The sequence below is a fragment of the Squalius cephalus genome, assembly GCF_949319135.1.
Source record: "Squalius cephalus genome assembly, chromosome: 14".
Classification (NCBI taxonomy): Eukaryota; Metazoa; Chordata; class Actinopteri; order Cypriniformes; family Leuciscidae; genus Squalius; species Squalius cephalus.
Genome location: NC_137135.1, coordinates 17047089 through 17335446, shown reverse-complemented (window position 1 = coordinate 17335446; position 288358 = coordinate 17047089). Strand labels below are relative to the sequence as shown.

The window sequence follows — 288358 nt, the reverse complement described above, 5'->3', positions numbered from 1 at the left end:
GGATGAGACGGGCTGCATCGCCTTCCTGCGGGGGGCTCGACGCTGCGGCCTGGATGTTGCCTACTGCTCTGCTTCTGTATTGCTAAGAACTGCTGGACTAAGTTCCCAAGAAACCAATCGTCTAACCGCAAGCATTTAGGGCAGGGTGGAGGGAAAACATGGCAGTCAACTCTGGGTCCGACTCAACCTGCGCCACTTTCCCAGAAGGGGGCAGCACTGCTGAGTCTTCACCCTCGGAGGACTCAAGCTCTCCCTCTGATGCAGCGATCAACATGTGATCCTCCGCGGGGGCTCCAAATGAGACGCTGGGTCCCCCATGCAAAGGACCCACAGGCTCCACAGCATGCGATGTGTGTCGGGAGTGGGAAGCCTGTGGGCACTGGCCCTGCAGGAGAGTTCCCACTATATTCCTCAAATCACCCTGCATATTAACCAAAGTGGTTCTATGCGGTGCAGAGAGACCAGAAGGGGGAATAATGGAGGAGACTCCATCTTTTTCAAGGTATTGGAGTCTATATTATTATATATATTATATATATTAACAACGCGATGGTCATGTTCCCGCAGTGAGAACATGAACAATCAATGAACGATATCTCGGCATATTGACGGCCAAGATACGCGAGGCAGTGATCATGGCTGTCAGACGGGGCTAGGAAGCGACCACATCCAGAAACACATGGGTGGAATGCCATCTTGAAAAAGACGCAACGTCACCCATGCTTTGCTCTTATAAGGAAACTGCTCTTTTGTGTTGAAGTGCCCAGGGGTGAAATCGCTGCACTCATCTGTGCAATTGTGAGGAGAAAACACAGCTGAATGCACCTTTTCTCTTAACCTCTTTCCACTCTACTTGCCCGTGGGCGGGGCCTAGAGCTATGTCATTATATTTAAACTTAATTTTTTAAGGTTTCTCGAGATACTATCACCCCATATATGGTATCATTTTAAATATTAAAATCTCATCTTTACACAGAACATAATGACATTTGTGTATGGAACACAAAGAATTAATATAAAGCTTAAAAATACAATCATCACAAAATCGCTCCTCCCCCAAATAGCAATGCAGAAATATAAATATAAATTTGTATTTCACAAAACAGAAAAGTCATATATCAAAAGAAAGCTCTCATTCTCAGGAATGTGACTGTGTAGTTTTTTATTTATTGTTTTAACATCATAGTTCAAATTATCTTCAAAAGAACCGCACAGTGAAATATGATTTCTGTGAAAAAACAAAGACAAACGTCTCATTTCTACTTCAATTACAGGTGCTCTAAGCTAAAATTAGCCACAAACTCTATATCATCTTTTACCTTAGGATGTTTTCTTTCGAATGATCCCATGTGTACTTTTCAGTGAGCTCTTCTTGGTAAATAATCCACTGTTATGTCGCAGATGTCCAGAACACAAAACGCGCTCGAACAGAGAAATATATAACCATGCAAACAACCAGTTTGTGTGTAATAAAAACGATTTACTTTGTGTTACAGCCGAGACAATATCCGAGAGATGGGCCTGAGACCCCCACACCCACCCTCATATTTCTATTTATGTTTTCAATTTGTACAAGTGGTCAGTTTTAATAGACCATGTCAAGTCTACAAGACTGTTTTGTTAGTTATTAGTGTTTCCTGAAAGGAACATAAAATGTGTGTGCTTTATTCCACAAAACACAAACAATTTTAACGTTACTTGGTCTCATTCCTTGTGTTTCTCAGATACAAAGATTAAACCTGAATGAAAACGAAGAAAATCAATCAAAAATCAAGTAAAGTACTTAAGCATATATTAAAAGTAGGATTTTTGGGGTAATGTCCTTTGTAAAAAAAAATTTTTTTGCATTTGAGTATTTGAAAACTCCAAAGTACACATATAGGCGCTTAAAATGACACTTTGCCTCCCTTCGGTTACATTTGAATAACTCTTGCCCAGAATGTACACTGTATGTGTGTAGGGTGAATATTTAAACTTGGGTGTGTTAAATTCAGGCGAAATTCCAAAATATGCCGAAAGACAGAGCGCTGTAAAACAACTGCTCGTCTCCGAAGGAAAAATCTGAATGAGTGAGTTGCCGACCAGCTTATATAACCGTATGTATGGGGGAGTGGCTTGACATGCAAATCTCACTTGCCAATCTTCACTGGCCAATTTTCTTACCTCATGAAGGTGATTGGGCTCCCAAGTAAGACCCCATAAAGTCAGTCATCGATGTAACGTTGAACATGACAGACCGGAAGGGAACATGTATTACATATGTATGTTTCAAAATGCATGTTTGCACATAAATATTAAGCAACACAACTCTTTTCAACATTGAGAATAATATGAAATGTTTCTTGAGCGACAAATCATACTCGAATGATTTATGAAGGATCATGTGACACTGAAGACTAAAGCAATGCTGCTGAAAATTCACCTTTGACATCACAGAAATAAATTACATTTTAAAATATATTACAATAGAATTCAATTATTTACCATTTTAATAATAGTTCACAATATTACTGTTTTTACTGTACAGTATCAAATAAATACAGCCTTGTTGAGCATAAATGTATTCTTTCAAAAACATTTTTAAAATCTTAGCAACTCCAAACAATTATACAGTAACAACTATAGAGGAACAAATTACTCCACTGCATTTTTACTCATATTTGATATAATTATTTTTTTTCATAAATATTTCAATGAGGGAAAAAAATACATTTATTTTTCATCGAATTTATGATGTAATTCAATAACCAGTGTCTGTTTTACAATGCATGTGATGTGTCTTCTTTAGACTACATATCGTCCATAGATACGAGACAGAGTGAAGCCTGACACCATGGGACTAGTGTGAAACATGTCAAAGAAATACTGTAAAAGGTGAAAAGACGAAGAAATGTTCAGTATGGGTAATGTGAATGTCCATGGGATGTGGTGTCCATGTTGTGCTGGGAAGGACAAATGCATCAGTCAGAGAGTGGAGTGGGTTCAGAGACATGAGGCCAGGTGGTCATTGCTTACATAGAGAGACATACCTAAATTGTAGTAAACAACAATTTTGCCCCAATATGCATATGCTTTTCATCACAAATTACCAGCTGTATTTTTTGTACCTCTTCCTCTTTGCTATGCTTGGCAATAGGCAGGTCAAAGATGACTGGAGAGAGTAGGCGAAGCCACCATTTCTTCTACTGAGCTTTATAGAGCTTAATATGCATCACAAATTCATGACTTCCTATCCTGCAAAACAATGGCTTATGGGTGAACATAGGGCACACAGGAGTGTTCAAGAGCCAGGACTGAGCTTTATCTAGGAAGATGGCCTCCTCACTGGACACTGAACTCACCTTGTCAATCATCTGTCAGTGGCATTACAGTTAATCGACTTTTATATGTTTTCAGGTCTCATGTACTGTGGGGGCAGGTGGCTCAGTGGGAACAGGTGTATTCCGTGCCCTGGAAGATTCAGGTTTAAATTTCGCTTTAGGCCCTTCCTGTGACCGCTGCTAGTTTGCCCTTCGGCAAAGCACTTAAAGCTCATCTGGTCTAGAGGTGCTATGCTTTGACTGCACCTGTGCTCAGATATTTGTCCGATAATTTACAACACTGCCCAAAGAATTACACAGAAAATAAATAAATTATTATATAAGCGGTCAGTAAGATTTTTTTAATGCTTCTGATATGCTTACCAAGGCCACATTTATTTTTATATTTGAAAAATATTATATACTGTTGTAATTTTATACTGTTGTCAGGTTTATTGGCAAAATGTACAGACTTTCAGCTGTTTACAATGAACAAATCAAGCAAAAGTAATTGAAATAGCTCAACACAACAAATGTTTCAAGTTGTTTCTCCAAAATCAACTGAAAATGCAACTTTTAATTACTTCTGCAGTCTCAAAATTATTCAACCCCCTGAATAGAATCCCTCACAACAGCACAAATCTGCAAAACAGGTGTTGTCCCAAGCACACCTGATGCAACTAATCAAGGGCTTCATTAAATGCACCAGGTGTGCTTGAGCTAGAACACACAAAATATCTGCCATGGTAATGGATATGGCAATGTTAATGTATTTGGTCTTGGCGGAATAGATCTGCTACGCTGCTGCTGCTGCTGTTGCTGTTGATTATTAAGTACAGAGACTTGCTACTGCCAATACATTCACAGACATGCTGCTGCTGCACATATAACATACATGAAATAACCCCTTAGCAGATCGATACAGGTGGAGCTGGGGAAGGTGGAGGGTGTCTGAAGCGTGCTGCAGACTGCTAACAGCAAACAATGCCAATTATCTGAAATGCTGAGCAGCAAGGTCATTAGTTGCTATGTAGATCAGCGGTGCTATGTAGATAGCGATGTGATTGCTAACAAATTGAGTTAAGGGTCTATCAGCCTGTGCCATCTAGAGTTTCATGACAGAACTTTGTATGTACAGTATGGTCGATGGTGAAATACCTATATACTTTGCAATCTTAAATTGAGAAATGTGATTTTGTACTTTTTTTGACAATTCTCTTATGAAATTTGGCACACAAGGGTGAGCCATGACCCATCTATCTTTGCTTGCAAAGACAGGGTCTTTGGTGGATGCTCCTTTTATACCCAAACATGATAACCTCACCTATTACCAGTTCACCTGCTAATTGTGGACTGTTTCAAAACAGTTTAACTTTGATATTCTGTAATCTTTTCACTTTTATTTTGCCTCTGTCCCAACTTTTTTGGAGTGTGTTGTGGCCATCAAAGTCAAGATTTGTTTATATTTACAAAATACAATTAATTTGATTTTTTTTTTTCATTGTAATTTTGTCAGTTAAATAAAGGTTAACAAATCACAGATTCTTGTTTTTATTGCGCTTTACACAATGTCCCAACTTTTATGAAATTGGCGTTGCATTATCAATGTTGGAAACAGTTTTGTTTCTTTAAGGATTAAGGACTTTGATGAATAAAAAGTTCAAAAATTTTAAATATAATTTTTTTTAACAAAAGCTGCATTTAAATGGACCCTAATAATATGATTGTATTCGGACTAGTAGGATAATCGGAATAAAAAAAGTCACATGTAACCACGTTAGAGGTCTGCAAGCCCGTAGGGACCCGACGGGGCCCGACACGCTAAGCACATTCGGGCCGGGCTCGGGCCATTTTTTTTTCTTTTTTTTTCGGGCTCGGGTCGGACTCTGGCTATTTTCTCTCCTTTCATTGTGTCCATAATGTACGTGCAGAGCACACGTCACATAATGTGTATGAAATATTGTTATATTTATTATATTATAAATATTATACATCGCCTAAGCAACACAAACGCAATACGCATATACGCACGCGTCACTCACGTGCATTAACAGGTGACAGTTGACCATGCAGAGGATCAGGAAGAAGTTGGATTTTCTTTTTTTCATTAATATTATTTAACATTAGCCAGTTGGCGAAGAGTTCTTCATTTTTGAACATTGTTTTGAACATTGTTCTTCAGTTACTTAAAAGCAAAGAAAGGTAGGCCGTTTATTTACTTATTTTTGCGTTTGGATCCCGTAGCGCTATATTCTCTACTGCATGCTTATGCTTCTCTCTAATGGACAGTCTGTTCAATATTTGTGGGCATGATTGTTGATGTTTCAATTCGGTCTGATTCGGCCTTCGGCATGAAGCGTCTGAAGTCAACTATGCAACTATTCCAATCTTGATTGGTGCAACGTCACCCGTGACGTCGCTTGTGACGGTGATCCGGAAGCTACAAAAGGGTCACAGGAACCAGAAAATGTTAGCTTCTAATTGGTCAAAGCAAGTCGTTCTCAGGGGCGCGAAAAGTGTGGCCGAGGGATGCAGCGTCTCGTTCCCCACTCAGGGAACGAGGGTTACATACGTAACCCGAGACGTTCCCTTTCGTAAAGGGAACTCCCGCTGCATCGATACTCGATACTTTGGGGAACGAATACCCACGCCGCCACACTGAGAGAAAAAACGCCCTGGTATAAAGCATCTGGTACACTCACGGACGATAGAATGAGTAGAGGGCAGATCCAAACTAGCTTGTCATAAGATTTGGTGCAAGAAGGGGAGGTCTGGAGCCGGAGGCTCAACTGACCTCATGGATGGGAGCCCCAGACAGTAGAAAATATTAGATGAGAGGTGAAGGCAAAAGCGCACCTTGTACTTCAGATATGAGTGGTTTTAGATAACCAACTGTACTCTTAATAAAGGGAATAGCTCCTAACCCTTGATGCATAACTAGATGGACTGACTTCTCACAGACTGAGGCCTAATGTAGGAACCTCAAAGGCTACGACCTTGACCATCCGACACATGCGATGGAGGATGGAATACCCGAAGAATCTTACCAATGCCTACAGGTACCTCAGTACCGGGCAAAAATAACGTTGAGTGGCTCCCACGCTAGCAAGTAAGAGGGGGCAGCACCACCACTCTTCCAGTGAGTAAGACGAGCAGGAAGCAGACTCAATAGATTCTCCTATATATACCTATATATCTCAAATATATATTCGTATACCTCACCCACAGGACATGATGGGTGCCAGGGATAACCCATCAGCCTGATGCCAATAGGCTGGATGAAAAGGATTCATCCTCCAATCTACAGGAACATGGAGTTTCAGTGGGAACGTCCTTTCGAGCACACCCGCCACAGAGGCCCTAAGCATGAACAGGAGATCCCGTTAGAGAGCGGGATGGAACACCAGTACTGAAGCCAGTGGGCAGTAATAAACTGGGTTCAATGCCCTCCCTAACTTAATTGTTTAGTTCCTAGTAGAGTGGGGTTCTAGTATGGATGTCCTGACCACCTCGGTGGAAAGGGCAACCTAATTATGGGTGGGACCCCCTCAGGGGCCAGACCCATAGTCTCCATAACTCTGGTCGGGGATGAAATAATGTACCATCAGCCTGAGACAGAAGACCTCTCCTAATAGGAATTTTCCATGGAGGACTCTCCAAGAGACTAATAAGGTCCGAAAACCAAATTCGGGCCGGCCAGTACGGAGCTACAAGGAGTAGTCTCACTCCGTACCTCCTGACCCTTTCTAGAACCCCAGGGAGCAGAGCGATTGGGGGAGAAGCGTACAGATGTGACCTCAGCCACATCTGTACCATGATATCCAAGCCCAAAGGAGCTGGATGTGAGAGAGAGTCCTAGAGCGGGCAATGAGAGTTCTCATGAGAAGCGAACAGGTCAACCTCCGCCCGGCCAAACTCTCTCCATATAAGCTCAACCACTTCAGGGTGGAGCCGCCATTCCCCGGGCCTCAGCCCCTGCCTCGACAGGATGTCTGCTCCCATATTTTCAACCCCAGGAATATAAATAGATCTGACAGAGAGAAATTTGTCCTGGGACCAAAGAAGAATTTGATGCGCCAGTCTACAAAGAGGGCGAGATCTCAAACCTCCTTGGCGGTTGATATAAGAGACCACCGACCTATTGTCTGTCCTAACAAGAACATGATGGCCTCTGAGGTCTACAAGGAAGTGCCTCAGAGCAAAAAATACGGCCAACATCTCCAAGCGATAAATATGCAATGTGAGATGATGGTCTTTCCAAGTACCTCAGGTGTAACGGCCCTCCATAACCGCACCCCAGCCCGTGAGGGACGCATCCGTGGTCAGAGTTTTTCTCTCACATGGTGCTCCCAAAACCGGGCACTGAGACAGGAACCATGGTTTCTTCCATACGACAAGAGAACGAAGGCAACTGCGCGTAACTCTGATCGTACGAAAAGGGTTTTCCTAGAGGAGAAAATCCCTTGTTCCTGAGCCACCACTGCAAGGCCCTCATATGGAGCAGACCAAAGGGTACTACCGTGGAAGCTGCAACCATAAGACCCAAAGCTCTTTGAAAGTGTTTGACAGTGATAGCCTGGCCTAACCTAATACTTTTCATTGTGTTTAAGATAGTATTTATACGAGCAGGAGACAATTGTGCCCGCATCGTGACTGAGTCCCACTCTACTCCCAGGAACGTAATCCACTGAAGAGGAGTTAAGGAACTTTTCTTCACATTGAGTCTCAACCCCACGCACCTCAATGACGCAAAACAACATCTCGATGTTGAATTGCTAGTTCCTTTTGACTGAGCCAAAATGAGCCAGTCATCTATAAGATATGGACCCCCTGAAGTCTCAATGGAGCAAGGGCCGTGTCCATACATTTAGTGAAGGTGCGAGGGGATAAGGCTAGGCCGACTGGAAGAGTCCAGAACTGATGCGCTTTTCCCCCCAAAAGCGGATCTCGGAAACTTCCTGTGATGGGATTAGAAGGGAAAGAGGAGTTAAGGAGCTTGTGGATCTATCAAGACAGACCAGTCCTCGGAGCTGGTCTGACTGACAGTCGGTAACTTGAATCTGAACCCCCTCGGAGGTTGATCCAGTAAACTGAGATCCAAAATAAGGCCTAACTCCCCCCCCTCATAGGAACTATGAAGTGCCAGCTGTAGAACCCGGGCTCCCGTAACCAAGGAAGAGCCCACTTTGAGGTTTCCTGTGTTAAGAGGGACTAGACTTCCTGTTCCAAAAACCGACCCTGCTCGGGACTGGCCGACATGTGAACCACCCTTAGTAGATAATATTTGTATATTAGCTCCACTGTAAGCAGGACCCCCTAAGCTACATTTTGAAGACCCCTCGGGGTGTCTAAATATGCCATTATGGGGACCAGTCCCTCGAGACTGGCCTCGGGTATAAATTTCCAAATGGTTTCGGTGACCTGAAGCAGCTAACTGGCAGGAACTAACCGAAATATGCTCTCTACAGACCTCCTGAGAGGCGGCGAACTCGACAGTGCCGCAACGTCTTCGGGCAGATACTGCGATTTGTGTTCGCTGGAAGCTGATGTGTCCCGAAGCGCCATCGGCGGCGGGAAGCGAACATCAATTTCCTAAGGGCTGCCTAAGGGGGCGAGACTCCTGTACTCGCTCTCCTGGGGGAACGCCCATAAGGGTCTGCGTGTTACGACAAGACCTCTTAGTTGAAGCCGTCTTAGCCCGGGAGACAGTCCTCAGACCTGTCTTCGGTATGGAGAGCTTCGTGCGAGAATGTTTCTTCTGGCCCCAAGCCTTATACGGGGGGGCACGAGAGGAAACCTTCTCAAAAAATGAAGAGCTGGCGGCTGTCCCATGAGGCTGCCCCCTGGCAGCAACCCCATGAGACCTGGACTGACAACTGGGGATAGCTGATTGTCGCTCTGCCTCCTGAAGCCTCTCGACAACGGTTCTTGCCGCGTCGTCAAAGAGGCCAGAAGGTGAAAGGGGAGCATCGAGAAGGAAAGCCCTGTCTTTCTCCCTGATCCACAAGCGATTAAGCCATAAATGTCTCTCTGAGACGACTAGTGCTGCCATAGAACGGCCAATAGCACGGGCCGTCTCTTTAATAATACGGAGAGATAAGTCAGCTACTCTACGAAATTCAGTAATATCCATTGAGTGAGACCTCCCAGTTATCATCCACCTGCTTGAGGAGGTCAGCCAGGTATGCCTGTAATAACCCCATCATGTGTGGGCATGCACCGGCTCGACCCACCGCCATATATGCTTTCCCTGACAAATTCGATGTACGAGATTTGGAGGGAAGTGTCTGAGCTATCAGGGGTGATGCAATGTCGGGGAGAAAATATTTCGCAAAATATTCCTCAACCCGAGCCATCACCTCATAACCATTTTCATTAGATTCCCTAATGGATGAGTAAATATATACATGCGGGGAAAATAATGAATTTTTCCACGATCTCGATACCTCAGTATGGAGATCAGTGAAAAAGGGAAGGCTCTGACACGAAGATTGTGACTGGGTCTGCAGGAAGCGCTCATTCATTTTATTTTTCTTAGTCGCTTCCTGCTTATTATATGGCCATTTAACATTTAATTTAACCACTGCCCTGATTACAACCTCCAGCAACTCCTCACTAACGGGAATATGGGGTGGCGAATCCCCATATCCACGTGATTCAGTGTTAATAGATAATATCTAACTCCTCGGAGCCAGATAAATCAAACGCTGTGTCTTTAACACGGTCGGAAGAAGCCGCAGCGCGGGCTTCCGAACCGTGCGCGAGACCAGTGGAGCTGGTTAATAAACACTGAGAAAGGGTCGCAACCGTCTCAGTATCATATGCCAGCCCCACGTGCGAATCCCATGCATACAAGCGGCGCGCTGCCTCAACAGACGCGGGACCTAATGCACTGGAAACGCGAGCCTGATCTAATTGATCGAACAAGCTCTAACGGGAGCGGAGCTTTTTCATTGAAGAAGTTTGCACAGTTTGCACAGACAGCGCCCTCGAGCACCGCCTGTGCATGCTCCACTCCCAGACAAACTACACAAAGCGAGTGTGTGTCACCCTCGCTTAAATAACGTGGGCAAGGGGACGCACACTGCCTGAATAGCTTCTCTTTATTCGCCATAAATAATACTCTTTTCACGGGACAAACAACACCAAGTAGAACAGACAAGATGACATAGAGCGCTTGCTGAAGACCAGAAGCTAACATTTTCTGGTTCCTGTGACCCTTTTGTAGCTTCCGGATCACCGTCACATGCGACGTCACGGGTGACGTTGCACCAATCAAGATTGGAATAGTTGCATAGTTGACTTCAGACGCTTCATGCCGAAGGCATTCCCCAAAGTATCGAGTATCGATGCAGCGGGAGTTCCCTTTACGAAAGGGAACTGCATAGTTCCCCTTTAATACTGTAACAATGTGCAAGGCTGTGAGACTCACTCATTAGCAATCACGCCACCGGCCTCACTCCGTTCCCACGGCTCTTGGCCTCGCCCTGCTTGTCACAAATGCATCTTTAATAAAATGATAAGTATAATTTTTTTAACATGATTTTGAAAGGTAGTGTATAAATAAACAAACATACTAAAATAATAATAATAAAAAAAACTAAATAATAATAATAATAGTAAGTAAGCAATAAAGCCAAATAATTATTGTATTTCTAAACTTTTTCAACTTTCTTTTGAGACTTTGGTTTAACAAAATAGATTGCACAAACAATAATTAAGAAATACAAATATAACATAAGAACAGTGTTTCTGAAAGTCTTTCAGTCACACATAACTTCAGGCTAAAGGCACTTGGACAAGGATCATCATAGCATAAAATGTGTTGCCATAGAAACATGCCATGCAAACAAAGCACTCAAGAAACGAGTGGGTGCCCTAGAGAACTAGTTGTCATTGTTGCACAGCCCTCTATATTTTTTACATTGTTCATCTTTGTTTTCTTTCTTCATTGCCATTCCACTAGCACTACAGAAAAACATGGTATATGAACTTAATTTGGCCTACTGGAAAAATAAATAAATAAATAATGATGATAAAGAAAAAGTTATATGAAACAAACAAAACAAAGCTGTTTCATCTAAAGTTTATTGTAATAGGATGAGAGCTGTTCTTGGAGAGCATGTAGTACAGCATTAGGACAGGATATTTGGATTGAATAGCACTCAGTTGCATTCAAGAAGACAGCAGAATGGTACAGATTTCTCATGTATTTAATTTCCTGTTCCAGTTAGATACTAATAGAGTTATGGGCCATTTTCAGGAGCATGTCTTCCTGTTGACTTTTTCCTTGGGTGTGCCACTCTTATGTTGTTATATTCCGTTCGACTATTAAAGTAAGTTATTTTGAGGATTGAGAACTCAACATATGCATAAGGGAGGAGGGAGGGGGAGGGGGGGGGGGGGGGGGGCAACGATGGTAGAGAAAATAAATCAACAGCTTTAATTTGATCTGGTTTCAAACTGATGTTTAAAAGCTACATTTTATTGGTAGCCGAGACGGAGAATCTGTCTCCTCGTTGCCAGAACATCATCTTTCTAGTGGGTGGCCAAGAGGAAGGGCACAAGCACAGAGCTGTACTGGCAGTGCTTGATGAGGTGTACTGATGCTTATTGTGCCTATCATTGCTGCCATAAATCCAGCATTACATGTCTCCTTCACTGAGACTGGGCTGGTGTTCACCAGATGTCCCCAAGTTTCAGGTATGGCTCATATTTATAGAACATGAAAGATGGTGAAATGAATCAATAAATAACACCATGAATGCCCATAAACACAAATCCTCCAATATGATTTTTGAGTTACTGTTTTGAACGTATATAGGCAAACGGTATAAAAGAACATCGAAACAAAAGAAATCAATGCACTGCAAGTAAATCACATTATCTTATATAAATATTACATGCTTTTTCCATGTGCACTTTACACTCTTAAAAATAAGGTTACCAAAAGGAGGACTGATTCCATAGAAGAACCTTATGGGTTCCTCAAAGAAACTTTAAGTGAAAAGTTCTTAAAATATATATTTTTTTCTTATAGCGTGAAGAACATTTGAATGATCTAAATAACTTTTTCTCGTTTTACAATAAATAACCTTTTGTGCAATGGAAAGCTTCCATAGATGTTAAAAGTGCAGTAAGTGATTTCTGAGAAACAGAATATCTGTTGATATTTGAAATCAATCCAAACAAAACAAACCCCTCCTATCATTGCTCCGCTCCCAAAATGCACAAACACACAATGCAAGATTGAATGTCTCTTTATCATAGCTATAGCAAAGCAAAATAATGCTTTGCGAAAAATAAAGTGAAGATGACGAATGTATGTGTAAGCAAGAGTTTGTGGTTAGTTGCCAGCAGCGCAGCAGCTCCAGACAAACAATGACACTCAACAAGTGTGTTGTGGTGCTCGGTGTGATCCAGTTTCAATAACATTTCTCAGAAATCACTTACCGCACCTTTAAAGGTTCTTCGTGCAACTATAGATGCCAATAAAGAACATTTATTGCGTGTACTATAGAATCACAACTGATAGTTCATATTTAGCTTAACATCCACTGAAGAGCTTGCAAGAAGGAGAATAAATGGCTATACTGGAGCCCATATAAGAGTGTTAGAGTTACCTCTCTTGTTACATTCACATACAGATATAGGATAAGTGGACCTGTGGCAGCAGATGAATGCATCCCTCATGGGCATGAAAACAAGGAACTGCCATTTAGGCATAATAGCTTATTCTCTGAACACATATTATCACAACTTAAACGTTTAATAGGTCCCCCTGTGATGTTTGGTATTATGGTTAAGTGTGGTTGTGGTAAACACACTGGAAAAATCTAAGGAACCTATAATTAAAGTTGATCAATAATCATGGGAACATTGTTGTGAGCATATGCAAATCCTCCTCCATTCAAGTGATCGCTTAGATTAAGCCAGTTTTTATTACATTCCATAATTTTTACTGTAATGAAAATGAACCACATTTCTTATTGTGTCAGATTAGCATTTTTATGCTTTTAAGATGATAAAAATGAATTTTCATTTTGTATTTATTGTTTTCATTTCACAGTAATACTTGAGGAAAACATGCTTTAAAAGGAAAAAAAAAATGTTTCCAATTGAAATTAATTGGCAGACATTCAACTTTAACTGCATTTTGTTCAGACATATTGGTTAAGGTTAAGCAGGTTGAACTTTCACAGCACAACCTTGAGAAACATCATAGCTAAGCACTGCATTCTTATGTATATAAATGTAATATTTTTTTTTTTTTTTTTTATATTTTATATAAATTATAATAAATCGTATGATTAACACATAAATCATTTCCAACAAATGAGTCTGCTATTAAGTAATATATGTTTTTAAAAGCTAAAGCTAAAGCTAAACACCAGCGTCAATGACAACAAGACTAAAGGCAAGATCTTAACACATGAAGATAGAAATTAGATTATCCTGTTTCCCCAAGGACTTTTGTTCATATAAAATCTTGGCATTGAAACCACAGTGGCTTTTACACAAATTTAATAAAAGCATTCATGATGAAATTACCTAATGTCTATTGACATTTTATCCAGGCATTATTAAAAAGGCCCAGGATCTGGTTATCATTCACTTTCAGGTTTAGAAATCGTATCCAATATGCTTTATTGTTTGGCTATCTTTGCAGATTGATCAGAGTAGACTTTGCCATTTCTATTTTTGGTTGTGGACAGTTTTAGTTTTCTGTAAAAAACTAGTCCAATGCATGCACAACTTAGTGGTATGGTTAGGCTCAGGGTTTTTACCTGGAACATTTTTGCAAAACGCAAAATACGTACCAATACGAATATCACTGCAGTTTCCAACAGAAATGAACACTAGAGGCAGTAAAATAGCAAGCACTTATAAACTTGTTCACACACAATTATGATTACAGGGGCAGATTATGGATTAATTAAGACTTGTTTTCATGCGGCTCCTTGCACAATTATGTTATGACCTAAAAACACTTTTTACCATAGTGCATGATTTGTAAACTAATATATTTTGGAGTTTGCATCATTAAGCAGCTCCGGTTTTACTGGCGTACCAAGCTTGCGTATGTCACATTTGCTTTTGTTAACACTAGCGGGTAGGTTTAGAGTGAACGCTAATTTTAAAATGGAGCATTGAGCTTTTAGCGCCACTCACCGGACAATTCAATTCAGAACTGCGGTGATTCGTACAAAGTAAACGCCAACTTAATAAACGTTGCCATGTTCAAATTCATCTGTTTTGGAAAAAAACTAAACACACTTTTAGCGCCACACACTGGACATTTGCGAAACATGTAAGACGCAACGTATTTTGCGTTTTGCTAAAATGTTTTAAAAAAAATTTCTAATGAGCCTTGGCTGAAATATCCTGACTTGATACCTGCATGAGCCATGAGCCACCATCGTGCCCTTGAGCAAAGCACCTCATATAAGTTGTTCCAAGAGAACTGCCCTTGTAAAAGTCCAGTACCTGGTCATGTGGCATAAAAAGGTACTGACACTGAGTTAAAAGGGATAGCCTTCTATTTTATTTAAAAGCCCCATGAAAATGCTTGAAGAGGGCATTGACAGATTTCTTTTTAATACTAAAAGTGTGACATATTGGAGGGCTTATATATATATATATATATATATATATATATAAATATATATATATATATATATATATATATATATATATATATATATATATATATATATATACACATATATACTGTATATATATATATATATTTATACTGTATGTATGTGTATTTACATATTTATTATATGTATGTATTTATTTATTTATTTTTCATGAAAGCCAAATAAGGTTGCCAACTTCAGAAAAGAAAAATGCGGGACAATCCTGGTTCTTTACAGGAAAATAAGGGACACTCAAAATATTTGTACTGTAGCCTATCACACAATATGTCATTTCAGGTTCGTATGTGTTTAAAAGGTTCTCAGACATAAACACATTTGTTTTGCTTAACCTATTTATGTACAATTTAATTCTAAAACAAATTTTAAGGTCACACAAAAAAAAGTCACATTACACAAAAACCATTGTTCAAAATAATAGCATTTATCTGAAATAGAAAGCTTTTGTAACATTATACACTAAATTTTAAAGAAATTAAAGAAAGTAATAGCATACTTTTATTAAAGTAAGCAAAAGTGACAGTAAAGACATTTATAATGTTACAAAAGTTTTTTATTTCGGATAAATCTACTTTGAACCTTCTATTCATCAAAGAATCCTGACTTTTTTTTTTTTTTTTTAAACATTAATAATAATCAGAAATGTTTCTTGGGCAGCAAATCACATCAGCATATTATTTCATGTTTTCTTGCGTGGCTGGATGTTGAACTCATGAACAATAATCACGTTGTTTGAATTTGTTAAAACTGATTTGCCGAAATCAAAACCCGGTCGGACAGCGAAAGGGATTAGCCGTTAGCGCGTGTCCGGATCGAACCGGGAGCGACCAGACAGCAGAGGATTCTGTTCGCAAATCAAACAATGATTTGTCCCAAAAGAATAATTAATTCTCAATTTAGAGTTTGTTATTCGTATGGTCTATGAGTGTGGACTGTGATTGGATGATGACCGGTGTCGTGATCATTCTCAAGTGTCGTGTTGCTGTTGTATCAGTCAGTGCATGGTTATCAGTGTAGCAGTCAATAAACGTGACAAGGGAGGTCCCGTACGGGACAAATAAATTAGGCCCAATATACGGGATGTCCTGGCTAATTCGGGACAGTTGGCAACCCTAAAGCCAAAGACTATGCATTTTAAGATATGCTAAAATTAAACTTAAATGTCAATGTTTTAGGTAGGCACTAGCATTACTTCAAAGCTAACAGACATGGGCTAAAAACACAAAAATCATTTTAGTTCATGGGGTTTATGGAAGACAACATCTAGCATCTGTTTTTTATAATCTTGTTGAAAATGTTCCTAATACTGACTATGGACTGCCTATGATTTGTTTTGTCCCTTTTTAAGATTGTGGCTATGTGACACTAATGAGCAAAGTGCAATAAAAGATTCAAGAAAGCTCATTTGATCATCTCTGCAGTAAGAAGAGAAAATACACAGTAAATAATGAGCCAATCAAACTTTTAGACGATAGATCAGTGGAGTCAAATGCACAAACCTTGCATGTCATCTGTTGTTAACTGTTTCTTCACCTTAGAACAACCTCCTCCGCACACCCTCTACCTCCAGACCAAAATGCACGTGCACACGCACACACGCACACACACACACACACACACACACACACACACACACACACGCACACACACACACACACGCACACACACACACGCACACCTTGAGCCAGAAGCCCCACTTCTCTAAGAATCAAACAATTAAGTTGCTTTCCTGAATCCACCAGCTGGATGCGCTTTAATCTCAGATTCTCTGCGAACTAGAGAGACAGTGGTGCAAATTATTTGCTTGTTTTACATCACATCACATCACATGTCAACTATAATGATGGAGGCCCACGCAAGATTTCAGCGGACAAAAAAACAGCATGCGTATGTCTCAGTAAACCCACGAGAGCAGCAGCCTGTGAAGCAAAACAGCTTTCACTTTTATGCCTTTTTTTTTTTTTGGAAAGTTTCAAGTAAAATTCTCCATTAGGATGGCAGCATGTAGCATAGTTCTGTAAGCATTGAGTCGTTTGAAGAAAGTACTTTTCTGTTTATTGTTAGAAATGCATTACTTTTAGATGGAATGCTGATGTATAAAGATAGATGAAAGTGAAACCACACTTTTTTTTATCTTTTAGGTCTTGCTGTTTCAAATGAAATTGTATATATTCAGTATTACATTGTAAACATTTGCAACTTTAATGATCGAAGAAATAACAATATAAACTGAAGAAGAAGAAAAAATACACTACACATTAAGTGCCTGCTGATAGCCTATTCTGGACCAGGAATTAATTAGAATATGTATGTTTTATTTAAGCCTCACATAATTCGATCTGATTTTATACACTAAATATGAGCATACAATGACTTCTGGGAAATTAACCAAGTATCTTTTTTTTTTTTTTTTTTTTAACCAACAAACAGAATTCCAATTACTTAGATGCATGCTGTGAGAATTCAGACCTCCAGAAAGGGGTCACATGTATGAAGCCCTCTCAAAAATTCACCAAGAGCTTTGCATGAATATTGAACACCAATCTTCATATGAATATAAATACTATCAGACATGAGAGGGGGGCATTATAAAACTCCTCGAGGCTTGTTTAAACATCCATTGTTTGTAAAACATTTTTTCATGCTACACTTTAATACTACTTCATAACTGTTTGTCCAAACAAAGGTAGACGAGGGAGTGTTAGGGAAACCTGTCATTATTTGCGCAATTTCATTTGGGGAAAAATGTCACCCTTCACCTTTAAGAATCAATCATAATGCAGGGTAATAAACATATATTCACGTTCAAGGGCCCTGGAGAGGTACATGGTCTCAAAACTGATGTGAGCAATTGAACTGTTGACATACTAAAATCTAAAATGAAAATCTGGATTTTTAAAATAAATCTTTACAATCCTTTAATGTATCCACATCAATCTCTGTTTCCTGCCCCACTGACCAATTGTTTTACGCCAGACTAAATAAGTGGGACAAAACTAGATGATCTATCTAGGGAGTATGTCGTTATAATGATTGTAAAGAAGGCTTCTAAGGAGGTTATACGCTGTAGTTTAGCACAGCTTGACTATGTCAGTATTACTTCCCCAATGCAGACATTTTCAGAATGTATGTGATAGCAGGAAACAGAAAAAAAGGCCATGCCTTTGTGTCAGTCAAGGAAAAAATAAAGGAAATTTCATTCTGTTTTAAGTAATGCTGAATGACAAAAGGATGAAGAGGGTTTAGCAGCAGTCTGACGAGATGGGGAGATTACCAGTGGGAGAAGATTCTTGAAGATGGCAGTCTTTCACAGCCCACTTGACTTAAGCTGTCATGATACCATCTGATATTCCTCACTGCCCAAAGTTTTTTTTTTTTTTTTTTTTTCATAGGATAAATGTCACATATGCAGGGAGAATACATATACAATTCATGTAGTATTTATATACCATCAGAGTGAAGATTCATCCATGGTTTTGAACCTGCAAATAATGCACCATAAAGAAGTCAGGAGCATTTGCTAATCGGGTAAACCACTAAAAATGTGTTGGCTTACACTCTAGGCCAAATCCCAGAAGGGAAATGGTGGGATAAAGGAATGTGCTGGAAACCTCGGTGGTGGTCAAGTGCCATAACAAATTTCCACTGAACAAAGCATGAAATCATAAGATGATCCAAAGGGGCTGTACTCTGACAATTATGACCCCCTTTTGAGCACATTTATGAAAGAACCGAGAAAAAGGCTTTCATGGTAGAAATTGACAGAAAGCACATATTTTGTGTTAAAATGTCAACTTTTTTTGCAGCACTTGCCATAAACATGTGGCTTTGTATGGCTTGTTCAATATGTAAAATATATTCATTGAAATCCTAAAGCTGACAATGTTACACTTTTCCTTTATTAACTGAGGCTACAGGAATCCCGCTCCGCTGATTTATTTAATGAAACACTCAAGTGGCTCTAGGGTACCAAGGCACCAAATGAATAAGGCGTGCACCAGTGCTTCTAAATTCAGATATATCACTACAATTAAAAAGGCCAAACTGCCTGTTCTGTATTCAGATTCAGACTACAAAATGCTCTTCCACAGAAGCTTGTGGTATTGAAAAGATTATTATGCATCAAAGACATTTGCAAAAGCTCTGCCCACAGCAGCTCATTGCTTCTCATTCGTGGCACTTCACTTCTGCACTAGTTAGATGTCACTGGGGGACTGTTATCAGGATTGACTCTTCATTCCGAATCGGAAAGTGTCAGGGATCGGTGATTTTAAAACTGGTCATGGGGCAATTTTAACCACCACAAAGGCTGCATGTGGCAGGCTGGAAATGATAGTGACAATTGGAACACTAGTACAAGCATCTCCCATTGCATACATGGCATCCTTTAACTTTTTTGGTGATATAAAACCACATTTTGCTTTTAAAATCTCAAGTACTCTTCAAGATAACAGGTAAAAGCCATCAAAGGTTGCAAAAGCAGTGAGTGTGACAAGGTGGGGTGTATACAATGGATTTCTTTAAGAGTCATTAGCTTGGTGATTCACATTCAAGACTATGCTTCACCGGGTACAGGCTTGGTCTTCAAATTCTTAACAAGATACAGAAAGACTGAACATTGATTTGTCTGCTCCTCCATTGGAATAACAGAGCAAATGAGTGTTGCAGAAGCTACTGTGGAACTAACAGTCTCTAAGCTACAGTAATTTAAAGCAGTTCAAATATAGTCAAGCTACTTTAGACCTACACTGAAGCTAGTTAATTGGTAATATCTGAATATGTGATTTGTTAAAAAATTTGCACAAAATTAAACTAAATTTACTGAATTGAAAACATGATGATAAAACAAACAGAAAATTAATAAAGACTCCTCTCTCTTCAATTTCATTATTCCCCTTGAAAAATATTAAGTGATATATATATATATATATATATATATATATATTACTATTTCTATCACATGAAAATAATAGTACACAAAGTCTGTATATTTTAATATCTGTACATTATTTAATAAAAAAAAAAAAAAAAACAACTGAGCTAATGTCACACTTTTTAAAAATGTTACTAACATTGTGACTTTTACGTAGTTATTCACTATACTCACTAAGTGGAATGTCAAGGCATCTACAGTTTAAGAGTTTCCACTCCTCATATCATTCCAAAAAAACTTGTGTGCTATATTCCCAGACTTCTGAAGACATATGGAAGAAAATTGTTAATTACTAATAATTTTCTTTGATTAAAAATGACACATTTCTAATCAGCCATTTTTTTAAACTGTTTGTTGGCACAACAAATAGTTTTTTGTTTTAGGAAAATAACAGCAAATGTTTGGACTGAGGTGAGTGAATAATGACAGGTAAATTATTCCTTAAATATCCTCATATTCAAAGCTGTGTGAATCTTTGTGTTAATTAGCAGAAACTCTTCAACTTCTACTATTTGACAAGGAGCTTTTTTGAACTGTCTCTAACAGACAGATGACTTGGAATTCATTGGTCACTCAGTAATTGCAAACCAGCCAGCACAGCAGCTCCAAACTCTTCAATTCCTTCAATCGTGCTTCACAGACGAAATAGGCTTTTGAAGTTACTATGCATTATATTTGTTGTTTCCAACATAAGACTGTGCACACACAGTATCATAACCACAGACATTATCACATGCAAGCGGTTTGCAAGATTCATAGCAGTCACCCAAGACTTTTTGTCAACTTTTTTTTCCTTTTAACATTGTGCCCTTGAATATCAACACTGCTGAAATTATTCTATTTATAAACTGTTCAGTCCATTTTCAGACCGTATGTATGCATAAAGAGTCTTCCTGACAGTGGACTGATGTCCTAGTTCCTGAGTTTGTAGTAAATTATTTTAACCAAAGCAGGGTTTCTGTGGAGATTTTGAAATCAAATGTTTATTTTTTAAGATTAAGACCTGCTCAAATAAAAGTAATACCGTATGCCCATACTGAACAAACCTGGGAGGGAGATAAAATATGCACTCTTAAAACCATCTACAACATAAAACACATTTTCTGTAACTAATAGCAATGAATTGTATCTAACATTACAATCTGAAATATATTTTTAGATTGAAATACATAATTTCACATTGAATCTCAAATTTAATATAGAAACAAGTACAACATAAATATGGTATATTTAAATATTTGTTTAAAATATTTAAAAACAAATTATCTTTTTTTCCTAAAGATGATTTTTTCCCCTTTTCCTGGCTTTGAAAGCCAGTATCACCGGTACCAATACTGATGTCTCTGTTAAATATATATTTTTAATCAATTTCCAGGGATAAAATGAGTAATTATAGCCATTCATCATTAAAAGTGTAATTGAAAGCCATCATTTTTAACATATAATACAAAAAAAAAAAAAAAAAAAAAATTTAAAACTTTTAATTTGAGCAAACTTAAAGATGCTGTATGTCACTTTTTCACTCTACTAAAGCATAAAAATACCATAATATGTTTGCATATATTGAGGAAACATGCTAAGTTCACATACTCGTTCCTCTGAAAAACACTTCTACAGCCAATTATTTTACTTTGAAATGTGCGTTTCCAGGCTGGAATGTTTGTTATTGTTTTGGTCTGTTATACTGCAGTTGCCAATTTGCCAATTTTCATTGTCCATTGTGCTCGTTCCTGTTGCATGTGCTCAAATTGGCAACCTGTGTGAGTGTCGTCCAGTCTGAGGAGCAGGTGGCAGGAGAAACAGCAATCGCCAATTTTTAATTCGACTGCAGTACCTATTTTCGACCACTGTCATTCTTACATACTGCACCTTTAAAACAATCTTCACATAAACCCATTATATATTCGGGCCTCAAGTTCAGATTTGTACTTGCCCTACCAAAATGTAGTTGATGTTTTTTTTTTTTTTACCCATGTAGCTTTGTATTTAAATAAATAAGGTTGTTAAGATTTTTAGGTAGGTCTGACTATGGTATTCAGGTAACAAAAACTACAGAAATTGAATAAAGTAATAAAATGTAAAACAACACTGCATTGTCTTCACTGTATAAATTAAACTAATCCTAATTAAAGCTACACAAGTTATTCAGTCAAGAGCAGTGAGTGCTTCTCTTTTTTTTTTCTTTTGTTCTTTGATTAAAATGAATAACACAAACAGCAGCAGGTATATTAGGCTGCTGCCCCTTTAAGACCTGATGCACATTATGCACATCTGACACATCAGATTGTCCCTTAACTCTTTATTAACTCGTTATGTTCATTTAGGCCTTTTTAATTCATTGAAGACTGTGCCTACCAGGATACTTGCCAAAAACCAACATTTTGAAATAATGTGCGTTTTTGTCCATTAAAGCATGATAAGAAAACGCAAAAGAGAACTCAACTGGTATGCTGTCTGAGACGCGGCTCTCCTTGAAGTTGGCACCCCATAAAATGTAATAATTCCCAAAACTATGCTATTAGTTTGTGCTATGTATGTTTGTGCTGATTTGTGCCACAAAGACGAATGTTTATGCTGGTTTGGTGTTTGAGATATTGAGCATTATAGGGCTGCAACAAACGATTATTTTGATAATCGATTAATCTAACGATTATTAGAACGATTAATCGACTAATCGTCGATTATTTCGCTGACTAATCAGTAAGTTTGGAACGATTATTCAGCCTTTTCAATTAGTTAAAACACTGAGTTATACATATTCTAACTATAATATAAAAAAAGAAAATCACTTCAGCTTTTGAAATGGTTGGTTTAATGAACTTTGAGCCAACTGAACAGGTCATTCTCTTTAAGTTTTCAGATTTCTGTCCAACTCAAATCACACACAAATGCTCTCTAAGCATTGGTTAAATATTCTGTTCTCTTTCAATAGAAAAAAATTAACAAAAAAAATTATCAGCTGCATTACAGACAAACTTAAACTGCAAACAATTATTATAAGAATACAATTTAAAAAAAATTGACAGCTGAGCTGACAGAGACATTCTCATCCACCTTTTAATTTACAGTATAAAAAAATAACTGACATGATATTCTTCATAACATCTCTTTTTGTAAGTCTTCATGAATATGGAACAAAATACAGGCAAGTGATAAGACTGTAATAACTAATAGTGTTACAATAATAAAAACAGCCCTGACTCCTAAGCTCGATCAAGCTTTATTCTATGCAAAAATAAATCATCACGTTACTGTAATTATATTATTATTGTTAATATTATTGCTATTATTAGTAGTATTGCATTCTCTAAAAAGAGATTTACTGCTAGTTATTTAGCTCCAGCTGGAGAACATTCACCTCTCACCGGCTCGTCTCGTGCCGGGTTTTTCCTCTTTAAGTGCTTTAACATGCATGTTGTGCTCCCGTGAAAAGCAAGTTCCGCCTTGCATGTATTGCACACGACAGTATTCTTGGTTTGAAGTTTTGTGAAACTTTCACACACCTTGCTAGTTCGGATTCGTTTGCACTCCGTCATAATTCGCGCTGTTTTCTTCTACCGCAATAGCATTTGTAACGGCTGCATTACACTCTAGCGCTACAGCGCCGTAGCGGTCAAATCGCGATATTGCAGGCCCTTACATTAGGTCACGTGGGATCAGACGACTACTCGACAACAAAGATATTTGTCGACAATTTTTTATTGTCGACGTTGTCGACAATGTCGACTAATCGTTTCAGCCCTAGAGCATTATTTGTTTGGTTGTGTGACGTCACTCTCCACCCCATGTCATTCAAATCGCTCCAACCAGTGCCATTAATTTGTGTTCGGTATGTGCCTTTAAAAGAAACACTTTAACTATTTTCCTCCTGCAGAAATAACAAATATTATTTGGGATCTCTGACGTCACTCACTTCTCCATTTTGTCTAAATCTCACAAAACCGGTATAATTCGTCTGTGCTCGATTTGTGCTGTTAAAATGAACACTGTATCTGTTTCTCCTTAGAAATAACAAATATAATTCTGTGATGTCACTCTTCACTCAATGCCAATGCCACATAAATTGTGCACGTAAACATATTTATTGATAAATCAAATCATGCTGCTTTTTCTGAGAAGTGTGATATTACTTTTACAAATAATTAAAAATGGCTGAAAAAATCCCACATACTTGACAAAAACTGTTGCCGAATTTGGAGTGGGTTCTTTGATTTAGGCAGTTAAACAACCACCAAGACTCCCCCGAGCAACCACATAATAAGTTTTGCAAGAGCAATCATCAAGTTCATTGAAATAGTAGAATGACACACACAATGTCATACTGATCTCTTCCAGTGGATGTTTATACTGTAGATTTAGTTCTTTCAAATGTGTGCAGTTTTCAGCAGGTTACCTGTGATGCAAAGGTGAAACTGAAATTTGTTTGGTCTTCACATAATACAATTTGAATCAAACAAACCATCCCTTACAAGCACAAAGCGTCACGCTAGGAAAACTTGAGAGAACAACTTATTGCGCATTAGACTTCAGATCTTGCAATGAGATAAAATGAGAGGGGATACCAGGAAAGCAAAATGGCCTCTGGGCAGAATGTCTGTCTTACACAAGCAGAGCCTCTGGGTCGCTGTAGGCAACATTCACGGCAAATGACAGGCCCTGGATGTTTCTCTGAGCATCTTGTGGAACTGCATAGAGCAAACATTGGGCCAGTCACCAACACATGTCAAAGTACTTGAGCCCATCCCCATCAAGCGGTAGATGCAAGACGGAAGCTACACAGACGAGCGATTCGATTCCTCTGATTGTTATCAGTACACTGCTCTATTTTCACCAAATTCTCTTAAGAACACATTTCACCTTGGACTCAGTCTATCTGAACCTCTGTGTCTGTGTCATTCAAGTATAGAAGATTATATGCACTGAAAACAGAAGAGATCAAGATGTGAGTCAGATGCCTCAGAGGGACTGTAATGTTTTAAGATTCGCAATGGAAAGAAATATATCACGCAAGAATATGGCAGATATATTTGGCTGTTCATGTAGAGTGTTAGTCACTGATACATAAAGGGACAGAGGACAACATTTAATGAGCCATTGAATATATAACATTAACATTTTCAGTGGCCCCTAAACACAATGCTGTCCAGACGCTAACCTTCTTAGCACTTTTACCACTAAAATACATATTTGCTAAATGCACACAAAAACACATTGCAGACTGGTGCATGATTATAAATTGAAATATGATATTCAGAGCTTCCTCAATGATGGTTTGTTTTCATAATGATAATCAAATTATATATAATATTGTTTGGCCATCTGTATTCAACGATGCATAGCAATGGTTCCATACACCTATCACAGCATAGTCATTTTAGACATGTTTAACACATGGGATATCTAATTTTATTCTAAATTTATTCGAGGTTAGAGATGAAGAATGAACCCACACCTCCAAACCCCTTACACACACTTATACATACATAAATATATGTTATACATTTTCTGATGTGAATTTCCTTTTTAAATGTTTCTGCAATGCATATAATATACTGTTTAATGCAGAATCGATTCCATTGTGACAACTTACTCCATATAGAGAGACAACATGTCCACTATTGGGTTATTATGTGATCATTGAGCTGTAAATTTTCCTGTCCAATAACAGTGGAATTTAGGCATGTCATGGTCATGAATTTTGCGCTGACGATTAATTGTCATACAAATAATTGTGATTAATGATTTAATTGTTTTGTTTATGTCACTAAGCCTATGATGTTATTATTTTATTTTTACTTTAATGCAGTGATTATTTATGATATGATATGATATGATATGATATGATATGCTATGATATGATATTGCAGTCTGGTTAAATCCACAAACCTTCATTATTGCGGTTATCACAAATTGTTTCAACTAGTTAGAATAACCACGATCAGACAATTAATTAATCACAACAGGCCTAGTGGAAATGTTCAATAGCATGCTTGTACTCAAGACCCTATACAGTTTGTCTATGAAGAAATGGACGATCAAAAATAAACCATCCCTTTTGAAATATTCACAGAAATAAAAATGTGTGACAACTAGCCCTGGTCTGCCCTTTATACATACAGTAAATTGTTGTGTATATCACTGAATTTTAGAGACTATTGGTAACCCTTCCTTTTACAGTCCCCTAATTACTAGGTATTTACTGGGTAAATATATGGTAAGTTATAGTTGGTTATTGGTAATTACCACAGGTAACAAGTATGTAAATGCAGAGAAACTACAAACTAATTACTAAGTATTTACCTGGTAAGCATATGGTAAATTATAGTATTTTAGTGTGTAATTACTTAAGGTGTTTAGTATGCAATTACAGAGAAACTACCAGGGAAAAAAACACCACTGTTAAATATCAACTCAACAAAGTACTGTGTACTTGTTACCTGTTTAGGTTGGTAATAACTCAGATTTAATTGTGTACTTCCTCAGAATGTAGGCAGCCAATTTTTAGAAACACCTCCAGTATTACCCATCAATTCAAGTTAGGTGTGTAGTTATCCTAGGGTTATGTTGGTAACAGTCCATGTTTATTTATTACTATCTTGAAATTAAGACGGTAGTTTCCAATAAATTACCTTGTCTTACATAGTTGTTGTTCATTGCTACACCCATTTATAGAGGGTTTATCAAATAATTGACCTTACACTTACCTGGTAACTACCCCGCAGGAACAGTTTTCCCTAATGTCATGGCACATCTTAAATACTGGGTATGTTCTTGCAGATGTTTTTACAATTTACTCAGTAAGTAAAGTGCAACTGTACTGTAAAATGAAGCCTTGCTTATTTCCATGGAATTACTGGGATCTTACCCTATAACCTGATCATTCCCTTTTCCATAGTCACATTTTTTTACCTCGTATGTCCTGCAACGTTACCAAGGAAAACATGACAATTTACTCTGTAAGTAAAGTGTAACTGTACTGTAAAATGAAGCCTTGTTTATTTCCATGGAATTACTGGGATCTTACCATATAACCTGATCATTCCCTTTTCCATAGTCACATTTTTTTTTTACCTCGTATGTCCTGCAACGTTACCAAGGAAAACATGACAATTTACTCAGTAAGTAAAGTGCAACTGTACTGTAAAAAGAAGCCTTGTTTATTTCCATGGTATTACCGGAATTGTACCATATAACCTGATCATTCCCTTTTCCATATAAATTAGGCTAGTCACAATTTTTTACCTTGTATGTCCTGCAACCTTACCAAGGAAAACATGACAATTTACTCAGTAAGTAAAGTGCAACTGTACTGTAAAAGGAAGCCTGTTTATTTCCATGGAATTACTGGGATCTTACCCTATAATCTGTAATAGCTACGTAACTGTAGCTATTACAGATTATTGGGTAAAATCCCAGTAATTCCATGGAAATAAAAAGGCTTCCTTTTATAGTAGTTGCACTTTACTTACTGAGAATGTTCAATGTGATCTCATGAGAATACGTGTGTATTTTTACGTAAAGTGTAATTCTACCGTACATTTACTTACGTTTTATACACACAGAAACGTATAATACTGATGTATTTACAGCACTAAAATGTAAAATGTTTACGAATTAACAGCACAAAAACGATAAGCCTACATGCAGTTAAACAAGAATACACTTTAAAACCTTAAAAATACCTTATTTAATCGTTTAACCATTTTAATATTTAGTTTATTTACAGTGAGACACAAAATGCGTTTTCTCCAATAGAACAATAATACACCAACATAAATTCACAAAATACATAAATTTTATTATACTTGATATAATCCAAATCTTTAGAATCCATACGTTTGCAAGAAAGAGATCCAAATTCAGCCCTTTATCCAGTGCGATCTTCATCTCCATTTCACTGGCTATCACAGCAGCGCAGTCCGTAACTGTCAAATCCCGCGCTCGTGATGAATTCAAATTCAAAAATTGCGCCCTCAAGAAGCGTTACGACATGTTTTACGGCAGTGATATCAAACGCTCATTGGCTCTCACCTGTTCATCCATGTTCGTCACAGATTGCAACAAGCCGTATTTCAGTCAGTAAACTTTTGAAATGGAGAAGAGCGCGCGCCTTCACACAGAGGGAAGCTGGATTAACATTTTCATGGATTAATAACTTAAATTCTGCTCTGTACCTCATTCAAAACTATTATATACTGAGAGAGAGGACTGTGACTGCAACACATCGTCATGTGAACGACTTTTGGTACCGGTTTTGACATTTTCGCAATAAATAAATTATTGTGATTACACGTATGTTTGTTTTTCTTCATAATTGTAGCCTATGTAGTTTTCTATCTTTGAAAATTACGTATTAATACTACGTATTAATGAGACCAGGCTGGAATGTTTTAGTTAAGTTGCAGAACACACATGGTAAAAGTTTGTGATTTCAAAAATGTTTAAGCAGCAAAGGATGTGGTAAGAGTCTGGTAATACAATAGAAATAAACAAGGCTTCCTTTTACAGTACAGTTGCACTTTACTTACTGAGTAAATTGTCATGTTTTCCTTGGTAACGTTGCAGGACATACGAGGTAAAAAAATGTGACTATGGAAAAGGGAATGATCACTTTATGGTACAATTCCGGTAATTCCATGGAAATAAACAAGGCTTCATTTTACAGTACAGTTACACTTTACTTACTGAGTAAATTGTCATGTTTTCCTTGGTAACGTTGCAGGACATACGAGGTAAAAAAAAATTGACTATGGAAAAGGGAATGATCACATAGGGTAAGATCCCAGTAATTCCATGGAAATAAACAAGGCTTCATTTTACAGTACAGTTGCACTTTACTTACCAAGTAAATTGTCATGTTTTCCTTGGTAACGTTGCAGGACATACGAGGTAAAAAATTGTGACTATATGGAAAAGGGAATGATCAGGTTATATGGTACAATTCCGGTAATACCATGGAAATAAGCAAGGCTTCATTTTACAGTACAGTTGCACTTTACTTACTGAGTAAATTGTAAAAACATCTGCAAGAACATACCCAGTATTTAAGATGAGCCATGACATTAGGGAAAACTGTTCCTGCGGGGTAGTTACCAGGTAAGTGTAAGGTCAATTATTTGATAAACCCTCTATAAATGGGTGTAGCAATGAACAACAACTATGTAAGACAAGGTAATTTATTGGAAACTACCGTCTTAATTTCAAGATAGTAATAAATAAACATGGACTGTTACCAACATAACCCTAGGATAACTACACACCTAACTTGAATTGATGGGTAATACTGGAGGTGTTTCTAAAAATTGGCTGCCTACATTCTGAGGAAGTACACAATTAAATCTGAGTTATTACCAACCTAAACAGGTAACAAGTACACAGTACTTTGTTGAGTTGATATTTAACAGTGGTGTTTTTTTTCCCTGGTAGTTTCTCTGTAATTACATACTTATCACCTTAAGTAATTACACACTAAAATACTATAATTTACCATATGCTTACCAGGTAAATACTTAGTAATTAGTTTGTAGTTTCTCTGCATTTACATACTTGTTACCTGTGGTAATTACCAATAACCAACTATAACTTACCATATATTTACCAGGTAAATACCTAGTAATTAGGGGACTGTAAAAGGAAGGGTTACCAGACTATTTCCTCAATGATTACTTACATCAGTACACTCAGTACTACAACAGCCTTTTGGCAGTCACTGATGTTTACCAGTGTGGAAAGCAAAGTCCATATATTACCCCTGGCATGATAATGAATCAGTTCTATAATAAACACTGATGTGAATTACTCTCAACTAATAAATAAAACAACTAAGACAACCTCACACTGGACATTACACTGCACACTACTCAGGGTATATATTGGTAGATATTCTTTGCTGCTCTCTCTCTCTCAGCAGTAATGGGAAAACCCTGCGGGATTTCTCTGCAGGCCAGAACCCTAAAAAACAGAGGGAGCACATCTGGGGCCCAGCAGGTGTGGGATGTCCCATGAGAGGTTGTTGCCAGGTAGTAAACTTCTGGACTAGCTTCCCCCAGTGCTCACAGACATCTAGATAAATGTGATAATCAGCAGCAAGCCCAAAAAAGACCTGTTTGCCAGAGGGGCGTAATTGTGTACTCACCAAAAAAATTTATATAATTTTTATACATGTAGTCTACCCTCCTCCTATTTCGGGGTAGAAATCATTTTTTACACTGTCATGCCCTAAGGATGGTCTGTGTTTACAGTATAGAGGTTTAATGCACTTTGCATTCCTACTCTGCTGTTCAGCAGTTATTGTCACCAATTGAATGTAAAGAGATAAAAAGACTGAGTACTGCAAAAAATAACAAATGGCAAGATAGCATGTATTTCTATTCTTTTGTCCTCACGGAGTGGATGCAAAAACACACCATGCAGTCTAATTCACAAATACATTTATCTTATTAGAGCAAAATGATTCACCTGTTAGATCTTTTGATGTTTAATCTCACAAACTCAAGTTACCTGTTTGAATTACTCAGACTTAGGATCCATCACTCCGTTAATTGAATATGTCAGAGCGGAGTTCTGTTTTCTGTCAGGACCAGCGATGTCATTTCATGATTGATTCATACTCTGTGACAGTTCAGAATGAATGAATCTGTTTTTGTAAGGTAAAATTGGTTTGCGATTCATTTACATTTCATTTACAAGCACAGAACGTGGTTCCCTTTAAAGGATTCTCGGATCATGTGTTTCTCCTCGACGGCTCTCCTTGGGAGATGCTTCTGTCCCAGGCAGGTTGTGCAATTCTTCACCCCTATCCAGAGTTGTGGAAACTGTGGGCTTGGCCTCTGAGGGGGCCCAGCTCATAGATTCTGGTCTCTCAATCGAGGTTGTTGAGACCATACTTCAGAGATGTTCACAAGTCTTTCATCTGGAGTTCGAGTCAAGTCTGAAGTCTTTAAGCTGGAGTCCGAGTCAAGTCTGAAGTCTTTATCACTGGAGTCGGAGTCAAGTTTGGAGTATTTTGTCACCAGTCCGAGTCGAGTCTCGATTCATTTCATGCCTTACAAAAAAAACCTCAAACTCAAAAATCCTATTATCTGTATTATATAGACAAAATATATGATATTTCTATTATCTGTTTTGTTTGTAATAAAGGTCCTAAGATTTAAGGGATAATGTAAATCCAGCTTGTTACTTTATAATCCATTACAATGTATAAAACAAGACAAGTAGACCAGTTATTTTCAATACAATCGCTAACTGGACGCAAGATGGTGCCAGTCGCGGTTTGTTATACAGTAGTTTTTTATACAGCGTTGTTGTTATTGACGACAGTCATTATCTGAAAATATTAAACCTCGGAATGCTGATTGCAAAATGTTAAGATATGTGCTTTAAGTAATAAATTAATTAACATCCTTCTATCTCATATGGCGCGGTTTCTCCCATCATGTTTCATGGGACTTTCATTATGACATTTCGGAGTTTATGCGCAATATACGAACATACATAATCAAATTCTATGACAAGGGTCCGAAGTCCAATCTACTGTGACACGTAGGGAAATATATGTGACGCAGATATAAAACCATTCAAATAAAACACAAATTCTTTTTTTTTTATTATATCAGTAGTTAAGGCTTAATGACTTGAGTCCTTTGGTCGAGTCCAAGTCAAGTCTGAAGTCATTTCAGGTCGAGTCCGAGTCAAGTGTGAAGTCTATTAAAATGTGACTCGAGTGCGACTCGAGTGCGAGTCTCTAACTCGAGTGTCCATCTCTGCCATACTTCACCCCAGAGCTCCCTCCACAAGGAAACTGTATGCCCCGAAGTGGAGAGTGTTCACTTCATGGTGCAGTGGTCGTCAGCTGGACTCAGTTTACTGCCGTGTTGGTACAGTGCTGGAGTTCCTGCAAGAACGATTTGCTGCAGGGTTATCCCCATCCACCTGAAAGGTTTATGTGGCGGCCATAGCTGCTTACCACATTCCTTTGGGTGGTATGTCTTTGGGGAGAGACCCATTGGTAACCTGTTTCCTCTGTAGTACCTTGAGGCTGAAGCATGCAGTTCGTACTAGGGTGCCGGCCTGGGATTAGGCATTGTTTTACAAGGCCTGTCCCTGGCTCCCTTTGAGCCTATTGAGGAGGTTCCAGTCAAGTTCTTGACTCTTAAAGCTTTGTTTCTCCTTGCAATTACGTCTCTTAAAATAATAGGAGATTTGCACCTGGTATGATGAAGGCATTTCTTCACCCTGGACCGGGTTACATTCCTAAGGTCCCAACCAATGTGGCTAGATCTATTGTGCTGCGGGCCTTTTCGGGATCCAGACCAGGAAAGAAATAATCTGCTGTGTCCAATTCGGACATTAGATGCTTACGTCCATAGAGCTGCCCTGTGGTGTAAATCTGAACAGCTGTTCATATGTTTTGGGTCACCCAGGAAGGGGTCCCCAGCAGCAAAGCATAGGATGAGCAAGTAGATAGTTGAGGCTATCTCTCTTGCATATGATTCGGCTGGACAACCGTTGTCCATGTCAGTCCGAGCCCACTCTACTAGGAGTATAACTGCCTCTAAGGCTATTCTATCAGGAGTTTCACTTCAAGATGTTTGTGATGTGGCGGGCTGGTCTTCAAGTTTTACAACCTAGACTTGGACTCTATACCAGGGTCCCAGGTGCTCTTGCCTTAGTGCTGCTCTTTAAAATTTCACAAAAGACAGACACTTGTCATTATGGCTGCGTGGGTATAAATTAGGTATGGGCATTTTTCAAAAATATTGCATGTGAATATTCGGGCTCATAAAAATCGTATATTCAAATATTTGTTTATTTAAATGACGTATAAGGAAAAAGATGTTACTTTTTAGGTTTAAGTTTTTTTAAGTTTTTGTCACCATTTCTGAACAAGCTTACGCTTAGGCAATACACACAACAAGCTTAAAGTTTTCTTTTAGTTTAACATTAAACAGTAGGCCTATGTGTAAACAGAAAATAAAGAACAAAAGCATTTAAGCTCAAGCAGCGAGAACGAAAAAAAAAAAAAAGCCTAATAAAGCAGACTGCGCCAGATATCGTACAGAACGTACACATACACTCTAGTCAGCATATGATTATCGTGTTTATATTGTTTCACATTTATGTTGAGAAAAACAATAATATCCACATGCAGGGGCGCCGCCAGCAATTTATGCTTGAGTGAGAAAACGCGCTGCACTGACAGACGTTTCAGAGACACATAAAGATAACGGTGTTCTAAGTTTCTAACAGCACTTCGCATTTTCTGTTCTGAAATCTGTCTCCCTCAACGAAACTTCAAGGAAGTATATGTCTCAAAATCATTTTGCTATTCGATAAGTTATCATCTCGGTTCATGCGGGGTCCAGCTGCGCACATGCAGTCGTGAATGCAGTGACGGACAGCTGCCTTTCCTCATTCGACTGCTGTTTGGATTTCATGTGATTTCCCATTGTGGTGAGGATATTATAACTCAGATTAATTAATTCATTTGATTAAAAGTAATTCCATTTAGTAAGATCATTTTCAAGTAATTCCAAACATCGCAAGGCAGATGACAACATTATGTAATCAAATACAAGCAACTTGTTAACATGCTCCACAGCGCCACCCAGTGCATTTAATTATAACTGCGAGTTAGTGCTTGGGATTTACAGCCAGAAAAGCAACGTAGTAGAATTTGAATAGTATTTTATTTTTCGAATAATAATTACAGATCGAATATTCGAAGATTAAAATATTCGTGCAAACCCCTAGTATAAATGTTCCCACAGCGTCAATTCCCGATGTAGCGCAAGTTGAAAAGGGAACGTCTCGGTTACGACTGTAATCTTGGTTACCTGAAAAAGAAACGACGCTGCGTCGCCCTGCTATACTTCCTGCATGCCTGTAAGCAACTTACTTCATCTTATCAGAAGCTAGCGTTGCTCGGTTTGTGCATGTTTTATAGTTTCCTGGTTGTGACGTCACCTGCCTCTGAAGTCCCTTCACACCATTGAACTGATTTCACACGTGTTTCAGGAAACAATAACGCAGAGTGTTCCCACAGCATCAATTCTCCATGCAGTGTTTCATTCCCTTTTCAGGGAACCAAGGCTACAGTCGTAACCGAGAAGTTTGTTGCTAAATAAGTTACTAAATTTTTTACCTACAATTCACTGAAATTAAACCAGCAAATTAATCTTACCGGTTGTGAGCGTAGACTGTAAGCTACTGCAGGTAAAGACATCAAAACACAGTAGCCTATATGAAATAAGGCCTACCTTAAAGTACCATAAGGTTAGCTGTTTTTTTATTGTTGTTTTTAGCATATGCCTTGTAGTTGTAGATATCACCATGGTTATTGTAATCATTTAGTTTTAAGTCAGTATTTATAAAGAATAGACAGACAGAATGCATGCTTTTTGTGTGAGCTATCCCTTTAAGATAAGTGTAGATACATTTGCATGAGACTTTCAAGCAATGGCGTTTTTTAAACAAATATGTCACACCATGAGAAGAATTATCCAAATTTAAGTAAATGTTGCAGGTCATTTACATGTTACATGGGAGTCAATCAATCACGAAAGGAACACTCCAATGTAGTGCTACTGAATTACAAAACACAAATAACAATGCAGCCATTTTTAGATTTTGAGTTTGTGTTGATTAAACCAACAATCAAGCTTGCATTTGCAGGACTCTTGACAGCCACTGTACAAGCTTTGTTTACATGTTTGTCAAACACTAAAAGGACGAGGCAAGGGGAGCCAAGAAAAGTGCCACAATCTCATCAGCATTCTAGAGAGCTTGCTGGTCATATTATCATTGATAAGGAAGCCTTAAGTAATTGGGAAAGATAGCTTTTACTTCAGCCATCATTAGTTTTAATTGTAATAATTTCCTCCCCAAAATATCATTGACTTTCATATTGTCTATGAGGTATCTGCAGCAAGATCTGAATAATATTAAGGTGTCCAACAAGGGACACATGGGGAAGAATGACTTGGGATCAGGAAAATTAGATTTATTATGGGCTTGAAAAGGGAACAGCATGCAGTAAATAAATTTCAGAGGTGTATACTGCATCTTAAATACATTTTGTCTTAGGGCAATTTATATTGTTATTATTTTTTTGTTTATTTTTTTGTTAAAGAGATAGTTCAACCAAAAATGCAAGTTCTGTCATTTACAGAAGATGTTTTGAAGAATGTTGATAACAACATAGTTTTGTTTTGACTGAAATTTTATGAAAAAAAAAAGAAAAAAAAAAAGATTTTCCAAAATATCTTATTTTTGGTGAACCACCCATCTAAGGAATAATTTGCCCAGAAATTAATATTTTGTTACAATTTACTCACCTACATTTATTTAGTTAGTTAGTTTAACGCAACCTAAGGATTTGTTTCTTTTAATGTACTTGTTCGATCTTTTCAATACATGCATACAGTAAATGGTGACTGCTGTCTAGCTTAAACAGTTAGTTTACCAAAAAAATGAAAATGATTCCATTATTTACTCACCCTCAAGCCATCCAAGGTGTATATGACGTTCTTCTTTCAGCCAAACACAATCAGATTTATAATGGGAGTGTATGGTACCATTTTTTTAAGATCAAGGCTCCAGGGGGACCTTCTGAAGCGAAGCGATGCGTTTTTGTATGAAAAATATCCAGAATTATAACTTCATAAACTGTAATCACTAGCTTCCGGTAAAGGCCATCTGTGCGTTCACACGAGAGTCGAGTTCTGGCGTATGACGTAGGCATAGCGCAAGCTTAGGTGAGAGTCGACGCCTCTTGCGGTTAAAACAAATAGGGCTAGGTGAAAAAATAAATAAATAATCAAGCTCCTCCGACATTTCTCTTTAAACATTTTCGTTTTAGACTTCTAACTTGTGAATTGTGACCACTGTTTTGTTTTGCTTTATCCTCTGTGCTTCTGTGTTTGTCAGTGCGTCATGCGTATGGTCACTGGAAGAAGACTCACAAAAGGATGTCACAGGAAGCCAGTTATTACAGTTTATAAAGTTATAATCATGGATATTTTCCTTGCAAAAACACAACGCTTCACTTCAGAAGACCTTTATTAACCCCCTGGAGCCGTATGGATTACTTTAATGTTGGATGGATGGATGGATTTTTGGGCTAAAAAAAAAAGAAAAAGAAAAAGAAAAAGAAGGTACCATTCACTCCCATTACAAAGCTTGGAAGAGCCAGGATATGTTTTAATTTAATATAACTCCGATTGTGTTTGGCTGAAAGAAGAAAGTCATATACACCAAGGATGGCTTGAGGGTGAGTAAATTATAGGATCATTTTCATTTTTGGGTGAACTAACCCAGTTTAATACATCTCAACACTCAACATAGAGCATTTAAGTTTTTTCTGAAGGCATATAGGCTAATAGTTTTGTGTGATGATCAGCAAGTCATTAAAGTCAGTAAGTTGAACTCCAGAACCATATCACTCTGAATAGCAAACAAATCATTTAGACAGGTTTAGTAAACTGAATCAACCAATTTTTTTAAAAATCTGATTCAAAAGAATAATTTGTTCACAAATCTGACATTGCATCTTCTCTCATGAACACACCAAGACCAGCTTGCATGGATAATCAAGATTTTTGCTTACTTTCATAATATGTGACCCTGTACCACAAAACCAGTCACATGGGTCATTTTTTTTAAATTGAGATTTATACATAATATACATAATACATAAGCTTCCCATTGATGTAGGTTTTGTTTGGATAGAACAATATTTGGCCGAGATAGGACTATTAGAAAATCTGGAATCTGAGGGTGCAAAAAAATCTAAACATTGAGAAAATCGACTTTAAAGTTGTGCATTTCTGTTCACGATTGTGCTGTATTCACACAAATAAATGTTTTATATATTTACAGTAGGAAATTTACACAATATCTTCATGGAACATGATCTTTGGCATAAAAGATAAATAGATAATTTTGACCCATACAATGTATTGTTGGCTATTGCCACAAATATATCTGTGCAACTAGGGATGGGACGGTAGGCTATGAAAATTTAATATCACGATTATAGTGACCAAAATTATCGCGATTATCAATATTATCACGGTTTTGTTAAAACGAGATGAAAGTGTTCATAAAGAGTTGATGCTCACACTGAAGACATTTCCACAAGTTTTATATTTGAAAATCAACAAACAACAAATAAAACAAGCAGCTCTATGCACTTTTTAAAGCATTTCCTTCCTTGTAATGACGGTCGTCAATAGCAACGCATTATAACACCGCACACATCCATTGTAACGGCCACCTAGTGTTAAGTAGTGTTCATGACATGAATGTGGATGTGGACTTCTTCTATGGCGTACGTTATTGTATGCGTGCTGTTTTTATGTGAGCGCGCACGCACAGTGAGAGTGAGATTGATCAGCAAAGAGGAAGATGACTGCTCTACTGCTGACCGTTGTTTTTGTGTTTACTTCCACTTTGATTTGTCGCGTGTTTTAAAGTGTTTTCTTTTCCCTTTTAACATTCGCTCTTCGACATGTATGAAGAGTGTGCTGAGAGAAAACATCTATAAAAGTCTCGTGGAACTACCAGTTCATTTGCACTGTCATGTATTCTTCATCTGGGCAGACTTCAAACTCTCTGACAGACGTTACATGTATCACAACGGACGCGCTCTCTCGTTTCATTCAAATAACGGTAGGCTACAACTTGCCGTCTCGCGTCTCCGTTTGTAATTGTATTGAAAATTAAATCGGAGTTGATTTATTGTTTACAGAGTTTGATAATATTGTTGTGATCATCTTGTCTGAACGATTGTTTTGTACGCTGTACAAAATGGATTTATAAACAGGTAAGATTTAAAACATTAATCTCAATTCAATGTCCCCGTAATTATGTGGTAAAAATCGGTGTAATAAGTGTAGTGCTATAATGAATATAAATTATTATCCCTTAAATGTCACTCTTAATAGTCTTGTTTGAACTTGTTCGTTCGTCTTTGGCTAAGCCACTTGCTGCGAACTTTTCTTTGTGGAAGTTTCACGTTTATTTCAAGTGATTGATATAAAATAGTTCAACTTAAAACAACATTTTGTGCCCAATTATTTCCCAGACGTAGTTTTGGTATTGAGGTCAAAGTTAACTTGCCTTGCGTTCGCTACAACAGTCGGTGATGGTCACACAAGACGACTCGGCAGATCTAAAGTTTCCCCCTATTGCAGCGACTTTTTCTTGTGCATGTTCTGCTGACAGGGTGACCATCCTCGATTAAGTTTCCCTCAGGACTTTTGTTAAAGCCAAAATATGACCACACCTCAGAATTGGTTCTTTTAAAGGGACACCAGGCCCGGTGTTTGAGTGTTTTTTCTCTACGAAGCTCCCCCTAGTGTCTGGTAGTAAATGCTTTCATACACTCTGTCGTAAAAACGAACTGTTGTCACCCCACCCCCCTCGCCACGAGCAACCCAGCTGATCAGCTGTCAACCCAGCTGAGCAGAACCGGCTATTTCAAAACCAGTTATGTCTACCGAGGCAAGTAAAGCAATACTTTCTTTCCAACTGATGGCGATTTTTTTTTATTTTATTGTGTTGTCATGCATACTATTTTACCGGGAACGAACGATATGAACGAGGCGAACTACTGCTTTCGTGTTTGTTTGTTTTTGGGAGAGTGGGCATGAGCATAAAATATATATATATATCGGAGGCTAATATTTGTCTAAAGTTATATTAGCAAGGTTCATCTAGTAGAATGACGGTTACCTTTGCCTGTCTAAGAAAACATCAGAACGTTTTTTCTAGCTCGATCATGGTATGTGCAACTGCAACATGTTTATTGCCTATTATCAGACGCGTTGACTTAGTGACATAAAATAAAGTGTAAGTTACACAAATAAAACCGACAGAGGAACGGCCACACAACTACAGAAATCAAACGTGTTTGCTGACAATGCCTAACATCAAAGTTATAGTATCTAGCGTAACGTTACTAGTAAGCCCGTAACAGACAGCGATCATAATAAAAAAACTTTACAGACAATAGCAAACATCCTGAGGTCACAATTACTTGAAATTTAAATATTAAACACAGTTTATTCCAAAGATACTTACAAGTGCAACAGCAATAAGGCCAGGTCAGCATCCGTTTTGCAGGCTTCTGTTTCTCTCAGTTCTCACCATTCTGAAAAAGCCGGTCCGATATTTAACTTTACTCGAGTCAGACTTATTGCTCGGTCAGTCTCCCGTTTCCTCTTTCGTTGGTCCTCCGACAAAGATTTCCCAGCTTTCTGCTTCTTTTTACAGGCTCAGCCATAACTAAATCTATCGTTGCCCTTTGCTTAGCTAGCCGGTGCTTGAATGGGGGCGTGTAATTACGTGTGCAGTGCCGTCAAGCAATTCGTTACATAGCGAGACCTGATATCACGCGATACTTCCTGACACCGACCCGCGTCCCAAAGTTGCAAGTGAGTTTTTTCCGCTCTCGGGCACCAGGGGGGTGCGAAACCACCACCATTCAACCCGAAATAAGTAATATAACCATTCCACTGACTCCGAAGCTGTTCAGTTAAGGTTAAAAAGTTACCTAGAGCCCCTTTAAAAGGCTGAAAAATCTCCCGAGCACGGTCACTGCCTTCCGCAATTCCTTCTTGAATAAAAAAAAACATTGCGCGCTGCGCCTGCGTCAGACTGTTGCTGGCTGAACAGGATCTAAAATCGCGATAATCAAACACGGTTTTAATGATAATTAAATTTTAAACGATATTACTAACCGTCAGTACATTTTATCGTGGTTTAACGTGAAACCGGTAATCGTCCCATCCCTATGTGCAACTTATGACTGGTTTTGTGATCCAGGGTCACATGCAAATATATAGTGGCCAAGATATTATTCAAAAGTTCAGCATTTGTGTTCCATTGAATAATGAAAGTCACACAGGTTTGGAATGATATGAGGGAGAGTAAATGATGGCAGAATACATTTTTTTGTTGAACTAATCCTTTAAAATAGACCTTTAATGAATGTACAATTAAAAAACAATGGCAGGTTTATATGACTCACCATTAATCACTTCAGGGGTAGCAAATGATCATAAAAGTCACGCCAGGCTCTGCGTGAGTGCTTTAGATATGTCGCACCATATGAGCAAAATTTATCAAGGTAGCAAGAATCATAACAGTCACCTTCGACTTCACCCTGCTGAAATATGCACATGTCTGAAGGACACAATGCAAAGCCCAGGGGTAGTAAATTAATTTTAGATTGCATCTAGAAGACTAGCTGGTAATTTTGGACCAACAAAACTTGGTACTTGAAGGCACTTGAAAACTAAGAGATCTTCAACAGAATTGAGATGAAACATATATTGTAAAACCTGATTACTTGGGCTAAGTCAACTTCTTGAAAAGGGATTGTTTTGACCTTTCTCACCTCCGTTGTATACTCATAGCACAAGGTACACATACACATTGAATGAGGTTATTATCGTGAACTGCAAGTTTTTCCCAGTACATGACCAATAAAACAGACATGAGAGGCATTTTCCCACACAGAAAAGATGCTAGTATAGGGAAACCATTTTTTCTTATAGGTTTCTTAATATGCTTTGAGCAACTACAGTACATATGTCTACAGCAAGGTCATTTTTTTAAAGAAAGCGAGGAAGGCAGTGTCTCAATAAAATTATAAGAAAATAATGGAGTTACTAAAAAAAATTAAATGTGAGATCCAGTAAAGCGGCAACCTTCCGGTCTCTCTCTAGTCTCTTGAATTCAACACGGAAGTGGCTTAAACTGCAATTCATCGACTGGCCGCTAGAGACAGGCTCCAAAAAAGAGTCAATCCCATAGACCCACCATGTTAAAATGCCCAACTTTACAGCAGAAAAAAAATATATGTTTACAGCCTGGTACAAAAAGATGTTTTGTTCTATATATATAATTTTATCCTTAATGACAGCTGTGAGGGGGGTGCATTTTTTTTATTCAACCATTTAAATTATATTAAGCCTTAAAGTTCTGCATAATTAAAGGAACACTTTTTTCCAACTCCCCTAGAGTTAAACAGTTGAGTTTTACCGTTTTCAAATCCATTCAGCCGATCTCTGGGTCTGGCGGTAGCACTTTTAGCATAGGTTAGCATAGATCATTGAATCTGATTAGACCGTTAACATCTCTCTCTCAAAAAAAAAAAAATGACCAAAGAGTTTCGATATTTTTCCTATTTAAAACTTGACTCTTCTGTAGTTACATCGTGTAGTAAGACCGACGGAAAATGAAAAGTTGCGATTTCCTAGGCCAATATGGCTAGGAACTATACTCTCATTCCTGCGTAATAATCAAGGAACTTTGCTGCCGTACCATGGGTGCAACAGGCGCAATGATATTACGCAGCGCCTGAAAATAGTCCCCAGCTAGGTAACTTCCAACGTAACATCATTGCACCTGCAGCACCCTTGGTACGGCAGCAAAGTTCCTAACTTTAAGAAACTTATCCTAAAAATATCGAAACTCTTTGGTCATGTTTTTGAGAGAGATCCTAACAGTCTAATCAGATTCAATGATCTATGCTAAGCTATGCTAAAAGTGCTACCGCCAGACCCGGAGATCTTCTGAATGGATTCAAAAACGGTAAAACTCAACTGTTTAACTCTAGGGGAGTTGGAAAATGAGCCTATTTCCAAAAAAAGTGGAGTGTTCCTTTTAGGACATTAGCCGTTTGTCTGCTGTATGTTAGCCGTCACGTCACCCAAGCTAATTCCAGCCTCTGAACTTGGCATCTCTGCCGTGTTTGTGCTTTTTTCTGGATTATTTCATACAATTATCAAATAATAGACCGTCCATGTCTGGGCAAAATTTTTTCCGGTGAGTTAAATTCTAATATAATTTTATTTATTTAAAATAATTTAGTTGTTATTTATAATTGTATTTAAAACTTTACTACACTCCAGAATCCTTCCCACCCTGCTGCGACAATAATATAAACATACAAGAATATTATAGTATTGATTTTTTATCATAAATGCTGTTCCATGTCAAAGTAGAACTTTAATGTTGAATTGACATTAAAAAACAACAACAACAACAAAAAAAATCATCAGCACATAGGGAATGCAAACTTCTCCAAGTATGCAAATCAACTGTTCGCTATACATCGGGCTCAAGGGTTCCATGCTTAAACAGTCCAAAAAGGTCAAAACTGAAGGATGACGCTGACCTTTTTGAGAGCTGCGGGTCGGAGCAGCAATACCTACGTACAGTGCTTAACATTTGCGTGGGCAGAAGTTCAAAAATACCTCAATGAATTAGATTACGCTTGGCTTTACCACTCCCTTGTTTAGTGAGAAACACTGTGTGTTTTTTTTGCTGCATTTGAATCCTTCCCTTCAACATGTCAGCACTTTGATTCCTTGACAGATTTCCTTGCTGCATTTTTGCTTCAGTGCCATCACACTCTGTTTTCTCCGTACTTTCTGGATCTGCCTCATGTCTCATCTGACATGTGCTCAGAGACAGCCCTCTGCTCATCTGCTATTTTCCATATATTCAGGATTTGGCGATCTGCTATGCAAGCAACAGCGTAAATGTCTTTCCTAACAAGTGAATCAGTGCCAAATAACAACTTTGTACCATGTCTTACCATGCATTTTGTCGTTGGACTTTTTCTGTAAATGTTTGATGGGCAACGATTCTATTTTGGTCTATAAAAAAAAAAGTTGTGTTTTGTTTTTAAGATTTTGCTCAGCAGAAATCTGTGATATGTTTCTTGCTGCTTTCATCGCACCACATCAAATGATAATCTTAGGATTTGATAAAAACAAAAAAGATGTCTATGTTTTTCCCCCAAGCAAAACCATTCTTTCTATTACATGTCATTTGACAAGTATTTACTCCAGAATGTTGTCTCTTGAGATTAGGGAGGAGAAGTGAGAAATAGTCACACCATCAAATCTGGGGCACTATTTCACCTGCTATTTCACAGTCCCAAAAGTACAACTTTCTTTTTTGCTGTCTTGTTTTCTGTTAGCGATTACATGGATTGGGGTGAACAACAAAAAACCCTCTTAGAAGTAACTAATGCAGTAGTCCATCTACAGTTGAGAAACCTATAAAACAGCAAATCATATACAGACACCAGGTAGTGTTGTATTGTGTGATGTTTGGTGTAATAATCTGAGTCCAGAGAGTCATGGTCTGTTAAGACCAGCAGAACTGACAGAGTAAGAGCACTTTCACTAATAATGAACAATGTGTAGGTGTTCTACAATGAATTCATAATGAACTGAGGTCAGTGAGGTGACTGTGAACAATATGAAGGGATAGCAATTGGATCTCATATAAAAAAAGAGGGGAGTGTTTTAAGAAAAAGGTAAGTATAACTAAAAGGTAGAAACAAAAGTTGGTCTAACAGAAGTTGAGAAAAGGTGTCAAATGATTATTAGGACGCATACTGTGAACCACAGTAGAATGTGCTTAGATTTGAAAATGCTTTTGGGAACGTCTCATTTTATATCATTAATATGGCTGTTGATCAGTTTGCATGTGATTTTGTTGCTTTGCTGTTGTCACTTCTTATTTTTTAGAGTTATGTTACTGCCAAACATAAGAGAAGGTTTACAGAGGATGTAGCACAATCTTACAAAACTGCAGCCATACAGCAAAAAGAGCATTGCAGAATGGGTGAGAGGTCAACACAGCAACAGTTGGGGAATGCTGCAGGGACGTACATTAAATTGGATCTGTCATTTCTGAAAATTGTAGAGTTGATTCGATCCTCCTCAGGCAAGAACCGGCGATGTCCATACAGACTGATGAAGACAAATTACAGGTATTCTTCCCATGTAAAATAACATCAAAACTCTTATTTTTAAATGCCTATCATAAAAGTTAATGCTACTTGATGATGTAGTAATATGCACATTCCACACTGTTAATCAACTGATTATAGAGAAATAAAATAAACTTGATTATCTTGTTTTTTCCATAACTCATTAATTATAATCATCTGTGTCTACAGTGGTAATCCATCAGACATGGCTTTTATACAGAAAATATGTTAAAATAAAGCAATAAGCCACACAAGTGATTTGTTAGGTATGACAAAAGGGTTTTATGAAACAGTGGCAACAGCAAAATTATATAAAGTTCAATAAATAATTAACTTTATTATTAATATTATTAGAAGTAATGATCACAATAAACAAGTGTTCCTCTAAGTAATATAGTTCACTGGGATTGGTTATATACAGCCATGTAGCATTTTGTGCATTTAAGAGAGAAATCTCTCAAAAAAGAAAATTCTGTCATTACTCTCATTCTGTTCCAGACCGATGTATATCGTTATTATTTTCCTCCATGCACTCTTATATTCTTTGTGGCATTGATGGTTCCTTGAAGAACCTTTAGCGTGGAACCTTTCTATTGCACAAAAGGTTCTTTATAGTGGAAACATTTTTGAAATGTTCTTCACAAGAAAAAAAAAAAAAGTTATTTTAAGAACTCCTAAAAGTGCTGTAAGTAACTTTTTTCACTCTACTAAAGCATAAAAATACCATAAAAAGTGTGCAGATATTTAGGAAACATGCTAAGTTCACATACTCGTTTTTCTCTGAAAAACACTTCTACAGCCAGTTATTTTACTTATTAATTGACACGTTCCGTGTTATCTGACAGTTTTTTTGTTTTCTGTGTGATATCCCCCACTGCCAGTTCACCCAAAAGAATTTCGACACCCCAGCAAGAAACACATCGTATTGCAGCCAGCAAACAAACTGGGTCAGAGATTGCAGATTCCACACAACCTAAAAAGCCTCGACATCCATCTAAAAATCTCTATGAACGAGAGCAGTGTAAGTCTCCTCTGCTTTCATTGTCAATTGCGCTCGTTTCGGTTGCGTGTCCGCATGCAACCCACATGAGCATTGAGTCTGAGAAGGAGGGGGGCGGTGAAACAACAATCTCTGATATTTTGAATTATTTTGAACTAGTCATTCTTACAGACTGCTCCTTTAACTGAAAGGTTGTTTGGGGAACCAAAAATAGGTTCTTCTATGGCATCGCTGTGAAAACCTCCTTTTGGAAACTTTATTTTTAGGAGCGTGGAACACAAAATTATCAATTGAAGAATATTTAGGCAGCATAAGGACACTTAATTGTGACTGTAAAGCCCTAAAAGGACAATACAAAAGTCTTTTGCAGCCATATGTTATGTGTGAGGAACAGAGTCGTTCACTGATGATGTTCACCTCTTCTGATGATCTTTAAACGTATATTTAATATTTATTATTGTACAAGATTTGCACAACATGTGGCAATCATAAGTCTAACAACAAAGCAGTTTACCCAAACACTGTATACCTGATTGTAATGGGGGAAAAAACTAAACTACTGTATAAGTTTTCCACTATATTTTCCATATTAGCCAAGTCATACAAATTAATGAGTGTTGCTGTTGACATAAAATGGCATTGGTTCTTGTGTGTTGTAATTTAATGTGTAATTTTGAATATGCGAAATAGGGAAGAGTTCAACGCTATCTCACGACCAATTCGCACAAATTCGTACGAGTGATAAAAAAGTGGCTAATTCGTACGAATTCGTACGACCTCACTCGTACGAATTTGTACGATTTGTCTAAACCCACGTGATGGGTAGGTTTAGGGGTGGGGTCAGGGGTAGGTCATTCGTATGAATTCATACGAATTGGGCAATTCGTTAAATATGTACGATTTAGCAAAAATCGTACGAATTCGTACGAGTGAGGTCGTATGAATTCGTACGAATTAGCCACCTCGTAGAATTCGTACGAATTGCCGTGAGATCAGGCTGAAGAGTTGCAGAGGAGGGAAAGATTTTCAGTATAATGTTAAATTAAATTGAATTAAATAACATTTAGTTTCCATTTTGGTCTGTTAATTTTTGAGCTCGATAGACATTGCCAATAAACTGTAGTTGTTTGGAAAAGAGCTGTTTGAATATTCTCTAAAAATAATAACAGGGTGTTAATAATGTAGGTTTGTAACTTCATAAGATTGTGTAAATGTTTAAAATTAAATGTTTTTATTTATTTTTTTATTTTTTTGCATGAACTGTACTTGTATTATAGAATTCAACTAATGGTGTGCTGTATTAGTTGGCCGTTTTACTATGACTTCGAATGTGGTTCAGCCAAAAAAAAAAAGCAGATTTACAACTCAAATCAAGCATACAGTAAAGGTGGCTTATTCCACTTTTCTACTCATGCAGGCCTAGCTGTTTTTGGCATTCCAACTGCAGGGCATGAAACATCCAAAATTTCTGCATCGAAGCTTGACTAAGAAGCGTTCCTACAAAGTCACATGTTTATCTGTTCAAGCTGTCAGTACCACATGCTGCGCCCAGCCTAACATATGTACAGCATTTACAGACATTCTTCTTCATCTTTGTTCTTGTTTTTTTTTCCCCCCATTTGAAAGCTGCAACCAATGTACAAAACTAAACTGACAGAGAGGTGATGAAAAGAAGTGTGATGTGAAAGTGCAAAAGGGGTGTGGATTTTCAGTCTTCCTTGCATAATGTCTCTATAAAGGCACCTTTAAAAAAGGTATGATTATTCCTAATTATTATTTTTTTTAAATATTATTATTAATTTCCAAGAGTATTAATTTTCAAAATTAACAAAATTTGTCTTACCCTGATTCACTGGTAAGCCTATTATAAGTGTTTATATTTTAAACCTGGGGGGATGGCTTTGTACATATGCCACTCATTCGCACATGTTTTGTCATACCTGTAAATAGAGAAAAGTTGCTCCGGCTACTTTGATGTGTGTATTGTGTAGGAGTGGTATAGGTTAGTTGTCACAACGAGCGAGAAAGGTTGACATGGAGCCGCTAAATCTCAAACCTACGGGGAATTACCTGTTTTTAAATAATGTTGAACAGAGAAGTATCAACACTGGCTTGGCTTTTCGGAGATGGCGAGAACTGGGGCCGGTTTCACAAAGCTATTTTAGACCAGTCTATAGTGTTAGACAAGTCTAAAATTTGCTCATAGACTAGTCTAATGCAAGTTAGATTGTTTCACAAAAATAAAGACTGACTTAATTTAGACCTAAAAAAGTAGACACCTTACCCCCAGGCTAACTTAGGTCTAAGACTCTATGTTACCTTGGCAACCAGCAGTAACAATCAGTTACATTACAAACTGCCAAAAGAAAAGGGAAAATTGCTCATAATTTAAACATTTCTTCTTGTTACTACATTCCCAAGTAAAATGTCCTTGTAACTGTTAGGGCCGTTACGTAGTCAACGCGAGCAACGATCGTCGCGCTCCCTTTCATACGCAAGCGTCACGGGCGATGCGTGAAATGCAATACACCGTGACTGCTCAAACAGGGGGTAGTAGAGTCACAGCTCTGAATGCCCGTCTATTTCGCTTCAAACGCTCGCTTTATACACGCGTCCTATTCGCCTTGGACGCGCGAATGGATTCAAAATATTCAAGAGTCGAACTAGACGCGAATTTGACGCTCTATTCGCGTTTGGTGTGAACGCTGCATAATAACAGGCTGCGATGTCAAGATTGCAATGCTGGAATGTGTGTGTGTGTGTGTGTGTGTGTGTGTGTGTCAGAGAGAGAGAGAGGCACGGGCGCGATCGAACAGTGAACATAAAAACATACTCCGTCATTTATACTCCTCCAACAAACACATATTTTCCGCTGGGGTAAACTGCACTGAGCGGTTGAATGCGTTTACTCGATCCGCCATGTTTTATGTTTTGAAAAGTGTCTTATTTTACCCAGAATGCATTGCAGTGTAGTCCTACTTAAGATAGTGAGAGTCTTAAGTGCTTTGTGCAACGGTCTGATTTAGATGTCTATCTGAAGTCTGACTATCTACTATATCTAAGCCATAGTCAAAGTCTATCTTTGTGAAACCGGCCCCTGGGGGATTTGAAATAAATTTTTATTGCTCAACAGCTGAATTTTTAATTAAACAGATAAATTTCCATATGTAGCTCTCTAACAGAGTTCATTGTTAAGAGTTATTTTGTGAAGGGTCATTTCATTGGTTGTTGTAGCGCTGTGCTGGAATGCATTGTCAAAGAAGGACCATGTCTATTAATGGGTATAGCTACTGTACAGTAACATTTTCAGCTAGTCAGCTTGAGATCCTTAAGCCTAGTAGTTAATGTTTTATGAGCAGTATTCACTCACACAGTCACGCAGTCGAAGCACAAGCAAAACAATGTTCTTGCGCAAAATTCATGATGTCTTGTTTTTTAACCGCAAGAGGGCAAAGTTACTAGCCTGACTACGTCAGACTTCGTACTTCCGCTCAATTTCATTTCGCTTCTGTACTCAGTCTGAGACCGCGTCATAGCTTTCCGTTTTCCTCCGGCCTGAAAACAGCCGGCCAATCAACGAACAGAGGGCGGGCTGAGAGCCGTGACGTAGACACTGATTGTACCGTGGATGCGTAGATTTACTTCACATAATCTGCAAAAGTCGTTTCACAGCCATGTTCACTCCGGTATTTCGCTTGATGGTTTTGTTTTCGCATCATACATGTGTTTACAGTGGAAGTTAGATGCGGCTGAGCATGCGCATAACACACGCCATAACCAAACATTATGTGATTGGCTTACGGGTAACCAATGATTTTAAGCTTCAGACTAGCGCCCCCAGGCGGTAAAGAAAACATTTTTCTATTACGGAACTCCAGACTCTCTCTATGAAGCAAAGCAAAGTAGCAGAGTCTGGTATTACCAGGCTACAAAGTTACAAAGTACAAACCTACATTTATTTTTTTTTATTTATTTTTTTTATAATAATACAATTTGAGAGAGTTATACGTCTGTAGATTGCGAGAAACTAAAACTCTTTTTACACTTGATGTGAACTTATAAAATAACATACTGTAATGAATTATGATCTGAGGACTAAAGTCTGCATGTGCATACGCAGCCCTCCTATTAGCACATTCATATCCTTATTTTGTATCCATACTGTATATCCATATGTCTTCCTATTCTGCATAATACTAACATTGCAATATATAATTTGCAAGTCTTCATTTGCAACTAATTTGCTTGGTATTTTTTATTTCAAATATCATGGCAAGCTGCATCATTTTCTTATAAACACTCTTAGTCACAGTATATTTGACTGGAAATTATTTTTGAAATGCAATGAACAGAAATGTCTCTTTATGCATGGTGACCACTGTAATGGACAGACGTGTTTTAATGTGTATTCTCAAATACACTAATAATAATACCTGAATAAAATCTTTCTTAAATCTTATTAAACACTCTCTGTCTGATTGGTCAATCATGGCATTTAATGGTCAGCACTGCATAACTGATTGCTCGTGCGGGAAACCAGTTTTATACATAGTTGCATTTGATAACATCACTTCAAAAGAGCATCAAAAATGTATTAATCTGTGAAGAAAATGACGAGCTAATTATCCTGCTTATTAGCAGGGTAATTCTTATCCGCAGACAGAGAATGAAGCAAAAACAAGAGGAACAGAAAATGGAAATTCATGTTTTTGTTATTATTAGGCGAAACCCTTAATTAGAACAAATCCACAGAATGAGGTTAGTACTAAGCCAGAATAAAATAGAACAGTAACTCATGTGCTATTCTAGAATAAGAATACATAGCATTTGGTATGTATCACTTTATGTTAATCAGACGTATAAGGCAGACCAGGGCTAGTTGTCACAGATAGAAAAAGGTGTGGTTTTATTACAATATAGCTGAAAAAAACAAAAATAGGTTAAATATGTTTAATGGCAGCAGGTAACAACTTACCCCATATAGTGTGACATTATGCCCTGCTATTGTGTTTAGTGTGCTGCATATTTTTTTCCTGGGCATGAATGGTGGACAAGTTCAAAACAAATTTTGTAGTCAGTGTATGTTCTTCTGATTACATGAAATTGATTTTCAAAAACAAACCCTGAGAAGCATTCAGTAGAGTGAAAGTGTGATAACTAGCTTCAATTTCTCCTAATTTTTTCTTATTTTGTGTGGAGTCTATTGCTATGGCAACATATGGATAATGTTTGATTCATTTAAAAGACACAGTTGATGAGAACATGTTGATGACGTGCTATGCAGGTCTCACTTACACTATGTAGAGCATCTTATCATTTCTATCTTTTCCTATAAAACACGAATGTGTCGGCATTGCGTATGATTTATTGGCATTTTGTTGTGCTGGTTTGAATAGGCTTACTCTATTAGAATCACAGAGGGCCACATCTTTTCCTCAGTAGCGCACATGCGAAAGTAAAGCAGTCCCCAGAGCCTCTGTTTACCAACCAAGTCGGATTTACTCCTTTCATACCCAGACATACGGAGGCTCACCTTCTCCCCCGGGGCTTTCATTTTGTCTCACATCCTAACTCCACTCTTGCCACAATCCGCTCAAAACTTACCAGACTGAGGGGCTTTTATGCAAATCTCTGCACCAAAAATATAGTTACAAGCCCATTCCTCATTCTCAGAAATACACACTTCAAAAAGAAGCCATTTAATTCTCTGATGACAAAATTGAGATCAGTTCCATTATTGCCAGTGCCAGCTAGAGGGGACAACTTAAGGAGCTCGTCTGTAAACATAGCCGTACAAAACCGCTCTCAAGAAAAGCTTCATCAGACAGGGAATCATTTGCATTCTTTTAAACAAATGTTTTGATGGTGAAACAAACAGTCCCGCTCTGCCATGTTTAATCTCCATCATTTCCACAAAGCGCTGACACTAAGTACAAAAACAACTTAAGGTCATTTCTCCATGACTATGACAGACAATTATTCAGTTGCATTTTGCATGAGGAGCTATGGGGGCGGACACGGATGATGGGTGAATGGATACTGAGATTACCGCATCGTTTCAGCGAACTGACCAAAACAAAGCAGGATTCCTCTGTGTCTAATGGTGTCCAGCGGAAAAGCTTTTGAATCAGATCACATTGAGGATAAATGAAGCTTCTTGAAATGGAATGGGGAGAATGTGGCATGGATTGTAAAACGGGGACCACAGGGAATGGTAAAAGGGCTTGAATGGCAGCCAGATTCATCAAGTAATTTATGCCATTCCTGAAATATGTCAAACTGCCATTAGGACTGTTCTTCTGATTACTAAAAAGGGAGACAGAATTAAATATATTAATTGGAGATGAGGGTTGTGATTGCATTTAAAATCAAAAAATAATAATAATTATAATAATGACTTGTATCTGTCCTAATCAAGCGGCAACCTTCCGGTCTCTCTCTAGTCTCTTGAATTCAACACGGAAGTGGCTTAAACTGCAATTCATCAACTGGCCGCTAGAGACAGGCTCCAAAAGAGAGTCAATCGCATAGACCCACCATGTTAAAATGGCCAACTTTACAGCAGAAAAAAAATGTTTACAGCCTGGTACAAAAAGTGGTTTTGGTCTATATAGCTCATTTTGAGGTGTGGAGTGTGAGGGGGGTGAATTTTTTTATAAAAAATTCTGTTTAAATCATATTAAGCCTTAACGTTCTGCATAATTAAGGGCGTGTCCATTTGAGTGACAGATGGATTGCCACTGCTTTCACTACTAGCCGTATGTCTCCTAGCTGTCACGTCACCTCAAGCTAATCCTGCCTCTTTGTCCATTTTCGGTTTATCACAACACAATAAAATGACAGGCGGTGACGCACTGCCAAGATGGCTCCACCCACTTTGGGCTTCAAAAATGCTCTTCAGAAACCTACGGGTGACGTCATCGACACTATGTCCATTTTTTGTTTACACTCTGTGGTCCTAATCAACCAGGTCAAACAACTAAGTATATTCAGACTGTGTGTGCTATATATAGATGGTTTGCACCTACAGTACGTCACGATTTGGTCAGTTACCCAGATGCGCGGCCATATTGGAGGTACTCGGATGTAAACAACGGCATGGATTGCACTGTTTATGTGCAACTGAACACATTGTTACACTAATTTATGATGTCTAAACCACGGAAAAAACACATGGAAGCTGTGAAATCATATAGAGAAGGACTTAGTAAGCAGGAAAGAGCACGAAATTGACAAACTTAAGTTAGGGCTGGGCGATATATGTCATGACATTGTTATGCGCATCTCGTCAGTAAAGCCGGTTCCTTGATTAGTAGTAAATCGCCATCACCTGCTTTCAGATGGAGCGGCATTTACAACACAGAGCCGTAGTTAACTGACAAGCTGAGCCATATTGCATTAATTATCGCAGGCAATACGTCCGCAGTGTTTTAAGGTTTTTTTTTTTTTTTTTTTTTTAAGTGACCTTCACAGTAGGAAAACACAGTTCTTTTTTAAAAGAAATGTTCACTGAAAGGTTCTTTGGGGATCCAAAAATTGTTCTTCAGTGGCATCGCTGTTATTTTACATTATATTTCTTCTCATGCAAATTGAGATTTTTACAGTCAGACAACACAAAAATACTGCTTTTTTTACGTGAACATATTTTCTAAAACATTTAATGTAGAATATCGCTTTCAGTCCGAAAGTACTCATCTGCCATTCATTTATCAGTCTTTGTGTGTAGTGTAAGAATCAGTTCTTTGTTCTGAATGACTGACGGCTGCCAAGTGCAGCTTGTGTCACCGGGATGCTGAGCCACAGCCTATCACTTCCAACTGTTCTTCCTATGGTCACACGACATGAAATCAATACGGTGCGTTCTGCAGCTGATAGCGACACAGTGAAAAAGAAACATTCCTTCAAACAGACTGGCTGCACTATATTTAAGTCTACTGAAGCACACAGCATGACTGATTGACAGATCAAATCAGAAATGATGCTTAAGATCAGGCCAGGTGATTATTTCAGTATCTTTATAGCATTATTGTCTAAAGCCAAATATTAGGCTAGTTGGCAGAACAATACAATCTTATTAGTAATCGTACATGTGGCTATTGCACATATTTTCATCTTTTTGAGACTGATACATTATTAACATACTGACAGCATCTAAAATGTAATAATTTGACATGCAAACAACTAAAGAGATGAACAAATGTTTATGAATCATTTTATAATACTGAATTTATGAAATGAATATTGTATTTAAAGGGGTGGTTCAGGATTTTGGACATCGGACCTCATTTCCAAGTTAGCCTGGGTGTTATTTATCAGTGGAGACAGTTTAAAAAAAATTTCACCCAGTCCTTAAAATTGCATAGTTCGCCGGTGCTAGGCTAGCGCAAGTCAACGGTAACTGCTAGCCTGCCATTAAAACAGTTTTACCCACTCCAGTACATAAATTATAACACCAGACTATCGATGTAAATGTCTGTTGAGAGAATAATGTTAGAAATCAAACTACCCTTTCATCGCATTGCAATAGTTACTTACTTTGTTCCCTGTATTTATTAGCACAGTCTACAGCAGCGGCGGAGTGATATTAAGTTACCTAGGCAACCGAGACTACTACTAGCTAGCTAGATGTCCCGACTGTAATCCGCTTCTGTTCTGTGTTTACTTTTCGGCGCAGTACTAACCGGAGCAAAGAAAAATTCCGCCGCTGCTGAGAAACTAGTTCCTGTAAATGTAATGCGATCATTGAGATGCAAGAGTAGTTTGATTTCTAACATTATTCTCTCAACAGACATTTACATCGATAGTCTGGCGTTATAATTTATTTGCTTTTGGTGTACTGTGGAGTGGGTAAAACTGTTTTAATGGCAGGCTAGCAGTTACCGTTGACTCGCGCTACCCTAGCACCGGCGAACTATGCAACTGGGAGGACTGGGTGAAAATTTTTGAAAACTGTCTCCACTGATGAATAACACCCAGGCTAACTTGGAAATGAGGTCTGATGTCCAAAATCCTGAACCACCCCTTTAATCAATGTGATTAATTATCCTAAATTTTTAATACCATCACATTTATCTAACTTGACAATCATAACATTCTTTTAAAAAAAAACTAATAATAATAAAAAACTGTAACTAATGATTGTAACTAATATAGTAACTAATGATTGTCACTGTACATTCATCTGCCCATTACTATATTGTTGAGATATAAGTGTTTTGGCTTGGGGGCTCAGAAAAATCAATGTAATAGTAAAATGTAACTACACAAAATGTATTCATAATATAAAGATGTATAATTGTTTCTAAAGCTTAACATATGTAAGTACTTTTACATTTTAAATGCTGTCAAGATATCCATATTGTACATTTCAACATTTATCCAAGCATACGTGTAAATGCTGTATACGAAAAAAAAAAAAAATTGTTCTTTGTTGAAAGCTATTTAAAAGTAGGCTAATTGTGTAACAAAAATGTTTGTTGCATTGAGATGGGAATGATAACATTGCTTTCTCCATGCATTTCCTTTGTCTGAGACCGTTTCCATCACTCCCATAGTGAGATTTTCTCTAATAGGCCTACTATATTTTTGAAAGATCGTGGACATGGAATGATCACTGGGTAAATGGTAGGCAATTTTGGACAGAGTAGCAATAGCTAGCTTTAAAAGCATAAGATCACACCCTCCCACGCCTCCTTCAAAACGCATGAACACAGACAACAGGGTTTGCAAAGCATCACGAGACGAAAGACGGGGTTAAATGTCTCAAAACACATAATATAATAATAATAATCAACGTAAACAACTTACAGAGTTCTAGTTGTACCACTTGACTGCTGCTGATTAATTTCGGCGTTGATAGTGTTGCCAGAGAAACACATACATCCTAGTCTGAGGACGTGAACAGCTCCGGGTATAACGTCACGGTTTCCATTTCGTTATTTACAGTTATGACATGGCGTGAACTCAGCATAAACTCCTTGTTTTAGTTCATGAGTAACTTTACGCCCTAAAAGGCGGCTGCTGTGTCTACAACTCTCCATCGCCTTCAGAACGCCGATGACGGGTGATGTCTGCGCCAGCAGGTGCGCAACGTATGAAGGTGCTTTCCATACGACTGTAAAGGCTGCGTTCCATTCGACCGTTAGTGGACTGCGAAATGGACTTCACGGTATTCCGCCATCTTAAGTGAGATTCTAATCCGATGGGAGCGAACATATTCAGTTCCAAGGGCACTGCGAACGGCATAGGGAATAAGGGAGCATCGAACTGTCATTGCGCATCACGCCACCAGTCTGATCTAACGATGGAGTTAACGTAGTTGGAAGAGTTTTTAAACGGCTCTACGGTAGAGTTTACTATAGAGTAGGTAGGCCTATTCATAAATATTTTGTTCTTATTAATATTATACAAACTAGAATGTTTATTATGATGTTACATTTGCACAAATGTTACATTTGCATATTCTATTGAATGAAGAGTTATGCAAACAAAGTAGCTAACATTACAAGTGTTGAGAAGCAGCTGAGGCTGTCATTTTTTTATTTTACTTTATTAACCTCAGGAATGTTTTAGATGAGACCGCTACAATTTTTAAGGCCATTAATTAAGAACACATTTACCAATAGTTAACCAAATCAAAATTTTATTTCATAATGAATTAAAGTAACATTAACATTGCAGCTTCAAATATGTTAGGCTAAAAGTCAATTAATAGCTTCAATAGTAAATTCAATATACAAGTAGTATATGTAACAAACATGTATTAATTATAGGCTATGTATTATATAATGTTTGATTTGTGTTTGTATATTATATTATTTTGGTATGATAAATGTTAAAGTAAATTACGATATTTATGTTCCATTTTAATCTGCCTTTCTTTGATGATGGTGTAGGGGGTGCCAAATGAGCGATTGTTGTCAGCGAGGGAGTAGGGAACAGTGAACACTGCGTAGGGACCATGTCATTCGAAACACACTACAAATGTTGACAGGCAGGTAGGACATTGTATCATTGCATTCTGACCTTTTTTTTTGGTCCTGTGACTTCCACATAAGACATGTTTTAATATTTTGACTTCTATTGTTGATTGGTAAGAGAGTTTCAACCAGTGAAACAAAAAGTGTTTATGAAACAAATGGCCTACCCTACCTTTAAGGCAGTGTATTGAAGATATATTGATCGTTTGGGTAATGGCAATGCTAGAAGAATTGAAATGTTAATGGATTCAGTGTTTAATGTGAGGAACATCTGTTTGAAGCTCTGATTTATTTAGTAGTACACCGATAGCTCATGTGAAAGATTTTAAATGTCATCTTAAGCATCCCTCTGAGCATTACTTGAGACTGTTTCTTAAAAGCCGAAAGAAACGGAAAAGAGGCTAAAGTGATTTCAAGAATGAGACAAGCAGTCCCAGAAGACCCCATTTAAGTAGGGCTCCTTTGGTAGAGCACATATGCGATACCTACAGTTGTGACCATTGTTCAAAATCTTGCTTCACCGAGCTCACTGTCTGTGACTAAGAGCCTTTGGAAAGCACTGGCTTATTTCATGCGTTCGTGAGGGAGTATGTGTCACATATCAGATTTAAAATCAGATGGATGTTATTATTTAAGGAGGAAACGCCGACACATAGGATAGTAACCTAGAGAGATCTCAGAACTGCTAAACAGATGCTTCTTTATTTTTAAGGTATAATAAAAGCTTATCAACCACATCTTATATAAAGTGTGGGAGTAGAACTAGCTTGTGAAAAATCTGATAACACAGCCTTAAGCCATTTCAGAGGTCATAACACGCAAGGCACTGCTTTCTCTTTAGTGCTGTAATTCTCTGTGTGCGCGTACATCTTATGAACCTGTCACTCACCCCTTTGGCCTTAATGACAGGGAAAAGAGAAGACTCGAGCTTTTGGTAATATCTCAAAAGGTCATTCTACAGCTGATAATGCATTCATCAGCACTAAAGAAAATTAACTATATAATTTCACATCCGTAGTTTTAATGTGGAGATGAATTTGTGCCACAGACCATGGGAGAGCAATATGCCATTAGTTTTGGTTGGCCGCGTGAGAGTGCTTTCAATGGGTCTACCTGTGTCTAATAATTAAAAGTTTAGTCTTTCTCAAAGGGTTTAGGGTTTTTTAAACCAATGTGTACTCTATGGCATGTGACTTTAGTGTTGCAAAGCCATGATTCGCAGGTAGTTGGGCATGAAAAGCTGTGCTGTTTACAAGAGGAATGTTTAAGTAAAAGGTTTTTATCCCCTCTTAGCAGTTATAGAAAGGAGTTTAATACTATAGCAGAAAAAAAAAAATCATCTTAATTATGGACAATGTAATTATGGACAATGTTAGGGTCAATTGTATAAGTCATCATTAGGCTTTCCCAAACCTTGTGGAAATCATGGCTGCTAGAATCATGAAAAATGCCACTAGCAGTGCACTAATCTCTCTCTCTCTCTCACACTTTGAAGTATTCTGCTAAACTAATCCACAGATTAAAAAAAAAAAAAAAAAAAAAAAGTCACCTAAGCAGTTTAGATTGATTTGAAGAATATGTTGCAATCAGGTGGTTCAGTAGTGATTTAGTCAATGTTTTTTTTCCCTCCTTTAAATGTGTTGTAGGAATCCACCTCATTAAAGGAGAACTCCGGTCAATTTTAACATTGAGCTCTTTTTTTTGTCAATTTGGAGTGCTGTCAATACAGAGAACAACGACAAAAATCGGTGTTGCCTACACCGTGTTATCCTCTTTTTAAAATTTGCACCCTGTTGACTTCAATGGGGCAATATTTAAACCTGCTTTTAGCCTCTTAACATCCTTGATGTGTCATTACAAGTGCACAGGTCATGTGAGTGATTCCTTCAGAGTGAACACGAGTGAATCTGACTGCAGTAGATGTGAAAGAAATGGATAAAAATGATGTTATTTAAGCCAGAGCAAATACCTGTATTTACATCCTGTTTTCGGTCAAAGTCCACAGTTATCGATTGTCGAGTTCACGCGCATAAGTTTAGTTACCTATGATCACGCGCTCGACAATCGACTACTTTGGACTTCAACCGAAAACAGGATGTAAATACAGGTATTTGCGCTGGCTTAAATAACGTCATTTTTATCCATTTCTTTCACATCTACTGCAGTCAGATTCACTTGTAATGACACATCAAGGATGTTAAGAGGCTAAAAGCAGGTTTAAATATTGCCCCATTGAAGTCAACAGGGTGCAAATTTTAAAAAGAGGATAACACGGTGTAGGCAACACCGATTTTTGTCGTTGTTCTCTGTATTGACAGCACTCCAAATTGACAAAAAAATTAGCTCAATGTTAAAATTGACCGGAGTTCTCCTTTAAATCGGTTTCTTTACTTTTTTTTTTCTTTTATATAGAACATGTAATGTAAAATATTTTATATACACTACAGTACAAAAAATTTTTTCTTCTTTTTAAAATACATTACTTTTATTCATATGCTGTTCTTTATTCTGATTTCCCACAAGCAGCAAAATTATGTTTTCAACTTTTTATTATAATAAGAAATGTTTCTTGAGCAGCAAATCAGCATAGAAGAGTGATTTCTGATGGATCATGTGACACTGAAGACTGAGTAATGATGCTGAAAATGCAGCTTTCATCATAGGAACAGATTACATTTAAAAAAAAAAAAAAAAAAAAAAAATATATATATATATATATATATATATATATATATATATATATATATATATATATATATATATATATATATATATATATACATACACACACACATTTTTTTATTATAATAATATTTCACTATATTTCTGCTTTTACTGTATTTTTTTATTAAAATTGATGCAGCCTTAAGTGACCTTCAAAGACTTCTTTCAAAAACATTACAAAAATCTTACCAAACCCATACTTTTTAACAGTAGTGTATTTATACATGAAACTTAAGAATGTTAATCTCAGAACAGCCCTTTGTCTCTCTAAAGTTTCACTAGACTACATACATATATAATATTTATTGGATTTGATTGACTGAATGAGATCTGGTATGTGAATAACATAATGGTTTGACTACAGAATTTTTGAAACATTCAGGTGAAATGATATACTTTACTGAGAAAAAAAAAATATTGTACAAATACTCACTTGGAAATGTGATTCAGAACAGTCAACGATAGTGTCTGTGTGCAGTGACCATGTTGTGTCGTTTTGGTATGCGAGGCTGTTGTAAAATATGTAATTGGTTAAATTTTTTTTTTTTTGGAATTTAGCTACAGTAGGTCTCAGAGAGTTCACAATTAATAGCTACTTTTAAGATCATTATAAAGTATATGGAAATAATGTCTGTCACTTTATATAAGGATCAACATTTTGCAACCAGTTGGTACCTGCAAAATAACACTGCAAAGGTGTTAATGAATTCAGAAGGGGGTAATGACTAAGATGGAGGTAAGAATTGCTGGTAGAGGTCAGTCCACATGTGTTCTAGATCAATCAGCTCAACATTATGAACCTTCTCATGTCATATTTATATATGCAGACCCTTATTCACATTTGAAGAGAGAAAGGCATATTATCTATAATAAGATCATTTGATTTGGCTTGAATTGTACTTGTATTTATTCATTTATTTTTATGATTCCATTGTTACTATTAGCTAAAGATCAATGTAAGATGCAATCAATGTAACTTAGAAGTTATCATTTTTGACCATGTGTAAACTTTTTATGCTGATGTTAAGGTTATAAAAAATAGGGAAATTAGTAAGGGGGCAATTAATACACTTGTGTTTCAAAAATATGTTTTAATTTGACTGTCAGAAATTTTTGGCCTTTTGTTGATTTACAGGGGTCCCTTTGTGTTACCACTGAAACTGAATGTTACTGAAAGGACTATACACAACACCTGCCTCTGAATGTGTGTATTGTATTACCTGACATATCTGCTTTTCTCTCTTTCCTAGTTAGGGCCTTATTTACAAATTCCCAGAAGCCACAAAAAAAAAAAAAAAACATTCACAAACTCCCACCATACCATATAAAAGTGCTATATTCTTCCTCTTCAGTGCAAATTTGCATATCTTGCAGGTATTGGCTGTCAGTTTCTGGATTCCTAATGTGCAAAGTACGTTAAAATTTAAAGCAGGAATATGGAAAATAGATTTGAGACTAGTACTTAGGCTACATGGTAATTCAACTGGTGCAGGAATGATAAATCAATAGTCTAGCAGAAACATCTTTGACAATGCTCTCATCTATAATGTATAACTCATGCATGTGTAATGAATCAACAAATAATTTGTATTATATTACAGGTCTTGTTGCTCCTTTGTACCATGCAGCAGTTACAATGCATTAAGATGTCTTAGGGAGCGTGAATGATTGGATTGTTGCATGAATATATGTAGGCTATTGCGTCGTTAGAATATATCACACATCAAAACGGCAATGGCACCGTCTAAAGAGCTACAAAATCAAATAAAGTTGTAGAAAACTCAAGGGATATTAGCCAGTACTAAAAGGGTTGACCCCATAAAGAGTTGTAGCCTAATTATGATTTCATTAAAGTGTTTATTCAATGGAGGAATAGGGAGGAGATGAAATTGAATTGTTGGATAAGATGATGGCAGTGTTGTATTGAAGCTCGGAGTTGAGCTGGGGTTTCATCCTATTTCTAGGTTAATTACATGGAGCCTTCACTTCAATTGTCAGAGGAGGAGCATCGCTTAACCTAAATTACACCAAAACCCTGAAGAGAAATTGTCTCATCCATGTAAACCCAAGTCCTCTCCCTCTCGCTCATCTATCTCTTCCCCCTGCCTAAGATGCACCACCATCTCGATCCCAGCATGCGTCGCAATCATTACACTTACTCTAGCCACAAAACGTACACCTCAGAGGCTAGACTGGGAGACGGCGAGCCTCCTACACAAATCGCCCCGTTTCCTGCATCAGACGATGGCGGTTTACACGGCATGCCTTCAATTTTCCTCCTCAAACAATGGTTGTGTACACAGCTCATTCAAGGTTTGAAAACCGCAACTAAACGTGATTTGAACATCAAGCGTCGAACCATCTGGGCCACATTACAAGCGCCAAATGATGACCATTGCTTCACTAATGCGTGTTGTGTTTCACTTATATCTATAGTGCGGAGAAATATCTCGACACGATGATGTTTTCATGCAACCGCCGTCATCTTGTCTGTGCCTAAAAGAAAAGGCTCCATTAAAATTTCACAGACAGGGCTGCCGGGCCTCCTCTCGGTTGATGGAGGATCTCAAGTCGCCACATGCCATTCATTTCACCTGCTTTTGTTGCTATCAAGGCCGGTCTAATCCCTGACCTTACAAAGGCTAGTCATTAAGATTGAGATCTTCAACACATAAAAATGTATTTAAAATCAATTCGGCAACCTTCCTATGCAAAGACTGGTCCCTTAACTAGACTTTGAGAGCCATACGCAAGCTAATTGGCATCACTTGGGCACATTCTGAATTAAGCTTGTTTATATCAAATCGCTCGTTAATTGTAAACTGCTTATTAATATTCATGCTTTTATTGGTGTTTTATGCAGAGGAATCATTACGTTCAAGCATTTTGTTCTGTCTCCTGTAATTTAGTCAAGGAGCACTTGATAAGTTTCTTTCCTCCATTTACTTGTGATTATCGGTGGGAGTTAAATGTAGTGGTCTGATCCCTTTATATTCATGAGTTCCCTCTGAGAATGAAAAAGAACATTTTGCTTACAATTGGTCCATTGGTCTGAAAGAAAAGAAAGACAGATGGCATAAAAAAGGCATAATACATCAATGGGCTTTTAAAAGTAAAAAGACCCCATCGAAACTATGCACATGTCTCAAAAAAGAGAGGCTTTTTTGTTTAAACGCATGTTTTTTTCAACATGCAGCCTCCGCAACCAAATGCCTTGGTTTTTCAAACATGATTCATCAAGACAAAAAGTATTTTAATGTAACCCCTCCTCTCTTCAATTCTTCTTTCTTGCTGTCACCCTCTCTTTCCTCTCTCTAGCACACACTCTCGTTCTCTCCATCCTTCTTTTTTTCCTGTGTGTGAGTGTGAACGGTTCATGAGCGTGCATTGCAGCCGAGATCTATGGGGGGGAACAATGTGATAAATTAGTTATGCATGCACACAACAAATTGATCCTGCTCTGTTCTGTCACAGAAAGCAGATGTTGCATGCAGTGATGTATGTGGATGAGCAGCATGACTACAGTGCATTAATATTATTTCTTATTCAAATGTAATGCAAAGGACAAACAGTGTCTCATTCATGGCAAGATGTGCAAACAATAATAAGCTGTATTTTTCCATTGCTTGATGGATGAACTAATACATCACATATTCAGGGAGAAAAAATTGGGGTTTTTTTGCCTTCTATAAAGACACATTTCATGTCATTTTCTCACTGAACGTTTTATCCTCTTCATTAGAATAAATTTGTTTACGATGTGACACACTAAATTATTGTCTGTTTTGCATTTCCCGTCTGATTTTTTGTATTACTCAATACATTGTTGTGAGACATTTTGATAAACATCAGCAAAAAAGAGACAGCCAGAGACATTTTCTACATTTTAACTTCCATTTACTGCAACCGGATCCATTTTTTTCCCCCCACTGGTATTATAGGAAAAACAAGTTAGCAGCCTGCCATGAACATATTCGTCAATGTGCAACGTGTATGTAAACAGAATAAAAAATAAAATAATCTGAAACAATCAGGAAGCAAGAGCTGGTATGATTATGTTGCAGTGATGACTTATAGTCATAAACAAAATGAATAGCCTGTTGTCAGAATCTACAAAACCCTTCAAATAGCTTTTAAAAGGACGAATAAATATCCAAGGTATTTTTATTTCTCATTAAAAGTTCCACCTAGCAACATCTGGACAGTTGGCATTACTGTAGTTGTCCTTGGTATAATAATTGGTCCGTATTTACTGTACATCAATTGAAGCCCCTTATTAGTCTTTGTGGCTCTTTGCACATATATCCTCCAACATTCAACATTCAGCTCAGGACCATGGAAAACATCCAGCATTACACAAGCGTAGCTGTCACGGATTGGTGGAAGCGGGCTTCGGGACAGATGTATCCTTGCTGTCAGATATCTCCTTGGCCCCCTCACCTCGTAATATTCCCCAAGGACATGGCATAGATCCACTCCATGATTGCAATCAACCTTGACTTCCACACAAACAAACAACTATCCTTCACCCCAGCCATCGCCAAGCTGGCTCATGCCAGGCAATTCATGAGTACCAGCATTCACTGAATCGCTTCGTCTCATCTAACTGAGAAACCCCATGGCCTGTGCAATTGACTCTTCCATGAGCCATACAACAGCTCTGCAAGACTGACAATAATAGACAGCTTTGTGAGGCCATGTGTGCATCAAACTCTGAAATCTTTTATTTCAGACTCTCTCCTTATTGAATGCATACCCCTAACGCTCACCCCTGACAAGTCATTGACATTTGGAGAGACAGACAGGATTACCTTCCTCCTCTTTTGTAGACAGAAAGGGTTTTATACCTACCTGACAAAAAGATAGTATCCAGTTCAGATGGCCTAAATCTTTACACATTTCATTAGATTCCAAAGGCCTTCATAATTCATGGCACTGACTGTATTATTGCCCACTTTTGTTTACGTTTCGCCATTTTCCACCACAGTGCTGGCGATCATCATGCCTGAGGGTTGCTTTCGTTTGAATGCCGGCTTGCTCTGCCGGGTTGAGCCGAGGTCTTGAATTGTTGTATTTGAAGGCGAAGGTCAAGATATGAAGCTCCTTTCAACCTCAGACACCTCTGTGTCTTTGTTCATTATGTTCAATAGATGATGGCAGCTAGCCGGTGTAGGATGAAAGTGTCCGCCTATGTGCAGGGACGTCTTCATGTATAGGACATATACATAGATTTCAATTATAGCTGATGATAATTCAATCATCCTGTTAGAGATAGACAACAGTGGTGCGCCAAATATATATGCAAGGTTAGTAATGATCGCTAATAACGAATACAAGGTTATAGTTTCCTAAACATCTTTTAAATACAAGCCTGTTTAGTCGACCCATGTCCATCAGTATGCTAACAGAGAAGTAACTTTGATTGTCTAAATAATACGTATCCTCTGCATAGCCTGACAGGATTTTTAAGAGGCCAATGAATGCCTGGAGGAAGGGGGAACAGTAACAAGTCATTCTTTAAAGGCAGGTTGGATAATACAGAGGCATGGTCATGTTTTATAGGGAAGAAAGATCAATCCTCTCTGAAAGAACTTGAATGTTAATATACTGAGGCACACCTTGCAATTTACCTCCCTGGTCTTCAGCACCGTTCCCTGCCAAGCTGTGCTAGACTGATAAGGTATATTAGTGTGTTCTTTCCTCCAATGATTTCTCTTTGTGCCGTTAGTAATGAGTCATGGATCCGGTAGGGGGGCCAGTCACATGCAGACTAAGGGATGAATAGAGGAAAACCCCATTTGATCATATCAGCAAAACAAAAAAATGTGGAAACAGCTTTGTGCAACTCTTTAGCTTGTTCGTTCACAGGATCTCATATTATATACACAAGTACCTTTTTATCACATTAAAGAAACTGCATAATCATTAAAACATTAGTTTAGATTTTACTACATGAGGTGTAATTAACACTCTGTGTAGTCATCTTGATTACAAGTGTTGGTTCGATCTGATTTGCCCATGGGAAGTCGCAGCTTGATGTGTTTTATACCAGGAGAAACCACCATTGTAAAACTTTGCTGTTAATGTTCTAGCTAAATTATGAGGCTGGAAAATATGATAGAGTTGTTGTCTCATCTATTAATGTGTTGTATTCTGACTGTAGACCTGTACGTTTGTATATTAAAGTATATGAATATCGTAACCATCTCATTTATTTGATTTTTAGTAATCTGTTATTATTGGCAACATTTGTTGGAAAGGCCACTTTTGATGAACTTTCTTTTGAAGTCATTATCATTATTAACATATTTAGGAGATCAAAATGAATTGGTATATTAACATTTAAACTTTTAATGATATAGTTATGAACTCTATAAGTTAGGGATAGTTAGTCACTGAAATGCCTCTCATTATGCCTATAACACATCAGTATGTCAGCTTCCTTCCAGTTTTTCCTTAAATTAGAAGATATTTTTACCATAAAAATATAGTGTAATGATGCTGTGCCAAAAATGTGAAAACCTAAGCAGCGAGAAAAATTTTACTGCAGGCTTTTGTACATTGGAAATTAATATAATGTTGCATTCTGAACCCGGCATGAGTTAACCAGTGAGTGTTTTAATTACTGAGCACAAAGCGAACACTTCACACCGTTAAATATTGTCACTCTGTCCTTTATGTGGCCCTAAAAATTCAGACACAGGTATCCAGTGTCACACATCATTAGATTATCATGGTTGAGATGGTGGAGAAGAGCTATCTGAAAATGCTTGGTATACAGTTCTATTGAAAGACAATCTGTAGCAGACGGAGCAAGGACAACAGCAACGACTCTATGAAATCATTATCACTGGTGCTTTCTTTACATGTTACCAATGCATTTAAGATTTTATTCACATATGCTTCCTCACAAATGTTACACTCACCGTCCCATTACAGCAGGAAATAAAACAATGTCCAAGATTAGATGTGCAGCATGACATTTAAACTGCTCTGTGCATTTGGTGGATTCTCTAGCCCTATCAGAAATGCATAAATGGTTTCTCTAAAAGTTCATTTTGAGGGTGGCAAAATAGCCATCTGAATAATTCATGTGGTATTTTGTGCCTTTCATTTTGCTTTAAGGCTTTCAGATTTGCATTTCTTTAACATGCCTAGGAGAAGTCCTTCAGTGACATGTAGTAGGAATCTTAAAAATATGAAGGGATCAACCCTTTTAGGTATAGCTCTCGGATAGCTACATTACTTGATGAGGGAGAGAAGCTCCTGGACACTCCAAATTCCTCCAAAGATGTAGATTTCCTGGAGTAGATTGTGTAAATTAGCATGACCATGCTGTCTAATGGGGAGACATTTTCCTGCGGTGTTATGAAGGAAGCCATTGTAAATGTAGCCCTAAAATAATGCCTGGTATAATGGGATGTTAAACACTATGATAAAATACACATTAGCCTTGGAGTTCAAGAACTGTAAACATGTAATTGTACACAAGAATTGAATATGATATTTAATAAATGACAGCTTTCCAACCTTAAGTGCAGGTCACACTCAATTGAAAGTGTGACCATTTAAAAGCTTGCTGAGGTGAAGCATCAGGACATGATTGATGTTACGAAGGTTATGGCTTTTGGTAAGAAAAGCTAGCTTGAGGGGACCAGTCAAAGACTGATTTGTTACATTGCAGCAGTGTAAAAATTAATGGGAAGATCAATGTGTACATGTTGTGTGAGTGACCTTTATTGAATGTGGGGCTGTGCAAGATTTTCAGCCGTCCATGGCAATAGAAAGTGCTGGAATTGTGCTGACGAACAAGTTTTCAGATAGGTTAAGTGACCGATGTTCTTTCTTTAAATTCTATATGTCTGATTTTAATGCATTAGTGCAGACCGGGCATGTTGTAGTACATTATGTTGAAACAACTTTTGAGCCACATCTCAGATTTTTTACAAATATTTACATTTACATTTACATTTATTCATTTAGCTGACGCTTTTATCCAAAGCGACTTACAATTGCTATATATGTCAGAGGTCGCACGCCTCTGGAGCAACTAGGGGTTAAGTGTCTTGCTCAGGGACACATTGGTGTCTCACAGTGGATTCGAACCCGGGTCTCTCACACCAAAGGCATGTGTCTTATCCATTGCGCCACACCACCCGCCTATATTTGGTATGCTACACTTTATTTTGATGGTCCACTTTAGACATTCTAATAACTTTGCAACAACATTTCAACTACCAGTCATTAGAGTATTAGGATAGTAGGTTGTCTGCTTAATATCTGCTAACACTTTATTGTGATGCTCCCCCAAAAGACATTCTGATTATAAGTAACATTGCAACTACATGCAAATGTATTAACCCGAACCTTAACACCTAACCCTAACCTAACAGCCTACTATTACTCTGTTGAGAGTTAGTTGAAATGTAGTTGCAAAGTTACTTGTAGTTAGTGCAATGTCTTATGTGGACCATCGAAATAAAGTGTAACCAAATATTTTCATGTTTGTCCACAGCAAATTCAAGGAGCTTTGAAATCTAGAATTTATCCCTAAATGATCTATCTATCTATCTATCTATCTATCTATCTATCTATCTATCTATCTATCTATCTATCTATCTATCTATCTATCTATCTATCTATCTATCTAAGTATAATGAAGTAGTTTAACGTTGGACTTCACACACAAACTCGTGTTTATAAGCAAAGCGAACAGTGCCCCCTTTTCCTCTCAGGCGAGTAGCGGCGTTGGTGTGAGGTATTAGTCCGCGGTGCGTGCGTGCGAGCGAGCGAGCGAGCGGGGCTCTGACTCCAGCAGCAGTGCGGCTTTAAGATGATGAAGGCTGTGAAATTTATCGCAGGCTCCTCCTCCCGCGATGATGTCAGTCGGAGGTGGAGAGGTGGGCAGTACTAAGGAACTGAGTTCATACAATACAACAGAGATTGCTAGAGCTCTGCGTACAACTACGGCAAAACGCCTCAGTGTGTGGAAGTGATGCTGCACATATAGGCACACTGTTCACCTGCTCCGTTGCACTGACAGTCCATGAGTTTTTCTCAAAATTGATATTAGCTCTCTATCACTCTGCCAAACCACGGGATGCAGTTAAATTACGCGTCCGAGGACGTTTTAAACGATTTACAAGTTATTTAGTCGTTAATTTAACGCACAAAAATATGAAAAAACAACTTAATTAAACAGTTTAAGTACATGCGAGGAGCATTCCAGGTTTTCCCGTGATGACTGTATGAATGCACTGAAATAAGAAGTCCTGCACATTGACAAACCCATTTGGAGCACCACTATCTCTCCGCGCGCGTGGGATTCAAGCAGTAGCCAGGCGCGAGACATCTGAGGAATTACATCGTCTCTTCTAAAAGTCATTCACAGATGTTTTTCGCTGTTCGTGCGTGGACCGTGGACTTTTTCATGGACATGGATCGTTTTTTCTAGTTGGATACCGACTGGTCACTACGTGAAGCTGTTTGATTCTGGGATTTTCTTCAGTCTGCACGGCACTTCATCTCCTCCAGCAGTGATGCCGCTACGTGACGGGAATTGAGAGTTTCCATATTCACTGAGAAATCCGAGGTAAGACACGTCTTCTTTATGCTCATTTAAGGGTTATTTATTTATCTTATGCATTTTTCGTCAAGCAAAAAATTGTAGGATTTTACCGCGCTACCTACTTATTTAAGACGGCAAGTCGTATCTACTTAGTCTACTTTAACGTCTTTAAAACATCGCGAATTAGATTCAATAAGGCTACATGCACTTCCACTGTTCGAAAAAAAAAGAAAGAAAGTCGCAGGCCCTTTGCGCACAAAAGTCGATGTGTTTAAGTTTGCCTGAGGAAAATAAATTCATTAGGTTATAATATTTAACAAATATATGGTTTATAATAACACGAACTGCAGAATTTCTTAAGCTACCCTATCGCTTCACTTTCCGTTTGGAGATGCGCTAGTCTAGTTTGTCAGTTCGGATCATGACTTGGCTTTATTACACAAAAGTATCGTGCAACGTGTCCGATTCAACGCAAAGGTAAAGTCGGGTTAAAGCATTTCAGTCAGAACGTCTACTGCCAACACGTGAATCATAACAGCATAGCAACTGCAAGACACCATCTAACAACTTCTGAAGCATTCCATGTAACCGTTGGCTTTGGGATGATTTTTGCTTTGTAATTATTTAGAAGCTATGAGCAAAATAATAATATCTTATTCCATAGCTTGCTATTAAGGAAATGGCCACATCGCATAGGTTAGGCTACTCAATAATGCACGGCTGTATGCAGCTCGCGAGACAGAAGAGCATCAGCAGATGAAGTCGGAAGCTGATCCAGGATGCGTCATTTTCTAAAGCGGTGTGCTGGACGAGGCAGAACAGAAATACTGATTAAAATACAGATCCTGTCCCTTAAAAAAGAAAAGAAAAGAAAAACTATGGTAACCATTTATAGTTCCCATAAGAATTCCATACGCTCTTAGAAATAAAGGTTATTTAATTGCTTATATTTTCAGCCATAACCGGTTTTGGCTGTGAAGTTTTTTTATTTGATTTTTTATGAATATTTGGTTCTTATTAGATTAAAAAGTTATTATCAGTATTAGCGTTGTGGTTCTTTAAATCAGTGTATAGAAAGTTTTCTTGACAACAAGAAAACAATAGCCAATAGCCTAATATTAATAATAAAACGTTTATCCTATTTAACCTATGCAACCTTTATTATTAAAGTGTAGATAGGCTACTACATTTATGGTTACTTCTTTAAAAGTGTTGTTAACTTGATAATGTCCATGTGTATTACAAAAAAAAAAAAAAAAACAGAAATGCAAATAGCAAAGATTCTTAAAGCCTTACACTGTTTGTTGGTGATCCCATTTCCATTTCTTAGTCTTGCCTTAGTAATAACTGTTGTTACTATGGTATTTAGCTGCTAAATTACAATAGTTACCATGGTAATTTTTAAGTGTCCAAATGTAGCCTACACTAGATCGCGATGTACTGTAGATGTAGTCCATTCTGCTTGCTTTGCTCACATTCTAAGTTTTGCATCAAGCGACACGTATGAGTGTCAAATTTGATGAATTTCTAATTTAGATTTACATAGGGACGAGAGTTCAACATTGTTTCATGCTCTAAGGCAAAATGATGCAACTGGTTTTCATTTTTACAGTGTATCTCTGGTGGTTGAGCAACACTTCAGATATGGAGAATTTCAACAGGCCTTTCTCTTTATAACTTATTGTTTGTAGTCATTCTTATAAGTTCTCACAGCCCCTCATGAAGTGTGGAAAGTACTGAACCCCTAGAGTGGATGCTGAAAGAATGTTGTGAAATTTTTAACAGTATGCAAGAAACCAAAAATCCCGGTTTTAGATAGCACCAACATAATTGCCACAAGTAACACTTATTCACTTTTTATGCATTACGTCTAGCCTATATTTTCAATTTATTTATCAATTATTTGTGGTTCTAAATATATTGAATGTTGTGTTGTCACAATATATGCAGTAAACTATATGCAAACAAAATATGTATCTTTATAGATCAAAGTTCTGGCACATACAAAGGTGTGAGTTAAGATTCTTTTTTGTATATGAAACAGAAGACAAGATTTTTTTCAGTCTTGATCGAGCACTAAAAGTATGATGATGATGTCTGCTGTAACATGAAAGCGATATGCAGGGCATGTCTCAAAACAGTTTTGACTGTAATGTAGTTGCCTGTAATCCAATAATGCAACATAAATGGTTAAGGTTTCAGTAATTGATTATAGCCACATGGTGAAGTCAAATGTTTTAATGCACATGTCTGTATTGTTTTATAAGCTACCAATATCAATGTTAATAGTAACAACAACTTGAGTGAATATCTTACCTAGTATAGACGCAGTAAAATGATATCAATTTTACAGTTATCCTCTGCAAACTTAAACAAGTAGAAATACTAAATTGGCAGAAAAAAAAAAAAAAAAAAGATGCATGCAACAACGATTATCCCTGTCAATGCCGAATACTGAAACTGCACTGCGGTGCTGGTCAAGGTGGTTTCACTTGATACAATGTCCTAACATATTATACAAAGTGGTCTTGCATTATCTGAACATTAGAATAAGAGTTTGCCTCCCAACTATATGTAATTATTAATATGAATGGTTATTTATTGTATATTAGTTGTCTTATTTTGACCACACTGTGACCACTCCAGTGCCCTCTATTGGCAGTTTTATTTATTTATTTATCTTGTCCTGCATTGCAATAAGAGAAAAATAATGCTGCACCTTCAATAAATAATATAATAAAGTAGCGTATTTTATATTTTTATTTGTTTATTTATTAATTACATTTTAATAATGTAATGTGTTTTAGAACAAGGTGAGCTGATATAATTTGTTGAAGTGAAAATGCATGGGTACGTGTTTTGAAAAATTCAATTGACATAAAAGTTCTCTAAATATACGACATAAGACGAACCATAAAAGTTGTAGTGGAAAAATAACAAAAGAGTGATTCCATCATCTTCAGGTCCATAATAAATGATCCTTCATTTGTTAAAAAAAAAAACCCTTGTGATTCCCTGCTGTCATTTATAACTTATTGAATTAATACATGTAATAATTTATTTATTCGAAGAGAAAATTCAAGGGGTAAGAGTGAAGATGAATGGTGCATCATAGGCCAAAAACCATCCTTTAAGATTTAGTTTCATTGGCATGTTATGCACTTTGCAATGTTTGTCCATATAAAATCATAGGAGAATGATATATCAACAACTGACATACTGTTCCACTGAAAGTGCCCACAATAAATTGCCTGATGTTGGTCTAAAGAATTAAATCAAGTTTTACTAAGATTATTTATGATTCAAATTAGCAAAATCTCGATGATGATTCATGGCTCACTATTTTACGTAAACAAAATCACTCTCGGTTCCTTCTCGGCTAAAGCTATAGCCATAAGTTATTTTGTCATCTGAATTGATGAATGGCAGACATGACTGTTTGGATGCATAATCTTTGCTGACGGATATAAATCGACTCCATCGCGTTGGCTACATCTGTTTATCCGTTGCGACTGGCAGCCTGTTTGGTATGTTAATACCTCCCTATTGATCATTCAATTGATCATTGGTCCTTCGGATCAGTGTAGTCGCCATCGAAGCTACTCAAAGCCAGTTTGTGTATTTCAGTAGGATCCTAACTTTATACGACGCATCAGTCTAGTCTATTCGTATTCAGGTACATACGAGTGATTAATTAACAGATACAAAAATACGATAATGATGTTGCATAACAACAACACAACAATAATAAAAGTAATAAACATATTTAATAATTATACCAGAAGCTTTTCATTACCACCTATTTGATATAAAAGAGATGTCTTCATGATACATAAAGGCTGAATAAATAATTAAAAACATGTTTCCTGTTGATGAAAAGGCTGACATCCTGACTACACAAGAAAGACAGCAGGTAGGCCGGGCGAACAGCTGGCAGGGGGTTATGGGTCTCAAGCTGCTGATGGCAAAAGGTAGAGGGCAAACTCAAACTATATCGAAATGTCAAAGAATCACACTTACACAGGGTTTCTTTAAACCGATATAGAGAGTGATGCTTCTGATAAGAATAAGTTAAGTGACACGCTTCAGGCAGTTGTCCCAGTTTAACTTCCATAAGCGGCTTTAATCATTATTCGAAATGTCATTTTGCTTTAATTACCGTTCTTATTAAATTTGATCGTTTTAATCTGGTGCCTGTTTGGTAGGTGAACTGTATTGATTTTTACACCTCTGCAGCATTCGATTCCTGCTTATTCATATAGACAGAAGTTCAGCGTGAACTCGTGGTTGACATGTCAAATTATTTTCTTCCTTGACAGCTCAGCTCAAAATCAAAATACAGGCAGGCCTGTCCATCACATTGTCACGTAAAGCGCTCCAAAGTCTGTGTGCCGCTCACTCCAGGCTCCGGAGGGAAGAACGGCTTTTGCAAACTCCCTGGAATGCATGGTCCGCTGCTCAGAATAGATCACTGGAACCCTGTGCAAGCAGGGAGAAAGTCTCACCGATACCCATGAGTGCAATTTTCCCAGCTAATTCTCTCTATTCACTCTAAAGCTGGAAGTTTCCAAAGATTGGGAAAGTTGAAACTCAAAGCTTTGCAAATCCATCCAGAGCATAGTTTTGAAAGGATCATTCCCAGGAGTAAATCTGAAAATGGCTCTGCGAGTTTTCACAACAACATAAACTGTCCTAAATATGGGGAGGAGTGACATGTGGGCTCCCGTGTGGAATTGTCTAATCCCAGAACCACGTCCCAGGGTAGCAAAACTCCATACAAAATGCCAGACATCACTTACTGAGAGCTAGAGCTTACACTGCCTACACTATTTGGTGCTATTTTGGGTTATATAGGTTCATCAGTGTTCACTCTCCCCGGGACGGTGCGATTCGTTATTGTTGACAGTAAACTGATTACCTAAAGATGCAATGGAACGCGCAGTGCAAGAGACCCGTCGCCCTTCTTGGGTGTTTTAAAGGCCCGTCCACGTTATACTTAATGTCAGTTGTGGTTATTTAGATGTAGATCGTCTTTTCATCTTTAATGCACTCCTTTGCCAGTAAGTCCTCCTCATTATGCATTGTTGGATACTGCCTTGGACTCTTTCGGGCTTATCAGAGTACAGTAGGTGAATAGTAATTGCTATGCTCTCGCCGACTCAAAAATGGTGCAATCTTCAAAAGCAAATCAAATAATTTTTCACTACCTTCTTCAAATAAAAACATAACAGTCTGATAATATGTGCAGATAGTAAGCTGGCCATTGATCACTGTCATGTAAATACTGTGAGTAGTGCACGTCTGCCCAACAAACCTTTAATGAGTCCCTACAGTCCAGCCGGAGTGTTCACTGTGAAAAACAGAACATCTCGCTGACAGCCGAGACTTGAGCGGCTAAAAAAAACGGGGCCTTCAACTCTCTGTGTGTTTAAAAAAATCTGCCTTTGTGATGAATTTTTGATGTGTGAAGCACATCTTCAAGGTACACGATCATGTTTCTCTGCTACGTTCAGCTTTGTTTTTAAACAAACAGCCTTTTGGCACATACAAATTACACATTAATGACTTGACAAATGGGGAGGCATTGTTAACAGTATTTCATATCCCATTTCAAAAACATTATGGTGTGATGTTGTTGTTTTTTTCAAGTAACATTGTAAGTAACATGCTCTATCTGAACATATATCTGAATATTAATTAATTCATTTACTAAATCATACTACTTAATTTACTACATTGGATATTCCTGCTTTGAAAAAAAAATGGTGTAACTTATTAATTATCTATATAGTTGTTCATTATTACGATCACTTTAATTTAAAAGAAAGTCAAACTCAGTGTGGAGTTTCTGATGTTGTTAAGGTTAAGGGCACTATATTCAAACAGAAATAGCACTGCATGGACAAGTCTGTACACTAACAGAACCCAGAGTCTGGAAGTGTTAGGCATCTCCACCACTAGTTCTCTGTGACCTAGTTGAGTTGTTGGCACATTGTGAAAGCCTCAGCCCTCTGGCTACTTTTATTTATATAATGCCCTGACAGGATTTGTGTGGCCATCGAGCAAGTTGGCAACAAACACTGAAATGCTGATTCATAAATCATGTCTTGGTGCTTTTGAATTATGGCTTTGTGCTATTCTTCTGATGGTTATTGACAGTCATTTTGGGCCTATGTCTTTCAAAATTCCTACTTACCCAACAGTTGCATCTTGACTACTCAAAATATCAACATACTGTAATCTGATATCATGCATTGTAGTTCTGTTGAGTGTTGCCAATGGCGTAGAAAAGTCCATTATCTGCAGTCTGAAATCTTGAGAACCTCTCTATAGCATTTGACCATTTTAAACAATGAATCATATTGTTAAAACAGCTTATTTTTCCTTTTGTCTAAACAACAAATGAAAAAACTCACCCACGTTTACTCACCCTCATGCCGTTCCAAACCTGTATGGCTTTCTTTCTTTAGAATACATGTTACTTTATACTTTTTCTTTTCTGTGCAGTTATCTTTCTTACCGCATTGGCATTGTTTTTTCTCATTTTACAGAAAAACCTCAGTAGTTTGCATTTTCTATGAAAACAAGGATCTTTTGTGTCTTTAGTCTTGTTTTCAGATGTTTATATATTTTTGCTTAAAAGCTTCACTGCAAATATTTTTGTCTTGCTTTCAAGCTTTAAAAAAGATGCAAAGTATCCATAAAAGTATCATAAAAGTGATCTGCTCACTGCTACGTTTGAATCACTGATTCAGTAAGATGACTTACAGTGAGAACTTGGAAACCAAATTAGTTCGTGAACAAATTATTCACATCAGTTTTGTAAACTATCAGCTGATTTGTTTAAAAACGTTCAAACTCAAGAGTAACTTGTTCACATTGCTACTCTCATAAACATGCCTGAAGGTTTAAAACCTCCCCCATTATTGTAAATGGATGGAAAAGAGCAACCAGCACATTTTTCAAAAATTCTCTTTTTGTGTGTGTTCACTTCTGTGTCATACAAGTTTGGAAGGACACGAGAGTGAGAGGAATGAACAGGATTTTTTATTAATGTGGCTGAACTCTCTCTTTAATCTTTTAAAGAAGCCAAAGGATCAAAAAGCTATTTGTAGCAAAACTGTTTCACAGTTGTGAATATGACCATCTTTCTCTTTCCCACCTTTCTTCCTCTAGCAGACCTTGCAGATCTTTGAAGAGAGTGCAGCACCTACTCTGAGTATGGACTTGGCAAGTGAGGCCCATGTTCTGGTGGTTTTACTCACCTGCCTATTCTTGGTGTGCCGGGCTCAAGAGAAGGACTACACAGTAAAAGAGGAGCAGTCGGAGAATGTGCGCATCGGAAACCTGCGCAAAGACCTAAACTTGAACCTAGATCCAGACATTAAACTGTCTTCAGCACTTCAGTTTAAACCTGTCTACAAGACAGGTGATGTGCCTTTGGTCAGGGTAGAAGCCAGCACAGGAGAGATTTTCACCACAGCCAACCGCATCGACCGTGAGAAACTCTGCTCCGGAGTCTTCAATGAGAAGCGCTGCTTTTACGAGATCGAAGTTGCCGTGCTACCAGACGAGATTTTCCGACTGGTCAAGATACGCTTCCTTATCGAAGACATCAATGACAACGCCCCGCTCTTCCAATCGACGGTTATCAACATCTCCATTCCAGAAAACACAGCCATCAACAGTCGCTACCCTGTACCTTCTGCATTTGACCCTGATATAGGAATCAATGGGATTCAACACTACGAGCTTGTCAAGGTGAGTTCAACATTCAGCTGTGATTTATTATGTGACGCTGCCATTTAATGGGCCCTTAATGTTCAGAATAAAAATAGCACAGTAAGCAATAAAAAAAAATAAAAAAAAGTTTTTTGGCTCAAGGTTTTAAAAGTAATTTCCTCTGTTTTGTTTAAGGTAAGTTGGTAATTGCACTAAGATAGATATGAACAATGGGGTGAACAGTACTAGTACTTCTAATTGATGTCCTCTGAGAAACTAGCATAATATTCTCAGAGGCTTAATATAGGTGCTCAAACTGGAAAGTAGGATAATGATATGCATGCTATTAAATGATATACAGTAGCAGATATGTTGCATGTGTATTTAATTCTAATACTTAGCCTTTTATACAGTGTCAGAGGGGCAAATCAGCTGAGAAGTGGTAAAAAGTCACTAAGCACACTCGTCTGGGATGTCGGTCAAAAAGCAGAAGATTGCGACACAACATAGTTCAATGAATGAACGGGTATTCCCTAGAAAGATCGCCCTGTATTTTAATTAAAATTCAAATACTGTGTGAAATTCAAATATAGTGTGAAACAAAGAGCCCAAGACTGTCATTAAAGTGTGAAAGAGTAATTTGTACCTTTTCTTTTGAGAATTAGCCGAATCCTTGCTTTTCATGTCTGATTAAGTTACCAATTTGCATTTTTAAAGAGTCTCTCTCTCTCTCTCTCTCTCTCTCTCTCTCTCTCTCTCTCTCTCTCTCTCTCTCTCTCTCTCTCTCTCTCTCTCTCTCTCTCTCTCTCTCTCTCTCTGCCAATCCTGCCGTGGCTCTTTCGATTGCATGTGCTTGGAAAATGACCAGTGCGTTGCCTCATAAAATTACAATAAATATGTAAAGGCGCTGTTTCCTTTTAGATGATTTCATTTGTTCTTCATCTGCAAGTGTAGTGTTTCTTTTTATGAATCATGCATGCGAGTTTGGTGAGGGTAGATCTAAGTAAACAGAAATGGAAAGGGAGGATATGTTTCATCCTCTGAGGTTGTTGAAAGCATCCCACGAGCAGCATCTGGCCGTGAATCCACCTCTTGGACTGCGTTTGCATGGTCCTATGAGAGTACGAATCTCTGAAGCTCCCACACAGTAATGGTTTAGACCGGCTCACCGTCAGCATGGAGCTGCACGATTAGCATTGTGGGCCACAGCTGCTGTGCACATAGCTTTGAAAGAGCTCTGATAGCAATCCCTCTTCTGCTCTTTACTCATTCCAGTCATGTCCCCTAAGGAGGAAGCCCTCGCTTATGACACAGAGGGCCGTTATTGCCTACCCTGGTTTTAATTGCGGTGCCATATTAATTGTTCCATCAGCATTAGTGTTGCCATGTCACCTGGAACGATGCACAGAAGCACCTCTGGACACTATCAAGGTCAGCCTACAGAAAGTAATACCATGCATGGCTGGAGGAGTGCTTTCCATTATAAGAGATTTTTATCACTTAAAGAGAACCTCTTTACAAGTCCTATCTGGAACCATGTGGATCAGATCAGGCTCATGGGATGAGGATATTGACTTTTCTGTTGTGGGTTCCACCCAACTCATTGTTATTTTTACCCTGCCATTTAAGCACTCTAACCTCACATTAAGAAAGCAGTTTCTCTCTTTTGAAGCCATTTGTGTGTTTTTAATCACCTGGGACATACTAACGGATTGTCATTTTAGATCTGCGGCACAGTCGAAACTTAAGAAAAGAAAGTATCCATTGGCTTGCTTATTTGGGGAGTCAAGGTCAGCATTAACGTTATCATTTCATTTCAATAATTTATGTGTATTTTGGTTTTCATCTGTGCCTGATTCTGATTTGAAATGGAAGAGAAACTAGCTCAGCTTAAATAATTTATTGAAAGTGTGATTTTTATTTCATTTAAGTTCTCACTTCTCCAGTTATTTCAGTTGAAGACAATGTGTAGAGTCAGTTGAATGATGCATTAATGATCAAGGGCTGACAAGTAACATGCTATAAAGAGTTTCTATGAATGTTGCACCACAAAGGCTTCATATTGATTCTTGAGAAAGACATCATCCTCTTTGAACAAAGTAATTGTTGTGCCTGAAGTTGAGCTGAAGAGTTCTGACTCTTTCCACAAAAGGTTAGTTACCCAGGAATCGCTTGCAGTATAAAATAAATAAGAATCGTCTTCTTCTTCTTCTTTTTCTTTAGCGTTTATCCCGCATAGTAGCAGGGTCCGCTTTTCTGGATCGCTGGCGCCATTTGATGCGATCGTCGGCTTGATCGGGGTGCAAACCGGTAAGCTTGAGATTGTTGTGCAGCATGTCGAGCCACAGCTGTTTCGGTCGTCCCTTCGGTCGCTTTCTGCTGACTTCCAGATGGAAGCCCATTTTGGCAAGCGTTGTATGGTCAGCGCGCAGGATATGGCCGTACCACCGAAGCCGGGCTTCACGTAGCTTGTCAGATATTAAGGTAACACCATACCCTTGCCGAATGTCATCATTACAGACATGGTCGAAGCGCGTGATGCCGGAGATCCATCGCAGCATTTTTGTTTCCATGACACAGAAACGGCATTCTACATCTTTCGTCACGGGCCAACACTCAGCACCATAAAGAGCAACAGGACGAATGACAGTCGGTAGACCTTCGACTTAGGACGGTCACTGGTCTTCCAATCGCACATGAAGCTGGTCTGCGTGCGCCACTTCAGCCAGGCAGTGTTGACTCGCGCAGTGGCTTCATGGTTCAGACTTCCATCATCTGCAATCGTTTAGCCAAGATACTTAAATGTCTCGGTTCTTGGTAGGTCAGTGCCGTCGATCTTCTATATAAAATAAATAAGAATAATTATAACAATTAGCTTATGAGAGAATATGCTCATTAAACCAAATGTTTTGTAATTTTACTCCCTTGAGAATCAGTCTTTATTAGTCTAAAAGTAAAAGTGAATTAACTTTAAGGGTGAGTGGATAAGGTAAACTGATTTCTGGGAGAGTTCTGGACAATAGTGGACGCTGGGGAAATTGTAGCAGATTCTAATCACATTACTGGCTGTCAGTTGGTTCCAGGTTTCATTTGTATCTAATTTTTGGCTGATTCTTCAGCCAAAGTGTGACCTGGCTAGGAGACAATGCTTGTGTTTTGGTCTCAGTCTCAAATCTGATTAAATTTGATTATAGTTGGTACTGGTAGTAAATTAAGACAGCTTAATGTGCATATTATTTATGGATTCATATGTTGTATGATATTCATATTTATTACTTTTATTCTGTGTTATAACACAATGCAATGGTACAAGGGTCTGAAATATTCAATTTATCAGTTGTTGGTACTGAGTTCATTCTGAGTTGTTGCTGTAGAAGGTCATCTCATTGATTCATACAACAGATTATTCAGCCAGTCTGCAAAGCTGAGAGAAACTCTGGGGCTGAACTATGCAAAATTAAGCCCACTGATATATTCTACTGTTAGGATACCGCTCTCTTTTCTGTTATTTATAACTGACATTCGCTTTAGCATATATTTCTTGATTGCAATTGGGTTCAGTTTAAGCAAGGTTTTTTTTTTTTTTGTCATTGTCTAACACCCAGTATCATCCCCAGTCAGTCTTTTACTCGAACGAAAGATATTTATCCCATGTGTCCATCATAATGCTCTACAGTTTAGTTGGTATGAATATGTAGATTTTTATGCACTACCTGGATTGATTTCAGACATTTTTCACTTCCCATGGGCCTGTGATTCATGTTCTTTTGACTCTACCTGAGTCCGTCTAAAGATAATCAGAATCCCCCAGCCTCATTTTCTATGGGCCTGACATAAAAAAATATGATTGATCCCCTCATTGCTAAACATTTTAAAACCAGACTCATTAGCTAAACTGTGTTTTATCTCCCTGAAAAAAACCCAAAAAAGGTATATATAATTAGTTAAAAAAATGCATGTATTTGTAACTGACAAAATGCAACCCAATTTATCGTAACCAAAAGCACACCAAACAGATCCGCTTCTCACAGATTGTTGTGTTGATTCTCATATAAACATTACCACGGCAGTCAGCTTTGTTGATTTGTGTTGACTGTATATGGAAGAAGTGCTGTTCTGCAAATTGCTCCTTTTATAACCTTTCTTTTTTTGATGCTAATTATGTCTTGGATGAGTCTTGATATGTGTGTTGGTAGTACTGACAGTAGACCACAGATGGTCACAAAAGTGTGCCAGGAACCACCAAAGGGGGATGTTACATGATTTTAGCATGTACAAAGCTTACTTTGTCAACCAAATAAAGAAACTGTAGTTTGATATTGTAGTTATTAGTTAACATGTACTGTAGCTGCATGCATTGTGCCAATAAAAAGTGGTTTGTTAGTGCCAGACTATTAAATGACTCAAGATTACCCATAGCATGAATGCATATAAATATCGTAATCACATTTGAAATATGTGCCTAGACAGAGTAATCTTTTCCCAGCTTTATGTGTGTCAGGAAGCTTATCTCTTAAGGAAGTTGCTTCTTCTTGTTCTAGCATGAAAATGTTTTTGACTGAAAGAGCTTCAAAGAGCCTCTTTGTTTCACAAATGTGCTTGACTCTCATTCAGGCACTGTTCCCCTGTCTCCTTCGCTCGCCAACCACGGAAATATAGAATATATGTGATGTTTTGCCGTACCATGTAGCCTGATCTGTAATCATAAATATTAGGGCTAGTTTTGGTAGGAAGGCAATTATTTTATACAGTCGAAGCTGGTCTCTCACGGGGATTACATATGCATTTGTTTTCATTTTCCTCAGGCTTTGCTGTTGCCTAGATTTAGCTCCTTGCCGGGAGATTTTTTTTTTTTTTTTTTAAATGTTCAGGTTTTTCCTTTTCTTTAATCTGTGGTGGTCTTGCAGTATGTTTAAAATGGAAGCTTATCTCTTTTACTCCTTTGCTTTGCTCACATATGAACTTGAAACTGCACAAGTTGTCTTCCATATACTAAATCAGAGTCTTGCTACTTGGGTAAAACAATAAGTTGTGTGCAGCAAAACAGAATACACCAGAGGATTGGGCTAGAACTCACTGTATCATTATTATACTGTTATGAGATGCACTGTGGCTTTGTTACTTGTATTGGTTGGTAGAAAATGTTGTTTTTGAATGTTAAATCTGCTATTTTATGTCAGACAGGCAAATGGTTTTAAAATACAAAAAAGTAAACTAAGTGTGTTTATTAAGGAATCCGTAAAGGTCAGGGAGCAAAAAAAAAAAAAAAAACACAAGGGTCAATAAAAGGCTTGCTGTAATATTTCATACAGGAATATGTGCATCGATTCATGCTCACCCAAGTAAATATGGAATGACACAAGGTAATTTCCTGTCCAGCAAAATATGTTTGATTGTTTACCACATCTTAGACCTATTTACTTTGGTGGGAGAAACAGTGTTCAGTGCATCGTTTATGGCACATATTTTAGTTTTCAGGTGCTCGATGGAACTGTTTACTATGTGGGGATCCAGTGTTTGCTTTATAGGATAATATCCCCCGGATGGGCTTTTCAAGTAAATATTTTGAAGGCCTTGTGCAGTTGCTCATAGGATTAAAGAACTTTAACCCCAAGGTTTAATGCTGAAGCTAAAGCCAACATCTGTTAAAAGCCAGAATAAATGACTGGCTCAAACACATTAGCATTTGAATGTTTCTGACTTGTGTAAGTTCTGACATGCATTTAAAGTAAGAAAAACTAGTTATATGCACAACAACAACAACAGCAATAACATATGAAGCAGATGGAAAAATGCAGCGTGAGATTTTTAGTTCAAACATAAACATCAAGTGGAGGTGTTCTCTAACTGACGCTTAACTAAACACTTTAAAAATGTACGTTTTTTTATTTTTTTATATATACTGCAAACTGTTTACAAGACTTTTTTCGACTGTATTTTCCAGAGTGTGAGCGAATTTGGCCTGGACATCATTGAGACGCCTGAAGGAGACAAATGGCCTCAACTCATAGTCCAGCAGAGTCTCGACCGGGAGACGAAGGACACCTTTGTGATGAAAATTAAAGTTGAGGATGGTGGCACACCTCCAAAGTCCAGCACAGCCATTCTGCAGGTGACTGTCTCAGATGTGAATGACAATCGGCCGGTGTTCAAGGACAGCGAGGTGGAGGTAAACGTTCCTGAGAATGCCCCAATGGGAACATCTGTCACTCACCTTCATGCCACAGATGCTGATCTGGGGTCCAATGCTCAGATTCACTTCTCCTTCAGCAACCAAATCTCCCCTGCCACCAAACGACATTTTGCTATTGACAGCACAACTGGACTGATTACCGTCAAGCAGCCATTGGACAGGGAAGTCAACCCAGTGCACAAGCTTATAGTGCTGGCCAGTGACGGAAGCTCTACCCCTTCAAGGGCTACAGTGATAGTCAATGTAACAGACATTAATGACAATGTCCCCTCTATAGACACCCGTTATATAATTAATCTAGTTAATGGCACGGTGCTATTGTCTGAAAATGCCCCCCTTAACACAAAAATAGCTCTAATTACTGTGACAGACAGAGATGCAGATCTGAACGGTAAAGTAACTTGTTACACTGATCATGATGTACCTTTCAGACTGAAGCCGGTCTTCAATGACCAGTTTTTGCTTGAAACTGCCGCTCCTTTAGATTTTGAGACCACTCGCGAGTATGCGATTAGGATAGTCGCATCTGACTCTGGGAAACCTCCTTTGAACACTTCAGCAATGGTTCTGATTAAAATCAAGGATGAGAATGACAATGTCCCAGTTTTCCCTCAACCTGAAATCCAGCTGTCCATTCCAGAAAACAATGACCCCGGCACACAGTTGATAAAAATCAGTGCAACAGATGCAGACAGTGGTTCTAATGCCCTTATTATTTACAGTCTTGGGCCAGATGCTCCTGATGGGTTTAACATAGATCCCCGTTCTGGTATCCTTTCTGTTGTCAAAAGGCTGGATAGAGAGAAGCAGGAGAAGTATTCATTTACAGTCATTGCCAGGGATAATGGTTCTACCGCTCTTCAAAGCAACGTCACCGTAAAGCTAATAGTCCAAGACCAAAATGATAACAGTCCAGCCTTTACCCATCCCGAGTACAACTTCTATGTGCCTGAGAACCTGCCTTTGTATGGAACAGTTGGTTTGATCACTGTCACGGATGCAGATGCTGGCGACAATGCAGTCATCACCCTCTCGATCATAAATGGAAAGGACAATTTCATCATCGACCCAAAAACCGGGGTGATCAAACCAAACATAACCTTCGACAGGGAGCAACAAAGTTCCTACACATTTGTTGTCAAGGCTGTGGACGCAGGTCAAATGCAAACCACCTCATATGCCAAGGTCACCATAAACGTTGTTGATGTGAATGACAATCGACCGGTGTTTGTCATCCCCTCCTCAAACTACTCCTATGATCTAGTACCTTCAACCACCAGCCCTGGATCTGTGGTGACCAGAGTGTTTGCCATTGACAATGACACAGGCATGAACGCAGAGCTGCAGTATAGTATTATTGGAGGGTCACTGAGAGGATTGTTTGCCATTGACAAAACGACAGGCAACATTACTCTGCAGGAGAAGATTATAGCGACAGACCAAGGTCTCCATAGGCTAGTGGTAAAGGTTAAGGATTTGGGACAGCCTGAGTCCTTACATGCAATTGCCCTTGTTCATTTGTTTGTGAATGATACTGTCTCTAATGCCACGTTCATCCAGGAGCAACTACGCAAGAGTTTGGAGACTCCCTTGGAGCGGAACATTGGGGACAACGATGTGACACCCCAGACCAATGGCTACGTGATTGTCGTTATTGCCATAATTGCTGGGACTATGACTGTTATCTTGGTGATCTTTGTGACTGCTTTGGTACGCTGTCGACAGACACCGAGACACAAAGTTGTCCAGAAGAGCAAGCAGAGTGGTGAGTGGGTATCACCAAACCAGGAAGGTCGGCAGATTAAAAAGAAAAAGAAGAAGAAGAAGAGGTCTCCAAAAAGTTTGCTGTTGAATTTCGTAACCATCGAGGAATCCAAGTCCGATGACCCTACCCATGAGCACATCAATGGCACCTTAGACCTCCCTGTTGAACTTGAGGAGCAGACAATGGGAAAGTACAACTGGGCTACCACACCGACTACCTTCAAACCTGACAGTCCTGACTTAGCCAAGCACTACAAATCCGCTTCCCCTCAGCCAACATTCCAGATCAAACCAGAGACCCCTGTGGCTCCCAAGAAGCATCATGTCATCCAGGAACTCCCACTGGACAACACATTCGTCGTGGGCTGTGACTCACTATCCAAATGTTCCTCCAGCAGCTCCGATCCCTACAGCGTTTCAGAGTGCAGCTGTCAAGGGAGCTTCAAGGCACCTGGACAAATCCACACCAGACAGGTAATTCATAACTTCCTTTCTTCAACCACTTGCTGCTCTAGCTCCCATTTGTACTGTCCTTCTGTGAGAAAGATGTGGAATGGAGGGTGGCAGCCACATGTTCTGAGCTTCAACAAGGGCTCAAATATGCATGCATGTAAGGATACAATACACAAATGAAAATTTGAAACTTAAAATTGGGAGGTTCTTGGTTTTATGGTTGTGTGCTCATATTAACAAAAATGCCATTTCACTTCTTTGCTGAAGAATACTGTAGAAAAAATGCCACAAATTATCAACTGAAGGAACATTCTACATATTAGGAAGACTGTGACAGATAGCGAGATGTTGGATAGCTTTGATTATGTGATATTTTTCTTTTCTTTTCCAAATTAGACTTTAATTCTAAAGAGTAATTATTAGCAAAACAACTTTTTGTGTGTACGAAAAACAAGAGTGCTAGCTTGAGATTACAGCTATGTTTGTTCTTGATTGACATGCCAAAGCCAAGCATGCTTGACAGAAAACCAAACAAGATAGGGTTGCGTTTCACAGGCACAACTGAACAGATGCACACTGCTGAAACAATTGTTTCCCACAGAAATGCTTGATAGAACTCATTAGAGCTAAAACTTGTAACATAGTAGGGAAAGGATGATTATTTTTAAATAGAATTCCGAACTCAGTCCAAAGGAAACATTATAAGTTGTCTCTGAGGGAAATTGCCAGCATTAATGAGACGAAGGTTCATTTGAATACCAGTATTCTAGTCTATGGTTCCAGAGGAGATGTGCCAAATGCAAAATAGCTAATAAATAAAAGCAGGTGAGGGACATAAATGTAAATTGGGGTGGAGAGAGAGGTGGCTTCGCTGCGGCAACTGGTCTTTCTCGCAGAGTGGAAGACTGAGCTGTGCGATTGTAGGTCAGAGAGATCAAGGTGAAGACAGAGCTGTGGGACCGTGAGACTTAAATAGAAGCATATTCACTAATAGCTTGAAACACCATTCATTTTACCTATCAACTGCATGTTTTTAATGACCAGGCATTGAGTCTGCCGCATAGCCATTTTCTTGAGTAGGTTAGAAAGCACAGGATTGCGGTCAGGAATGTAAGTTGGCAATACTCCAGAGGCCCAGATTCAACCAAGACTGAGCATGGAAATAGTGATAGGACACTATATAAGACACTATCGACATGAACAGTAACTAGCTTGCCAAAATATTTATTTCTGTTTTTGTTTAGCATTAGTATTCAATCATAGACAATCTTGTTTTTTTTCTGTAATATCATGTCATCCACTGTGAGCTCTTGTCCTTATTGAAGAAAATCCCCCTCTGCATATTTCTTACAAATTACAGTATATCCACTCAGACACATTGTGCGCATGGTAATTTAAGGTGACACCCACACATAGCTGATGTTCCATTTTCACCATGAGGCCTTTATTTTAAAATGCAGTTAAAAGCAACACTCTGCCATGGTGCATTATAAGCCTGCTTACATAGTGAGATTATGGAATGACACATAATTCAGGTTAGGTTTGTAATTTGCCCTGCCAAAGTTGTCCTCCTGCTTCTGTACGTTTTGAAATATGCAGAAATATTTGTTGAAGGTTTTGAAACCTTGCATCAGATTCTTCTTGAAATGTTTGTGAAAAAATCCTATTCAGATGGTGCCTTGTGGTGCCTTGTACTGTCAGTACTACAGTTACTATAGCAAATTAATATATATATATATATATATGAAGAGTTTGGTTCCAAAACGCGATACATCCATTTTGATTAATTGAGAGTAAAAATGTGTTCCCTTTCGTAAAGGGAACTCCCGCTGCATCGATACTCGATACTTTGGGGAATGCCTTCGGCATGAAGCGTCTGAAGCCTACTATACAACTATTCCAATCTGGATTGGTGCAACGTCATTACGTCACCCGTGACGTCGCATGTGACGGTGATCCGGAAGCTATAAAACGGTCACAGGAACCAGGAAATGTTAGCTTCTGGTCTTCAGCAAGCGCTCTATGTACAACTGTCTGTTCTATTTGGTGTTTGTTTGTCCCGTAGAAAATATATATATATAAAGTGATGGCGAGTGATAAGCAATTCAGGCGGTGTGCGTCCCCTTGCCCACGCTTTCTGGCTGAGGGTGACACACACTCGCTTTGTGTTGTTTGTCTGGGAGCGGAGCATGCACAGGCAGCGTTCGAGGGTGCTGTCTGTGCTAACTGTGAAACAATGCCCCTAAGAACGCTCCGCTCCCGGCGTTCTATGTTTAATGAGGCCGGCCAGCCTCGCGATCCTCGTGGATCAGGTCCCGCGTCTGTCGAGGCAGCGCGGCGCCTGCATTCATGGGGATCGCAGAAGGATCTAGCTGATAATGTTGAGACAGCTTCGGCTCTTTCTCAGCATTCTGAGGCTAGTTCCTTTAGTTCCGCTCAGGGTGCGGAAGCCCGCGCTGCGGCTTCTTCCGCCCCTGCAGAGGAACCGATGCTCGAACTATCTGGTTCCGAGGAGCTAGATATTTTGGGCATCGAGGCAGGGGAATGTGAAACATCGCCACCACATTCCCCTGCCTTTGAGGAGCTGCTAGAGGTTGTGACTCGAGCAGTGGCCAAATTAAAGATCGATTGGCCCTCTGAGGTGCAGGAAGCGACGGCAAAAAGCAAACTCGATGAGCGCTTCCTGCAGACTCGGTCACAGCCTCTACGCCGGAGTCTGCCCTTTTTTCCCGATCTCCACACTGAGGTGTCGAGATCGTGGAATAAGCCCTTCTCCTCTAGAATATCTGGCCCAAATGTCCATATGTATTCGAGTATTTTGGGTGCCAGGGAGGAGGGCTATGGGATGATGCCCAGGGTTGAAGAGTCATTCGCAACACATCTCTCCCCTGACGCTGCATCATCCCTGCGGGCTCCGGCGCTTCCCACCAAGCCCTGCCGTACAACATCGGCCTTGGTTGGGAAGGCATACATGGCGGCAGGTCGGGCTGGTAGTTGCCTGCATACTATGGGGCTATTGCAGGCATACCAGGCCGACCTCCTCAAAGAGGTGGACGACAGTGGGGAGGTCGCCTACGACGACATCAGAGAGATGCGTCGTGTGGTCGACTTGTCTCTCCGTGCTACCAAGGAGACGGCCCGCGCCATCGGCCGCTCCATGGCAGCACTGGTAGCCACGGAGAGACACTTATGGCTGAATCTGTCGGGCATCGGGGACAAGGACAGGGCTTGTCTTCTCGATGCCCCAGTTTCGCCTTCTGGCCTCTTCGGCGATGGCGTCAATAACGTCGTCGAGAGGTTTCAGGAGGCGAAACGGCAGTCAGCCGCATTCAGAGAATGCATCCCCCGCCGTCGCTCCAGGTCTCGTGGGTCTGCTGCCAGGGGGCAGTCCCACGAGACCGCCGCCAGCTCCTCACACCTGCTTAGGCAGAAGGAGAGTGTTGCTTCTCGCGCTCCCCCCCAAGGGGCCTGGAGGCAGAAGCAACACCCTCAGTCGAAGCCTTCCAAGATGAAAACAGATCTGCGGACTGTTATTCAGTCTAGGAAGGCTTCGGCTAAAAGACCATGATGGGACGTCCAGGTCTCTGAGGGCATCCCCCTCCGCGTGGGCTTTTTAAAACTTCGCTCCGCGGAGCCCTCAGGAAATCGATGTTGCTTTCCGCCGCCAAGTGCGCTTCGGGACGCATCGACCTCCAGCGAACATGTCACAAGAAAGGTTCCTATAAAATCTATGGTTCTAAAATGTTCGCTACCTCTCAAGAGACCTGGAGAAAAGGTGATTCGGTTAGCTCCTGCCAAAAAATTGCTTCAGGTCACCGAAAGTAAAAGTAAACATAAAAATGATAATGATGTTGTGAGGCTTACACCTGAGGTCAGTCCTGAGAGACTGATTCCTTTAGCAGATTATTTAGACACCTGGAAGGGTCTTCAAAATATATCTGAGTGGGTCCTGAATACAGTCGAGAAAGGATACAGAATCCAGTTCCAGTATAGACCACCTAGATTTAATGGTGTTATTCATACGCTGGTATCTCCTGATCAGGCTCAGGTGATGGAAGATGAAGTGCAAACTCTTTTAGCTAAGGAGGCCATAGAATATGTGCCCTTAGAGCAGAGGGATTCCGGGTTCTACAGCCGGTACTTCATAGTTCCAAAAAAGGATGGTGGGCTGCGTCCTATTATAGATCTTAGGGTTTTGAATAAATCTTTGAGGAGATTCAAGTTCAAAATGTTAACTATACCTATGATCGTTCAACAAATCAGATCTGAGGACTGGTTTGTGACGATAGATCTAAAGGATGCATATTTTCATATTTCCATCATCTCACAACATAGGAAGTTCCTTAGATTCGCTTTTGGGGGAAAAGCTTATCAATACAGGGTCCTTCCTTTCGGCCTAGCTTTATCCCCTCGCACCTTCACTAAATGTATGGATGCATCCCTTGCTCCGTTGAGACTTCAGGGGATTCGTATCTTGAATTACATAGACGACTGGCTCATTTTAGCTCAGTCGAAAGAACTGGCGATTCAACATCGAGATGTTGTCTTACGTCATTTGAGGTGCTTGGGGTTGAGACTCAATGTGAAGAAAAGTTCCTTAACTCCTCTTCAGAGAACTACGTTCCTGGGAGTAGAGTGGGATTCCATCACGATGCGGGCACAATTGTCTCCTGCTCGTGTTAATACTATTCTTCACACTATGAAGAGTATTAGGTTAGGCCAGGCTATCACTGTCAAACACTTTCAAAGAGTTTTGGGTCTTATGGCTGCAGCTTCCACGGTAATTCCCTTTGGTCTGCTCCATATGAGAGCCTTGCAGTGGTGGCTCAGGAACAAGGGTTTTTCTCCTCTGGGAAACCCTTTTCGCACGATCAGAGTTACGAGCAGATGCCTTCGTTCTCTTGTCATGTGGAAGAAACCATGGTTCCTGTCCCAGGGCCCAGTGTTGGGAGCACCATGTCAGAGAAGGACTCTGACTACGGATGCGTCCCTCACGGGTTGGGGTGCGGTTATGGAGGGCCGTTACACCCGAGGTACTTGGAAGGACCATCATCTCTCATGGCATATCAATCGCTTGGAGATGTTGGCCATATTTTTTGCCCTGAGGCACTTCCTTGTGAACCTCAGAGGCCATCATGTTCTTGTTAGGACAGACAATATGTCGGTGGTCTCTTATATCAACCGCCAAGGAGGTTTGAGATCTCGCCCTCTTTGTAGATTGGCTCATCAAATTCTTCTTTGGTCCCAGGATAAATTTCTCTCTGTCAGATCCATTTATATTCCTGGGGTTGAAAATATGGGAGCAGACATCCTGTCGAGGCAGGGGCTGAGGCCCGGGGAATGGCGGCTCCACCCTGAAGTGGTTGAGCTTATATGGAGAGAGTTTGGCCGGGCGGAGGTTGACCTGTTCGCTTCTCACGAGAACTCTCATTGCCCGCTCTGGTACTCTCTCTCACATCCAGCTCCTTTGGGCTTGGATGCCATGGTACAGATGTGGCCGAGGTCACATCTGTATGCTTTTCCCCCGATTGCTCTGCTCCCTGGGGTTCTAGAAAGGGTCAGGAGGTACGGAGTGAGACTACTCCTTGTAGCTCCGTACTGGCCGGCCCGAATTTGGTTCTCGGACCTTATTAGTCTCTTGGAGGGTCCTCCATGGAAAGTTCCTATTAGGAGAGATCTTCTGTCTCAGGCTGATGGTACATTATTTCATCCCCGACCAGAGTTATGGAGACTATGGGTCTGGCCCCTGAGGGGGTCTCACCCATAATTAGGTTGCCCTTTCCACCGAGGTGGTCAGGACATCCATACTAGAACCCCACTCTACTAGGAACTAAACAATTAAGTTGGGGAGGGCATTGAACCCAGTTTATTACTGCCCACTGGCTTCAGTACTGGTGTTCCATCCCGCTCTCTAACGGGATCTCCTGTTCATGCTTAGGGCCTCTATGGCGGCCTCAGTGCCCTCCACAAGCCTCTAAGGATGTTCTCGAAAGGACGTTCCCACTGAAACTCCATGTTCCTGTAGATTGGAGGATGAATCCTTTTTCATCCAGCCTATTGGCATCAGGCTGATGGGCTATCCCTGGCACCCATCATGTCCTGTGGATGACATATAGGTATATATGTATGAGTATATATAGATATATAGAAGAATCTATTGAGTCTGCTTCCTGCTTGTCTTACTCCCTGGGAGAGTGGTGGTGCTGCCCCCTCTTACTTGCGAGCGTGGGAGCCACTCTACAATATTTTTGCCCCGGTACTGAGGTGCCTGGAGGCAATATCATGATTCTTCAGGTATTCCATCCTCCATCGCATGTGTCGGATGATCAAGGTCATAGCCTTGGAGGTTCCTATATAGACCTCAGGCTGGGAGGAGTCAATCCATCTAGGAGGTATCAAGGGTTAGGAGCTATTCCCCTTTATCAAGTAGACAGTTGGTTATCTGCAGAAACCATTCATATTTGATGTACAAGGTGCGCTTTGGCCTTCACCTTTTATTTAATCATTTCTACTGTCCGGGGTTTCCCTTTCCATGAGGTCAGTTGAGCCTCTGGCTCCTCACCTCCCCTTCTTACACCAAATCTTATAACAGACTAGTTTGGATCTTCCCTCTACTCATTCTATCGTCCTTGAGTATACCAGATGCTTTGTACCAGGGCGTTTTTCTCTCAGTGTGGCGGCGTGGGTATTCGTTCCCCAAAGTATCGAGTATCGATGCAGCGGGAGTTCCCTTTACGAAAGGGAACGTCTCGGGTTACGTATGTAACCCTCGTTCCCTGAGTAGGGAACGAGACGCTGCATCCCTCGGCCACACTTTTCGCGCCCCTGAGAACGACTTGCTTTGACCAATTAGAAGCTAACATTTCCTGGTTCCTGTGACCGTTTTATAGCTTCCGGATCACCGTCACATGCGACGTCACGGGTGACGTAATGACGTTGCACCAATCCAGATTGGAATAGTTGTATAGTAGGCTTCAGACGCTTCATGCCGAAGGCATTCCCCAAAGTATCGAGTATCGATGCAGCGTCTCGTTCCCTACTCAGGGAACGAGGGTTACATACGTAACCCGAGACGTTTTCTTTACCAAGAAAGTGGCAAGATGAAAACCAATGTTTTCTGTTTCAAACTTTCACATAGCATCTTTAGGTTATTATAACATAAACAAATTCAAATCCAGATTTTGATTTTCAAAAATTTATTATAAAAACAGATTATGTTTTCCCCAAAATGCAATAAATTCATGACACATTTTTTTTTTTTTTTTTTTATACAATTAATCCATTGAACCAATATAAAAGTTATTTTTCAGATTGAAACTGTTGAAAATACAAAAACAAAGTAAGTTGATCCACATAACAGCCTCGGTCAATACTAATCTTAGGCCTATATTCAGGCACTGGGCTAAAAATACATTCAATCAGCCATCGCTAGGAAATACCTCCTGAACTTTTTTGATGGCGATCAGCTGTAAAATGGCTTGGTCCTGCTCGGTTTTCGTTGACTTTGAGTAAAACAATTGAAAGTTTTTCAAAAGATCCCCTGGGGTCAACGTGTCAGCGTGACAGAAGTTGTAGCTGTAGTGTGAGAACAAGCAACAGCCAGCATTTTTCCTCCTCCCGAGTGCCTCATCTTCTTAATCTCCTCACGTAAATGATTAGATTTCGATGGCTTACGTTTCTTCCCTACCGCAGAAACAGTGGGGATTTCTTCAAGACTGCAAGGGAAGCTCGGCTTCCCCTATAATGTCAAAAAAATAATGGTCAAATATATACTGTTGTGTTAACATTTTATTGACTAAAAATGCGTGAGAAAACATTCATCTCAAAGACGAGTTCGTTCAGAATCAGTTACATATAGCAGGTCGGCTGACTCGATTTCCTTCTCATACATTCCCGAAGCGTCACAGTGCATTTCCCTGTTGAAGCCCAGCGTCCATTGACTTCAATGGGGCTGCTTTGAACAATTTTTTTCAGTGCTTCGAAACTAGACGGTCATTGGATAAATGCTGCGATTATGTCCCGCCCACGGACGCTCAGCGTCTCTGGGAGTGAATGAGGAGTGGGCTGGCTCGGGGCTTCTGCGTGATGATTGGGGGGACTGTCGAAAGGCTGCATCTCCTTTTGATTGACAGCGATTTCATACAATAAAAAGTCGCTGATGCTGAAGCTACTCGAGCTCAGTCCCATCGCGGATTTTTTCAAGTTTAGTCGAAAGACAAACTGCTGCAACCTATTTGTTAGTATTTGCTTGTTGAAATTGCTAGCCAATTTTCATAATACATTTCACACAATTACACATTCATACCTTTATTATATTATTACTTATTATATTTTTTTATATTATTATTTGTAAAAAAATTAAAATAATTATTAAAAAAATAATTAAATATATATTATTAGTAGTAGTATTATTATACTTAATTATATTATTATTTATACCTTTATTATATTATTACATTTATACAATTATACCTAACTCTGCTGGCCATTGAGAGGACACTGGTCAAGTCACTGGAAAAGACGCCTAGTTGGTACGACAGGGTCACAGAGCATTTCCTTGAAAAGGAACGTAGAATTTATGTATAAATAAATGGACAATTTTTATGATGTAGGCCGAAAATGAGCTTCCCCTCTTTGAAAGACCTGCGGCCACCACTGCACAGAAACCACCACAGGTTCATCAATGCCATCAAAATTATAATTATTATTTTTTTGTTTGTTTGCTGATCCAAAAGTACAAAGTAGATAAGGAAAATTAGGATGCCGGGTGTATTCAAATCGCCGCCGTTACTTTTTACAATGCGTGAAATGGTGCGCTGTGATTGGTTGAGCGAATTTATCACATTCTGCAGAGAAGGGAGACTGGCATTTGTCGCGGTTTGGAAAGAAAGGGAGAAAACATGACAGAATAACACTTTGCGCATTTTACGTAAAATTAAATATTGGCTTTTCAATACCGACCCTATACAATACTGATTTTTGCGGAAACTGAATAAAAAAAATAAAAAAAGGTGTTTATTGCGTTTCGGAACCAAACTCTTCATATATATATATATATATATATATATAGAGAGAGAGAGAGAGAGAGAGAGAGAGAGAGAGAGAGAGAGAGAGAGAGAGAGAGAGAATTTTAATTATTATTATTATTATTTTATTGACAGGGATGTACTGTAGTAAAAGATTGCATTCTCGAAAATCCTCCCTTTCGAACAGACATTAACCCTTTCTTTGAGCAGTTCAAAACCTACTGCAGGGCAGGTTTGGACTAGATCTTTCTATGATTTCTATTATTTCTTTTTTTTCTTTTGGAGAATTAAACTATTATTCAACTAAATATTAAACTACTAAATTATTAAACTAATATTCAATATTTAAAGACATTGGGTTAAATAACAGTGCATGCCTTAGAGATATATGTTATTCCTATACATATTAAGGTTATCCTGTATGCTTTGACAGGTATAGACTATTGAAATGGCCCATAAAAAAAAAAAAGTTATACGATCCTGAATCATCTTCAATTCTGAAGTGCTCTTTATGTAGTATCTAAGCATTCCACTTTGGGCAAACCTTATTTTTGCTTTCATAAAATAGCTATTGTTTTTAATATTTCTTCTTACTTAGTCGTTGTAAACAACACTTGGAAAGCAGCTGAGAGACATTACTGACAGACAGACACCAGATATTGAAATATCAGATCATGTCCCATACAGGTTGGCCCCATATTTGGTGCATTAGCTCTGGTGTCTCATGTTAGCTATAAAGCAGTGACACAAATGTCAGCATTACTTAACTTTAGTGGCCCCATCTCGATGTCTGAGAAACATCATGTCTGAATGTGCCATGATGAATAGGAGCAAGAACATTTGTAGCGACCATTAAAGGATGCATTTCTCCCAGGAAACACTCGTTGATGAAGGTCAATGGGATGCTTAGGGGGCTGGGAATGATGTCAGCATCAAAGAAAAGCTTGTCAAAATACAACATAGTTATGGGCCATATGGCTCATAATACCATCAGAGGTCCATTCTGCATTCTGCTCAGCACCACAAACCTCTTTCCCACCCCTTTCACTCATTTATGCCTTTCTTTTATCTTTTGCACTCCTTGTTCTCAGACAGTGATTTTAGAGGTCAGTCCACCCGGTGGTGGTGGAGCTTCTGTCTGAATACACACTTTAGTTGTGGCAGATCAAGTAAATTCCATCGTACTTGACTGATCCTGCAAGGCCATGAATATGCAAGAACGCTAGTCAAATCAAATGCTATTAGGCCTCTATATTCAGAGATGGGGTGTATTTGAGGTCAGTAGCTTCGCCATTCTAACCTCATGTTACTTGCAAACCCGTCTACATTCGGATTGGTATGAATATGCCCTCAGTCAAACACATTTTCTTTGCATCAGGCTTCATGGTACATTCAGCTTTTCAAAAACATTATAAAATATGGGAGAGGTATCCTTGAGTCCACAGTTTGTAATCTTACCCACCCTCGTTTCAATAATTCAAATTCTACTTCATTTTTGAATCTCACCGGGTATAGGGCAGATGTGCCTAGATTTCTAACAAACACATTTTTTAGAAATTCATGAAGTGATTAATCTCTCTTGAATTTCTCTCTCTCTCTCTCTCTCTCTCTCTCTCTCTCTCTCTCTCTCTCTCTCTCTCTCTCTCTCTCTCTCTATTGATTACTTCCAGTTGTGTCAAACTCCAGGCAATTTCTTCAGTGCTTAGCCCATCAGCAGGGCCGGCACAAGCTCAACTGCCGCTCTAGGCAAAAAAATGTCGGGCCGCCCCCACTTCACACTCACAATTAAACACGATCTTTGAGATGGATGTGAAAGACTGGATATTTTGTTTATTGATACAATTGCACTAAAATAAAAGGAAATACAAGCATGTTTTCTGATTATAATTTTTTCATTATGCAATGTAAAAAAACATCTGCAAATGCAAATTCCATATTATATTATTAATAAGAATATCTCCCGGAAGATTCTGTATAATTCCAGGTGGGCCGCAGTACCACTTAGACATAAAGATAGTTTTACATGGGACGCGGAAGCACAAGTCTCTAGTTCATTTTCAATGAGAGACACATGGAAAGCAGCAAATCGGTGGTAGTTCTGGTAGCTGCGAAGCAACGGTGTGCAAGCTGTGCTCATTCACCCAGAATCCTGTAACTTGCACAGCTCTTCGTAGCAGTTATAAATATTATAAATATTAATATATGGCGTATACAAATATTACGCACACAATAAGGTGAACTGCATCACTTCTCCCCCACTTTCTCTCACAAATACATGAGCTACATAACCTACCTTTCAGAAGTGAGTGTCAGACTTCAAAATCGTTAGTCATCTCAAGCAGTAAAAGTCGTCATCTTTTGTATTCATGTCCTGATAGTTTTATTCGTTTTGATGACATTTTTGGTTGTGCATCAGGGTGTTTTGCATGTAGACCAATGCCGCTCTAAAGAGTGGGGTGGGGGCGGGGCGGGAGTGGCACTACTAGGTAGAATGATGGAAAGTATATTTAGATTTAGAACTTATGGGGTGATAACTTTTCGAATATAAGTCCAATAATTATAAATGAATGTCCCAAAAATAAATGAATGAATTAAATAAAAAAATAAAACTCTTTCTTTCTTGCCAGCCTGACTGTGCTGTTGCCCTAGGCGACTTCCTAGTTTGCCTTTAGACAATCAGCAATTGCCCATCTGCAATTCTTTTGCATCTATATTCTACATGCTCGTTTAATACTGTTCTCTCTCTTTTTTATACCATTTGTTTCAGCCATAGAGAATTGTAAGTGAAATACAAGTTTGCCATTAACAGTATTGCCCTGAGGCTTTATGGGTGATTTGGTTGTTGCATAAAAAAAATAAAAAATAAAAAAAAAAACGCTTTTCAGTTGTGGTCATACAATAATTAAATGGGCTCACATAGAAATCCATACATGTGTTTCTGCATTTTTGAAGTAGGAACAGCAGTGTGAGGTAGATTTTTACCTAAATCCATTATATACATTTTATCAGCATGTGTTTCCTGGGAAATGAACAATGAGCTTGACATTGTGTTCTACCAGTTAAGCTGCACTTTAATGTCACTACTGTCAGCTTGAAAAAGTCTCTTAAGTCGATGAATTTCAGAGGCTGACTCAGAAAAGTAATAATGAAGTAATATAACCCTATCAGTTGAGTAGAAAAAAAATATATAGATATAAAAAAACACTTTTTTAAAAAAGTTTTATACCAAACCACTATCCAACTATCTTAAAAAGAAATGTTTTAGTCACATGAGCTTCCTGTTGTCATCAATGAATGAGTGTTGCTGTAGTGTGGTGGATGTAACAGCACATTTGGAGCAAAAAGCAATTTGGTTTACCTGCATGCACTGACTACCACTTTTACCCGTTGATAACACCCAGCATTCTTCAAGGTAAATCCGACAAGATAAAAATAGCACAAAACTCTTTTAGTCTGTTCCTTGAAGAATGCTTTCTCTTTCTCTCTCTTCATGTATGCATGTGAATGTATATGTCCAGAGAGAGAGAGAGAGGACTTCATTATCATCTTACACAGTACATACTGCAGCTTAGCAAGCCAGATGATTTTGTAACTACAATCTCCCTATATCTGTCTGTCTCTCTATATTACAGGAGACGGCACTGAAACCACCACTCTATGGCACACTCTGTGGCACAGGTACAGCTCGCTCCCACAGGATAAAAATCAATCTCTAGCTGCCATTTCCTAAAGAGAGGGAGGGAGGGAGAGGAAGGCAATCACTGAAGAGGTGAAAACGTGAACTGTACAGAATCTCCAGCCTCAAACGAGTCCTAGAGAGCAACATCAGACTAATTTAACCGTCCGAAACTCTGCTTGTGATTTTTAGGAGGTTTGAAATGCTTTGTTTAAACCCTTTTGTCCTCATTCACCGGTTGCACCGAATAGGGCACGAAAGACACCTCCACTCTGCTTATCCAAATGGAATATGACTATGGCAAAGACCTCTGTATAGGATGTTTATATAGATATGTATTTATGTATAGAAGCATCACAGTCCTTGTCGTCTGTGTGTCTATTTATTGATTTTGTTCACTGATTTTCTTGATTGACGAATTAGACAAAGTTCGATGAAACTTTGACGTGCCTGCTGGTTGTTTCTTTTTTCATTCTATATATCCTTTGCTCACCTGCTATTACTGTTTTATTTGTTCATTCTGTGCTCGCACAGGCGCCGTATCCGATAGATCCGTTATCACGGCCTTGATACGGAAAACTCCTCGTCACTGATTGCCAAGGCTTGTTAACGTGTGGCTAACATTGAAATGCATGGCCCTCTATAGGAGGTACCAACACACTTTAGCTGTGACACTGATTGCCTCCGAATTTGGGACGTGGAAGAGTCTAATATAGCCCTAATGCTTTACTAAGCTACAATCATATGGGAGAGTGTTCCTGCTTTCTAATCAAAGAATCCCCTTGTACGCAGTAGAAAGGGACACCGGGTCTGACCTTTATATGTTGTCTGTGTAGTTCGCTTTTACCAGAGCCAATATAACCTGTAAGATGTATTTAACTGATTTTGAACAGAAAGCCTCCGGCAATCTGTCATACGAGATGGTAGGTTTTAGTTACATCACCTGGGTGTTTGTATATTCTGAAACTGACATGTTATGTATTCATACAACCGAGATGGAAAAAAACACACAAAAAAAACGTATATTAAAAGTAGAAAAAACAATACAGAGCACGAAAATACAACGTGGACTATTCAGATTTTATGTCAACAGCAATAAATTCACAATCAAACGAGAACTCACACTACATGAGCACTTTAAAGTCGTGATAACAAGCATCCTACAGCTCTTTTGTGAAACTTAGCAGTCTGGTATTTCCGTCTTGAATGACTATTACATCACTAATAAATTGCTTTGATGGATAGCACTTTTGTTCAAGCAGTAATTTACTCCTTTTTAGCAAATGGGCTGATTTGTAGAAGTGTCTTTGGGCCCAAATGTTTGACCTCTTATTCCTGCAGAGGTATCAGATGTCTTAATGGTGTCAAGTGTAACGCTCTGGAGTAGGAAACACAGAATGACTCACACATAAAACTGTAGCACTGTGCAAGAAACAGTTAGACATGCCTGGATATTTGCGATAGACATGAAAGGATGGGAGGAAAAAAAAAGAAATGGAGTTTTTTTTTTAATGTAAGGGTCTCATCACTTTCATTATATATGAAGCACCTTACATTATCTTTGTATTCTTCTTTGATTTGCCAACATGTGAAGTCAACTGTATATAACTGTTTTATGTATGTTTGAGCTTTGGAAGTTTATTAAAGTCTTTTGCATTGTACTGCACATTTCCATGCGTCGTTTATTAACTAAACAATATTACATTTATATGCAGTGGGGTCCAAAAGTCTGAGACCACTATGATAATGTTTCTGTATTGTAGTTTTTTAATGTAATGCTCATTTTTATTATAAACAATAAAGTCAGGAGAACATGTCACAAAATGTATTATTTGACATTAGTATCTACTTCTTCATTTGTTGATTTTAAAAAAGGATTTTTAATCTGGTCTCCGGTTTTTGGACCCCACTGTATATATTCTCATTTAATATATTATTAATAATATTTTTTTTGTTTTGTTTTTTTACTGTAAAGCATAAAGTAAGAATGTTGTGGTGCATTAAATAAAGCCTATATAAAGCATAAAAGCTGAGCCACATTGGCTCTTTAAACTCACAAGTACTCCCTAGTCTGTGGAAGTACATAAATTACGCAACCACATTTATTTAGCTCAATTATGCAACTGCACTGGAATTTATGCAGAAATTTATTGAAATATACCTTTTTATAAGACTTAACAATTAAAAAATTTTAAGGCTCACTGATCACATATTTCCTCAACATCCGTTTGTGAGCAGGCCCAAGAGCCAGCCATTGTTCCCATGTATGTGGTTTCAAAGCATCTGTTCCAGAAGTTCACATGAAAGAAGGGAGAAATGAGAGGCGCAGTGGAAAACAATTTAATTGCTTATCAAAGTTACTTTAAATTGCAAGACTGGAGAGCTACATATTTCCCTTAAGGGAGATATGTCCTTGGTGATTAGAGAAAATGGTGCACATGCACTACGTTGAGCTTGTCTCCTTTTTTTCTGAGGTAGTGTGCAAATGTCAGCCTGCTATTAATATCACAATGTAAACTCTCAATGTGCTAAACTATGTGTACACTCTTATGTTTGCATGCGCACTTCCATAAGAACTGAGTGAGAAGACCATCATCAAAGCACATTTGCTATTTCGTGAAGCACATTTGCTATTTCGTGGAACACTTTTGCTCACTCCAGCTTGCACATGTGTTCCAGATAAATATATACATAAAAAAAAAAAAAAAAAAACCTTTTACGATTCTGTGTCAAATATTTAAGAGATAATGTAGAATCAGCAGGCTGCTGCTTGTACATCACAGCTTCTACCAAATAAATAAAGGAATATACATGAAATAGTGATTTACTTATCTTTCTGTAGCTCAAACTGTAGCGCATGGCATCGCTAGCAATGCCAAGGTCATGGGTTCAATTCCCAGGGAGTGCATGAATTGATTAAATATAAAGCTTGAGTGCAGTGTCAGTTACTTTGGATAAAACCATCTGCCAAATGCATAAATGTAAATATCATTTCATCAGTTGTTCGAGAAGAAAGAGATCACTGAATGATACAAAAGACTAGCACAGTCATGTAGGAAATCAGTTGGTCAATTATACTGTCAAGTGGTCATTATACAAATCTGAACGCAGAATGCCGCAATCGACCAATCAAAATGAAGTATTCCAGAGAGTCTTACTGTCTTTGGATTTAAAGAATGGGCAAAAATCTTCCAACAGATTGGTCTCCATCTGCTGGCAAATTATGTTTCTTAAAGATATGTAATTTAGCCATTGTTATTCTTCAAATTGACTGTGACAGCTGAGGAGAGTTTTGTGTGTTGGCTCTGCTTGATTTGTGGCGTTGAGCTTAAATGTATTATTTGTTTGACAGCGTTTAGAGGGAGAAGAATTTTCATTGAATCAAATAGAAATGCTCTAGCTGCTACATGCCGTGGATTATGTGGCTCCATGTGGTGTGCACAAAGCTAACGTACCTGCATGTTTGCTCATAATCTAATAAAGCAACTGTCAATAAGGAGACTGATTAACTGTAAAGTTTCAGCCTTAATAATGGAAATGCCTCAGGGATTGAGTACATTAGCCTAAAACAACCTTGAACAGGTTAAAGGTACTGTACAGTTCACCCAAAAATGAAAGTCATTTACACACAAAGTGAGACATTATTCTTACAAATTAATACTTTTATTCAGCGAGGATGCATTCAATTGATCAAAAGTAGTAGAGACATTTATATTACAATAGATTTGCTTTTCACATGAATGCTGTTCGTTTGAACATTCTATTCTTCAAAGATTTCTGAAAAAAAAATTGATCAGAGTTTCCGCAAACAATATTAAGCAGCACAACTATTTTCAGAAATGTTTCTTGAGCAGAAAATCAGCATTTTATATTGATTTCTGAAAGATTAAAGATGCTGAAAAATCCAGCTTTGCATCACAGAAATAAAATATTAAAATTAGAAAACAGTTATTTTAAATTGTAATATCAAACAAATGCAGCCTCTTGAGCATTTTTTTTTTTTTTTTTTTTTTTGTCAGTTGAAGGTAGTGGGCTGTTGTTTTGGACCCCATTGACTTTCATTATATGAACCAAAACAGATCTTCAAAATACCTCCTTTTATGTTCTGCAGAAGAAAAAGTCATACAGATTTGGAACGGCATGAGGGTGAGTAAATGATGACGCAGTTTAAATTTTAGGGTGAACTTATGTTTAATGTTGCCTTTGATTGCACTCGACTTTCACATCTGACTTCGCACAAAGTTACAAATCCTCTGAAACACATAGCTTCATTTTCTCTTTTCCTTTCCTGCGTGTGTTGGTGGGAAATAATAAATGCATACATTATTTCTAAAAAATACATTTAATTTTGATTAATTTAAAGAAACTTAATGATTCTAAACAAGCCATGCTGCCACAGCACAATGAAAGTGAAACCAGTGAGGAACTGCATTACTTGACTCTGAATGCCTATGAAAGTACCTCTCCAGCAGGTGCTGACTATGAGAGTACTGCACCATAGAAGAGCTCATGAATTAATAAATCGGCTGGACTTTAGAATGACAAAATGTATCTTGAGGAGGATAGACTAGGATCAGATTGCTGAGAAAGTGCAACAAAACATATGTCTTGAGATCGTATTTATAATTCATATCGATCATATCCTGTGTCCTCAGTATTACATCACACACAGAGGGGCAGAATGGGGCCGGGATTTGAGGGTACCGGAGAGTCGTCCGTCGTTATAAATGATCAGGTACACGAGGGAATTACTGCAGACTGAGAATATTGTGTCCAAGCCCCAGAGGGTTTGCTGATTATCTCTATGTAGTGCTATTTATGCATTTTCTGTGCAGCGGTGTAGGAAACAGGAAGATGGTCTCTGTTATTTGCACTCAAGGCAGTGCAGCGCACTCCTGCTGCCAAATCTCTGCCAAACTGAATAATTCAATCATTTTTTTGCAGTTCTACATTTGTGTGTTCAAAAATCGAAGCAGTTCTTAAAGACACCGGTTGTCGCTTGTTAAAATGTGCCCATTGGTTAAAAGTACAATGGTATAAATATTCACAAGCCACACAGGGATAACTATTTTTAGGCTGCACAGATTTACATACAATAGCTCTGCGATAGCTGATATTAATGTCATTGATGAAGGAAATGAATTATGAGTCTGTATATACTGTATGCAGACATTTCTTTCAGTACAGAATTGAGCAATGTGTTTAGTCAATTAGAGAGTCTGTTTCTCACATTCAAAAGCATCCTAATGCAGAAGAGATTGTCCTAAATGGAGCACGTCTGACGTTAAAGCAGCTCTACAGCCATATAGCTTTTTGTTGGTTTTCAGGGGAGATTAGGAATTGCTTTTAAACTTGATTGTCGTGCTTGTTTGTCTAGGATTGCCAGGTTGTATAGGCTTATTATTCCAGAGGGAAAATGTAAAAAAGCTTCAAAATAAATACACTGCTGTCTGATTAAATGCTCTCGAAATTCAATTGAAGAATGTTGTTATACACTAATCTTCAGGAAGACACTGTCTAAGAAATACATTCTTATAAAACAAGGGATCAGAATTCAATTTCCAGAGCTTGTTTTTCATTTTGTCTGCATATATCCTAGCAAGGTATATTTTGTATGCCACATTTTTGCACTGCTATGCAACATCATTCACAATTCACTATGTATGTATTTATTTATTTATTAGTGGCATGGCGGTTTTAATGATGTTAATGTACTGTATGTTAAAGGGGAATAGTTCACCCAAAAATCAATATTGTCATAATTTACGATGTTGTTCCAAACCTGTTTTTTTTTTGTTTTTTTGTTTTTTTGAGGGTTATCTTATATAAAACATGGTCTACTCACTTTCATTGTAAGGCAAATGATAAAAGTTATATTAGTGCTGCTGTGAAATATATTTGCATATATATTATACAGCTCTGTTGTTTTCTTTGTATTATTCGAGGTCTGAAAACATGGCATCTTTTTCCATTATTTTAACCAAATGTCAATTTTCTGCAAATAAATGATCTAAATGACAATATTTTTATGTGGAATTTGGAAGAAATGCTGTCAGTAGTTTGTAGAATAAATCAAACATTTTTATTTTACTCAAACAGATACATCCAGAGAAATTTTGCAGTGGTCTCTTATTTTTATTTTTACAAATTTAAATAAAACCAAGAAATAATTCAGCCAATTCTAATAAAAATGCTGCCATTATTTACTAAATCTCATGTCTTTCAAAATCCTTATGACTTTCTTTCAAGATTTTTTTTGTATATATATATTTACTTTGATTGAACGGAAAAGAGTAGCGTGGACATTTTTTCAAATTGCCTTGTTTTGTGTTTTAACGTGAGAAGAAAGTCAAACAGGCTTGGAACGTCATGAGGGTGAGTAAATGATGACAGAAGTTTCATTTATGGGTGAACTGTTCCCTCTAAGAAATATACACAATTGTGACCAACACAAAACGTGTGTTCATTTTCCAAAGAAAGCATCTTCTTCCTCCATCTTCAGGGCTTATTTCTAGGAAACAGTGCCGTGTGGAACGGACATTTGCGTGAGATCTTTTCTAAGTGGGTAAGCAGAAGATCGGCTAGTCAGGTTGGGAGGCGTTGACTTAAAGACACTGTTCAGAGCCACTGTAATCCAGGTAATCCAGCACAGATTTCTTGATTTACGCTCTCAAAAGAGATTGGAAGACGATAAGAGCCCAGCCACATCTTAGAATAGCTGATAATCTGGTTTGGACAGAGGACTAAGGGGTATTTACCCAGCCTTAACATTTGCTGAAGCAGATGGTAAGAAGGGGGGTTGGTGCCACCAAACTTCCTCAACTATCTACAGGACAAAAAATAAGGGAGAAAAAAGAACAGTGGATGATAATCAATGTTGTTTATTTGCTGCTTGACTCCTTAAGTACTGTCAGCCAGATTATAGGCTTTCCTGGGGATAATCGGAGACAGCAGACAATTGCCTTTTTTTCCATCCTGAAAGTGTGATGGCGTAAAGAAGGCGGTTTAGGGTGGATGCCGACTCTTAAATCCTGATTAGTCCTGATCCAAACCTTGCTAAAATTAACTGGGCAGGGTGCTAATCACTGAGCCTCAGACACTCTCTGCTCCGCTCTGCCGGCGATTTTATGCTACATAGCTGACATGGAGTAGACGTCTCTAGAGTGAGACCCAATTAGGGCAGGCTTTTGAACCCTGCTCCGAACAATGTTTGACCACACAATAGACAAGTGATTTGCTCCAAGCCGTTGTTACTTTGTTGACTATATAATAGCCCCTCAACAGAGCTGTCTCTCAACGAGGCTTGCGTTTGTCGCGCTGAACATACAGCTGTCGCTCCTAAGCCTGGTCTGAATAGCTTCTTATGAATGGCATTTGTGATATTTGAAAAGAAATAAAAGGAATACTGAAATACACTACCATTCAAATGTTTGGGCTCGTAATATTTTTCTATGTTTTTGAAAGAAGTCTTTTTTGCTCACCAAGGCTCCATTTATTTAATAATAAAAAAATAATAATAATAAAAAATAAAAAAACATTTAAACTAATTTCTTTCAATTTTAATATGTTTTAAAATGTAATTATAACAGGCTGCGGTCTTTAGCGCCCTTGTTAGCGCCCTCGCTTCCCATGTCGGAGACGCCGGTTTGAGTCCTGCTCGGAGCGGAACGAGTAGGACCGGAGGGGTTACAATGGTGCCGTGACCCGGATGGGAGTGAAGTTTAGGGGGGTGAGTGTAAAGGAGGCCAGCTAGTGAGAACTGTGCAGGTAAACCTCACTCCCCTGGCTTCAAGAGATACACTAGTGATAGATGCTAAGGCTGCAGCCTTTAGCATCCATGTTTGCGTGCCTGCCTCATGACAGAAATTCCTGCTCGGAGCTTACACTGTAAAAAATTAGATAATCAATAAGTCATGACAACATATGTTTTTACATTGCTTTAACTCATCAAAATAAGTTAAGCAATTGTCAACTTTTTTATGTTATACAAGATTTAACTCATTTTTTAAGTCAGTTTAATGTAATTTAAGTTGAAATGACTTAAACATCCAAGTTGATTGTAAATTTAAAGCAGCAACTTTGTTTTACAGAATTTATTCCTCTGATGGCAAAGCTAGTCCAGTCTTAAGTGTCACATGATCCTTCAGAAATCTTTCGAATATGCTGATTTGCTGCTCAAGAAACATTTTGTGTTATTATCAACATTGCAAACAGCTATAGGAAGTATGTTCAAATTAAATGCATTAATTTGAAATAGAATTTTATAAATTTCTCCAGTCACAGTTTGAACAATTTGATACATAAAATGAAAAGGTTAATTTCTTTCAAAAAAAAAAAAAAAAAAAGTACCACCCCCAAACTTTTGAATGGTAGTGTATAACCTTTGTTTTATATTAAATCTCCTTTGCTATTAATTAATGCTATAGAGAAGCAAATTCTCTCATCACCACTAGAATGAACCTTTCGTTTTTGTATCCCTACTTTTTAACCACCTCATCATCAGGGATGGACAACAAGCGCAACCGAGACATATTTATCTAATTAGTCGGCAGCAGACTCATTAGGGCTCGGAACGACAAGAGTGGATGGCGTATGGATGTCACGTAGCCAGGAGACCATCTAATGCTCTTTTAAAGGTGAACCGGTGCTAGACCGGAGGGGGAAAAAGTGTTAACAGAATGGATCAACATTGTATAACGTGGTCAAAAAATGCAAAATGGAATTTAATTCAATTAGCTTTCCTTTTTAATTGGACAAAAACGTGTGATCAGAGGCCAAATTGAATGGCCGGTGCTCTCGATTTAATATGCATCCCCTCCACGGTCTGTGCAGCAGGCGGCCAGATGCGTTCAGAGGACGGTAAACGAGAGCAGACAGACTGTTAAGTTTCCAGGAGACAAAGAAATTAGAATTATGCAAGCTTGAATTGACATTCTTCCAAACTTAACTTGCTGGCAGAGGCTATTAGCAAATATCAATATGAGGGCTGAAACCTTGCTATTTTTAAGATCGCTATTCATAGTATGGATCATTATATATTTATGACATCCAAACTTTGTCTTGCTTTCGACTTAAGTACAAAATCCTGATCTGGAATGTCAACAAAATGTCAGCTCGGTATTACATTGCAAAACAGACCCGAGAAGATTTTATTATAGGATAGTGTGTGTGTGCCATTATGCGTTCATTAGATTAAATCTGGCTGCAGGCAGTCAAATGTAAGAGAGGCAGACCTGCTGTTCAGGGGAATGTGAGCAGGAGCTGGAAGCATATACTGTTCGTACAGATTGTCGGCCCCAGAGAGCTGCCCTGTAGACCCCGCATGCCTTCGGATGCCTGCCGCTTGCCTAGTAAGCACTTTGAAAGCTACTGTATTGTTTAATACCTTGCCATACTCTTTGCTTCCCTCCATCTAACAGTAGTGGCTTTTGTCACACATGATGTGTGCTTGAAAAATTGTGTATATTTTCTAAATAAATAGGACAAAGAGGCGCTGAAAGATAAATTACTTTCCTTGGGTGCAGTCTTACGCTCCTTTATGAAACACATTTTTTTAAACACCTTTTCAATACTAAAACAAAATGAATGCCTTTTCAAACCAGGCACTTCTCTTTCGCACTGTAAATACACCTAAAGCACACCTTTCAAAGTGTTTGAGATTTTAATATTTGAACAGAACGGCTTGGATCGTATTTCAAAACTTAAAATAAATAAATAATAAAAAAATAAAAAAACACAGAAACACACACACACACAAATGAAATCATAAGACCAGACCAAAGCGTCTGCTTTTTTCAAAGCTCACTGATGTTTTGACAACACATAAAGGCATAAACTTCTCATATGGTCATTGCTGTTTCAAATGTTGTATGTTATTTTTTTTTTAAGTTGTAAATCGGCAGATAAAAGACAGCATACTCTTTTGTGAGCTATGTACTTTCATATTGCTTTCTCTCTCTCTCCTTTTTTATTTTTATTTTTGAATTTTTATAAATGCAAACAGGCTTTGACTGTTCTGCAATCTGTCTGCATGGGGCGATGCCTTTTGATTGCCATGGATGGTGGGTATGATAAATATCAATAAGCAGAAGCCAAGCACATGGACAGATAATGTTATTCCTCCCCCGAAACGTTGAGCCACTGTCCCTTAAAATGAACAGCTGAGCTCATGCAATCAAGTGAAACGTGTTAAAACTGTTTAGAACGCTCTGAAACAATCAGACTGGGAGTCATAACTGATTCATTAGCTGAGCATGTGAAGTCTTCCTTTGATAGATCAGTTAAACGGATTATTGCATGTTATTTCCGCCGACACCGTACATTTGTGATGTTTTTTGGCTGGTTAGATCTCACGAGATGAAATATATTCACCTCAGCCTTCACCAGAGCAGATCGTCATTTTGCTGCAGTCACACGTAGTTTGAAGTCTGACTAAAGCGCTGTCAAGCTTTAAGTGTAGAGTGTTTGCTGTGCTTGTTTTCTATTTGTTTGCGTGGCAAGGACCTCAGGTGTTAAGACACAACAAAGCTATCATACTGAATGATATTGAAATCAATGAGGGATATGGGAGCCATAGCTCGTAGTCTTGCTTTAGCACGTGTCACTCTGATGAGGGAGTCAATCTGTACTAATTAAACATAGGCGAGAGTGCCTGTGGACTGGCAGCTCTGTCTAACTTGATTTAGAGTCTGATAACTCTAAATCAAGTCTACAAAGAGTTTACCGAAGCTCAGCTGCAGTATTTACAGGAGCGCTGGTTGTGGTTGATCCCACAGCTAGTGTACATGTACATTTTGGGTGTTTGGGAAAGACAATAACCCTGATTGGTAATACTGTGCAAAAAACATTTATTCATCTAAGTTAATATTAATTTGAACATTTACTAATACATTATTAAAATCAAAAGTTGTATCTGTTTATATTTTCTTTCTAACATGAACTAACAATGAACAGTTGTATTTTATCAACTAGCATTAACAAATATTAATAAATACTGTAAAAATGTATTGCTCGTTGTTATTAAATATTAGTTAATGCATTAACTTAAAGAGTTACCCACTTATTAAATGTGCAATAGCAACATTTTGATAAAATATCTAAAATAAACTTTTGATATAAAGGACAAATATTTTTTAATCATTTTACAATGATTTATTATTTATTCATTTGTTTGTTTGTTTGCAGGAAGACATGATGGAAAAACTTTGTCTGAGATTAGCAAACATTTATTTATTTTTTGTATTCACTCAAATTTAGATGGGCCTAATAAAAGTAAAGTTATTTGCATTACTTGTATGACTGAAGTTAATTATTATCAAAGCTTTGTTATAAACACATAATAATAATATATTATCATTATGATTATTTGTATAAAAATCCAGTAAAATCAACAATGAATTCAGTATTGTGTGTATCCCAATGTAGGATTTGAAAACGTTTTATATTAGTTTTGTATAAACTTACTTTGGATTCTATCATTATGTTTATATCCAAACATAAATAAACGTGAGCCACACTTTCCTTGTCATTGGCTGTTTTGCTGGTGCTGTATTGTAACATTTACCTTTTTGAGCTACATGAAGGCCTAGTAGAAATAACCGTTGAAAGAACATGTAATCTATATAATGTAATACATTTATTGCATGTGCAATGTCAATAACGGGCACAGCAGACAGAGCGGCTAGCTATAATAGCCAACCCTAATGCACAATATGACTAATATAGTCTATTTTCCACGCGCTGGTTTTGATGTCGGTTCAGTACCAATGCTGTTTGATGGGTTGTAAATCTGCTTTGTGTGCCGAGGCAACAGCGAGCAGACCAGGACAAATTTCTTACGGCTAATTCACTTCATAGATTAGCACGTACTGCGAATACATGTGTTCAGCCCAGGGAGATGGACAACACTTGAGTGCATTGTGAGAACGGAGCTCATTTCATTGTGTGGATGATTGGGTTCTCCTGCTGGAGATAATGACTGTGCCCTCCTTTGACTTTGAGGCAGTGACCTGAAATAAGGTCCACAAGTGAAACCGGAGTCCGCCTGAACCTGTGTGTGATTAAGGTCACCCAGACATACCACATTTTCTTGACCCCTTGCTCACATCGACCACAGCTTGAATTCATCAGGGACTCTTTTGTAGTTCTCGTCACAATCCAAACATCAGACCTTGGCAGAGCGGCGGGGGCGAGGCGATGCCGAGGTACTCGAACCGTCTTGTAGCAGTTTCTTTTCTTTTTTGGCCTATGTATTTTCTGACAACTTGATAACACTCAGAGGGGAAGTTTTAAAGCATATGCAGCTCACTAACTTACCAAGGACAAGCATTCAGTCATGACCACAGCGCTAAAACCGGCATGTCGAGTAATTAGTAAGATGGCTACTCATGAAAAAAAAAAGACACTGGGCTGCAGCTCATGCTGAACGTTCCCAGCTGAATATGGCCTGTAATGTGAGATTTATGAGTTTCAACACAGAGTTTACTCTCAATTCATCTCCTTGCTGTGCCCTATCGGGGCGTCAAAGTCAGCCTTTTTTTATTTTAAAGTGTCCTGTCGCCGCTGACCAATATTCCGTGGTGGCTTGGTGTAGTATAACAGATGATTCCTGCAGTTTTTCACTGCCGCTGCTGGCAACGTAGGACAATTTATTGACGTTGGTGGTTACTCTGATGGAACACATATGGATGAACAGTAATACCTAGAAAAGTGGTTCGATTTTTAAGGCTTCTTCATTATGAAAATACACAGTCTAACCTACTCAAAAATATTTCCCCATGGTGTAAGATTTTATTCACTAAAGATCAGAATCCCTTTCGCTTGATAAATAATTAAGCATAATGCACCATTTTCTTAAAGTCCTCCTGTGGTGAAAATCAAGCTTGTTTATATGTCTATGTGGTGTTTTTAATATGCTTTAAGACAAACCTTGAGCAAATTCAAAATCAAGCAAAGTCAACACCATTGCTGAGGAGTATGTTCTCCTTAAAACTGCAGTGAAGCAAAGACAGTCTCAAAATCACGGTTTGAAATCGCTGGTGTTTCTGACATCACAAACTACCTTGTAACCTATCACGTCAACTAGTGGATCTCTGATCTGGTGTGAGTGAGTGGAGGCGGGGCTAATTTGCATATTCATAGTACCATGTATACTAAACGAGGCAAGGGTGTAAGAAGAGTTACATTCAAGCTAGTTTAAGGCTTTTTCAAGGAAAAAAAAACATTTAAATATGTAATTTTGGTGATCAAAGATGAGTTTTAAGGGATAAAATTATTGACTACAGGGGGACTTTAAGTTTTTTTTTTTTTTTTTTTTTTAAAGGGACTTCAAGACAACATCATTTTATAACAGAGCAATATGTGTCTTCTTCTGCATGAGCAATGTGTCAATGGAAAACCGAAATAACTTCTAAGCTAGAGAAGTGAGGGCTTCAGTTCCAGCTGGGTGTTTGGAACTACAGTAGCATCTAATGATTGATTTTCAGCTGGCAGATAATAGGAGGATATAACTTTGTTTGTCAGGTTTTATATAACGCATTGATCAAACTATGTATAATGCAAGACTGAATAGGCAGCAGTGATTATTCAATAAGGATTGTGTTGCTTATTATTCTGCAATCACAATGGAAGGTTTCAATCTAAAGAGCTCAGAGTGAAGTTAAATTTTTAAGTACAATCAACTTTTTATGTTTAAGTAATTTCAACTTAAATTACATAAAATTGGCTTAAAATTTGTTGAATTTTGTATAACTTACTAAAAAAGTTGAAAATTGCTTAACTTTTTTTTTTTTTTTTTTTTACATTGTAAGAGACTCTTAAAAATCATAATTATTTCACAATGAACTTAAAATATATTGTTTTTAGCTTATATCATTAATGGCTTTAAGTCATTATTTTTAAACTATATTGTTGTGTATGATTCAATTAACCCTTCGCAGGGAGTTTAATTGACAGGCAATCTGACCAATCATAATCCGCCATCCGCCGAATCCGCAATTTTTGTCCGACAAAACAGTCAGGAGAGTTAGTAGATTAAAGTTGGAGGATTTGAACTTGAAAAACGGTGTGTACTGACGTCTTTTCGCGGTTAAAACAACATTCCTTCTTATGTTCATTTATGTTTATCTGATGCTATAAATTAACTAGAAGGAAGGAATAGAAGGAAGAGATGATCGGTTCACGAGCAGCTTTAACTGAGGCTCAACAGCGATCTGTCACGACACATTAAAGAGCCACAAAACGGTATTTATTGTTTAAATTTCTTTAAAAAATGACCAAATTTGAAAGGTGAGACTTTGTTTCATATCAAAAGTAACCTGGTCTGTCCTGTCTGTCAATGCATTTTCAGTGTCCTCTCTGCTCCGCGATGTATTTTTCACTGCGTGAGAACATGGAGTGGCGTGAGAGCAGCGTGGCTTGTCGGACATAGCTACAGTAACTAAAGGGGGCGGGTCTTTGCGAACGGTCAATTGACATTTATTAAGTGCACACGTTTTTAATGGTCAGATTTACTAACAGCTTGCGGCAGCTCAACCCCTCTTTTAGCGTTAAAAACTACTGTCAGGATTTACTAAAGACACTTAGTGAAAAATTAGCGCTGCAAAGGCGTGGACAGGGTTATTTTTGCGGCTGACCTCATTGCATATGCATTTGTAGGCGTATCCCTTTCAGATACAAAATTTATGGTAGGAGAGTTTTTAAATGAGTCATGCAAGGTAATTTACTAAGGTTTGCGCTAGTCAATTTACTGATATTTGCTCCATTATTCACTGCCCAAAACAAACCATGTCTTAAATCAAATACTAATTTGCGCTGCTCTTGGTACAGTAGATTGCGTTGGTCAGTATGGAAATGATCCGGCTATGTCTGTGTGCTTTAATTTGCGTGTCGTCAGTAGATCACGCGCAGAACTTTCCACTCCCGGCGGCGTTTTTTATGGAATTACTCTCTCTCGCTAATTTGTCCTGTTTAGTAATGAGGCTTTTATTAATTCGTTCATTCATTTATTCATTCATTATTATTGATATGGTTTTATTATTGGTTGGTTTCTTTGGTTCCACTCTAAAATTCGTAAAAATGAAGTGTCACTTCTTACCAGTTACACCGGATGGATGATATTAATAGAGTGCATCCGTCAATGCAATTGGATATTGAAAACTAAGTGTCTTCAAAATCAGTTGTCCTTGACTGCTTAAGTCTAAAGAGAAGACATGAAAGACAGAGCAAGTCAAAACACACATTTCCTGCAAAGTGAGGAATCCTGCCTCTTATCTATTTGATTTTGCACTTGGGGAATTTTTCTTCATCTTACGCTTCAAACGTCAAGTGCCAAATTCATTTGCATGCGCTTGAGGCTTGGAGAGTTAAAACAAAGACGTGCGACTGGGCTCGGTTTAGACACACAAGCTGTTGATGGAAAGGAAGTGCGGTGGGAGGGGAACCTGGAGGGGGAGGGGTTCTGAAGGCCGCAAATCACATGAAGAGGATAATTTAATCTGACTCAGTCTTTCTGTCACTTCATATAAACTGGTTAGTTGGCTAGGCCTCCTGAAATGAATTAAAATGCATGAATAATGAAACATCTCTGGCTGAGAAATGAGCCGAGCTTCCTGCAACTTCAAAGCTGGACAAAGCAGCTTTTATAATCAACAATTTAGCGTTTTAGTCTTATATTAATGCACGTGTTTGACATAACATAATGAAAATGCAATTAGGTTTTCAGAATCAAAACTATTTCCTTAATCAACCTGCGACAAGAGCACTTGTAATGTTAACAGCCGTCGTGCGCAGCTGTTACTGACATTAAACTAGCTCTAGCTCGCAGGAGAGAAAAACAGAATTAAGCATTCAGTTTGAATCAAGATGCTTTGAACTCAAAAACTAGTTTCCATGTGGTATCTGGTCATGTGTTTTTCAGGAATCTAATGTCAATGCCAAAGTATACTTTTGTGCTTAAGAAAAAGTTCAGGCTAAAAGAAAATAATTTATCAATAAATGAAAACTACAATCCTCAATACAGCAACATACTTTTAAAGTTTTAGTGTTGCCAAGGTTAAGCTGCCTGCTGCAGACCGCTGTCTTTCTATCATTGTTTACTGCTAGAGATAGATGTGATATTCCTTTTAATGTTAAGCTCCTATATAGAAGAGATATGCACATAAAACTTTGACTTGAGCTTTTACTTTAACCCTAATCTGGCGGTGGCAGTGTACTTTAATGTATTTGAGCCACAGTGTGAAGAATGGTGGAACGATAACGCTTTGTGATCTGCCATCCAGTCGGAGATCAATGCTCCGGCAAATAAAAGCATGAGGTCGCTGAAGCCAGAGAATTTATAAGCAGCTGAAAGTATTGCAACTGAAACCTTAGATGCATAAAACCAGGGGTGAACAAGCATTCTGGCCTGGCAGTGATGTCCTACTTAAGGGAATAGTTTATTCACCCTCATGTTGTTCCAAACCCGGATGACTTTCTTTCTCCTGTAGAACACAAGAGGGCATTTTATTTTTAACAATATACAGTATAATGAAAGTGAGTGAGAACCAGGGCTGTCAAGCTCCAATGACAGTCCCAGTTCTCACTTACTTTCATTATACTGTATGTTGTTAAAAAAAATATATGCTGATTTTGGTACTCAAAAACATCATTATTCATCATTATCTTATTTAAGGGTTCAGTTTGAGCAGAAAAAAATGTATACTTACACTGTTACACACCTCGGGTCGTTAGTGACCCTATTCAATTTTTACAACAAAATAATGGGAAAACAGGCATTATTTTCTTGTCAATAAATTGATTGAGGAATACTAAGAAAGTTGATTTAAAAAATGAACATCCCGGATCACTAAAGACCTGAGGTATGCGTTTAAGGGTTAAGGTGACATAATTACATTGTACTTACTCAAATAAGTACTGAGTAATATTATTTAACTACATGTACTTTATAGAGTTACAGTTAAGGTTTGGTTTAGGGTTACTTTCTTGTAATTATGCATAATTTACTGTTATTACTATAGTAAGTACATGTAGTAACGTCACATAACTATGCCACCTTAAAATAAAGTGTTACCATGTTACCTTTTTAAAAAAAAACATCTCATACTAAGCTTTAGGAGAATTGGACCGTCGCATGGACCGCTTTTATGATAATTTCAAGGTGCTTTTAAACCCCAATTCACTTCAAAACTTTTTCTTTTAAAGTTCCCAAGAGTTTTTGAGTTCAATTTTAGGTGAACTAATCCTTCAATATTTCCCTATTGAATTCTCCATTTTAAAAAGCAATGTCATAGAATAGATTAGATGAGTAATATTGATTTCGAAGTACAGTTTAAATAGTATATTAGCTCATTTGTTAGATTGGTTAGATGTCTGTTTGGTTTTTTGTCTTTTCTCTAATCTGATCAAACCAAAAGAATGCTGATTAAAGTCACCCTCTTATACAAAAAGCCAGTCTAAAGGAAAAGGCAGTTGCTCTGAACAAAGTGGGGCTTAACCATTAGACAAAACAGAGGCGACATGCACTTTTGTTGGATGCAGGACAAGATTAATACAATCATGTTTTAATCACTGACCCGGCTGATTCTAGATACATCCCACCCCCCTTCAATGACTTGAATGAAACCAATTGATCTCCACCAAACTCTGTGAAATCGATGTGTGGTGACCATCTTAAAAGGAGAATAATGACTGGCATCAAAGTCTGTGATCACTTGTTTGGCAACTCCGAAAGATAATTACTGGATATGTTGGTCTCTTTACAGCTTGCATAATTAACACATAATTAAGTGTTGAGTTGAGTTGAGTTGATGAGTTCTCTCAAAGTATGGTTGACAATCCTAATGTGCACAACAAAGTCGAGATTTTGCTGCATTGCCTTGATGAAACACAAAGCCGAAGCCAATGCAGCTCATTGCCATTGGATAATGGGGAGAGGATGACTCACAACCATTCAAACAAACCACACACATAATAGTACAACAATTTAAGAGTGTTTCTTTTGTGTCCCGGTGGTGGCTTTTTATTAAACATTAACATTATTTGAAAGCCACTTTAAAACGAAAACTTTTCACCATGCCTTTATCAATAGTTTTTGCTGCTTAATTTGGATGTACTGTGAGTGTTTTACCCTTTTCCAAGACAGAGAAGTTCAATCCTAAACTGTTAAAAAAATCATACAAATATTATATTTAAACTATGATAATATGATAAACAGTGAAATTAACATCAATCACTCCAATATTCATTTTGTAGAAATGATTTATATTATTATTATTATGCAAAATTTGTGGCTGTCCATCAGACATTGTGACAAATAACTTTGCCCCATTTTTTTCTTAAAAAGTTACTTGAGTTACAATGAGCTAACAGTATATAACCTGAGATTAAATATGAGACATCTGAGACATGCAAAGAAGAAATAAATTCATTTGAGTAAATATTGCTTGAGTAAATAGTAATAAACATATAAATAATATCTATATAATATTTTGTATCATGTTCAATCTATCTTCAAAACTGAAATCTAATTTCAATCACAAAATGATTGGTGATTTGTACATTACGGTTCATGTATATCGGCTATATTGGACATTGATAGCGGACAAATGAAATGAGTGAAATTTGACTTCTTGAGAAAAGTGTGTTTTAAAGGAGTTTCATTTTTAAAAGTCCACTGCCCATAGTTTGAAGCACAGATATGTTATGTAAATATGGTTTATGAAGTGTTGTTTTTTTAGAGAATTTAAGTCAAGGGAAATGTTTTTCTGTCACACATATCCATCCATTCATGAATATCTGATGCATCAGTTTGTGTTTAAAGAGGCATACAATGTTCAGGAGAAAAGAACATTATTTGACGGGGGGGTAATCCTTTACTCACCCTTATGTTGCCTGCGGGAGAATAGAACAAGGGAGCAGATTCCTGCTTCTGGCTGAATTCACAACTGTTATCTGGCTTCCCTATCCTCTTGTTTAGTGATATTGCATTCTGCTCCTTGATATTCCAGTTAATCCTTCAAGTAAAAGATTTAACTCGAGATTATGCTGTTTCTATGAACGCTGGCTCTCGCTTGCTCTCGCGTGTCTGAGCAAATGCTCCCGAGGCGATGTCATAATTCGAATCCTACAGAGAGAAAGCGGAAAAGGAAGCACCGGGTTTCCCATTGGCACTTGCATATACATGATCTACGAGGCCTAAATCTGTATACAACTCTTAATGAACGTGTCAGATTTTAAATCTCCATTTAATGAATTGCTTGATGGTTTAGAAGCATTGTGATGTTATTTGATGTCATTTCAACATGTCACACTCATTGTTTATTTATTTTCACTTACTTTAGAGAACACTAAAGTGCTTGGCTCATGATAAGTGTTGGGATTGATAACCACTTACAACACTTACCAGCTTAATGTTAGATTAGACACTTCAACTCCCAGCTGCGTTTTAACTCTCTGATACACGTAGTGCCGCTGTTCACAAACGAACGCACTCATCAGCCATTCATATAGAACAATAATCCACCCAGACCATCAAACATATTACTTGACATTGTTTCCTATATAATGTTGGTGTGCAGCAGTGGAAGCCTGTCCTATCCTTCACTAAACATATATATTGTAAAAAAAAAAAGACTGTTTTCTTTTTAGATATATTTTAAAATGTAATATGTTCCTGTGATGCAAAGGTGAATTTTCAGCATCCAGTCTTCAGTGTCACATGATCTTTCAGAAATAATTCTGAATGTTTCGGAAACACTGATTATTTTTTTTATTTTTTTTCAGGATTCTTTAATAAAACAGAAATCTTTTGTTACATTATAAATGTATTTACTGTCTCTTTTGACCAATTTAATGCATCCTTGCTAAAAACAAGAATGACGAAAAAAAATCATCATAAGAGTCATTTGTTCACAAATCGGACTGTTGCATGTTTGTGTGTGCAGCTCAAGAGGGCAGCTCTCTAGAAAGATATTGTTTCCCCATTATTTTGTGATAAACTGTGCTTTTATAACATCACATTCAATACAGACTGCAAACTTACATTCTATCAAGAAAAATATGATTTATTTTGCCATGGTGCTGAAGATTAAAGCAAAGTGGTTCAGAAAATGCTGATACATAAGTATAAACCGAGACAATACAGGAGGAGACTCTAGACTTTTTTTTTTTATCCTGGAAAAAAAATCCTGTCCGAAGATTTCATCTTAACCATATCTCTACCCCTACCCCTAAACCTACCCTTAAGTTATCCCTAAAATCAGAGGGAAGCGATAGGTAAATAAAACTGTTGTAGAAGCACCTAACCCTGGTTGTAAGCCTAATTGTAAAATTGTCTCTCAAATCTGATTGGTTGATTGGAATGTTGTTGGACATGGTTTAGGTTCTGCAGAGGAGCGCGGGAAACTCAAAAAAGTTAATAGCAGAAATCGTAACACTCCATATGTCGGCAGTAGGAATTGAAGTCCCGCCTTTCTGGATAATGAGTCAGTCACCCTTTTTTGGATTTGATAATCTTGAGGGATCTTAATAAACAGTTCTGGCAGTTTTGAGAGAAAAAACATCCTCATCAAGTATATATGCACTGTATTGTATTCCTATTACCTGGAAAATAGTTGCCGAGGTGTTACCAAAATGGCCGGCTAGTAGATTGACTTGCCTTAAAGGGACTTTAGTATGACATTATCATGTTAAATTACAGTGTCAGGTTTTTCTCCTTCTGAAACAAATTGAACGCTGCATATTTTGCTCAGATATGGCCCAGGGCCACTCATTTGGCAGCTTGCAAACCAATGTGCTAAGGTCTATCTGGTCTGCTATAATAACGGCTTCTCTTTCTTGCCCTGAACATGAACTCCTGCCTTATTGTGATTCTCTTCTCATGGGCTGTTGTCAGTGCTGCTCCTCTGAAGTCTAAAGGGCTGAAAAGTGCTCTTTTAATTTGATTCGCAGGATTTATGAGTTGGTATTTTGGTCATAGTTGTAGACTTCTACTGTTAAATCTTTAATGTTTCACACATAACAACAGTTTTAAGAAACTTGCATGGCTGTAGTCTGTATATGTTGGCACTTTGGATGGTTGCCTAGTAACATCAGCTGTCTTCCTGCAAGGTCTTTGTATTGTGTTATGAATTCTTTAAAAGTAGCATGTTCCCCAGTTCAATCAATTGAAACAATCAAAAATACCTTTTTTCAATGGAGAGTTTGAGCACTGTCACAGGTTATTATTGTCTGATGTTTAGCGGTTTGAAGAGCATCTCGATATATTAGTGGCACCTAATTGCATTACCTGGAGGGAGACGGATGGCGCCGGCTAAAATGGTTGGCTGAGGCTCAAGCTGTGTTGAAGGCAAGTGCATCTTTGCAGCTTTTACATCCATTTCCAGCTAGGATCTTTTATTGGCGACTAAGTGATTTTCCAACAGGTTTTTTTCATTTTTTTTTTCACTCAACACTCATGCTTCATCTAAGCAAGTGTATTGCCAGTCAACTTCTAGAAGCATATTAGTAGGAATTTATAATTAGTTCTGTGGCTTCTTGTATTTAGGATAGTATTACATACTGGAAGCATTTGTTTACTTAATTATTTGACAATCGGTTATTGTTCTTCATATGACTTGTTGAACACTAGATGTCTGTGACTATATACACTGAGCACGAAAAGATATAAACTGATGACATCATATGATAACCAATTTTTGCATATTGTTGTAAGTACACAACATCTATGTGGCATTTTCTAATTTCTTATAGAGTCAACTTTAGCCCAGCAACAGGCTTTCTACAAAAACTCCAGATCCAACAAGGTGACCTATTGGTCACTGAAACCCTTTTACTGACCAGCCTCCTCTTCTAGATGAATTATTTATTTATTCTTTGTTTAATGTTGTTTTTCATTAACATTTCTCCATATCAACACACATTGGCTCTTGCCTGACCTACCGAGAACTGAATAAAATTGCAATATCCCACCCACACATTTATTTACGTAAATACACTAAATACATACAGTATAGAAAAATTATTATTTTTTTAAAAAAACATTAGTGTGTGTGTGTGTGTGTGTGTCCAGTCTCACATGAACATACTATGTATACTTATTGTAGTCATGCCACTAACTGGGTCTTACTGGGTACTAACTTACTTACCTTACACTACTCAGTACTTTTGTGGGTAAGTACACTGTAATTACTTTGAAAGTGCACATACTGTGTAACCTATATTATTTAATATTAGTATTATTAACTACATGTACTTTTGGGGTTATGGTTAGGTTTTGGTTTTGGATTATTTACCTTATTAAATTACTATAATAAGTGTTACCACATGTGGTATATGGCCTAATATAAAGACAATTACCAGATATAAGGATAATGTGCAAAAAGTGACAATTACACTCTAACAATTTGACATACTAGCTATTATTTTCATATTCCTTATATAACCTTGTTCTGTTTGTTCTGATCTTCTCTATGAACAGAGCAGAAAATATGCCATAGCAATCCTTTCGGTGATAACATCGTAATTGGGGGTTAAAGACAAGGGGAAGTAATTATTTTTTCACAGACAGAAGCACTAGCTCTTTTCAGGTGTTGTTCTTTGTGAGGTGAGAAAGGAATATATTTGAAGTTTAAGATAGTTTAGGGAGCTGTACCTATCGGGACTGTTAACCTCACACCAAACAGCAAGTGTGTTTCATTAAAATGCATAATGCATAAAGTGCAATCATTGCATGCCATTGATCAGCACTTGAATAAATTGAGTTGAAATTCTATTAACATAACCAGTTAAGCATAAAGTGAGATGAATATTTAACAATAGTGCAATATTGCATATATAAACCCATTTGCCTCCTCGAGTGGCTATTGACTATTTTAACGACTCGAACAGACTAAACTGCGTATATGCGTCTGAGCGATACGCGTTCTCAATTACCGCTTAATAAACATTGGGGCAATATTATCTTGGATCCCCTCCACAGACATAAGTGCTTCTTTTATATGGAATCATTAAATGAGCCACGATCAAAAGAACCACCAGCGTTTTTCATCACAACCCCATGTAAGAGTCCAGAGATCTAGTTGTTTCCAGCCCGTTTTACAGCGTATTTGCTGAGCGTACAATTTGTCACTATGAAATGTGCGGTGAGGTATACTTGGCGGCTCCTTGTTTGTGGCGCCTGTCTCCGCTCGCTCTTTGTCTGTGGGCCAGCCTGACTGCCTGCTTCTCCCCTGTGGCTACCCGGCGCTCTCCTCTCCTCACCACAAAGCATTTGCATGTACTCGCATTTAAAGCAATTAGGCCCTAACCTGTCAGCCTGACAGGTGGCCTCCATCTCACTAAATGCACCTTTAATGTTTGTGTCTGAGTTAAGTCTTTGCAGGCCCAAGTTGACAAACCGTTGAGTTTCTGTATTGTGAATAATTAGGCCAATTATTTCGAGCGGATAGTGATTAAACATATGCGTATTGCTGATTCAATCCGGCAGGGGTCTGTCACTCTCTTCCACACGGGCCACTCGCTGACCCAAATTACGACAGAAATCCCTCCCCCTGCTCCCCATCAACTTCCACCACAATGGCAGGAGAGTCAGCTAGCGTACACTGCCTTAATAAAACAGTAATGATAATGACTATTGGTACTGCGGCGCTCAGCTCCACGACATCAGGCCGAGGGAGTCGTGTTTTATAGGACGGCTAGTCACAGCCGACAGCCTGATTTATCCAGAGTTTCATTTAATACCTCTATTTAGCAGATAACACTAATTTCTTTAGTGTTATGGGGTTTCCGCTGATTGTTTTTTCCGTGCGTGAGGTGTTTTGGTGGATGCCGCATTGAGACTGGTTGAAAATGATTAGGTTAAGCAGCATTAGTTTGTCTAAAGAGTCTTAGGTCTACTGAATTATTATTGCTGTTGGTCACACATCATTTCATGAACATAATGCTCTCCTAGATTAAGCCATGTCGTATTTTACAAAAAAACACAGCATGGATAATCTTCTCAGCTCTTCGTTGTCTTTGCCTGTGTCTCTTGTAAGCGCACATCGAAAACGTTCGATTCTTTGACGTGTTACATCCCCATGCCCAGCTAGGGTCAACGAGAGCTTTGAGCAAACCATCTGTCTAGAAACGTGTCAGGAGCTGACCTGAATTCAGCCTAAGTCAATGAAGGTCTTTGTTGTCATATCGAGCTTCCTCATGGAAAAAAAAGCAGTTGTTTTCGCACCCATCTCCATTTGTTAACCCCATGCAAATGGGAACGAAAATAACGCCGGTTGATGCATGCAAAAATGCTGTCACGGTAGAAATATTGACAGTTTGTTTTGCCTGTAGCTACATTTGCATCTGACGTTAATCATCGCTCGCAGGTGAGCCTCGATGTGATGTCTATTATTATGGCCGAGTTGTGGCATCAACCGATGGTCTAAACAACAGATTGCAGGAGTTGGGGAGTTGATAAGATATTACATGCCATTTTTTAAAGGGACTCCCACGCAGCACTGCAAGGCAACTAATGCTGCCTCTCACAGCAACACAGAGAAAGCAGGAGAGGGAGCTATCAAATGTGACTGTCAGTCAGACTCTGGGGAATCACTTCCCCATTCATGACCATGAAAAGGTTGCCAGTACAATGTTTCTTAGCAAGTAAAAAAGCATCTGTTTTTACATTTTTCACTTCATGTCAACCTTTTGCCTCCTCACTGCAGGCTAAACGCAAAACAAAATGTGCTAAGCTCCTTTAGCATGGAGAGAATAGAGAGAGAAACCAACGCTTTGTGTATCTTCATCTTTGTGTTCTAGTAGGAGGGGAAAAAAGAAGAAAAGCTCCTTTTGAACCTACTTTTTCCCAACACATGTAGGGAAACATGGAGACGTTGTAGCTTTTTACTGCACAGACGCTTTGAAACAGCGAGTTCTGCCTTTGCCTGATGTGCTATGTGGGCGACACCAATGCAGACTCATTTATTAGACGGCTGTAATTAATGTGTTTGTTGATTCCACTAAAAAATTATAAGAACGCCTTTGTTGTAATTCTCACGCAGTTCAAGAGCACAATAACCGGATTGTGTTCTTTATTTGTGAAAATATGTTTTCTCCTGTGTGTTAAATCACCAAGCATATGATGTTGGACAGTGTGGGAGTGTCATTGGGAGATGGGGGCAGAACTCCCTTAGAAACCCCAAGAGTTTGTGTCATCTTAGTTAGATCAGGCCCGTTTACAATCAACTATTATCTGCAGTTTGTCATATGGCAGGTGTGGGATCTTCTCAATGCGGACGTAATGAGGACATGTGAAACAATGTTTGAGGAGGAATACATTTACATACTTTTGAATATTTCCGTAGTCTTCTAAAGTTTCTGCCAAATGTCATATTAGACTCGACATCTCGACTGGGGAACAGATAACAGATTTAAAAATACACATACATGAGATATAGCCTATATACTGTATATACGCATACCGTTCAAACATTTGGGAGAATTTAATTTTTATTTAAAAAAAAAAAAAAAAAAAATGGGGAAAGTAAAATTTTTCTCCGAGTACATTTTTAACAGCTCTGAGCACAGCATTAAGGTAATTACAACATGGCGTGAAGTCAGCTTATGCATACTTTTCCAGAAAATTCTTCATATGGATAAAGGCATCCACATATCGCTGCAGCTGAATAATATGCAGATAGAGACATTTTAACTGAAATGGAAAGAATAAACACAGTTGCGATTGAATATGGATCTGTGTTCTTCAAGCCATTTCAGGTATTTTCTTAAGGATAATTAGCCTGGTTAAAACCAGACCATTCTCAGTAGTAACTGAGTTATGGTCTGGCAAAGCTCCATAGACAAATCATTTCCAAAGGGGCGTCACCAACGGACGTCGCTCAAATGCCTCTGGGCGCAGTTGGATAGACCTAAAACCAATCAGAGCGATCGGCATCGTGTAAAGCCATATGCTGCGTCCCAATTTGCCTAAGTTACACTACGCCATAAAAGTATGTACTCTTTTTGTGAAGAAAAGGTATTTACTTTTGAATGTGTAGCAAAAAAGTAGGCAAGCTTTGGGACATACTACTTCGTCATCTGTCTGGGTTTTCCCAGGCTAAAGGATAATGTAAATTTTAATGCAATTCTAATCAACATAGCCTTTATAACTGTATATAATATAATATTATAAAACAATGCAATTTCTGCTTCATTCTGTGATAAGAAGCCACACCAGTTCACAGAAGGAACACTCAGCTGACACTTATTCACATAAATTGTCATACTTTTGACACTGCATTGATCTAAAACCGGTAAGCATTTTAGTCTCCTCTAAATAAATCACATGTCATGGTCTTAAAAATATATTTGATCAGTTTTGTTTATCAGTATCAGGTAGCATACTGTATACGTGTGACTGTTACTTAAACTATATAAATAAATCAAGTAAAAATGAATTTGACTGATAGGATAATTTTATTATTGTTATTATTTAAATCATATATATATATGTATGTATATATATATATATATATATATGTATATATATATATATATATATATATATATATATATATATATATATATATATATATATATATGTATATATATATATATATATATATATATATATATATATATATAGCATGTTAATTCATACATTTACAAATTGAATGCACCTCTTACCTATTATTATATAATATGCAGTATTTTTATTTTAGCATATTTTTTATTAAGACCTATTCAAAAACTGTATGTTGTGTAGCTTTATTAGTAACTACTTTTGTACATCATTTACCAGATGCTTTTATCCAAAGTGGTTCACAATTGAGAAATAATATAACAAAAGCAATTCATCCTAGAGGTAGAGAAACATGAGGTAAGCAAACATGATGCCTGGATATTATTTATTCATAATCACTTTCTTTTCGAACCATTAGTCAACAAATCTTCAGTAAACATGGCAGGTGTCATAATGGTGGTAAACACTCTGTACAGATTATACGGGTGGGGGGCAATGTTATGAGAGGGTGGTGGGGTTTGAGATGTCTTTAGTGGCTGAGGTCAGAATCTTAATGTTATTTATTTACAGATTATATTTTCATGTGTTTCCCTTTTGGCACATATTATGTAAAAAGAGGGAAATTCAGAAGTAATGCAGAAAAATGTTGTATGGTGTTTCGTGTTGTTACATCAGAAAACAATGTGGGAAATATACTAAGGAAGACATACTTATTTTTTCCTCTAGCTTTTGAGAGTTTCCGTAGGGGAGAGCAGGAAGTGTTGTAACATGCGGTGAGTTGTAGCACCATTAGTTTAACCGATTAGAAAAGAGCTACAGGGGTGATATCACAAACATACATGACCGCCGTCCTTCTGATGTGACAGTAAACAATTTGAAAGTCTGTATAGAAATATAAAGGTTTGAGGTAAGACAATATACAGTAACTTTACGATTTGCTATCATGTAAATGAATGTTAAATCACATATGGTCAGGTAAAAACAAAATCAGCAGCTTCAAAATGAGATCCTTTTAAAAGTGTGGGTTCAGAACGTTGTTTTTTTCTTGATAGAAATGAATACAGTGTACTTCTATTCAGCAAGGATGCATTAAATTATTCAGCAAGGATGTATACATTTATCAAAAGTGGTAGTAAATACATTAACAATGTAACAAAAGATTTAGCACAACGCATACTTAATGTTTTTGACATAACATCAATACAAATCTCTTCATTGACCTGTTAAGGTTGTATCATATATAGGAAAATGCTGTTAAATTCTAAAAAACTTTAACATGTATTAGATAAGTGTGGTTATGTTAAGACAATAAAACAAAATTTGTTAAAACACTCCTCATCTCCTTTACACTTTCATCCAGCAGTCTCTCTCTCTCTCTCTCTCTCTCTCTCTCTCTCTCTCTCTAAATCTGCATTTATTTAACCTGACCTCTCTAACTCACCACTTGTTCTCTTGCTGTACGAAGGCACTTTAATCACTAAATAACCTGGAAAGTGCTCTTTTTCTCTACTGTTTTGTGGTTACACGTCTGTTCAAGCATGTAACCTGCTGAACCTTCATATCCGTATATATCACAATTAACAGAATTTCAAATTATTGGGAAACAGTCTGTGGAGGTTTACCTGAATTTGAAAAGAGTGTGATTTGTAATTTAACTTTTGTGGGAGTTTCTTCCACTGTTATTCATTTCAAGAAAAAATATGCTGCTTCCATAAATGACAAATTTGAGAGATTTTAACAGATTGCTTCCAACAACACACTGGGTAAGCTTCATCATTTAACTGTGTGGCAAATTTATTCATGAAACACAATTCCATTTATAATATGAGACTCAATTACAAGGAGATATTTCTTGTGTAGCTTCTTGTGAAACATGCTTTTTCTATATGATCAGTATTGCAAGCATTATTACACAGCTCAGGCGATGTCAATAGTATGACCCATATTAGGGGTGATAGACATTGTACTATATACTATTATATACTATTATATAATATAAATATACACTAATTGTACCACTAATTGTTTCATGAGCTGTGGAAATGTGTGTAAAATAAGGCTGCTAAATACATATAGACCCCCAACCTTTTCTTTTTGACATCCATCAGGGGGATTTACGCTTTAATTAATAGGGTCAGACCCCCCTCCCTCCCTCCTTCGCCCCAAACTGCCCCATTAACTGCACCCAGGCATCAGGTTTGGTACAGCTAAACACATTACATGCATGAATCTGTCCTCATCATCAAATACTATGTACACTGTAAAAAATTCAACCGTGATTTTTACGGTAAAAAAAGGCAGCTGTGGTTGCCAGAACTTTACCGTCAAAAATACGGTAGCAACGTTATTGGTTTTACAGACTTAACTTAAAATTTACAGTAATAAACCGTATTTTATTATCTGATATAGTGTGAATTTACCGTCCTATTGAAGGGGTAAATTTAAAATTTACAGTAATAAACCGTATTTTATTATCTGATATAATGTGAATTTACCGTTCAATCTGTTTTGTACCATTGCAATACCACCAATCACAGCAGTGATGAGAGTCACATGATCAATCAAAGCTCATCACAAGCAGCTCTTCCACAAGAAAGTTAATACTAATATATAGAAGCTGCACAGTGTCATTCACACAAACATTAAACACCATCACGGTAACACACATGAAATTAAAATTTGCAATAAACATTAATTTAACAACATTAAATGTAACATAAAACCCTAATGTACATAACTGATTAGAAAAAAGCTAAGAAAACTACGAAGAAACATAGTTATTTCAACAAAAATACATCAAATGTGAAGTGTCACACAGGGAATTGTGGGAATGACAATTTACGGTTTTTCACTGTAAATTATACAATGAGTTGTTCTTTTTCACTTTCAAAAACTGTAAATTTAACGGTATTTAAAATTACATTAAATGTACCATTAGATCTATCACAGTTATTTGCCGTATATAGTACGGAAACTTTCTGTTAACCAATTAACAGTTTTTCACTGTAGCATTTTTACAGTCTTTTACCGTTAAAATTACGATCATCTATAGATGTCATGACACATAAAGCATTTTCTTAGTTGTCCCAAAACCCATCGATCATATAGCTAAACAAACACTCTCTGTGAATGATATTAAACATGCATTACAAAAGCTAATTAGAATTGCTTGATTTTAAGCTTATAGGCAGAAGCTCTATTCTGAGGTAGGGAAGCGTATCCCCAGTTTCAGCATGTCAGACTGTGGCGTACTGTTGCTCAGTGAGCTCTTTGTATTCCTTGTAAGTAGACAGCCGTTTGACAGTTTGTTTCAAAGAATGTTTCAAAATGTTTCAATACCTAAGGGGAGGTGTGCAAGGAAGGAGAAATCACAGAGGCAATTCAGTTATGCAAATCACATCACACTGTTTTCATTAATCCCACCTGAACATTGCAAACTGTCTGTGCAGAACCCGCAGAGAGAAAAAGAAAGAAAGAAAAAAAAAACTTTTTCAATCTATCTATCTATCTATCTATCTATCTATCTATCTATCTATCTATCTATCTATCTATCTATCTATCTATCTATCTATCTATCTATCTATCTATCTATCTATCTATCTATCTATCTATCTATCTATCTATCTATGTCTTAATGTGATAAAATTATGACAGAGGGAGTTATGTGACATTTTGATGGGCTCTGTGTTAATAAAAATACCTGACAGACTTTGATTGTTGTAGGAGGTATTTTATAGATATTATATATATTTGGACATGGAAATGGTATCACATATGAACGGTTCAAGTTTAATTGCCTTGATTCACTAGGATTATAATGTAAAGGGGTCCTATTGTGTCCTTTTAGGAAGTCTTGATATTGTTTTTGGGGTGTACTAGAATATGTTTTCATGCTTGAAAAACAATCTTTTTTTTCACGTTTTACATTATTACAGCTCCTCTCTCCCCAGTCTTTTTCAATGAAGCCCCTCATTCCAAAATACGAAATGTGCCGTGATTAGTTAGATGGCCCAGTGTGTTGTGATTGGCAGCGTGTGTTCGGGAAATTTCCCACCCCACATAACCGCAAGCTCTGCTCAGATGTACATATTAACGATGGCATCAATTTTAAACCAAATCGAGCACGATTCAGACCCTGACAATGTTAACGAACAAGAGGATCATGCTGAACGGATTTCAAGCACAGACTTTGCAAGCACAGCTTTCACAGGACGTTTCAGAGTGGTATGTTTTTTTTTTTCTTTCTTATAGATACAATGTTATCCACCATTTAATCATATTTGTCAGAAAACTATGGTAATACAAACAGTAATCAATCAGAAAATCATGGATAATTTTCCTAAGGGGCGGTAAACAGTCTTACAGCAAGAGCTTACAAAAGCTACAGTAAACACAACATCAGTTCTATAATTTTAGTTAACAGGCTAGCGGAGGCAAAGCTTTGCCCTTCGTCTAAACCATAGCAACTACATAAAATGTATAATTGGAACTGAAAACACAACTACAAATAATCAGACAAAATGGGAATGGGTACATCTTTCAGGTGAAGCTTTTGTGCGTATATAGCCTGCATTGTTCTCTCTTCTGGAAGATGTTCTCCGTAAAATGTGCAGAGCACAGACAAACGTTGAGATTATACTGATCAGGAACAGTGTTAAAAAGTTTAAAAAGTTTGTAAACCTTAGGACAAACTTTTCCAGGATGTAAAAAAACAGAGACAACACTCTTCATCTTCTCTAATGCAGCTCAACCAGGCCTCGCCAACGTTTTTTTTGCGTATTCCATGGGCGGAGATTATTTAAATGACTTCATGAGATCCGGACAAAGTCTGTTGTAGTCCAAACAAGCATTGTATTTCTTAAAAAGTGGATTCTGTTAAAGAAAATATCTCCCTATGGAGTGGACTTTGAGCTTTGCAACCTTGCAGATCTTTTTTATGCTCAAACAGCAACATTACACACTAAATCAAGTTGAAAAAGTGAAAAAGCATAATAGGACCCCTTTAAATTTATAATTTATAAATTATGAAGAGCATACTCTTCATACAGACCAACATGCTTCAATTCACAAGTTTTGGGTCAGTAAGATTTATTTATTTATTGAGGGAGTTAATATATATATACTGTACATCAAAATTGACATGCAGGTAAAAAACTTTCTATTAATCAAAAAACCTTGAAAAAAATATGTATTATGGTTTACACAAAAATATTAAGCCGGACAACTATTTTAAATTGATAATAATAATTATAAATGTTTCTTGAGTATCAAATAAGTATATTTGCATGATTTCTGAAGGATCATGTGACATGACTGGTGTAATGATACTGAACATTTAGCTTTGCCATCTTTACATTTTAAAATATATGAAAATAGAAAACAGTTTAAATTGTAATAATATTTCACAATATTACTTTTTACTGTATTTTTGATTGTAGCATAAGATAATTATTTTAAAAACTAATTTAAAAATCAAATATTTTAAATATAGAATTTATTTGCACTAACATATAATCCTCATAATCCATATATATATATATATATATATATATATATATATATATATATATATATATATATATATATATATATATATATATATATATATATATATCCTTTTGAAGTTAAAGCATCGTTTTATCTTTCTCTAATTAATTATTGCATCAAATGCATTCTCACCATTCTGAAATGCCTCTCCACTCACTGTTCTGCTGATGTCTTATTTATTTATTTATTTGTCACTCAATATTTCCCTTTGAAGAGTCAACCGCGGGATCAAGTTGTAAAAATATTCCAGCCAAATCCCATAAAATACTCTATAAACAGGAGAACTGAGGGAATATGTCATGCTAAAAGCATAATTGGCATTATACATTCTGTTTAAAATCTACATCAGGGATGTCCTCATTAAGCCTCTGGCCCGTGCCTTGCCGGAGAAATAAAAGTGATTGCGTTAATTACATCAGCGAGGATGAGGATGATGATGATGATGAGGATGAGGAGGAGGCACTTCTGGCTACAGGTGGCTCTGATTAAGTTTAATCTGGCAGCCCTCCTCTTGCTATCTCTTCTCCAGGCTCTGTGCCTCTAGGTGCAAAGGCTCGGAGGCAGCCTTCCCATAATGAGCTCCTCAGCTACACACTGGATACCCTGGAGTACAGTCCCCACAGAGCCATAATGAGCACTCCAGTGCAGCACTCTGTACTCGCAGCCAAGGGCTCCAAGCCTTCCTCCCCGTAGACAATGGCACACGGGTGGGCATGGCTTGTTCGCCATTCTCCTCTCAGTCTTTCCCCAGGGTGCTTGTATGGAAGGTGGGAGGGGTGGCCTGGAGCCTGCAGTTGGCAGCGGTTGCCTCGCAGGGAGAGGCGCTCGTCTTGGCCCGCCGACAGCCCTCCTTCACATCCAGCGCTCATGTGGGGTAGCGAGTGTGAAAAAGCGAGACAGAGAGGCAGCGAGCGGAAGGCATCTTCTGGATGGACTTGGAATCACTGCATCAGTGGTGTGGGAAAACTACTTCCCAGACAGTGTTTAATAGACTGACTGGAATCACGAGACACCCACTTTCCTAGCATTTGTGATGCGTTCGCTCTTAGTCTTTTGATTATCTTGGTTATTTAAATGGATTTGCATAACAATCAGCTAGATTTTATTAGCCGGCGAGATGCAGAAAACAATCAGTGCACCGCAGTGTTGATGCAAGACTCTTAATTACAATGTTGAATAATGTCAAGCAAATGAATCAAGCCAAGCACCTCTCACATCAGCTTTCATCAGGATGGAGAGATACAGGAAGCGTGCTCATTACGCTTGCAGAGTGTGTGGGTCGTCGATCAGGGGGCCGAGGTGATGCTGAAGTGCTCTGTAGGTTAGCTTTTCACTGTTCCACAATTACGGATATGGAGGGAAATATGATAATATTGTTTATGTGTTGCGACTGGCAATGGGCACCATTTCTTTCTTTTTTTTTTAATTGCTCTGTATTTTAATGAGCCCACCTCTCTTGATCTTGGATAGACACGGTGTTGGCTAGGACTGTCTTTTCTGAAACAGCTCCATCTGGGAATGAGGATTACATAGTTATTATCTTGGGGGAGGATTAAGGATTTGTGTCTATCACTGGGTGGTGCAGCCAAAGACAAATAAATCTCAACATGCTGTTAATACATAGTCTCTATTGTTCCTTTTGTAATAATCAAGAAAAAAAAAAAAAAATACATGGGGAATGATGGCGTTGAGGGGTTTTGGGGTTTACTGCCGCGTGTCCTGTTTTGGAGGTGGGATTTATCGGAACAATGTTTCATCATCAGAGATAATACACTGGATTCCGCTGTTCTGGAACACTCAAGCTGTTGAGAGATCAGAGAGTAAATTCATTCTCAAAAACCTAGATTGAAAATTGAGAACAGGATACAAGGTTATATTGCTCTGTCGCTGTTATGTTTTGAATATACACGGTTTTATATGGCACGACAGATGCCTTGTTTGAGTGCAACCTAAATCCTAAATCATACTTCAATACATTATTCTGTATGGCAGATTTTCTTGCACAAAACTATGACACTATGACAGGGTCAGAAATGAATGGGGGCAATAGGTAAAATGTACTTTTAACATTTACATTTACAACTTTATTTGCCTCGGGCTGTCAATAGATTAAAATTTGTGATTGCAATTAATCACACCATTTTTGTGTGAATAATCGCAATTAATAGTATACTTATCGTGAAATTAAGCATGCATATATCTTGTTTAACACATCCATTTTGTCATCATTTGCTATATCCAGCAAAGTAAACCTTCAGATTGAATGGTGATTCTCACAAAACTGTATTTTCTGCAAGCTAGGTAAATGTATTGACTCCAAATAACCAAATGGAAGAGCAGTGGGATGTTTTGATGTTCCGTTCAGTCTGTATTTCACACAGGGCTCACTCTTCAGAAACAACCACAGAATATGACAGAGCTTGTGTTTTAAACTGAAATGCATTACACATTCATGTAGCTCAAACAGTACAGCATGGCATTAGCAACAATGGGGTCATGGGTTCGATTCCCATGGACATGCATGAACTGATGAAATGTACATTTGAATTCAATGTAAGGTACCTTTAGCAATATTTGACATTTTAAATTGTTAACATGAATCAATATAAAAGTTTGCCCTCAAACATGTCAAATATCGTCTAAAAACACTTGGACCATGAACGCCCCTGGCCACAAGTAACCTTTGGTAGAGCAGCAACCTGATTTGATCCTTTGTGTTTTATGGAAAACCAAAGCTCACAAAGCCTACTCTTATCCTCATCTAAACCCATTAGTTCATCACGCTCAGCAAGTGGCGATACAAGTACCACACCTGTTACTGCAGGCTGACCGGCGCTTGTTTGTAAGTGCGATGTATGTTGAAAGCATTGACATGTGTAAGTGTTGAAAGCCCTGTTACTAACCGAGCACACGGTCTGATTTGATAGCCCTGAGTAGAGCTGTAGGATTAAGGGGAGCATGCTGTTCGAATTGGTTTAATCATCATGAAGGACGTAGCCATAAATGGAGACGACGTGACATTGTCTTTTCAAACAGCCTCTTTATTAGTGCTGGAGGATGCTGTAATCTAGAGAGCTAAAGCCTGCCAGCGGTTCCTTTTTGAACGGCTTACCTTTGTGCCGCGCACAATCGCCGCTGCACGTTTGGTCCATCCTTAGAGCCCACGCCATCACAACAGCCATTTAGTTTTGTGCAGACAAAAAGAAAATGAGAAAGAAATGAGTGGCAGGAGAGACAAAATATGTTTGCAAGACATTGTGGGTTATTCAATGTAATTCCTGTAGACATGGAGCATTTCAAATCATATATAAAAATGCCCCTATTATGCTATTTTAAAGGTTCCTAATTTTGTTTTGGAGGTCTCCTACAATAGGTTTACATACATCCATGTAAAAAAATAAACAAAAATAAACTCTCTAAACCCCTCACTTTCGAGAGCCTATTCTGGCCTAGTCCGCTGTGATTGGTGCACAGTAGTAGTGCACACTATTACCATATCTGAATTTCAGCCCGGCTTCCTCAGTGGTTGATACACAGTGATACGAACAGGAACGATGGCATCCGTTTTTCCGAATCAATTCCAGCGTGAGTCCTCATCTTTTTGGCCCTGTTTACACCTGGTATTAAGATGCATTTTGATCGATCGGATCACAAGTGAACGGATGAGACACATATCCACAACCACATGCGTTTCCACTACGAAAGCAATCCGGTCAAATGCGTTTTCGATTACCTCTGCAAGAGGTCAAAAGTGGACAAGCTCAAAACGTGTATTTAGCGTCGTCCACTTGTGATCCGATCGACCAAAACACATCTTAATACCAGGTGGAAACAGGGCCTTTGAAGTGCATCCAAAGTGGATTTGCAGCACTGAAAATAGCATCTTCTCGACATGTTGACAATACTGGATGTTAACCAAACTCTTCCAGGCCCCAGCTACAACTACAGTGTAAAGGGTGGGTCAAAGTAGATGTTATTCGCAAGCAGCCAATGAAGATCATGGGCATTATGCAAATGTGTAACATTGTTATGTAGGTATGTAACAGAGTGAGACTGGAATTGCTGACAACTCGTTTCAGCAGTTCAGAATCAATCCTTTCTTTTAAAATACTATAACTTTGTTTGTAGTGCACTTTGATCTTTTAAATTTTGGCAGACCTTTTATATTCACAAACAGATATATAACACATTGCATGAAAGGCAATATTCGAAAATGCATAACAGGGGCACTTTAATCAAAAAGCATTGAATTCCTGTCATATTGTCTGAAATATGAACATGCTCTTCAAAAATTCATGCATTTTAGGTTAAAATATCCAGTATTAGAAATAATCAGGTATGCACGGCATTGAAATATTAAGGTCTTTTATAATCGTCCCTGCATTGGTTCAAAAATAGTCTGAGGTCTTAATGATTGGGATTCGTGTTTCTCAACATAAAGATCACTATTTCACATCTACACCAACATTTGGACTGACTGCTATGTAATTGAGTTAACAGGCTGCAATTTGCATATGAGGTTACCAATTTCACTTCAAATTTTTACTTCTCTTTTGTCCCACAATTGAATCTTTCTGACATCCAGTGCCCTAATCTGGCAGCTGTGGTGTTAAATGTCATAGAATTACTGTATTTAGAGACAATACATCAGCCTGCCAACATTTTCTCATACAGTTGCATCTTTATACTGTATGATACAGCGCTTTTTAGCAGATAAAGAAAGGGAATGAGCGCACGGATTCAAAAGAAGGAGAAAAAACAAAGAATTATAGTGTCACCAAGGATCAGTTTGCTTTTAAAATCCGATGTCATTTGTCCCGACATACATACGGCCGCAGTGTTTTTCCTTCTCAATCTTATAAGCCAGCCCGAGTTGCTCCACTGACTGTGGCTTAAGCAACAGATGACTCGATCCAACAATATGCTTATAAACCACTTAGCCTCAAAAACAAAACGAAAAAAAGAAAGAAACCAAAAGCCTCTAAGTGTTGAAGTGCTCACAGTAAGCTTTTTATGAAGCAACACATAAATCCATCATGACTTGCTTTAAAGTCGAAGTTATTAAGGCTGCACGCTAAAGCTGGGTCAATCACGGCACGTTTTGAGTTTCTGTGCCACGTTTTATCCCAAAATCAAAATATTTGTAAAAGACGCAGACAAAAGAAAAGTATTGTTTGTTTCATGAATCTCCAAAGGCTATGAATTATTCAGTGTGACCAAATACCAGTTAACATTTTCAGAAATGAGACACTAAATCACTGCAGAGACTCCACAGCCATTCAGAGAAAGCTGTATCTTGTCACACACATTCTAGTGGATGAGCTCTTTACTGGAGCAAAGGAGAAGTTGGGCAAAGCTGGTTCTTCTGCTCCTCTGCCTCAGAGACGAGGATCAGCAGGCAGAATCCTTTATTTGTCCTAGAGTTGAGTCTGTGGAACACTTGGCCTCGTCCCTCGGTGCTTCCAGGATCAGAGCGGTGCGTGGCCATGGTCTCACTGCTGGCAACACACAAAGCCAGCTTGGAATGACAAATTGGTCTGAGACACCACCAGGCACATGCCAAGAAACACTCGCAGAACACACCGCACCAAATTGGCAATCTGAACTAAGTTTAGACAAGCTGAACACACAAGCACAAATCAAATATCTGCAGGGTTTGTATGTGCACATGACTCTGTACAGGATGTTTGTGCATAATTATGATGCACTTTGTTTTTATGTGCGATTTTACATGAAGCACACATTCATAATGCTTTTATTTTGGATTGGAAGCATTCTCTAAGGAGTCTGAGGGAGGTGGGTCATTTATTCTCTCTTTTGTTTTTTATTCATGATATGGAAAAGCATTTCGGATTCACAGTTTTGTTTTCAAAAATAAGATAGTATTTGTTTTCTAATTAACATATTAAAATCTACCTCAGTACCAATAAAAAAGAAAATAGAGGTTAAGGTTATTTATTAACTTGGTTGCTGTTAACATTTCTGTTATTCTGTTTCCACACTCTTAAGAAAAATGGTAGCAGAACCCATTTTTATTTTTTTTTCTCATTAAAATATAGGCTATATATTCCATTGAAACAAAATCTGCAAAAGGGGACTATCGTTTACCAGAGGTGCAGAAGGTTTTTTTTTTTTTTTTTTTAAGTTCAAGATCTGCATTTGCGGCTTATGAAGGACTTGCAAACACTAGCAGAAAAACACTAAAATTACTATGTCATTACCATGATTTGAAGGGGATATGTACCTTGGACTACAGTAGGTAGTCATCCAGAATGCCTATTACCCCCGCGCCGCGGCAAAGCCACCACGGCAAAATAAAACCAGTACCATTTCAAATTCGTTTGCGAAATGACCACCAGGTGGCGCTAAGGGACATTTTGCAAAACAGTTGCAATTACCGCATTTTTAAACATAAGTGGGGCTAATGTCAATTAACAGTAAGGAAGAAATACTACAACTATGGCAATTTCCAAAAAAGCCTACAACAAACATGAAAAATCAATCATGTGCAGTACATTTCAAATCATCACTATATCATAAGTATATAATAAGTGACTTTTAAAAAAAAAAAGTAATTAAATGAATTTTTCAAGAAAGTGCTGTGTCAAGTGTTTCAGAGATGGTTGTTGTCAATATAACTATTATTAATAATTAATACACTTTATATTTGTTAACTTGTAATGTAGTTTATGTTTCTGTTGTGATATACCTGTTTACAAATTTTATGAATGCATACTCTCATTTCATTAGTTGATTCATTAAAGGGTTAGTTCACCCAAAAATGAAAATTTTGTCATTAATTACTCACCCTCATGTCATTTCAAACCGTAAGACTTAAGGTCCTTGCACACTGAATCCGAAATTTTCGCATGCGTTTTTCCGTATCCGTCATTCTGTGGCTCTAAATTGTCAAAACACCATTCAAACCCTTGTTACGGATGCGGAAAACGCAGAAAATCAAACCCGATTCGAATTTTTTTTTTGACGGACGAAAGTTTCGGAGGCAGTGTACAAGTGTGATTGACATAACGTGAGGTCGTATTTATTTTTTAACGTGCGAAAATTTCGGACGCGAATTTCGGACTCTGTGCAAGGGCCTTTAGAGCTTTCTGTCCCTTTTCTGTCCCATTGACAGCCTACGCAACTACTACTTTCAAGCACCAGAAAGGTAGAAAAGGCATCATTCAAATAATCCATGTGACTCCAGTGGTTTAACCTCAATTTTATGAAGCGTTGTGAGTGCTTTGTTTGCGAAAAAAACATAATTTTACCATTTTATTGACAAAATATTCATTTCCAACGTGCGTCGTGGTGCTCTCATGAACGGTCGTTGGAGAATCATATTTTGTAATTCAAGTGTAAATTATGCTTTTTTTGCGCAAATATAGCACTTGCATAGCTTCATAAAATTGAGGTTAAACCGCTTGAATCAAATGGATTACTTGAATGATGCCTTTTCTACCTTTCTGTGGCTTGAAAGTGGTAGTTGCGTAGGCTGTCAATGGAGGGAAATAAAGCTCTCAGATTTCGTTAAAAAGATCTTCATTTGTGTTCCAAAGATAAACGAATGTCTTACGGGTTTGGAACAACATGAGGGTAGTTAAATGGATAGTTCACCCAAAAATGTTTATTCTGTCATAATTTACTCACCTTGTTCAAAACCTGTATTAGTTTCTTTATTCTGTTGAACACAATGAAGATATTTTAAAGAATGTTGGTCACCAGACAGTTGGCTGTAGCAACTGACTTCCAGTGTAAGACAAATGGCTACCGTCAACTGTCTGGTGACCAACATTCTTCAAAATATCTTCTTTTGTGTTCAGCAGAATAGAGAAACTCATACAGGTTTGGAACAACTTGAGGGTGAGTAAATGATGACAGAATTGTCATTTTTGTGTGAAATATCCCTTTAATTATAAACAAGGACAATGGTCCTTTTTCACATTAATTGGTGTGCATTGTATTTATTAAAATGAGAATAAGACGAATCCTGACGCCATGACATTGTAAAAGCACCTTTGATGCAGCATTTCATTTACACACAGAAACAAAACCTACCTAAAAAAGTAACACCGAACCTCACAGACACAGAGTATTTCCTTCAGGCAATGCAAATGTAGTTAAAATATGTGGATGTTGTTGTGCTGGTGTGTTCTATACTTGATATATTCCAGTGTACATATTTTCCTCCCTTCCAATACTAAAGCTAATTTACCACACAAATCCAGATATAGGCCAGAAACAACAGACATGACTCTTTTCCAACCAATATCTGAATTTATAAATTTAGACTGGATATGAATGACAGGACTTATTTCAGTATATGGCAGGTGGGTACCTCGACTGCCTGGTAGGTTTTTTTATTTTATTTTGCCATTAAAATGATATTTGGTCTCTCTTTGATGGTTTGTGCCTGAAACCACGCTTTATCATGATTTCAGGTGGACCACTCAAATTGAAAGCATCTGTCCCTTGAAGCAGCATCAAATAATTGTTTTGAGTCGTAGTGGATTTTATCCAGAATAGGACTTACTTGTTGAAAATGATCCTGGAGAACAATAAAATGCATTTATTTATTTTTTTTCTCCTCTGGATACGTCTGCAAAAAATGTATGACAGTCTGGTCCGTGGTTATTGAATTCAGGCCCCATATCAGTCACAAACCCAAATTCCCCTTATTTCTTTTGGGGGAGTGGAAGCCCCCAATATGATAAATGTACAGTACGGTCCTTTGATTGTATGGCCGAGGCAGCCGCTAAATTATACTGCTCAGTTTGAGGGCTCCAAGTTGCCTAAGGCTTTTAAATTGCTAATGATCAACTGTGAAGAAGCACTTTGATAGCAGTGCCGGGGGACTTTAAAGCAGATCTACTGTTGTGTGCGAAGCACCCGCTTCACACTGAAAACCCTGTACCATTACTCTTTCAGAAATAGGGGATGTCGAAAATGGAAACAGGAAGAAAAACCCAAGAAAAAAAAGAATAAGAGGCCCAACCCACTCCAAAGGCAGACATGCTGCATGCATAAGTATTACAGCAATAAGGAAGACACATCTGACAACTGCAGCGGGTACTAACTTAGTAGTGTGACTGTTCCATTGTAAACTTGGCCTGTTACACTCTTTATTTTGCATAACTGTCATCACGTTCTCACATTATGTGGTGCCACAGCTGCTAAGATCTATGGACAGAAGCTTTGCGAGATCAAAAACATGGAAGTCACGTGATCAAAAGCATCTGATTATCCATGAACTACAGACTTTTTTTAATCCCTTGGAGAGAAATGTGGGTGTTGTTGTTGCTTCCTCGTGTTTTTCGTTCTTATTCTTTGGTTTGCTTTTTCATATTACAACAACAACAACTAAAAAACGTGTCATAAACAGAGACAACAAAATCAAGAGCATGCGAGGGGTGTGCAACTTATTTAATGCTCAGTGCTCTTGAGTGTCAGCCAGGAAGTAACAAGTACAAAGTCTCCCAGTGTGTGAGGAGAATGTTACTGGGCCAGAGCATCCTCACTGTGTCAGCCTGCCAGAAAAGCCCTGCTCCTTATTTTGCCTTGGGTGAATAGTGCTCTTGTTTGTGAGTTTAAATGGGAGTCGTCTGAGATCGCGGTGAGTCTTCTCCACCTGGTGCGTAGCGGAGAAGACAAGTTAATGTGACGACGTCAGACCTTCTCTTTAAGATTGCTTTTAGGGTGAAAAGTACTTCGGCGCTCGCTCCTGCCAATTCTCAGCCCGAGGCTTTTTATCTCACGAGGGCTGGCTGAGAGAGCGCAACAGAATTATTTGCGGGTTATTTTAGGAGCTGTGTTGCCAGCACCATCAATATCAAACAGAAAACATTACTGCATCGGCAACGACTGATTGGGTCATTTGTTGGTGGCGTTGCATATACACTATACCTGTGAAAAGTTTGGAATTTCTAATGTTTTTGAAGACTGCATTTATTTGATTAAAATTCTGGTTTAATATATATATTCCTATGCTGCCAAAGCTGATTTTTCAGTGTCACATGACCCTTCAGAAATCATTTCCATATGCTGAATTGGTGCGTATTAATAATAAAATAAAAAATCACGATTCATGAATCTAATTATTTGATGTACTGTTTAGAAAATTCAAATGAACAGCATTCATTTGAGTATTTCGTAACATTATAAATGTCTTTGCCGTCACTTTTGATCATTAATGCATCCTTTATGAACAAAAGTATGATTATTATTATTATTATTATTATTATTATTTATATCTTAATACCTTTCTTTAGCACCAATTCGCATATTAGAATAATTTCTGATTTCTAAAGACTGGAGTAATGATGCTGAAAATTCAGCTTTGCCATCATAGGAATAAATTACACTTCAAAATGTATTAACACTTAAATATAAACACAAAAAAATAAAAACACTTCCTTTAAAGGTACACTGTGTTCGAAATTAACTACATTTATATAATAAGTCAATACATCATCAATCCTTCTTCCAAAACATGTTTTTGTCTTACACTGATTCACTATGGTAAACCTATATAAGTGTTTATATTTCAGACCTGACATACTATACATACGTCATTCGTCCATGCGTGTCTTGTCATATCCGTAAATAGAGAAAAGTTGAATCACCCGTTAGAAAAAAAGAGGAGAGTCTGCTGGCAAAAAGACAATCAGAAATTCTCGTTATAAAACGAGAATCAACATTGGCTTGGCTTTTCGGAGATGGCGAGAACATTTTGGAAAGGGACACCAGATGTGACAACAGACAACAGGTGTGTAAAGTATATTATAGAACAGATAAATTGCCATATGCAACTTGCTAACAGAGTTCATTTTAAAGCGTTTTCTATTGTGAAGGGTCATGTCATCATGCTTTTTGTAGCGCTGTGCTGGAACTTTTTTTTTAAGAAATACCATGTTGATTAGTGGGTATAGCTACAGTAACAATTTCAGCTAGTCAGCTTGTGATCCTTTCCCTTTAAACTGATTATATCTCTTAAGCCTAGTAGTTGATATTTTATGAGCAGGAAAACCATATTTATTTGCACAGTCACACATAGCCGAAGCACAACCAAGACAATATTATTCCGCAAAATGCATGCAGTTTTGTTTTTGTTAGAGGGCCACAAGTTAATATAGTGTACCTTTAAATTGTTATAATATTTCACAATATTACAGTTTTTACTGTGTTTTGATTTAAAAAAAGAAAAAGAAAAGAAATGCAGCCTTGGTGAGCATAAGAGACTTTGTTCAACAACATTAAAAGCATCTTATTTATTCCAAACTTTTGACCGGTACTGTACATCTGTCATTTTCTTTAGGTGTCATAATAAATGCACGCACGAGCACGACCAGATTAGATTAGTGTGATGAAATATTCATGCTTGTATTTAAACCCATGCAAAGCAGTAGTAAATGAACATGTTTGCTATGAACTGCTTTGTTTTGCTCAGCTTGAGAATGAAATGTGATTTTTAATGCAGCTAATCCTTTTAAAACACATAGCAGGCTCATTATGGCCTAAGGATACAGTAGTGTCTGTGTGAGAGAGCGTTTTGCGTGGCTGTGCTTCTTAAACTAGCTGTGTGTGTGTGACAAAATTTGCTTTATCTTTGTTGGCAACCGTAAATAAAAAAATATATCATTCCAAATTAAATCTCGACTATTACGTGGCCCACAGCGCTTATGAGCGAAACAGGTTTTAGCTTTTTTATATTGATAAACACAGTCATGCATACCTGGGTCATTTTATGAAAAAAAGTGCCTTTACCATACTATTTTGAAATGGTGATTTTTTTTTTAAAGTAATTGTTTTTTTAATAATTTTGTATAGAAAACGAATGAGTTTTTATGTTCTAATAAACTGCATTGTTCCATTTCAAACTATATTAAACTGTTTTTATAGAAAATGTCATGTTATAAAGTAATGGTTGGCAGTTTATAGACTAATTTAAAGGTTGTGAAACTACAAGTTGCTTTTATTTCAGCAATTAGCATGGTAACAAGACTTACATTTTAAGACCATTGAAGAATAGAGATATTTGTATTAGTTTATACTGTTTACATGAAAAAAAAAATGATGGTAACATATTTTACATACCACCATCATAATACATTATTGAAACTTTTTTTTTTTTTATAATAAATAGAAAATCACCAATGCTCCATTTATTTGATCAAAAATACAGTAAAAACACTAATATTGTGAAATATTATTACAATTCAAAATTGTTACTTTCACACACATTCAAAGCTGAATTTTCAGCACCATTACTCCAGTCTTCAGTGTCACATGATCCTTCAGAAACCATTCTAATATGATGATTTGATGCACAAGATTTTGTCTTTCTTCTTTTCTCAATGTTGAGTTGTGCTGCTCAATACTTTTTTGGAAATATGATACATTTTTGTCAGGATTCTTAGATGAATAGAACATCATCTATTTGAAATAGAATTATTGTTGTCACATAAATGTTACTGTCACTTTTGTCCTCGCTGAATAATAATAATAATAATAATAATAAAAACAAATCTTATTGACCCCAAACTTTTGAAAGGTAGTGTATTATTTGCATTTGCTCATACAGCAAGGCAGATTAAGAGTTGAAATAACAATTATTCATTGTTAAAAAATGGATCTCTATAAATGGGACACACGTAGCACCCAGTTTGTAGAACGATCCACCTGCTGTGCTTATTGTCGTCACAGCATTCAGAGGACCTTGTTTTCCATACGCAGACTGATGCAGCTGTACTGCCAAACTCAGAATCAGTTCACCTGTGCCTCTAACTCATTACAAAGTTCTAATTGAGACTTCTTCCAGCTCTCAAGACCAGTCTAAAAGAAGGGGCTTCACACTGCTCAGCAAATGAGCACACCAGGAGCAAGAAGACTTGGTGTCTTGATGCACTTGTGGGAGGCTGTCGTTTCAAAGAGCACCCTTTTAAAGCGATGGCACATTGAACATCAGTCAGCCTCAACACTGCTGGCAAGGAGATTACGGCTCTTTGCAGCCTACCGCTTGCTCTCTTTCCCCCTCCACTAGCATTTGGAGAGGAAAACGTTCAGCAGAGTGAAGTGAAGAAATCACTTCCATGGCTTGTTTTGGGGAGGAACAGCAAAGAGGTTTAATATTAGCAATTTGGCTTCTCGATAAAAACTAATTTGTCTCTGTACTGTGAAGCAGAGATGTAACACGTAATGAGAAGAGATAATAAATTTGCCTTCAATCTGGCATTTTTCATCATGTTTATTTGACTGCACTTCACAACCTTGACAAAATCACATTTTGCTTTCACAAGTTTACTGGCGCCGCATGAATTATGGAGAGAGCTGTGAAGGAAGGAAGATACCAATAAAGATTTTTTTTTGTAAGAAAGCAACCATTTGAAAACCATTCCCTCCATCCGCACTTATTTTACAGAGTTATCCGCTCTTCACTCTCCAAAATAACAGCAGAGCCCTGACGCCATCAGCTTGTTCCAGCGCAGTTATGTTGCATTTGCATAGCCTAGGCTTTCAGTGCAACATATAATTTCGCCGCACATTACAGAAAGGCCATTCAATCGAACACACTGGGTCAACTCTGCCTCATAATGGTGCCTGTGTACCTGCAAATGAATAAAGCCCCAGTGGCGTGTGTGTCTGTCGTCTATGTCAGATTTTAATGGGATCATATATTATTTAAACATGCAGGACAAGTTAATACACTCCACGTAGCATACCTGTCATATTAAATAATTAACCGTGGCTGAGCAAAACATTAAACAGGAAATAAAGCATTAATACCAATGCAGTTTTTCCAAAGAGATTCCTTTCTCTTCTCTTCAACATGTTTTCAATTCGTAACTGTTGCCTTTATTTAAACAATATCAGGCCAACAAAAGGTGTTGTTCTGGCACAAAGCCAGAGGGTAATTGATATCCAGTTCTACAGCATGGTTTGATATAGCTTTTTATACAAAAGTTCTGTTGAACGATACGCGACTTCCGTTTCAGACACAATTGACACGTTATTTATTATTTTTCTCAACCAATGAAAAAAAAGCCAAGCAATGCACAGAAAAACAGATTGGAACACATACTGCTCTAATCTGCATTTTACAATTACCATAATACAATGAGCAAGTCTGCCACAAAACAGATTCTCTGACTTTAAAAACGAATCTTGATGTTGGCCTTTTAACTGTTTGTATAACTCTGCTTGTCTGTGTTTGCACATTCCAAACTGTCAGTATGTGTCATAGTGTCATACTGTCATTGAATCATTAATTCAACTGATTTGTTCAATCAAACAACTGTTGGTCTTTACGACTGAGTCATCAATCCATTCTCTCAACCTATTCATTCAGCTACACTGATTCATTCTGGAATGAGTCATTGAATAATTCACTCAACTCGTTCAACTGTTATGATGGGGCTTGTTTAGGCGCTGGGTTAGGCTCCAGCATCCCAGCGACAAGCGGTTTGGAAATGTATGGATCGATTTGTTTAAATGCACTGATTAATTCAGGAGAGAGTCATTGAATAATTCACCCGATTCAGTTCACTGATTACTATTAAACACCACTAATGTGTGTTGCTCAGAGATGTGCCGTTTCTGCTTTGTTGTGCTTGGAACTATTTGCTGGTGGAGCAAAGAAGTAACCGGCAATGTGTCTAAAGTTACTAAAGTCTAAAGTGTCTAAATGTGTTTTACTCAGTATTAACATATTGTTTACTTTATTTATAGTAAAATGTTGTATAAAATATAATACTCACAATCAGAATAGCACTGTTGTCCGTGTTTCATGTGCTGCAATTGAGTTCAAATTGTACTGTTCTTAACAGAGCTTAATAGATGTTTTGACTGACCAAACTAGAGCAGACACGGGTCAATGCGAGTGATGCTGACAGCGCCTCTCCTGAATAAACATGTTGTGTCCTCTGAGTTGCCCTTGCAACCAGGAGAATGTGTTCTTTATTAGTCCTCCCTTACTTGAGTTCCTGTGCCAGCTCTGTTCAGATTACAATATCATGTATTGTTTAAAACTAGCTCATTAAAGGACAAACTGTCTCCAGGAGTGTATGAGCCAGGTTGAAGAGGAGAAGAATGATTCCTTAATTGGTCAATTGCGCAAAAAAAAAAGTAAAATTTTATAACCTATGTCTCTTTAGATTTTCATCTTTGCAAGAGTGGCACAAAACTCCTTTCTATTATTTCAGACGCCTAGGGCTGACCATGCAGTGTTTGTCTTTTACCCGGCAGTGTGTGTGCAGTGAGGTTACCATACAGCCGATGCTGACTTCTCTAAGTGCTGATGAAATATAGATGTTGAAGTCTGGACCGCTCAATGTTTCATCTCTCTTGGCGATACCATAAGGAAGCCATTAATAGTGTCAGAGAGCATTAGTTCTACAAAAAGAAGATAACAGGGTGTAAGAGAATGACTGGCAGCACCTGCTTGGAATCAACTAGGCATCCCTCAAGTATTAGGGAAATAAGTTTGTCCCCCGCTGTGCTGGCTCGACCGCTTCGTTTTCCTCATATGCATGCGAGGTCACTTGAAGATGGTCATTTCCCCCTACACTGCCTTTGTCAGTGTGCAGAGGCCCTGCATCATGCATAATCGCAAACAGCAGGACCATCTGTTGTTGCCTTGTTGACTTACCTACGTGCAACCTTTTTAGTGTTGGTTTTCATGTATCAGTCTGATGTAGCACCATATTTACAATATGCTAATTGGTTAACGAAATCCTGTTTGAGAACCTTTGCATATGTTATGAAGCCTGTGCTATGTGCTTGTGTTTTCGGTATTTGGAGTGCAGGAATAGGCATGCATTGAGAAGTTTTGCTGTAGCCATTTGTTGGCTGTATATTCCACCAGCACAGATTGATGACCTTAACCTTTATTCACTCAATTGGCTTTTCCATTTCTTCAGAATAAGTGTACGTAATAGGTCACTTTGTTCTGCCTTATTACGAAACATGCAATTTATAGGAACTGTGCTTGAATGCAACAGTTTTATTCTTACTAAAACAACTAACACAGAGTGATTTGTTTCTCTTCTAGAACCAGAGCCAGACCCCAGATAAAACATTCTCTGTTGTCCCAGCCACGTGCCCTCACAAGGTAAGTCACTGTCTTGCTAATGGTTCTGTTTATTAGAGGCATTGTATTTTCACTATGTGATAAAGCTGTTGCAGCATGCTGCATCTCCGTAAAGCATTGTTTCTCAACTGTTCGAATACACACACAGAAGGGAAAAACAATGTGGAAATGTGTCTTTTGTTTGACATCAAATGCTGTGTTTTGTTGTCAATTTCAATTGAGCATTCCTCTAGCTCTAACAGTAGAGCATGTGCCAATGTCATGGGTTTAAGTACCACTCTGTATAAATAAATTACAAATTGGTGATGATTTTATTTGGATATTTATTTAGAGATTTCCTTTAGAAATACAATTAACAGTGTCATTAAATTACCAGTGTCTTGAAAGATTAACATTAACTAAGATGATGGAAAAGTAAATAAATATCCAATAATTATCCAATATCTATTGGATCTATCAAATATTCACTGACACAGATCCGATATGATATCAGTGTATTGTGTGTCCCTAAAACATATTAAATTTAGATTTAGCAGATGTTGATGTTTTCAATGACAGTTTTCTTTACTTTTATGTGATTTTGCAACTGTGTTGGGTCCTCACTTGGTTTGTGTACTAAAGCAAAACCTGTTGAGAACAGTTGATATACATATATACACTTTTTTTTAATCTGGGAGATCATCTTTTTATTTATTTTGCTTGGATACGTTGACATAGAACAACATTTCTTTTTCTCCACATCGCCATGTACCAGAGCAAGGAGGCATGACAGCAGATATTTCCTTTTTATTGTGTCTTATCTCATGTTGGAAACAAGGCCCTGAATTAAACCGTAATATTGCTACAAGATGTCGAATTATCTGTGATTTCATGCTTTTAGGTACAGGATTTACCAAAACAGTGACAAGAATCAGTCGTATTCTTGGTGTAGAGGAACAAAAAAAAGTATATTTTCCTGCTTGAAAGCTGGCTGCCTCTGCTTTTGAGCAGTTCTTTCACGCGTCCTATGTGAGAAACGCAATAATGTGTTATATTGCCAAATCTCGCACTATTGTCAGTCCACTAACTTCAAATGTGCCAAAGTGCTCATTTCCTCTTCTGGTTGACTTGGCAGGTCAAGAGGAAAGACCTCGCAAAAAAAGTCAGTCAAAGGCAGACATAGGCACATCTGACAGCCTGTCAACAAGTGTTCCAATTCGACAACCCCTAATATACCAACTGCCATCAAAAGTGACTTGAAGCTGCAAGGGAAAGCTGCAAAATATTTATACAAATCTCCCCAGTGCTCATTGTGAGATGTATGAAAAGGCAATCAGCTTTGTCCTCAACCTCTCGGCACACAACAGGGCTCTTAATTGCTGACCCGTCCTTCACACGAGCCTGCGCGCTTCACCCCTGTCGAGATCACCTCTAATAACACGTTCTATACAGTGCTGATGCGCTCAAACTCACCTGCTCGACACCCAGGCTGCAGCGTTTTGTCCTTGAAATATGGAGAGCGTTGCAATTCCCATGTTGCTGTCAGCTCTCCTTGAAACAGCTGATCTGGATGGAGGTAATGAAGGGATGCCACCGATTTGTGATGCCGTTAACGTTTCCCCGCGACCAGCAGAACATAATCTCTGTCTCGTCGCTTCCCATTAGCGCCTGTGATCTGCACAAACCAATATGCAAAGAAAGCAATGGAGCAGTGGAGTAATTTGGCGTGTCACTCAGCTCCGAATGAAAGTATAATGGCTAAACGGTTAGATATGATTTCTATAATAGGAATGTCGTACTGTGTGGTGCTAAGACCATTCCTATTTTCTTTGCTAGTATTGTATGCATTCACAATGAAAGGGAGCTAATGAACAGAGAGCTTTTAAAAGCTCCGTGATTAAATGGAAAGGAGAGCGGAAGAGAAGGATGGCGGGAGAACGAGAGAGCGAAGCCGAGGGGGGTGGAGAGAACACTAAGTATACATAATTGCTGCTTGACACATTGGCCAAATTCTGCTGTGCCAGTATTGGAGTGAAGATGATTAACGGCTGTCCGTGTGGGTGGGCAACTTGGTCACCCAGGGCTTCTAGTTTCCATAGCAATTGTACTCCAAAGGCCATACATTACATTGTGAGAGTCCCTGAGGCCTGAGCATTGTTAAATTCCCCAATAATATCTTACATTATGCGTTTGTCCTCTCAGCAGTAATTCATTCCAGCCACTGCGATTCACAATAGGTCAGTAGTGAAAGTGGAGAGAGTCCCAATTTCAAACCTCATATCAGAACGTGAAGGAAGGCTCACCTCAACGCTTAACGTTGATGAAGTGGCCCCGGCTTGAGGAAAGTGATCATTTGTCTGACATTACAGCTGGCACGTCTGCTCTGACGATTCAATGGACAACCAGGCTGATATTCTGCAGGTATTTAAACACCATTCATCAAAGCTTTGATTTAACCCTAGCAGGCGTCGCAGAGCCTCCCCGTTGAGCCGCCAAAGCAGATGGCAGATGGAGTTCAGAATTTGACCCTTCCTTCCCTGTGCGTAATGCATGCAGAACCCTGGCACGAGCTGCCTGATCTGGGCATGGTGCGACCAATGTACCCCTCCATGCAAACACAGACACATATTCCATCTGCGGGAGGGAGGGGTGTTGTTGCTCTCTCCCTGTCAACGCTCTGAAACTGGACCTTATGACCGCGCACTCCTCCACATCCTACTCAAAATGGTGTTTTGAACTTGGGGAAACCGGTGGTGAATAAGCACATCTTAAAAATGATTCATTCCAGATAATAAATGGAAATCCCTCCAGCCATGCAACAACAGGCTAGTCATGCAGCAATTAAGCTTCGTAGCATGCAAAACTCAAGGCAGTGTGCTCTGCATTCATACGCTATTCAGGAGGGAGTAGGCGTGATGCTGGAAGACAAGCAGCAAAATGCCCGAACCCATACCGCCGTCTCAGTGTGGTGCCTGAGGATGCTTTGGCATACATCTTCAGACAAACATGTAGTAGAGCTGGAAAAACTCACAATCGGAAAGGTCAGTTGTGACCTCTGGCTGCAGGACTATGCTGAGCCTGTCACTAGCAAGCACAGCATGCTCATGTCAAAAAGAAAAAAAAGGTACACCGGCCGCCTAACTGTCTGAGTCTGCCATGCAGCAGGTTGAGTGTGCATGCATGTGTTCTAAGGATATTTATAGCCGTTTTGATTCATCAGTAGGGTTGGGAAACGAAAACAGGTTCTTATTCTAATATTTTTCACCAGTTTATAAAATACCTAGACAAAATGACGTTTGAATCTGTTTACAGTTTTCACATATTCTTTTATTTAGATTTTTTGTTTTGTCAGAAGTATTTTATGAAATAAATGAAGTGCACTAGCCTAAAAAAGTTTGGGGCAGTAAGATTTTTTTTTTTTTTTTTTTTTAAAGAAATGTATACTTTTATTGAGTATACACTTAAAAAAACATTTATAGTGTTACAAAATATATATATATATATTTACAGGGGTGAATAACAGCTATGAATAACATAACTGGTGCGCATGCATGGTAAAAAATAAATGATGCGCAGCAGAAAACGTGGAGGGACATTGAGTACCAACATTTTTGGGGACAGGGACACGTTTACTTACTGGTTTAGTATTTTTTTTCTCTGGTAAGATAGCAATCATGATGATAAGTGTCTTCTTTAATTATTAGGGGTGCAACGGATCGCAGTTGATCCGTGATCTGTACGGACCAGGCCCCACGGTTCGGCACCGGAACGTATGTGATTCGCGGATTAACTGCTAAATTTAACCATCCTTGAAATTTTATGAATGTTGTTGATCATTCATAAACATGAAAACATGAAAGTTTATCATTTGGATGTGTTTTGTCTTGCCAATTTACACATTCAAATGATTTTAAATGTGGAAGAAGAGGTGAAAATCTGGACTCGCGAGAGAGTTTTACTTTCACGTTTACTTGTGCTTGAACGGACACATACACATAAAATGATATCAAAATACCCGTCTTGGCAAGTATTATTATATATTATATTATATTATTATTATATATAAAAAGTGAACAATTGAGAAAGAAACCGGACTTTTAAAAGCGCTATACAAAATAAAGTTATTATTATTATTATTATTATTATTATCATTATCATCTACCATATTCGAGAGAAAAGAAGATAGTGAGGACGATAGCTTGTAGGATAAGTGTGCCGCATAAAGTGTGAGTACCAAGCTGGATCTCCAGGTGCTCCCTTGAGAACCCGACCAAAAAAGTTATATGCACCCCTGTCTATTTAAAATAAATGCTGTTTTTTTCTGTGCATTAAATAATCCTGAAAAAAAGTATCATGGTTTTCACAAAAAAAAAAAAAAAAAAAAAAAAAAATGCAGCACAACTGTTTTTAACATTGATGATATACCTTTCTTGAGCACCAAATCAGCATATTAGACTGATTTCTGAAGGATCATGTGACACTGAAGACTGGAGTCATTTTTATATATATATAAAATTATATATATATATATATATATATATATATATATATATATATATATATATATATATATACAGTGGTGGTCAGAATTGATGGCAATAATAAATGTATGAAAATAGAACCTGAGAGTGCGGTTTTTCATCTTTACTTCAGAATTGATGGCACCCCTGGTAAATATGAACAAAAAATAAAATAAAAAAATCTTCATTGTTTATCCTTTTGATCTTTCCTTCAAGAAATTCTCAAAAATCTAACCTTTCATTGAAGTAAAAGAATTGAAATTGGGGGGTAAATCACATTATGAAATAAATGTTTTTCTCCAAAACACGTCGGCCACAATTATTGGCACCCCTAGAATTTTTTATGAGAAAAATATCTCTGAAGTATATTCTCATTAATATTTACCTTTATTTAGCACACCAGGGTGACTAGGAACATGAAATTGTCCAGCTATGACTTCTCGTTTCACAGGAGTTTAAATATGAGGAAACACAAAGGCCAGATTCCCTGAATCATCCATCACAATGAGGAAAACCAAAGAATATAGTTCTGATGTGCAGCAAAAGATTGTTGAGCTTCACAAAATAGAAAGTGGCTGTAAGAAAATAGCTAAAGAATTGAAAATCCCCAATTTGACCATCAGGGCAATAATTAAGTTATAATCAACTAAAGATGTTAAGAATCTGCCAGGAAGAGGACGTGTGTCTATATTGTCTTAATGGACGGTGAGGAGGAAAGTTTGAGTGGCCAAAGACTCTCCAAGGATCACAGATGGAGAATTGCAGAGATACTTGAGTCTTGGGGTAATAAAAAATGATCAAACAACCCCTATATCCCCACATATTGTTTGGGAGGGTTTCAAGAAAAATCCTCCTCGCTCCTCCAAAAATAAACTCCAGCATATTCAGTTGTCAGACACGACTGGATCTTCAAAAGGGACCGGATTCTGTGGTCAGATGAAACAAAAAAAAGGGGCTTTTTGGCAGCAAACTCACCAGATGTGTTTGGTGCAAACAGGGATAAAAAGTACCCCATGCCTACGGTTAAATATACTGCTGGATCTTATGTGTTGTGGGCCTATTTATTTGCTGGAGGTCCTGGACATCTTGTTCAGATACATGGTATTATGGATTCTAGCAAATACAAACAGATAAAAAATCAAAACCTGACGGCCTCTGCTAGAAATCTTATAATGGGCCGTGGTTGGATCTTCCATCAGAACAACGGTCCAAAACAAACATCAAAATCAACACAAAAATGGGTAACTGAGCACAAAATGAAGCTTCCGCCATGACCGTCCCAGTTCCCTGACCTGATGAGTGGAGTGAACTGAAGAGAAGAAGCACTAACATGGATCTGGGAATCTGAAGGATCTGGAGAGATTCTGTTTGGAGGAATGGTCTCTGATCTCTTGTCAGTTATTCTCCAAACTCATCAGGCATTATAGAAGAAAACTCAGATCTGTTATCTTGGCAAAAGGAGGTTGCAAAAAGTATTTAATAACAGGGTGCCAACAATTATGGCCAGCATGTTTTGGAGAAAAACATTTATTTTATAATGTGATTTACCCCCCACTTTCAATTCTTTTACTTCAATGAAAGGTTAGATTTTTGTGAATTTTTTGAATGAAAGATCAAAAGGATAAACAATGCAGATTTATTTTTTACAGCCATTTTTTATCATATTTATCAGGGGTGCCATCAATTTTGACCGCCACTGTATATATATATTATATTCTATAATTGTTTTGAATCATATTGTTTTATTGAAATTACCTTATCAATTTGTCAATTGAATTGTGCTTATTTTTCCCTTAAAAGTACAAAAAGAATTGTTAATGGAATCAGAACCGGAACTGTTCAATTCTTTACCATTTCCATCTCTAATCATCAGATGATCTGTTTGCCTTTCAGTGACTAGCTCGGGTGACATCTCTACTATTTTTTGTTCCAGAGAAGTGTTTGCGGTCCCCCATTCGGTTTATTTCGGTCGTGCTCTTGTCTGTAATTACAGAAGCAGTGTTAATGTGGTGTCTCTTTAATTGGCAGACATGTTGGTTTTTTACAGCCGTATTAAAGCGGGGTCTGCGCACAGGGTACCGCGTTTATAGACTTGCACCTCACGAGGTCCTCTGGCTGTGGTTGACCCCACTAATGAAGAGATGAAAGAAATCCTAACCTCTGGAATTACAGCTGTAAACCCACTCGGATTAGATGATTTATGGCGTTAGAACAAGATTAATTTGTCTCATTTTTCATACACATTTCAATATTAATCAGTCATACTTAAAATAAGACAGGAACTAATTTTTCCCCCCCTTGTCACCACAAAGTGCTTGCCTTTTTATAAAACTATGGCACGTTTCCTGCTCTTTCAGTTAAACCAATCAGGGATTTCGCCACATGCTGTCTAATCAATTAAGTCAAATGTGTGCACAGCCCTTTGATATAGAATCATTTGTCAAATCAGTGCAGGTGTCAGAGTGCAGTTACCCAGGAGTCTGTGGCGCTTGACTCCCGTCCACCTGGAAATCTGCTCAGCGTTTGGATTCAGGCATTCCTGGTGTCCTCCATCCTGTTAATGGGGTGTCACTGTGCACGCTGGATTTAGTTCAGCTAGGGTCCAAAGGCTTTTTCCATGCATTAGCCTCTTGACTACATAGCTTAACCTCTTAATTTTTTGAAAGCTCTGCCTAGAGAAAGCTCGATATTATATAACAGAATGGCAGCCATTAGGATTCAAATGATTAGCTTTTTGCTGTTGCTTGGTTATTGCATTTAACGTTACACGATACAACAACCACATTCAGCGTGACATAGAACCATCAAGCATAATCTGGTTTTCTGCCATTATTGTGTAATTTGTGATAGGAAGTGAAAGAATCCAGAGTTCTTCAGGTATAGGTAATCTGCTGATCGTGCTGTATGGAGAGGCAGCTTGGCACTGAGGGGTCATTTAGTTCATATATTGCGCTTTTTAATAATTCTCTCATGTTTCTTGGTTCTTATGGCTCTCAGAGGACCTCCTGGAGAAAACTTCAAACTTCACCTAATTTCCTTCTGTAGCAGGCAAGATGCAAAGGATTCTTATTTTTGTGAGATGGATTTACTGGAAGCATTCGAATAGAAATGTTTTGTTTAATTATAACATTTATTAATATTTATGATTTTGCAGTTGCACTGTTCAAATCAGTCTCTATCTACACAGGGGTGTTGAGTAATTATTTTATGCTGAAAATATTTTGGGAATTTATATTTCAATTGAAGTATTGTACTTTTAACTGTGTGCTTTTACTCAATGAATCCATTTTCCTCAAATCTACTAAATTTTACTAAGTACAATTTTTTTCATATTATAAGAATGTTAATATGTCCATATATTCCAGTCTGATCTCCTTAGTATTCATGAGAGTATATGTGTATTGTTTACACATTTTTGTACGCTTGGATAAATGCTGTCTGAAACGCACGTAGTCATATTGGCAACAGCTAACATGGCACAGATTTAGAAGCATAAACATATTATAAATACTTTGTATGTATATTTTGTGTATTTTGATATTAAAATCATTTGTGTAGTTTAATTTTTCTGTGATATACATTACATATTTTAGAGCTCCTAACTTTACCTTTAGCTGCCAATTTATTCAACAATAAATAAGATACAGTGACAATAATTTATTATATTGTATAATTTGTATAATTGTATAGATATTTCTATAAGATATTTATTTGTAGATATTTTTTAAGTGATCAAACCACATTTTACATGGATACATATTACTAATGAGATTACATTGTTGTCTCTCACTTTAATCCTTGTGTTGTGTTCGGGTCATTTTGACCCGGAGAGGATTTTCTTTTCCCCCTTAAATGTTAGTTAATGTGATCACATTGGACTAAAGCTTACTGACTTTCTCACACAGGGTATAACTGTTTCCCAAAATGTTTGTACTTTGTAAGGCTTTTTTCTACACCTTGTTACACTTGTTAAACTATTTTTTGTAGGCCAGTAATTTATTTCAGAACAAACTTCCTGGCTAATCATTAAAGTACACTAGTGAGATAAACAGTGCAATTGTTTTCCATATTTTGTTGAATATTGACAGAATTATCCACTAAAAAAGGTGCATAAGCTCAGATCAATGAGGCCTACGATCAATCAGTTCCAAAAAGTAATACAAAACCTGTCCTAATTTAAAGTTGAAAAAAAAGATTGTTAAAAAAAGGGAACATCAAAGGTGTTACAGGGTTTTCAACACAGTGTAAGGACAAACTTTAAAATAGCAAATAAAATGTATTTCAATTTAAAATATAAAGTGCAGCCTTTTTACGCAAGTGTGTTTGACTCTTTTGAATTCATTTTCGATGCAGTACAGTACCTCAATTTCTCAGTACTGTTAACACCACTGCTTATCCACCTCATTATGAATCCGTGTTGTAATGTAAGTTGAGATTAGTCTACTTTTTGTACTCTTTAAAGCGCTTTTGATGTAACACTCCATAGGAACCACTATAAATGAGCAGCCACAAACAAGGTCTAGTTAAATTAAAAAGGTGCATAGTATGAGCATACTGAGCCAAATCAAAACGCAATTGAAGCGTAGGACATCAAGATAATGCTAGAGTGGTTTCAGTCCCACGATTCTTATCTGATCTTCCATACTGATCAAAGCCATTCAACTCAAGTGCTAAATATTTCAGTATGAATGAAAAACAGTGCGTGGCGACGACCACATGACCCGTTTCTGGGCTCTAAAATGGCTTTTTCCTCTATTTTATCTGCGAATAAGAGGTCTTCAGACAATGTTATCGCACTCCTGCTGCCAAGTGTCATGCAATTAATCAATCATTTGGATCCCTGATTTGTGCGACTCCACGTTTCATTTTGCCCTGTTTTGACAAGGAAGCAAATTCTCATGTTCAGGAATAAAAAAAAGCCATCTGGAGCCTTTATTGCACATGCTTCCCCACATTTATGGTTATAAGGTATTCCCTATAACGCGGTATAATGATCCACCCATGGAAGGTAGTCATTTTCCTGATGTAGGGTGAGATGCTAATGAGCTTGTGTCACAGGCACTAGGAGTGGTGCTGTGTCTTTACAGTGGGTGGCTAAGCGCAGGGAGCATGGAAGAATCTCCCATAAGCTTAAAAGCAAATTAATGCCTCTCACCTTCACGCAACCTTTCCCTCCCTCTCCTCTTCATGCTATTATTCATAGGACTCTCACTGTCAAGTTTAGCAATAATTTGTATACTATTCTTAAATACGTTTCCAGCCACATTCCAAGAGGCGCAGAGGGGAATAGACAAGGGAATATTTAAAGGTGTTTTTTTTTTTTTTTTGCCTAATGATGAGTGAGTTTGGTTCAAAAACAAGAATTTATGGTTTTTTGAGACCCTCTGTCTGGTCAACAGATGGGAATCTTTGTTCGGGACGGGCTGGAGGGAATTGTGATGGTATGATAATCATTAAACGGATGTAAGTACTCTGTGCAAAAAAAAAAAAACTAACTGTGATAGCAATGCACTAACTGGAATTTTAAATTTGCTCCAAATATTGTATATTCTGGGAATGAAAATTAGGACTTGAAAATGAATAGTAAAACAACACAATTACCAGATGACCTCATTATAGACGAAGTTCCTCCAATCCAGAGTCGCTGTTGCATTGATATCTGATTGTTAGCATCTCCCAAACAGCAGAGAGCTCTGGAAGATTTCAGACCGAATCAAGCTCGGAAGATTCCTTGCACTGTTCACTGTGACAACATATGTTGCGTTTGATAGCCATAGCCAGAAAACAGTGAGAGGTCTGGAATAAAAATAATGTTAGGTTTGCTCCCTTGTTACTTTGGCTGATGACATAGACTATATTTTAAGTCACGGGTTTTAATAGAGCATTTCTCATGTGCAGACATGTACTGTTTCTGGCGGTTACATTTTGTATCGTGTTTGTTCTCATACATTATTAATATCTAGTTAGTCATAAATATAAACAGTTTTTGTCATGCTTGGAAAGCTGTCTGTCATTGATGTTACGGAATATTCATTATTCAGTCACCCTCCCAACCTGTATTACTTTCTTTCTTGTGTGGAAAGAAGAATATATAATGATTTTTTCCATATATAATGAAAGTGAAGAGTGACACCTGGACATTCGCATATGGTTGTTGCATTTCTTCACTAGTGCAATTCGCACTGAACTTTAAAATTGGCTTTGAAGCAATGTTACCCTTCGCTTATTCACCATGGTAAAATAAATGAATAATGAATGTATCTACACAAAACAAATGACCACCAAAGTAAAGTATTGGACTTTTTCTGGGGCTAATCAATGTAAATAATGACGTTACTGTTTTAAAATAACTATTTTGTACATAATTATTCATAACCGTCCATTTTACAGAAATAGTGTTTAAAGAACAAAGTTTTAGTGCAAAAATATTGGTAATTCTCACTTCACATTTGTCATCATTTGTTGTCTGTCTGAGAAAGTGATTTATATGGGTTCAAAATGAAACGAGGGTGAGTAAATGATGACAGGATTTTAAATCTAGAGTTAACAATCTCTTTAATGTACAGTATATTGTTTCAGGTTCAAATTGACTGAAATACACATTGATTGTTCATCCATATAGCTGTTTGTTTCTTATCACCTTAATGTTGTGCACCTTCCTTGGGCTGTTTTGTTCTCTTTTTAGGTCCCAGTGAGTCATGTGGTGCTGTAATGTTTTTTTTTAGTGGGCACACTCTGCCTGCTGTAAAATGTTGATACCTCTTAGCTCTCGGGATATAAAGGAATATCCTCCAAAGTCGAGGCTACATCACACAGAAAAAGCAAGTGCCAGACCAGCAAAATACAAGCACATCAATCCCAGAACATTTTCCAAATATCAGATAGTGTCTGTAATACCCCTGCCATGTGCTTAGTGTTCCTAGAGTAGAAAATCCATATTGAAAGGCCAGTGTGGGAATCTTTTTATGAAGTGATTTGACTGCAAACACCATTTTTATGGCAGAATTTCTACTTTAATATTTTGTACGCCTTGATCCCTGTAGGTTTGTACCTCACCTTTTCGGCGAATCACAAACCAAAAAAGAAGAAGAAAAAGAGAAAAATGTATCTTACAAGCCACCTGCCCAGAAACTGTGATTTACGATTCACAGTTGTTGTTGTTTTTGTATCCTCTGTTTGTGTCCTTTGTTCTCCTTCGTGGACTATAAAGCCTTTAACTTTTTCTTTTTTTTTATGTATTTATTTATTTTATTTTATTTTACTGTTTATTACTTTAGTTTTATTTCATTTTCATGTGAAGATAAAACACATAAAACACATGACCTTGTCTTTCTGTTTTCAGCTTTATGAGTTGCAGTCTCATCTCCTGCTATTCACAGACAGTTTTTCATAAAGACTGTGTGCAATCAAAGCTCAAAAATTCTCAGATAGGCTGCCCCTCTTTTGTCATATTGAAAAGCTTCTAGACGGGCTTTTCTTGACAACTGCAATTATGTTTCTGTAGAAAAGAGCTCAAATTATAAGAAAAGACCTGTTCTGAGACCGTGAATACTTGAAATGCGGCACATGGATAACTGCTATTGAGTTAATTAGTCTGGGCTTATTAGGATCTCCCCTTCAGTCTTTCTCTCTTGGTATAAATTACTTAAGTCCACCATGGGTATACATCTATTTCCCTCAGTTTAAAATCAATCTTGACAATCAATAACCATTGCTATTAATGTTAGAGTAGGCAAAGCCAAGTCAATACCTTTAAGTGTATCAAAAGTGTAAATAAACACTTGAGATCTTAAATAAGTGGGAGTCATTGCTCTTAAAAATGTTGCTATTAAACTGAAGCATGTATGCATTGCAATATATACACTTTTTTTTTTACGTGTAGTGATAGAGCTTAAACAGACCTCTTTTTTTTTGTGATATCTGCATCTGCAGTAATGCAGTGAAATACCTAGTCCTACCTATATGTCATGCTCAAAAGTTTACACACCCCTTGCAGAATCTGCTAAATGTTAATTATTTTAGCAAAATAAGAGGGATCATACAAAATGCATGTTATTTTTTATTTAGTACTGGTCAGAGTACGATATTACAAGACCAAACTAAAAAAATAGCTGAATTTATAAAAATGACTTTTCAAAAATGTACATACCCTTGTGTGTGTCGTTATGTTTCAGGTCCTGCAAAAAAAAACATGTTTCCAGAAGACGAATTAAGTACAATTTACCTTGAACTTCAAATTAAAAAAGTTTCCACCCCCCAACTCTTGAAGGAGCATCACGGCTGTGTGTGTATATATATTTGAAGAGTAAATATAAGATATTGCAAAGCCTTTAATATTTGAAAAATTATATGGGTTAGGTGACCTCTCATATGGAATCTTTTTAATGAGAATTACTGTCTATATTTGCACAACAAGGGAAAAAAAGGCCCCAAATATTGCACCTGGTTCGCTGCGGTTGGTCATCATATTTATGGAAATGCTTAGACCCATATGGTGTCCATATGCTTAAATATGATGCAGATGAAACCTGTGTGGGATTCCCGCTGTTCACACAAACTTATCTGGCATCATTAATCAGTGTCACCATCAGGTGTCTTGTTTGCCAGGCAAGGCCTAAGTGACAGTGATAAGTGATCCTCCGCTTGTTCCAGCATGAGCCCTAATACAGTGGGCTTTTCACATTATCAGCTGCGGACAAAGCCAGTGCCACTCCAAATGAATGGAAGTGTCAAGTCATTCAATAAAAGAACAATCCAAACCATTAACAATTTAAATGTCAAGCTGAGGAAGCTAACATTGAACATTGATGCAGATATTAGCTCCTTACTTTTCCCATAATCTGTCCGTCAAAGCTTTGCACTCAAACGACCTTCTGACTCTCTCTTTTCACGTTGAGCAGCAATGACAGAATCCAGGTGCGTGGTGAGACAACATGTAGACCGAGTTTTGACCTTCGGCCGATGAGGGATTTCAGGAAGCCGTAAAGGGTAGAGGGCACAGTTGTAGACTGATGGGCAGTTAAACATGGACTCCAAATGGCTTTTCTCATGAGTGCAAAAATATTACCTTGCCCTCAGCTGCCAAATCTCTTACTGGCTCATCCAAGCTCTCAATTTTTCTTCTATCAAAGTCAATCTTTTTGTTTGATGATGACTTCACTTAATGTATATCTAATGCATAGCATAAAAATTGAAGCTGTTTCATCAGTAGCTACATCTTGTTTCATCTCGGACCTGCACACTAATGTAATCAATAAGATCTGATTATTAAGTTAAAAATTGCAGATGTGAAGATGTCCTTCAACTCCACCTGCATTCTAGGGATCACTTCAGAAAACTCGCTTTGAATTTGGTTGAAAGTACATGATTGAATTTTAATGCATAATTAAATCAAGCAGTAAATCAATTAATTCCCCTCTGAAAATGGGTATTCAACACTCTCAAGCATTAGAAGCCAATTATGATGAAGTTATTATCATAGAGTCATTTAATGGCACAAAATGACTGCATTGGCACCAAATCCGTGTTCTGTGCTCATCAATAGTTCAGAAAGCAAAATTGCAGGTACAACGTCTAGTGTGTGTTGCCTCGCATCTATTTCACTAAAATAAAGGTGGCCGTTTACCCACACAAATCCACTGGGGGGGACTTAGACTGCTCTCTTGATGAAGAACCAGATCAAACTGGTCTAATTTCCTAAATGAATCCTCTAGAACTATTACCAGTGAGCCCAGCCTCTGCATAATGTGATGAGCAAAGGGAACATTGATGAACTTTTTTAATTATTACGCCGCTTGGGAATTTGACGTACCAGTTCTGGGATCCACACCGTCAGGCCTTGCACTGCTTTTCAGCTCCTTTTTAATTCACCCAATTTGTCGGTCCAAATGAAACACTGAAAGGTTAGAGTGTGGAGTAATTAACAGCACCCGAGCCTAATGAAATCAGGAGGGGATGGTGTGTACCATGAGGATCAATACAGGTCTTTAAGTGTGAGTTGGGTTGGAATTGTTCAGGGAAATAAGGACCACTTAATAGTAATAAGTTGATGAAAAGGCAACCAGCCTGCATGTGCTAAATGAGAATCCACTGGAACACAGATAGAGGTGTCACTCTAAGGTGGCAACGTATCGAACTGCAATCGTGTGGTGACGTGTTGATCTACGCTAGCACGTTCTCAGCTAATCAACTGAGAAGGATGCACTGTGCCTTGGGTTTTAAAACGATGAAGAATGAACGAAGCCAAACTGCCGGAGGCTGGCTGATTCATCTTTATAATATGTGACTAATATGCAAAGTATTTTTGTGTTTGCCCGAGTAGTGGAGGAACAGATGCTAGCTGTAAATGTGTGCAGTTCTCCTCACATTCCTGAAGCAAGAAGAAGTATTAATCACATGAATACTTCCACTTTAAACTCCCGCTGTCTCGGACATTAATGAGCAGCACGGGATTGATAATTCCACATCTTACGCACAAGTTTCCCATAAAAGGAGCGAAATGTGTGGTGGCGATTTGCCAAAACACACTTAGCAAAGCTGGGCAGAGCTGACCTTTAAAAGTGTGAGGAAAACATCCTTAAACACATTGCGAAATGATACACAGGAGTGTAGTTTTCACATTTTTTACTCGCTCTCTCTATCTATCTATCTATCTATCTATCTATCTATCTATCTATCTATCTATCTATCTATCTATCTATCTATCTATCTATCTATCTATCTATCTATCTATCTATCTATCTATCTATCTATCTATCTATCTATCTATCAGAAAAACAGGTACAAAAGCTGTCACTGGGACAGTACCCTTCAAAAGGGTTCTAATATATCTATCTATCTATCTATCCGTCCGTCCGTCCGTTATTGTTTTATAAATTAGATTACATTTTTTCGTCACCTGCATTTAGGTGGATGAAGTGAGGCAATTATTAGCACATTGATCATCAACTAGAAAGTAGGTCTGGGCGATATACAGTATGTGACCCCATGCTGGCAAATTTCAGTCAGAATTACCCACAGGCTAATTACAAGCTACAGGCAAAACATGAAGAAAAAAAGTAAAAAATTTACATTTTGGTCGAATTTGAGGGTTTTCTCAAAAATGTATCCATTCCTCGTCTAGCCATCCCAATGCTCCAAATAGCAATTAAACATCTAAAAGTATCTTTATTTGTGTTTTCTGAGAGTACCTTTCCTTTTGCCATGAAAAATGCTGTTTTTCTCTGCTCACTTCTCGACGACTGCCGCTTTCCCTCACAAGTTTGGTATCATTGTAAAGCACAGCATTCCAACTTTGTTTTCGAATTCTCAATGGAATGAGTCTGAACCAATGAAATGTGATTTTCAAACTCATGCTGATATAAACAAAACGATCTTACTCACGCTGACATACACATGTGAAGCGTGCGCACAAAGACGCCTCTGACAGCGCGCGATCCTGATACACACATATACACAGAATTACAGTATTTCAAAATATCTGTCTTGGCAAGTATTCATGCAAACATTATCTGTTATGTCTTAAATTAACATTTGGTTAACTATTGGGAAAAACATCTGATGTGTAACATTATATTAGATCCATGCTTAATATATAGGCTGTTTGTTTCATTAAGGTTAATCAACAATTGTGGTATCATGCAGCAACCTATAGATATGGGTTTTGACTTGGTGTGTGCCAAATTTGGTGTTATTACAAGGGATTTTAAGTTAGGGTTGCTAGGTGATTTTGGTTTTGGAACCTTCAGAAAACTTTAACTCGATATAATGTTTTTTGCTAAGTCTAAGTCTCAGTCTTTTTTTTTTTTTTTTTTTTTTTTTTGATTCCAACAAATCATATATCATTTTGAAGGTTTTTTAATAGAGAATGTGAAAAATAACAATAACTCATTTTTGACATTCAAAATTTGGAATGTATAAGATTGGCTACAATGCTTAAAACTATTATAAATGTTGTAAATAGAAATGTTTGACACATAATGCTCACACACTTTAAAAGCAGTGCCTATCATCTGTCATACTTGATATTTGAGATATGAGTGAAATTGGCTTATGGTCTTTATAAGCTTAACTTTTAACAGTATTGCAATGAACACAATATTCCCTGTTTTTATATTGTTAGCAAAGACATCATAATAGTGTCACTATTTGATGTATCGCCCAGCCCTGCTTGACAGTTAGCAAAGCACTTTATTCAAATAGAAAGGGTGATTAGATTGCTGGGATTGGTGAAATGCCTTGAACTTCCACTTTAAATGGTTTCTACATAATTGCAAGTGAGGGAGAAATCGTCATGTGATGCTGAATGTCAAACATTTCCCCCCATTAGTCCGCATATGCCCAATTACTGTTTATAATGTTGCTATGTTTGGAGGTGGGCATATGCTTCAGCTATATGTGTCTGTGTGTGTGGGTTGTTGTGCACATGCCTCAGTGGAACAAGGTGCAGTGAGATATTACACATTGAAAGCTATGTTGTATTTCACCAAATACAGGCACATAAACAAGCCTCCCTGGGCAACTGTCTGATGGCAGGTCACGTGATCCTTTCACCTCCACTTAACAGCTGAGGTGGAGGTCCAAGGCCTGCCAGACAGTTCTGCACGGCTGAGGTACTACGACAGCTTGTGCTTGACCGTCCTGTCACTGTTTTAGCACATTACATGGCACTTCCTGCCAAGGAGCCCCCAGTCATGAGAACAGCTATTTGAAGCATTGGATACAGCAAGAGAACACTGTTCCTCAGACTCCATCGCGGTTTAGACTGAAGACAGTAAAGGACTTCATCGAGACAGGGGTGAGAATAACAAGCGTTTAGACTTTTAGGTATCTGCTGAGAACTGGTTTTAGAACAGTAGACTACATGCTGTGATGTTTTTATTAAAAACATTTTTTTTTTTTTTTAATTGGCTATTATTTGTTCTAAATTTAAGTCATAAATTGAATTGCAAGTAAAAATTAACATTGACAATATGAAGCGGTGATACTTGCCAGCATGAGTAAAAAATGGCTTACGGCCTTTATGAGCTAAACTTGATTGCGATATAAACAATATTTCCTTAATTTTATATCGCAGCATAGTTATCACGGTAATGTCACTAACATTTGATGTATCGCCTAAAAATTGGCCACTGCATGTTTCAGAGTGACGCCTGAGAGCTCATGATCTAGTGTATGACAATCTTTTATAAATATGTTGTCAACAAAAGATAAGCTTTAAGGTCTCCCTGTGGTTTTCCACCAAAATAAACGCTCTATAGTTTAAACGTTTGAAAGCAAAGAGAATTAAGCTATACATTTTTGTTTGGAACTTTTGTTCTGTATAATAATAATTATTATTATTATTAAATACATGTTATATATTTTACAGTGCAATAGTATCATTGCAATATTAATATTTCTTTCATTTTTATAATTTAAACTAAATTAAAACATTTCTTCTCCTTCTTTGCCTTCTTCTTCTACTTCATCTTCTTCTTTGTCTTCATCTTCATCTTCTTCTTCTTCATCGTCTTATTGTATAGTAATATTGAAGGTGGGAAAAAACAGGTTTACTTTCTTATCTGTCCTTTCTGATCACATGCCTGTTTAAGTAGCATTTACAGATAAGTAAACATTTATTAAAAATGTCTAATTTAGTAAATGGTGAATCAGTCTTCTTTTTATTGAATTACAAATAGTAATTGGTACTTTGGTGTTGCTATTTAGAGTTTTGGAAGAAAGAAATCCTTGAAAAAAGTTTTTAGCTGCATTGTACCCGTATTATGTCAATATTACACTGTGGAATTTTAGAATCATTTTGTCCTCCAATGTGATAATATTATGATGTTATGGGATTATATATGGCACAAGATTTTTCCAGCCATCTTCCCCCCTCTCAGATGGAATCGATATGGAAATATTTCTGTCCCAGTAACAACAGCCCTCTGTCTCAGTTTGTTCAGTCCTAAGGGCAAAACGAATAGTTCTTTGTCTTTGTTGAGGCATGTGCTCGGCTGCAAACAAGCAATATATTTTAGCTTAATGGAAGGGGTGAACACCGTGGAGCCATCATTCTTCAAGGGTGACTGTTGAAGAAGGTTTTGCTCATCGTATGTTTCATCCTAAATTCCAGGCCACTTTGACATGAATGTGAATTTTTTTTGGGGGTCAAAGTATTTGGTTTTATAGAGACATAAGCTTTAAGGCAGTGCTGGGATTTGACCTCCCTGGGGTGTGAGCTTAGTCCAGCTATCAACAGTGCAGTTCCAGCCTGGTGGTAGGTCTGAAATTAGCCCATAATAGCACCTCAACACGCCAGATCCACTGAGACATGTTTGGGATAGAGAGCGATTGAAGGACAACACTAAACAAGTAGTCCGCTGAGGATTGAGAGCCCAAAGTGAATGTTTCCTTCTCATCACAGACATCACAAGAGGGCTATGACCCCAGCAAGGACATCTTAAACAACAGCACTGCGCCGCAAGGCTCAAGTACTTAAAACACCTCAAACATATGGCTTGCTAAACGAGCACTCTTGCAATGTTTATTCATGTACTGCCAGAATACCAAATGAAGGAATAGGGAGCCAAAAGGATGGTGAGTTTATATGAATGAGTATTAATTTGAGAAACTGTTGAGCAGGATCCTTGGCTGTGAATATATTAGAGCTTAGGGCTGGGTAAAAAATATTAATTTCTCGATTCTAATCAATTCTCTCTTTTTTTTTTCTAACCGATATCGATTCTTAAATCCCACGAATCGATTTTTAGCCTGTGCTGTTTTCTGTTGATGAATGAACAGAACATTGTGGCACCCCTTCATTCCAATAAATCACAATAAGCTCTGTGCTTTGTTACTTTTGATATGAAACAAAGTCTCAGATTTCAAATTCTGTCCCATTTTGTTGTGAATGCAATTATGAGAATTAAAATACAAAATGTGCAAATGTTTAAAGACTAGTGGTTTACTTGAATTTACTATTTTCAATAGCCTGTTCGACTGCAGCAACTCTATTCAAAGGCACAGCAAATGAATTCACAATCGGCATGATATCAAGCAAAATGACATCCTGTTATGAGTTTATCCCACAACAGACAATGCTGTATTTTTTTTTACGCTGCAGGATGACACACATCCTCTTTGTTATAGTTAACTAAACTTAAAACAGTACATTTTATATTCATTGTTAACATTTTCAAATAAATATAAACTGAAATGAATAAAAATGTCAAAACTTATTCTATTTCAGCTAGTTGCCAAGGCATTATTTATTTATTTTGTTTAACTTGATGTACTAAAGTTACTAAAACTAAAATAAATTTTTGAAAAAACTAAGAAAAATGACAAAAACACACAAAAAAATGCTAAAACTTTACCTACAATTAAAATGTGAAATATAAAACAAAAATTAATTAAAAATATGAATAAAAACTATAAAAGTATCTTAGAGATAAGAACACTGACGCATATCTGTATATTTAATTGTTTAAAGGAAAAGGCGATTTCAAGGTTGAAATAAATTGGGATTCTGAGACGCAGCACAATAAGCCCTGGTGTTTTAATCAATTATTAATCCAATATTTTAATGATCAGAAAGCTGGGGATGATCAAAGGCCTAGTTCATGCCTCTCTGCGATTGCTCACTGAGACACACTCTGGCTCTTTGAAGTGCTGCGCCAACAAATGCACTTATCTCCACATTTCCCTTGCAGGCATACATGTGGAAGCCCTGTGAAAACACTGGCCTAGAGAGCCACTGAGGAGAGACAAGGGTCATTGACCCGGCCTTTTGCCATCTGTTAAACATACAATAATGTATAACGTACACCTTTAAATCTGTGCTGGCAGGTTGGCTGAGAGAATTTAGATTTATTTGAAGTGTTCTCCTTTTCTTTGAATTATTGAGAATAATTCTGATTACAATTCCTAAATAATCTTTTCATCATGCAGACTATATTTGGATTATTATGGACTATTTTGGATTTCATTCCATCATGTATGCGAGAATGCAACATGACCATTGTGAATTTTTACACTTTCTTTTTTGTCTTGATGAAAATATTCTTGAAATGTAGTCAATATTTCAGTATGTCATAGCCATCTATTTTAGTCAATTTTACTGACTAAGAGTACGTTTACAAGACAACGATGTGCTAAAAACGTTTTTTCTGTGCGTTTTTCGCGTACAGACGAAAACTTTGTCAAAATTATCCCTGTTCACACGGATCTGTGAAAACAATTAGAAATGCTGTGTTATTCATGCCAGGCCAGCAGTAAGAACAGACGAGAACTCACAGGCCTTAGAGGGGAGACGAAGATCCCCCGTCCAAGAGGCAGCGGCCGCCGGACACAGGTGTGTCGCGACTTCACCGCTCCTCCGTCAAGGGTAGTGAGGGGGGAGGAGCTACTCAGGCAGTTTCTGGCAGAGAAAGGTGCTGTCCACGACCTGGTAAGCTCTCCATGCACTTCGGGAAAGAAAGCCACTGGGGCGGCGGGTTGAGAACCAGCGCGGCCCGCCCCGAAAAAACCAATCATCCAACCGAGACTGTTCGGGACACGGTGGAGGATTCCACGCAAGTCCGACAGCCTCGGCGGCCCGTTTCAGCATAGCTGACATTTCTGGATCTGGCTCGGGCAACGTTACACCCCCAGAGGGAGATAACGCAGCCGAGTCATCATCTCAAGAGGCTAGCTCACCCTCCGATGCTGCAGTCGGCATCCCCGAATGAAATGGCTGGTCGGTCCATTACAGAGGGACCAGCGTGCTCTATGGGGGGCTTCGTGGACGAAGGCGAGTCTCGATCTCAACACCAGGATAGTCATGTTCCCGCAATGAGAAGTCATGTTATCCACAAAAGCTGCTTCAGCATGCTGTAATCCCAAACACGTGATGCAACTAATGAGACCATCAGAGGGGGACAGGGAACGACCGCATCCAGAAACAGACGGGTGGAATGACATCTTAAAAAAAGCCGCAAACGCAAAAAGGAATGGAATGCTGTTAAAACAGCAGTTGAGAGCTCAGAAGGCTCGCGACCACCGCTGCACTCGCATTGTAAAACCACCAGCACCAGGAGAGACTTCCAGAAGAAGCACCGACACATTCGCTCGTTGAATGAATCAACACTCTTCAGAGACACCGTCATGAAGACCGATCGGCTCCGAAGCGAAAGACAAGTGGTGCGTGCATCCACTTCCGTATTTATACCCGCGCTGCGGGGCGGAGCGTGAATGCAAAGCTTGCACGCCAATGTGTGCATTGGCTCGTTTAATCAATACTCGAAGATGACAGGCTCCCTAAGCATGATCCCAATCAGTCGACACGTCGACTACGTCGAATGTGAGCGACTAAAAGGGAACTTCAGTATCTGAAATATTACAGCACATTTCCTTCAAACATGTGTTTCTGGTTTCAATCTTTTGTCAATTTATGTGCGCATTACACTCTCAATTAAATCTGAATAGTACATTTTGGTCACCCAGTGCAAGGGCAAAGCTCACATTAACTTCCAGCACATGCATCTCTTGCTAAAAAGGGCTCCCTGTAGTGAAAGCACAGTTCCATTCATAGTTTTAACCTAATGAGCTAATTAATTTGTTGATTATTATTTTCAGCCTCAAGATGGATTGTGGCACGGCAGTGTTTGTCTTCTCGAACAACCACATGATTCAAGGGCAATAAATTCACAAGCTCAATGCCTTGTGATGAACCAATTCAGTCTGTGACATGGCGAAAAGGTGTGTGGGAGGCTTTCCTGGCAGCCTGACAGCCTGTCGATGACCTGTATTTATGGATGCGTGCGGTCTGCCTTTAGCCACACAAACCCAAGGCTTCATTGTGTTTGTCAAAGTAATTGTAAAGCAAATTGGATTTTTTTTTTTTCTGATTCGGATAAATCAGCACTGGTAGATATTGGCCAAAGGAGCAGGTTGTTAATGTCTGCAATTAATTGCTAACGAAATGCATTTGTTGGGCATGACATATAAATTATTCTCTGGCGACAGTAATTGTGAAATGGGGCTGGGCGGTATATCAACTTTGTAAGGTATATCTTTATTTTTTTCAAAAACTATATGGGATAAGACAGTAGCATTTATATATGTATATACAATATCTTGATGTTGCGATTGCCTCTGAAAAATAGCAAGGACACAGAGTGAGCTGCTGTGGTGAAAATGCAAGATTCAAATTGCCCTAAATATGAGACATGCTTTAAATTAAGCACTTCAAAATATCAGTAAACATACAGTTTAACCCTTAAATGTATGAATGTTTCGCCAATCATTATTACATATTCGGGTGTTTAGCGACCCAGATTTATATCTAACACTGATGGATCTCTACCTGTCGCAATAATATAAAACTCTTAGATGATATTAGAGTAACAATTACACACACACACACACACAAAAAAAACCTTATTCATTTACCTTTTGGAGCTTGTAAGGGTTCAGTTTGAGCAGATGTTCCATCATCATTGTCCTCGTCAGAACTCATTTCCCAGTACATTCAGCATCTGGCTCATATTCGCCATCTCAAACATATTTTAATACTATAATCTTCAACATCTTCAAAATCAATATTTTGATCGCTGACAGCATCTTCACCAGATCCACCAAGTGACACTAATATTTGATTGCGTTCATTTCTTGCTCTGCAGTAAATCACTGAGCCATTTCAAGTTTTGCTGATGATACTTCCATTCTTTTGTTTTATTGCCTGCAGTAACTATGAGTGAAACGACACTTAATCATTATGTATCAGACATTACCACCTTGTAGAATAAAGGTGAATTGCACTTATTCAGTCATCAAATATTAAATTATTATTGTGCAAGAAAAACTATATACTTTTTATTTTTTTAAATATACTTACACGACTCTATACATTTTTTTTTTTTTTTTTTTTTACAAAACATTAGTGGGAAAACAGGCATTCTTTTGTAGTTTTATTATTTATAGACAGTTTATAGTGAATTGATTGAGGAATACTAAGGTTAATGTCTAACTTTACAATATGAATGAGAAGAAGGGTAGTGAATGACGTCCCAGGTCACTAAAGACCCGATGTATGAGTTTAAGGGTTACGCACTTGCCCTGTTCAGTGCTTTGACATGTGCACTAATACTGTGTATGTGCGAGATGTAATTTCCTTAGAGAATAACTTACATTTCATTTGTATAAAGTGATGTGAAGTCTGTACTTTTTTTTTCTTTTTCATTTATATACATATATACTGTATATATATATTTTTTTCAATTAATTAAAGAAATGATTGATTAATCAATTTTCTAAATAATCAGTAGTTATTTGAAGATTATTCAGATTTAAAAGATCAAATGAGCAGCAAAAGCATTTCATCTGTAGAGAATGTCATAAATAGGTTGCATTCAAAAGTGAAAGTATCTCAAATCTCTTCCACAATTTACAACAGCACCATAAACTGCAGTGCAAAGAGTGTGTTAAACTTTGTGAAACCTAGCTGTGAAAAGTCTTCTACCCTGAAACAAAGCGCTTTGCCAGCTTAATTTATCCATGGTGTTCCTTATGAAACAAACTGAACATTTAGCCCACTTTGTAGAAATACTGAGATATATTGTATATCACCATTGTGAGTCTAAAAATACCAAGATATAATTTTTGGGTCCATATTACCCAGCCCTACCGTGAAAGCATTAGTTATTAATCAGTTTATGGGGCTAACCTCCACCAAGTGAGGCTTTATTCTTAGCCTACTTTCCAAATTGAATATAATCATCTATCTAAACAAGAATGTGCTTTTTATTAAATTCAATCTAGCACACGTTGCATATTGTTCATCTAGACACCAAATCTGGCCGTCCCATGCCCGATGTGTTTTTATCTGGGAACTCATGTAATGATAGTTGGCTTGATGTGAAACTTTGTTGGAGCCGTTGCACTTATAACACTGCCAGAAGATATAACGTTGTGCTTGTTGAGATCTACATCTCGTTTTAAATGGGTATACCAGAGGCCTCTGTGTAAATATTTCATTGCCTTGATGAATCTCAGTTGTTTTCCATGACAGAAGCAATTACGTCGGTGGCGTCTGAAGGGATGCTTTTCGCCGCCGTTGTCCCACGCTACATGGAGCTTCTCTGTAGCCATGTTGTCTGAAGCCTTGAAGACCTGACAGGCCACATCAGTCAGCCCGTCCCGAATGCTCGGCTAATGCGTCTGACCCCTGTTACAGATGCACGTGGGCTCTCTTCTCTGTGTGATTTGTTGATTTGTTGACACAAATACTTGGTTTCCGTTCACAAACGCGAATCAAAAGACGCAACCGTCATTCTCACGTCCCATGGTTCTCTGCATCTCTTCATCACCGTTGCTACTTCGACATCACAATCCTGCTTTTCTTTTCAATATCAAATTGCTCATTTATTATCCCCGAAACAAAGAAAACACAATCTGTGATTAAAAATTAAACAACGTTATCTCTTCCTGAGCTATTACAGAGTCCCTCGGGAGAGAATGCTATTTTGCTGCCTCGCAGGCGTCTTTTGTTCTCGTTTTGGAGGCATGTCACTATTTATTGTTAATTTTTGATGCTTCATTTGATATGCAGTTCTCCCCGTGACATGCACGAAAGTCTTCTTCTCTGTCAATGACTGCCTGTGAAGTCCTGATTTGAGGTTCACATAGAGCAGAGAATGTACTCCACCGATAGCTCTGTCAACCTGCTAATGCTGTAATCATAGCTGACTGCAGACTCACTCTGCTCCACCACCCGAATCAATACGTAATCAGACACATCATGCAGAACCCATAGAAACAGTTTCACAGAGGTAAATACGTGTGATGTGGCTTATCAATACGTACTGGTCTAATTTTGGAGTTGCGTCTCAACTCCGTAAACGGAGTCCAAGGTGAAAGTCACTGTTGAGCTTTTCTGTGATGGTCTCCGTATCCTTGTTTAGATGCGTCTGTTTAAAGCACGTGTTGCTTTGTGATTGGACAATAATTGGAGCAGAGGACAACCGTCCTCATTAACAGCCTTTGCCTAATCCCTTTAACCCTGCTGCCAAAGTGTCTAAGCTACAGAGAAACTAACAAGAGCCTGGCGTACACTCCTGCGCCATGTAATCTGCATTTACCTAGGGCAGTGGCCTTGACCTTCTCTCTTGAGATGAACGGAAGCTACATACAAGATGCACTAGTTAAAAAAAAAATGTTGAAACCTGTTGAACATGTAGTGTCTGAACAGTATTTACACTCGAACAGAATTTAATTGTGTTACTTGTGATGAAAATCTTGCAACAACACATCAAAAAAGGCCCTCTCTGTATGTACTTGTATATTTCACAATATAATACATAATCCACAACATTAGTTTTTACTGTATTTTTTTTATCAAAAGAACCAGCCTTGCTGAGCATGAGAGACTTTCATAAATGTTAAAAATCTTACCAACTCCCAACTTTTAAATGGTAGTGTACATAAAGATTCAATGTGCAACAGGCACTAAAATATTTAGACTATTTTAGTCACTCATATTATAAATAGAATTATTAAATAGCTGTTTGAGATCAGGGGCTGTATCTTACCACTAAGAGTTCTCCTAAATAGCAGTAAAAGTTTTTAGGTAAGAGTTTGAAACCTTAAAACCTATTCACAAAGATGCTGAGACCAACTTTAACTAAGGAACAGAGAGAAATCTTAAGTTAAGAAAAAGGGTGAGGTTGACCTCTTTGCGATGGATGATGTCAGCATGCTTACTAACTAACTATACAGTGATTGGCTGATGGGGGAAGAGTCTCTGTCAGTGATTTAATCATATAAATATTGTAGAACGAGTTATCATGTTGCCATATTCAAATAAAGATTTTTTTTTTTTTTTTTTTTTTTTTTTTTTTTTTGGCTATATTCAAATAAAGATTTTAAAATGTAGGCTAAGTGTCACTATTAAACAAGTATATGTTCAGCTAATTGTCACACCACGTCCTAACTACACGCGACGCGACGCCGCAACACGCGATAAAGGTATCTTTTCCATGTTAATCAGAGTTTTTGTCCTAACCAGCCGCGACGGCGACATACGATGATTCTATTTTAGAAATGGTTTCTATTTTTCTGCGACATCACACTGCACAACAAACACAAAGTGTGGCAATGATAATCTCAGGTAGGCTACTGTTTATGTGCTTTATTTAATGTTAAAAGCGTATAATGTGACTTTGAATATCATTTAGTGCTCCAGCTTTGTAGCTGTAAAAGCAGCAATGGATAATTCACCTCAGATCTTGAAATTAAACAAATGGAAACAAGAACAAACAAGTGTACTTTTTAACAAAGATTGTTTTAGTAACTCAGTAGCCTATGTATTTTAATAATGTTTAAATGGTGTAATATTTGTGAATTTGATTATGTAGCCTACTTATCCATTTTCTTGCGAGTGCTGTCAAGATTACTCTCTGGTGTCTGTGCACTTGCCGCGAGAGCCCGCCCAAACGCTGTTCTGATTGGCTGTGGGTTTTGATTGACTTTGACGCATCTCGCAGTCGCGTCGCATCTAGTGTGGACAGACAAATAATTTGTCGCTGAATCTTATCACATCGCGTCTGGTTAGGACACGGTGTCAGCCTCTTACATGTCAGAATTCAAGTGACAAATGATGGTTTATGAGGAGCACGTTCAAATGGTTTATCAAATCAGAATGAGTCTTTTTGTTTTCTAGAAGAAAACAATTGTGTATTTAAATGAATTGTGTGAACATTTAAACTTAGTGTATACACAAGAATGAATATGTGGCATCAAAACTAATAGAGATGGAGTGAAAGCCACAGATCTCTGATTTTAATTTCATAGAGTCTTTAATGTTTCAGTGCTTTTAAAAATCCTGCTCTTTCGAATAGATCACACTCATTTGTCACCTCCGGATTGCTTAAAATTGCAGGATTGTTTGAGTGTAATGACTTCAGTGACTTGGCCATCACATGCCTAATGAAGTGATAGTTGTTTTTCATGTTTTCTTTTTTTTTTTCATCAGCCCTTGTCAGAACTACAACAGATTTAACAAGCAATTTTCTGATTCTGCTCCATCAAAAGCCATTTATACTGAGCAAATGTCACTTGCAAATGCCTGGTGAATCAGTGTTCTTTATGCGTAGACGAGGCTTTCGGCGGGGTTGGAGATTGTCTTTTTTGTGTCTGAAGTGCTTGCCCCAGCATGGATGATCTTTTCATTATCATGAAGTGCTAACCCAGGGTCAGTGTGCACAAAGTTATGATTAGAGCAATCTGTAATCTTCGGCATTTAGTTAATTATGTTGCTCTCGAGGCGGCCATCCATGTCAACTTCAAATCCCTTGAAAACTGTTGCCATGTATTTTTTTAATCGTTTGAGGTGTAGTCATAACCTGCTGTCCCTGTGAGCGGCGGTACCATGAAAGCAATGTTCTTAAAACTAATCTCCATTGTTCTAAATTCAATGTCATTACTCACATACTTCACTGAGCCCTTTGGCAACAAAATGTGAAACAAGACAAAGTGTTTTCACCTTCAGCTGATGAGAACATACAAGTCTGTCACTGACCTTTGCACTCACTAGTCATTTATCTCAGTAGCTGATATCTTATTTTTTTTCTTTAGAATGTACCCCATTTGTTCATTTTGCAAAAACATATGGTTTTGTTTAGAACTCATCTAATGATTAATTTGATTGGGTTTGTGGTTTTTAGAACTTGACTCAAAGCAAAGGGTTAAAACAACATCTCCTCGGTCTCAAAATCAAGCACATTAATGTATTCAGGTCTTAAATGTTCAGTTTATTTGCAGGGAGTGAGTGGAAATTAGGGATGTGCGCCATTTAAACTAATTAACCCTATCTTGCACCCAGCGCAATTGACTTTGTACACCGACGCATGTATCATTCCTATTTTGCACCCGCGCACAACGGACTTTTCCCTCCACAGACGCACGTCGGTAAATTAGGGAATGAACTTGCGCTCCCGGGGGCGGTTCAGCGCAAAGAGGAGGCGTGTTCCAGCGCAAACGTTCCCTGGTGCTATTTTGCAGGTTTAGAAAACAATTCTGCCACTGACCAGGAAAAACCTTGTCTAAAGTCAGTGGGGTGTTGCGCATGTTATTCATATGCTATTTTAAGGGTGCATAATTGGCCATAATCAATGTAGCGTGTGCACAACGCGCATGCACTTTGCTTATCTCATCTACACACAGACGCAGCAGTTCTCATTTTTAGAAAACCATACATTATTACAAGGAAAAATATTAACACACGAGGCAAATCATTGTTGTGGCCATCAAGATGTGAAAAAATAGGCATAAATCTAGCTTACACATTTACCCAAATTTTTATACGCCTGTTTAACCGAAGCTAATTTGGGTGGGTTTCTCCCATCCCCATACAATGTCACTTCTCTGTCTTTTATGGCCCTGACGAGAACGTTGGTCTCCTCCGCTGTAAACCGCTCCTGGCGTGTGCCTGGCAAATCCGCCGTTATAATAGCAATCCGCCATGGAACAAGCGCGCCTGCTCTTAAAGGGAATGTGAGATGACGCTCTGATTGGTTTATTTCATGTTACGCCCAAACCACACCTATGAATAATGAAGCTACTTCAGACCAACCCATTTTAGATTTGCGTCGGGCGCAAGAGTCATTTATCCCGCCGGTATAATAGCAACAGCGCCCAAGACCCGCCCACAAAATTACTTGCGTTTCGCGCTTGATACTTGCGTTTCAGATCGTTAAAATAGGGCCCATAGTCTATGTCATAGAGAGTGGATTTTAAATGGATCCCTTTTACAGACTGTCTTCATAGACTCTATGAAGACAGTCTGTAAAAGGCATCCATTTAAAATAGCCTACTTTATCTATTAATCAAACTGAACATCCAGGTACCATGCAATAATTCACCTTTTCGAAAGAAATACAAACGAGGAGTAATGCACTAATGAGTTCGCCAACTAACTAGACATTTTGTGTGAAATGAATTTCAAGCTCTGGTGGTAGCTAGCCTTGTAGACGGAAGAGTGATTTCTCTTATAGGCAGATATGCGCTTTCTGGATTAGTGGGAGTGGCTTGCGGAGCTGTGCAATGTGGTGCATTGTGGGAGTTGTTGTCTTTCATACAAATGCGTCCTGAAGTTATTTTTTGTCTTTCCTCGGTCACGAAGGCACCAAATTCAAAATTTATTTTACATTTCGACTACATATATGACCCACTTTAAATAAAAAACAATGTTCAAATGGGTGGAATGCCCCTTTAAGCGTTAGCGTTAAACTTAATCAGCATTTGCCAATGTATACATTTATTAAAGTCAACTGAATCAAGAGGCAGTGCTAAACCAAGTACAAACTCAATATTATAAACAGAATCCCTCAAATAAATGTTGGTTAACATAAATCAGCACATATTGTTTTTTGTTACCTCGCCACCACTTGCATGTCCGTGTTTGAACACACTTCTTGTGTAAGAAGAGTACATATGACAAAATTTTACCTTGACATGCACTGGCAACTAAACATTATTTAAAGGTGCAGTAAGCGATTTTTGAGAAACTCTGTTGAAAGTGGATCGGACTGAGCAGTAGGGGGCGTATACACTCATAATGGGGGAGGAGGGATAGAGAGAGAGCAATAGGGAGATTTGAAGAAAGACTGTAGAAAGAGAGATGGATAAGAGACATTACAAAAGAAAAAAGGTCAGAGCAATATCACTGGAAAAAGAAGGGTTATGATCAGGCAAGAGCTTTAGGACCCACATAATATTAGAAAAGCTTTCCAGCTTTTCTACCTATATGACCTATGCGAGAAGGCCTGAAAACAGGTGCCGTAGTTGCTTTTTTTTCTGCTTCATATGTGTTTAACATTGGTTTTGCTGTTTCACGGAACTAAGATATGCTGTTGTTGTAATGTTAGCTATAGTAACAGGACAGTTTTGTGTGTCATTGTTTTTCTGGCGCTGGTGTGTTGCTGGCGACTAACAATGAACTACTGCTTGTATATACTCTTGTGTACTCTGTAAATTTTTTGTTCTTCCTTATCGTTTGTTCACCATCTTCACTTTATTTTTCACGAAGCATTAATTTGCTTGGCTTGAGCTAAAGAGACATCCTCTTTTGCATTGCGTGTTGGTGCATTTTGTGGGCGGGGCAATGAAGGGAGGGGTGTGTTTGTTTGGGTTGATTTCAAATATCAACCGTGTTTCTCAGAAATAGCCTACTGCCCCTTTAAGGGTATTCTATTTGTTTGGATATTGAAATAGGATCTGTTGTTATCAAGTTTCTCCTCTTTAAACTGGTCAAATTTCATACTGGTATTGTTCCTCATAACCCGTAGTATAACAAGCTAGCTTTAAATGTTATATGTCAATTTGACATAGCATAAACAGAACCCTTCCGTTTTCTTCTAAGTCAAAATGCTGCCTCACCTTGTTCGTCTTATGAGTGGTTGCGAGTTACATGGAGAAACCGAATGCATGCCAGGTCTGAGGTAAAATTAAATGATTTTCTTTCCTAGATATACACTGTAAAAATAAAAAAAAAAAATAAAAAAAAAAAAACATGCAAAAAGATAAAGGAAAATATTAATTGTGAAGAAAAAAAAACAGTAGTATTTTCAATGTCGAGTAGTTGAAGCAATATTTTTTTAGTCGACTGTAGTGTCACATATCCCTAGTAAAAATAATGAAAAGAGAGGCAGCTCATGTTTTTCAGCTGAGCTTGTGTGCAGATCTGAAGAGATGTCTGTCGGTGCCTTACTAGTTCATGAGCAGCAGCAAACGAGAAAATTAAGCATAATGCTATTTCACGGTACTGCACTGTTGGAGATCACCCCTGCCTGGATCTGCAGAGCCATGATGACAGGAAGAGACTGCAGAAGCTCTATGGGTCACTCCATGTGAGTGCTCACATATTTGTTAGCCTATTCATGGGAACATGTTATTAGCCCACCCTTCCAACGATGAGTATTCAGAGTATAGCTTAATTTGAAAAACATTTAGAGAACACATTTTTATATGTGTGAAAATTTAGGGGTCATAAGATTTGTTTTTATGTTTTTTTTTTTTTGTTGTTGCATGTATTATTACAATTCAAAATGACTACATCTATATATATTTCATTGACATTTGTCAATAATTTAAATATTTTAAATATGTTTTTAAATATATTTTAGAATTTAATGTAGTGATGGCAAAGCTGTATTTTCAGCATCATTACTCCAGTCTTCAGTGTCACATCCTTCAGAAATCATTCTAATATGCTGATTTGTTGCTCAAGAAACATTTCTTATTATTATCAACGATGAAAACATATAATATTTAATAGTTAATATTAACTGTATATATTTAGGAAACTGTACTGATGAACAGTTTTTGCATTTAGCAAAAGAACAGCATTTATTTGAAAAAAAAATTGTAACATTGTAAATATCTTTTACTTTTCTCTGGCAATTGTGTGTTTTTGTTGTTGTTGTTATTCTTTAAAATAAGCAAATGTCAACTAAGCCTAACCACACAGTATGGTGACAAAGATGGCTATATTCTGTTCCTGCCAGAAATCACAGCACCTTAGGTCCCGTTTGTTAAACAATTCACAGGGAATTAGTTTTTTTACAGCTTGTTTTTTATAGATCCTATTAACCCTCTGTAAAGTTGTGCAGCGTTGGCTTGTAAATCCCGCAAAAACGACTGTTCGTCACTGAGAATGCGGTCGGTGGTCCACAGATACCTGGCTGGAAGAAATGGGGTTGTTTCTGAATAACACTGATGTTGTGGCTTTGCTTGGAAGAAAAGACATGGCGATGCACTGATCTGTGACTTCCCTCTGGAGAAGAGTGGCTGATGTTCTTCTTCCCTCTTCTTCATGTTAATATAAGCACCATCTAATTCTCTCACAGAGCAATCCAGCCCCATCTGCACATTGTCTGGGTCGCCACCGGCGAGGGGCTTTGGCAGGAGTTGGCTTGCAGCAGAACTTGGCTTATTTATCCTCTTTTTTTATCTCTATGCACATACTTTTGATGGCGATGTTTTATCCTGTTGGACAGGCTTTGTTTGGTCTTGGTATCTCTTCTAGCAGCTTGTGTTTGTTTTAAGGATTTCTGGCATGGTCTTTAAACAAGTGATAATGTTTCACACACCTTAACCCATATGGAGAGGGGGGAGATGACACAGACATTTTCAACCAGCTTTGTATTGTTACAGTGTCTGTAATATGTGTAAATGAGCAATGTTTGCTCATTCTCTGTGTTACCTGGACCTAGACATTCTTGTATATTTGTCAGCAAAAGTCTTTTGGGATTATGTTTCGGTGTTTTCACCTGCTTGGTTGCTTTTGAAATTTCTCATCAGTTTTGACCGAAAGATTTGAGATCTCATGAAGATGTGTGCTATCTTTAAAGTTGTACATAAGTGAAATGGTTTGTTCTTTAGATGTAAAGACATTTTATTTTACTTTTCAGTGTCCAAACATTCAAGAATGCACATGTACGTTTTATCAATCTATTGATACGTTTCAGAAATGTAATGTCTGAACAACAATTAACATTTATATGTTCTTGTCTCCTCTTCATTTGCTTCCTTTTTCATTTGCTTCTTGCAGTCCATTTAGACTTACAATAGTGAGTGGAGCCTTGTGGCAATACATTCTCTTGAAATGTCCTTGACAGCTGTATTTAATCAATTATGACAGTAGATTTGGAATGAATACAGCAATTAGAAGAATTAAAGTGATATTTGTGCAAATTTCTGGACAGCTGACTGTTGTCATCTTTACAGCAATAAATTGCAATGAATTTCCCTTAAGGGGCATTGTGATGATTCAGATCAGATCCTGATTAAGTATTCAGTAAAAAGAAGAGGGGAAAAAATGAATAAGACCAGATAAAATGGCTTTCAACAATTCATAGGCAGTTAATGATAACTTATTCAAGATTCAAACCAGTTGTGTTTGATTTTGAAGCCATCTTGAATCTAACTCTTTTGCCAAATGTAAGACATGTATGATGATTTAGCCTGTTAGTGTTAGGTGATCATATGCATGTTATTTTACTTTTTAGCAAATAAACTGTTTTACAGATGCAAATCAAGCCAACTAATACATACTTTGTTTTAAGCAGGATCATGAAAAGTGCAGCTTTTGCCTTATTGTGGCTGTGCGGCCTCTGAATTATAGATTGCGTAATTCCCCAGCGACAATCTGTTGTTCTGTCAGCTCAGATCAGAGATGAACCACCTAACATCACACTCAGAGGTCAGAAGCTGCTTTCTGCGACAGAGCAGTGAACGCACACTGACTACCTCATAATTAAAATGAGAAATTAACCTCAGAGAACCTCAGAGAATGAAACGATGGCTCATGACAATATAGCTGCAGTGCTATATAACATTTCACAACATTTTTGGATCAAGAACTCTCTCTGTCTTTTATAAATACTAACAATGTTTAATGTTTCAATGTTTGGACAGTTAAGTAATATTGTTTTAGTGTTACATTTGGGATGCCTCTGGTGTGGCATGACGTACTCCATCTAAAATAACTTTCATCAGTATTTTGCTTATTCTTTTATAATTAATATCCGTACAGTTTTTGACAATTAAATAAAATACTAATTTGAATTAATTTGTCACTCCACAAAACCATTTAATATGAACTATTGAAGGCAAAAAAGTGACTAAAATATGTACTTTACTGTAACAATTCGAGCCTGAGTTCTCATCATTTGAAAGTTCACGCAAAGTGGATTTGCAGTGCAGAAAACTGTCTAGACATGTCGACAACATGAACCAAACTCTTCCAGGCCTCAGCTACAACTACAGTGTTTGTGGGCAGCCAATGAAGACCATAGGTTGAAATTATGCAAATGTGTTACAAACCTACGTAGGGAACCCTCCTCCTCATTCATTTTTTAAAGTTAGACATCAACCTTCTTAGCATTCCTCAATTAATTCATTATAAACAATATAACAAGAAAAAAAATGATAAAGGAATGCCTGTTTTCCCTTCATTTTTTGGAACGACCGCAAGGTGTGTATATTTTTTTCTGCACAACAATAATTGAATCTTTGATGACTGAATAAGTGCAATTCATCTTTATTCCACAAGGTGGCAATATCTGATAAACAATGATGAAGTGTCGTTTCACTCATAGTTACTGCAGGCAATAAAACAAAAGAATAGGAAGTATCATCAGCAAAACTTGAAATGGCTCAGTGATTTACTGCAGAGCAAGTACTGAACACGATCAAATATTAGTGTCACTGTCACTTGATGGTGGATCTGGTGAAGATGCTGTCAGCGATCAAAATATTGATTTTGAAGATGTTGAAAATTATAGTATTGATAATATTTTTGAGATGGCGAATATGAGCCAGATGCTGAATGTACTAGGATATGAATTCTGATGAGGACAGTGATGATGATGGTATAAAACATCCACCTAAACTGAACCCTTACAAGCTCCAAAAGGTAACAAATTCTGCTTTCTTTTATTCTTCAGTAACTGTTCCTCTAATATCAGGGGAGTTTTATATTATCACGACAGGCACAGATCCATCCATGTTAGATATAGATCCAGGTCACTAAAGACCCAAGTATGTATTGCCGAAACATTAATGCATTTAAGGGTTAAAAAAAAGAAAATAAAATAAAAGAAAAGAAGGTTATGTCAACAAACCATGTACAATGTCTGAGGAATGGCAGTGGTGTAAAGTATTTGAGTAAATGTAATTACTTAATGTACTAAGGTATCTTTTTGGCTACTTGATAGTTTTACTGAGTATTCAATATATTAGCAACTTTTACTCCCAAATTTACTAAGTTTTTGTACAAGTATATGTATTCTTTACTCCATACATTTGTGATGAGTAGTCTAATTACTCCTTACATTTTGCATAGCGCCTAACTTTTTCTGCAGCAGTTTATTTCTGCTACAAAATAGGCAATATCGCCATCTACAGGGTATTTAAGGTACTATAACTCGCACGTTTTGCCATTACTCACACAAACTTGTCAACAAGACTACTTTAGGAATATGAGAGCATTAGCAGGTAGTTGCTGAATCGCAGGTGTTTCATGAGATGAGGACGTGGCTGCAGCAGATGATGAGGCCAAAACCAGTACGGCCAGTGCAAGTATATAGGTCTTTGACTTTTTTTAGGCTTTAATTATAGTTAACATTATTTTATTCATCCGTCATATTGAATAGACATTTTTGAAGTATATTGGTTTACTTATGCCCTTTTTGAGCACTTGAGGTTAAAGGAATAGTTCACTTTAAAATGAAAATTCTGTCATCATATACTCACCCTCATGTTGTTTCAAACCTGTATGAATTTCTTTCTTCTGCTGAACAGAAAGGAAGATATTTAGAATAATGTCAGTAACCAGACAGTTTCTGGGTCCCATTGACTTCCATAGTATATTTTTTTCCTACTATGGAAGTCAATGGGACCCAGAAACTGTCTGGTTACTGACATTCTTCTAAATATCTTCCTTTCTGTTCAGCATAAGAAAGAAATTCATACAGGTTTGAAACAACATGAGGGTGAGTATATGATGACAGAATTTTCATTTTAAAGTGAACTATCCCTTTAACTGAGACTTGAGAGTGTTTGTATACGTTCTTGTTTTTCACTGGCATGTCTCTTAGGTGTTGAGCCTACAATCAGTATGAGTAAAATACTTAAGTACTGTTAAAATCAGGTACAAGACTTTTACACCAGGTGTATTGGAATTGGTGACTAACTTGTAATAGAGTCATTTTCGCTGTAAGGTTTCTGTACTTTTACTCGACTATGGTTTTCAGATAGTTACCCTTTACACCTATTTGGAACAGTTATTTGCATAGTTAACTTGATACTCTACTGTACGTGACCTCTTTCTGTTGATTTCTCAGTTTTGAATATGCCTCTGAAGTGGCAGTAACACAGACTGTAATGAACCTTCACAGCTTTGCATTCTGGATGCCAACCATAAGGATTTAGTTTTGTCAACTCACCAATAGTCTTAAATAGAGCAGTTTGGAGATGTGTATTTTGTTTTTGGAAACACATGCTCTTTATTTGCGCCAAGATTTTTTTTTCTTCTTCTTTTTTCTGTATTTTTAAATCACAATAAGGCCTTTATTTGTGTATCATAATGACAGAAGAAAAGCGCTTTAAAAAAGGCTGGTTTAAATTCCCATGAGCATCTTGAGCATGTGCTAATGATTAACTTTTGATTCTTGATTTCTTTAAACATTGCTTCAAGAATATAATAACATTTGTTCTGCGTGTGTATTTTTGTATTTAATTCCAAACTTATTTTCTTGAATCCAAGTTTGGTGTTTTAATAGAAAGCATATGGAGCAAGTTAACTGAAAGCGCATAGATATATCTTTGGTATATTATTTCCCTTCAAGTCTGAATACTCATATAAATGAAATGCTCAAAATAGACAAATAAAACAAACACAATCACATCAGTATCATTGCTTTTATTCTTTGCAGTAAATTTGACTTTGTGAATTCAATTGCTTTGCCTTTCATTTTGGCTATAATAATGTCACTGGCTATCCAATGCATAAATATGAAAAAGCAAATAAATTGATATTGGCATATTACAGTCTAATGTGATATTAGATGATGAAGAAGATAAAGGTGCCCTGTTTTATATGGATTCCTGTAAAGGCTGTGCTTGCCCGTGGCCATCTTCTTACTGCCAGCAAATTAAGAGACTGCAAAAGGGTCACCTTACATACCAAAATCAGCCCCAAAGAGACAGAGGTTCTCCTCCTTTGAACAAGAAAATCTACATAGTGTTCCCAGATCTGCCTGGTTAAAGCTACTTGATCCACATCCTCCTCCTCCATCTAAATTGGGCCAGTGGGTCGAAAGCAGTGGAGCCTTGCGAAAAAGAATCACTAGTTTGCATGACTGTGGGCAGTCTCTATCAATCAGAAACACAATGCTTAGAGGGAGAAACCGAGGCTGGAATATTCAGGCACACTCTCCTGACAGAGCAGCTGAGTATAACCGGTGTCTCAAGAAGTGATGGGAACAGCTTTATTAAAATGGATCAAATGATACTTTGCCATTCTTGCTGACAGTCATCTCATAACTTTGCTTATTTGATTTTGTTTATTCCTCCAATTTATACTTGGCAAAATAATAACTTTGGCATCAGCACACTACACTCTAAAAAAAAAAATTTCAGGTAATCGAAAAATGTGCTTCATGTGCTAAAAAATGTATGCACTGTGTGTGTAGTATTTTAATTTAGAATTTTTAAATAAAATAAGTTTAAGTTTTTTATATATATATATATATTGTTTTCAGTTAATGTTCATTTTATTTGTCATGTAACAGAACATAGTTTCAGTTTTAGTTTCATTTATAAAATAACCCTGCTTTAAAGTATGCCTTGTTTTCCGTTTTTACGTTGATTAAGATATTATAAAATTATAAAATATGTTTTTCATTCAATAACACGCTCCAGAGCTCCCGATCCTGATGCACAGGAACGGATATTCAAAATGAAGTCTCCTGTTCCTGGCTGAAAGCCTAAAGCCATTGCCTGCTCAGCTTGAATGCGTTGTGTTTGTGTGTGTATTTTAGCAGACCCAACGCCGCGTGACCTTTCACCTCCCGGACGGCTCTCAGGAGAGCTGCAGTGACAGCGGGCTTGGAGAGCAGGAGCCCAACAGCGGTGCCAGCACCACCCAGCCTCTGCCCTTGGGCTTCCCTCAGGACGAGTACTATGAACAGACCTCACCGAACAGCCGCACCGAGGGTGACGGCAACTCCGACCCCGAGTCCAGTAAGTACTGACCGCTGTCCTTTACCAGCACTTTTTCAGCAGCTGAACAGGCAAAAGGAAGAGGAGGTCACTACTGCAAATGGCCTCCAAGGTTGATGAATTGCTAAGCAATGTTTTTAGCACGTTTTTTTAATTCTTCATCTATGAACACATTCAGATGGTTGTCACATGTTTCCCAGGCCTGTACACTAGTTCAAATGTTTGAGGTCGGTCATTTTTTTAATGTTTTTGAAAGAAGTCTCTTACGCTCTCATCAAGGCTGAATTGATTTGATAAAATAACTGTTTTTATTTGAACATAGTTTAATTTAGAATTTATTCCTGTGATGGCAAAGCTGTATTTTCAACATCAATACTCCATTCTTCAGAGTCACATATCCTTCAGAAATCATTCTGATATGATTATTTGATAGTTCTTACTTTTCTTAGTTAGATAGATAGTTACTTTTATCAAGTTTGGCAACAGTGGTCTGCTTTTTTTGTGGAAACTGTTACTGTTTTTCTTTTGATGAATAGAAAGTCTAAATGTCCAAGATTTATTTGGACAATAATTATTTTGTAACATTTAACAAACATGTAACAAAATTTCTTTACTCTCATTTTTGATCAGTTTAATGCCTCCTTACTGACCTCAAACGTTTGAACTAGTGTATATGTATGAATGCATGTAAACATGTAGTATCTCCATATATCTGACTGTTTTATCACTTTTCTTTTTTTTTTTACTCAAAAACAAGACAGAAAAATAGCATAGCCGCTATGAACCTGAACTCTCCATTTATGGTCTTATCTTACCTATGAATCAGTACAGGTTTTGAGTTCCATACTTCAAATCAATGGACATCTATTCCAGTTCAAATCTGACCATTCATTTATATCTCATCCAAGAAATCTCTATTTTTCTATCTTCTCTGAGGATTGGTTTTCCATCTGCACTGGTGCAAGAATAGAAATGCATACAGTTTATAGGGCACATTTCTGCTAAGTGAACATTATGCTGCCCTCTGCAGTAGTGCTTTGCAGAGCAAATAATGCATGTTTAGGGAGGGTGTTTATTTGCTCAAGTTGTTATTGTTTAATGAGGCGCAAAAGAGCTGGTTAGTATTTACTGCTGGGCTACTCCGTCTATATCGCACGGCCATTAGTATGACCGACTGCTCTTTGTGAATGTAAGCTTGGTAGATCTTCTTCATCATGCAGCATATAAAGTGGTCTTTGTGTTTGATTCTTGCCGTAACCCAGGGATGTAAAGGCCTTGTATCTCAGAAAAACCGTAGGACGGTCCAGTGCGGCTGGTGGATCCTTTGATTCCAGGGTTGATCATCAGGAAACTGTGGGGAGACAAATCTCTTCATCTCTTTCTGGCTTACACATCAATAAAATCAGTGGAATTCCATAACTTTATTCATGTTTTTTGAGGCAACACAAGTTTGAGAAAAAAAAAAAAAAAAAAAGCACAGGAGTGAAATAAATTGGCTTGCATACACCTGCAGATATCCTCTCTGTCTGGTACATAAATGAGACAATAGCATCTCTGACTGAAGCACACATGTCTTTGCATTCGGCACTGCAGCAGAGCTGTGACACTCTCAGTGTTGTGTAAGAATGAATGCATTTCTTCAGCTTTACTCCTGCCAAGCTATTTACATGCACATGATGGCCAGTCTTTGCTCTTAGATTAGCTGTTGTTGAACCGGCCTGCTGTCTATGATAATGTTCTCCCAAACCGAGCTGTATCCATGCATTTATATCCCAGTTTTTCATATTAATGTGTGCGTCTTATAAACTGTACAGTATATGCTATCATCATTCTATGCATGATGACACCCATTTTGTACACACACACACACACACGTAGTATCTTGGCTATATACGTATATAGAAACTGCCAAAAGGTATAGCTATAGCTACATTCAATTACATAAGGAGGTGTTGTTTACATAATTATTTAATTATCTGATTATATTAATGTTTAATTGAGAATTATTTCTCCGAAACAATAAGGATATTAGAATGACAGAATTAAAATAAGTACATGTAAATTTGCACTAAACAGTAAAACTTAACTATTTATTTATACAAGTGAATTCAAAACATGGTGATAAACAGCAGTATTTACAAACTAAATATTTATTGCACTGCAAAAATGAAGATGTGAAATGCCTTGCAGGAGATACAAGAACAACAGTGAGTAATGATTCATCTGAATCACTGAACTGATTTTAAATCAGTTCGTTAAAATGAACTGTCCAGATGAACCAGATGAATCTGACTCCTCTAAATGATTTCAAGGGTTGGTTCACCCAAAAATCACAATTCTGTCATCAGTTACTCACCCTCAGGTCACTTTAAAAAATAATCATTATATATTATATATATATATATATAATCATTATGTAATGGATATTGTGCCACTTCGCGTCGGGGTCCTGATCAGCCTGTCTGGGTTGTATTCGCTATAACAACCGCCTCGCTCTACATTATCCCGCTTATTACATGGCTACCTACCAAATAAATCAATAATTTGACACAAAATATTGATTTTTAAAAAGGAGTTTATTGATTTAAAAACGACTGTATTGCTTCCGCTAAAGAAAATAGTCCATTCCCTACGGTTAGAATCCTGCGTCCATAGCAACTCTCTGTTTTTCATGGCAACGGTATGTTATACTTAGCAGCGGTCTGTTATCAAGAAATAACAGACCACAGTCTACATTAGAATTCAACCAAGCCATGTAATAAATATATATATACAATTTTCAATTATAATTATAATTTGCATATCGTTAGCCTCATAGCATAATAAGTCATATTTCAATGTCTTTGGAAAACAAGAAGAAACAAAAAATGACTTAGGCAATTATGCTATGAGGCTAACAATATGCTAAGTGTACATACTGTACACATATACATATATATATATATATATACACACACATGGACTTTTCTGAGTTTTAATTACTCCCAAAAGTTGAGATAACTTTCCAATTCAAATCAATTGGACACATACAGTAAATGTAGTTTAGGTTAATAAAATATTTTACTGTGCATAACATTTTTTGATCATCCTTGAAACACAATGAAGATTTCTCTCCCTCCATTGAAAGCCATTTAACAATCATGCTTCAAAAAGTTTATAAAGAAATCATAAAATATATCCATATGAATTAAGCCTTTTAATCCAAGTCTTTTGAAAAGACACCATTGGTGATTTAATTAGGATTTAATTTAGGCTTTTATTTGCATATAAACACTGATCAACACAAATAAATAGAGCACATTAAATACTGTCAACAGGAGCTCAAACATTCCTTGTTGATTTGTGAGAGCCAATGATGTTTGTTCTTGCGCATCAAGCAAGCAGGTTTGAGCTTCTGTATACCTTATTTGATGTTCTCTATGTATGTGTGTTGATCAGAAATCTCTCAAGCAGAGCCGATAGCCTCGTGGGAAGCGTTTTGACATTTAGCACAACTGCGCCTCTGGCCAAAAATAAAAATAAATAAAAATGATAATTTGTGTTTCGGGTTTGGAACTACACGAGGGTGAATAGTTAATGACAGATTTTTCATTTTTGGGTATTAAAAGTTCTATTAAACTAACCATTTTTTGCAAAAAAAAAAAAAAAGGGTTAGTTATCGCTACTTTTTGGAAAATATTATTTTTAGTTAGTAACTTGGTAGTTAGCATGCAAAATAACTTGGTTTTGATGTTCAAAGATGTTATAATATAAGATGTAATTTGTAGGCTTGCATACAACAGTCCACAAATGAATAATTTCATATATGACCTTGTATTTATTTATTTTTTTAACTATTTATTTAATACACAGAGATAACAACAGGCTGGATAATGAGCTGCTTCTGTGCATCATCCTGTAGAAAGGAACAAACTATAACACTAGCAGTGATTTGCATATGCTAAGTGATTGCTCTGTGGCTCATTAATATTCTGCAATGGATGCATCTCCGGCTTCATAAAATCAGCCTTGTAAATGGGAGCACGACGTTCGTGTCATTTGGGAACTGGGTTAATTGGCAAAGTGGACATCATTTTTTTTTTCTTTTTTTTTTGTAATATATTTCTTTTTTCCCTCTATCTGATTCTGGAGGCTAAATTGCTGTCAGGTGATTCATTTACAACAGACAGCAAATGATAGCAAGAAATACGAGAGGGAACTGTGAAGTCAATATTCTTATTGCACTGTTTTTTTTTTTTTTCACTTCAACTTCATCCGTTCAAGCAAACCATTCTTTGCACAAAAAAAAAAAAAAAAAAAAACATATATAATTTATTCTATTGTCAAAGCACGAGCTGAAAAACCTGAAAGCTTCCAAACTGACAGCCTCATCATGAACAAACATCATGAGCAATCCAACATTGCTTAAAATGAAACATACATCATGCACTTTTATCCCAAGATTATTTGCTGTTGATAAAAAAAATCATGTCATTTATATATAATCAGCAGAAGATTATGGTACGGAGGGTCGAGATGGCGTAAAGCATAAGAGAAAAGGCTGACGCCGTCCCCTCGAGCATGGCGGGACCCCCAGCGTGCGCTCGACGAGGAAAGAAGTCAACCGTCTCATTCGGTCCCCATTTCCTAGCCCAAAAGTTCACTGATAAAAGCTGATGCCGTGGTTGAGAGTTCAAAAAGAGAGATAGATCCCCTCTCTGTTGGCAGACTCTGAGACTGTGAGAGGAGTGCATCGGAGGCGTAGGGAGCCCAAGACGGATTAGATATGGTTTTATCAATGAGCAGCAGGCAGCTGTAGCTGTGGCAATCGCTTATCTTGTCGTCTCAATTTGAAAAGAGTGAGAACAAGAGAGAGAGAGAGAGCAAGACGAAGGGGGATTGAGAGAAAGAACAGAGAGTACCGGTGGCAGACCCAGGGAAAAAGGTGACGTGAAGCAGGTTTACGCGCGAAAAGGTGGCGTGACAAGGTCTCGCGTGTCATCTCGGCTTGAGTAATAGCAGGTGGAAAAGCAGAGGATACGGCCACCTTATGACAATGTATTTCTCCGCTCCTTTTTTAAAACAGCATCTTTATTAGACCGCCCGCTTTCGAAATAAAGTTCATGTGACATTTATGTTACTGTTATTTATGAGGCAGGAGGCAATTCGTTTTATAGCTCCTTTTTGCTTTGCCTCCTCAGGCTCTCTTTATCAGACGGTCACCAGTGTAGTTTGCTCATTTTCGCCACACTCTGCTCTGAGCGGCTCAAATTTGCCACGGCCTCTGGCCGGTTGGCTAAAAACTCGTTTCTGCTGTTCGCCGAATTAGCATGGATGTTGTTGTCTCTCTGCCACCACCCTTTGCTTCCCTCCTCCCGAACAGCTGGCACAGGGAAAAGGGAACTTCTCATACAATTAACATTTTTAAATCTTCACTGTCCCTTCAGGCGGCCAAACCTTTGTACTTAACATCAAACAGTATTATGCATTAAAGTGTATGTTCGTGATCAGTGCCGCCATCGAATCCAGGTGGTTACGTCATTGTCAAGCAAACAAACTCTGGAAATTTGATCTTAAATTATTTGTTTCTGGATGTGAATGGAGTGTTTGGAAATACGATGGGTAATATACAATTATATTATATCTTGCCTTGCTGAGTCTTTGAAAGGGGTGAATACAAAGCTAATTTGCCGTAATGGTGTGCTTCATAATTGCATGAGTCACATTGTTTCCTTCCAAATAAGTCAGATTAATTACATAAGGGTTATTTATAGATCTATACTCATGCAGCATTGCGGTGTGTGTTGATTTACATCTTTAATAACCCTCACAGACATTTTTTCTCGTGGAAAACTGGAAGCAATTGCATTGTGTTGTATGGCCACCAAATGACTAATGGAAAAGAGCAGCCAATGACGATGCTTGGGATTAGCTGTCGTCAATATTTTCTTTTGTTTACGTTGTGCTAGCTGATATGGCCATTATAGAAAAATGCTATTTATGGTTAGCCCTTACTAATTTATTCTGAAAGTGAAAAATGTCCAATGGTGGTTGGGCTACCAAGATCGCAAGTTTATTCTGCCCTCATGAAGCGACCCACTCATACCTGTCAACACTCCCGTTTTCCCCAGGAGTCTCCTGTATTTCACACCCACTAGCACTAGCATTTCAGACGTGAATCATGGCAGAGTCGACGAAGAAATAGCGGTCGGAAGAGTGCAGAGACGGCTCTGCGTGAGTGGTGTTTATGACAGTAACGTTAAATACTCTAGGGGTCGCTGTTTGAGAAAAACGAAAACTGCATAGTGTGCCTTTAACTGAATTTTTCTATGATTTGGCCATGGGGTGTGTAATATAGATGACATGAAACCACTGTTCAAAATGTATGGTTGAACTGACATATTTTCTTTTCATATTGTTGTCTAAAAATGAAGACATATACCTTATCAAGTGCCTTCATGAAGTTCTTTTTGCTTTCGAATGTAAAGATTTTCTCATGCGTCTACAGTGCAGTCTAACAGATTTAGTCTCGGGGAGTCTCCATTTCCCCAGCTAAAAGCGTGTTGCCGCCGTGTCATTAGTAAAGAGATTTCCTGATGTGAAGCATATGGCCTCATGTGACCAGCTTATGTCTTGCCTTCCTAATATATAATCTGGTATAAAAAATAAATAAATTCAAATAAACCAATCCATTTTATTCATTCTAAATATAATAAGATTACAGTTTTAACAACATCCATACACTTTTAGTAAGAGCTTTAATGTATATACTTTCCCTAAGTGCATTCATGGGTAATTTTTGTTATTGTTTTCCACTGCAGTGTTTGGAACAGAAACATGCATGGACTTGGTTTAGCCTAAGATATTAAATGCTCTCTCACTCTTTCACTTAGGCAGAGCATAGCTGTTATTGCAGTTAGTGGTGTAAACAGATGCTGGGTTGGCCTTTTCGGATAATCTCAAGCGGAACATGTAAAACAATGTTATAAACACTGCATAAGTGATGGGATGCTGCGTAAAATGCATGTTCATTCAATCAAATCAGGCTGTCTATTATTTTATTCAGCTATCGGTAATGAATATATAGCTTTATTACACTACATTATGTTTTCCAGTTCCCAATTATAATCCTCCCCCTTTTTTTTTTACTCCAAATTGTGACTTCTTATAGGCACAGAGCTGTCTCGCGTCCAGAAATTATTGATTATTACCAACAGAGAAAAAGGCTATAAATCTGAAACTGTTTAAATTTCTGCATATTACATCAAGGATTGGTATAAAGAGCGACGCTGTGGATGAAAACCTGTGTTTCAAATGAAACAGCGACTGACTGCGAGTCTCTGGTTGATTTTGAGACAGCCTGAAAAGCAAGCAGTTTTAGCTGTTGTTCCCTTTTCATTGTAATAGCAATACTCTGACTGATTTAAGCATACTATCTCACTTCAAAATGTAATATGACACAACTGCATCAAAGCAGTGCCTGTATTTCAACCATCATAGCATGTCATCTCATCCTCGGCCCAGCATGCATGAATGCTTGAGTTTAAAAGGAATAAAAACAGACGAGAAATGAAACGACTGAGATGAAAAAGCTTCTTTTTTTTCTTTTTTTTTTTTTGCTTGCATGCTTGTTAAAGGCCTTCCACGGGACACCAGTAATCACATTGGGACGGTCATTTGAACCAAACCATATTTGCAAAGTTGGCTTCTCTCAAACCAAACAAATAACTGATTTTGTGCTGCAGGGTTTTGAAACCTATTTCCAGCTGCTGCATTAAACCAGAATTAAATTAAACTACTGCCAATATGAATCTACACATTTTACTTGTGCCAGTTTTGACCTTTTTTCTCCCGTCTTTGCCTGTTTCATGTCTGGGTCTGTTCAGGTGGGATTTGATTGGTTTCATCTGTTTATCCATCATAGCCAACAGGGATTTGGGAAAGAGTTCGCTCTTTGAGCTGATATTGAGGGGAACCTGTGTTTAGTCTACTTCAAATGCCATTGATAGTTGTCTTGAGGAGACAATGTATTGATCTGGAAAGTCAAGTCAAAGCTCTAAAATCTCCTTTGTTTCCCTGGAAGAGTTAGAAATGTGTCATGCAAGAAAGCTCCAAAGCAGTGTATTAAGCAGCTGTGTTGTGCTGCTGGGGAAAACACCAAACATTAAATAAATAAATACATTCATAAATATGCATACTTTTACAGCATTTTATTATTAATTAATTTATATTTGTTATAATTTGTTTCTCCTATTCATTTTTTGACTGATTATATATATATATATATATATATATATATATATATATATATATATATATATATATATATACACATGATTTGTTATCACAATTTTGTTTTATTTTGTCAAATCAACTTAATTATATATAGATAATTTGATAATTAATGTGGTCCAGATAACATAATATTTTGAGTTTCTGTTGATTAAACCAATCTCCATTGTATTAACTCAATTTTTTTTATTTCAATTAACTCAAAAGGCAACCAGGTAACTTACTTTCAGTTAAACCAACAATATATTTTTTTTTACAGTGTGTTAGTCTATGTTCATTCAGTTTGTGTCTTCAAAATATTCTGCTAGTTTGAGTACACAGAGCGAATTTCCATAACCATTTATTGGTTTGAAATCGTCAGATTAACTTTTTAATTAAAATTTATGAAGGGGATTAAATAACTGTTTAATGAGAAGCAGATACCTTTTGCCGATAAAATATCCTGCCTAAATATTCTTAGTCCAACAGTCAAGAATATGTCCTTCTGGACATTATTCAGAGGCTCATATGAAGCATTTCTGAATGAACAAGTACTGCTAGAAAACCACCGCAGAACTCTCTGACTGGGATTTCAAAGGCTCTGACAATTAAAACAGCTATCTGGTGCTTGTTAACATGTTCAGTAAGTCTCATGTCTGATTTGGAGGATGGATCAATAGCTGTCACGTTTGATTGCATCTCCGGATAAACTATTCGGAACTCTGTGGGGGAACTTCAAACACCGAGCTCAAAAGCACTTGCTAACAACTGGCTATCAAGTCGATGTGTCTCATTTTTCTGACAAGCAGTGTGATTCTGAAAATCGAAATCACCTGCTCTTGAAAAAAGTGAAGACTGAAAGAAATACAGATTTACAAACTAACACATAATTAAATATGCATGCGCCCTCTGCAATAGGAGTAATCCACAGGCTTTCAGAATCGACAGGTTTGATAGTGGAGAATTTTCTGAAGGTTGGACCTGACTTTCAAAGTAAACTTCAACAACTAATAGGATCGCTTTTGTATAACATCTCACATAGCTGGACAAATTTGTTTAAAACATTTCTTGGCACATAGCAACAGACATCTGTGTTTTGTTTAGTTTTTTTTTTCTCTACACAACTCGTAGAATATATGGATTTATCATTTGCCATATAATCAGAAATGTAGAATGAGAGAATGATGGCTCACACATTAACCTTTTTTTAGTATTTCAATTATTTATTTTTTTGCTTAAATAGCCTATGTGTATATTTCAAATGTATAGTTATTTTTTAAAATATGGACAAAATTATAGCACTGTTAGAGGTAATATTTGACTGTTAGACCTAATGTTTGTTCTTATACCATATTAAGGAATTTAATAGACCAATCATGACTGGAACACGGACTGCAAAGGCACTTCTGTTCATGACACTTTGAGGCTTCATCATCTAAATGTCATTTTGATTAGGTTTCTCCCAAATGGCATGATTTCTGTGGCCACTTTTAATGTATGGTTGCCAGAGAAATATGTAGAGCAGCTCATTATCAAAGCATTTAAATGCCAGGATATATGTCTTGGATACACATCAATTTTTCATGGTCTTGATTCACTTAGTGAACAGAACCAGAACTGCAGACTCCAGTTCCATCAATCAAACGCATTCTGTTAGAAGTCTATCATCCTTCAGAAACACTCACCTCCTTGACGTGTACAGAATCCAGCCTGCTCAATTCGACATGCAAGGGATAGTTACGAACAGCCAAACCTGCTTCCCCATTTAGATGCAGCAGGAAAACACAGAAAGCCACTGAAAAATGTATATATTGATGTTTTATTAAATGCCATTTGTTATAGATAGCTTTGACAAGAATGTTGGTCTCTTATACAAACAGTACATCCTAAAAACCTTTGGATTGGTTCTTAAAAAAAACTGTAGAATGGAATAGTCTAGTGCATTTTATTCAGACTAAATATACACTGATGAGCCAAAACATAATGACCAGTCACGGTTTAAGTGAATATCGTTGATTGTTGCACTCCTGCGTATGGTGCTATGTATCCACAGACCGATCAGAATACCTATGATGACCCCTGTCCACCACTGAATACTCCTACAATGGGCAGACAAGCATCGGAACTGGAACTTGGAGCAGTGGGAGAAGGTCGCCTGGTCGGATGAGTCCCGTTTTCTTTTACATCACATGGATGGCTGTGTACATATGCATCATTCACTTGGAGAAGTGATGGCACCAGGATGCACTGTGGGACAACGACTAGCTGATGGAGGGAGTGTGATGCTCTGGGAAATGTTCTGCTGGGACACCCAGGGTCTGGCCATTCATGTGGACATAAATTTGACGTGCCACCTAAACATTATTGCAGACCAGGTACACCCCTTCATGACAATGGTGTTCCCTGGTAGAAGTGCAGGGATAATGCACCCTACCACATTGCACACATTGTTCAAGAATTGTTTGAGGAACATGATGAAGAGTTCAAGGTGTTGCCCTGTCCTCTAAATTCCCCAGATTTCATTTGATCCATGACAGCTCCACCTCACATCCAACAGAAAGATCTGCTTGCTAACAGCTTGGTGCCTGATTCCACGGGACGGCTTCAGGGGTCTTGTAGAGTGCTGTTTTGACAGCATGTGGAGGACCAACAGCATATTAGGCAGGAGTTATGTTGCAGTATTAAATTATAAAAAAGCATATCAGTTTTTTTGTTCAGCTCTTTATTCACTTAATTTATTTGTTTTCACAGTGCTAAAAAAAACATGCATTTGAGGACATTTGCTTCAAGAGCCCAAATTAAGAGTATTTTATATTATTTATATATGATATTTTAACTCAAATTATGTGTGATTATTTACCAGCATCTAATGTTAGGACAATTGTGGCTACACAGAGAAGTGGGTCTCTAAAATATGCCACAGCGGATTGATTAAAATGCATGTCCTCACCTCTTTCTCATTTTTCTTATGCAGACAGTGCCAAGGATAAAGATGGGCCTCAAATAGGCTTATTGACCAAAATAGCCGAGCGTCAATATGTTCTTTTAGAGCTAAACAGACTCAGCATCTTAGAGATTGTATTTTTGGTGACACTAACTCTATTGATTTATTTTTATTTTTTATGTCTTGTTAATAACCATAGCTTTGACACACGTTGAAGCCATTTTAGATGGTGTTATTAGTAAAAATCGTGTATTGCTTATTCATGACATCAAATGTGCATATTCTTCTGTAAACTAGGGCATTTCGATCTACCTACAGTATAAGGCATCTGGTCCATTTAGGATGGTTGAATTGAAATATTGTAATATTGTTATTTCAAAGCAAAACATAGCTTGCTCTATTTCCAATTTATCAACGAAAGGAGTGAGACGCAGCAAATATGAGGCCGATCGAATGTAAATAAGTTTTTTTAGCTCCTAGTCCTTTATCTTCACACAGGTCAGTGGGATCTAATCTAGGCGCGTGTGCGTGTGCATGCAGGAACCGGATTACTTGGTGGCACCCTGTGGTCCAGTGATCAATGTTAGCACTGATTCTTTGATAAATTGGTATTCTCAAACAAATGGATGACTTCAGAAAGAGCTTGGGGCCAGTAACACAGACAGATGGAGTGTGGGAACAAGGGAGCTTTGCTGTGTGGAGGGAAAAGGATTTCATTTGGGACACACAGAGGATGGATTAGACTTGCCCTGGCAGGAAATGTTTGGGCTAACAAAATATGACAGGAGATTTTGAGGGCTTGACACTGAACATGGAGGCCTGGCAGAGGCGTAGCCTGTGCACAGAAGAACTGGTGCATTCATCACATTTGCCATGGTCAAGTTTGCGGGCCATGCTGCTGTTCCCAAACATCTGTGGGACCTCCAGGCAGTGGAGGACCAGGAGGGTCAAGCAGTTGCCTGCCACTTTGCGGCGTATGTGTCGAGGCAAGCCACCAAAGTGCACCACTAGCCGCAGAAGCGACCAGTTACGAGTGTCCCTATGCCCTGATTCTTCTGCACACCTGCTTGGTTGCATTGATTTGCTCTCATTCCTGGCAGTCGTAACTCCCAGGGGTTTCAGCTGTTCAACATCTGTCACACCATGTAAAATGTTCCATGCTGAACCAGATACTGTATATAAATCTTTATTTACCACATTCCTGCTTTCTAGTCAAAGAGGGGTAGATATAATGGTGTTCGCTGATTAAGTCTCATCATCAACTGTGCTTCTATGGGTCCAAACAGTATGATTTAATCAAGATCTACAGTATGGAATTATGCAATGAAGTTTTTACAAAAGCCACTCATTAGCATTACCACTGAGAATAAATTTAAACCTTAAAATAAAATAAAATAAAAATAATCTCGGGGTGGTTGTGGCCTAATGGTTAGAGAGTCAGACTTTTAACCCAATGTTTGCAGGTTCGATTCTCAATACCAGCAGAAAACGACTTAAGCAAGGCACCCAGCCCCCTGTGCCTGCTTATATTGTGTATGGTACATGAATGTGGTGCCTGTATATTTTATAGCCCATAACTATATATTAAAATGATAATTTACCAACCTTCTTGAAAACTAATCTGTTGTACTTTAAAATGATGAAATAACGTGTATAACACATTAAGTCCAACTTATAGTTAATTATTTATTCATTCATTCATTCATTCATTCAATTATTCATTTTGCTTACAACCAAATGAATTTTTTTTAACTTCCAAAAACATTAATTTTACAGTAATTTAAAATTCCAATTTCCTTTGGAGGTAAAATCTAATACATTTTTCCACAGCATTAAAATGTCTAATATTCAACATTTTAAAAGGTTCTGCTGTTGCATTTTTACATTCTTTTTTTTTTTTTGTTAAAATGGTGAAACTTTTAGTTAGATTGCAGTGGCTTTTAAAAGAGGAGCCGAACGTGTCCTTGATTGTGTAGTTGGCTTAACTAGTCGTCCACAGTGGGAGGCAGATGTTGTCTTGCGGCATGGCCGTTCGCCTCTGCCACTTTGATGCCTGATGTCACTCTGTATGCGGTTGCACTGCTCTTCTGGGCTAACTCTCTCACTCTCCCCCGTCTCTCTCTCTCTCATGCCCATGGTCAAAGATGCAAGTGTCACACCAGGGGATATGCCCATTTTAGAGCCAGTGAGCTATAATAATTGATGATCAGACCTGCTGTCAGTGTAAAAATGCAACTCCAAACGAGGCAAGGCATGCTAAGGCACACACACGCGGGAAAGCAAAAAAAACACAGGATTAGGCTCTTGCAAACCACAGAGCAAATGTATGGCGTGAGGGCCCAGCTTGAGGACAGCGGAGGACTATTGCACCAGTTGATGAGGGTTTTGTCCTTGAAATTTTAGATTTGCATTCTAATGACGAGAGATGCTCGACTGATAATAGACGTATTGATGCGCTTCAGCTCGTAGATCTCTTTTACACCTCCACACTCTACAGTTTCAGTTAATTATGAATGTCTTTGTAGAGACACCGTGTCTCCAATGGCAACCCGCAAGTAGAACCCATAAACCAGGTCCCGTGTTTATCCAATGATTGCCTGGGCCCGTATTTTCAGAGAAATGTGCCCGCTCTGTATTGCTGTCTCATTTTTAAACCCGCCTGTGAAGAGGGTTTCATAAGTTAATAATGAGAGAACCTGAAGGAGCAAAAACACAAGCCGGCTGAGATTCATATCGGTAATGTAACGTCTTCCGTGGCACAGACGCCACCAAGCCAGGCTGATTTTTCAGAAAGACGCATAATGCTGCATTATGGTTCTGCTTAGCGCTAAATCAAAGCACACGTTTTTCAAACTGGCCTGTCCTGTGACTAATCGTCCTATTAAGATTGCTAGTAGGCATTTCATTATGCCAAAGGTATTTTGAATTTATAATTCTCAGCAAACACGGTGTACAAGGTGTATTTAATTAGGCATTTTACACTCCATTTCTTAGCAACACCGGTAAAACACTCTTGAGCTTAGGAACTGGTTTGCATATTTAGATCCCGGTGTGATGATGCACACCTGTTCTTCCCCTCTCTGAGAAATACTGGGTAGCAGAGCAGAGCATCTGATTAAAGCTGCCTGTGCTGAACAGTGGGAGACGCTTTTAATCATTCTCAGGAGTTTGTGTCTGTCCCTTTGCCGGGCTGTCTGGGTATGCACGGACACGGACCCCTTTTCTTTTTTGTGATGAGCAGCTTTTTGCTTTTTAGAATGATCATTCCCATTATTCCTCAAATTAACTGCCCATAGCTGCACGCTCCCCGAGTCACTTCCATCTGTTTTACCTTTCGGAGCATCTGTCATGGCTTGCAGGGACATCCACCTCTCGAGTCGGAGCGACATGAGGACATCTGTCCCAACAGACAGCCAATCAGGATGCAGCGACCATTCTGTTAACGCTCCACTGGGCCCCGCGCCACACTCGCGAGCATTCGACACGCTATATCCAAGCAAATTGCATTCCTCAGTGAAGTTAGTGTTTCTAATTCTTCACTCACAGCCAGTTGTGCCGGCAGATAATTTGATAAGGCCTGTCATAATGGTGTTGCTGAATCCTGATAAATGTGTCTAATGTGGGTTTGAGTACAGGCTGGAGAAAGAAAAAAAAAAAAACAACCAGGATTTCCTGATGAGGAGTGCGAGCCAGGAAGACAAATGGAGAATTCTGGTGTTCCTCGTTTTCAAGTAACAAGAATGAGTATTTGTCCTGTGGCGCATTTCAAGCTGCACTGTATGTTTTAATGCGGTCATGTGGTTTATTATAAAAATCAGTCACACAAATAGCTACACCAATTCACTCTTCGTATTCTCCTACACAATGTCACTACATCACCTCCCCCTCTTCTGTGCATGTACAATACAGTGGGAATTCATTAGACTGGCATAACAGGGATGCATTCATATACGGATATACAGTACATCTTTCTTTTTTTTTTTTATCCACATGACCAGGTTTATTCTCAGTTCAGCCAAAAATGAGAATGCTGTCATCAATTACTCAACCTCATTCTTTTCTATGCATTGACTGTGAATGGAGCTTTCAAGCTTTAAAAAGAATGCAAAAGTATGATAAAATAAGTCTCCATTTGACTCATGTACTTTAAGTCTTAAGAAGTCATACAATAGTTGTTCAATGAGGATCTGCCTCTCCAGATGTTAACCACTGACAGACTCAAACGAATGATTCATTCACAAATCATATGCTATTCTCTCATAAACGTAAGGTTGTTGAAAAACAAACTTTCTCATACAAACTTAATGTATGGCTTCAGAAAAAAAAAATGTAACGACACACAATGTCATAAGTACCAATTTGTGTTTTATGTACTATAAAATAATAATAATAATAATAATAATAATAATAATAAAAAAATATTGAAAACATTTAATTTTCCCCCCTTATATAAGTAGTGTTTTTTATTGAAGAACCACTGATTTATTGCCATTTGGAGCCTGAAACACTCATTCACCACGTTCCATGGTAAGAAAGGAGGTTGAGACAACATGAGGGTGAGTAAAGCATGTCTGAATTTTCATTTTTGGATGACCAATTCTTTTAAGTTTGTGCCCCAAATCTTTTCTTTCTGAGGATGATTTCTCAGAATGGAGCTGTTTGGGAAACTGACCAAGCACTGACCTATGAATGCACAAAGCCACGGGTCCTCCATTCTCCCCCATCTACTTATAGTTTAATCTGTGTCAGATTTTCCCCTTCTGTTAAAATATGCTGTCTGTGGCTGCCAGTCTCTGTGAGAGTCTCTGCTTAATCCTCATGAATACATGACTTTGTGCGCATGAATAAATAAAAAGCTGCTTGGCGGGTAATTGAGGTGCCGTGCCACTAACAAATGAGGACACAATTTGTAAATGAGATATTCCCCCATCTAGCTCGACGATGATTTATATCAAATTAAACCATTTACTAAAATCATGCAAGAGGGCTTGGAAACCGTCTCCTTCTAGCAGTTTTATCCTTTTTTTCCCCCTGCTTCTACAGATGCAGCAATTGCGAAACGTCCTTCAATTGCTTTGTATTGCTCTGTTGGTTAACCGTAGATATATAGAAATTAGATTTTGGGATTTTTTTCATGCATTTTCTATATTTGCTGTATGCTTTCATCTCGTATCTATACGACAGACGGACCTCTAGCTGTGCTGCATCCCATATGGCCTTGCAGAAGCAGTGTCTCTAGTCTAATTTCACACACAATATTAAAGCTATGATTGCTATGATTTCTTCAACTGATTACATCAGTATAGTCATGATTGGGAAAACCATACAGTACTTGAATTGGCAATCAAACAAATAGGGGCAAATTGACTCAACAATTGTCACAGATTTGGTTTGCCCAATTGTGGTGTATTGTGATTTGTGTCATTCCTTTTGTGCAGAGGTTTTCAAACTGGGATCAGGGGATGCTCGGGGGCCCATCGGAAAGTTCTAAGTAGTGTTTTACATTTACAGTTTTACATTTATTACTGATTCACTCTGCTTTCTAAAGACCGGTTTAGAGATTAAATGTTTTTTCTATTGGCATCTGGAATTTTATGTTTTTCATCAGGTTTTAACTTAATATCAGATCAATATACTGTATGTCAGATATTTGAATCACTTATTTTGGCTTATATACATTGGCAATCTAAAAATGAATTATTAAAATGTTGTAAGCATATTGTCTTTATAATATCACACTCCTTATATATAGAAAGAAATGGGTCTGCATATATGAAAATATGTAAAAAAAAAATAAAAAAATACAGATATTTGATTCAGCAAGGATGGATTAATTTGATCAAATGTGACAGTGAATGTGTTTACAATGGTACAAAATATAAAAAATATATTTTTTTTTTAATATCAACTTTTTTTTAATATTGATAAGAAATGTTGCTTGAGCAGAAAATCAGCATATTAGAATGATTTCTGAAGGATGATATTACACTGAAGACTGGAGTACTGATGCTGAAGATTCTAAATTATTATAAAAATATAATAATATTACTGTTTTAATGTATTTTTGATAGAACAAATGCAGCCTTAGTAATCGTAAGAGACTTCTTTGAAAAACGCTAAAATATATATACAGCGACAACCGAATTTTTGTGTGGCACATTTTTAGGAAAATAATCCTTTGCTAGACGACCATATTTGCGCCATTGGCATTAAAATGTTTGAAATTTGGGCACACATAATTCATTCACAGTGAATTTCCCTGTGGCGTTGTTGCTTGCATCAGAAACTTCTCATATCAAGTCTAAAAAGTATCGCACTGGTCTGGATAAATCTCCTCTATTTAATTCCCTCTGAGCGTTTCTGAACACTTCCGTTCCATTGATTCATAGGATGTTCATTAGGCTTGATAATGCCCTACAATTTTCCTTAGCCTATTGTGTTGTATTGTTACTAAAAAAGAAGTGTAATGAGAAAGCAGTTGATGAGCCAGACATCCTCTCTTTTGCCTGTGGGAGACCTCAAGGCACCAAAGGAAGTGCTAACTCAAGATAAACCTAACACTGCAATGTAAGGTAGATAACAAGGTTAACCTAGAGCAAAATAGCTTATCTTTGAGAAAACACACCTGTAGTAAGCGGTGAAATGTTTAAGGCACTGCTACAAGTACAGTACATTTAGGGTTGAGAGTAGCAGTGGCAATATGCCCATGGCCAGAACGCAATAAATAAATGATTTCAAGTCGAGGGAGAAGCATGCTGGGTCTCTGATGTGGTTCTTCTGTTTGAAACAGTGACATCTTGTCAGCGAGGTGAGAGATTCGCTGTTCGCTGGACACCTCAGGTATCCGTGCAGAATACACAACAGAGTCGTTTTGGCAATGGGGTTTGTCTCGGGAATTGTTTTCCATTAAAGCCACAAATGTTCCTTCGCCGTGGTGTCATTAAACAAAGTGGGAATTTTGTGTAAAAGTGCTTTGGATATCACAGGATACTCCTAACGCACATCTTTGTTCCTGGTGGCGTCAAAGTCTACACACAGAGAGAATCCGTGATTACTCCTCACGCTCCAGGGCTGGAGAAGAATAGCGTGGCGGGGGAGACAATATGAACCTTGTCGGCTGGAATGTGTTTAAATGACTGCCATCACCAGAGGATGAAATAATCAAAGCTAAATATAAAAGGATATCACCTCGTCCCTGTCAGCCGCCGCTCTGCTACACATTTTGCAGTGTTCGATATCCCACAAAAGCAACTCTTGAAGAAAGCGGCATTGATTTCATAGGTCCTGTTCCATCCTCGTGCCCTTGTGCCTAGTGCTTGACCCACTTATTTTCTCATCTTTCCTGGCTGCCTCATGAGGGTTATGCTTGCCTACTGCTTTTCCCATTACAAAGTGGACGCCTGCCAAGTATCCCGTACAGCCTCTCTCCGAAATGAGTTAGGTGATACCAGCTCAGTTAGTCAACATCATAAATCACCAGACAAATTGACATATGTGCCACAGGAGAGCCGATACTTAAAGGAGGCTGAAGACCACACACAGCTACAGAACCTCACGATCATCACGGCGGCGAATAAATATTGACAAAGCATTAAGTTAAGATATAGCATCAAGCGTGGCATTTAGCCCATCTCAAGTGGATTGCCCTCAAATACATTAGGTGTGCGATTGCCGCCTTTTCTAATAGTTCTGGGTATTCTAGGCTTCTTGCTGCAGAGATGCAATGCTTCCAACCCGTCCTCTTCTTTAACTATGTCCTAATTTCATGTAAGGATGTGATTTACGCTTTACGCTTTAAAATTATTTATGCACCGCTCTCCCTTGCTTTCTTTTTCCAATAAAAATAAAACACAAAAGATGACTCTTAATCGTCTAGAAATAGCCCATTAGAGCGATTACCTGTCTGCCAATAGATACAGTTCTCTGGGCTCGAACTACCCAAAGCTAATTTTCCATCATGTGGAGATACTTCGGAATAGCATAGCAATAACGCACCCAAATATACTGTTCATTTATAGGCTTGTTACACAGTTATTGCTTACAGTGTTGTGCAATGAAGACACTAAGTCACATGACACTGGATTACAGTATTTTTTTTATTTAAAAAACAATTGCGTGGTTTATTAAATAGTTTAGTAAAACATATCTCCCCCATTCATTTGATTTGGTTATCTCTTGAAGAGTTTAAGATATAATGCTAAGTCCTTCTGAAGGCTGCAGATGAATTTGCAAAAGGACCAATGGTTGGCTTGGGGCAGAAAAGATTTCTTTTATATATTCCTTGATTATCTCTTCTAAGCTGTGTCCTTTCAGGCCATTCAAGACGATGGGATTGACTGGCACAGAGGACACATGGGTTTTCATATCTCTTTTCATTCTAAGCTCTTAAATGCAGCTTAGAATCGTAAATGCAAACATCTCAGCAAGTTACGTACGTGATTAAACTGTCTTGCATTGGTATGCAAATAGTAGGGATGTCAGTCAATTAAAAAATTTTAATCAAATCCATTACTTTATTATAATTCGTGTTTTAATTAATCATATTAATCACAGTTAATTGCATGTATCAGTATTTGCTGAGGAAAACCCCCCAAATGAAGATTTTTAATTTATTCATTGTTATGGCTGATGAATCAGTCATTGAATAGATATTACAAGAATGGCTTTATTTATTTAATTATACACTTCAGAATTTTGTGGTCAGTAAGATTTGTATTACTGCTTTGTTTTAATTCAGCAGGGATGCATAAAATTGACTTTATAATCCAAGAAAAACGGTTCCCACAAAAATATTAAGCAGCAGAGCTGTTTTCAACATTGATAATAATAATTAATGTTTATTGAGCAGAAAATCAGAATGATTTCTGAAGGATCATGTGACACTGAAGACTGGAATAATGATGCAGAAAATTCAGCTTTGCCATCACAGAAATGAATGTCTTTTTAAATATATTCAAACAGAAAAGAGTTGTTTTAAATCTTAATAATATTATTAATGCTGTATTTATTATTAAATAAATGCAGTGAGCTCAAGAGACTTTTCAAAATCATTTTAAAAAACATACTGACCCAGTTAATACCAAAGAGACGCAAAAAAGTTTTTTACGTTAAATATTTCAAAAAAGGCGCCAATATAAGTAAAAAGCTTAAGAATTACAGAGCAATTAGCTATCATCTGTCTAGAAAATTAAGACAAAGTATAATTACATGTCACCATAAGCAACAACACCAATAATTCATTGAATCCGGTACTTGCAGAGAGAGTAACTGATTCGTTCTGTATCGCTTCCATGGATAAGTCAATGCAGGGGTGTAATAGGGCAGGAGTATAGGATAATTGTTGTCTGAATGTATGCCTCCCTTGAGTATCGCAGAGACTCTTTTTTGCCTTTGCAAAGTGATCATGATGCTTTTCATCCACACAATATCAAAACATGTTTAAACATATTCACGCATTCTAAAGAGGCTGCTTGCAAAGAAGTGATATACATATATGAATATAATAATCAACTTTAAGAAACATTCTCAAACTCTGCTCGAAGTGTGTAGCAATCTTAAAAGTGATGATTCTTTGTATGCTGCTTGTGAAATCCTTTCTCTATGATCTATTCATTGCAATGGGATTTGCATTTGGATTTGAGCAGGATTTCAGTAAAGAGTATGATCGCTCGCTTTGCTGGTTAAATGTTTAAAGAAGACATGCAATTTGAGTTGGTGCCGAGCTCATCAATATGAAATTGGTGCAGAGCTGAGAGGGAAAAAAATAGAATGAGACAGCCTGACACACCTCCCTTCCAAATCCAGACTCAATCCATTTTCCGAATCCTCCACCTGTCAAGATTAGAAATTGTGTGGAGACAAAACTTCTTACATGGATTTCGGTTTGCCTTTGAACATGACGTCTAGAGACAGGGGAAAAATAAGAGTTCATCTGTGCTATGATGTCATCATGATTCCACTCGGCATATGGACATAATGAAAAGGTCACCGAAAGGGGCAGCCAAGCATGAGTTTTTTTTTTTTTGTTTGTTTGTTTTTTGTTATAGAGATTAATCAATGTGGGCCTGTTGTGATTCTGAAGGGGTTAAAATGAATAGTTTTGTATAATTTCGAAAATGACTTTATATTCTATTTGTATGCTTTAGAAATGTGATCTTTTTACATATATTTGAAGGTAGCTGTTCAAAGAAATCTATTTCGATCTCTGTCGCATCTAGTAAAATAAGCATTCTAAGATGTGGGTCTCAGCTATATTAGTATGGATGCATTGCATCTGCACTTATAAAAGACAATTTGTTCTGAATTGAAACTTGATATCACTTACAGTCCTACAAAATCAGATGAAAATGCAGTCAGCATTCATTTTTGGCATATAAGGAAGCATATTTTCCTATTCCCTATGGAGTTCTGCATATAAAATAGTTAGGCTACACTGTTACAATATGCATTTTTATATATTGATGGAATATATATTACCTCAGAAATGATACAAATGCCTCGCTTGAAGAAATAGATGGCTATGACACATTGATCCATTTCATTTTAGTTGCTTTTCATGCATTTTCCTAGGGAAAACACACACTTAACTTTGGTGGTTAAGATTTGTAGATGCCGTTCCTCGTAAGAAATTTCAGTCACAGCAAATTATGGCGCACAATCGTCCCGAGGGTTGAACCTCATGCATAATTCTCGTCAAATGCTAATGACCACCTGATAGTTAAAAGAGGTTATAAAAGAAATGGCACAGTGGAAAAGTCGTATGCTATACTGTCGTTGTATATCAGCATTATGTGTCATTGTAGTTTTGATGCCATCAATCACTGATTAGTTATAGTTCTGGTTGAGCACAGCAGGGCTATTGCACAAATCAAATGTCAGCACTCGCTAGTAATTTCTAAAGACTGTCAAAGGCCAACGCAGTTTCATCTAGTCCTATGGGAGATAAAAGGCATATGGCAGTAGATTGAGACGAGACATCCGTTGTGTTGACAGATTTCATCACGAGTGACTTTAGCACACCTACAAGGCGCTCGTATCGGGCCATCATGCCCTCTGTGAACAATGAGAGTGATGAATCTGCCGTTATGGGCTTTCATGATGCCACTGAAGCCAATCTATGGGAACAGCCGTTAAAATAACACACCACATGACTGGGCCTTTTTAACAAGCTCAGAGACACGAGTTCAGAGAGGGGTTGTGTGAAACGAGGGTCCCAGCTTCACATTTGTGTCTAAAAAACTATACGTCCTGCTGCTCCCTGCTGACCCTCCAGAGCAGTTCATCCATCGCAGTGTGCCGGTCCAACACAACATGATCTTAAGGTTAGAGCTATCGGTTTTAATTATTTAGTCTTTTTTTTTTTTTTTTTTTTAAATCTTTTTCCACCAATGCTTTCCCTCAAGTACTTTTAAGTAAAAAAGGTCTCAAACAGGTCATAACTGCAAAAGTTGTTAATCAGTATGTTTGTCTTGTTTTCATGTAAATCTAAACATCCTTAAAACAAGATAAGTTTGCTTGAGAAGCACAGTTATGTAAGAAAAGACTTGTTTTCAGCTAATATATATATTTATTTAACTTTGTTTTCTAACTTAACTGGCAAACAGGTTTTTTCTTTTCTTGCACACACTTCATGCAATTATATTTGCAGAGATACATTCTTAAAACAAGAACGTGCAATTTGACAGTTTTATAAGCAATTCAAGATGTATTTTCTGAAATTACAATATAATATCTTAAGTAACTAAATTTTCAAAAAGAGTATGAATAATAAACTTAATTAAACATGATATATTCTCTGAAATCAAATCTTAATAACTGAATCATACTGTATTTGTTTTTCTTAAGTCTACACCTCTCTGAATGTTTGATTTACTCTTAAAACATTGTAAGAATAATCAACGTAACTCAGGATATATTCTTTAAAATCAAATTTTAACAACTTAAGCAGTCCTCAAGTAAATTCACCTATTTTTACTGAAAAGCAAAACAAAATGACTAATTAAGAAACCTATATTTTGCAAGGAATGTATTTTCGCTGATATTCACATTATAGATGTCATTGTCCAAGTCTTTGTCTTTCCTACTCAAAGGACTGAAATGGAAGGTCCAATATAATCAAATTACAGAAAGCTCGGTATTCAGATGCACAATGCCCGAGCAGAAATATGGTGCCGTATTGTTCGTCTATTGGCATCAACTGATGAGCTAATCTCTTTGAAGCCATTCTCCTTTCATCATTAAAGCACCACGCTCTGCAGGCGGCCAAAATAAAGACGGCCAAATTCACACCAAACTTACAATTGTAGAAGCCAGCAGTTTAAAAAAAAAAAAAAAATCAATTAATTAAAGGTATACACTGAAGAGCTGAGAAATAACTGGAAGGACCCATGGGGCATCGACATTTGTAAGTATTAATGGTGCCGTTGAGTTTCTTTGAAAATAAGGAGCGGATTATTTGCTCTACGTTTCTTTTGTTCTTTGTTGTCTTCATCATCTTTTCTGCTTCTGTTTAACAAGCACAACAGGAATAAAAATGTATGTTGTGTTAGTACAAAGCATTATTTCAAGCCATCTTTATAAACCGACATACAAACCATCATTATTAATTCATCCATGGACACAAACGTCTCCAAACAGCCTTTTTCGCACAGCAATTTACCTCGCATTAGAGAAGTTTTCAGAAAATTGTTCAGGTAGATTGAGCATGGCTTTAAAAGCCTATCAAGAAAATTGCTGGGCTTGTTCAATGACCTTAGCTTTTGTTCGTTTTGACTGTTGCTTGGCATGCGCACGCTCTGATCCTTGCCTTTTTTCGTGTTCTCCTGCACACCTACACTTGCTGGGCTTAAGCAGGCTTTCCACAACGCCATCCTGACATGATTGATTGGAGTATAACCTGCCAAATGCATTGCTTTGATAGCTGTGATGTCAGTGATATATTGCTGCATTATCTGATTGCATCACCCAGCTGAACTGAAACAATGCATTCGGTTGGGCCCTAAAGAATGTGCTGCGAAAGCATTAGCGTGTTGATGTGGCCATTAAAAAAAAAAAAAAAAAAAAAAAAAAAAAAAAAGGAAACCATTGAATGATGCTGGGGTTTTTGAATGTGGAATCTATCTACAAATTAGTATATACCAATATTTATTATTATCAATAATATTTTCCTGATAATATTTAATATAATATCCAATTATTTACTAGGCGATTTACTAAGGTTTGCGCTCGTCAAATTTACTGCTGTTTACCGCCCCAAAAAAGTGGTAGATTGGGTTGGTCAATATGGAAATGATCCGGCTGTGTCTGTGTTCTTTAATTTGCGTGTCGTCAGTAGATCACGCGCGGAACTTTCCACTTTTTTGGAATTGCGCTCTCACGCTAATTTGTCCTGTTAAGTAAATATAGCCCATAAAATATGTATTTCTTCCTCTATTTTAGAGAGGGGGTCCGGAAAAACTTGGTTGATCAAAAACTTTGATATCCCCTGATGTAGCTACTATTGTGTCTAGTAACTCTAGCAGGGTTTATTGCAGCTACTTTAATGCTGCTAATAAGCACGTCAATGTCACAGACAATGTGACCTTATTTGAAAATAATTCTTGTTTCATAATGAATATTAAATGAGTATTATGAGTATCTCTCTACAATATTCGCAGTACAATATTCCTTGCAAACCTTTTCAGCTTCATAAATGCAACTGGGTGTGACTAGTGTGTAATTTGAAGAAGGAAAATAAAACTCAGAACCAGCTGGCTGTCGTCCAGCTGGGTGAACCTGATTTCACCAAGTACAACATGTTCCTGAAACAACATTCCAATCAACCAATCAGATTTGAGGAACATGTGTCCAAACCCTATACTGAATATTGGCAAAATCACAGAAAAGAAGAAACCTCTCAATACGTGCTCTTTCGTCTACTTTTTTTTTTTTTCTCCACTAATGGAGGTTAATCACACATAATTGCCCCAACTGTGCTGTTTAACGAATAAAAACCCTAAACCCATATTTTTATATATTACTGAAATAAGTTATTATCTGAAGATTATGTTTGTAGTGTTTTCACTCCAAAAAAAAATCATGTTGTGTTACATTTCAGTGATTGCATTAGGGCTTACTGAGTTGACTGTTGTCATTCACACACTAATTACAGTACTTGTGCGAATTCTTAATAACTAAAAATTACAGTGTGTGCCTCTCAGCATCTGAGGGGGTTTCTAAGTTTAAACGCTTTGTTCTTTGTCAGCACAATTTACTAGGAATGCTGTTTTGCGTTCGGAAATACAAAGTGCGTCCTTTCCAGACGATTCATAACCTCACAGTTTGCCTGATAAAGTAATTTGATTGGTTGAAATATTCCGAAGAGACTACGGATACATGGATTTTTTCCTTTTGTTACGCTTACGTTATCTCCCAAAGCAATTGCAGTTCCTCAGATTGGACTTTCCATGATGATATCACAGACTAATGGATGGCCATTTATCCATTAAAATTACGAATAAATTGACAGACAGACATAAATGTAATTTTGCATCACTTCAAGCTGCCTGTCTGTGTCGGAAAGACTCCTTTCCGTCTTTCCGTAAGTCATGAGTGTTTAATTGTCTTGCTTGGGAATGCGTGCCATTCTGCCGGTGTCTGTTTCTGATATTAATGGAGGAAGCCAGCGTTGTGCCTGCCTCCACCTTCAGCTTGTTTTATGAAGCCACAGGCCATTTCAAGGGCTCTGATTTCTGTGGATTTTATTTGCCTCGTCCTGCATGAAAATAGAAGGCAAATGCAGACGCACACAGAGAGAGGATTCAGGTGCACATGTCACGCAACAGCGAAACAATGTTCGAAAAGCGGGTTAAAAGGGAACTTTTTTGGTTGTTGATTTTTCATTATTTATTTGAGAGGTACTAAAATAACTTTCCCACAGCGTAACAGTGACATGGTTTGTCAGACACCTAATTATTTTAACCATGTTCCCCCAAGGTTGTGTTTACTAAGCCTAGGGTAAATGATCGTGGTTGGCTTGACATTGTTTATTTCATTTTCAATGATATTATGATAGTCTCACCCCATTATTCTGTCTGGGCTTTTGTGCAATTTATTCAGATGGTTATTTTACTGCACTTTTGACATATTAAGCTGTAATGGGAGGAAAACTCACAATAGTATGTCCAGTTATTTTTCTGTCAGTGAAGGTCATATATTCATCCAAATATGAGGCCTTTTGGTCATTTCTTAGGGTCATTTTTATTTCATATTTATTTATTTATTGCCAGTTAAATGTCACTGCCTGTCTTCAACATGAAAAAAAAGAAGCAACGCAACAATATCCGACTTGTCAGTCTGTATTTGTAAACGACATTTAGTCTGTCTCTTTTTTTTCCAGAGAACAGAAAGCGGGTGCATACCTCATGTATCATCAAAAACCAAGCAGAAACAACACTCAGCTGCAGTCTACTGATGTAAATTTAGCTTTTGTTTTAAGGGCTCTTTATGCGTTTCTTGACCCTAAATCATTGATCATTTTTGCTCTCATTGTCACTTGCTTCTGTTTATGATGATGTGAAGTCTAGTTTTGTCACAAAGGCACACATGCCTCTCGAAGCCACTGTTGTAGTTTGCGTGCCACGTAGCTGTGATTATTTCAGAGTGAAACGATTTCAGAATGAAGGATAGAGAGACAGAGCGCAAATGCAACATTATGGTGTAGAACAAAACCAGGAAGCGACTTTATCAATTGAAATCAATCAAGAGCGCTGCAGGCGAAACTATTTTCTGAATGTTATTTAGCACGAGTGCTTTCTACTTCTGCTTAGATTATTTTCCTGTGACTATTTTGTCATGTTATTACCTGGCAGTGCAAGATTTTCTTGTCTATTGCCGTATTACCTCTACAGGAGAACACCACAGCACACCGTTTTTATACATCCAATTCAAGTGAGCTTCAAACTATGACAAATCCATCCCAAAATTAGGTCTGAGATGAAGCAGAATACCTGGAGACAGTGAGTCATAGGTGAGATAAATCTCTCTGCCAATAGACTATAGGGAGTGATGACTTCCTGTCTTTGTCTGGAGGTTAGCATCAGGAAATCTGATCCGTGCCATTTTATTTGTTTTTTTTCTTTCTCTCTTTCTCCCTTTCTTTCTTTTTCTTTCTTTCGACGTTTGTTGTCCTTTCAGCAGTCTAATGGCATCCTGATTGGTATCTGTTTCAGAGCAAATGTTTCAGTCCTACAAATGCCCTGCTATTTTCTCAATTGGTGCAATTAATCTTGTCCAAACATTGCAGAGTTTCTGTCATCTGACACTCTTAGCCAGGCACAACCAATGTCAGCTTTCATTACATTTTTGAAGGTTTTAAGAATCCCTCAGGGTGTCAAGTTTTCATTTTCTGAAAATTCAGCTTTTTTCCTCTTTTTTTTTTTGTATGAGAGGGTAATACCACTTGTTTTGCTTTTGATCCAGGACCAATATTACTGATACCTGTTCAATTTAATGCTTCAGTGATTTCAGAGGAATTAGTAGTTATAGTCAACTAACATAATGCCATTATTGACATTAAACTGCTAATTATCAGACTCCTTTTTATTAATTAACAAAAATTATAATTTATTAACAACAATTATAGTGCACAATTAGTTATGGAACAACTGCTTATTTAAAATTACGAGACCACGAAACAACACAAAAGCACGTCACATATTGTCTTCACAGTTAAAGTGAAATACCTGACGATGACGATTTCTCTGTCATTACCTGCAAGCACTGATCTCTCTTTTTGAATGTGTGCTGCTGCTATTTCTGTTGATGAGCAGAAAGAGAAATACTTCATATCCCACACGTTTTTTTTTTTTTTTTTTTTACTTCAAAGCTTACAGTAAACAATAAAGGAATGTTACACATGTTGACTAGAACTATTATATAGCTACAAAACATACTTTTTCAGCAATAAGAAATGTTTCTTGAGCAGCAAATCATCATATTAGAAGGATTTCTGAAGGATCATGTGACACTGAAGACTGGAGTAATGATACTGAAAATTTAGCATCGCCATCAGAGGAACAAATCACTTTTTAAAAATATATTAACAGAAAACCATTATTTTAAATTGTAATTCACAATATTACTGTGTGTGTGTATATATATATATATATATATATATATATTAGTGGTGGGCCGTTATCGGCGTTAACGCGCTGCGTTAACGCGAGACTCTTATCGCGCGATAAAAAAAATATCGCCGTTAATCTATTCTCCAAGTTGGGTTGGGAGCTGGCTCAAGCTACACAAGCTATGATGACGCAATCTACCCGCGGCCGCGGGGAACACCCGGCTGCAACGCATCATATTCGTCGTCATCTTAAGTAAACACGGCTGAAAGTGAAAGCTGGTGTAAAAGATCCGTGCAACATCCATTATTTGGACAATTGGTTCGGATTTAAGCCGTCCGACGTAGACTGTGTGGTGTAACAGATCGGTAAGTAAACACACGACTAATCCGTTCTACCACCTCAAATTCAAATCGAAACATGATATCACTGAATACCAGCGCGCGCGTATTATTCCCAATATATCTTAGTGAGTGGTGTAGCACATAATCTCTTTTTATTAAAAGCGCCCGATTTTAAGAATCGTTGTTGTGTTTCTTTTTAACTGAAAAGACATCAGTTAGACAATATTCTAATTTTAAATTTGGGGTTTCATAAGCTCCAAGCCATAATAAACATTAGACCTACTTAAGTCTCTGCAGCTAGTGTACTTAAATTTTATTTATCTGCAAAATTATGTTGTATACTTACAGTTTTGCACAATATATGTTCTCAAAATGACATACACCCTTTCAAAAAAAAAAAAAAAAAAAAATTCATTTAGCAGTTGTTTAGCAGGGTCTGTCTAACCTGTTCTGAAATGGTTTTATTATAATATCGTTATCGCAAGAGGCTGCAATGTATATCACAATATGGTTTTTATGCCATATCGCCCATCCCTAATTGATAGCCTATAGTAGTTGATAATAACATAGGCCTACCTAATGTTGCCTACGGACGGTAACAGTACAGTAGTAACCTTTTACAGTCTATGAGTAGAACAGCTTTCTCAAGCAGTTTGTGATGCATTTTGGAAACAGGAGATGAGCCCCTGGTCTAATGCGCCACCTGGCTGGAGAAACCCGTTCTCAAAGACTTACTTTTATAGTCATTATTTGGGTAGCACACATATTCTGATTGCCTTCGGCAGAATTCAAATGAGCCATTTTAATCTAGATTAATCTAGATTAATTTCAAAATTAATCTAGATTAATCTAGATTAAAAAAATTAATCTATGCCCACCTCTAATATATATATATATATATATATATATATATATATATATATATATAAATTAATGTCATTTATTAAATTAATTCAGCCTTGTTGAGAAGAGAAGAGTCTTCTTTCAAAAACCATAAAGAAATCTTAACTTACTTAATCAGAAACTTGTCATTTAATCAGAAAAGTGTGTATATTGGTCATGTTAACGTGACTATTATGATACAAGCATTAAACTCTGTCTAAAGTTATGTCCAATATAGTAGTTGGCAGTTTTAATATTCCAAGGTCAATCCATCCATCGCTATTTTTTATGAGTGTGTGTGCGCGCGTGTTCATGCGAGTGTGTGCCTAAGCATGTGTTTTGGAACTTCCAGGTTGAGGTCTGTCTTTCTCACCTTAGGAAAGGGAAAACTTCAGCAGATGGCCAGCCTTTAGGGTCCATAGCACATTGTCACCACTGAATTACAGTCCAGGGGGAGATGAGATGCCTGATAACCTCCATCCCATGGTTCCATCTGCTGAATCCTAAGCAAGGACACTGAACACTAGGATGCAAACAGTATTTCAGAATCCTGCAGTAAAAAATTATTCATCGACTATAGCAGAATCCCATCGCTGGGTTTGTCTTGTACATTATGTTTTCAGCATGTTGCCTAAGATATGCTACATTGCGTTTACATGTCTACGCGTGTAGTTTCCGCGTAGGATTTGGGTTTTATGAGTTCGTGTGCTTAAGCGTGCTTGTGTTGGTGTGCCTTAGAGAGCTCCGATTCCTTCTCACTGCCAGATTGCTTTATACAATAGTACATTATCAATGCAACAAGCACAGTGATGAAGCTCACTCATTCCCCTGAACGCTGTTTGAGAGAACAAAAGCAAAGGCTTGAATGGAGAGTGATCATTACTGCTCTCAGTTGTTCATCCTCACTAAAAATAGGAATTTGTGACTCCTCACACAAGCTTTCAATTCTCCTTATATGAATGACCCAAATACAATAGATGTAAAGCCCTTGTAATACACATTGCAAGAAGATGCAAAACAGCCTATTGTCTTTATTTGGGCAAGAGGGTGTTTTTTCCCCCTTCTTTTTGCCATGTACGTTTAGCGTCAAAACATGAAAGCATCACAATAGAGCATCTAATTCTGATTGTTTTGCATCAAAGCTGCTCTTGCACGTGAATGGTGAGGAAAGATGGCGTATCTAATTGCAGACACCACTCGCCTCTGTACTCTGGTATAATTTTGTACTGCCTCTGTTTGTCCTCGCAGTCACTGAATCCCTTATAAAGACAATTAATTGTGTCATAGTAGTCGGTGCACAAAGCACATGTACTTATACTGAGAAAGAGTAATTATAAGGCAGCCTTTCCTGCGTTTTGTTGTCCTTTGTCTTATAGAGGCATAGCAGTGTGTCTGGAGGAAGATGTATGCAGAATGTTGTCTGCAACATCCAAACAATGCCAGCAGAGCCACACTTTCCTTTTCTAAATGGGGTCATAATTTTACAATCTAGTAAACATGCTTATGATGCATTAAAGCTGTTGAGGTTTGAATATTTCCATTTACCTTTTTTATTCCTTATTTTGTAACTTTTCTTACCTGAATTGTTTGTGTATACATTACACAGGTTAGCCTCATAGCATAATTGCCTAAGTCATTTTTTGTTTCTTCTTGTTTTCCAAAGACATTGAAATATGACTTAGGCAATTATGCTATGAGGCTAATTTGAACAGTAAACATATAAAGCAAATATATATGTTTAAATAGTAAATATAAAACTTTACAACTATAAAACTTTTAAACTTTGTTTAAAACTTTATTTTCAAAAGTTTTGGCTCTGTAAGAGTTTTTTTTTTTTACATTTTTAGAAAAAAAAAATCTATTTTATTTTATTGAATCGAAAATACAGTGAAAACAGTAATATTGTGAAATAGTATTACAATTTAAAATAACTGATTTGCATTTTAATATAATTAAAAATATATATTTTTTTAAGTTTTTGAACATTTATTCTAAATGGAAATCTTTTTTAACATACATATACACACATATATATATATACACATATACACATATATATATATATATATACACACACATACACATATATATATATATATACACACACACATATATATGTATATATATATATATATATATATATGTGTATATATATATGTGTATGTGTGTGTGTGTGTGTGTATGTATATATATATATATATATATATATATATATATATATATATATATATATATTAGAGGTGGGCATAGATTAATTTTTTTAATCTAGATTAAAATGGCTCATTTGATGGCTCATTCTATATATAGATTTCATATTGATTGATATTATTATTATTATTATTATAAATAAAATAAATGATTTCTGTTCGTATTATTATTTGTGTTAGTATTATTATTGATTTTTGCTTTAATTATTTATGTATTTTATTTAATTTCATATTGATATTTTCACTTGGGGGTGGGGTGGGGGATGTGAACTGTTCCCCCGCTCGCTGAAGACCGAAACCAGGCGAAACCTCTCCTGAAATAACAGCTGTTTCCACTTACATAATGGCAGCAAGATGTCACTTCATATTCTGGCTGGCGAAGCTGTCACAAGCCATTAATCCAGGTCCATCCATGGGCCACGCTGTCACATCCAGCACTAGAGCGTGGTGGAGCCGGCCCACAGAATCGGGGAAGAAACAAACAGCCCTGTGTAGTGTAACCTACACAGCACTTTAAATGGATGTCTTACAACCTCACAGCTTTATGCCACCTTCTTCACCTGTCACAGGAGAGCCTGTCCTCCCATTATTGAATGGCACTCTTATCCATCTCACAGACCATGTGACGGATGACATGTTGTTTTCGGGCACATCCACATAATCTATGCATTGTCACATGTGAAATAGCACATAATTATCAGGTAATTACTTTCTAAAGGGGAACAGTGATGTGCTATTTCACTGGCACGTATAAATTAACATCTGTGGGGCATACGGCACATTTTCAGGAATCATTCTTGATTTCTTTTCCCCCTGCACTGTAATTAAGCAGGGGCTTTTGACTGTATTCTTTTAAATGGTGGCTATGGGGTTGTGTATTCAGTTTTCGGAAGATACAACGTCCTCTCTGTCGCTACATCATTAAAAAACGGGTAGGATTTAGCTCAAAGCAGTGCCTTTGGTAATCATTCAAAGCATTGCATCTTCTATTTAGGGATTTCATCTGCCCTCTTCTGGCCAACAAGAAAATGATGGATGCAGTTCAACATAAGAGAGGGAGAGAGAAAAGAAGTTGAACAAACTTAAAACGTTCTGAATTCAATGCAGGACCGAATCCCCTCTATGTGATTGTGATAATGATTACTTGTTTGATCACTTTATATAGGCCACATAATAAAGAATGATCCATGTTGACTGTACATCAAGTCACTGTTTTTTTATTGATCAAAAGCTTTTGGTTTCTTTTGGTTTCATCTGAATGCAGAAAGCCTTTCTCTAAAGCCTACAGATACAAAATCTTATATTAACACGAGACCACTGGCGTCTGCCTTCCCCTCTCCAGCAATGAATGCTTCATACAATTGGGACCCTATTACTGCATAAAACACACTGGCTTGTCAATGCTTTTGAAACTTGCAGAGATCTAGAGTTCTTTAGAGTGTGTTGAAAGGTCATAGGATGTGATGAGGCACTGCTGGCTGCATTGGCCTTGAGCTTTTCAGATGTGTTGAGCAGCATCAATGTGTTAACAGTTTGAGGCTTTTCTTGGATGTGCAAAATGATTCCTTACACAATGTGCCAGCTGTTCTAAGTAGAGGAGATTTCTTACTGTAATGAAGGAACATTGCATTAGATATCATGGACTTGGGGAAGAACATTCAGTATACAACAACTCCTGTATCTGTTCCAGTGTGTAGGTTATTATCTTGACACTTCCTTACTGATATCCAGCTTTGGTAGGGAGAGGTGCTTCCTTTTTGTTCCCTGTGTGTTGTAATATTTCTTTCCTACAGTAATCAAATATTAATGTTGAGAGAATCAAAAATGCCAACGGCAGAAGAGATACTCCTGGCCTGTGCTCATGGATGTTATAGGAAGATTTTTTCAGCAAGTTTTTTAGAAATATTTCCTTTGCTCTTGCCTCAGGGGACAATTCGCAGAGAATGAATCATGTCCACTGATGGCGTCATTTATTTGCACAGGCTGTATGTTGTTTTAGCACATCGTTCACTAAAGGAAATATGGTCAGGTGCATATTTCTTTTTTGAACGTAATTGACATGGTGTAGTTCTCCGTCTAGTGGGTTGGTTCTGAGTGCTATAGGTTGTAGAGGATGTAGCAAACCACCACATTTTAGTAGTAATTGTACAGATTCGCTCAGGTCCAGACACCTGAATCAGCTCTTTAAAATGCTGAGAGTGTGTCTGCTTGTAACACTGTTCTCTATCATTGGAGAACCGCAATGATCAATAGAAGATATTCACAAACATCTCTTTAAATAAAAATAGCTATAATTAGTGATGCAGTTTATATTATATCATTCAACAATAATGGGATCACACATGATTTATGGTTGGCCTACCTATTGTTATACTCGTATCAAATTATGTTCCTATGGCAAATGGGTAAAATTATTTGACTATTTATTCTAGTACTTCAAAAGTAGCCATACTTTTTGTTAAATGATTGTGCGTTAGAAAATATTGTTTTCTGAAGTTGTTTTAAAATTAAAAGCAGAAAACTCACTCTAAAAAATAAAGTGTTGGCTCAAAAATTTATGTTCAACCAACAAGCTACATTGAGTTAGAGGAACTTCATTTGTAGCATAAACACATTTTTAAGATGATTACTCAAAAAAAAAAAATTACTAGTCACCCCAAATACCAGAGTTGTAGCCCTGGAACCAATTAATCGTATCTATTTCAGTCCAAAGCAACAGCTATCATAGCACATACTTGCATAACTTATTTAACATGTATATTTAATAAACAAGTAAGATATTACTTGTCACTGGCATTAGCGCAGTCATTGCTTATAGAGTCAATGTAGTGTTTACCTTCATGTATCTACTCTTCATGGCAACCACGCAAACTTCAACATTACAGAAACTCTTTTAAATGTCAAACATAACGGCATTAAACACTAACAGGTCTTTCCCTTCACTAAAAACAAATAAATTAACACTTAATTTCCAGAAATCCACTGCATAATTTCCAAAGTTATCAAGACTCTAAAAAATTTCATAAAGTTACTACAACCTAATTTTTTTAAAAAAAGCCAATTAACACAGCAATTTGAGTTTAAATTACAGACGATATTAATCAAAATTATTATGTCAACAGAACTCTACAAAATTCTGTTTGCAACTTAAAAGGGTTAATTAAAACAATAAATTATATTTTTTAACTTGCAACACTGTGGTAACAGGTCCCCTGAATTACTTTTTAGAGTGCTGTTTTCTACTGCAAGTTTGCTGTTATTTGTAGCACAGAGATCTTAGCTTTTTCACTGAATTTAGATTGATGTCTAATATCTGCCAATGTATTGGTTATCAGCTTCAAAATGTTTTTTTTAATCAGTATCAGCCATAATTTCCATATCAGTGCATCCCTGTAATATCACTGTTAATTGTGCCGTCACATTGTGAATACAGCACATTCTATAATCAGCCTCATTTGCATAGGCAGTTTGCACTATTTACCTAATTTAAATACTAAGCAGCACTATTTGAAAGTATTTAGCACCAGGTAATGATGGATTGTGAGTGGTTAGTGATGAGATGCAAGGTGCATGGGCATTCGATCCTTAAAAAAAACACATGACTTGTAAGCTTACGAATACATGAATGTAAATTTAATTAGGCTTTGTGGTGCTAATTGTTCATGACGTCTTTGTATTGGGGGAGATGAAGAAACCTACTTGAGACACAAAGACACAAAAAAGGAATAGGAAAAAACACATTAAGTAAGACTTGCATTCCCTGGGTCAGCATTTAATTGCTTTTCAGTGGTGGCCAAAACGAGAGCAAGAGAATGTGTACATTAAAATTATGAGATAAATATGGATTCATAATTGTTGTTGTGTTCATTTCTCTTGTGTCTGACCTGACCCACTGTGTGTTCGAGAGTGACTTGCTGTGTTTTGACACAGGTGGTAATGACTTGACTAGTTCAGAGGTCAAATACAATTAGCCTAGAGAATTTCTAACCCTGTCTGTCTATATTCGGTTATTTACCTAATTAAAACTTAAGGCATAACTTGTCATAGACTTTCTGGTGTCAGATTTCATGTAAAATAATGTAAACTCATTACAACAGGCAATGCTTTTTCTCCAGGAGGGAAACAACCTCTTTATGGCCTGACCTTTTGTGGTGGTCATTGACAAACCCATGATCCAGTGAGGATTTCATTAGGGAGAGAAACTCATCTTCATTGATCAAACTGAGAACTGGCTAGAGTGGCTCAGCAGGGCGTGGAATAGCTACGCACTGATCAAAGAGCTTCAAGCACAGTATCAACAGGCCTTCGCCTTTCACATGCTGCGAAGAGGAGAGAGCCCGCATCCTTGTTAGGCTAGCGTATCGGACAGCAGCTACTACACCATAGAGTTTGGGGTCAGTGGGTCAGTAAGGGTTTTTTTTGTAAAGAAATGAATACTTTTATTCAGCGAATATGCATTAAATTGGTCGAAAGTGACAGAACAGTAAAAGACATTTATCATTTTACAAGAGATTTCTATTTTTAATACATTCTTTTGAACTTTCTATTCATCAAAGAATCCTGAAAAAAAAGTATCCATCTCCCAAAAGTGTTTGGGAACACTTTATTTTACAGTGTCCTTGTTACATGTTGCATGTAGTTACTGTAGTAATAACTATAAATTGTGCATAATTACATCATACAACTAACCCTCAACCAAACCCCAATTCTAATCCTTACCCTGTAGTAAGTACATGTAGTTCATTATTATTATTGAATATAATTATTAAATTGTCACACGGACACCTTAAAACAAAACCACACTTTTTACCACCACCAATGTTCAGCATCCAGCTGGATGATGCGACTGCAGCCATAGTGCGCCAAATGCCCACCACACACCAGCTTATTGGTGAAGACGGGATGAAGCCAATCAGCATGATGATGGACAGAGGATAATGGACAAATTTGGCCGGGATTTTTAATGACCACAGAGAGTCAGGACCTTGGTTTAACGTCTCATCCGAAGGACGGTGCTTTTTGACAGGATAGTGTCCCCATCACTATACTGGGGCATTAGGACCCACACAGACCATAGGGTGAGCGCCCCCTGTTGGCCTCACTAACACCTCTTCCAGCAGCAACCTAGTTTTCCCAGGAGGTATCCCATCCAGGTATGGACCAGGCTTACCCCTGCTTAGCTTCAGTGAGCAACCAGTCTTGGGCTAAAGGGTGAAATGGCTGCTGGTGACCACCTCCTAAATGTAGTCTCGGGTTTGGTACCGGTACGCTCCTGGGTCCGCATGACAGCTATTACATTGCCAATTTGTCATGCAAATCGTGCCTTGCTTCAAACTAAACTGCGAGTGTAAAAGCATCCTTAATTGTGTGACAACATACCCCCCACTGTTGTGTGATGCACTACAACTCGCCCCCAAACTATAACAGTGGTACTGTACAATAGCTTTTTTTAAATATGGTGTTGAGAATAAGCCCACAATGAGTAACATTCAGCCCAGTGGAAACTAGCTACGGCCTCTCCTATACTTGTGTATATACGGCCCTACCAAACATTGTGTCCAAATAGTGATATTCTCAGGAATTTCTTTCTTCTTCTTTTTTTAAACCTTATTGATTTGCTTTACTTCATTTCTGCATGACGCATCTATAAATATGCAACCCCGCGCAAGAGAGAAAGCCAGCACACTCATCTATTGTTCACCTCATTTTGGATTCTCGTTCAAAATGGAGAAAAAAACATCAAAGGCAAATAGAAGAGGACATGAATTAATTAACAATTTGAAGTGAACATATGTACACAGACCGCTGTGGTGAATTGCTATTCATTTGGAATGAGACGCTTATCAGAGCTTTGCAGACAGCAAGAAACACCTCACACGAAGTTGTATTGACACAAGCAGACAGTAAGAAAATTCGAGAATGATTCACTTCAGAAGCTTCTTTAGCTCCTCAAAAAGAGACCGACATGCTACTAAAATATTCAGGAAAATTAATAATATGTGTTCACGCTGCTTCATAGCTCGTGGCCATGGTTTACTTTCTATTTATAGTTAAGACGGGGCCCATGATTTTTCTTCCAGTGTCCTTCCATCCAAATCTGCTCTCCGTCAGCCCCAGTGAGCCTTTTACGCGGGGGTTAAGACTCCACGTTTGGCCAATCCACAGATATGGAGGCTAATTTTTGTTTGTGCATTATTTGTCAGTTTGATTTTCATTAACTTCTGGGCGCAATGATTGATGATATAACAGATGCTCCATAAATCAGCGAAGAACAACACGGTGCAGACACAGACTTCGGCCATCACTTAAAACATCAACTGCAGCATTCGATATAAATGAAGATGAAACTCTTGTTGGAGTGCTTTTTAATGACTTTACTTTACTTTGCTCTCATCTTATAAGGAACTGACACTTGAAGCATTGGAGCAATCTGCGCCCATTTACAAAAGTTCAATAGCCCAAACACCAGCTCACCGGTGTCCCCTCACTCAATATGTTAGGCAATAGCAAAATGTATAGTATTTTTCATATAAAAAGGCAAGGGAAAAAACTGCAAAGGGCGTGCAACCACTATAAATGGTAATTGTCCTACTTTACTGTGCCTTGTATGAAACGCAGTCCAGTTTATAAATGAGACCTGCGAGCTCCTCTCCCTGTGCACTCCTGCCAGCCGGCCCTGTTTCAAATCACTCGGCCTGTGCTTTTAACTTTAAAGGGTGCCTGTCACCATGCCTTCCTCCTTCAAACGTTTGGGCTTTCTCCACTACTTGGCTATGTAATTCTCCATCATTCCCTTAATGTGGGGTTTGATGTCTGAATATATTTCACTAATGGATCATAAATAAAAATGACCCAGGTCAGCCACAAGCAAATTAGTAAATTAGTTTGCAGCTTGCCAGAGAGATGGATAGGCTTTAGTCAAACCTACACAAGTCAAGCAGAACCGTTTGGGGATGAACAATTCTGCCTCCATCTGAATAAATAACTGAAGCAAGACACAGCAAAACAAAGGTTGTCAAGGTTCAATCTTAAATAGGGGAACATTTAAATATTTCTTTCCTTCCTTGTTTGTTTCTTCCTTCTGTCTGTTTTCCTTCATTACTTTACTCTTTCTTTCTTTGTTTTCCTTCATTACTCACTTCTTTCTTTCTTTCTTTCTCTTTCTTTCTTTCTTTCTTTCTTTCTTTCTTTCTTTCGTAATGACTGTTTTCCTTTCTTTCTCTTTCTTTCTTGATGTCCTTAATCATCCATCTTTCCTTCCTTCTGTAATGACTGTTCTTTCTTTGTTCCTTCATTACTTACTTTTCTCTTTCTTTCTGATTTCTCTTTCTTTCTTTCTTTCTTTCTTTTTCTTTTGTTTCTTTCTTGCTGTCCTTAATCCATCCATTTTCCTTCCTTCTGTAATGACTGTTCTTTCTTTCTTTCTTTTCTTTGTTTTCTTTTTCTTTCTTTTTCTCTTTTTTTCTTTCTCTTTCTTTTTTTTCTCTCTTTCTCTTTCTTTCTTTCGTTTCTTTCTTGCTGTCCTTAATCCATCCACCTTTCCTTCCTTCTGTAATGACTGTTCTTTCTTTCTTTCTTTCTTTCTTTCTTTCTTTCTTTCTTTGTTTTCTTTCTTTCTGTTTTCTTCTTTCTTCCTTTCTTTCTTTCTTTCTTGCTAGGCATTTCCGTGCTAGTTACCCAGCTAAGCTGAGGCATATCCAATAAAAAAAAAAACTGGAAGGAATATTCAATATTGTGCACCTCCACTGAGAATCCATGTTTTGTCATTCCTGTCGTCTTTGTTCTTGACGTTTCTAGGGTGCAAAATGTCTATTATGACTTTACACTGCTATATTTCACATGAATTCACATTAACACATTTCCACAGAAATGATCATTTGTGCTTTCAGCTAGTGATTTCAGTCCATTATTCTGGTCATGAACCAGCCGTAGCAGGTTTAAGACTCTGATGATGCAGCGGAGGAAAGGGGAAATAGGCAGGAAGGAGTAAAAATGTCAAACTCAATGAATTCATCTTGGTAACATGTATACAGCTCCCCATTTTAAAACCGCTGTGGAGGAGAGCTGTGCTCTTAATGGCCAACGTATTTGATTACGTGATTCTTGCGTACAATAAAAACGAATTACGATAATTTAGTGCTCAGTATAGAATATACTAGACCGTGCCGAGATGGACGTTGTGACCACAGAAAAGGGTTGTGCAAAATGAATGTCACTATCTGTTTGCGACCACATCATTTCATGTTATTGCTGAGCTGGGGAATCGAAAATGAAAACTCTTATCTATAAGTGTTGCATTGATTGAAGGTGGTAAGGTAAGGATTTTCAGATAGTCAATTACTTCAGTTAGATAGTACTATTTTTGTCATTTGTTCTTTCTGTGTGATACAATTGCTGCAGAAGAGAGTAGTTATATGTTTCTATTATGCGTTTTCATATCTCCATGGAATCTCCATCTCTAAATGAGATGTTTTTTAGTTATTCACTAATTTAAATTTAAAAAAAAAAAATCATAATTTATCAATCTGTGACTGTCATCACTAAAAAAAAAAGAGCACTTTAAGGAGATCCAACTTCGAAAATAATTAATTTAGCCTTTTTTTGGGGGCTAAATTAATGTAATCCGATGAAACTAGTCATAATACAGTGAATAAAAATTTGTATGTAATACAACCGTTAGTTTAGATATTAAATATTTTTGACTTTTTAATATACAGTAGATGGTATTAACTAAAGCATTTTTTATTATTATTACCTGGTCATTTTCTCTCTGTATATATTAGTTTTGCATTTCTCTGTTGATGTATAGAGCTCAGGTTTTCATAGTTTGTTGGCCCATGAAGGCTGAATGTTTTAGTGCCCATAATAGGCTATTTTTGGATGTGGCTCCAGCAATGCCTGACAGTGTATTCGGCACATGCAGGGTGAGGGGGAATCATCAGAAATCAACTTTTTCTATCAGCTCAGAGCAATTGACTGATGATTCACTGCGACATCTCTGCTGATTTCCAAATGAAAAGCAGGAGCTTGCTGAATAAACATTCAGCTGATTGGCACCACATTGAGTTCATGGATTCTTTGATTGCGCACCAGTTATATATTATCTGTTAGTGGCATTATGCAAAATTTTATTCATGTCTAAACCATGCTATAGGCTACAATGGCAAGACTGTATGGGGTGAGTTTGCTCAATTGTTGTGCCAATTTACCATGTGTTTTTTTTTTACCCCTCGCAATCCACTCTAACCAGACCTAATGTGCACCAGTAGAGCACTGCACTTAAATTAACTCATTAATTCAAATAATAAATAAAGAGCAACAAATAAAAAATAAATAAATAAAATAAAATTATATAGTTGATTCTTTTTATGCAGTATTCATCCGAAAACTATTTATAAATGCATTTACTGAGTAATTTGCAGAACACAATATTTTGGATTTTTTATGTATAGACTGTACATGTACATTGAAATATGTACATTCTGTATGCTGCACATACGGAACACAAGGTTTATATAGAGCCCTTTTCAGTCTATGATTTACAGTATGTGGCTGAATCCAAACTGCCAAGTCCACCCATACAGCTGGAAGCCAAATCATGTTAACATTTTTTCAGAAATCATGTTAACATATTACTCTGTCCACCTTAATTTACCTCCCAGTCTCCATGAAGGTGAACAAGCATTCTGATTAGATGCTGAGGGGTTCAACCTAAATTAAAAAGTATTTTTAAATGGTGCCTGAACCGGTCCATACTAAGCATCGGTCTATATGCAGCGTTCCCGTTACGCTCAAGGTCACGAGGGGCGAAGAGTTTTAATTGAAAATGAAATTGTCTACCTGATGGGTTCACCTAATTATGAAATATTAGAGCGGAGAGCACGGATCAAGAATGTGAGAAATTATGAAGGGATCACCTTGGAATATTATGGTTTGTGATGTGCGGTGAACTCTCATGCTGACCAATGGCAACTAATCTTAGCTCCAAATTAAAGCCTGTGCTCTCTGTCCTCAAACCAGAAACACAAATCCCATGAAATAATGAAAATAATCTAAAGGCTGCCGTCTGGCCTGAATTGCCTTAAAGCCTGCTCCTTGAGAACTATTGTATAGGCCACCTTGTCTTGGTTTTCGCGAGGAAACATCATTATCATACATATGGTATCGGTTTCGGTATAGACGGGGAGCGAGATGCTGAAGCCACCGAATGGGCTTTGATGACAAGCGGTGACGCTAAGCCTCATCCCTGGCTTCACAACATGATGACAAAAGCATATGACATTTGGAGTATGGAGTTTCTGTCTTTCCATGCCATCACTGAGACACGCTAATGGGTCCTGACATTACAGCTGTAAGAGATGCCAGCCATAAAATGTGACAGACAAAGGGTTATCTGGGGGAAAGAAAATACCTAGAACCTGATGACATCCCCTTCCGGTTCCTTTGGAGTCCTCTGGCACTGCAGGACAAATGACCAGGGCTTATCTAGGGCCGGATAGAGGAACAATCCAGTGTGTATGGTGTTAACGTTTGATAGAAGTTGCCTCAGGCAAGACACAAAAACTCAAGGCAATAAGGTCAATAGGTTTCGGGCTGTCTCTTGAACACAGCCTTGTGGCTATTTTCTATTCCTTACACTCTCTAGAAGCCTTGTCGTTCTGAGCTGCCTTCATCGTGACTTGGTGTCTTTTTCCAGAACCGTGGTGTGTCTGCTTCCTTTGAGTTTCAGACCCATGTGTATATCCAGCTCTGAGTTTTCTTATGTATTGATCGACCAACTGTATTCATATTTCATGTTTTAGCCTTTCAAAGCGCATATTAGTTCCACCACTATAAGCATTGTGTTCTAAGTGTTCTAACATTTGTCCTGCGATTCAGTTAATCCTCCAAATAAACAAAGAAGGCTGCTGAGAAACTTTAGAGGAATAATTGTGTTTTTCATGCGCACAAGCATGTGAAATGGCTTTTGAGAAAACAGCAAAAACTGAGAGCTCATGTATCACGTCTAATTGAATTTTTTTTCCTTCTTCATTTCCCCTATTGTCTCGGACCTAAACAACAAACCGATAACATCAAACAACATCTTCCCTGCTCTTAAAGCCTGGCAGCTTTGAGTCTGTACATGATTTAGTTAAACCGTTGACAATTTGTTTTAGGAAACATGATCTTCCCGTTTACATTAACACCAAAAATCACATCCTTCCCATTTTTAATACTCATTATCGTAATTTAGTTAGATGTAAATAATCATGTACACAGAATTATTTTAGCTCTAATGCTTTGAGGTGAACAATAACTGGAGGCATTTTGATTAGATATTATTATATCACAGCTCTGGCCCTAATTCATGCCTGAATGTTGCAATTAAAAATTACAGGCCTGAAAATGAAAGACCTCATAAATATCTGTAAAACAATCTGCATCTTGTATATTTGTGCATGAATTTATATGTGAGTGTGTTTGCAGTATTGGCAAATAAATATGTTACTTTGTGCAAAGATGTGATGTAAAATTTAAGATTTAATGGCATATTTTAGAAATAAGGATCTTAATATACTTGCTGCACAATGTGTGATTACTTGTGAGGAATAGCATGCTGGTCTAACACACATCTCTTCTATATTCTGGGCCTTGCCGAAGTGCCGGTGACAGGCGTTTGACAGGTAGTGTAGGGGAAGAGAGTGGAGGAAAAACATGTCTTTGGAAGCGAAGCCCTGGAAATGTCTGCTGTATGGACTCTAAATATATTCATATGAAGCCATACATCGAACACATTCATCTCAACACATCAGCTGTTATATAAGATAGTGCTCTATTGTGCATTTGGAATTGAACAAGGCGGTTATGTTATGAAACATTAATGTTTGGTGGTGCTTTACAGTATAACAACTTTCATTTATAAGTCATAATGCTTAATAGGTTATTAGTGGATGCACTTTTAAACTGTTTAAATGTAATGAAATTTTGATTCATACTTGTTCATAATACATTTATATTTATATGCACAAGTCAGGTTAATTGTTGTTGACAGTAATTATAAAGTGTTAATATTTTACAGTGCAGTGGCATTTTCTTTTTCTTACATAGCATATCTTTAAAAATTGTGAAGCATATACAGTGAGGAAAATAAGTATTTGAACACCCTGCTATTTTGCAAGTTATCCCACTTAGAAATCATGGAGGGGTCTGAAATTTTCATCGTAGGTGCATGTCCACTGTGAGAGACATAATCTAAAAAAAAAAATCCAGAAATCACAATGTATGATTTTTGAACTATTTATTTGTATGATACAGCTGCAAATAAGTATTTGAACACCTGAGAAAATCAATGTTAATATTTGGTACAGTAGCCTTTGTTTGCAATTACAGAGGTCAAACGTTTCCAGTAGTTTTTCACCAGGTTTGCACACACAGCAGGAGGGATTTTGGCCCACTCCTCCACACAGATCTTCTCTAGATCAGTCAGGTTTCTGGGCTGTCGCTGAGAAACACGGAGTTTGAGCTCCCTCCAAAGATTCTCTATTGGGTTTAGGTCTGGAGACTGGCTAGGCCACGCCAGAACCTTGATATGCTTCTTACAGAGCCATTCCTTGGTTATCCTGGCTGTGTGCTTCGGGTCATTGTCATGTTGGAAGACCCAGCCTCGACCCATCTTCAATGCTCTAAATGAGGGAAGGAGGTTGTTCCCCAAAATCTCGCAATACATGGCCCTGGTCATCCTCTCCATAATACAGTGCAGTCGCCCTGTCCCATGTGCAGAAAAACACCCCCAAAGCATGATGCTACCACCCCCATGCTTCACAGTAGGGATGGTGTTCTTGGGATGGTACTCATTATTCTTCTTCCTCCAAACACGTTTAGTGGAATTATGACCAAAAAGTTATATTTTGGTCTCATCTGACCACATGACTTTCTCCCATGACTCCTCTGGATCATCCAAATGGTCATTGGCAAACTTAAGACGGGCGTTGACATGTGCTGGTTTAAGCAGGGGAACCTTCCGTGCCATGCATGATTTCAAACCATGACGTCTTAGTGTATTACCAACAGTAACCTTGGAAACGGTGGTCCCAGCTCTTTTCAGGTCATTGACCAGCTCCTCCCGTGTAGTTCTGGGCTGATTTCTCACCTTTCTTAGGATCATTTAGACCCCACGAGGTGAGATCTTGCATGGAGCCCCAGTCCGAGGGAGATTGACAGTCATGTTTAGCTTCTTCCATTTTCTAATGATTGCTCCAACAGTGGACCTTTTTTCACCAAGCTGCTTGGCAATTTCCCCGTAGCCCTTTCCAGCCTTGTGGAGGTGTACAATTTCGTCTCTAGTGTCTTTGGACAGCTCTTTGGTCTTGGCCATGTTAGTAGTTGGATTCTTACTGATTGTATGGGGTGGACAGGTGTCTTTATGCAGCTAACGACCTCAAACAGGTGCATCTAATTTAGGATAATAAATGGAGTGGAGGTGGACATTTTAAAGGCAGACTAACAGGTCTTTGAGGGTCAGAATTCTAGCTGATAGACAGGTGTTCAAATACTTATTTGCAGCTGTATCATACAAATAAATAGTTAAAAAATCATATATTGTGATTTCTGGATATTTTTTTTTAGATTATGTCTCTCACAGTGGACATGCACCTACGATGACAATTTCAGACCCCTCCATGATTTCCAAGTGGGAGAACTTGCAAAATAGCAGGGTGTTCAAATACTTATTTTCCTCACTGTATGTTGTTTTATGACGTACATGTTTATATATGTTGTTAAATAAGTTGTCACAGTGAGACCTGCCATTAAAGCTACACTGTGTAATTTTTTACGTTGATTCTTAGCAAAAAACACTTTTCTTTCAAAATTATATGTGCTCATTAATGTGTATTTACTTCTACCAACTAATCAAGTATTCTCGTAAGCGTAGAATCTGCCATTTAGGATACATACGAGCGAGTCGCTCGATTGGCGACAGCCATGTTGCGCCTCCATCTTGAAAATACATTAGCCAAAGAGGGACATACCTGGAAATTCAAGCTTCGCCTTTCGCGTTTTTACACTCAGTGGCACCGTGACGAATGCGAGGGGGAGATTACTCGCGACTGCCGGCAGATTTGAAATAATACGGCCACCGTAGGAGTTAAAACGCCCTCGGAATGGGAGGAGCTAGAAAGTAATATTCAGTTGGTAGTCATATACAATTTCACTGCTAGATGGGAGAAAATCCTACACAGTGTAGCTTTAAGCTTTAAATGGTAAACATGGGAAAAGAAACAAACATTTTATGGAGCACCAAAAATGTAAGACCCGAGAACATAGCCTTTAAGTTTGGGCCACATTCATGAAACAAGCATTTTTGTGTAAATCATTCGGAAAAACGTTCTAACATAATTTTCAGATTCATGAAAGCTCTCAAGGTTGTGGAAAACATCCAAACATTTTGTTCCTTTAGTTTAGGCAAACTGATGACACTGCATATTGAACACTATTTACCATAAAATGTATTTTTTCAAAAGTAATTACCCATATATAACATTCTTTTCCAGACTTCATTGAAATTTAATTGATAAACAAAAATGATTAAAAACGGCCACAGAGTCTTTTTTCTTTTTTTCCTTTTTATTAGTAATTATTATTCCGAGCATCAGTAGTATGTCTGCAAGAATACTTAAATTGAATAATTTTGGGCATATGGCCAAATAGTCTCTTTTCATTTATGTAATATACTGGAGCTAAACCAGAAAAGGGAGGCCAGAAGATCCCACCGCATTCCTGTACACGAAATTCGCAATGAATGTGCCCACACGCCCTATTTACGAATGATTAGAATTCATTAACATGCATGTTTAACTATCAAATCTGAAGTTTACGAAATGTTTGTAAATTGTGTGAATGTACAAAGTTCTCTGAATTTACTCATAAAGTTACAAAAGTTTCCCAGGCCAATTGACCTTTAGTTGGACTTATAAACCTTATTGACTTAAACATGGACTACAGAAAAAAGCAATGGAGGTAATGACGAAGGCACAACATATTCACATATTCCAAAACTGATGGTGTGTCCCCTTGATGCCTGAAAGACTTTCTATTCCATGCGGAGCAGAGGCAGGCGTAGAGACTTAAAGGAGTGTTGGGGTCAAGAGCAGGGATGGGTGTGCTATTCTGTTTGCAAGAAAGTGAGACAAATCATTTCCTTTTCTTTTGCAGAGAACGAGAGAAGCAAAAATGTTAACATTTTACAACAGCTTAAGAACTTGAAAATGTGATTTATTGAAATCATCATACCCCCTGAGGTATCCCAGGCCATCTTTAATAAATAGCAAACTACTGTCACAAAGTAAGTCACTAAAAAAAACATCAACTCTCCGTTTCTTACAGCAGCAATGGCAAATAATTCACAAATCCATCAATGTTATGAAACCGTATGCCTAATAACGTAGACAACATCTCCTCCATGTTGGGAAATGTACAAACCATCTCAAACAGACGCCCTCACAGCACTCAGGTTATTCTTAGCTCTTTTTCAGAGAATTGGACATGGACCTTCTTTGAATCAGATGTCGAATAGAAAGCGCATCACTCTGAGGCATATATCATGGAAACAAAGAGACCCTGAAGGTTGTTTATTAAATATTCCTAACAGCTAATTAACCACCCCCACTTCTCCGGATCGCCATTGTTAACGATTCCATCATTTGCAGGTACATTTATTTTGCGAGACAATGGAGCGAGCGTGGCAGCTAGCCTTCTGTCCTGCCAGTAAAGGCTTGAAAGATGGTCCACCTTTGATGCCATGTACTCACTATCTGCCTGACCATAGAGGCAGTTACCAAAATATATTGCTGAGGGGAAAAGAACAAATCACAAGTGACTAGCAGATATATTGCAGATCCGGAGGCATAGTTTATTCCCTCCCATCCCAAAGGAATTTATTTGAAGGTATGGACTATTGTGTGTTAAAAGTTAAAAGCCCACTGGTGTTCCTGTATACGATGCTACTATGGCTGCAGTATGAAAGCGGTTCAGGCCATACATCTACACAAAACCAATACGCATGAATTTGACGTCTAAACCAGTTTTGGATCTTTTATGTTATTTTCCTCCTATTTGATATCATATTTCCCCACAGCAACGTTGCATTGTAGTAAACACATCAAAAACAGCCCTAACAGAATACCCAATAGCTTAAAGCCTATCTGCAGATGTACTTGGCAAGCCTAAAAACATATTTTGAGGACTACCAATGGTAACTGAGTTCAAATCAGTCACCATGGAGAACATCCCAGCTTTACAAACTGATATGAATGGCGCCTGAGTTTTCGAGTAGGCAGTGCATGGCTCTGTCTGTGCCCTTACCTCCAAAGCTTTCTGTAATCTCTCACACATATTGCTTCATCCATCTTTGTTATCTCTTCATAAGAGCATCAGCTCCGTATACAAGGCGGATATTTTACCCCAAAGAAATTGTTTCCTTCCTTTTACATTTCAAAAAGTGTTGCCCATTGAACATTTCACTTTACTTTGAGATTTCTGCACATATGTAAATCCGGCATTTTACTTTGCTTTTATCCAGAGTGGAGGTACATACTGGTCTGTTTTATCTTCCCATAAATAAGATAAATTCCTTGAAGCGCATTATGCTCTTTATATGGCAACGTAGTGTTGTCAAAAATATCGATATTTCGATAAATCGATACTGAAATATCTGAACGGTACCAATACTAATTTCCCGAAGTATCGATACACCGATACTAGCCGAGCGGTCACTTTCACTTCTCTCCAAAGGCACGCTGACAAACACCACACGCGCACTCGTCTCATTCGCTCTGGTTAAATAGCAAAAGTGAAGTGAATGGAAAGATGGCGAGTGCGGCGCCCCCGCGACCGGCTTTGGTTGATAAAGAACACAGCAGGAGTGCTATCTGGAAATATTTTGGATATGAAGCAAACGCACTTCAAAAACGCGAGGCGCAGCAGGCGGTAAAACGCGAGGCGCAGCAGGCACATAAACAGCACCCAGAACGCTCACTACCATAGGAAACCAATTGAAAATAGGCGCCTCTCACTGCAAAAAAAAACGCGTCAGGTGTGATCGGCCCCTTAGGTGTGATCGGGGCCTAATATAGCAAAGCACCTGAAAGACCGACACCCGGATCTATATAAATAATTTCGAGAGGTTGGTAACTCTTCCTCCAATTTGATACTGTTAAGTGCTTTGACACAATCTGTAGTGTTAAAAGCACTATATAAATAAAGGTGACTTGACTTGACGTCGATCCAGTGAGCATTGTTTTCGCGTGTGATGCACGCACGTTTGCATTTAAATCTGTTCATCAAATGATTAATGTATTAACCAGCATTTATGCTTTTGAACAAGTGCACTACCTCAGGACATTTTTGTTCATGTAAAATATACCTCATTGTCATGTTCTAGACTTGTTTTATTTAGCTTTAAAATAAAAGCTTTCTCTGTGGTATCGAAAATGGTATCGAATATCAATATTTTTCAAGGTATCGTATCGAAGTTAGAAATTCTAGTATATTGACAACACTATGTATGTATGTTAATGCATTTGGTCTTGCCGGACTAGATCTGCTACACTGCTGTTGATTATTGCTACTGCAGTGCAACTGTGGACTTGCTACTGCTAATAGATACACAGACACGCTGCAGTGAGCATGTAAGATATGCTGCTGCTTCTGCATAAATAGACATATGTAAATCCAGTAACAAATCTAGGCAGGTGGAGCTGGGGGAGGTGGAGGGTTTCAGGGAAACTGCTGGATCAACCTACAGCAAATAGGGCCCTATTAATTTGCCGTTTGACTCTGACCCAGGAGAAAACTAAATATTAATTTAATGTTGTTGTGATTTGTATTTTCTGTGTTTGGTCTTATTGATGGCTTTGTACAGCACTTTGCGCTGCATTTGAGGCAGTAGAAATGTGCTATATAAAAAAAATAAACTAAACTAAGTTTTCCGTGATGCGGAAAACGCGGACGGAATCGCAGAATATCCGGAATTTACTGTATAAATGTGGAATTTCATTTTTGATGAATAAATAAAAAGCAGGTCAGTTACACTTAAATTGAATCGTTATATAGACTAGTGTCTGTGAATATTACACCGCAAAAATACTATTTAAATATGAATCCTACATGTTCCACGTATCTCTGTGAAAAATGAATGGCGCAGACATGCTGGTTTCATTTATCAGGTAAAGACGCTCGCTGTGTTTTCAGCCTCTGCCGCCTGACTATATGAGGACACAAATGCATGAACTTCATCTTTAGAGCTGCTCTGAGAGTCACTTCATGAGCATTTTACCATTTCATTTGAGAGAAAAAAAACAAAACAAAACAAACACACATCATACCATATCATATACATATCATACACACACAGAAACTCAAAGGGATCCACGGCAACCCGTCAAAATAAAAGTGGTTTTCTTCACAACTTGAAGTTGTGACAGAAATATATTACTGTTGTACAGAAGAATTTAACTACGTCTCAATGTAATAACAATACTAACACTAACACAAATATTATCATCAAACTTGTATTTTATTAATTTATTAGGGGTTCAAGCATGAAATGCTGAAACCCTATTGTAATTGTAAGGATTCATAAAACGCATCGTGCAGGCCAAACCGTAAGGCCTAGAGACGTGAAACCTGGCCAGATGGTAGGCCTCAATTTGGGGACAACCTATCAGAGTATGACCCCGATTGGCCCATAGGTGGCGCTACAGCAACCAAAAGTACAAAACCGCTCATAACTCTTACCCCGGATTTCCACCAACTGCGGAATGGCTGCAGATCGGCTCCGCTGCGTGTCGGCTCTGTGCTCCGCTGTCCTTCAATACCCACCAGGTCCGGATTTGTTGCGGAACGGCTGCGGCCAAGACTGACAGCTGAAGTCACGAGGACCCACGAGATCTCACAAATTCACGTATGATCACGCGATATAAGTGCTGAATTGCTGCGGAGCTCTCCGGCATCCGGCAAAAATAGAAGCTCTGCGTATCTGCTCCGGAGGGCTGCGGATCGCCGGAGTCGGAACGCAGCCGTTCCGCAGTCAGTGAAAATACACACATTGACTTTAATGGAAACCTATTGACTCCGCAGCCGTTCCGCAGTTGGTGGAAATTAGGGGTTAGGCCGTTTGACCTAGACTCAAGTGTCTTACACCACTGTGATCCCTGGCTCAAGGCAGACAAAATGGCTATCTCCAAATTCGATTTAGGCAGGAAAAATTTTCTGCTATGTCGCATTTTATCCAAAACCTACTTTTGCAAACTAGTCCCTGGTTTTTCGCCCGATCGGAACCAGACCAGTCTAGGACTCAATAATTATCAAAAAAAAAAGTTGCATTTGGATGGCTGTAATAGGGTCATTTATAAAATGGGAGTGGCAAAATACACTAAAAAGCCTATACATCCTAAATAAAAGCTCAGAACTTCACAAAAATTGGTGAGCATATGTGACATAACATCATAAAGAAGCATGCAAAATTTTATGGAGATCGGACCATAGGTGGCGCTATAACTGTTAAAAAGCTTTAAAACCATATTTCCTATGGTATATTGCCTGTATTGGCTGTAAGTGGTCTTTTCTATCTATGATCATATAATTTTCATATAATAATGTTCAAAACTAGTGCAGTACAATTCTCTGGACTCTCTAGATCAGTAATTATCAGAAAAAGTTGAACTACTTCATTTGGATGGCTATAATAGGGTCACTTCAAAATGTGGCCTTGACCAAGTGTCCCCGAAAGCCTATATCTCTTCAATGAATGCAAGTTAGAACATGTGAAATATCACTCTGAACAAGCATGAAAAATTTCAGACAGATCGGACAAAATTTGCCTCTATAACAGTTAAAAAGGTGAAAATGGTATGAATGTAATGGCATATTAAGCCAATAAGTGGTATTTTACTGCCCCCTGCTGTTAACCCTCTGGGGACCAAGCTGTTTTTGGGGTCCTTGAGATGTTCTGACATGCCTTGATATTTGTGCTTTTTTCAGTTGGCAAAGGTGTAAATTCACTCTATATAGCACAAACAGGGCTACCATAATATGCGAGCAACGTGCATGTAGATGTTTGTATTTTTAAGAGAATAATGTTTATGCGTGGTTATTGGAAAAAAATAAAATGAAAGTTGCTGATTTAAGAACACAAAACACATAATAAATATGTGTCCACAAGACTTTTGACTAATTGATGTTGTCCCTTTGAGTTCTAGCTTCAAAATTATATGAAAATCATTCTGCCTGATTGTTCACATGAAACACTACATTGATTTAAACATTGTAAAACAGTTTTTTTGTCAGAAGAGGTTTATGCGTGGGTGTGTGTGTGTGTGTGTGTGTGTGTGTGTGTGTGTGTAAGCATGCATTATTGAGTTAACATGGAAAAACTGGTTTGCTTTAGTGCAGAAAACTGGTGAAAAACACAAGATTTAAAGTGAAAGTGAGCCAATAAGTGGCCTTCTAGTGCCCTCTGCTGGCCATTCTACTTATTAATGAAATATTTTCACATGTGCTTTTGCATTCATACTTGGACACACACTAAAAAATCACTTATATAACAATAACTATTATAACACAATCATATTTTGTCAGTGTTTATCACTTCATTTGCACTGACACTTCACATAATTGCTAGTAATGTGGTAAATCATGGTAAATCATGCTAGAAACATAATAGTTGCTAGTAAACATAAATCATAGTAAATAATACTAGATTGTGGTTTATCAAGGTAAATCATGCTAGAATCCTGGTAAATCAGTCTAGAACGTGGTATATCATGGTAAATCATGCTAGAACATGGTAAATCATGGTAAACTATGCTAGAACAGGGTAAATCATGGTAAACCATGATAAATCATGATAAACTCTGGTTAATCATGTTAGAATGTGGTATACCATGGTAAATCATGCTAGAACATGGTAAATCTAGGTAAACTAAGATAAAATCATGGTAAACTATGCTAGAACAGGGTCAATCATGGTAAACCATGGTAAATCATGATAAACTATGGTATATCATGGTAAATCATGCTAGAACAAGGTAAATCAAGGTAAACTGAGATAAAATAATGGTAAACTATGGTAAATCATGCTAGAATCATAGTAAATGATACTAGAATGTGGTAAATCGTTGTGGGAGGAGCCTATTTAACTAAAATAGCTATAACTCAAGTAGTAAATGAGATATCTTCACCAAACTCAGTACACATGTGTACGAGTTCAATTTGAGGTCACGGGAAACACTAGGTGGCGTTATAACATGAAAAAACATGAAAAAAGCTATCTTAGTCCGATTGACTTAAAAATTGGTGTGCAGTGTCTTGGTCCAAGGTGCCATGTATGTCTATGAGGACATTGGCATATCTCGAAAAACATGGTCGCCATCGGCCAATGAAGTTTAAGCACCTATTAGACAAGGTTAATGGAGGCAGATCGGTACGAAACTCGGTGGTCATGTTCGACTCATGGCCCTAGAGGTCTGTAAGAATTTTGAAAGAAATTGGCCACTAGTTGGCACTAACGAGTTTTACAGATCAGTAAATCACATGATGCATATCATTTGATAGATCTCCTCATACTGACCAACTTTGCCTCAAGAACCACTGCTCTCAATCAAATCGTTCATCAAATATTCGCTATTATGTTAAAAACCTACTTTTGCGAACTAGTCCTAGGTTTTTCGCCCGACCGTGACCAAACCAGTGCAGTACAATTCTCTGGACTCTCTAGATCAATAATTATGAATAAAACTTACTGTATTTGAATGCGTATGTGCTTAAAGGCCTTAAATGCTTGAACCCCGATAAATGCTGCTTGCAGCTTTAATTTGAACTTTTACTGTATTTTTGATTAAATAAATGCAGACTTGGTGAGCAAAAGTGACTTCTTTACAAAACTTTAAAATTTTTGTTTCCAAACTTTTGACAGGTCCTGTAAGAAATTAGTCATTACGAACTAATTTCTTAACTACTGATATGGCATTTTTGTTTTGTTTTTTAAACTTATTTGTCACACCACACAATTAGTCACAGGACCATTTACTATTAATGGCAAATGTCATCATAATGGTGAAATAAAAGTTGCAGCACCTGAAATATGCACTTCCCCTTACACATTATACATTCATATTTATTTTAACCTCAATCTAGTGTATCATAGGGCGTTAAAAATACATAAACAGTCATCATTGGAACTTTCACCATTTATTCTTGGGGATTTGTGTTTTTTACATTTCAAATTGTGGCTGAATTTATTGGTTCTCTTCACACACTGGCCCATGTACACAATAAGTCCTCCTGGCAGGGAGGGAGAGCACAGCATGGATCTTGTAGCACGCTCTATGTTATTATCATGATCAGTGCTGATTGCTGATTGTTATGGTGTTTGTACCTCTCTTCTATTCAGCCCATGCTGTGTGTTTGGGCAGTGCTGATTGTGTTGATGCTAACACCCCCTTCTCGTGTCTTCCTAATGGAGGAGAGGTCTGAACACACGAGAGGAGAGGTAGGACCACACCAGACATAATGAACACCAGACAATCAAGACCATCAGTCCACAGGAGAGAGGGGGGGGGGGGGGGGGGGAGTCAAGTAGCTAGAGGAGTAGAGCGTAGCCAATCTTTTGTCCCCTCCAAAAAAAAAAAAATACAGCTTAAATTCCCTTTACCTCTCATTCCCAACTTTAAACACATGGAGAGAGGGATGTTTGGAAAGATAGGACACCAGAGTCTTATTCTTCGAGTGTGTGAGTGACAGCATGAAGATTTACTTATTTTTTTTACTTATAGATCAGACACCAAATGGAATCTTTTATCCCCTGCTTGTTTTTAATCAACGCTAACAAAAGAAAAGACAGTGGAGAGAGTTTGACCCGCCGTGTTCGGGGGACAACCTCTTTCTGTGGTCACTTTGTCCCTGATTTTGTACTGTTATTTGTTTTGCTGTTTTAATCTCAGCCAAGTCAATAATATTCTTTGTTGTCTGAAAATGGTGTGTCGGGAGAAAAAAAGGTCTCCCTCTTTTGTTGAAATTACCTGCCTGTGACTTCTCTCTCCTCAGGACTCGGGGATGAAGTAATCATTAAATGTTGTTTTCTGCCCGCAATTACTTTCCGTTGCATTGGGTCAAACACAGCATGGATAGAGAAGAGAGTGAGGTGGGATGGAGAGGCGTGTGTGTGAATCAGGAAAAGAGGAAGTAGACTTGAAGAAGTTTGATACTTTATAAGTTTGGTGTCTGTAAGATTTTGAAAGAAGTCTCTTTTGCTCACCAAGGCTGAATTTATTTAATTAACTGTTCTCTATGGTAATATATTTTAAAATGAAATTTATTCCTGTGATGGCAAAGCTGAATTTTCAGCATCATTACTCCAGTCTTCAGTGTCACATGATCCTTCAGAAATATTTCTAATATGCTGATTTGCTGCTCAAGAAACATTTCTGATTATCATTATGTTTTTAATATTATGTTGAATGTTGAATTATGTTGTATGCTGCTTAATATTTTTGTATAAACCAAAATTAAATAATTTTAAGTATTCAAGTATTAATTTACCAAAAAAAAAAAAAAAAAAAAAAGACCCCAAACCTTTGAACGGTACTATGGTGTTACTTTTCAATAGTACTTGAATGGTGTCTTTACAAATGGTGGTATTTTGGCAATTAAAGAGATGCACTTTAAAAATGATAATTTACTCAACCGAATGTTGTTCTTATAGATATTAAATGTTATGATATTCAACTGTAGTTGCATTACTTTTTGGATGAACCATTCCTGTAACTATTCCACACTCACATTCCTCAGATAAATATAAAACCATGTGGGTTTTGCGCAAAAAAAACTAAAAAGATGGCTTTTCCCAGCCATTTTAGCTACTACTTTTAACCAAGTGGTCCCAAGATGATTTTTAGTGGATGTATGAAGTTGGTTCGACTAAAGTTCACACAGGTGTCCTATTGCAGACTCACCACAGGTGTAGTTTATCACATTAACGTTCGACTAACGTTTGACAACCATAAAAAGCCGAAATACTTTTTGTCTTAGCCCTATATAAGAACTTTATAGTGTTTCAACTAATTTTTCGACTTGGCTTTACTCGAACGAAAGCACATTCATTTAGCATAATCCTAATTTATTAACATTAGAATGATAGTAACACATTCATGCATGTACAGTACGCACCTGAAATGTTTTTGCACATAAGAACATTTGCAATCTGCTATCAATGAAAGGCCACTTTTTTTATAGCTGCATTGTGAAATATGCACCTTAATAAAAAAATGTGTTGAGATGCCGTCAGTCGACTCCACCCTTTTAAGAGGATAGACATTTTATACTAGACAGATTTTGAAATATATCACATCTTCATACTGCCAAAGAGGTTTTCATTTCATAAGGATTGAGGCAATTAGATGTGGTTTAAAAAGCTGGAACAAATGGTTTAAATATATCAAATAATTTCAGACTATTTAGCAAAAATGTATAAGCCTTAATTCTTCCACAACCAATTTTTGTGAATGCAACGTATAAGCAAACATAATAATTGTCTAATTAAATAGAAAAACACTTTTAAGTATCCTCAGTAACAAAGACAGGTCACAGTTGTTGTGATTAATGTATCTGTATGACAGCACTCTCACTGTGAATACGCTCGTGTTGTAAGCGATGTCTGTTGTGCAGGTGTGAAAGATTATAAACAACTAGCGAATTGAGAAGATACAAGCCTGAACATTTGCCAAGCGTAAAGCTGATGCTTCCCTTTGTAAGATGCTCTTTTTCATGAAGAGAAATCTTCTGTGCCAGATTTTTATTCAAATACAGGAAACTGCACATGTGTTGCCCTGAAGTTTTTTTTTTGTTTTTTTTTTTACTGCCGACTAACAGATGGTGGGATGTGTACTTTATGTATTCAGGGGGCCATTATTCAAAAAAAAAAAAAAAAAAACCTTTTCTGCTGGACCCTAGAGCAACTCAGCTGTGCAATAGTGAATTATAACTTCCCGATGAAACTGTCATGCTGTTTGTCAATCAGTCATTTAATCTCAACAAGGGCATTTTTCATCATAAACTATATATAGAATTCCTCAACTCTCTATTTGTCTCCATTCAGTCTTCAATCAAGTCAGTAACTGCACTGAATAACAAGTTAGGGTAACACTTTAGATTAGGTTAATATATTTACTAGTTGCTTATTAGCATGCATTACTTTCATATTTGCTGTTTATTAGTACTTATAAAGCACATATTAATGCCTTTTTCTGCAAGACCATATTCTATTCCCTTAACCCTACCGCATACCTAAAAAAATAATCACTACAAAAACTACGTACTTACAATCAATAAGCATTAATTAGGAGTTTATTGAGAGAAAACTCCTAGTTAATAGTGAATACGTGTACGTACATATACACACATATACATATACATATATATATATATATATATATATATATATATATATATACATTAGGGGTGGAGCCGAATACGGTATTCGGAAAGGCACAAATAATGTTTTTTACGAATACTTATTTCGAACAAATACTTAAAATATTTGTATTCGGGAACAAGAAAAACTCAAAAAGCTGCGTTTCCTCCGGCTGTAAATCCACTTGTTGATAAGAAAGGAGGAAATGACACGGAAATATTTTGGATTAGGCTAATGTCACGTTGCCATAAGGGGTCGTTCACATAGCGCGTTTTTTGCGCGTGCAGATTTCAAATGTAGGCGCGCGGCAAGCCGCTTATAATAGAAGCGAGCGGCGCGCTCGTTTTTCCAGGCGCGCCTATGTTGGTTGCATAGCAACGACAGACTCGGTGCGAACTGCGCTCTCCATGATGACGAGGAAGTATCAAAGAATTAATTGATTTCTAGCCCTTGCATTAGCTTTAGATATATTTATGGAGATGAGAAATGAAATAAAAAGCCGTCATCATGTCATTAATATCAGTCCATCAGAAAAGCTGTTCTAGGCTTATTCTTGGCTGGATAACTCTTAGCAGGTTTAAAAAGCCCTTTTAAAATTAAATGCAGTTTTGGATTAAATAAACGTACAGCCAAGTCAAATAAAACACGTTTTATCTCCTGTATTTGGTAACACTACAATAAGATACCATTCATTAACATTACTTAATGCACATCTAACATCAACACATTGAGTGAACAATATATTTGTACAACATTAATTAATGTTTGTGAATGTTATTTAATACAAACACTTGATTGGTCATGTTTGTTCACTTCAGTCATTGTGCATTAAATAATGTTAACATAAATAATGTTAACTTTTGATTTTAAAAATGTATTTTTAAATGAACCCCAAGGAGAATAATTGCGACAGTATATAACTATTGTTTATTGTTAGGTCATTTTATCTAATGTTATCTAACAAATTGAATCTTATTGTAAAGTGTTTTTAATACTACAGTTTCCATCTTTGTAACCATGATATACACTTTAATATATATAAATTTAATCTAAATTAAGCTTTGGTACCAAAATTGGTACCGAGAACCGTGGATTTTCACTGGTATTGGTACCGAATACTGAAATTTTGGTACCGTGACAACACTGTTAGCTCTGTAATTTAGACAATAGGCTGTTGACAGAGTAACGTTAACGTAGGTAATGGCTGTTATGTTATTTTCTTTTCAATGACGTTCCTTGTTACATGTTCATTGCTGGATTTATGGAAAAACATCAACCAATATTGCATATCCATAATTATTATAATGGATATAATTTAAGAATACTTACACTATAACGTAAATTAGAAGTGTAACGCAAAAAAAAAAGGATTTTTACACCTATTTTGAATTTTACTCGAATACAAATACAAATACTTTCCCCCCCTCAACAAATACAAATACAGATACAAATACCGGCTGCTTTGCACACCCCTAATATACATATATATACACATATATATGTATATATGTGTGTGTGTGTGTGTGTGTGTGTGTGTGTGTGTGTGTATAGTTTAAGGTACACGTATTCACTATTAACTAGTAATTTTCACTCAATAAACTCCTAATTAATACTATGCAAGTATATATATATATATATATATATATTTTTTTTTTTTTTTTTTTTTGTATAATATTAAATGATTGCATTATGTAATTCTTAATAGATTATTAGTCAACATAAATTCCATGAATTTGCTACCAATTTAAATGAATTTGTTAACGAAATGTATTATAAATTGTTATCATTAAGATTAATCCAGAAAGCAGGACTCGTAAAGATGCTGAAAACCTCCATATGGAAAATATGTTGTATGGCTCCACGGAGCCCGGAATTTCCTTAACATATTGCAGTTGCTGGAGTGTTGCATGCCCCTGGCCTCCAGTTGTAATTTATTTTTGCGATGCATGTCACACTTTACATCCCACTGTACATTTGTACATTTGGGACTTCATGAATATATAATAGCAAAGAGCAGCATGAAATCATACGGATCTCCTCTGCAAAAGTAAAAGTGTAAATCACTCATAAGCAGCGATGAAATACGAGAGTGGTGCTGGAGTGGAGCTGGTGATGAAATGCATCTAGCCTGGAGTAAGTGGCCTTTCCCTGATTCATGAGAATGAAAAGTGGGCCTCTTATTTCACCTGATGGTTTTGTCCAACCCTTGAGTGAAAAATGGCATCTTTCCCCTTGTAAAACACCCATGGGGTTAAATAGCTCCATTATTATTAATGACCATCCATTTGCCAATCTAGATGTGGAGTCAGAGTGGGTGTGTAATAAAATGATAAAGTCCATGTAATTACAAACTCAATTATTATCTTTCAAATTTCATTTTGTTTGACAGCATGGGATTTGTTTGAAGTTTATGCCCTTTGTTCAATCTGTATTACACGCATATACAGAGACTGAGACCACATTGAAAATTTAGAATTCAAAATCTAATTTAAAGTTCACTAATTCTAGTCCACTAATCAAATAAGTATATTTGTGACGCTGACCATATTTTATCCTTCACAGATGGTGAGTTGGTTGTTGCTGAAGCGTGAGATGCTTGCTGATCTCAGTTTAGAGTCAATCACACAAATGTGTGTTTTCTCTAGCAGTAGTTTTGGTTTCCAACAAACATCTTGTTCAAAACCCTCTTAAATGAATTGGATAATTTTTAACTATTAATTACACTAATGTGTAAATGTATTACTAACTAACATGTAATGGAAAATAGCCTACATTAAACAAAATCAATGCTAAATAGCAGTAGTTTCACTGGTGTTCTCAGAATTTTGGATCCCACTGAATTTGCATGCTCTTACATTTTACAGTATGCATGCAAGCACACAAAAACTTTTTGATGTTTTTTTTTTTGTTTTTTTTTTTGATGGGTCAAGAAAGTCCAGCTCTTTTTAAGGTTGTCAGCTGATTAAACTGTAATAATATCCTGAATTCAGTATGCATATTCTCTCTTGTCGTGTTCTTCTCTTGTCCCCAAGGGTTCTAACTGTGCTCATATCAAGTGCACCAATTAAATACATGTACAATTTGCATACATGGCTGAAAGGATACTAAACTTTGATCAAATATGCCACAGTCTGCCCCCTCGGTGGGCATGTTTTGACTCAATGAACTTCATGAAGACTCATTACTTGATCATTTGCATTTTGAAAAAAAAAAAAAAAAAAAAGCATGATCCTTAAACCTTTGCCATGATCTCTCATGAAACTTTTATTTATGCTGTTCAACACACACACAAAAAAAAAAAAAAGTTAAAAAATTCAAAACAGACACTAAAAGCAATGTTACACTGAATCCTGTATTACACTTTTGAAATAACATTCTATGCTTATTGAATTAAAAAAAAATTAAAAATCAAGGCTGAATTCTCTCGTTCATCACGCAGAAATGTGATGTAGGTACTACAGAGCCTGGATTTCTTAAGCTCTACAGTCAACCAGATCATGTTTAGACAGGAGAGAGAGAGCGAGAGAGAGAGAGAGAGAAGGGAGCGATGATGTTCTGTATTTATGCAATTAGCTCTCTAATTGGTAGTAATGGGTTTGCACATGCTAACATAATGACTTGAGTAATCATCTCTGTGGCATCCTTGATGTAAATCCCATCAAGATATATTCAGGTCGTGCTGCCTTTGCCGTCAGAAATTGTCATTTGTGCTTATTGTCTGACTTCAGCATGTCCGTGTGCTGTGAACACTGTTGCGTCGCACTTCCAGTGACCCATACTGTCATACACCGTGCTTTCAGTTCCTTTATATCACTATACCCCAGCAACATGTCTGTTAATTTTATGTTAACTGTTGTTTTTCCTTTCCACAACAGCATTTATTGTTGTACAACCTGGTGTATCTGTGTAAATGGTGAGATGTCACATTTAACGAACTCTGTAACAATTACTTTTCAGTCTTTTTTCTTTTGTTTTAGTTGGGAAAAATAAGCTCAGGTTATGGAACAAAAGATGAGGCCTTTGAGGTTCGTCATACGGGAGCAATCTGATTACCAATCTCTGACGACAGTGTTAGACAATGTTTGCAGGGGAAGATTGAAAACATTTTCAAGCGTTCGCACCGCTGTAATTACAGGTGTGAATCAGCCCGGGACTTCAATCAATAACCAGTGGCCATTTTGCAAAATGTTTCAATCTATAGACAATTTGCTTTGAATGCGAGCCGTTATTAGAAGCCCTATTACTCTCAGAGTAAATAGGCTTGGCATTTGTAAGCGAACGTTTTGCAAGAATGTAAATATAATTTACCCCACACAGCATTCAACTTCACCCAATCATCTGCAGGAGATCTTTGTGGAGAAATTAAAAATGCTGTCTCTTACCCCCAAATGCAAGGTTTTCCAACAAGCATTTATGTATGCGGAGACCGGAGCACAAGGGGTCTGATTCTTTTTTAAAAGCTCAACGGGAGAGTAATGATACCCCCTGAATACAAAAAAGCACTTAAACAGCATCAGAGTGAGCCACTGCCTCCGGCTGACGAAAGCATTCAGCGCTGTCACCCACATCAGTCAAGCAGTACTAGTCCCTGTGGAGGAGAAACTGATACGGACTACATTTTTGGAGCCGTTTAATGTGAAATATCACATGCGAAAAATAGTAGCTCTCCTGGCTGTTGACATAGCGCCACTGTCAGCTCGTGCTGTGCCTCTGCACGCTGGAAAGCCACGCAGCGTGGCTTCAAAACACCTTTTACACATAATGTAATTGCGCACACACTCTCCTCTGCTTGTGCTGATTGACTTCATACGTGCACACACACACAGACCTGCTGGGCAAATGCACTAAAGGTGTCTACGAACTTGTGCTAGGGCCGCTACATGTGTCTGCCTGCGCAAGTATCTGTCCACCGTGGCGTGATGCGCTCAGCCCTCAAAAGAACAATGGCTCTGAAAGACACCTCCAATTTCCAAAGCAGCTCTGGGGTGATTTACAGCAGCCTCCGAGAGCGACCTGGCCAGGACTCATTCTGCTTGCTCAGAGAGTGAGTGAGCGGCATCATTTTTCCTTAATGAAGTTAGTGACCCTCTGAAAGGTGACACGTTTACCGCTCCACTGATTTATGCACTGATGCTCTGAGGCAGACTATAGCAGAGTAAAGACCGGGAGGATGTGGCCACATCTCTCTCTCTCTCTACATTCTTTCTGTTTCTAGCTTTCTATATTTGTGCTATTCTGTCCAGTTCCCTGGTATTTAAACAAACCAACATGCAAAATACAAGCATATTACAGCTCTGTTCCAAAACCTAGTAAAATGCCTAAAACCCACAATATACTTAGTTTTTATCACAAATATCAGCATAAGCACAATATGCACATACTGTACATGTGCAGCCAAATGTTTCTAACCGTGCATACTGTATGCTTAGATCGCTCATGTGCCTTGACAGAACAACAACAAACTGTACAGTAGATGGGGATTAATGCTGCATTTAAGATGAAGTCGGAGGTGGGAATATCCCAGTTGAATATTTCCAATCATGGCAAAATCATAAATTAAAGTTCCGACTGTCCCCAAATAAGCATATTTCCATTCAAGTGAACTTTTGGAATGTTAAATAAAGTGGTACATTATTCCAGACTTTAGCTCTAGATTCTTGTCTATCTATTAGTTATTGAACAAGTAAAACAGGCATTTATTTATACACAAACTAACAACTAACAACGATTGTTATAGTATATTTATTACATATTAAATGTTCATACAATACATGCAGTAGAATACATAAGTGTATTTTTACATTCCGCATAAACCAGCTCTGTATGCTCATTGGTCAACTCCATCTTGGAAATGACACCAAATGAAGCTTCACACTGAGGTTGGAGTTGTCTGACTTATAGTGGCATTTCAGATGTTATTTTCCATTGGGAGGAGCTAAACTGTTTTTATTGGTGTTTCTTAAACACTGAACACTGTTTATTTGTAATTAACATTTTTTGGATTTATTGACAGATGTTTATGTTTATCAGCATTACTGTGGCTCAAATCCTGCAATTCCTGTCAAATACGTAAATACATCATTCTACTTCTCCAAGAGGAGAAGACAAATCAAGTCAACAGGCTTGCCATCTCTGAACTGTCAACATCTCAGGCATTAACAAATCCATGAGATTTCATTGAAAATATTGCAATATTATGCAGCCTATGGTTCCAAGAGTCATAGATAGTTATCATAGGGATCTTTGATGATTAATAATATTTATAAGAGCTTTACCCAGTAATATTTAGCATTATGCACAATTATCTAACATTAATGATAAACCAAATCCTGTGAAAATCAGATGCTAAAGACTATTATAGATTCATACATGAGAATAACTATGGTTACATACGTAGTCATCTTGCTCTTGAGTGGACCGGCTTTGACTGTTTAAATATGGTGGATGGCTTACGTATAGTGATATATTACGATATCTACGTATAGATATCTTTGGCACAAACAGTAAATAATGTTGCTAGCCAGACACAGCAAGGTCATGGGTTCAATTCCCAGGAAATGCAAGTGCACTGTAAGATAAATGCGTAAATATTTATTCTGCATTGCTGCTGTTCAATATTTTCTGAGTTCCCTTTGCATGATATTTGTTGGTAAACTATATTGGCTCCTGGTGGTAAAAAAAAAATAGCCTAAGCATGTAGTGTAAGGGGAACTACATTACCTTAGTCGCTTTTAATTATTTCTAACACCTTTACTTATGCAAATATGCTAAATAATTTCAAGATGACAGCTTGGAGGGGGGACCAGTGATGTTCAGCCCCTTTCCTTAGCGGGTTAAGATATACATCCGCCGCTGTAGGGCTCCCGCCTGCCTCCGCGAGCACTGTTTTACATTCTAATTATTAGAGTTGACAGGCTTTATGGCGGGGGCTCAATACTGAGGCCTTTTCCTTGGCACATCTTGCATGTGATGTCAAAGCAGGTTTAATGAGATAAGAAAGTTTGACTCCTGTAGTTTACTGTTCTCTTTCCTTTGCGTGAATCACATTCCGATCATCACAGCTACTGTAGGACGTTTGCCGAGCCTAATACTGTACGTGTCAGCTGCGTTAACAAGTAGGCGAAGGAGGAGGAATCGCTGTATTACTGTTTGATTTATCTTAATTGACTTGATTTAAGTGGGAGACATCAGCAGAAGAGAGGTGTGCCACGATGACTAGGATTAAAATAAACAATGGTTTTAGAGCAGTTCATTAATTCTTTAATATGTAAAAAGCCAATCTCAGACACAAACAACAGAGACTTTTTTTAAGATTTAATTAAGCTACAGGGAATTCAGCGCATATTGTAGGTAAACACTCAGGGCCATGGGAATACCATTTAAATTAAAAGAACTGGTGTTGTTTTTCTCATTATGAGATGAATTAAACATTTATCACTGCCTTTCATTTCTCTCAGAAGCTGACATTTACAGGTCACCTTTTGATAGCGCCAATTTTTTATTGTCTCCAAGTGCCTTGGCAATAAGAGAAAGTATGATTTATTTTGTCTTCTTGTGTTCACCTCTTGACTGAGCCTTCGCATTTGTCATTTCATCATCCACAGCTATTGAAGTCAACCTGCAGAAGGCTCTCGCCGAAGCCTCGGAGACCTGTACCCAGGAATGTCTGATCCTGGGTCATTCTGACAGCTGCTGGATGCCGCCAGCGCTGACCCAATTCCAGACGTCCGGCGCCGCCACTCTGCCCTCCTTTGGTTTTCAACAAAGCTGGGCGCGGGGGACCAATACGGATGGGCGTCACACTCTTGGCAGGTCAGTGCCCAAAGATGATCTGGACAAAGGGAGCAACCGGCCCCAATTCTACAACACACTTGAGAGACACTGCAGCAAGAAAGAGGATACTATCAAGGTCATCCCTCTAGCCAGCTTTTCCGCCACGTCCAGCCCTCAGACGTCCGTGAGCGGAGGAGCCTTCCTGCGCGAGCATCAGCTGTAGAAGCGAGGGTAGGCCTCGGAGCACGGCATAATGAGAGTGATTGAAAACGAAAAGCTGACGGGTTCTGATGATTATTAGCATATGTCAAACGCTTCTTGACACGTGATATTTTTAAACACGGCAGAAGGGGAAGTTAAAGCAAAGGACAGTAGCTTTCAAGATCCTCAATGAAACTGAAACATGTACAGTAGACAAATGGTAGATAGACCAAAGTAGCTACTCAAGTAAAAAATGAAAACGAAAAAAAAAAAGTGGTTTAAATATGTGTCTTAGTGACTGATTAGTGGCAAATGAATTAAGCTTTACTGTTGATCAAAAGGGACGAGATTTTTATTTCATTTTTTGTGCACCTTTTGAATGCAACTTGACAGCAAATTACTTTTAAGTGTACACTGCTGGAGGAAATCATTGCATACGTTTACATGCACACCGATATTCCTACTTAATTATGAAATTGCAGTATATAAAAAAAAAAAAACTCATGTAAGCGTCACGTTCTTGTTACTTAAAGAAAATGTGTGCATATTCTGAACATTATTTGGTCTAATTATAAATCCGTATCCTTGCACGTCTGCATTTCAGCAGTTAGCGGTCTTCGCGGGTTTAATTGGTGCTCACTAACGGCAAAGCCAGTGCTTATTTCTTTGTGCTTTGCACATGAACGCAGACACACTCGTAAACAAAACAATGAAAATTAGGCTCTGAGTTAAGAACCGCATTTGGAATATTATGACGCATGTAAGCGTAGTCAATAAGGTTAAGTGTTATGTGTGAGCGCTCGGTGACCCTGGTATTTCTTTCGGCTTCGGTGAGGTGTGTCGTTTCTAGCTGAATTTCCACCTGAGACAGTTTTATTCTGCTAAATAAACTGAGACCTAGTTCCATGCCTCTTAATGTGCTGCTTGCTCTGCCAAGACTACAGATACAGCCAAGCCTCTCTGCAAAAATTAGTCTTGCAGTCTTGCTCGGTGTTAACGCATAGAAACCTTTATATATTAGGGTGCTTTTTTCTTGTTAAACTTTGACGTTAGCTCTTTTCTCCCTGGTGGGCTTAGAGCCTTCCTCTGATTTTCAGCGTGTTGGTAGTTTCCATGCACCTGACACCCTTTCTCTCCCATTATAAGAAACCCGCTTATTTTCTACATTATCTCATTAACTGAGGCACAGACATGGCTAAAAAGACATCCTTTGTTTTTTCGCACCCTTACATCAAGTTTTCCTCTTGATATATATATATAATGTATGCACCACAATAAGTGCCATGGAACCAATTACAAGAATCTCCCAATAGTATAATTACTTTGATCAGTAATCACTGTAACCGTTATAGAAGCCGAGTGCTGCTCTATAATAGTATAATTGGCTACCTTTTGTACGTGCGTGCGTGTGTGTGCGTATGCGACTGCTCGTTAGCTAAATGGTACGCACTTCTTTTTAAAACTTACGAAAAAATACGTTTGTGAGATTTATATATAACGATGTCAAAGAAACAGCCTTAAGATGTAGATGTGTATTGTATGGATGTGATGACTGCTTATTGAAGTAGAAGTTTGCTTACAAATCGTGTCACATTTTTTGTCAAAACATTCAGTATATTCAAACAGAGACATCAAGTAATCCCTTAAAGAGGCTATGCGGATTGAGAAATCAGCACAAATTTAATTCGCTAACAGTCCTCCTTAGTATATACTGATGACACAGAAATATTTGGGTCAGTGATCCAAAAAATTACTTCACTATGAAATAGTGTGCGTGCCAGCGACAAGAAACGTGTCACAGCGAAGACGTGTTGGAGTGTGTTGATGTGAGAGAACTGACAATCACTCCGGCAGATGTTCCCTATACATCTGTATAAAATCTGCCGAACACTCATGATTAAGAGGAATAATTGCAGTGTGGGACTATATCAATGGAAGGAAGCAGTGCCTTGGTGCTAGCTGTGACTGTATTGCTGGGATAAGAGTATTGAGTGACGGTGTAATGACAGCGACTCAACTCGCACTCTCCTAATCCACACAATAAATCTGGAAAAGCTCGAAAGACAAGGTATGAAATACTAATATTAGCCGTAGTGTTTGTATTGCATAACACTGTTTGAAAATCTCTGCTTCTGTGTTCATTCATCACACCACAGAAAGCACCTAGTTGCAAATTATTGATGATTATCATCAGTTTTTGGAAGTCTTTTCAGCTTCCAATAATTAAAAACAATGAGCTTAAGAGTTTCATAACACATTAAAATATTTACTTTCTTTTCAGAACTGCATAATTTTAGTGGTTTTACATTCTTAAAGTCAACGTGAAATCAAATCTGACCCTATATACGTTCTTAAATGCATGTTGCATTGTACACATTTTTCTTTAATGGAAAAAAATGCTAATCTACTAGGGGTGTGCAGAGGAGCCAATATCTGTATCTCTTACAATCTTACACTGTATTCGGATAATACCGGAAGTGGGCGGTGGTTTAACCAGAAGTTCGTAATATTGTGGTTTCATTTAACAAATATTCCTTGTAGAACTCATAATACATTTATTTAAATATCTTCTAATATTATATCGGAGCCGATATGCATTCCAATAGCAAATCTGAATAAATGATGAAGAATACATAAATTCTTGCCGTCTCCCAGAGACAGTGAGACAGAGAAACATATCATGAAGCCTATCGTATCATACAAGGTTTCAAAAATTCAAAGCGACATCAAGTAGTAGAAAATCTGTATGATTCGGTCTTAGTTGATATTACTCTTGACAGAGAGCTGGTTTGTGAGAGACAGGTAGAGACAGCAACACGGCTATTTGATTTGCGATCGTGCTATGCTCATTTCATTGATTTTTGTATCATATTGTACAAGGTTTAAATAATTTTATGAATTCTGAGAGAACGCACACACATTTATAGACCTTATTCAGAGCAGCGCCATGACAGGTATGAAAGTGAGGCTGTGAGGGACAGACTTACCGTTTTCAATGGCATCTGCTATAAAAAGCTGTATAAAGATCACATAATTTTACACAGCTCATGTTGTCTGGAGTTTTTTTGTCTCCTGAAATTTCTTGGAAAGATATTTTTGCAGTGTTTTGTCAGCAGAACAATCCAAAAACAACATGAAGAGATGTATCTCTATCCGTCACAGCCTCGTTTTAATTCCCGTAAAAAATAAATAAAAAAATGCTGTGAATAAGGTCTATTGCGTAGTGATTGTAGAATTGTATAATATCATGTAATATAATATCATTCTGGGATAGAAACCTTTCATGGTCCAGTCATATCCCGAATGATTAAATAAAAAAATCTTTCCTCGCCAGCGTTTTTTTTTTTTTTTTTTTCTTTTCTTCGGACACCGCCAGCGTTTTTTTACATTTTCACAAAAATGTCATGGCCCCCAGAATATTTTGTTTTATAAATATCTGAACATATCAAAAGAAAGAACAGAGCCTCTGCTTTTAAACAAGAAGCTTTTATTCTTAGCTTCATGATTTCTTTATCAACACTTGAATGTGGGTAAGCTTCATAAAAGCGCAACATTGAACAAAAAGCAGAGAAAATCACGTTTTTGTAAGACTACATCCAGATCATATTCAGAACGATGATCAAAACACAGATGGAGTAGATCGAGTGAAGCTTTCACTCCCAAAGCTACACAGTCCTATAGCTCGTCCTGGGTCGACATTTCATTTAGTAACATTAGGCAGTTTTGATTTATATGCCGTTTAATGTCATCGCGTTATTTTACATATGCAGTTGATTACATATTATATTGACTGTTTCTACATCGTCTTCGCATGCGTTTTGATCAGGAGATTCTGTACTCTTTCAGAAGATGTGTAATAGCGCCCCCCTACCGTATAACATTGAAAACATGGAAAATACAGTCAGTGGCAGGGAAGCGTTGTCTCACAAATGATGGAAATTTCTGTCAATGGCGGGGAAAGAGTTAAACCCTGTCTGTTTTTTATTTATTTTTTATTTTTATTGAATAGTCCATTTCTATCAGAAATTTACCACAAATGCAGAATAAAATAAATGCTTTGCAAATGCTTTCATGTTGACTTTAAAAATGTATGGACTTGAAGAGAAGTGTTTTCTGAAATCTGAAATGGACATTTTGGAGTAGTGGACAACTACATTAGTGCCAAGGACAAAAACATGTGCGAGAATGAATGAAAACAACAATATATGTGACTGATAAATAAATGCATAGAAAGTTCCAATATGCATGGTTATTCTCCCCTCTAGCACTTTTGTACTTTTCTAAAAAGTTGGTTCCCTGATGTATCATGTAAGCAGCCTTGATAATGAGGTGTTTCTTTCCTCTGAAATCATATTATTATTTATTTATTTTTTTTTTCTGGAAAATATTATGGCAGATCATCTCAGTAGTCGGGCATCTTCATTTGCATGTGTTCCAGTTGACCTTCGCTGGCTGACTGTGTTCTGCACCACTAAACCCTTGTTCTGACACTAATCAGAATCTGTGCGCTGTCAAATGGTCATATCTCTCGGGTTGTGTTATAGTTAGTATGAAGGATTAGAATGGCAACACACTTTCCGCATCCAACACGTCAATACACAAATTAAATACATTTTCATCATTACCATACAAAAAAAAAAAAGTAAAAAAAAAAACTAAATAAAAATATATATATATAAAAAAAGCAAGAGCAAAGTGTACATAGATATACTTAGCATTAACCCTGGGAAATACATACCATATGTGTAAACAAAAGGAAAAGTGGTTTATACTTACTGAAAATAGTTGATAAAAGACAAAAATCATGAAAATGAGGACAATCTCTGTTGTAATGTATTTAAAACATATGCATACTGTATATTATTATATGTGTGCGCGTGCGTTTGTGTGTGTGCATGTATGTATACTGGCACAAAGCTGGCCGGATAATGTATGTACACACTATGTATCTTGTATAGAACCTGAAAAGAATATAAAACTGCTGATATATTAAATCTGCTTGTAATTTAAACATCATTTGTTGTATTTCACAATTATTTCTTTCTTTGGAGGCGAGCTTTCACGTGCCAGCATTCAAGAAATGAACATTGTTGAACAACTGAAGTATATCTTGATATCACACCCCTGTAAAATACTGAAAAAGAAATGAAAAGAAAAAGAAAAAAGAACATGCTCATTTACATTTGCTGTAATGTTTTTTCTTGTCTTGAATTTTTTCTTGAACCATTAAATATTGTGTATCTTTAGACACTCTAGTCTGTTGTGTGTCCTATCATTTCAAAACACTTTAATCCTATTTTCCTCTTATGGACAGAAAAGCCTTGATGTAGACTGCAGGTGGTGGAGAATGCTAACAAAAAAGAAGAAAGAAACGTGGTTCGGTTATGGACCGGCTTCCATTAGGGAAAGCGAGCAATATGCATACGAAACACTGTCTATTTGCGGAAAAGGAAGGCAGGGGGAACTCATGATTAAGTCCGTCTGCACAGACAATAGCAGTTATACAGCCGTTAGAGCCATTGATTCAGTAGGAGGAGGGCTTCGGAAACACACCTGAGAGATTTTAGTTTGAAAGAGAAGAGGCCACCTAGGTGGACTCAAGAATAATTGGTGAGTCTGGGCATATAACCACCATTATGTGCTCTGCAAATGTGCCAGTACTGCAGCTTTGGACCAAGCCCAAGACAGAGGTGGGAGCAAGAAAGGAGCCTTAAAAAGCAAATGAATAAAGATTATCCGAGCAAAAGGGTCTACCTACAGCACTGCAAGTTCCTGAACATTTTGCTGAACTGCCTAGTTACACTCTTTTTCTGCTGGCTTTACATTTTTAATGCTTGACGAGCACGTATGTGCATATGAGTGTGAGCTTTCATATAGCGGTGAGCTCAATTATCCTTCCTTTCCCTCGTTAGTCACAAAAAAAATAAAAATACTGGGCATCCAGACTGCAATGCAGATAAAGTAGAGGAAAATGAATAAGAGTTTAACAGCATGCAAATGCTACTTTTAAAGGGACAGTTCACTCAAATATAAGATATTTTGAAAATTGTTCAAACTGTTTTTGTCCATAAAATATAAGTCAACAGGACCCAAAGATTAAGGTCTAAAGGTGTCAAGGTCCAAAAAGGCAGTATTTTAGTATCTTTTTTATCTAATATGTATTGTTGTTTTTACAGCTTTATTTCAATTACCAAATATGATTTTTAATAGTTTTAGTTTTCATTTGTTATAACACAACAAAAAAAGCAGCATGATATTAATCAAAACTACTAGACTAGTGTAAACTAAGTAATCTAAAGCGACATGATCACTTTGTATGATGAACGAATTGAAATCTAAGCCTTTATTCACCATCAAATCAAAGCAAAACATTTATCAACAGAAAAAGAGGACTACAATACCTCAATTATGGCGATACAAACAAGTACAAGAACCAATTAAGGTTTAACATTAGTTAGCATTTAAGGATTGTGTCACCATATTTGTTGTAGTTTGTGAATTGATTTATTTCACTTTATGTCAGTTTTGGAGCATGACAGTTTTGGGTCCCATTGACTTTAATAATAGGGACAAAAATGTTTTTCAAAATATATTTTATGTTCCACAGAAGAAAAAAAAAGACCGGATTAGAATGACATTAGGGTTTGTCAATGATGACAGATTTTCATTTTTGGTTGAACCATCCCTATAAGAGGGGCTCTGTGCTTAGTGTAAAAACTGCATTTTTTGGAGTGTGCAACCAGAGAGCGCATGTGGAGACATTAAGCGGCTGTGACAATGGGCTGATATGCATGGGGAGACATGATAAAAGGTAATGGGCAAAAGGTTATAGATGGGGTCTTACAGTCACACATGCAGGGAGCCCTTCCACACTTTACCAGCATTATTCCCCATGGCCATTTCATTAGATGAATGAAACATGACTGGCTAGCATAGAGCTAATCAACCCAGTTTAGTTGTAGCGGTTCAAACGGAGGACTAGAAGACTTCAACCGCTTTCAATATGTCCGTTTTGTTCTTTACCTGTAGAGATAGTGAGTGTACTACTGTGGCTCACACTGATTGTGTGGCTAAAGCCCACCTGAGTTTCCTCTGATGCAGCTATCTGAGCGCAGAAGCTAAACGAGTTGCTAGATTCGAGGTTACTACGCGGTGACATTGTGTCTGCAGAGAGGGGGCTTATGTGTACAGAGAGAGTATCTCATCAAGGGCGTCTAGATGGGGTCATCACATCACCGCTGAAGATCTCCGGCTCAAAGCTTTTTCCTTTTGCTCAAGTGGGTTGCTGAAGGCAGTGCAGCAGTGTGGCTTATGTCTCATTGCCGTGTTGACCCAGCGTTTAAATCCAGCAATAGTTTTTTAAATCAGAAGCGAATACAGGAAGACAGAGCGAGGGAGAGTTTAAACTGGTGCGGAGACAAAGTAATAACGTTACTATTGAATCACAGAGCAAGCCGTTTGTAATTTGTCCCTAGAAAAACCTGAAAATACAATTCGCTACCAAACAGACCACTGCGATGCTGAAAAATGCCTCAATGCTCCAAAGAGGAAATTGATTGAAGTGGCCATTTGCAAGCAACTCACGCCTTCTTACTGTTCATTTGTATCTGACTTCAAGAACACTTGTTAACTTTGCAAATGTGTTTCTTTAGAGGAGACGCACTACGTTTTCAAAGTGCCATCTGCAGAGGCCGCTGGTTGAACATATAGAGGGTGTCAAACAGCATGCTCATTTTAAATTGTAATTAAACTGGCCATCAGGTACCTTGAGGCTGTTTAGTCAACAGCAGGATACTAATTACTATAAGATGACCTTTGGAATAATATCTGGTGAATAATTCATAATTGAGGAGATTGCTTCAGAGACCTCCACTCTGAACTTTGTATGCTCAAAACTATTTAAATGAATTTTCAAATCGAACCCTCCGATTCGGTGATCAAGCAGTACAGTACGAGTGAAAAGATTTTCACACAAAGGGTGAGGTTCCTTTTGAGCTGGTGATAAAAATTGATGTGTTTTATTGCCTTCAGACCATACTGACTCATATCAATATTACACTTTCATCTAGCTTGATGCATACAAAAATAAGCATATACTAGTGACTAAAGTCAGATCTCCGTGATATTTTCATTTTCACAATGATACAGGACCTGATTTTCTTGAATGTCAAATGATTACATTCATGCAAATATGATTCTGAAGCCTTAATATAAAAAAATGGAATCAGAGAAGAGCAGGTTTATATACAGTACAGCAGTACATCCTGATTGACATCATGGATGGATTTACTGAACCATTACATAGATGTCAAGTAAAAGACATATGTATTTATGATAACTATCCCACACGTGTTCTAGGGACAGACATATAAATTAAGGCAACTACATTTAATATTTGTGTTCGTTGTTGGGTGACTACATCAACGATGAATTATGTAATCAGCATGTAAAAAAAATAAAAAATAAAAAAAAAAACACTAGTACTTAATAAAAATTGTCTAACCATGATTTTTATTGGATTACATAATTACATTTTTATTAACAGGGTCCAGGCAATTAATATGCACATCTAAACTATCTTCAAAGGTATGTGTGTTTCTGTTTAGTCATTACTTATATTTGTTTATTTTCTGTATATTTTCTGTGTTTCTATTGCTATTTATAATCTTTTTTTTTTCTTGCTGTGCCTGATTTTCACTGATAATTCAGTCAGTTTTGTACATAATTCTTTCCCACATGTAGTTAATTTAATATGTTGTACTAAACATTTATATATAGTTATGTGGGTAGTTGACATTAAGTTTCAAACATTCAAGTTTAAAACCGTTTTAAACATACAATATATTTAACTGTTAATGCATTTATTCTAAACATTTTATGAATTAATGGCAACATGATTTACTTTTACAGTTTTTCTCAATTGCTTAAACACTATAACCAGGCCTTTGAACTAAAATTTCAAAACCATAACGCCATTTATCAAAAAGCACACCCATTTCACTAAACTATAAACACTATTCCCTGTTTTGACACATGAGTCAGATTTGTTGAACTGTCACTGCAAAACCCTACACACAAATCCCTTCATTTCTCATTGCTTAGACAATGTTGTCATTTAGAAAGCACTAGCATTCAAAATTGTTAACTCAAGTCAGCACAGCTTCAGCTCAGTTAGCACACAATTACCCAAGTGGAAACACTAAGAGTCAAAATTTAACACACATCAATCAGAACCTTCAATAGATATATAAAAGGGCCCAAATCAGTTTATTGTGTTTTGGAACAATGGATCCAGAAAGACATGAAGGAAGAGGGATAAGAATGAGGTGGAGGAAGGGCAAGGACAAGAAGACAAGCAGTCTCAGATGAAATTCAAGCCACTCTAGTTGCCCATGTCTTTATCAATGGTATGACTATGAGGGAGGCCGGGCTACGAGTAAGGCCAAATTTGAGTCGCTTTACCGTCGCCTCGAGAACCTTCAGGGAGGTGTGGTGGCAAACAAAATTCTATCACTGAATAAGAGACAAACATTTCCAATAGTCTTTGATGAGGTTTATTTTCTTGCAAGAAAAGGCCAGCAGTCGTACAGTCAGACAGTGTGGCTGCAGAGTGTGACAGTGAAGGGAGGGCTTCCTTTCTCCTTTATAGTCTTTGACTCCCAGAATGTTATCTTTCTAGGTATTTCAACCATATGTGAAACATTCTTAGACTTGTTCATCATATTGTATCCTTGAGTGGAGGCCCTCCTGTTACGTCCCAACACTCTTTACCATTCCAATACGATTCGAATTCCATATTAGAATATGGTTTGTGTGCTCTTTTACTGTCATATGTTGGTCACACACATCTTACTGTAAGTAAATATTAAAAAAAATTAGAGTAAAAAAAAAAAAAAAAAAGAAAGAAGAGTAAAACAGGGGAAAAAAAATATTTTTGTGTGTGTGTGTTTTCTGTGTATGAATAAAAATGTGCCAATGTATCCACTGGTTGTGTCTTTTGTGTTCATCATGTGAAAAGGTTTGTGAGGGGGGAGGGGGGGGGGGGCTTGTGGGGGGAACCACAAGCAACATAACTTACCAGTTTTGGAAATGTTGTTTTGAATTTATTGCACCAGTGTCTTAGACTATGTTGTATAGTGTGTGTGATTTTGAGGGCTTGTGTGTCCTGTCTGAGGGCAAAGTTTGGATTTTCAGCAAGAGTGAATGATTTTGAGTGTAGAGCTTCATTTTGACCTGAAAATAGGATGTTTGGGGAATTGGATGAGACGTTATGGATTTGTGTTTATAGTTTCAAGAAATGTGTTTAAGCAATCGAGAAAAACTGTAATAATTCATGTCACACCATTAAAGTGAATTTCTAAAAGCTAAAAATTAATAAAAATCTTAAAGTTTAACTGAAATTTCTGAAATATATTTAAATAAATATATTATATAATAATACATTTATTAATCTAATATATTTTTATAAAATATAAATATATTTATATGATATAAAATGTAATTTAAAAAAAAATTGTGGACATGTTATTTTTCAACTACCCATGTGCAGTGTTCTAATGTTTTCTCTGTAAAAATAAGCTGCTTGCCATGTTTGCAGTGGTAGGTTTAATGTTATGACATTTTTACACCAGTGGGGCCAATTTCCATGAACTTGTCTAGGGCTCCACAAACCCATGTGCCAGTCCTTTAAATGCGTTAATAAAATTAGTTCCTAAGTTACTGTTTATTTTGTATGTGATAATACCAGTTGTTTCTACAAGTGAATTCAAATCACTCCTCTCTCAAATGTTTTATTAATGTTTCTTCATTGTAACTTTAATCCTTATAGGTAGGGTAGGCAATTATTTTCATAACTTTTTGTTACTCTGGTTAAAACTCTCTTCACATGCTGATAGCAATCAATAATATAAGTGGTCTAAATATATACAAAAAAAAATACAAAAAAATAGATAAATCTTCTGTGGAAGATTCAGAACATATGTAATAGTGATGGGAAGTTCAGATCATTTTACTGACTTTGAGTCTCTTTCAGCAAAATGAACTAATCTTTTTTCAAGTCAATTCATTTATTTCAATAATTTTATTTCAGCAGAATATAATTGAAATGTTCCATGTTAATATCCAACTTCCCCAACACATCAACTTATGCAAACGTTGATCACATTTAGTATGAGGGAAAAAAAAATGCAGCCAAGGCCAAATTATGAGAAAGATAAATAATAAATGAATGGCTTTGCAGTCTGTTAGTTTACCTCACCTCCCGATCTGAGTCATTCGTTCTTTTGTCACGTCACAACCCCATTAGTTGAACCTATGCAGTCTGTGCCGGAAACAGAAATGATTAGTTCACCTCCTGAGTCTTCGGTCTGAGTCGCTCGTTCATCACGAATTATGGAAAAGAACCACCATGACAGAATTTATAAATTGTAAGCAATATGAGAAAAGAAACTGTAAAAAAAAAAAAAAAACCTACGCATTTTTTGTATGGAAGGTTGGGAATTTATTAACTAATTTCTGTATCTAAATACGGCTGTCACGTCACATGAAAAAAGAACAAACGACTCAGGAGGTGAACTAATCATTTCTGTTTCGGTTCACATCCTCAGACTCGGATTTATGCGTTTCGCTGGCAACAATATCAATGCTGAAATGAATCTGCAGCAGTCAAGTGGTACAAGTAAGAGCTCTGTAAGTTGTTTACATTCTTTTTTTTTTTTTTTTTTGCAATGTTATGTGCTTTGAGACATGAGGTAATTTAACACCGTCTCTCGTGACGCTTTGCAGACTCTGCTCTGGCTGTGCATTACATTCATGCGTTTTGAATGAGGCATGGCTTTGGAGACGCTCTGAAGCGAGGTTGGGATCTTATACTTTCAAAGCTGGCTATTGCTAGCCTTGCTGAAATTGCCTGCCCTGCCTTTAAAATGTAAACACAGTGTATCTGTACCAGTCCAACTAGATTTGATCTGTATTTTCTGAAAATGGGTTTAATACAAAAAAACCAGGTCAAACTAATTCAATCATTAGGCTCAATGCACATTGGTTCTTGCCCTGAAACTGTAATAGTATTATGTTGTCCAGTCTCTTGTGCTTCACACACCGAATTCAATTTCTACTGTCTTGCCATAGGCCAATTCATGTTTTCCATAAGTAGTAAAAAAGAACATTGTGACAAGAAAGCAGCAAGAGCTCATCATGTGTACAGTGATTTTGAAGTATGTGTGACTTGAGATGAAAAGATTTGGTTTTCTTAGTATTACAATTGTGCAGTACAGTGCAATACTAAAGGACCAAACCCCCAATCATACTGTATTACGGGTGAAAGTAGGGATGTGTGTGCAAGATACACTCAGTCTGGGAATGTTTTGGAACCAGCAACTTTATGGCAAAATTTGATGTTAATCACGTGTTTAAAAGCCCCTCTAAATAGGATCTGTAATCATATGTACTTTTGTTTTATTTTATTTTTTTATTTTTTTATTATTGATTAAAGTTTATGATTATTTTGACAATCATTGTGGATTAAGCTTTGTAACCACACACACACACACACAGTGCCAGCAGATAAGTGAATGAAAAAAAAAAAAAAAAATATATATATATATATATATATATATATATATTGACTGTGATAACGAAAACTGTGTGTTATTTTGGAATGGCAAGAAAAAAAATTAGTTGACATAAAACCAATGCAAGGGGCAGAAACTTTCAAATGTCTCTAATCACTTCTTTATAGATTTCACGCCGTCAAGAAAATGAATAATTGGTTTATCTTTCCTGTTCATTACTCAAAACTCAGCTTTGAAACTTTAATCCACTCACAATTTCACAAGTTCTGAAACCGTTGCTAACAAAGACCCTTCCTCAGATAAAAGAGGCTTTCAAAGTCACACTGTTAGTTGAGCAGATGGAACACTGAGAAATGAGGTATAGTCCCCTCCATTCACAAGAACTGAGCTCTGGACCAGGTCAGGTGATTGTGAGATTGAAATAATAAGGGCTACACAAATCTGCTCTACGTGAGCTGACAGGCTTGACGAAATGTAGAAAGTCCTCAGTATGTGCTGATTAATGACTGACAATTGCAGTGACTAATTTAAATAATGCTAATTGTCCAACGGGATAATGATCCATACATTTCCTCTAATTAGAGACAGCACAGTTCTTTGTGACGGCATTGATGGGAGGGTTTCGGGCTGTTGAACAGGAATGTGCAGTGCAATTGGCAACATTATGTAGACTAAAGGTAAATGGATAAACATTTATGGTTTTGTGTTTCTTTGTTTTAGCACATGTGCTAATCTGCCTTATGGCTATTTTGGCTGTAGTATCAAATGAATAATGATCGATTGTGAATAAAGACATCATTAAGAAAATGTTGGCTTATAAATGTCATTTTTACTATGCTTTTCCAAAGGCTGAACATGCAAGTGCTATCATCTAACCATCTGGAGACAGATAATAGCCATGCAGGTTTTTATCTTTTTATAAAGTGCATTGGTAAGTGAGTTATGAATAATATATACAAGGACACTCTATATTCATGTTCATGTTCTCACAGCATCTTCAAATTTCCAAGTTATTCTAAGTACAGCAGTCCATAGCAATAGCACGCAACAAAGGAGAAAATAATGAAAACATTTGCAGTATCCTTGAATTCTTTACTAAGGCACAGGGCTGGGCAAAAATTCTGAATTTAGGAATTGTCTCTCTTCAAGAGTTTGATTTTGAGTTGATTTCCCCACAGCCCGTGTTGAACTGGAATGACAGGAAGAGATATTCACTGAATAACAATTCAGAGATGAATTTCCAGTCACACAACAGAGAAATATTGTGTTTTTTTTTAGTCAAACTTTATATTAGGTGGCTTTAGGGACAGGTTTGGTGGTATGATGCGGTTTAAGGGTGGGTTAAGGGGTAAGGGAAGGGTAAAAAAAAGATGTTCCACCCCTACTGGTTACCAACATTCTTTAAAATATCTTCTTTTCTGTTCAACAGAAGAAAAACTCATACAGGTTTGGAACAACATAAGGGGGAGTAAATTACGACAGAATTTTCACTATCACTAAAATTTCCCTTTTAAGGTTTTCACCCTTGTTTGCATCTGTTTTGAAGACTAATTTGTTGTAAATTAGAATAATAATGTAGAATAGTAGAATAATAAAATACATTTTGTAACACATCTTGTTTAAATGTTTAGAACTTGATGTTTGCGTGCATGAATGTACTGTGGTAGTTATATTTACTTATGTAAACAAATAGGACAACTTTTAATTCACAACAGTGAATTAAATGGGAAAAAAACAACATACAGTAGAAGTGTTTACTGCCCAATCTGGTTGGCTATCATCTTGTGAAGCTGCCGCCTCAGACCTCAGTGAAGACAAGCTGTGATGAAAGGCCTCTCCAACTTCGAGGAGACATTCAATCGGTAGTCTGAAGCAAAGCGGCTGCGGAGGAAGGCCAGGAGCCAAACTATCCAACCTGCCTCAGAGTTCACCTGTAGGTTCTGCGGCAGAGATTGCCACTCAGAAATTGAACTTTTGAGTCACAACCAACTCTGCACTGGTGACCCGCATCTATCCATAGTTATGAATAGTTATATACAGATATATAATGAAACAAGAAAACCTGCTGATTCATTTGATCCTGATTCTGTCATCTATTAGGATTAACATGATCACATTTAAAAATCAGACATCAAGTTTTACTTTCCCACCAAAATGGTAGTTTGTCTTGTAAATCCTTTATATTTTTACACAGTGTACTGCAACTTCTAAAGGCACATGTTTCTGTAGCTCATTTCTAACAGGTTAAACTCTTTAAAAAGCCTACATTTACAGCAGCAAATTTCATTTCAATTGTACTTATTTACTTTTAATGCAAATTATTTAATTCTGCATCCTGTACCTCAATTCAAATCCAGGAACTTAATTGTAATTTAAAGGGATAGTTCACCCAAAAATTTTTTTAAATTCGTCACTTTACTCACCCTCATGTTGTTCCCAAACGGTATGTTCTGTTGAACACAAAAGAAGATATTTTGAAGAATGCTGGTAACCAAACAGTTGATGTAACCAGTGACTACGTTTACAAGCTGTCAATATTCGGGTTATGGTCGAGTTAAGATCACTATTCGGTAGGGATGCACCGATGTGAAAATTGTGGCCGATACCGATAACCGATATTAATATTGCTGTTATGGCCGATACCGATATTTACCGATGTCGATATCTCTGTATAGAAAACAAATTTGAATGATTATCAAATAAAGAGCTATTTTCCAAAACACTTTTTTTTTTTTACTTTAGAAATGACTGATATTGGGCACCTTTACCTGTATGCAAAATATGGCACACATACGACACACATGCATTATATTGCATTGCATATAATGTGTGCTGGTCAACTTGTCTAAAATTAAGAAACCCTTAGAAAACAGGAAAAAAAAAACAGGAACATTGTGTACAATTAAGATAGGCTACTTAATTTATTATTCCAATATCCAAATATGATACTAAAAAATACCACAGGGAAAAGGGCTTCTATTTGTGACGTGCTGTCTTTGCCTTTGAACATTGCACATTTTAAACAGGACACGCATTAGCTGAATAAATGTTAGCCAATACAAACATATTTATAGAAAACAGTTGACAATGAATAGACAGGAGTCCAATAATAGCATAACGAATCACTTATTCTAAAAATAATAACAAGTAGGCTATAAGACGAATCCGACATATGGGCTGTTTTAACAGTAAAACATCAGTCATTTAACGAATTTTAAAAACACGGATGGATAATACAAAATGCTTTCTGACATTTTGATAGAAAAAAAAAACAAGCAAGAACAAAATTTAAACTTAGCCCGTCAATTTTTCATTTTACAATTATCTTCTCTCTCTGTGTGCGCGCGTCCGTGTTTGTGAGGGAGAGCTCGCGCAGCACTGATACAACGGTAGCCTACTTTTTAATCCACAAGTAACGAACGCGCTAGTTTTCATACAAAATAAATATGTAACATAAGTAGGTAGGCTACTTTAGTTATTATTAACACAATAACGTAACACATGAAGGCTATGTTTCTCAACACTGAGAATGAATAAATAAATGCCTGTTTCTCCACTCGCGCTTATCAGTAATCCACAAATCACACGTGCTGTCACTTTTGAGAAAAAATCAAATTCGAACGGGTATCAAATATCAAGCAATATATTCAAATATCTACGAGTCAAAAAACGATCAATCAAAAATGTGTCATAAAGAGGGAAAAAAACATAAGTCGCACTGGACTGCGTTAATGTTACTGACGGGACAGTTCTCTGTTACGCACGTCTGAAAGCGGCACTAAAAGACCGCTTTAAAACTTTCAGACACCTCAAACAGAAAGCATAAAGCCTGTCTTTAAATTTAATTTCGTTTTGTATTAATTGTATCTTAATTTTGATCAATGTTTCATCAAAAATAAATAAGTAAATATTAGAAAATATTTAATCAGGACATGGAGGCGACGGCGCGTGAACTGAAGCGCGTCTCAAATGAACCGAAACCTACCTGCCTCACAGACCTGAGACATATATAGAAAGCTTGAAACATCTATTTTTAAACAGAACAATTCAAAACGAAAGAAAACAGACTGTTCTCTGCTTATGTCATCTGTATGAAATGTGTATTTCTCTCAGCCGCGTTCACTACTGCTAAGATCGTGAGTCAGCATCGTCAACTTCATCTTCAATTTCACATGTCAAATATCGGCCTGTTCACATCGGCCCTATTTTGACATCGGAACGATACCGATGTGTAAAAAAAAATGACCATATCGGCCGATATTATATTGGCGGCCGATATATCGTGCACCCCTACTATTCGGGTTTCTGAAACATTCGGAATAACCCGTTTACATGCGTGAGCAGAGAGAGTTACTCCTGTATACATGGAATTTGTAATCAATTGGCAATATCCCGATGTAAACGGCGACGCACAGTTAATTCGACGTTTTTTTTACTTATTTATCAGGGACAGTGCATGTTAGGCAGCAGTTGTGGTACTAATGAGTAGCATTACTATTTATTATAACAATTGACGTTAGTTACGTAGCTATTTTGCTCAGATAAGGCGAGCTAACCTACCTTGGTCGTCAGGTAACTGCTCCTGTTCGTCCTCAAAGCCGGTCTGGCGTCCGTACAAACCCTGCTTCGCGTAACTTTTCGGTCACCTTCTTGTAAATCTCACTATCTCGGTACTTTCTGCCGTCAACAAAAGACATTATATTCATGGTTTTCACCACACTAATAAAGAAATTGGTTTCCTCCTCGCTCCAAAAGTGTGGTGCTGTGCTGCGTCTCACCATGTTTACCTCTACTTCTTGTTTACTTCCGGTATACTGCACGCGGGTTTTTGTATGCACTGTAGTTCCCTTTCGTGGTCACTCCGAGTTACGTCGGATGACGACGATTGGGGTTTCGCTTAGAAAGCCTCTCACCTTCGAGTATATAAAACGAGCCAATGGCAATGAAATGCCATGGGTCTGCGGAATTTGCATAGCGTAACTCCGCCCGCCGCAGGGGGTATATAAGGAAGTACGCTGCACAAATGCAGATATGTTTTCGCTTCGGAGCCAAGTTCAGTACTTCACTCCACAAGCCTTTTGAGTGTCATCTCAAATCTCTTCGAGACGAGCGGCTCTTCAGTGTGTTTGTGTGACGGCGCTTTCCAGCGAGATCGCATTTCCTGCTGCTGATTTGTGCAGTAATCTGCCGACAGTGAGTGTGTTTCTCCCTGGGCGCTTCAGCACTCTGCTGAGCTTTTCCACTCTCTAAAAGAGCTGCACGCGGCACGTCTTTTTCTAGACGGTTCGCCCGTGTATTTTCTGGATGTGTGTGCGCACTGTGCGGTCATCTGCCTAACGGTCGCGAGCGCTGTTTTGCGTGTTGGGCTTAATCACGCTTGGCAGCGCTCGTTGATGAGTCATGTTTTCATTGCGGGAACATGACCATCGCGATGTTTATAGATCAAGACTCAATGATCTCCATGTGAGTAGAGTCCCCTCTGCCACACCCCAATTTATCTCTTCCTCGAGAAGGGATACTTTGGCTGGTGGCCAGGGTGATCTGAGGGTTTGGTGTGGCACAACAACCGACGAGTCAATTCCTCGGGCCACACCCCCCTCCACATCGCAGACCATGCACTCACAGCATCACAAGGCGGGCTTGATTCCTCTGGAAATGAAGTTTCGACTGCGTTGCCTCCCACGCGAGTGCCATCGTTGCCGGGACCGATCCAGAGCTGTCAGCCATGCTTTCCCGGGCAGCTGAAAGCATCGGCTGGAGTGGCCCCGCCCTCCCCCGAGCGCTGTAAGCTTCTCCCGGACGTGCATCAGGATGCCTGCGCTGCGCGAGACTCCACGTGACTTTCGCTGCTCGCGGGTGTCCTCCGCCTTCGCTGCTTTCGATCGCACGGTGATCATGGTCTGTATGTTCCCTGTCACTATCGTGGCACGGTCATGCAGTACTGTGTGTCGCCTGCGCCTTCGATGCAGTGCTGTCCCGGGAGTTCTGTCGAACCAGCCGCAGTGGAACGCTAGTCCTTCCCTGGCCAACCCTGGCAGAACGCGGAAAATTTTAACCACGCCCCTATGCTGGGACGCTATGCCTCCCATGCCCGGCCTGGTTGTTCCGCCGCGCACACTACTGACCTCGCTCTCGGGCGACATCGGTACCTGCGTGATCCTGGGTCAGGTGATGTCCACTATGTGGTCCAGACATGGGCTTAGCCAGGTTGATGTGGTAGGGTCTGAGAATTAATTTTCTCAGCTCCCCCATGTCCCAGGCTGAGCTCTTTGGCGGTGTGGCTTCGGCCACCTGAAGCAGACTCAGGTCCTGTACCGATGGTCATCCATCCGTGCGGTCTCCTTAGTCTTCTTCCCGCCAAGGCCCCCTCCGTGCGGCTGCTCCCCTTGGGCCTTCACCAGCTCTGAGTAGGAGGAAGTCGCAGGAGGGTGGCGCTGCCCTTCTCCGCCCCTTAGACTGCCATGTCAGCCTAAGCAGCACCCTTGAGGCGGGCAGCCTGGTCGGCGGTGTGGTTGAGGACTGCGCCCAACAGTCTTCGATCACTCCAGAAGCGGACTGAGGCTCTGCACTGACGGTCATCCGTTGGTGTGGTCTGCTTAGTCCGCTTCCCGCCGACGCCACCTCCATGCGGCTCCTTCCCTCGAGCCTTCACCGGTCCGAGCACGAGGAGGTCGCTGGAGGCTGGCACCGCCTGTCTCTGCCCCTTAGCCGGCTAACACCTGGCTAAGCAGCACTCCTGAGATGGGCAGCTTGGAGTTAGGGCTCAGTTCTTCGGGGAGTTGGGAGCAGGACCACTCCTTCCCCCAGTGGAGGGCTGGGGGAGAATCTTGTTCTAAAAGGACTGATGCTCTTTCTCTGAGCTTTAAGAGGCAGTGGATGACAGCACGCGCCGCCCACGGGCCACGCTCCTCTCATCCCCCCTCTGTCGCCAGACCCCTGCCAGAGCACGCCCCCGTGGGACGCGCGCCCTCCCCTGGCCTCCTCTGGCAGGATGCGGTTTATGACCGTGCCCCCGCACAGGGCCGCTATGCCACCCTCGCCGGTGCCGGTCATTCCGCCTCGCTGCCCCACCGACGGTACGTCTGTGGTTCGTATGACCCCGCTGGTGCACTTTCTGGAGGCCTGGCTAGAGCTTCCCAGACTGTCCCGCTGGGTCGCGAGAACCATTAGATTCGGCTACGCGATTCAGTTCGCGATATCTCCTCCCCGCTTCAGGGGAGTCCGCTTCACTTATGGTCGGGGGCAATGCCCCTGTCATGAGAGCGGAGGTCGCCACCCTACTGGCGAAGGGTGCGATCGAGATTGTCCCTCCAGCCGAGATGAAGTCCGGCTTCTACAGCCCTTACTTCATTGTACCCAAGAAGTCCGGTGGGTTACGGCCAATCCTCGACCTGCGCGTCTTGAACCGCTCCCTTCACAGGCTGCCGTTCAAGATGCTAACGGCCAAACACATCCTCCAGTGTGTACGGCCGCAGGATTGGTTTGCAGCGATCGACCTGAAGGACGCCTACTTCCATGTCTCCATTTTACCTCGACACAGACCGTTTCTACGGTTTGCTTTCGAGGGGCAGGCATACCAGTACGCGGTTCTCCCTTTCGGGCTAGCCCTGTCTCCTCGCGTCTTTACGAAGGTCGTCGAGGCAGCCCTTGTTCCCCTCCGGGAACACGGGGTTCGCATCCTGAACTATCTCGACGACTGGCTGATTCTAGCTCACTCTCGAGACCAGGTTTGCGAACACAGGGACTTAGTGCTCCGGCACCTAGTTCGTCTGGGCCTTCGGGTCAACTGGGAGAAGAGCAAACTCTGCCCCGTGCAGAGGATCTCTTTTCTCGGTATGGAGATCGACTCGGTCGCCATGTGCGCGCAGCTTACGAGCGAGCGCGCGCAGTCACTGCTGACTTGTCTTCACCAATTCGAGGGCAAGAGTGCGGTTCCACTGAAACTATTTCAGAGGCTCCTGGGGCATATGGCATCCGCAGCCGCAGTAACGCCGCTGGGATTGCTTCATATGAGACCGCTTCAGCTTTGGCTTCGCGATCGAGTCCCGAGGTGGGCATGGCAACACGGCACGCTCCGAGTCCCAGTGACTCCAGCCTGCCGTCAGACCTTCACCCCGTGGGCGAACCTCAATTTTCTACGGGCCGGAGTGCCCTTAGAACGAGTTTCCCGGCATGTTGTTGTATCAACAGATGCCTCCAACACGGGCTGGGGCGCCATGTGCAATGGTCATGCTGCCGCGGGCTCCTGGACAGGACCCCAGCGCCTTTGGCATGTCAATTGCCTCGAGTTGCTGGCTGTACGTCTCGCCCTGCACCGCTTCCGGGCGTTGCTCAGGGGTCAGCACGTACTAGTCCGATCAGACAATACCGCAACAGTAGCGTACATCAACCATCAAGGTGGTCTACGCTCCCGCCGTATGTCGCAACTCGCTCGCCACCTCCTCATATGGAGTCAGAAGCATCTGAGGTCGCTTCGAGCCATTTATATCCCGGGACACCTGAACCAGGCGGCCGACGAGCTGTCTCGAGTTCGGCCTCTCGCTGGAGAATGGCGACTCCATCCCCAGACGGTCCAGCTGATTTGGGATCAGTTCGGCGACGCACAGGTAGACCTGTTTGCCTCCCACGACTCGTCCCACTGCGACCTGTTTTATTCCCTGACCGAGGGCACGCTCGGCACGGATGCACTGGCGCACAGCTGGCCGCGGGGCCTACGCAAGTATGCGTTTCCCCCAGTGAGCCTTCTTGCGCAGACCTTGCGCAAGATCAGGGAGGACGAGGAGCAGGTCATTTTGGTTGCCCCGTATTGGCCCAACCGGACCTGGTTCTCCGAACTAGTACTCCTCGCGACAGCACCTCCCTGGCCAATCCCTCTGAGGAAGGACCTCCTTTCTCAGGGACGGGGCACCTTATGGCACCCTCGTCCCGATCTTTGGAACCTCCACGTGTGGCTCCTGGACGGGACGAGGCAGGTTTGAGTACCCTACCACCTGCGGTGGTGGCTACCATCACTTCCGCTAGAGCATCGTCCACGAGACATGCCTATGCGTTGAAGTGGAACCTCTTCGTCAACTGGTGTTCTTCTAAACATCAAGAACCCACGAAATGCCCGATCAGTGTCGTGCTTTCCTTCCTGCAAGAAGGGTTGGAGCGAAGGCTGTCTCCCTCCACCCTGAAAGTGTATGTTGCCGCCATTGCCGCACATCACGAAGCAGTTGATGGTAAGTCTCTGGGAAAGCACGACCTGATCGTCAGGTTCCTGAGGGGAGCGAGGAGACTAAATCCTCCTCGTCCTCCCCTCGTACCCTCTTGGGACCTCTCAGTGGTTCTAACTGCCCTGCAGAGTGCTCCATTTGAGCCTTTACAGTCAGTGGAGCTTAAGTTCCTGTCAATGAAGACAGTGCTCCTCGTTGCATTGGCCTCCATCAAGAGGGTAGGGGACCTGCAGGCATTCTCGGTTGACGAAGCGTGCCTGGAATTCGGGCCGGCTAACTCTCACGTGATCCTGAGACCCCGGCTTGGATACGTGCCCAAGGTTCCTACCACACCCTTTCGAGACCAGGTAGTGAACCTGCAAGCGCTGCCCTTGGAGGAGGCAGACCCAGCCTTGGCACTGCTCTGTCCAGTACGCGCCCTCCGTGCTTACGTAGACAGAACGCGGTGTTTCAGGACCTCAGACCAGCTCTTTGTCTGTCATGGTGGGAAGCTGAAGGGAAAGGCTCTCTCAAAGCAAAGGTTGTCTCACTGGATAGTGGATACCATTGCTTTGGCATACCAGCAGCAAGGTCGTCCGTGCCCCCTTGGTGTGAAAGCCCACTCCACACGTAGTGTGGCTTCCTCTTGGGCTCTAGCGCATGGCGCCTCGCTAACAGACATTTGTAGAGCTGCAGGCTGGGCGACACCCAACACATTCGCGAGATTTTATAATCTCCGAGTAGAGCCAGTTTCTTCTCATGTACTCGCTTCAACCAGCCGGTGCTAGATTCTGCTCAGGTGTCTTCGCTTGCTCGCCATTCCTCTCCACGGACGGGATACGTGCGATATTCTCCTCAGGTGAGTCTGATAAGCTCTGAGTTCCTCCAGCACTGGTTACGTCATCGCCTGAGTTATGCCAATTTCCATAACACAGCTTTTGCGCTTGACTAGGTGCCTCCATGTGCATGGTTCCCCCTCTGGGCGACCCCCACATGTGTATTCCACTGTAAGTCTCCTTGTGAGCGTGTGTCTTTCCCTTGGCAAGCCACCTTGCCACCCCTGGGGTTTAAGATTCCACCTGCGGCTGGACACCCCAGTGATGTTCCATATGCAGCCCTCTGGGTCATATGTGTTTTCTAAGTCCCCCCCATCAATGGCTGGGCATAATTGCATATTTCTCTCTGAGATATGCTTCCCAGTGTACTTTGGTATCCCTGTGTTAAGTAGGACTCCTTCGTTCGTGCTAGTCTCACAACAGGGAGCTCAGACTTACGCAGGGCACTGGAAGACAGCCGAGGTGGCGTGATTAGACTGGAACCCCAATCGTCGTCATCCGACGTAACTCGGAGTGACCACGAAAGGGAACGTCTCGGTTACGGATGTAACCCTCGTTCCCTGAGTGGGAACGGAGACGTTACGTCTTCCTGCCACTTCCGCTGTACCGCTGAAAAACGCCTGAGTTCAGTCTCGGCTCCTCAGCGAAGACATATCTGCATTTGTGCAGCGTACTTCCTTATATACCCCCTGCGGCGGGCGGAGTTACGCTATGCAAATTCCGCAGACCCATGGCATTTCATTGCCATTGGCTCGTTTTATATACTCGAAGGTGAGAGGCTTTCTAAGCGAAACCCCAATCGTCGTCATCCGACGTAACGTCTCCGTTCCCACTCAGGGAACGAGGGTTACATCCGTAACCGAGACGTTCCTCTACTCAAAAGACCAAGATTCCTTGCGAATAGAACATGCGCAGAACACGTATCAATGTTCCTTTTGATGGGGATATGCCGATACGCGTTTACATGACCAAATATTCAGGTTAGAAAAGGGGTAACCCAGGGATCATATACGGGTTTTTAAAAACCGGAATATGAGCATATTCGTGTTATTGCTAATATTCCGGTTTTGAACAGTTTATTGGCTGCTTGTAAACGTAGTCATTGACTTCCATAGTTGTTTTTGTTTTTTTGTTTTTTTCTGTCAACTGTCTGTTTAACTAAGATTCTTTAAAATAATGTATCTTTGTTTGTGTTCAACATAGAAAAAAGAAACTCATACAGATTTGGAACAACATGAGGGTGAGTAAGTGATGACCAAATTTTCATTTTTGGGTGAACTATCCCTTTAAAAGGCGCACTGCTGAGGGAAATGCTTGTAATGTAAATCAGTATGCACATCCTTATAATCTTATTATATTATCCTAATGCTCCTTCAATCTCCGACCAGAATGCGCTGTGTGACCTCCAAAAAGAAAATTCAAAACATCTTTGTGCCAGTCTTAGAATAATTTATTTGGCAGGAGAGTTAAGAAGAAAAAGTGGGAGAAAGGTAGACAGTTGTGATATTGCATCTCTGTCTCCATGGCCCTAAAGGAGGATGACCCTCTTGTATAACCTTTTTGAAGCACATAACTTGCCGAGCAGCCCCATGGCTTGTTGCCATGGTACTATGTAGACGATGCTGCCTCTGAATGATGGGCTCATTGCATGCTGCTGAGAAAATAGCATCATCCAGAATGATTCATCTTCGAGGAGCACGGTGAAGAGCACACACAGAACGCTCCTCGCAGAGGCGAGGGCTTTCATATTGGCAAGTGGGAAAATTAAGAAAAAAGCTCACAAAGAATTTAAAAAAATTACTTTTCTCAATGTATGCATTGGATGCTCGATGCTGGTTGAAGTGTGCAAACTTTCAATTCGAAATTTCACACTGGCATCCAAATTGAATCACAGCTTAAGAGTCAAAGAACAGCAGAAAGCCTTAGAGGGAATGGAGATGTGGTATCAGAGGGGGAATAATTGCTTTTGCTGATCTACTGTAATCGGAGAGACAATTCTTCAATTTTAGATCACCACGAAGAAAAGTAATAAACAGGGAGACCAGTGGCAATAAAATTAATACCACAATGGCAATGAGGCTGCCTCTTAATTATAATGAATGGAAAATTAGGTTTAAATTATTCCACTAAAGTGTGCATTAATTGTATAATCTGATGCACAATAGAACTTAATTCAGGGGTGTGAAAAGTTCATTACCTATGACATTCATCATGCCAAACATTGGCCTCGACGGCTCGTGGGAGGGTCATAAAAAGGATCGCTCTCATCCCTGAGCATTGTTTAATATTCACGTCTGACTAATCATGTCTTTGCTCACAGACATTTTTGGAACCTCAGTTCCTCCCTCTGAGTTTCTAAAATCTGGCTGGCTCAGAAACGCATCCAGATGGACTGCGAACTGTCGCTTCTTGAGGAAAATTAACAAGGGAGTCACCAGTAGGACTCATTTTCCATTGCTATACAATAGGAATCTTTATCAGCGTTGACTCTACCCAATATTTCTATTGTGCTAATGTGTTGTTGGCAAAGGGTTACGTTAACTGTTGATTAGAGTTTATTGTAGAATTGCCTATGTGGACAGTTTGATAGGAATGTGAAGTGCCGATCAAAGATGGTTTTCTCACCCAGTGGAGTTTCATTCTCCACCCGCCACATTAAAAAAAAGTCCAAGGACACAAATTCAACAGCACAATGATTCTGGAGTCTTGTAAACAAGTTGAACAATTTCCAAGAAAGCGGGCAAAAATGCATCCAATCGAAAGGTATCTTTGAAATCAATTTTTACATTGTAATAAGTTTATTCTTTAATAAGTTTATTCTTTAATAAGTTTAAAGTTAATCTTATAAGTTTATTCTTAATATGTATTAGTTGCAGTTATTATATACAGGGAATTCATATATTATATGAATATTCTATAATTATTCTCTCTTTGGTGAGCTTACATGCACGCATGCAACTTCATGCACATGTAAATGCCTTATCTTATGTGTTTGTTTTTGTTGTTTGTTTTTTATTGGACAAAGGTCATAAGCATAACAGTTTAAGCAAAATTGAAACTTAAATATTTTGTCATTACCCCAATTTCACCCTAATTATCTTTAAAGTCATTCTACTGGCTTATTCAATGCGTGTCTATTTATGCGTTCACGTCGAAAACACACACACACACACACACACACACACACACACACACACACACACATATACACACACATATATATATACATACATATTATATATATATTAGGGCTGGGTATTGACACAAATTTCACAATTCGATTCGATTTCGATTCACAAGCTAGCAATTCGATTCGATTCAATATTGATTATTTTGGATATCAGGTACAATACATTGCAAATTTTCTCAAGGAAAACTAATCTCTTAACTGTTATTGTAAACTATGGGAGTCAGTTGTAGCCTATAGGCTTCATTAGCCTACTATAATATTGAAGGTAAAAATTAACTGATTTGTATACAAACACTTAAAATACACTTATTTATATTTATAAAGTAAAAAACTTTCCAGATTTATTCAAACATGCATTAAATATTGAAGAACATTAAAAATGATAATGAATATGTAATATGGTGCATATTTTTAACAAAATGCTCCTCTCTAGAGTTAATTTTTCTAGCTGACTAACGAGTTTATGGTCACTGGATATGTTTTTTCTGAGGTAAATGTGACGTTACGCGACATTGTTTACTAACGTCTTTTCACGGTTGAAACACTGATTGAGCGATTCCATGTGACATGATACGGACTTCGATAAGTTGAACTATCTTTTAACACACTTTCAGATGCTCATTCATGTTTATTTCGCGCTGTAACTGGTATTATTAAGGCGGAGGAGAAGATCATGTGCGCTCCGCGCTGCTGCTGCTCTTGAGCTGCGCCAGAGCGATCTCACGCCACAGCGCCAAAACGGTAGGCCTAATTATGTTTTTGAATTTTGTAAGAAAATGGCCGTAATTTGAAATCTGAGACTTTGTTTCATATCAATAATAACAAAGCACAAAGATTATTGCGATTTATTGGATGGGATGTGCGCAACAATACTCCATTCATTCATCAACTGAAAACAGGATGACTAATCAATTCTTGGGATTTAGAATCGATATCGTTTCGTAAAAATGAGAATCGAGAAATCGATATTTTTTACCCACCCCTAATATATATATATATATATATATATATATGGGCTGGGAATCGATTAAAAAAAATGACCTAATTAATTGCACAATTTGCTGTAATTAATTGCATTTCCCCCAAGCTTGTAATCATCAATATTTAAACTTAGAATCACCTAATTAAATTAAACACAGGAAAAAAAGGAACAGAAAATAGCCCTATATTAAAATAATATTAAACGTCAATATATCAACAATCAATTTAACATTTTTTTTTTTTTATATACTAATTATCAAAATAAAATATAGTCCTACAAAGATATTATTACCAGAGAATGTGATTAGAGCAGGTAATTTTACCATTGTTGCCCAGCATGACTCAGCTCAGTAGGGCTATTACAAACAAAAGTCTACTACAGAGAAATTTCACATTATTTGAGCAGACTTTGCTTTTCCAGTGCGTGATCAGTAGCCTACATGATTGGAGCGGTTGGGCCGTTAACGACAGAGCAGAACGCGCAGCGCAAACACGGAGCGGAACATTGAGCATAGAGTGCAGCACCGTGCCGACGCACGCACACACACGGAACGGAGAGTGCGGCGCACACACGGAGAGGAAAATACCAGCTCATGAAAGCTGCGCGAGAATGAAACCTGATCGCCGAACACGGAGGGGCGAGACAGCATATTTTCGGCCTTTTCAATAGCAGCCGCAACAGGAAATCATTAAAACGAGGCAAAAAAAAAAAGAAGAGGGAATTAACGCGTTAATTCCCCCAGCCCTAATACAGTGGGGAGAATTAGTATTTGATACACTGCCGATTTTGCAGGTTTTCCTACTTACAAAGCATGTAGAGGTCTGTAATTTTTAGTAATAGGTACTCAACTGTGAGAGACGAAATCTAAAACAAAAATCCAGAAAATCACATTATATGATTTTTAAGTAATTAATTTGCATTTTATTGCATGACATAAGTATTTGATCACCTACCAACCAGTAAGAATTCTGGCTCTCACAGACCTGTTAGTTTTTCTTTAAGAAGCCCTCCTGTCCTCCACTCATTACCTGTATTAACTGTACCTGTTTGAACTTGTTACCTGTATAAAAGACACCTGTACACACACTCAATTAAACAGACTCCAACCTCTCCACAATGGCCAAAACCAGAGAGCTGTGTAAGGACATCAGGGATAAAATTGTAGACCTGCACAAGGCTGGGATGGGCTACAGGACAATAGGCAAGCAGCTTGGTGAGAAGGCAACAACTGTTGGAGCAATTATTAGAAAATGGAAGAAGTTCAAGATGACGGTCAATCTCCCTCGGTCTGAGGCACCATGCAAGAACTCACCTCGTGGTGAATCAAAGATCATGAGGAAGGTGAGGGATCAGCCCAGAACTACACGGCAGGACCTGGTCAATGACCTGAAGAGAGCTGGGACCACAGTCTCAAAGAAAACCATTAGTAACACACTACGCCGTCATGGATTAAAATCCTGCAGCGCACGCAAGGTCCCCCTGCTCAAGCCAGCGCATGTTCAGGCCCGTCTGAAGTTTGCCAATGACCATCTCGATGATCCAGAGGAGGAATGGGAGAAGGTCATGTGGTCTGATGATGAGACAAAAATAGAGCTTTTTGGTCTAAACTCCCCCACCAGTGACCCCCCCACCAGTCACTTTCAGACGAAACCTGCGTTCACTTTCTCCCGCCGTGTCATCTTCTCTTCCCTCACCCTCACAATTATCATCTCTGGATGTGAATACCGCAACGGATACCTTATGCTCCACTCTAACCTCTTCTCTAGACAATATCTGCCCTCTCTCCTCAAGGCCTGCACGCGCTATTCCCTCTAACCCTGGTTATCTGAGGTTCTTCGTGAACACCGGACTGAACTCAGGGCAGCGGAGAGGAAATGGCGCAAATCAAAAGACACATCTGACCAGAGTATGTATAAATCTCTCCTCTCATCCTTTTCTGTTGATGTTCATGCTGCAAAATCTTCCTACTTCCACAACAAAATCAACAGCTCCTCTAACACACGATCACTCTTCAAGACATTCAACTCTCTCCTCTGTCCACCTCCACCACCACCCACCTCCTCCTTAACTGCTGACAATTTTGCTAACTTCTTCACCTACAAAACAAAATCTATCAGCAGTCAGTTCTCAGCTCCACACACACAGGAACCCAGACCAACCTCTCCCACAGCCAATAACCTTCTCTCCTCCTTCTCTCCGCTAACCGAGGAAGAAGTATCTACACTTCTCCTCTCCAGTCATCCTACCACCTGCCCTCTAGACCCCATCCCCTCACACCTTCTACAAGCCATCTCTCCCACACTTCTACCAGCCCTCACACACATCATCAACTCATCCCTCCAGACTGGCACTTTCCCTACAGCATTCAAGCAGGCTCTTGCCTTAACTCCATTGCTGAAAAAACCAACACTAAACACATCACTTGCAGAGAATTACAGACCTATCTCTCTCCTACCATTCATTGCGAAAACACTTGAAAGAGCTGTTTTCAACCAAGTAACATCCTTCTTGTCTCTGAACAACCAGCTGGATATCAACCAATCAGGCTTCAAGAAAGGGCATTCAACTGAGACTGCATTACTGTCGGTCACAGAAGCCCTACGGATCGCAAAAGCTGCTTCCAAATCCTCAGTTCTCATTCTCTTGGATCTGTCTGCTGCCTTCGACACTGTGAATCATCAGATCCTTCTATCCACCCTCTCATCACTGGGCATCGCAGGTACTCCTCTCCAATGGTTCGAGTCCTATCTCACAGGTAGGTCCTTCAGGGTCGCATGGAGAGGCGAGGTATCAGAGCACATCAGCTGACCACAGGGGTTCCTCAGGGTTCAGTTCTTGGACCCCTCCTCTTCTCCATCTACACCACATCACTGGGACACATCATACAGGCTCATGGTTTCTCCTACCCACTGCTATGCTGATGACACACAGCTCTTCCTCTCATTTCAACCAGATGATCCCACAGTAGCTGCACGGATCTCAAGCTGTCTGGCGGACATCTCAGCATGGATGAAGGAACATCACCTGCAGCTCAACCTGGCAAAGACTGAGCTTCTCGTCCTCCCTGCCAATCCGTCTCTACAGCACGACTTCACTATCCAGCTAGAATCATCAATCAATCACCCCATCAAGGTCGGTCAGAAATCTTGGAGTAACATTTGATGACCAGCTGACCTTCACAGATCACATTTCAAAGACCACTCGATCATGCCGATTTGCACTGCACAACATCAGGAAGATCAGGCCTTTCCTCACTGAGAATGCAACACAACTTCTCATCCAGGCCCTGGTCATCTCTAGGCTTTACTACTGCAATGCTCTTCAGGCTGGACTTCCATCATGTGCAACTAAACCTCTACAAATGATTCAGAACACTGCAGCTCGTCTCGTCTTCAACGAGCCCAAGAGGGCCCACGTCACTCCTCTGTTCATCTCTCTGCACTAGCTACCTCTCGCATCAAGTTCAAGGCATTGACGCTTGCTTACAGATCTATCACAGGCTCAGCTCCCTCCTACTTTCACTCACTCCTACGAGCCTACATCCCCGACCAGAAGCCTACGATCGGTCAACAAGCGACGTCTCATGGTTCCAACACAGAGAGCCACAAAATCACTTTCCAGAACATTCTCATTCACAGTTCCATGCTGGTGGAATGATCTCCCCACCCTCATCCGGAATGCAGAATCCCTGACAACATTCAAAAGACAACTGAAAACCCATCTCTTCCGTGAGCACTTAACCTCATAAAAATTTAAAAAAAAAAAACCTTTCCTTTTCCTTTTTCATTTAAATCCTCGCTTATCGGGCTTATGCTACTCTGAATAATACCTGAACTTCGTATTTTGAGCACTTCTTGCGTTGTTTTTTGCCTCTTCACGACGACTCGCTTAATTTAGTCCTAATTTGTACGTCACTTTGGACAAAAAAAGTGTCTGCTAAATGACTAAATGTAAATCTAATGTAAATGTAAACTCCACTCGCCGTGTTTGGAGGAAGAAGAAGGATGAGTACAACCCCAAGAAGACCATCCCAACCGTGAAGCATGAAGGTGGAAACATCATTCTTTGGGGATGCTTTTCTGCAAAAGGGACAGGACGACTGCACCGTATTGAGGGGAGGATGGATGGGACCATGTATCGCGAGATCTTGGCCAACAACCTCCTTCCCTCAGTAAGAGCATTGAAGATGGGTCGTGGCTGGGTCTTCCAGCATGACAACGACCCGAAACACACAGCCAGGGCAACTAAGGAGTGGCTCCGTAAGAAGCATCTCAAGGTCCTGGAGTGGGCCTAGCCATTCTCCAGACCTAAACCCAATAGAAAATCTTTGGAGGGAGCTGAAAGTCCGTATTGCCCAGCGACAGCCCCGAAACCTGAAGGATCTGGAGAAGGTCTGTATGGAGGAGTGGGCTAAAATCCCTGCTGCAGTGTGTGCAAACCTGGTGAAGAACTACAGGAAACGTATGATCTCTGTAATTGCAAACAAAGGTTTCTGTACCAAAAATTAAGTTCTGCTTTTCTGATGTATCAAATACTTATGTCATGCAATAAAATTAATGAATTACTTAAAAATTATACAATGTGACTTTCTGGATTTTTGTTTTAGATTCTGTTACTCACAGTTGAAGAGTACCTATGATAAAAATTACAGACCTCAACATGCTTTGTAAGTGGGAAAACCGGCAAAATCGGCAGTGTATCAAATACTTGTTCTCCCCACTCTGTCTGTGTGTGTCTGTGTGTGTGTGTGTGTGTGTGTGTGTGTCTGTGTGTGTGTGTGTGTCTGTGTGTGTGTGTGTGTCTGTGTGTGTGTGTGTGTGTGTCTGTCTGTCTGTCTGTGTGTCTGTCTGTCTGTCTGTCTGTCTGTCTGTCTGTCTGTCTGTCTGTGTGTGTGTCTGTCTGTGTCTGTCTGTCTGTCTGTGTCTGTCTGTGTCTGTCTGTCTGTGTCTGTCTGTCTGTCTGTGTGTGTCTGTCTGTCTGTGTCTGTCTGTCTGTGTCTGTCTGTCTGTCTGTCTGTGTCTGTCTGTCTGTCTGTGTCTGTCTGTCTGTGTCTGTCTGTCTGTGTCTGTCTGTCTGTGTCTGTCTGTCTGTGTCTGTCTGTCTGTCTGTCTGTGTCTGTCTGTCTGTCTGTCTGTGTCTGTCTGTCTGTCTGTGTCTGTCTGTCTGTGTCTGTCTGTCTGTCTGTGTCTGTCTGTGTCTGTGTGTGTCTGTCTGTCTGTGTGTGTCTGTCTGTCTGTGTGTGTCTGTCTGTCTGTCTGTGTGTGTCTGTCTGTCTGTCTGTGTGTGTGTGTGTGTGTGTGTGTGTCTGTCTGTGTCTGTCTATATTATGATTAGCTTGTTTTTTTTATAGATATCAGAGTTATGTTGTACATGTAAACACACTAAATGCTTCACCCGGTATGGTAGTCATGACTACAAACTTATATATATATATATATAGACAATCAAGCATAGCTGATCTCAAAACATTTAAAAATGCATTTGTTTGGAGACTTTGAAACTTTTCCTCAGTCTGTAAAAGAAAAACACTGAAATCTGTAGTAGACATTTGCTTGGACCCCCACCCCACCCAAATAATGTTCAGCGCAAATCCAGCAACCTATGATTACCAGCCTAGAGCTCCACCATTCTGTCAGTCCATGAAATATGTGTTACAATATCTGCAAATAGAGTGTAGTCCTTCAGAAATGTAGTGTATCAAACTTGAGGTCCTTTGAACTTGGAATAGAGTTTTCTATTATTGTTCCCTGGCAACACATGTGCCTTTGTACCATAGTCTCCCAAAACTGACTATTTGGATCAGTAGGGGGGAGCCGCAGTTCCAAGGAGGACAAAACTGCAGATCTAGGCCGTTTCAGTCCTGATGCATCCTGATGCTTTGAGATTAGTTGTTTAAGATGACTTGTGAGGTTTACTTGGACGAAAACCTTTGAAATGTCAAAGAAATCCTCATAAGACACATAGATAAGGGAGTAATGTTTTTCCTTCAATGATAAAGTCATGACTGAATGTGTCAGAGCGTCCTATTATAGAATCAATCAACTGGATCACACTGAGAAAACAGCCTTTTCATGTTTTGGATGAACATTTTATTGAAAACAGGACTCGAGGGAAAATATAATTACTTTTAGAGTCATTCTATAATTTAGGGTACATTTCATGTCCATTGATGATAATTATATCATATGTATATATATTTTTTTCCTAACAGTTTTCTTTAGAAATATATTTGATCCATTAAGAGAATACATTCTATAAATCGCACACCTATATTTTATGCACTGATTTTCAGTTTGCTTGAAATTGCCTTTATGCCCCTTAAATTTAAATGTTTGCAATGTCCTTTTTTTATTATTATTGTCTTGAGTTAAAGATAAAAAATGGAAAAGTCAAGATTATCCATATTAAATGTAGCCTACTCCAATCTAAATACCTTCTTTGAAATAAGAAAATATTTCATTTTATTAATGTCCAAAAAAATTCTGTCAACTACATTACAAACCAAACAATGGTTATGTGATGTAATGTTGTTCTGCGACGGATATTTTGAACACATTATTGTAAATATCCTCTTCATTTTTTTTTTTATATATATATATTTTATCTCCAATGACCTTTTGTCAGTGAGTATATAAATTGCCAATCAGCTATGTTGGGTACATTGTTATGGTTTGCAATAATTGTATGATCTTATTTCAAGTAAAAATGTACATGTGAGATTAACCTGATCAAGAAAATAACTTCTGGATGGCTAGACAAGGGCTGCCATTGAAATTATGAGGCAAAATTATTAAATTGTCAACTATGTCACCTGTCAATGTTACTTGCGTCAACTATATTACTGTGATTGTCAACTATGAATGTTAAACAATGCTATTGGGTATAGTTTACATCCACACTGACATTCTTTTGCATGACATTCTTAAAACTATCAAAATTATCATAAAAGTACATGTATGATAAATGTTGTTGTCCTTAGTGTCCTTGCTGAGAATTTTATACAAATATCTGCAAGAAATTAAAAGCGTAGATGTCTTTATAAATAATCACTGTACATATGTCAGATTAGACCAAAAACATTGACTATTTGAGTCACTTAAAGTGTATCACTTAATTGGTGTGTTAGTGGCATAGAGTTTGTCCATAACAGTTGACAAACTTGCCAAGGAATTTTTTGGGGGGATTTTTGATTAAAGTTTGTGTTTGTTTATAATCTCCTTCAGGGCTCGACATTAAGGCTTGTCCGCTTGTCCGGGACAAGTGGATTTTTTTGTAGGACAAGTGGAAGTGAAAATTAGTTGTCCCACTGGACAAGTTAAATTTCAAACAAAATAAAATGCCATGGTACTTCACGTTATGTGAAGTACTCATTACTCAGTACTCTACTCATTAACTTACGTCTATAATTTTACAGATTTAATTTTACCGATTTGAGACGTCGCATCACTGCCAGATTCAAACTGTGCTTTCGCGCGTTGCCTGGCGCTGAGCCAGAGTCGGACGCGTTCAGCGCTGTCATATATCACAACTAAGCAGTGTTTTCAACCTCATAATGATTATTTTAGGTTTCAGATATTTAAATACACATAAGCACGAGTAAAACAATACATTTGGAGTTTGTAAAATACACACTGATGTCTGTGGAAGCAGCAATAACAATCTATTCAAATATAACGTTAATTTGCCGACATGTGTTATTCATATCAGACAAACATAGTGGAAGTAACTATAAAGTTTACTCTATTCTTCTCAGTTCACCGGCCACTTTCTTGCATTTATTCCGGGAGAAACTGATGAATTCACGTGCTGTAGTACGTTAAATCCGACTGACAGGACAGCAGCGCCCATCTCATGTTATAGATCAAGATTATTTATAAAGGTTTTTAAACAACCAAACACACTCACTCACACGTATTTGAGAATCGGAATATCAGATAGGCTGATTGATGACATGATAAGCAATTTTGTGAATATTTTGAATAAAAAAGGAAAAGCGAAATAAAAGCGACACATCTGTCATATTATTGTGGCTGCGGTGTATCGCGTGACGCGTCGCCATGGAAACATTAAAGGGAACGTTCGCCTTGAAAAAACTCACTCTGGGTGGGGGTGTCAGTTAGAATATTTTAAACTTATGCGTGAAAGGGTTAAAGAAAAGATCGAAAATAAATATTTGTGTGTGCTGTAAAGTGGTTAGAAAAAAAAAAAATCGGAATCAGCAGGTCAAACTCAATGAAAAACCGGAATCGGCCTAGAAAATTGTAATCGGTGCATCTCTATGTCTACAAAATTATTTTAGATATAGTATACAGTAAGTCTAGCTAGCTTGTCTAGCTAGCTTGCAAATACTGAGGATACCTACAAGAGTAACCACTTCCTCTGGTGATACACTGCACACCAGCGTGCAAAGTATTACTTTGTATTATGGAGCTGGAGATCTGGAGTCTGGAGATCCTTATTTCTTGTTGAAGGGGAACTCTGTTCTTGGGACACGTTCCTTTCTCCTGTTTCAACTGAATTTTATTAATATTGATAGTGTTTGGATGCTTTCAATGGTTTGTTCGAATTCTGCATTAGCAAAACACAAAAAAATAAATAAATTATAAAATTATAAATCTTTACCCGGACAAGTGACTTTTGTGCATGGACAAGTAAAACATAAATTTACTTGTCCGAAGGACAAGTGCCTCAAAAAGTTAATGTCAAGCCCTGTCCTTCATCGTGCTCTGTAATAATTTTGTAATCTTTTTTATTAGTAGTATTAATCTTGAAATTATAACTTTTTCTAATTATATATAACGTATACAACAAATGTGAAATAGCAGAAAAAAAAATAAGATCATGACATGTTCTATGAGAGGAATCTATGAAATCTGAGAGGAAATCAGTGTGGAAAAATGTAAAAGGCAGCAGGCTATTTTTCTCTGACACACACTGCAAAAATAATGAAATGTAATTTCCATTTCTAAATAGGTTGCCTTTTTGACTGATATGGTATTATGGGCTTATTTCATCTGAAAAAAAAGCTATACAAATTGTTACTAGCATACCTTGAAGTAGTGTTCTCGCTTACATAAATATTTTGTGATGTCAACAAGGTACAAAAAAGAAATAAATAAGTGCCATTACATATACTCAGCACTGATTGAATTCCTGGAGTTCAATTTTATTTGTTTCTCTATGTTGTTCTGATAGGGTCTGATTGAAATGAATATCAAAGCTGATGTCATTTATTGTTCCCGTCTGCTCGGCGCATTCCAAATCGCTAACACACAATCAAGATACCCAGCATGCAGTCAGGTTTGGTGGTCCCTGAACCTTCAAGAAAGCACAGATTGGTTCCAGCTCAATGGATCCTCCCCATTATTTAATGTATTCCAGTCTATTACCACTGCTTGCTGTGACACTTCATTCCTTTCCACCAATATATAAGAGGTCATTCAATAACTGACACCTCCCTTCCATGCCATAGTCACATTTCTGTTACTGTTTTGGCATGTGTCACAGCTGTGAAGCACAAATTCAAAGATATATTTGCTGACAGAGATTTCCCTCATGAGAGCCACAGTAAATGCATTTCTCTCGGATGCCAGACAGATCTGTCGAAGACTATTGATCATGGTACAAAACCAGCCATAAAATCACTGGATGACAGGAAAGATGTTAAGAGTATTTCATGTCGTAGAACTTACAAATGAAGAGATGCTTTTATGTAAGGTGAATTAGGGTAATTGGGACACATAAACCCTGATGTGTGCATCGTTTGCTTTATCGCAACCATATTCCAAGATGGGATTGCATGGCCTAGATGTCACTGGGAAGATGGGGACAATTGTCAAAGAGCAAAAAATATCCCAAAAGTCAGTAACATGAGATCTTTCACGTGGTTATTGTTAAGAACAAAAAGAAAACAACTTTCCAAACTGATGTTTGTGATGTGTTCACACAATGAAATGTGTTTCAACAAATCTAGGGACATTTTTTGTTACACAGTTATTCAATGTTTTAGAATGACATGCATGATATATCGGTACCATATCACTGTTAATAAAGAGAAAATAAAAAAAAATAAAAAAAAGGCAAGGTACAATTGTTACCACACAAGGCCGTTTCTCCCTGATTTAACCCATATAATTTGTTTTGTTGGTATAAATAAATGTATGCAATTATAAATTAATGTAATTATCATTATTGACAAATAAAACCAGAACATTTATATTTTTAAAAGTATCTGTAATACTGGGCAATTCATTTCTAATTCCCCCAAATTTTACATTAAGATTACTAAAGCCATCTTCTATATTTCTATTATGCTGTACATTATAATGTTGTGAGGCATAAATGCACTTTAGAACATACTAATTAAAATGTAGTTTACTATTTAATATTTACATTTGTAGTATTACTTTATTTCTTATAACAACAATGTTATAAGAACATTTTGCCAACAGTCTGAATGTTTAAAATATCCAGTTTTTTTTTTTTTTTTTTTTGGGGGGGGGGGGGGGTTACTCTATTTGGTTATGCGAGCGTTAAGGGAACATCCCATTTTATCATTCAGCAAACATTATGAGAATGTTACTTGGGAACATTCTCTGAACATTCTGAAGCATAAAAAAAAAAAAAAAAAAACAACAACAAAAAACAAACATTTCAGAAAAAAAAAAGTTTTTTGAACTATCATTTTGAGAACATTATTAATAAAGACCATATAACTCTGACTATAAATTTATCGGAAGGATGCTTGCTCATAACTGTGTTGTTGCAAAGTTCAGATATTACAATATCACAGTCAGCAATCATAAGTCACATTTAAATTAATCCATCTCTTTGTTTTGTCAAAGAGGCTTGACCTGCACAAATTAGGGCATTACAGACTTAGAAGATTGTCCAAGATAATCAAAAGCAGATGAGGTAAGATAAAGCAGATGTAAGAAAACATCTTGACTATACCCACAGTATCTCATTTGTAGCACTTAAGTGTTGTGAAATGACAGTAAGTTAAATAAGTCACAAGTGTAAAATACGTCCTAGATTAACCCTATTTTCGTATACTGCTTCTCCAAAGTTTGCCCCGATTAACTCCTGACCATCAAAAACACTTTTCAGTTGTTCAGACCCCGCAGGAACGGACTGTTGTTGTACGGCGTGCCGTTCCTCCTTCATCATCTTCTGCAGCAGTAAAGCTCAGGCTTTTCATTGAAATTCACAGCCTTGTAGCGGCTGATTAATTTTCCATGTTGTTGTGGTGCTTCTGCTTTATTTTAAGATGCAGTGCAACCTGCTCACTGCGGATCTGGCAACACACATGACAGCTTTCTCCAGTTGGATGGGAGGTGCAGAACTGTCATGGAGCAGGTGTTTAGGGAGTTCAGCTCTATTCCTTTGACTGCAAACAACTGTACCCTGGGACCTTACACATGCCACTTAACATTCACACGGTTCAGGACTCATTAGAGACCCGGCAGCTTGGTAAGGGACTGTGGCATCTGTAGCATCGTCTAATCTTTATGTCATCAATGTCTCAGATCAAACGCTGCAAGTGTTTGCTCTACTTCACGATTAAGAAAGAAAGAGAGTTTGATTTAAGAGTATTTTAACCCCACCCTAGGGCTGGGTGATATGGCCTAGGAAAAAAATAAAAAAATAAAAATTAATAATAATAATAATAATACACTCAAAAAAATGCTGGGTTGTTTCTGTAAACAAATTGTTGGGTTGATTGTGCTGGGTCAAAAAGTTGGGTTGTTTGGGGTACTGTAAACACATTATTGGGTTGCTCATGCTGGGTCAAATGAGTTGTAAGGGGGTCATTCACAAATAAACCGCTGGTTGGGTTATTTTGACCCAGCAACTGGTTACTTTTTTCATTCTTGCGGAACTTTCTGGATTCTTCACTTCTGACTCGAGGAGCACGCCACTCGGAGCAGGCAGTGTTTTATGGTAAGTTAATATGAATGTTTACCTATATTTTTAATAAGTTGTGGTGGTAGCAGCAAGCTAATTTCACTGTTCAACATAGGCTACAGTCTTTGATATGGAAGTGTGAGGGGTAACGTATTTATTCTGTGAAACATTAATCAGCCACAGCTAGCCGGTTATTTTTTTTTACAAAAGGCTGCATCGTTATATCCTTAGTTTAAATTAAACCAGCTATATCAGCAGCCTTTTGAAAATGTAAATTCTAAATTCATCATGTAATTATCGTAGGCCTATTCATTGTGGACGTTGCGTATTTAAAAGTAAGAAAAGTGTTTTGTATGAAATCCATACGCGCAGTTTCCCTCACAGGGCTCGCACGTAAAATCAGCGGGAAATGAATCTTTAATGTACGTTAGGCTAGCTAGTGATTTGTGAGTGAAAAGTCTGCTGGCGTAGTTTTAGAAATACTCGTCTGAAGAAGTGACTGAGGTAAGTTCCAGCACAGTCTGCGTGTGTCTTCTGTAATGTCTCGAACCATCGTTTCTGCCAAAAAAAAAGGCTTTCAAGAGCTTGATATAGCCCTTTTTTTAGTAAATGTATGACTTGCAATCTTTATAAACATCGACTGAGGAAATGAGAAATAAATGGACAGGCGCCAGTTTTGAGAAGAAAAGTATACCCATTTAGTTGAACGAATGATCTTCAATATTTAAAACTTAAAAAATGTAAACTTACATGATAGCCTACCCTACCACCATGCATGTCATCTTTCATTTTATTGTGTGTAACGTTAAGTTAACATCTAAACGAGGCGATCATCAGCGCTGCCAGTCAGGAGATTAACGAGCAGCTTTGTGGGTTTGTGAGTTTTAATGTTAAAGACACTATCAACATTACAGTAATATTTTACTTTTAATAAAATAATGTTTTATTTTAATGCCTTAATGTTAAAAAATATTTGTCCAAATTACTCTTTTATTACTATTACTATAATTCAGTTTTCACATTTGGTCATTTGGTAATGTTTGCAATAATAATTGCATATTCAATAATAAATTGATACTTCCACAAAAAAAAGCAGTTTTATTGCAACACTCTCTAAGTGATTGTCCGGGAAGCAGACACACTCTGTCAGTTTAAATCTAAACTAAAACGCATCTCTTTTACCTGGCATTCATATAGAACATTATACATTTCTATTATTCAAATCAGTTAAATGATTATTAGGCTGCATAGGTCAGCCGGAACCGGGGACACTTTCCTATAACACCTGATGTACTCATTATTTAATAAGAAGAATGGCATCTATGCTAATGTATGTCTTTCTGTTCATTCTAAAGTTTACTGAAG

The 288358-nt window shown here is 38.1% G+C and overlaps 1 protein-coding gene across 4 annotated transcripts; it reads left to right on the top strand.

Moving 5' to 3' along the window:
* Nucleotides 1-67304: 67304 nt before the first annotated feature.
* Nucleotides 67305-251661, top strand: pcdh11 (protocadherin 11). Of its 4 annotated transcripts, none has more exons than XM_079892527.1 (6): nucleotides 67305-67984; nucleotides 75137-75721; nucleotides 81627-84113; nucleotides 144884-144943; nucleotides 182985-183183; nucleotides 247943-251661. In XM_079892527.1, exons 2-6 carry the CDS (start codon nucleotides 75182-75184, stop codon nucleotides 248332-248334), a joined length of 3678 nt encoding a protein of 1225 aa, XP_079748653.1. In that variant the 5' UTR covers nucleotides 67305-67984; nucleotides 75137-75181; the 3' UTR covers nucleotides 248335-251661. The 4 variants fall into 4 exon arrangements, with proteins under 4 accessions (XP_079748653.1, XP_079748651.1, XP_079748654.1 ...); XM_079892525.1 differs by having other exon boundaries at nucleotides 182982-183183; XM_079892526.1 differs by having other exon boundaries at nucleotides 67338-67984; nucleotides 75140-75721; nucleotides 182982-183183.
* Nucleotides 251662-288358: the final 36697 nt, after the last annotated feature.

Bases quoted from the DNA above. Each gene is read 5' to 3' on its own strand.
- pcdh11 (XM_079892525.1), top strand. From the start codon at position 75,182: ATGGACTTGGCAAGTGAGGCCCATGTTCTGGTGGTTTTACTCACCTGC. The intron at 75,722-81,626 runs GTGAGTTCAACA...TGTATTTTCCAG, and splicing joins AACACTACGAGCTTGTCAAG to AGTGTGAGCGAATTTGGCCT. The intron at 183,184-247,942 runs GTAAGTACTGAC...CATCATCCACAG, and splicing joins CAACTCCGACCCCGAGTCCA to CTATTGAAGTCAACCTGCAG.